At 43.0% G+C, this 288,358-nt stretch overlaps 2 long non-coding RNA genes across 2 annotated transcripts; both read right to left on the bottom strand.

Moving 5' to 3' along the window:
- Positions 1-32,668: 32,668 nt before the first annotated feature.
- On the bottom strand, positions 32,669-45,121 carry LOC149856731 (uncharacterized). The gene is made up of 3 exons (XR_016444509.1): positions 45,038-45,121; positions 42,521-43,595; positions 32,669-33,387 (listed from the first exon to the last, which is right to left on the bottom strand). It is a non-coding gene; the product is annotated as an uncharacterized LOC149856731 (long non-coding RNA).
- Positions 45,122-45,183: 62 nt separating this feature from the next.
- Positions 45,184-240,122, bottom strand: LOC149856732 (uncharacterized). Its single transcript, XR_016444511.1, has 5 exons — positions 240,001-240,122; positions 203,130-203,367; positions 201,417-201,494; positions 147,006-147,093; positions 45,184-45,220 (listed from the first exon to the last, which is right to left on the bottom strand). It is a non-coding gene; the product is annotated as an uncharacterized LOC149856732 (long non-coding RNA).
- Between the last annotated feature and the right edge of the window lie 48,236 nt (positions 240,123-288,358).

Consider the following 288,358-nt stretch of genomic DNA (forward strand, 5'->3'; position numbering starts at 1 on the left):
GCAAAATAAATCCAAGCCTGGCTTGAGCGAACTATTAATATCTCCCAAAGAGGGCCTTGGAAACAGGGAAGAGTCAGTGATTAACATAAACACTGGGAGTTTTGTTGTGGACAGACGGCAAGATTAACAGCAGAATGCCTTGACCTCTCCGCATTAGAAATGCTGACATTTGTTCTCCCCAAATGGCTGAACTAATATTCTTGATAGCAGTGATGGCATCTTTCCAGTGGATGGTACTGATATGTTTTGTACACAGATCTGATTATTTTGGACAGCCACTTGTACAGCAGCAGCAGGGTCAGTATCCGAAAGACCGGCCAATGAGTTCCCTTTTACAGGTCAAACCTTTCTATTTCTCCGCTGCAGAAACCCGAGTGAAACAGGGGAACCCTGTGGTATTGAGGGCATGCAAGCAATGAAATCTGCTTGATATGGGCTTCAGATTTTTAGCAGGCATTTTAAGAGTGGATACAAGGATGTGTTTTAAAATGCTTCGGTCCATAGTACATAAGTAATGTTCATCTTGGGACTGTGGGGGTGGCAGGCTATAGGAGAGGATTTTGTTTGTGAGTCTGAAAAGAAAAGGCTTAATTCATCTCATATTTTGTTACCAAAAAAAAAAAACGGTCTGACAAACAAAATCTCCCCCCCTCCCAGTGGCATCAAACTGGGTGGAATAGACTATCTGGAGACTGGAACAGTCCTACTTTCATCAGAACGTCTCTTAGCCGCCCCAGTCACATTGGCTTGTAGCACGTTGTTAGAAATAATCAGGAGATTTGAAAAATAATACTTCCGACTTGATTAACATGATGTTGCACTTAACCACTCTGTGGCTGTTGTTTCCCCCCCGCAATATAGCTGACAATCAGTGGGGAGAGACTGATATTAAATGTGTAATCGCTAACCACCAGATTGTACTTCAGCCTCAGTTGTCCAGAAAGGGGGAGGGGGGGATAAAGGAGAGATCCAAAATGAGGGATACAGGAAAAAGAATGGGCCTGAAAGCGTTACGTGGCACAGCAGTACTTTCCTGCCTATACATAATGTTTCCTATACCTTGCTCAGTGGCAGGGGGCAGCTACTCACCCAGTCAGTCCTGCCAGGGGTGCTTTGGCTGTCGTCTGGGCCATCTGGAGAACTGGGGTCCTTCGGAGCTAAAAGTAGGGGTTTACAGCATGGGGTAATGGATGGGGTTTTCGAGCTGGAGGCAGTAACTCTTGCATGGATTGTGCATGGAGGAGGACACGAAACACTGACTGAGCAAGGAGCCAGGATGAGGGGAGCTGAGCAGGAGGAGTAAGTGCCACAAAAAGACATCTGGAGAAAGAAGTAGAAGAGGCAGGGCTGGGACCTTGTTCCCAGTTATGTCCGTGGGACAGCAACATGCCGTCTCGAGTCAGGTAATGGTTCTAAAGTTGTAGGACCTAGATCTTATTCTGCACCCCCCCCAACCCAAGCCTGTATTGATGCTGAGCAGATGTTCCTCCTGAAGCAGCGAGTGGGGCATGGTTGGGAAACACAGGCAGAGTCTGTGCCTGAGGTGCACATTTTGGTTTCTGGATGCCAAGACACAGGAAACTCCTGTCTATGAACTTCCTCTTTGCCGAGTCCATGATAATCATGTGGTTGTGCTCAGGGGTGTGCAAAGTATTTAGACCTATCCTATATGCCACTCAGGCAGCACACCCCCAAAGCTGGTACAGCTGGTTCCTGCGCCTCCCTTTCCCTAGGCCTTGGTGAAGAAGGCACATCAGAAGCAGGGAAAGGCAAGGAGATTTATATAGACAGCGGCTGGGAGGAATGGCCTTTTGCTGCTGGCTCTGCTCCTCCAGACCAGCCATTTCCACCTGATGCAATTTAGAGCAGCCCTCAGGCTGTTCTTGCCCACTCGGAGAGCCATGCAGAGAAGGAAACGGCAGAAAAATGACTGCTCCTGTGAACCCTGGAGTTTTCAGGGGAACATCGTCCCCTCTGTGTCCGTCAGACCTTTGGGATCTCGGGTCCCAGGAAGAAGAGAAGTCACAGTATCATGGAGAAATAAGGCTGGAAGGGACTTTCATAGGTCATCTAGTCCAACGCCTGCCTGAGGCAGGATCATCACTATCCAAACCAAAAGTCAAAGCACTCATTGTTACTTTACTGTATTCCAAAGACCACAATATTCACATACTGATGCTAGCAGAATGGAGAAATGTCTTTGTAAAATGGCTCTCACATAGCTTTAGCTTTCTTGTTCATTGGCAGAGCCGCCCACTGCCTGCTTCCCACTCTCCTTGCAGCCCAAAGGGGCATAAAACCATCCATACTATTTTTGTCTTCCAGTGCTTGCACCTATACATTCACGTGCTATTTTTACAAGCCATTTCTAAAGGACAGTAGGCCAAACGGGACAATGACCACCCTTGGACATAACAACACGCTTCAAACAGAGAAATATTTCTGGGTCCTCTTTCATCTCTCTGTCTGTCTCTCTCCCAGCTATTGGAAAGCTGAAATTCTCAAGAAGCATTAAACTCACCTGGTGCTTCCAGGTTCCTCCACAAAGTTTTATTACATTAATGTTGTCAAATTGTGACATTTTTGAGTGCAAGTCATAGGGTTGTTGTTAATGCCAATTTAATGGTGCTAAAATGATTAAATATGGCAGGCTTTTAAATAATGAGGTACATAAAAGGTGTTAATAACCTCTTAAGTGCTTTAATAATATTCTGTGCTATCATAAAATGTTAGTAATTGGACCTCTTAACTTTCATCTGCCATAAAGAAAGAAAAATCTCAGCGAGGAGCTGAATGGTTGAAAAATTTGCTTAAAATAAAAGAAAAATTGAACAATGGTAAAACTAAGCTCTGTTTGTTTAAAAAAAAAAATTAAATGGAAAGCCCAATGGAACCTGCATTTTAATATCATGCAAATTTTTAGCATTTCCAAAAAAAAAGAAAAAAGGGCTCTCATACAAAGTACTGCAGGAATAAAGAATAGAGACTAAGGCATGCTGGTTCCTTCAGAAACTGTGAAACCTGGTTTGGATGGGATGCTTAGGTCTGTCATAAACAAAAGCCTGAGAACTGGTAACACATCAGTTGTTTCACTTATCTGGTTTGCCCTTTGTTTCTGTGGAAGCCGAACTGGGGTTATTTCTATACACCAGACAAACAAAGCTTCTTATATAGAAGTTTTAATAGCCATTAGGATCAACCCTGCCTACAGAGTTTGCTCTGGGAACAGACCAAAGGCATCAATGGTAACTGCAACATTTTTCCATTTTCATAGCACTGTTCATTACAAATGGACAAAAGTGGTTGCTTAAATACACCAGCACACTGCAGCCATCTCTGTTGCAATAAATTGTGGCTGCTGAACAGCGCACAGCTGCAATGCACAACAGCGTGGGATGGGAATGAAGCATGCTAAACACAATTAAACACAAGGAAAGAGGAAAGGCGGGGAGGCAGAACATAGGAATCTACACGGGTCAAACCTGGCACCCAACGCTTCAGACCACAGCCACAGATCATTCAGTCGGGTGCCCCAGACATGGGGACCCTCCGCCTCTCCTGGCAGAGCAGCCCCACTCTGTAGGTCAGGCATTAACCTGTCAGGTGAGAGATAAAACTTCAGGTCTTCTCAGGCAGAGGAGTGATTTAAAACCAGGTCACTGCTCCTATCTAACACTCTTCGTTAAAAGGGACATTTACCCTGCTCAGTTCCTAAATTCATGTGTAGACAAAACAGGGGCACAAAATTGAAGCGGTGGGTTTTTAAAAGCACCGCTTTAATTTAGGGCCAAGTAAACTCCCATGTCATGCACACACCCGACTTGCCTTTCCGGCAGCGGGGAGGGGAGAGCGAGCTGCTGGCAGGCGGAGCGGTCCCTGGGCTGTTGGGGGGCTGGTGCTTCCTTCCATGGCAGTGGCAGCCCACCCCCCCCAGGCAGCATCCACCAGCAGGCACCCAGCTCAGGTGGTCCCGGGGGGCTCTGCAGCTGCAGGGGGAAGCACCAGGCCCCCACATAGCTCAGGCAAGCAGGCAAGCTCGGGGGGTGGAAATCAAGCTTACTACTTTTTTTTTTCCTCTCTTGGGCAGAGCCTGCCTTTCCAGGCTGCTGCCCGCGCACGGGTCCCGGTGCTTCGCTCCATGGCTGGTAGGGCAGCAAACTAAAGCTGCTTGGAGGAGATATAGTTTGCTGTACCCCAAGTCATTTAAGGCGCGCTATGCTGCTGAATTTGCTACAGCAGCTGGAATTAATGCATAATACGCCACCGACGCATGCAACCACCAAGACCATTAAAGCGATGCAAAAACATTTAGCCCGCTTGAAAGTATCATGCACACATGCCCATCGTTCCATCTACACGTGGCCTAAGTCTGAAAGGTGGGACTTATGCTTCATCTCTGTCTGCAGAATTGGTAACAAGCCTAAACTCAACATACTGTAAATCTCATTCCTCCCTAGCATTGTACTGGGAAGCCTGTATCTTAGCGTTATGAACTGCTTTAGGTGTCAGGGTGGCTAGTAGGTGTTTCAACAACTCATCTTCCACAGGACTTTCACTCCTTGGTCCGGGACAGACATTGTATAAACCGGTTTGACCCAAATCAGTTAAGTCTGAGACTACAGTCACCCAGGTTTATCTCAAACCAGTTTGGGGCATTTTGAAACTGGTTTATGTGCACTGAACTTCTGATCTGTTACAGGTTTAAACCAGTTTCTGATCACTTAAACTAGTTTATGTGTAATGTCTGTCCCTAGGGGTCCCAGCCTCTAGAGTTTTAAACAAGCTATTTTTACAATGCTTTGTATAACTTAAGGAAGCCTTTTTGTTGATTGCCTGCACAAACATTTGAGGAAACTCTTTTCCCTTGGGTAAGTACCTATTTTGGCACTCAAACATAGATGGAAATACAGTTATTTGCTATTTGTACTGAACATATTTGCTCTCAGCTTATAAATTCAGGCAGGGAGCAGGAAGAAATCCAGGTGACTGGGACAGGCAATCATACACCCAGAATAATGAAGAGCAAATGACTAGTTGAAGATTCGCCAACCTGCTGATTTGCTCACAGAAAATTACTAAATAACAAAGAGCCAGTCAGGTCCTCATATTCTATGGCTGTATGTAGATGGGTTTAGCACTTGGACAGAACAAGTGCTGAACCCATTACAGATGAATGACTCACTACAAAGTTTGCTCACACCTGTCCAGAAGCTCCTCGCCACCAAATGCCAATTCCTTTCTTCTCACTGAAGACAAGCTCATAGTAATTTGCTCGTTGTGGGTTAAATACTGATCTCAAGCTGATCATAAGATCAAATGAGGATCTCACTGAAGTAATGGCCAAACTTCCAGTATCTTTAATAGGGGAGTTAGACTTATCCATAGACAAATGCTTCATTTATCCATAAGTGCATCTAAAAGTGCTTTTAGGCACTTGCGTTTGACAGAGGCCGCTCTCCACTCATTGGCATCCCTCTCCATCATAGCTGAAGTTTGCCAGACTCTCCTGTGCTCAAATCCAAGGCCCTGATTAAGAACACATTTCCTCTCACTTAGATGCACTCCCACCTAGTTCATTTGACTCATCCACTGTTTTGAGAAATGTCTTTTCTTTTTCCCATTAGGTAAATTCTGGATGAAATTAATACACAGGCCTGGGTTGTACTAAGCCTTCTGGAGCCATTAGTATGTGTATCAGGACCTTGGAAACCTAATTTGTTTTGTGTTAAAGTATACAGGTTCATGTCCCATATGGTCTCTGCTATTCATCCTGACATCACCTCAGTCTGTGACTCAACTCCAAGGTCTGCACACTGGTGGGAACAGGAGCAGGGCACAGTTCAAGTTGAATAGCCTCCTGAGACACGCATACAATTTGGGTCTATGCTCATGCGACCAATTAGCCTGCTAAGTGGCTAGATAGCTAGTTGATTTTGCTGTTTCTTCAATTCTCCATTGAAAACTCATGTATTGATCAATAACTGCCCACTCCTGCCTTTGCTATTAGTTCAATATATGTTTTACAACAAGCCCCTGGACTATCAAGAGATGGGCCAAGCCAAAGAGCTAACATTCACAAACCTTTTCCAGATCTTTTGTCTGTCTGCTATCTTATTCTGTAAATGCTTTGGGATGCAGCCTTTGTCTTCTTGTACTTGCCTGCAAAACTCCAGATATATCCTTGATCACATGGAAACAACCAATAGCAATGATTTCTTTCCACTGTTTCTCAAGAAAAATGAGCAGGTTACGACCAGCCTTGCAAAGACACAAAACTTGATTAGAGAGGATAGCTTCAAAAAAAAAATCCCATAGAAAGTGATTGTAATGAAACCCTCTGGTTCCTGGTTCTCCTACAGGGTGACAGTCAGGCTCAACTGCAGCTCACCACAAGTTCTGTGCAAGGGACACCACGTAGTTGGTGGACCTCGAGCAACAGAGGTGGTCACATTCTTACTTTCTGGGCACCACTTACTTTCTTCTCTGAGCAACAGTTTATGGGGTAGCCTCAGCACCCCAGACCATGGGACAGAGCATATGTCACTGGGGAAGTCTCCCTCCGAAGTGCAGCTCCAAGCACAGGGCTAGCTTCCTCTCCTTCACTGCATGGGGCAGCTCACAGTTTAACAACAGGCTGTGGCTTAATGTTACTGCTCACATTGGAAGCTGAATGGAGCAGTTGTATCATGCAGGAGGGATCAGGACACTCTCCTATCCCAGAGATCTTGAGGGCTTTTCTTTTTCAGTCTGTCTTCTAGACCTCCCCATGGCAAGGTACAGATAGTCAAAAAGCCTGAGGCTGAATTGATTCAGTCTTTGCAAGTTAATCTAAACTGCACATGTTAAATTGAAACGGAAGCAAACAGACATTTACCTTTGATTCAGGAAATGCAGCCAGATGTCTGCAGTGGCCCAGGCCAAAAGCCAGGGGGTGCTAGAGCACAGCTCTCTGGCTGTGTGTTCACTTCCTCTTCCTGCTGCCCGCCAGGTCACTAGAATTTGCAGCCCAGAATTACAGCAGCAGGACTCTGCAGGGTTGCTCATCACTTCCTCTTCCTGCTTCAGGTGCCTCTGGGATTTGTAGTCCACAGTTGCAGCCAGCAGGCCTGTGCAAAGTGGCTAGTATTCACTTTGGATTTGGATTTGGTCAATTCGGGGAACAGTGATTCGACTTGGTGATTCAAATCACTGTCCTGAATCTATTTGGGCAAATCTGATTCGGAGATTCGGGTGCTGCCTGCTGGAAGGGGGAGGAGGGGGCTGAGGGAGGAGGCAAGGGATGCAGCCTGGCAGAGGTCCCCTCATGGTCCTCTCCCCACTCCTCCAGCCCCTCCTTGGCCCACCCCCTACTTACCGGCATGGAGTCTGGCTCCAGCTCCCTGCTGCAGCAGGCAGAGACTGCCTGAATCATCGAAGCTGTCTGAATCTGAATTGATTTGGACCTTTTTATTGGTCCCCTGATTCGATTTGGATTTGGAAATTCAGCCACTGAATCAGGCCGAATTTCCTCTGAATCAAATCAGCACCCGGAGTTTTGCACAGCCCTAGCAGCCAGCAGTAAGTTCAAACAAGCAAAGGAAAATTTAGCTCCCCTCCCTGGCCCCAGCTGGGGTTAGCCTGGTGGGGGGTAGCTTCCTCCATAGACTGGGATGCATCCCCAGTTGGGCTACCCCTTCTCCTGCCCCGCTTTCAGCCAGCCATCATTGCTCCAGCCAGGAACGAGAAGGCTGGAGCCAGAGCCAGTCCTGCTTTCTGGAGCAGACAGCACAGCCTGGTCCAGGGCTGGAAAGCATGCTGGGATGCTGGTGGACTGTGATTAAACTTGAACCAGAAAGGGGTCCGGGACAGAAGTTTCATAAACCAGTTTGACTCATATCAGTTAAGTCTGATACTACTTTCAACTAGGTTTATCTTAAACCAGTTTCAGCCATTTTGAAACTGATTTATGTGCACTGAGCTTCTGTTCTGTTACAGGTTTAAACCAGCTTCTGATCATCACTTAAACCGGTTTATGTGTAACTTCTGTCCCTAGCCCTTGTCTAAGTACCAGTTTGCATCAATGGGAGTTCCATGTACAGAAAACTCCCAGAACAATTCCTTGGAGCTGAATCCTTGGCATCCTGCTTTTGCAACTGCCACAGTAAGCAGCAGATGTCACATGCAGAAGAGGTGCATTATGGACCTTTGAGAACTCCTCCTACACCACCCTAGGTCAGGAGAAAAGCCAAGGGCTCTGCCATGCCTCGTGTGCACACACACGTTGCCAGCTGTCTTGAGGCACAAGTGCCAAATATTTGGTGTCTCCAGACCCAGTCCACACTTTAAACATCAAAAGATACTGAAAATTCACATGAAGGGATATTTAATGTGCAGCATTGCATTGCTTTGCAGGAGACCAAAATGAACTCACTACAGTGTTTGCAAAGTTGTTCTACACTTAGTTTTCCATGCTTCTTTAGAAACCCTCCCTTCCTTGCCATTCAGCTCCTGGATCTATTCTTGGAGAGTAAGAATTGGGATGTACTTTGCAGCCAAAAGTAAAGTTATAAAGAAGTTTGCTCACGTTCCTCAACACATGAGATATAGAGTTAATTAAAAATTGTTCTCTGTACAACAGGTTTGTTTCACTGGAAAATGTCACTGACGTAAGGCTGTTCTACTCCTGTTGCCAACTGCATTGAATTGACTCCATTATAAGCGCCCCCCCCCCCCGCCCCAGTTTTCTTCCCATAATAAAACAGGCAGATCCTAGATCCTGCTGTGGATTATTTAGGGGGCAAGGGCATTTGGGAGAAGGTGCTGCAGGATAGCTGGGTTAGGGCCACCAGTCTTCACTCCTTTATTTACTGTTTATCTGAGGGTCTACAGAAGAAGACACTTAACCTAGCACTGTGCTGTATTAATTCGATCCTACATGTCTGGTGCTGTTAAAAGATTTTTAATTAGATAAATACATTTTAAAAAAGATTTTGCAGAATAGTTGCCTCTAGCAACCGTAACAATCTTGAATAAGCTTCATCTTTGCAAGGAAAGACAACTCTCACAGAGGGCTAATGTATTATATCAGAAAAGAAAGATGCTATTATGGAATTTATGGAGAAGGGCCCGTGTTCCAATGGAAATGCAATCCCACTGCTGGAAAAGGGAATTCATTTCAATATTTCCTTCAAACAGCACACAGATTTTGCTTTAATTTTTCCAGTCAGGTTGCCAAGTTTCAGCCACAGGCTGGAGGGAGATTTCTGCAAGTGCTTTCTTTCCGTAGTCAACATCCTTGCAAAGGCATCATGAAAACATTAGCCTCAAGGAGAGCGTGTTGAATCCCTTTATGCGACAAGGAGAGCCAGACTTTGGAACCAGACCCTGACACACTCATCTGACCCAGTTACAACAAACGTGGGTGAATTGTGTTCACACTACAGTGTCCTTCACAAGTTAGGAGAGTCGGTGTGTCTGGAAATACCAGCTCGCTAACCCTAAATGATACAGAGCTTCCTGGGGGAGCACCTGAACAAGGACCAGTACTAGGGAACAAAGAGCTTCATTGGCGTCATGGATGGCAATGAATTCAAGGGTGACGCACCACACTAGGAGCTGAAGGATGAAGGAGGCTTTGTCCACCCAGCTCCCCCGTCACAGTCAGGGATGTCATGTGTTAACTGTGCTGTATATAGTTGTATGTATGTGTTTATGCGATGCTGTTCACAGATGATAATGGGAGTGCCAGAGCACTCGAGAACAACTAAGGAAATGAAGCTGCCACCGTTACATGTCCTCCTTCAAATACCATAGCTGGCCAACGGCTACTTTGGCCCCAGCTAAATGTAGAGCAGCTTCTGGTCTTCTCCAGAGTCTGGTACACTGCTCCCCCAAGAGCTACTCCGCTGCTCATGAGACAGTCAAGTGTGAACATAGCACTACTTTGATTCTTCCATCAGAGGATCTCAACGCTCTCAGTGAATTAATCCTCCCAACATTCCTCTGATGTTAGGCATTTTTATCCCCAGGGTCCCTGCACAGGCTAGGCACACAGTAGGCAGCTTCAATGGGAAATTTTCCATCCTCACCCCCATGCTTGGTATATTTAGCCCTGACCTAGAAAGACCATCCTTTCTAGGGCTGAGTTGTGATTCAGACAGTCTGCTTACTAGCTTAAATGTGAGCCTCAGCTGAGCAGAGGCTGCCAACTGTGCCGAATCATATCTGATTAGAGGTGGGAGAAAGCTTGAAAAACAACATAGCCAAGCAAATGGAGTGGGCTGAGCATATCACGAAAATTATATTTAACACCATTTTGATGATATAAAACAAAACAACCTTCACATCCTCCAAAATAACCCCTACCTGTCTGCAGGGGGAGAGTAGAGACAGGCAGAGGGCTGCTATTTAGAATTACAAGAAAGTAGGGTAAAAGAGAGCATATTTATGCAGCAAGGGGTAGTCAAGAAGGTGGATGTCCCCTTTCCCCCTCACATCCCAATGGAGAAGGCAGGCAGGTTTTTCTTGCCATTTATAGTAATTTTGGGGAGAATCCATCTTTGCAGCATGGAAACAAAACCTCCTAGTTTTACAAACCAGAACAAAACAAAAAGCAGGGGGGTGTCGAGAAATTGCACTGAGAAATCAGAAAAAATGAAAAAAAAGAAACACAGCTCCATTTGAATTTGGATTTCAGCACACGCTGTCCCACCAGCCCCATGGGGCTGATGCACCATGAGTATGGAGCCCCAACTACCAACACATCCGGACTGCCAATTGGACTCCAATCAGACATCCAAAGGTGAAATCTTATCTCCAAGCCTGTGAGAAAATCGGAGGAGATGCAGATGGTCCCTATAAACTATCCTGGTAACACAGTCCAGGAGGTTTACAGGAAAATGCAGCCTAACCCAGTCTGGAGAGAAGAGAACATGAGACTAAACACAACAGTTTAACAAATAATTACAGGTTCTTTGTATGGCCTCGGAGTTGTAATCCACCTTCATCCACTTTTCTTTGCACAGTTTAGAATTACAATGCCAAAGGGATCACAGGGAATCATGAAATAATGTCCTGCATTTGAGTGCAGTGCAGACAGTCTCTGAAGGTTTTAGACAGTCCATTTGATACTCTTTTCATGAAACATTTACCATGTTGTACCAAAGCGTTCACTCCATTGTACCTTAGCAAACAGCACACAGGCTGTTACAGTCACTCACACGTACAGGATTCCTGCAGCCATCAAATGCTATAAGTAAAACTGACCTGAATAGGTCTTCCTGGTTTTAAATTCAGGCCAGTGTGTTCCTTGAATATTAAAGCCATGGTAGATTTACCACACCATAAAGCAGTGCAGGGAATTGCCAAGTAATATTCTGCATTTCAACCAACTCAGCGGGGTCTCGGAGGACAGCGCACTATCCATTTGCTTCACTTTGTAGCTAAAAGTGCATTTTTGTTTTCTTGTTATCTGTATGTCTTCCTTCACCACATGGGGAATGCACAGACCTGTGGTGAAGGCACTGGCCTGAAGGTTGGGGGAAGTGGATGAATTGCTTAATCTCTCAGTTTGCTGTCTCTGAAATGGACAGGACTAATATTTCCATCCTCCCACCCCAGGCCTGTAACCTGCCAGGGCAGGCAGTATTCTCTGGTCATGTGCTTGCCCAGTGATTATCACTGTTCAACATCTTCATCAGTGACTTGGACGAGGGGGTAAAAAGCACCTGTTCAAATTTGCTGATGACACTAAGATGTGGGGGGATGCGGGCACTCTAGAAGGGAGCAATAGGCTACAATCAGACCTAGACAGGTTACAGGGGTGGGCAGATGAGAACAGGATGGGATTCAAAACTGACTAGTGCAAGGTGCTGCACCTCGGGAGGAACAACTGGCTCCATACCTACAGGCTGGGGAACTCCCTTCTTGTGAGTACAGAGGCAGAAAAGGATCCTGGAGTCATCACTGATGCCAAGATGACCATGGGCCGGCAGTGTGGGGAGGCAGTCAGGAAGGCCAGCCGCACCTTATCATGCATCCACAGATGCATCTCGAGCAGGTCCGAGGAGGTGATCCTCCCCCTCTATGTGACACTGGTCAGGCCGCAGCTGGAGTACTGCATCCAGTTCTGGGCGCCGCACTTCAAGAGGGACGTGGACAGCATGGAGAGGGTCCAGAGGAGGCCACTCGCATGATCAGGGGACAGCAGGGCAGGCCCTACGAGGAGAGGCGACGGGACCTGAACCTGTTCAGCCTCCACAAGAGAAGGCTGAGGGAGGATCTAGTGGCCTGTTACAAACTAGTCAGGGGGGACCAGGAGGCATTGGAGGAGTGCCTGTTCCTCCGAGCACCGCCAGGAGTGACCAGGAATAACGGTCACAAGCTGGCAGAGGGGAGATTTAGGCTAGATATCAGGAGGTGTGACTTCACGGTCAGGGCGGCTAGGATCTGGAACCAGCTTCCAAGAGAAGTGGTGCTGGCTCCTACCCTGGGGGTGTTTAAGAGGAGGTTGGATGAACATCTTGCTGGGGTCATTTGACCCCAGTACTCTTTCCTGCCATGGCAGAGGGTCGAACTAGATGATCTACTCAGGTCCCTTCTGACCCTAGAAACTATGAAACTTAGCTCAGTGTTTTCCAACCTTTTTTCACTTGCAGGCCCCTAAAACATTTTGACCAGAAGTACGGACCCTTTGTATTGCAAGTGTGGGTATTCACACACTTTTGATTGATCATAGTCAGGGTCTGCAGACCACAGGTTGAAAACCACTGCTCTAGGTGCTTCCATAATTCATATAACTAGTGATACTAAGATGATGCTGCGGCTTTAGTAGAATTGCAATACAAAAATAATTTCTGGCCTTTGTTCCTTCCTACTTTTGTAACCAACCGCATTTGCATGACCTGTGTTTTTTTGCTTGCCAGTATCATATACCAGCTTCCCCCTTTTCTTTGCAGACCTTGGCTGGATGATCTTCGGAGAGTGTAACAGATGGACCCGAGAACTTTAACTGCAGGTCTCCCAGCCAGAGACTAAGGACTAAACATCTCCTCTTTCCTTTTGGGACAGCTGCAGCTCAAGTTCAAACCACTATGTGTGAGGTCATATCCCAGGCCTGACAAAGTTTGCCAAAGACCACTACAACACAGAGGTAAGATAGAGCCTAGCATTGTAATGGAAAATAAATACATGGAAGTGAGGGATCACCGAGCAGCAGAGCCACCGGAAAAAGCAGGGATATGCACAAGCACAATTTCTTTTTTATTTGTTCGGTTTCCTTCGATCTGGGATAGGAGGCAGTGTGATTTGGAGGAACAAATTGTAGGCTTGAAAATCAGGAATGGGTCTGGGCTAATAGTCACATTTTTACTTTGCTTGTAGTTCCACGTCTTTCTTTCTTTATTTAAAAACAAACTATTTCAGGGCAACCTGAAAGGAATATCTAGCAAGATTTTTGATTAAAAAAAAAGTCGGGAAAATATAACTGGGGCAAAAAAAAATTAGTTTGATCAAAAATGGACTGCTTTGTTTTCACCGTGTGGTTTTTTTTTTTTTTTTTTAATGCTTTCAATAAAACAGAAGGAAATTTCAAAAAAACAAGTTATTTCAAAAAACATCAAAACAAAACAGTCCAACTCTTCAGGTACCATTTGCTTTTTCCTGTACAAGCAGTTTGGTAGAACACAGACCGAGGTTGTGAAGTGTTTCACTAACCACCAACTCTGTTTTTTGCCCAATAATTTCATTTACCTCTCATCAATGCTTAGTCTGGCATTGAGATGGCAAGTGAATTTTCCTGCAGGTAAATCCATGCTCACAACATGCTCTTAACCTACCTCGTAGGGAAGTAGTATGGATAATGGATTAGGTAGCATTTGTACAGGGGGGAAGTCCTGAATCTTGTGCTATACAGGGCACAATTCTGCTCTTTCAGGACTTCTTCAGCCCTGTAATTCAATTGGGGTTATTCCTGATTTAGCTGTAAATCAGGAGAGAAACAAGCCCATAAAGTGATGCATAAGTTCATTTTTCATCTCCCAGACTATACACTGATCTTTAAACAATGTAAGTCAACTCTAATCTAGTCAAATACTCACTATCCAAACTACCCTTTCTAATGAGCTACCAGTACCTATTCCTGTTTGACTCGCCTACTCACTCCCCTACTACCCAGCGTCCTGCTACTGTGAACGTCAGTGCAGTCCTAGAAGTGGTTGTAGCGTCAGGCCTTGTGTATTCTTTGCACCCAAATGTACTGGGACTCAGCATTTCTATGTACTGGTCAATAATTTCCAAGTGAACAAGTTCAGGAGACTCAGAAGCTGACCCAAAGCCCACTTAAGTCGCCCTTTCCTGCCCAGAGCAGGGGTCGGACTCAATGATCTAATCTACCCTAGCAGTCAATGAAGTCAATGGGGGTCTTTCCATTGAGTTGATTAGGGCAAGTCTTCAGCCCTAATTCTGCCACCCATCCCCACTTTACTAATTTAATGCTTAACATCAGGCATGTGCTTAAATCCCTTTGGCTTCAGTGGAACTTAAGCATATGCTTACAATTAAGCAAATGCTCAACTGGTTTACCAAATCGGGCTGCTTTTAGGCATTCCCTCGGATGCTCCGTAGAACTGGGCCCCAGAGCACATAGTGAAGAGTAAAAATAAAGCATGGTCATGCAGAAATAAACAGCCAATAGGCCTGGGCTCTTCAAGGCCTTTGAGCTTCATTTGGTGCAGTATTTCCAAGGTATGTTTTGTATGTCTGCAAAATCATGTTATTCAGCAGCCCAGAATCACTCTTCCATCTTCAGCATTGATGAATAGAAAAAACACAGCATGCAGTCCATTATTCTGAAGGAGGCTTAATCATGAAACTGCTGCTCCATTTGACTGACAGAATTAGAAGCAATCCACACAGTGGAAGAAGGGGAAAAAAAAAGCAGCCCCATTTGGTTGTCAGACTGTGGGTACATACACAAAGCTTTTAGCAAAAAAAAGAAGAAAAAGAAGAAGAAAAAGTTGTTGCCTTCTTAAATCACATCTATATTCATGACATGAATGACAGGCTTAAGGGGAAAATTATAAATCTTTCCTTCCAGCTTTTCTTTTATTGCCTAACCATAGATTTCATCTTTCCACAGAGCAGTGCCACTAAACACGCAGCAGAGAGAAGCAAGCACTGTAGTTAAGCTGTGCTTATTGCTAGGTTAGTCTGCGGCAATGGTAAGCAAATTGTTAGCGCTTGCCCAGTGGGGGCTATTGTGATGCTTTGCCATCTCCAACAACACCATACAATGCGGACAGTAATTGATATGGGGTTTTGCATCTGCTTTTCCCCCAGGCAAAGCGCAGGGGAGGGGCGAGTGCCCTTACTCCCATTCGTCAGATGAGAGCACCGAGGCCCGGACTGGGTGAACCAAAGCCAAGAACGTAACGCAGGTGCTCCAAATCCCTTGCTTCCCAGGTCATGTTGCCTTTCTTGAAATGAAGGGTTGGGCACTAAGCTAATTTAGCAATAAAGAAGCTTTACATAGAAACCTGAGACTTGTTTCTTTGTCGTTTCTATATTTTGGCTCATTCCCTTGGCGGAGAATATTGGGTTTTGTCCCACTGGACAGAACAATTCTCTAAGATTTGCAGCCTCCTCATGACAGCTCTGGGAGTCCACCCACCCACCCGAACAGGACAGAAGGACGCCAGGACCTGCAAATCCACCACAATAACCACAGCAGACCGCCCGCCCCCCTGACAGAGCACTAGGGCACCAATACCCAAGGGTACCCATCTGCCCAGCTCAGAGGAGCTCTAGGGCATCTCACGACAGCTCTTCCCCCTGAGACTCCTGGCCTAAGGGAGAACAGTGCCGACAAGAGAAGAAACCAGTCCTTCCCCCGTCCCTGGGATGAACTCATCTATGCCTGCAGGGAAGCCAGCACATCTTCTCAGCAGATCGAATCCATGCCCATCTTTCCAGCTGGCCCCAAGGGAAAAGAGGAAGGAAAACAGTGGAACCAAGAGTCTTATGGAACGACAGAAGTAAAACACAAACTCTTATTGCCTTCCATTAGAAACAATTCCTTTAAAATCCCTCAGTCTCGAGCGCTATTCCCCCGAGAGAAAATGTTACTGATACTGCTCTTAGAACCAATCTATATTTGCAATGTATGTATTTACACATTACTCATTTCCATTGTGGGCCTCCTGTGGAAACCTGTTTTCGGCTGGTGTGCAGCTGCCTGCATGCAGACGCACTGTAAAGACACTAGCTCAGTTTGTGCTGTCTGTGGCCGCTGCTTTTATGTTATATCATAGCCTAATTGCAGACAATCCTCTTTAACTGCTGACACACAGTTAAGTTGTTCTGCAGGTGAATGAGTGCCTGTAATGTTCCTCCAAGTTTTTTAAAGTCCTGCAATATTATTAGGTGGATTTATCAATGGCAAGACACCAGCTAGAGACATAAATCTATTTAAACACTGCCTCTGATTTCCCATTGTCCGTGGCATTAACTACCCAGTGGGGTTTTTGGTTTGGTCTTTTTGAGGGGGTAAAGTATGTTTAAAAATTAAAGGAATCCATTTTAACGCTCCTGTACAGACTGCTTCCTCTAGTTTATCAAGGGAAACCATGTTTTGTTACCAATAAATAGTGAAAAATAAACTTAATGAAACAAAGACAAAGAAACCAGCATTGCTGTACTATTTTGCCATCATATAGATTGGAGCATAGTGCTGAGATCCTTTATAACATCAGTGCCCTAAGAAATAATAATACTAATGTATGTTGCTGTTGCTGCTTTTGTTGTTAAGGCTCCCACCGTACTTTATAACCACAGAAAGGCAGCAGTACAGAAACACAGCTTCTTTCAGGCAGAGAGATGTGGAGGAAGAGCAATTCAGGGGCTAGGGTGCCAGAAGAAAAACCTCTCTGTAGAAATAATATCTGTCAGGTAGAAAATACTCAGACTTGGAGTCTTTGGCACCCAGTTTCACCCATGGCAGCAAGGGGCTGAGCTGCACCTTCCAAGATCTGAACCCAAGAATTCAGCTCTGAAGGATTTCACTTTTCAGAGGTGGGACCTATCCTTTTCCAGAGACTCTGAACCTCAGTGGAAACCAGCAGGATCTGGGGGTGTGCACCACCTCCCCCAAAATCGAGTTCCTAATATCTTGACACCCTCTTAGAGAGAGCTTTCAGACGAGTCTACAGCAGAAACGTGCCAGGATTCAGACTCCCCTGCAAAGAAGGCAGGATCTCCACTGTGTCACCCTTCCCTGGGACTCGGGTGCATTGCAGTGATAAGCACAAGCAGAAATAGTGGCTGGTAGGTGACAGAGCAGGATGCGACAAGGGTGTCCTTCCTCTGTTCCCGCAGTGGTGATCCACTAAACGTGACTATTAGAAATCCTTTCTAATGAACAGGGTGTGAAGTCCTGGAACAGGCGACCTAGGGACAAATGTCCCTGGAAGTTTTGAAGAGTAGATTAGACAAACATCTAACCTGGGGGGTGGTTGCTTGAGTGGTTCAGGTTTAGATAATTCAGCCTCGGCAAAGGGGATGGACTAGATGACCACACGAGGTTCCTTCCAGTTCTCCGGTTCGAGGACTTTGTGCCACGCGTGCGCAGGTGTTGCAAGACGTGTTGAGTCTGCCTTCCTCTTTGGAGAGAGGCTTCGAAAAGGAGAGTGGAGATGTAGGGAACAGGATAAAGTAAGCATCTTATGTGCTAGCCTGTAACAGAGCAAACAGAGTGGAAACCAAGCATAGAAAAGCTGAGGAAAAGAGCTGAGAAGGGCAGAGACAGTTCTAATGGATAAAAAATATACTGTGCCCCAGCCTCTGACTCAAGCAGGGGGACAGGAGACACAGAGACTGCAGCCCTAATTTGTGCTTCTAGGATTTCTGCAGTGACGTGGTTCCCCCTTACTTCTCCCTGCCCGGTTTTTGCAGGCAGGCACTGAGAGCCACGTCCAGCCCAAGCTGCAGTTCTTTCCCTGTTAGGGACAGATTACATCACGCTGTGTGCCTGCAGCAAAGAGATGGTGCAGAGCTGCAGTGACCCAAGGTGCGCTCCAAGTAAGACTGTGCCCCAGAGGACTGTGCTGCAGAGTGATACTCCATTAGGATTGGGAGAAATGCATGCTCTTGCTTTCTGCCCAGCCATTCAGTGGGTAATTTACTTTGCCCCAGGGAATGCATTGAGGGGGCAGCCCATGGACTCACCCTTGAGCAGGGGCTGTAATTGCAGCTGGCTTGTCTGGAGTACGCTGGGGCAAAGGAAGGCTCCTTGAACCTGGGTGCCCTGCATAATAGCTAGTCACGACTTGGCCATTCATACGTAGCAGAGGCTTTGCCTTTATTAATATTATCCTCAGGAACTATTTCACTGGATTCTCCAAATCTCTAAAAACTCAGTAACAATAGCATTCCTGGATCAGCACCTAGGTGGCCATTTGCTGAAGACCTTCAGGGCAGAAAACCTGATTTTCTGGTGACAAGGGCTCTGCACTGCCGACAGCTGGACAAATGTAGGGTCTGGCCCTTCCCCCTCCCCTGAAGGGAATTTTGCCATTGGCTCAATGGGAGCAGCAATAAGCCATTGTATTTGCCAGCAGAGTTTGCCAATATGTCTTGGAAGACAAAACCGGAGTGGTTAAGTGCTGGGCTCTAATGAGAGGTCACTTCCCCCCCTAGTCCATTTCCAGACCATAACCGCATTTTAATGAATAAAAAGTCATTGCTTTAAATCCATGCAGATCTGTGGTCCCTGCCAAGCCTGTTTTTCTTCTGGAAAGACAGATGGACGTGCTCACATTATGGTAGTTGTTTTTTGCGTGCCATATATTTTCAGTGATGTTCATGAAACTAGAATTAGTGACACTAATAATGACAAATCAGAGGGCTAATGTTGTTTAACCCTGTTAAAGTGTGTTATTACATTTACATGTTCCCACAGAGTAAATGCTGTTTGGCTCAGACATATGTCTTGCTATCTGTTTATTTTTATGAATCAGAAATGAATCAGCACTCAGCCTAAGAGTGTCCTGCAGATTTACTTGTCTCGTATACCATTTCAGAAAATGGGGGGAAGAGGAGGGGTTTGGATCATCTTGTACCCACTACAGACATAAAACCACTCTTAAATTTAATACAAAAAAGGCTGTCCTAGCATTGTCAAGGATTGATCTGAAGATGCGGAGCAGTACGTAAGCCCAGCTATTCCACAGGGCCCAGAGCTGGGTAGAGACTCTTGGTTGCATTAGCAGCTATGAAACAGATTTGCAGCCATATATTTCATGGCGTTGATAGTATGGTAATGAGTAGGGACCTGATATTGTACCTTTGCATGGGAGGCCCAGAATGTAAGCCCAACCCCTGGCTGGACAGTGGGGTAAGTCCAAATCCCTGCTCATACAGGGGTGATATTCATTCCTGTTCAAGTGTACCAGTGAAGACCCCAAAATAGGATGTACATGTAGATAGCTAGGCCCCATGCTAGCTGACAGAACAACTCCTCTTTGTTATCAGCTACTGAGACAAGCATTCCCATGCCATTTGATGGGATTTCTCTTGTGAGTACTTGCCAATGCCAAGTGGCTGCACAGTCAAGTCAGCAATTTGCAAGTCCTGCTTAGAGAAGAGTCCTACAGTAGTGGAGAACTGGGCAAAGAAACCCCCTGAAGCAGAAAATGTTGATGAAAACCAAATAGATTTTTTTTGCATCAACATTGTTCTTTGAATGTCTCTGGATACTCAAAGAAAAGAGGACTCCTTGACATTGGCTCCTTCATTGTTTGGGTTTCGTTCCCATTCTTGAATCTAGGGGCCTTTATCTGAAAAATAAAATAAAATAAAACCATTCCAAATAGGCTTGATCATCTTGGTGCTTTTGTAATTCAATATGCTGCTTCAGAGATTTGAAAAGGTTATGTAAGCAATAGGAACAACATCCTGCTTTCTTATAGCACTAAACATTCCAGCAGTTGCAGGAGGTAATTTAAATTCAATTACCATCACAAATCCTGAGGTTTGAAATTTAGTTCTTTATTTTTTAACTTTGCTGTCTCCAGTAAGCTATGGTCAAAGTCTTTAGCCAAATCACTGACATTAGACATTCTCACCATCTTCTTTCCTTTTTCCTGTACTAACTGTACTTTGTTTCCTGCAATGGTTTACAGAAACCATCTGCATCTCCTCCTGTTTTCTCTCAGGCATGGAGATAAAATTTCACCTTTGGATGTCTGGTTGCAGTCCAACTGGCAGCCTGGATGCATTTGGTAGCTGTGGCGCAGTGCCTGTTATGTACAAGTGTTAAGCACACAGGGTGGCGATGGGAGAACCTGTGTGAGATCAACCCTTCACAGGTCAGCTTCAGCTCCACCTTTATGCTCAAGGGCCAGCGCCCTTAGAAGTGGTTGCCTGAAATTAAGCAACTAGATCATAGTTAAACGACTGAAGAATAATCTGATTTTTCAAAGGTGCAATGACATTGTGGCCCTCACTGATGTAGAAATCTATGGCTGGAATTACCTCCTAGTCAGGGAAGCTGGAACACTCTGTCTCTGATGCACCTGAAAAAATTTAATGTAACCCAGGTACACCCAAGGGTGTGCCCTATTCTCAGTTGGATGGGATGGGTAGGCAGGAGGGGGTGCTGTGAGAGGGATGCCAGAATTTGCCAAAGCCCAAAGTTCTCAACTATATACAATTTATTGAGTTACCAACATCCCCCACCTCCGAGCAGGGGTGGGGCAAGCCCCTCCCAGCTGTTACCTGATTGATGGAAATGTTCCACCAATCTGAAGTGTTCTTCTCCAAGCCGGGCTTGCCAGGCAAAAGTAGCAAGCCCACCACACTCAGCTCAAGAGGGTAAATAAAGCACAGCTGTTTTATTAACACAGAACAGCACAGTTGTTTTCCTTGCTCCATTTCTGAAAAATAATCATAGGACTCACAGCTTTATCAACTCCAAAAGTAGAAGGGACTCTCTGTTCCCTGTTCCTATGCAACTTGATGCTGTTGCTGTACCATCAGACCATCTAGCTGAGTATCCTCTCTGGGGCAGTGGAGAATATTCTGATGCTTTGGAGGATACCAAAACTAAAGCAATAAACTATAATGATCTTTACAGGTTGTACATGAAGGGCTTCTTCATGACCTCAACAGTTAGTAGTTCAGGCCCTAAAGCACAAAATTTGTTTAGGGTCACTGCCATCTTCCCTTTGTGAAAGGTTCCATGTATAAAGTTTGCAGGAAAAATCAGGACTACCTCCATACTGGAGTGGCATCCAGATCCCAAACTAACATTCCTGCCCTGTGGGTATTACTTAGATCCAGATGTTATACTCCCATCACACTGACCTAAGCCAGTAGTGCTCAACCTTTTGGCCCTGTGGGCTGGACGAGTGGTACAGGGCCAGTCCACAGGCCAGATCTAGTGCTGCAGGTCCATCTATGGGTGCCACACATGACAAGCCAATACCACATGTATATAAGAAGACCTAATACTGACCGATATTGGGTCAGGAGGGGTGATCCAACTAGCAGAGGATCCCTTGTTCATTAGCAGAGGATTAGTTCCTTGTTCATTAATTTGAATGGTGACTGTGATTTAATTGACCCAGACCTGACCAGAAATAGTCCCTGTGAAAGACCTAGGGATTGGAGTGAAGAGCAAATCACGTAGGTAATTCTGAGTGAATGACAGACCAGGGTGTAGGGGAGGAGAAGCCCTGGAAAGGACTCACACCAGGAGACATCACTGACAGGGCAGACATTCTTCTGTCCACAATAGTAACAACAAAGCATGGCGGGTGACACATTAATGGATGATGGAGTGTAAACGCTAGGAAGAAAAATCAAGTTAGTAACTAGCCAGCCTCCACTGTCATGGTGATCCTTGCCACATTCATCTGCACATCAGCAGTACTCCTTTTGTTGGCTTTCTTAAAACATCAGATAGGCAAAGCAATGATTAGTGGTTTCTTCTGTTTTGTGGGACAACAAAAAATTCCTCAAAAAACCAGCAACAGCAACATACGGACAAAAATGCTCTCAGAAGTACCCAAAAAAGATGTAAAAAAATGCAAAATGCTTTTCTTTGGCCTCTCAGCAAGAATCAGAGGTCAGAAATGGATTTTTAAAATCTCTTATATTGGATACTCCATATGCAGTGGGGTTGAAAAGTATTTTGTTTAAGCAGCTAGTGCACCTATTTTGCAAGCAATGTCTCCAAAAGTGGAAGAAAGAAGGAATTCAGCCTTCCAAATGCTCTAGGCATCTCCAAAGCCTACTGTATTTTTGCAGGACTTCCAAATAACTTGAGAAATCAACAAAGTCCCACCTCCCTCCTTGGGTTTTCTGAGACTGATCGTTTCCCTACTCTGGTATAAAGTTGAGTTTACTTTCTAGCCATTAGCTGCAGTGATTCTTACAGAGCCTCCATTGCCAACACATCAGATTATCCCACTGGGGTTGACCCCTCCTAGGAGCAGCATCATTCCCATAGACTGAGACCAAGCTTTTTATTTCATGTTAATGTATTTAATAAGTCAAGAGACAGCAACTTGGCAGAGAAGTACAAGTTATTTACAATGGCCAGATACTCAGTCCTGGTATCACTCAGCAAATTCAGTGGTACTGAGAATGCTCAGCACTTATTGTTATCAGGTAGCTACTATTCACCCAAGCCCAGAGGGTCTCTGTCCCCTGAAAACTGTCCTCTATGCTTTCCCCCTTATTCAGTAACCAGATGCCCTTGCAGTCTGTTCACTTCTAATTCTTTTCATTCTTCCTTATTCAGATCTCAACACAGGCAGCCCTTTCCCATGGTTCTCTTGAACTATTGTGGACTGGTTTGCCACATGCCATGTGTGGGTTTAGGAGAGGGCAATAACACAGATGCACTCCTGGCCTTTTCAGTTAACCAGGTCACGGGACTTTTTATTTAAATCCTCAAAGCAAGCAATAATCCCCTCCTCCCTTCTCCTCTGTGCTCAGTGGCATGTCCCATCCCCTCCTCTTTCCTGCCCCCTTCCTTTGCCCTTCCTGTCTCTGGCTGTGCCAGGGGCAGGGGGATCTCCAGAGCTGCTCCTGGCCACTCTAGCTGGGGTCAGATTGGGAAAGCAGCAGCAGCGGGTAGGTTCCTCTGTTCTGCCTGGCCCATGCCAGCCTGGGAGCAGGTACACGGGAAGTGAACCTACCCACTGCTGCCGCTGTCTGTAGCCGAGCCCAGTTTCAGACACAGCCTGGCTGCAGCAGGTTAGGAGTAGCTCTGGAGCTGCCCCACCACCCCTGGTTCAGCTGGGGACAGGAGCAGCAGTGGTCAGGAAGCAGAGGAGAGAAGAGGAGGGGAGGTGTCTGTAGGAATGTTTCAGCTCCTGGATTCATGCGATTACCAGGGAATCTCAGCTTTCGTTCAAGAAAGGGCAGGTATCTAGTCAGCATTGCTGTAAAGAAAAGCTAGCAAAATGTGAAAGTCTTTACCAGTTTTTCCACAAAGAAAATTCAATCCTATTATTTCTGCTTTAACCAGCTTTATAGCTAAATCAAATATTGTAAGCCAGATCTGTCCTCCACATGGAGGGAAAAGATCTTAGCGATTCAATGCTGGTTACATGGCCTAAGGGAAGTTTGGATTCTTTAAAAACCAGTATTTGTGATTGCACTATATGTGGAATAAAGCCTGAGATGCAAGAGTTACCATAACAACAACACCTCAACATGGTGCATCCACAAATATCTAACACATCCTAGGGAAAAGTATTCGGTATCCCACTTAGGTGAAAACGATTTCTCCCCGAAAGGCTGTTCCATGTAAAGAAGTGATGGGCAAATGATAACACTGTAGCAAGAAATCATTGTGTGTATGAAGGCTTTGATATGTTATTTATTGGAATCACATTAAATTTTAACCTAATCCTAGTACGCCAGTGCAGACTAGTTTGGCCTCTCCTGAAACTTTTACCCAGCTCCTGGGGCTAATGGTGTTGGTAAGTCACAGACTAAGGAAGAATGCAATGTTATCCTTATATAATAATAATCATGTTCATTAAGATACTGCCTAAAGTAAACCAAGAATAGGACCACATTGTGCTAGGCGCTGTACCAACAGCATAGCAGACAATCCCTTTTCCAAAGAGCTTACAATAGACAAGACATAAGGGGTAGGGGAAAGGGGTGGACGCCACAAGCAGAGTGAACAATGGGATGACAAAATAGCATGTTAGTTCCCTGATTTTTTGCAGCATGGGGCTTTGTCTAGTTAGGAGGGGATCAGCTACATGAAGCAAAATAAAAAAGATGAGGGAAACCAGGTCAAAGAGAAGGGGAGGCTAGGTGTGAATGAAGCTAAGGGAAAGGGACTGTGAAGGAGGGGAACGAGGTAAGTTGGAGCAAACAGCCAGGATAGCGAGTGCCCAGCGAGAACCGCACAGAGGGCTCTGAAGGGTCCTGGCTTTGACAGCTGCTTGTACTGATAGATTCTGGCTGGTTCCTCCCTTCAGTCTTTTTTCCCTTTCAGACCATGTGAGTGAAAGGGGAAGCAAGACCACAGTTCTCGCACCCCCAGAGAGTTGGGGTCTGACACAGAAATCCAAGCCAACCAACCAACCAGATGCAATAAGGTGTAAGGTAATGTTTAATTTCATTTTGTGGCTAGGTAAATTTAGTACCAAACCATCTTTTCAAAATGTAAAATCAAAAAGTATTTCAGTTTGCAAAAGCTGGGGGAATGCTTTGACTACAAAGAGGGGAGGGAGGGGGTTAAGCCACTTTTCAGCCAACGCATGATTCACTGAATTCAGTACAAATTTGCAAAGTTTCAGCTGACCTAAATCTGTTTGAATAAGCTACTGGACTGAACACACTTCACCTTGTTCTAATTAAAAGAAAGGGCTTAATTCCTTTTCCTATTTCATAGCTTTGTCAGCTACCCCTTTTTGTTATTTTTCTTACTGAGACAGCATGTCCAATATGCATCCCAACTCATGCATAAAATACTTCACTACTATCTGACCTGCCTACAGGTTTTATTTTGTTGGCGGGGGGCGGGTCTTTTGAGACCCATTTTTGCTATCTTAATCCCACAAAATATTCTGTTTAGAAGTCAGGTATCTAGACATAAAGCAGTTTCTTTTCCCTTCAAAGTAGTTCTTCCATATCCACTTGTATAATGAGATAATCTGCTCATTATACAGAGGAGTGCAGAATAGACAGACTGGATGTGGAAACGCTGCCTGCCTCTAATCACCACGTCTTCATTACTTTTGTTCCCCCTGTAGTCACAATATCGGGCCTCGCGTTTCCTGGGTTTGTACTTATACGGTTCTCTGCTCTTTTGTTTATTCCCAGCACAACTGGGACATTGGACCTGATTTTACTCAAGGCATTTTGCTGCTATTACCCAAAAAAACTAGACTTGTTTCCCTTCTGTTTGCTTTGATAGATGGACACAGCAGCAAGTGTTTTTCTGTGCTAGAAACAGGAAAACTAGCTATGAAAATGTTATTGCTGCTATTTGGGACAAAGAAACTTCTAAAGGCCCCATCAAGATGCAGACCCTACGGTGCTAGGTGCTGTTCATGCACACGTTAATAGACAGTGCTGGCCCCAAACTATTCATAGTCTAACTAGACCAAGCATAAAGGGATAAAACATAGAGGATGGCAGGGGACTGAGGCACAGAGAGGGAAAATGAAGGACTGAAGGCCACGCAGGAAGTGTGGGGCCAAGCTAAGAAGTGAACCCAGGGGTCCTTGGTCCCAGTTTAGTGCTTTAGCCAGAAGAATCTCCTGTCTTACAAGCAAAATGTCACTGAAAGTGGGATTATATTTCCCTTTTCTTTTCCTTTCTAGTAGCATCATGTTTATTCATTGCTTAAAATTTTCCAGTGCGATTGTGAGAATAGAAACCTGCAAGTCAGATGGAAAGAACTCTACGTTTGAGCCTGCGTAAAGCATCCAGCAAAAACAAGTATGTGGGCAAAAAAAAAAATATTGTGCAATAAGGGCATTTCTCAAAGGAAATACTAAAACGGCACGAGAACGGCCGATAGGTATGCTGTGCTGAGAGTAAGTTAGGAGAGCTGGGGACAGCAGGGGTTGTTGGGAGTCAAGGCCAAGTGCAAGGTAGCAGGCAGGGGGCAGTCCTGAGGAGGGATCATCATCCTTCACAGGCAGTGGGACGGAGGCTCCACAAACATCCCTGCAGCTACAGCTTGGCCTATGCTGCGTAGGGCTGGCTGAAAAGCAAGAATTCTGTTTTTGCAGGGGAGAAAAAATGTGGTTTCACCGTTCACGTCCCTTCATCATCAGAAGGAACTTTAAACCTTTCAAAGCTCATCACGGAGAAGACAAGAGAGGGCTCCCACCCAGACGAATGGACAGGCTGGTGGTTTCAGGCACTCACCTGGCATGTGGCAGACACTGGAGTGGGGACTGATCTCCCTCTCTCTCTCTCAGTGACCAGAAAAAGCATCATGACAAAATATTCACTGAAACCATCTCTGCCAAAAGGTTTGGTTTGGATGAATCCCCATTTTCTGACAAAAAAAGAGAGAGAGAGAGAAACATTATGTCAAAAATGTTCCCAGGGTGGGAAGGCTCGGATGGAGAAGCTGAGCGGTTGTGTAGAATGGCAAACACCCCTTTCCTGGCCACCCCGCAAATCCTGGAGGCCTGGTGTAGACGGGCTCCATACACAGAAGCTGCAAACCCCTGGAGTAATATCCAGCGTCTAGCTCCCGACCTTGGCAGTGAACCGCACTGACCGTTCCTCCTTCCCTTCTCATGCACAGCTGCAGAGGATTTGCCTCTTAGGAAAGGAGCCAGAGGAACAGCCAAATGAAGGGTTGTCTGCAGGCGCTGCAGTGAAATGAAGCTTGATTCTACAGACCTTACTCATGCTAAACCGTCTGTTCATGAGCACTGCCTGTTCACAGTCCTGCACTTGCGCAGAAGCCACCCTAGCTGGGACACAAACCGCACACTTGTGTCAAGTTCATTAGTTCTGGTGTGGATGCAGACGGGACAGCTTACAGTGAGAGGTGCAGCTTTCAGCACCTCCAAAACTAGGGCCAGCTTGATGTCCGTACCTACAGGTTTGGGCACTTAAGAGCAAAAAAATGTGGTCGAACTCATTGTATCCAGTGTCACACAAGGGGTTAGAGCCCAAGTAATGGGCTAGGATGGATGCTCACCTGCCAGCTGGGATTTAAAGGGTGAGAGGCAGAAGTCAAGCGACCTGACTTCTACACCTGTATGCAGTTCATAAGGACAGCATATTGTAGGCATTAAGACTCACTGTTTCCCATCTAAAGCTCCGAAGAGCTTGGCACACTGCCTAGGCACTGATTTTAATTGGTGTGGTTAGGGTGGATGCACATACTACACTTGAAACCACCCCGGGACTTTAGCCCACACACTCCTACTTGAGAGGGACTAGACCACAGGTAGCCCCTATAGCTCTGCCTATTGAGCCAGTGCAGTAATAACACTTGGAAGAGGATCCCCATGTCACAGCAGAGCAAACCTTGTTGAAAACAAGTTATCAATGGAGCCCCCAGAGACCAACCACCACAAACCTTTACTTCGTTCCAGAAATGTTTTGGAAGCAATTACTTCATCTTGCTCTTTATTCATGGGATTCACTTAAGTGATGACATTACAGCTCAGTCCATTAACTAAATGGGTTATATATTTTCTCAAAGTTTCAGTGAAGTAATGTTGCATCCTACATTGATATCATTGTCAGCAGTAAAAGTCAGGGGCAAGTCCTCGTTTGTTTAGCCAGGGTTGCCTCGGCTGAGACCATAATATGACATATCTGGCTCCAGCTCTTTGTAATCCTGGAGCAGGAGTTTCAAAAAACCAAGTGTTATTTTCACAAAAATTCCTGGCAGTGGCACAGTTTATTATGAGAGAGAAAGCGAGCAAGAAAAATTGGCATGTCATTTCTTAAATGAATTTATATCCTCATTTCCTTTAGAAAATGAATCCATGCTCCATCTAGCCTTTTTCCATCAATCTGCAGGGGCAAAGTTTGCAGAGCACAATCGAAATGCACAGTTATAGCCCAGGCCAGTGTGCCATATATGGCCTTAATAATAAGATCCTCCCCTACCCTTACTGCCAGTAGTGCCTATAAAGGTTTTATTTTCCATCAGTTAGCCATGCAGTAGGTCTTAAAAGTCAGCAGCAGCTCAGAAAATAATCAGGGACACATGATCAAAATTCTGGTCACTGGGGCCAAACTGATTGTGAAGCCTGCAGACGCCTTCATGGCTTTACAAGCTGATTTGCTGGGGACTTGCCGTTCAGCTCTATTCCACTTTGCTGTTTTTGTGTGGTTTTTTTTTTCTAATGTCTCAGTATCCCAGGCAGGGTCAGCCACAGCAGCAGGCTGTGTGGAGGCCAGTTGAAAGAAGATATGAGAATCTGGGAGCCAGTAAAAGGCACTGATTTTGGTAACTACCACAGAACGCCGTCAATCAAAATAAGTTTCTTGCAAAAATCCCCCAAACAGCCGCCCCTCTGCCACCTCCATCCGCCTTGTCTGATGGGTGGTTGTTGATCTATTAAATACAGCCGAACCACTTGGAAATAGCTTCTTGTTATGAGTCACCGCCTTCCTATTTTTTGCACCCTCAAATACACCCAGGTGAAATGGATGTCATTTATCTGTTATGTGCAAGGGCTGGAACAAAATGGGGAGCTGAGGAACAGCTGGATTGAAAAAGACAGCTCTAGGGCTCAAACAGGCACCGCTGCCTAAAGGGGAAGTCAGGCCTGCCCCCATAAACAGCACTGACTTGCTGGCAAATTCAAAATGGGGGCAGAGGGAGAAATGTTCATTGGGGGTCTGCTTGAGAGGATTTTTTTAAACCGTTGGCAAATGGAAGAGTAAAAGAATAAAATGAGATTTTTGTTTTGCACTCAATCTTTTTTTAAAGGGTTTACACTGCTGGAAGGGAATATCAAGCTGATAATTCATTTGAAAAGAAAACTGAAAATATATATATTAATGGTTTGACCTTTTAAACATGTTTCCCTTGCATGGGAAATTTGATCAAAACTCAGGATTGCCAGATCTGCATTTTTTTGCACAGAATCCCCAGTCTGCCCTCATATACATTGAAGGGGGCATTGGGCTGCAGGTGTGGCTCAGATATTGTGTGTGTGCATCATAAGAGAGTGGAAGTGGGGTTAAATGCTGGTCTTTAACTCAGCATTTATTTCTATTTTAGACTGGGGGGGAAGCTAAAATTATTCCTAAAACATTTTTCAATTCCCACCCCCCCCATTTTTCACACAGTCATCATCACCATCAGCATCATATTGTGACTTTACTCCCCTCATCCTGGGACTTTTAGTGAACTGTAATATTATCACTGAAAATGCATTTGTGAATCCCACAGATTGTGCCATTTGTTTCTCAGAAAACAAAGCAGTATCTTAATTCCCTTGCTCTTCGAAGCCTGCATTGTCTTTGTACTTTGATTCATCACAATAGCAATGGAGCCACATGGGACATCTGCATTGACAAAGAGGTTTGAAGGGCTGGGGGCAAACTGCATTGGAAAGCTGGCCTGTCATCTCCGGAAACAGAGCTTATGTCCTGAGCAACTATGGTTCTGTACGTGAAACCCAGAAAATCCCACAACTTGGTTCAAACTTGGGAACAATACAGCCTCTAGCCAAGTCTCGCAGTAATTTCAGCTTCCACTGTATTCATAATTTAGGTTAATGTTTAGGTTACACTGCACCTCGTTTTCGATCTGTGTTCATTTGTTCTTGCAAGTCAATAAAGTGCCATTTCCTTCTATTACATTGATCTGTGTCTCTTCTGGGTCTAGTGAAGCCTGGGTGGAGGTGTCCTGATTGATGCTTTAGCTGTTGCACGAGAAGGCAGCGCAACTGGCATCGCCGTGGGGTCCTTCGCTCACAACAGCGTGTCAGTGCAAGCGAGAGCCGTGGCTGCTGACGGGGTGCTGGGCCTGCGAGCCCTTCAGACACAGTATGGCGTCAATGGAGCTATTATGATTTCACCCAGGCCGGCTCCTCTGGTGGCAGATTCTCTCATTCCCTGAGCAGCAGGGGAGGTCTAGACTGAAACTACACACAGGGATTTTTTTCTATCCCTTTTTTCCTTTTTTTTCCCCTAGCCTGCCAGTTCACCAACCATGAAAGTAATCCACAAAGTCTGAAAGGGCTTTCTCTGCTCTTACCTGCTCGGCTGGCTTGGTGTGCCTGAACGGCCATGAAGACTAGGCATAAAGACCTGGCATGCAAGGTTGAACTTCTAATGTAGAGTTGTAAAGGTCTGGGGCGCTGCAGGGGCAAGGAAGCAGTGGACTCTAAACAGCTCGATGCATCTTGATCTCATTCCAGGGGAAGGAGGGAAGTAACCGAGGTGAGCCTGGATACAGAAAAAGAGAGCTCCCCAAAAAGGCACTTTTGGGAATCATTTACATCAGGAGTGACATGGACTGTAATGACAGCTGGCCTATTTGCCTCAAATGGCCTCAGCCACAATTCTACAGCAAAACACCTCAAACTCTGTACTTGGGCCAGTTCCAGTTATAAGTATAGGCTACACCCAAGTTGTGCCGTTCCTCTTCTCATGTCTCTACGCCACATTTCACCATTCTGTTATACGTGCTTGCGCTCATGTGTTGTACTGTGCAAGATCTTTCATTGCACATGTGCCTGCAGGCAGTGGGCACTGCAGCAGGTGTTGCACAGTCCGAGGCTCTGTGTTGTAGCCACAGGTGGTTTAACATAGCTCCACTTCTTCATTAGTTCCTTGGACCATCTGACTCCACTATGCAGGCAGTTGAGACTGTGCCACCTTTGCCATGCACCGTTCAGCTTGGCTCTTCTCCAAGTTTCAGTCCAAATCCCCCCTTACCATTTGCACAGAAGACCCTCTGACTGGGGTCTGGAGGAACTTTAGTTTTACCCAACTGGTGACACAGGTTAGAGCCCTAGCTCTGCTGTAATCAAGTCCATGCCTGACTCACCTTGCAATGAGAATGAAAAGAAACATCATTTACATGCTAATAATCCTCAACTGCCCTTCCTTGCTTATCCTTTTGCATAACTGACTGGATTTTGTCTTACCCTGCCCTGAAACAAAGGGTTGTAGGATACGTTCCTGGATGGACACAGTGCAGAAACAGTGAGATTATCAGTAATGCACACAGGGTTTTTCTCTGGAGATGCTCACATGGGAGCTTGGATGGCCTGGGTGCTAACTACACAAAGTGTGCATAAAAAGGCAAACTGCTGGAGGAATGGTGCCCAGACAACAGCACCCTAGTTCATGATTAGGACATCTAGGTATAACTCCAATCACCATTATAATACTCTTTCCTCACTGAGATGAGGGCCAATGTGGACACCGGGTTATTGCTGGAGCCCAGAAACCTCTGCTATTGCTCTCTACTTCTGAATCTACCCCAAAAAGGAGGAAAGATCAGAGAGTCCAAAGAAGACCAGTGCAGTGATTCATGCCTCCTTCACCAGCCTGAAGAAAGCTGCCATAACCAGAGACATTTTTATCAGCAGCCCCGACTTCTGTAAGTGAATTTCCCCTGAAATGGGCTGATTTTAGCGTAAACACCAATGCAACCCATCGGGCAATATCCTGCGGTCAATCAGCCTTGAGGTAAAGGGTGGGGGGTGGGAAAGGAAATAAAACAACCCCATATCCAAGGAAGGTAAAACCCTGGTGGTGGGAGGGAGAGCACAACACAGAGACAGGTTTGCCTTGTTCATGTTTTATTTTGATTTTCAACTTTTGCATAAGAGCAAAAGTATGGAGCAGAACCTCGACGCCGAATCCTTGGGAGTAGGGAAGAAAACAAAACTACTCTGTTACCTGCTGCCCCTGTTTAAAAAGTAGTGTTTTTCTCAAGACATAGTGATAAAAAGGAAGAGATCAAAGATCTTTTTCCTTCCAGCCTTACTCTGTGTGTTCAAGCAGTCCAACACAGCTCCTTCTGTTATTCAAAAAAAAGGAAAAAAGAAAGAAAGGGGGGGAAAACCCCTTCAGCCAGGGAAAGACTACAAAGAGTACCTGCTTCTTTTAATTATCCCTCCTGCCCCGATATGTTTAACATATTTGCATCAGGTATTACTATTAGAAGTGGCTGCTATTGTATCAGTGAATATTTGCTTTTTTATCTGAAGGGAGCACAATCCGTGGTTTCATTAGGGTGCATGGCAACAATTGCAGTGCTGGAAAACACAGAAATAAACATAGTAACTAGTGTTCTACATTACTGCATAGCGACTGCATTTTCTTCTCTCTCCTAATGACTCACACCTTCCAAAAGCACAGAATCGAAAGTCCAGGAGACATGTCTTTCTCTTGAAAACTACTCCATTTTTTTTCTGTTTCGTTCTTCAACCAACTGACTTAGCAAAAGGAACCTGTAGTCCCGTTTCTTTCATTCTCCGGCTCTTCCTTGAATAAAAGGGACTTGATGGCTTTGACAAATAATAGGAAAACCACCACAGGCTTGGACTGATTTATTTGAAGTTTATTTGAACTTTTAAAAGGTTCCTCCCTTCTTCCTAAGCCTTCAGCAAGCCCAAATTCATCCTTTTCCCCTTTCCCCTCTCTTGCCTTGCCTACACGAGAAGCTTCCCAAGTGCAGCTCTACTAGATAACTTACTCTATTATCCTTATACCAGTATAAATGTCTGTATGGACAGTAGTCTGGACTAAAAGTAATTCTATTCTAAAATAATGACTCTGTGGGGTAATCACTTCTATTGCAGGGTCACTGAAGGGGAACTGACTGGTAAAAAGACAGTATAATAATTTTTTCTGGCTTAGCTCTGCCAGGAATCTTCCATAGGGAAACAAGCCCATACCCACCCAGTGAGTACTGGGGAGAAGCAACTGGACTCCATATGCAACCTGCAGAGACAAAATGCATAGTGGCTGTGTATATAAGTACAAGGGAACATGTACAAAGAAGAATGCTGTCTGTGTCCTCTACTTGGAAAAAAACTTGTGAGAAGATACCTGGTCTCCTGTGATGTTTCTGTGTTGCATCTGGACATTATAGAGTAGCTTCTACCACACATACATTTCTTTTACAACATCAACATTATTGGCAGTCATGGGAGTCTATAGTGATATTTAAACCTTCTCACTCAGGTCCCCAAATCCACCCGTGGTATCTTGCCAGGACAATCCATACCTGATTTTGGGTGATGGTGGCAGCTACTGGTAAGAGATGGAGGCAGCAAGGATGTGGCTGGTGCTATTTAGTATTAGGAAGGCCCCAGAGCTCAGAGCACACATGCTGGAACCAGAAACTCTTTCCTTCTGCTACCGGAGCTGGTATCATCTATGATTTTCAGCAAGTCATACATCTTCCATGCCTCAAATTCTCCACTTCTAAAAGGGAAACAGAGGGCTGTTTTGAAGATTAATTAGTTAATGAATTTAAAGTGCTTTGAAGGTGAAAAGCACTGCGTTGGAGCTAAGTACTGTAATTAGGAACAAATTCTACTCTTGAGTACAGGGGGGCAGATCTGAAACAACTTTGCTGCTGTCAGTGGATTTAAATAGATGCCAAGGAGGTAAAAACCAGGCTTATATGGCTTCAAAACATAAATGCAGGTAGACTCCCTGCTGAGTTAGATCTGCCACCATAATTAAATCAGGAAACATGACAACTTTTCATTTCAGTCAGAGATACAGGGAAAATGTCCTTTAAAAAAAATAAAACAGGAAAGAAACATTTTAAGAAAGTGTTTTCTTTGGCTTTGAGACACAGGCCCGAGGAGAAACTGTTCTCAGCGATGCAGTGGCTCTTGAAATATTTACTGGGTCTGGCACTTAGCATAATCTTTCTTGTATAAACCTTATAAAAGGAGCACACATATTATCTTAAACTGCAATCTACTGTGAGGATGAGATGATATTTTAATAGGGTTGCATTCATCACACTGTAACAAGGAAGGGATACTCCACTACAGCACCCCCCCTAGGGTAATGTACAGAAGAAGGAATGACTCTGACCATCAGATAAGGAGCGTTATGGTAGATAGACAGACAGGAAGACTGCTGATGGAGAGAGACGGATCCAGCAGTGACAGGTGTGGCACTTAGCCACAGTTACTGGGAACCTGTCCTCCTCCCGTGACTCCTTCTTTAATGTATTCCACAATGGTCTGGCTTGGAAGTCATCTTCTGCTTGCTTTTACAAGCCTGGAGAGATGAGAAGCTGGGTACATTTCAGAGGTAACAAAATGACCTCTTTTTATGGAAGGCCATCATGCCAGTAAGCACTGTCTTACTAATTCATTTCCATCCCCTGCTGAACGAACCACAGACCAGTGCCCTGAACTGCCACCTTGTCTTCTAGAAGATGTTCTGTCTTCAGATGTTGAGCTCCTGTCTGAAAATGGAAAACCTTACAAGAGTGCTTTCCATTTGCCCCAGTGGTATCATCTACAGGAAGGGACACTATATGGAAGAATGACCAGGTTTTCATTTTTATAAAACAGATTTCCAAGCAGAGCTTAAGAAGATTCAAAGCCTCTTTAATCCAGCTACATTCAGACCAAGACACAGGACTGAGTCAAAAAGTCAACTGCAACAATGGACCATAGTCCTTCTTGCCCCAGATCGTTTTGGCTAATTGCAGACACAGCAGACACCTGCTTCTTATTAACCATCAGGCAACAAATTATGAGACAATTAACTCTTTAACTACTGGGTCAATATTATAGCGAAACAAAACAATCCACTTAAGCTTAGTGTTTAGCGAGCATTATTTCTTGGAACAAATCTCATTCCACATTCACTAAAAAATCTCTTCATAACAACAGATACAACCACCATGAGTCTAACTGTAGTGAGGACAGAATCAAAGTGAAAATCCTTCAAGGAGGATTAAATATAAGATACATTTTTCCAGCAGACAATAAAGCTCACTCACAGGAACTGGATTCACTACTTTGCTTTGCTCACACCAGCCCCGAGTTCAAAAAGGGTGGTGTGTTTAATGGGCTGAGGATTTGCACGCAAGCGACCTTGGCTCCATGAGCAAAGGCAGGGTGGGAAGACAGCTCTAAACCAGCTTTCCCCAGCCCCCATCTTGGAGAAGCTGGGCACTCAGCGGAGTGCAGAGCATAGCTCAGGGCAGTGAAACAGCAATAAATTAAGGTACACCCAGAAATATCCTCTTGGAGCCGTTCCTCCAGCCCCGGTTCAGCAGAGGACAAGAGCTCTTGCCTCATCCCCTTCCATTCTCACCAGAGACACTACTCCTCGCCGAGGACTTCCATAGCGAGCAACGAAGAGCCAGCTACGCTGCAGTCACACCCCACAAAATACGCCCTGTGTGAGGAGCGTTCCCAGATCCTCAGCTAAAGCTGCTTCCTGCTGATTTGCTCTGCCCGGGAGGCACAAAACAGCTGAGAAGAGTGGCAGGAGTGGGCCTTAAGTAAATCCTGTAAGTATTGCCACACAGATAGATTTGCAGGCCAGCGCTCCATGCGTGGCCAGATACACTGGGTGCACAACTTAATCACACAGGTTTCACACCCCAGGATTTTTGGGACGTTATGAGAGGACATTCATTGCTGGATTATTTTCTGTTGCTCTCAGCTATAGATGGCCATCAATAGCTGCAGGATGGCTCAGGGCAAAATCTGGTGTGTGTGCGCATGGGTGTGTAAGTGGGGCTGAAAGTCAGTAAGTCAAAGCAATGGATTAATGTATTTCTTCCTCAGAGTCTTTAAACACTTTTGCAGATCTTTATGATTTGCTTAGTTTTTTATATGCATTTTAGGCATCCTTTGCATGCAATTGAGCCTTCTCTATAAATTGCAAAGGCCGAGAAACTTGCTAAACACTTTGCTCTGATTAATTACTCCCAAACTTCAGCAATATAAGTCAAAGCTGGGTTCTCAAGTCAAAAATACTAGCCCTCGATCATGTTACAGCATTGCAATGGTTATTGTTACAGAGCATTACTCTGCAGCAGCCTTCTGGAGGGACGTTGGTTATTTTAATGCACTGAGCAGATGATCACCAAATCACATATTAGAGCCTGGGAGGGCAGCTAGTCCATCAAATCCTCAGGGTAGATATGAAAAATGTAACTGGATATTTAAACATCAAATAGGAAATAGCCACTATTCAGAGTGGTGGGTTATATAAAAATTTCGTTATGCCCCTGCCCCAGCTCTTATTGCAGGATTTCATCACAGTTTTGGTTGCTATTGATTTATTAGGGCTGGAAGAAAACATTTCATCTGAATTATTTGGGGGGCTCAACTGGACTCATCCCCAAAAAGATTTGCGGACCTTCATTTTTTTTTAATTTTATGCTCGAAAACCAACCGCCTTCCAAAAAGCCCCTTCAGTTTTCATTTGCTACTTCCTGCAAATTTTATCAGAAATTTTTCCAATCTGTGGTTACCCCAAACTGGAAATTTGTCAGTTCTTTTTTGTGACAAATTGTTGTTTTTCATTTAAATACTCTGCACAGATGTCTGCCCCATTTCCTTCCCAGTAGTTGTATCCTAATAGGTTCAGCTGTGTGCTGGGTACTGCCATAGAAGCACCAACCTGAACGACGTACTATAGCCCCAGTCGCACAATGAGGTCCTTATTAGTTGACATGTACCATTTGCTCAGAGCTGCATTGTTTCAATGGGGCTCTGTGCTGATGAGGAGGCTACAAACCCAGAAGAAAACACTTTCTCAGACAGAATCTAACCAGGACACAGGAAGGCTTCCAGCCTCTGGCCTCGGCACTGCAATTTGCATCTCTTGCCTGCCATATCTTTCTTATATAATAAGTTTGTGCACCTGCTACAGCACGTTTGCATTTTGTTAAGCAAACATTTGCAGCACAAATATAATTACCTTTATCTCTGGCAGCCCTTGTACTGTGAAGAGTTTCACTGAAGAGTACGTCTGAATTCAATTAAAACATTTTCTAAGACTTCTATTAATTTTTATGAAGCCCCTTAAAGAAGAAGAAGGGAAAAAAAATCGGCCGTTGTGTCTTTGCCTGTTCTATTAAATGACTTTGCTTAAACATCTCTCTTTTTTGCAGGTCTCATTCTGTGCCTCAGATGAGACTGCCTCAGCATCCAGACCGTCTGTTCATCAGGTAACATTTTATACAAAGGCTGGATCTTTATTTAATAGTCTCCTATTGATTCATACAGCTAGTCACAGTGACTAACAGGACTCTGATTCACTGATACCTATTGATATCCATCTCCCCTCCCTCCCCCCTTAGGACAAAAATGCAATGGTTGTTTTAGAAAGTGGAATAAGCAACGCACCCCATCTTTGGAGGAAACAGTGCCATTGGAAAACGGGAAACCTGCAACGTTCATATATTATTGGGAACGCAGACTGGTAGCCATTTCAGAGCAGTCTGCAAGCTTTCCTCCCCATTTAAATCCATCCGCTCTGCTACTTATCTTTTGTTTTACAGTAGAGGAGGAAACACAAGGTAAAGTCAAGTGCACAGGTTATGAAAAAACAACAAATGCTTCCTGAGGGGTGCAATGTTCCAAAAATCATCTCCTGCCTGTCAGTTTTATGCTCTGGAGCAGAAAATACTCCTACCCAGATCAGCTCAAGTATATATATTTTTAATATTGCACTCATAACACTAGGTATCCTGGTGATAGTAACTTTGAATAACCACCCAGCAGAGAAAATTATCCAGGCAAGAGTCCTGGAAATTAAGATATTTTCTCAAAAGTATGGAAGCCAAAATATTTGGTTTTTAAAATGAGTGGAGGTCGTCGCTCAGTCAGTGATCATAACACGGGGATGTATTTCCCTCTTTCAAACGTCCCTCCGAGTTGATGCACAACAAACAAAATCCCGTGTCAATAATGCCACCGTAAATGAAGGGCCCACCAAAAAATGTGCCAGTCTTCAGTTGCTGTTCTTGCAAAAAATGGACCCGTAAATCTTTGCAGCTTCAAGAATGCATGCCCACAGCTTTTTGCAAGTGAATTGAGGGCTGAACAGCCCGTGCATTTGGGGGGAGACAGGAATTCATGGCTTCAAGCCTGGCTCTTAGTGGTTTGGGATCCTTACTCTAAATAGTGGTTCTCCCACTGGTGACTGTATGTTGCCGGAAAGGCAATACAACCCACATTTTTTCTGTGGGAGACATTTGTCTCCTTGTTACAGCACTGATTCATAGATTCATAGATTCATAGATACTAGGGTCGGAAGGGACCTCAATAGATCATCGAGTCCAACCCACTGCATAAGCAGGAAAGAGTGCTGGGCCTACATTACCCCAGCTAGATACACATCTAGCCTTCGCTTGAAGACCCCCAGGGTAGGGGAGACACCTCCCTTGGGAGCCCGTTCCAGACCTTGGCCACTTGAACTGTGAAGAAGTTCCTCCTAATATCCAATCTAAATCTGCTCTCTTCTAGCTTGTGGCCATTATTTCTTGTAACCCCCGGGGGGGCCTTGGTGAATAAATACTCACCAATTCCCTTCTGTGCCCCCCTGATGAACTTATAGGCAGCCACCAGGTCGCCTCTCAACCTTCTCTTGCGGATGTTCCTTCCATTCCCCCTGCTTTGCATCCCTGTATCTAGACCAGTGGTTCTCAAACTTTTTTGTACCAGGACCAATTTGGAAACATTGATGACCAGTCCTGACTCAGTGCCCCTCACTCCTGACCCACTGCCCCCTGTCCTTAGGCCCCAGCACCCTGCCCCACCTCATGAGTGGGGGAGTGGGGGCTGCCGAAGCAGCCCCTTGCAGGCTGGAAGTCTGCCATGCCTCAAGGGAAAAGCCACTATTTCCCATGTTTTTCTCCTTTAAAGGAGAATCTATTTTTAAAGTTTGTTCACAGCTCTTTCATATATTCTTGTGACCCACTTTTAGGTGGTGGCCCACGGGTCGAGAAACACTGATCTAGGGGCCAAGAAAAGTATGAAATATTTGGGATGAAATCGTGGCCTCATCCAAGTCAAACAGGAGTTCTGCCATTGACTTCACTGGGGCCAGGATTTCACCCCAGCTCTTTTCAAGGTTAACAACTGGGTGGGGGAGAAGGACGAAGGAAGCAATATTTCAGGATCAGACGTGGTACCATGGACGGCAGGAACTGGGGTCGGGCAGAGCTGCGTGATTGGAGCCCCAGAGACAGGGTCTGTTTTACCATCAGAGGCTCTAGCTCAACAACCTCCACATGGTTGACTCTCAACCTCTAGATCCACAGCAGCCAAAAACTGGCTTTTCCTTTTTTCTTTTTCTTTACAATTCATCTTTCAAATCCTTTCCTGGGAGCCTGCCACTGCTGCTTCCCCAGGGCTCTCCTCCCTCACGCGCGTCCTTCCTCAGTCCCGCTGTATTACTTCATAATACCCAAGTTGCACATTTGATGCACAGATTGAATTAGAAATCAGGCCTGTGTCTGATCTGCAAACATACCTCCAGCCTTATTTTTCTCCCCTTAATGTATTCCAGTCTATGCCTGGGTAGTTAAAATCTTCAATTCCTACCACTCTCTCCTTTTTACATGCCTGTTTTATTTGCACAGTCATTTCACAGTCCAGTTGTTCTTTCTGATCAGGTGGCCTATAAAATATTTCTATTACTAGTTTACTCTCTGAAACATCTCCAACTGCAGCCCATAATGACACAGCAGCTCCATTCCAACCTCCCTCAGATCCTCACTTTCAAAGACTAATAAATCCTCTTCCTTCTCAAATAACTCTCTCCCCTCTCATTCTCTTCTCCTTCCCCTCTCACAGGCTAAGCTACTTCTGTTCTTTAATGATAATCCCTGTTTTCTTCCAAGGAAACTTCAGTTGTATCCAGAGCTAGTCCCCAACATGCTTGATGTCTCCTTCAGACAAATGTCTTATCCTGGGACACAAAGGAATCAACCATTTCCCGTAATATGAATCTGAATCTATATGTAAAACCTCTTGCTGACCAAGTCTTGAAGAAAAGCTTTGGTCCTGGACTTGTTCTTACTGAGGTCCATCCTTCTGTGGTTTCCCCTACCCACAGCGTCTAGCCACCCAAACAGCCTCCAGCTTGTCTGAAAAGCAAACTCTGATTTCTGCCCTCTGCTTGGCCCCTTGTACTGAACCCCAGAAGTAGGTCTGACTAGCATTTCCACTCCCCTTTTCCTGGCCTCTTCCTTTCATCTGCCTTTTGGAGTGACCACTGGCCTATCAAAGGATTTTTGCCTTCTGACATCTCATTGTTCTTCCTGTATGTCCTGAAAATATGAGGCTTTTGTTCTCCTGCACGCTGTAGCTTCTGAGGATATGGTGCACACAGTAGTCAAAGGGCACCTGCAGATGTACAAGCTATATGTAAAGGAGCTAGCATGGATAATGCTAAGGGTGCAAACATGGCAGCACCTCTGAGCACTTTACCCACCCTCTTGGGCAGGTTTTACAGCCCTCTCTGAGCTCCACTTTGCAGTCACCCCTTTCTGCAGTGTAGACATAACTTTATCTTGCTACAGGACTCTGTCTGCAGCACTGAGTTCTCAAAATGGCTGCATTCAGCAGATGAATATTAACACTCATTTATACTGCTCTTCCCCAGAACCTTTACTTGTTCTTCCTTTGTGACCTTTTCCTTAATCAGCACTAAAGGCAAGTTTGAAAGGGTTGTTTTGCCACTTGTGTGAGGGAATGAACAATTTCCAGCTGAAGAACCACCAGCGTTTTAGATCCGAGATGTTTCTCTGCTTGCATTTTGTCCAGATGAGCTTCTTGTATGTGGAGATGTATAAATCTCCAGGACTAGGGACAGACATTACACATAAACTGGTCTAAATGATCAGAAACTGGTTTAAACCAGTAACAGAACAGATGTTCAATACACATAAACCAGTCTGAAAATGGCTGAAAGTGGTTTAAGATAAACTTGATTGAATCAGACTTAACTGATTTGGGTCAAACTGGCTTATGCAATGTCTGTCCTATACCCCTTGCTTGTTTAAGTTAAATCAGACTCCCCCAGCATCCCAGCATGCTCTCTGGGCTGGGCTGGGCTGATTGGGGCTGTCTGCTCCACAGTAGGGCTGGCACTTCTCCTCTGCTCCCTGGCTGGTGCTCGGCAGAGACTGCAGGCAGCTGCCTGGCCTCCTCCTCCACCCCCTTCCCCTCCACATCTCCTCTACCTGGCACAGACAGCTCTCGGGATTAGCTAGCAGACCACATGCTGGCTACAGCCTGTGCTGTGGGGGACAAGACAAAGGCAGAATCAACAGGTAGCTGGTAATGTCCCTCTGTTGTTTTCTTAATGGGGCGATAAACACAGTATAACCAATTTTCTGCTGGGCTGGTCAGGAGGAGGGGAACCCCTCCCTAATCATAGCATCCTGCTGGCGCCTAGCTATACCCCCCTCAGCTCAGGTCTGTGCAAGGGAAGGGAGGGCTGCTCTAGCACCCTCTGGCTTCTAGTCTGAGCCACTGCAGGCATGTGCCTGCACATCTGGGATGTCTGTGCAGTTACAAACTGATTCAGCGGAGCCAGGTTAGATTAATCTGCAAAGATTGAATCAATTCAGGCTCAGGCTTTTTAAATGTCTGTCCCTAACCCAGGAAGCCTCAGTTGGTTTGAGGCTGTGTCTTTTCAGTTACAAACAAAAATTTCATCCTCAGTCAAACTCCACTTGTCTAAACCCACTCAGCCAGCCTGACTTATCCTGTGCAAAATGCCCTCTTGTTTTCTAACCCATCCTTTGTATCTCTTCCTTCCTCTGCAGGGGACATAGGCAGTAAATGGAAGGAAATGTTTGTTTTCCCTCAGGATGCATATGGGGGGGGGGGGTTTATTGAACACCTTAAAAGTTCAGACTTCACCTTTAAGACTTAATCCACCCAAAAAATGTAAATTCATCCAAATACTTTTATGAAACTGGAAATCTTCAGCTAGGAAATGCACCTGCACTGAGCAAACAGCACATAAACTCACACTGAGTGATTGGAGAGCAGACAGGATAGACTACAAATTGAGCTTGTTTCACTCATATGCCAGGGGATGACTAGTGTGTCTTTAAGCACCAAGAAACCTCTACCTTAGAAGACCATTACCAAATGAAATCTTCTGCTCTAGAGTGTCCTACTGTGATTATTAAATGTTATTTAAAAAAATATTTATATTGCTAATTAGGAGAGAAGGTTGCTAAGAACCTGGAGCCATAACGACAATCAGTCCAATTCACAGTTCTCAGTAAACCACACTGATTAGGGTTCACTGCTCTGAATTCTTATTAGTCAGGGGGGAAAAAATCTCTCATTTTTCCCTTTTGAAAAGTATGGCCTCAGTTCTGTAACCAGATGCAGTGTGCAGACCCATACACCTGTCCGTTGTCTCACTGAAGGTAGCTGGTTCTACATGTGCAGGACTGGGGGAGATCTTATTGTTGCTACTTCCTACCAAATATACATCCATAGGCTTGTCTTACACAGACATGGTCACCACAGTCCTTTAATCTATCTATCTACCAAAAGCATTTGTGGGTAAACAAGCAAGGCAAACTTTAAATCACCTGACAAAGCAGCGAGACCATTGAAGTCTTGAGTCAATTAACAGCTGCTAACAGCAGCGTTTGTCTTGAGAAATTCAGCAGAAATTCCAACGTGTAAAGAACAATCATCTAGCAGATGTGCAATATATTTTGCACCACCACCAGTGCACAGTGTGTTGTCTCAAATATCTCAGACCTGGTCATTTGTGGCACAGGTCCTGGTGCTGGTCCTGAACTTCTCAGGTTGGCTACCAAGACAGCGTGGAAGAACAAAGTCAGATGGAAACTGGTGATGGTATAGGAAGTCCTGATCATGGCAGAGGCTCTTTCCCATTCTCTCTGCCAAAACAAGCTGGTTCTCAGTTGGCTGAAAAGTAGACCACGCTGCCCAGATGGAACTTCAACTATATATTTGGTCATGAGGAAGATCCACATATCCTTGAAAAGTGGCAAGTGTGGCATTTGTTGCACTGTGGCAATCCATGTGTTAGCTGTGATCTGATGCCAGGTGTGAAGTGGAGGAATGCGGATTGCAGAGGGGTGTTTCATTCTTTACAGTGTCAAAATAAACAGCAGTAACAGCTGCTGGACTCGCACCCTGTTCAGAGAACAGGATGGAGGATGACAAGGGGCCCATATTTATATTTATTCAGGTTTCTGGATATGCTGTTGATGATGGTGAGGAACAGAGGGGCTGAGCCTTCCTACTTGAAAGTAATGAGAGCTTATATGTGGGAGAAAGTGGGACAAGTTGCTCATATTCATGGAAGAGCCTTGCTCCCCATCACAATATTAGATATGGAGGATATAGCTGAACATGTTCACTCATCCTTACTTTGGAGAAGCTGGGAACAAGATCCAGACTTGATCTTTGCAGCACAAACCCAACTCTTCCTACTAAAACTTCACTCCTGCTATGCTTATCACCACACTGATGGGGTTGACACATTTGGGACGAGGGCAGATCCAACACCTGGTGGAATCAGTGGGAGTCTTTCCCCTGACTTCATGGGAGCAGGATCCAACCTTTAGCCAGTGCTCTTTAGGGCCCCATTTCATTCCTTGCACTTCTCTTTCCAGCCAGCATCCAGCAGATCTAAGGTACAGAGAGCAATAAGTTACAGAGAGCAATAAGTTAATCACCGTTTTTCACAATTCCCAAGAAAAGATTCAGGTTTCAGTGGAAGATGTATGAAGCTTCCTCTTGCTCTAACATTGGTGCATCTATCCTGTGAGAGGATGTGTGGCCTTAAGGTTAAACTAAGAGTTAGAAACTACAGTAGTCTTGCCCCCCGACACTAATTTCCAAGTCATCAAGTCATTTAACCTCTATGCCCATCAGTCTTCTCATCTGTAAAAAAAATGTACCTACAGACACATGCCCAAATTCAGAGGTTTTGTGACAGTACAGTCACTGATGCCTGCAAAGTGCACATGGAAGTGGAAAGGACTAGTATTATTAGTTTGTTACCACTTTGGTCTGAGCTTGACCTTCTTCCGAGTGGAAAGAAGGGTCTAACGTAGTTTGGTAGCCAGTCGTAGTCATGTTGGTCTAGAGGCTAAAGGAATCAGAACTCATGGTAGAGGTGATAGCTTTTACTAGTTGATCTAATAAAAGACATCACCTCTTCCATGAGTTCTGAGTCTTAGCACTGTTTGCACCTAAGTGCATAGAGAAAGCAAGTCAACGTGGGACAGGACACCCACGACAGTAGCTTTCTAGCTCTCTACACTGAGGCCACATGAGAAATGAGTGTAAATGAGTCCTGATGCATGTGTGGCACAAGCCCAGCCCAGCCGGCAGCGTCGGATGTACCCCTGCGCAGCACTGACTGTAGCGGGTACTGTGATTCTGGATGAGGGTGCTTTGGGGAGAGCCATCTGGTGGACAGCACCGGCCATTCTGCGTTTGTGGTATTTGTCCTTAGCTTCTGCAAGCAACACAATTTCCCCAAAAAAACCTTGTTAACTAAATAAATGGGACCAGATTCAAAACGGGTATAAGCAGATATAAGTGTATGGATTTACCTTAAATGTGCAGCTGGCACCTCTAGTATAAAGTGCACAGACATGAATACACCGGGTCAATCAATAATAAGGGGAGAAGACAAGAAAATGATATTGGCTGTAATGTTTGCAAACACTCTTCACCTCCCAACACACTGATGAATAGATGGCTTTCGCTGAAAGAAAAGATCCCTCTGGCGTTAAAGAAAGCGGCTTGATGAGGCACCGGGGAAAACGATTCAACATGAAATTCAGTTTGACCTGATCTGTCCTTACAGCTCTTTGTTTTCCCATCTCTTCCTCTCTCTCTGACCTTTAGGGTACGGGGCTGGGTGGGTTGGTTTTTCTTCCGAACAGGTCAGCTCAAATGGATCCGCTTCCCCATGATAACATGACTGCAGAATATGAATGCAGGCTCCTTCTATTGTGTCCCGTTCCACCCCCACGGCATCCCCCCCGCGCCCCGCGTGCCTCCCCCTGCCTGCGGGCTCGTCGCACAAAGGAACACGGAGTACCCACTCCGCAGCCCACCTTGAACAAAACACTCCAGGACTCTCGAAGCAGCAGAAGTGCTAATCAAGCAGGGCCCTGTGCTGTGTGCTTCTGCAGTGGTTGCTTGGCATAGAAATGGGCTGTCTGGCCGCAGCTATGAGGTAACGTCTGGCTTTTTTGCCAAGCTGCAGAACTAGTCAGACACTCCCTGGAACAACATTTCTTCAGGAAAAAAAAAAAAAAAAAAGAAAGAAAAGTTAGGCAAGAAATGATCTTCCAGAAGCTTCTTTGCATCTTTCTTTCTATGGTGTTTTTTTTTTTTTTTTTTGGGGGGGGGGAAGTTATATAACCAAATTACTTAGAATGCAGTGGGTTTCATCAGCTGCTTCCGATTTTTGGCAGTGATCTTATGAAACTGATTTTTCACACTTACCAGACAAACTGGAAATTCTGAAAACAAGGAGAGCACACAACACACCCTTTTCTTTTCCCCTCAATACACTTTAATCCATCAGCTATTTCTGGATGCAAACTGAATAGAGCAATACAAATACAAGCAAGGCAGAACTAACCGGTGTCTGCAGCATCTCTTTTCAGAGCCCCCCCCCCCCCCCCCCCCAGCCTAATTAACCAGCTACAATACTGCAAAAGCCTTTCCCCCTTCCTTCAAAAATTCATTTAGGATCCACAGTGCTTCTCATTTCATCTTTTCTGCTCTTTATATCATTGACAGGTTGTTGTTGTTTTTTCCAAGCAAGGCAAAATATAGAGTTCATTTTTCTCCAGCGAAGGTTAGGAAATAATCTGAGCTGAAGAGGACAAGCTGTTCATTTAGAGTTTCAAGCTGTGGAAAACAAAACCTCTGTGTCTTGGATCAAAAAACAGTGCAATAAAGAATTTGGGCTGGGTTCTCCATGACACCTATCAAGGGGTTAATTTCCAAGAGACAGCAGCTTTGAAAAGCTGCAAGAAATTGTCCTAGCCTTAGGATAGGATCAGCCAATGAAATTTGGTTCTGATGAGGTAATGCTTGAAGCTTGATGCATCATTGGTTGAGGAGCTATTCACTTGATACTAGTCTGGAGAGTTTGGCAAGTCGAGTCTTCATGGGCCGGTTGGTAAATCTCTCTTCCAAGAGCATTTCAGTTCAGTTCGCCAGGGCCCCGCGCTCTGGGTATGTGTAGCCCGTGGAAGCTTGTTCTGATGACAGTGCTTCAGTCCCGGGTCTTATGGGGAATGCATCCCGATGCCTGGCTATCAGCCTCGACTAGACTTACTTCTTCAACCTACATGTGCAGCTTACACACGAACCTCTTAATAGAAAGCAGTTGTTTCTCTGACTCACCTCTGGACTCCGAATTGTTGCTTCAGGAACCAAATCTCCTCCACTCCCCCAGTTTCTATTACTTTTCTAGGTTTTCATCTGTCTGGTATAGCAACAGCTGATTTCTTTACTAGGAGCTGACTGGTGGTATCTTACTGGTGGTACCTCTAGTCTGGACTTCCATCTTACTAAAACCATTGCAATATCAGTCATTCCCCAAAGATGTCAATGGAGAGATGGGCTGTTTTTCTATAGCTTTTGTCTACACTGAGCTATTTTGTCCTGAAATAATTGCAGAAACATAGCTGCATCAATGCAATCCGCTACTGTGGTTGAGCTGCATTGGTGCAATAAGTACCTGGCATTGGAGCAGTTTACCTTGATTCCAAGATGCTTTCACAACATCCTAAATGCAAGCCAGATTACATATTGTGGCTCCTCTGGCTGAGATCATCACCCCCTATATTTCCAGTAAACAGGCCTGGGCTCAGTTAAGTGGCACCATAACATTTAGTCCAACCAGGGGGCATGTCCCCTGAGGCAGGAACTGAGCAAGATAGCTGTATAGTCTTCTACACGTCTTCTGAAGACCTGCACACGAACTGTAGCATGGCATGCATGGGGCTAGAGATGGGAGGTCACTGCCATCCCGGGATGGAGCCAACCTGTGCAGCTGGACTGGTCACAATTTCCACGGCTTCCTACATCTTCCCAGGACTGTCAAAGTTACTTTGGGAGCTGCTGCAGGATTCTTTCTGAGTGAGACTTTTTCAACTTTTGTGTAAAAATCTGCACTCTAATACAACATCTGCAAAATTCAAACTGAAAAGTTATTTCAAGGAAGAAAAAAAAATCAACAGTTTTTGCTGCAAGAACATGGTGTTTTTTTCCTCGCCACCTCCTGTTTAGTTAAGTAATGCATTAATCAACAACGTGGGGGAAAAGCAATCCTCTGTGATGCCAGTGGCAATAATGTGCCATGACAATGAGAAGAGTGGGGAACACACAATAGTAGAAATGCAGGGAAGGAACATCAGGAGGTCACTTAGCATATCCATCCACACTGAGACATGACCAAGTAAACCTAGATATCTGTCTACAACATTTTCAAAACCTCCAGGGAGATTCCACAACCGCTCTTGATAGCCTGTTCCGAAGTTTAACTATCCTTATGGTTAGAGAGTGTGTCCTAATATCTAATTTAAGTCACCTTTGCTTCAAAGCAAGCTGATTTCTTCATCTCCTGTCCCCAGCGGACAAGCAGAACAATAAACACTTCCCTTTTTATGGCAACTTTTTACGTAGTGGAAGAGTGCTATCATGCTCACCTCCAGTCTTCTCATTTGTAGACTAAACAAGCCCAGTTCCTTCAATCTCTCCTCGTATGTCATGTGTATTAGAGCTTTTATCATTCTGCTGCCTCCCTCCGGACTTTTTTTTTACTTTAACTACATCCTCCTAAAACTGTGGTTCTCCCAACTGGACACTGCACAGTTCATGCATGAGCAATAAGATGGCGCTGACATTGTTTAGCATCCCGGTTCTTTGATCAACAACACTGGAAAGGAAGGGGCTTTCAGATTTTTTTATATGGGATTTTTTTCCCATTTGAATAGATGGGAAATTGAGGCATGGAGAAATATAGATCCAGTTCATTGCTCTGCCTGACCTGATAGCCTATCCAAAGGTGGGTTGTCCATGGTGAGTCAAACCCTGGGTTTCTTCTCGGTTGCATTGGTGCCTATCAAATTATAACATCGCCTTCTGATAACCAAAGAGGCATGAAATATGATTGCTTCCTTTTCTCCAGCTAGAACTAGGATTTCTTCCCCCCCCCAACATCTTGATGAAATAATATATTATATCACTCCTACTTGTGCGGAGGTTTTGAAATGAAGCTATTGTACAATCAGACTGCAGCTAAAAAAATTCCTGGGCAATTTACTTTAACATTATATTTATGGGCTTTGGCAATTTGTCTTGTGATGGTAAAAGGCAATGACAACGAAAGTCACGCTTACAGAGCCGACTGTTATCTTTCCAAACAACCACAAAAGCCTGTCTCTTTTTCACACTTCTCTTTTTGTTAGGAACCCTGTCTGTGTTGGCTTTGTAAAAGTACTGCAGCTACAAATAATAAACCACCATAGCACCTTCTCCCACCCCCTCCTTTACCCTACATATAAAGAATTCAGACACTGCTGTGCAGGCTATTTGTTGTCTGGTCTATTGAATGACCCATCACTGGTGGCTTGAACCATTTTAAAATATGTAAAGTGAGCCCATATACCATGCTGCCTGGCATCTTACAAAAGTATTAATGATTAATAATGAAGTTGAGCCATCACACTTAGAAATTCTGGACTGAACCCATTTTATTAAAAGGTAGGGTAAGTTTATCCCCACCCTTTAAAACTAAGAGGCTGAAAAGAATTACCTTAATGGCCAATCTTTCGCCCACTGGAGCACATGGGGAGCCTTGCTCATCTGTACATTTGAGGTACCTACCTACACAGGTCAGTACAGTGAGGCCATTTGTGGCAAAATGCCTGTCACAGGTTGGCGCCCTGATTTAAATGGTATGGATTTTCCCATTCTGGCATTTTTTTAAAATGAGGTTGAAACTGCTCAGCATTTCAGAGCAGAAAAATTCCACTCCACAGGATGTAAAGTGTCAATTTATGTGTTAATTATATTTTCATATCAGAATATCAACTTCAGTTTGTGAGAACATGGGTGTCCTTAAAATAAGTGGTAATAAAAAAATTGAAAACAGCCAGTGTTCTTGAATCAATTTTCACATTTATAACTTTAAAGCATAATTCCTTCTTTTCTATCTCATTTTGTCAGCTCAGTATAGCTTTCCGCTTGCCTTGTCATTTAATCAAAAATGTGTCAGTCCATAATTTGCAGTGTTTCTTTCAATTTTTTAAAAAGAAAGAAAAGCTAAACAAACAAACAAAACGCAGAAGCGAAGTCTCAGCAGTACATAAACTATGGGGGCATGGGAATCTCAAAAAATATGTATAATTTATTTCATGAACCACAGCGACAACTGGAAAGATTCAACCTATAATTGTGTGGATAATATCCTTCCAATGCTGTTAAGGGCTGTTGTCTGCAGTGTGTACAGTACTTATAATTTTCACAGCTACTCATGTTATAAATGAGATACAAATGAATCCCATGGCAGATGAACACCCCGAAGGTATTGCGTTTATCACAGTATCTGAGGCTTTTCTTCCGAATTGCTAAAAATGGGCTTTTGTTGATTTGATTGATTGATTGATTGATTGACTGACTGACTGGGTTTCAATTTTTGAATTCCAAATTGGGGCCAACCCACTCCATTAAAACTAACATGCGCCACAAAGTTAAAAGGTGCTGAGCACAGAGCTGGAGGTCCTTTCTAAGGCACTCATTTCTAATTCTTCAAACTACCAACTACTTATTTTTAAGCTTCTCCAAACTCATGCAAATCCCAGGAGGCTGTAGCAGTCTTCCAAACCTCTGGCAGTACATTTACTTTCTTCTAAGTTAACTACTATACCTAATTAAACAACACTGTCTCATCTGAGTGGATGATATTCTTACAGTCTGAATACAAATTAAAATTCCAGTTCTGTTAACATTCAGGTCAGTTAATCAGAATAAACCTCTTTAAAAACTAGAAGACTAAAGTGATTTCAAAGTCAATCATACTTGTAACTCATTTTTAAGGATGTCATTTATAATATTCTCTATTGGCTCGATTATTTAAAAAAGCCAAAAGCTAGATCAGCTTAATTCAATGGAAGAAAAATAAGGAATCTCGCATAAAGGGAGATAAAGAGGCTTGGTTTCAAAAGGTCAGGCATGCAGTTGTGTGTGGTGAAAAATGCATGTGCAATTAGGAAAACTTGCCTGTGTAAATCAAACGCTGCTCACATAATAAACCTGGCAGAATTTGTGATTTGCATGGGGAAATGACAATTTTGTATGCCCTGTATTGTTCTTCCTACCCAGAGGCACAGTGGCCCCGCATACAGGGGTAGTGGCAACTACTGATTGTCACCGTCACTGCGACTCTAGTTGCAGAGTTGCGGCAAAAGCCTGGTTTTTTGCCCCCTGCCCCCATCAGCACCTAGGGCTGCCCCTGCTTTCTGCAAGCACAGCTCTGTATATATTAGTACATGTATTCATGCAAATGATATTTTGAAAACCAAGCCCAAATATTCAAGAAATTCTTATCAAATTATTGCAAGCATGTCTTTTTTCTTGGCCAGAAACCATGCTATCAGAAAACCTGTGTCCTCAGCCCAGTCCTGCAGGAGACTTGCTATGTCAGCTCAGGCAAATCACATTGCTTTTACCCTCTCTTTGCCCATCAGTAAATGGCTTTCATATCCCCTGCCTATGATCACAGAGGCATTGTGTAGTTCAGCTGGGGTTTGTAATTCTCTTTAAATTCCTGAGCAATGTACATTTTGGAATGAAATGATCAGCTAAGGATGTTCAACACTATCATTTACTTGCAGCAAATGCTAACCATTAGGAAATGGTTTTCTTGTGTCAAAAAGAAAAACAAGGAGAAAGCAACACAGTGAAAATTCAGAAAGTCTTCTACCTTTTTTTTTTGTTGCATATTTTTGTGATTTAAGAAAATATAATTGATGGATCTGGTTCATTCCTGAGTACAATTTAAGTACAGAATCTTAGATCTGATGATTGGTAGTTAGGCATAGTTCTCTTCTCCCATGTGATAATTTTCAAAGATGTGCTCCATAAAAGAGAGACAACTATATAGATGTATGCATTTAAAAGTATTTTCTAAATAGCTAATAATCCAAACGTAAAAAGACCAAGTCTTTTTGTCTAGGTGTTCTATGACCAATAAGACTTCAACGGGTTGCAGACTGGAAAGAGCCTCTTGTATCTTGTATCCACTTCTTCCCAATGTCATGACAGCTGAGACGGAGCTCACAACCTCCTGGCCTACTTATCAGGAAGCAGCATGAAGGGGAGCACTCATTCCGTTCTCACTCGTACTCCCAGAAAGTGGGAGTAATTCCACTGAAGTCGGTGGGGTCACGCTGGTGTTAGCAAGTGGGGAATGGAATTTGGGACATTTCCACTGGAGGGTTTCAGCCAGGGAAGGGGCTTCCACTATCATTTTTTTAAATCCTAAAATGTGGCATTCGGGTAACCCTTCAAGACTTCACTAATTCTCCAACTCATTTTCCGGGGGAGGACAGGACTGGCAAAAGGTGGTGAGAGACTTATGGTTTTGCATGGATGTGATGCAATCTCCTTTCTTCGGAAGACTGAAGGGTACCTCCATGCCTGGGTGGTACCTCGTTATGCATGGCTACAAACAAACTAGTCACAACCGTTCAGGAAGAAGAGTCAGATCCTGCCAACATCATGAGATGGCATCAGGATCATGAGATGTCTTGTCCTGCTGTTCTCCCCTCTCCTGGCAAGCAGCAGGGTCTCCCTTCCCTCACCAGAGTTGTGGGCTGAGTAGAGAAGTGAGGGGAGACAAGCAAAGAGCAGACTGATCCATACTTCACAGGGGGATGAAGGACTGTTGTTGTCCTGGTCTGCTCAGTTTGTTCTGTTCCCTCATCTCTACTTTCAAAGTCATATCAGCTCATGAGAGACTAGAGGAGAGAGTTGCCCACCTACAGCTGATCGGCTGCTCTTCATGAGGCAGCAGGTAGTGGGAAGGCAGGGAATCGGTAGGATCTTTCCCATATGCATGGACATAGTTCAGGAGGAACTTGAACCTGCCCGGCTCAGGCTTCCACCGTATTTGTTGGGTTGACCTAGCAATGTTGGCCAGGGATGCACATAAATCTGACCTTAACTGGCGTGGCTGGGCCAACAAAAGCCCTAGAGCAAAGTCATAGCAGCAGTGTGCTTTCCCCATCTTGGTGACTGCGTCCAAGGACCTGGTTTAAGCAAAAGCTTCCAACTGGTGTGAATCGCATCTCCATTAGGAGGATTCTGCACTATCGCAGTACCTCTCTAGCCATACTGACAAACCCTTCTGTTAGTACAGACAAAGTCTCCATCAGTGGAGTTGGCAACACTGGTAAATAGGGAGGCAGGGATGGTTTGAATTGATGTATACAGGGAGAAGAGGCTGTGCTTTCACTCTAGGGCAAGACTAGCTTTGGGTCTGGGAATGCACCTTGCCCATCAATCCCCTAATAGAATTAGTCTCAAAACCACTGCAGGTAGCCCAGGACACACATCTGGTACTAGCAAGCAGCACAACAAAGGAAAATCCTTTGTCCAATCATCAGCGGGCATATTGCTAAAATATTTGCCTTCCTGCCTGGTATTTTTTTAGGCATCTTCTTTAAAAGCTACTTCTTCAGGGTTTTCTTCATGCTGTTCTCACCAAAGATTATCTCTGTGGTTCAGGCATTTGCTGAACCCCCATCTTTCCTTCAACATTTTCTGCAATGCAAACAGCTAAAATACCAGCAGCCAGCCATGAGCCTACAACTGCCTAGATGGGAAGATTGTGGTGTGGGAATCTATTCCAGTCCATAGAATGAGATGTCTAACTGAAAAGCTGAATGCAGCTGGGTTTCCATACACTCTTCTACGTGTGCGTTTAATAGAGCCGAATGCATATCGAGGGAAGAAAATGGCTGCAAATATTTGCTTGTATTTGAAAACTAATTTGATTTAACCCTGACCTTTTATGTTCACTTTCCATGATCATTCAAGCTCCACGTTACTCAGCTCTCAGTGACAGAAATTCCCATTCAGAAAAGGTGAAGTACTAAGAAATGCTGGCTCCATTGAGGACGTTAGCAAAGCTCCCATTGACAATGGATTGTATCTCCATAGTAAATGTTGGCCATGAGTCTCATTTTAGCTCAGCTTGAAAAGGGACAAAAGATCTTTCATTTCCAACCAGGCAATCAGCAAAGACAGGCAAGAAAAAAGCTAGGTGAAATCTGTAGGCAAGGCAAGGTGAAATTTGTTGCATAATTATCTGTAGTCTTTGTCACCCTCGTTGTTTTATGCAACTCCTTTTCGTATGTAGCATGCACTCAGTAAAAGGTATTAGAGTGCAAGGCAGGAGCGGTCCCAGACAGCGTCCTTGGCAATAGTCATATTCTAGCATTTTGGAGTTAGTACGTTAGAATACCCTAATCTTTTCGTGTGTTGAAAGTGGTACCCATTCCTCAACTAGTTAGGCCATGGCAAGAGAGGAAGCTTAGTGTGCCTGATAGCTGCGCCCTCAAACAAGCTGCCTGGATCCCCCCATTCTCCTGGGCAGGTCAATCTGCTTATCCGGAGCGTGAGCTACTTAGCACTGCTCAGAATTAGTCCCAAATAACTTGCTTTCAGTGCCACACAGTTTCCCCTGCACTGCTTTCAGGCTGGGTGGTAGCCTGCGCAGATCCAGGAGCCATGTTTGAAGGTCTGAACGTCTGAAATTTAGACGTGGCTTTAGTGTGGGAAGAGACCTGCAAAATCAAGTGTGAACAGTGGAAAAAACAAACACCTTACGATTTGTGTATTATAGATTCGGAACGGTCAGCACACATCATATATTCATGTGGTTTCACTTACTCCACTCCTCCTCTATTTTCAGCTTGTTGGCAAAACCCAAGGGTGTAGTTTGTGTGAGAGACTAGACAGATTCATAGCTGGGCTTTTATCATTGTTTCCACAGTGCATGCGATTTTTTCTTTATTTGTTCCTACTTGTAATTTTATCACTTTGTTATTATTTCACAGTGGTTTTTATTGTGCTTTTTACTGCAGGCATGTTGTGGGTATAAGAGCTAGCTGCTGGAAAGCGAGCCTCCTATGCAGAGGGCTACCCCTGAAATGCAGATGGAGAGGTGGCCACAGGTAGTGGGTATTTTTTATCAGCACCTAATTTCTAGTGCTGGAACCTGGCAAAGTGCAGATCTTAGACCAAGAGTTTCAGATCTGACAGGTGATCTTGGCCGCCTACATTTTTGTACTGCCCAGTGTGGGCCACGTTGAATGGTCCACATGCAGCCACCACAACACGATTTGCTCCAGATTTTTCTCAAGCTTACCCAGCCACACAGCCATTGCCTTAGGGTTGTTGTTTTATCTACTGGGGAATCTTTCATGGCTAATCATTTACAACGTATAGGAGCAGCTCCCTTCCCATCATAAAAGTACATTCACACAGAAATCCTCTGCACTTTAAAACCTTCTGGAGTCATCGTCCTTTAAATTATGAAGAATCCCTGAACCAAATTGCTTTGATCCAGAAAAAAAAACAAACCCCAACAACAACAAAAAAACACCCCAGCCAGTCATATACCATTTAATCTCAGGGATAGTCTCCATTTTCTGTCCCTGCTGGCAATGTTGATAAGCTCCTTTCAGACCTCCAGCCATTAGCAAGGATAATATTTGTAGAAGACTTGAAGAGCCCATGGTGATTAGTGCTATTTAGAAGCACAATCTAAATCTCAAAGTATTATTGTGAGTGACACAATCCTTACATATCGGATCCCATCAAGTTTGTCATGTCCCTTCCCTTTAACGGGTTTAACGGGATGCTTCACCCAGCTGGAACAGGCAGCAGGCAGCCAAGCTCCTCCGAGAGCATTTTCTTCCAGTCCCACTCCAGCAGTCAGTTGAAATCAGCTTGATGGAGCAGTGGGTCAGCAGGAAAGAAACATGGCATATTAGTGTTTAAGCTTCTTAAATAAAACGTTCTGGTGAACCCTGGCAAAAAAGAGGATTCAGAGTGGGACCCTGCAGCTAGAAGAAGGGAAGTAATGGACGTTAGTTGTTTGTATTTTAAAGAAATCAATGGAGATGCTGGAGACGGTGTGACAAGCACGCAGCTGGTAGAATGGGCAGCCAGAGATCACTATTTCCCTTTTAAATAAATCAATGTGTTAATTGGGATTCTGGTGGGGTTCAGCAGCTGCTAATGGAGTCAGGGGCCAATAGAGGATCATTAGTTTTCATGCTAAGCATTGCTGCCTACTAATTGGGGTGCGATTGTGCTGCTGGAAGGGAGCGAAGCCAAAGAATGAAAAGTATTTTTTTTTTTAAGATCTGTCACTTTAAACTATCCCCACTGGACTGAGCATATTTAAAAAGTAAAAGCAAGTTAACAGTCGTTGTTCCCTTAGGCCTTTGAACTTGGGAGACTCCTCGCTTGCTGAGGATGGCTCTTTGCTTATCAGGCAGTCTTTCCTGGCTTTCAAACCAGGTCACACAGAAGTGAAGTACAACATGGGAGAAAGGTGTTATTTATTGGACCTGTCCTTGCTCTTACTGAAGTTGGAGGCAAAGCTGCCTTGACTCAGCCAGGCATGTTTTCAGGATTAACCCATGTGTCCTTGATACATCTGGGCACACTTCCATGCTTTACTTAATTTTCCTTGTTTAATGTGGTCCTGGTTAATCTACATGCCTTCATCCTGATGCTTGGCCTTCCCCTTGGGCTGATTCAGTCAGTCCTGACTCTTTCGCCCATCTCAACAAACCTTGTTCATCTGCAATCTTAAACCTGTAAATGATGTGAAATCCAGATTTCAAAGAAACGAAGGGCAGAGACGTAGATCTTTACTCCGGCAAGATTGTTGGGGAGCGCATTTGAAAGGCTAATGTTTGCATGAACATATGTATATAGCATTTGATGTCAATTATAATCACATGCTAATTTGCCTGGGATTTCATGTGTGATGCAAAAAGCCAATTATGTTTACCTTTGTTTGCCAAATTTCTTTGGATTATAAACATAGCCCTAAAGTTTGGCTTCAGAAGTGGCAGCCCCATGTCCGTGCATAGTTTTATCACCACAGTAGCAATGCCTACAATGGGTTCTGAAAAACTAAGAACTCTTGCCCTGTCTCGTGGACCCAGATACATTTCTAATACTACTAAACTCAGAACAGATGCAGAGATCAGATTCCCCTCATTTTCAAGTTCCCAGGTGGGCAGGAAGAAGAAATCCTGAAATCCCATCATAAGGGCCACTCCTGTGATCCTTCCAGAAAGGAACAGGAACAGAGTGCTGGAAAATTCATGAGAAAACTTATTCCCACATTAATTTGAAAGAGTCAGGGAATACAGATAAATGGTGGAAAAGAACTGAAGCTTCCCTAATCTAACATCTAAATAAATGCTTCAACCTATTCAGGTGTTTCTTCTGCTAATTTCACCAGTAGCTTAACTCCCAGTAGATAACTTATTTGAATCCAAGTATGGACATGATTGTACTCCATGAAGGTGCAGCATTTCACAGCAGTTCCAGCACTAGTACAGCTCATAGAAGAAATGATTTTGGAACCATCTGCCATATGGAAAATACTCTTGTGGGTAGACCCAAAATGCTACATCCAAAAACATTCGCACCACCTGACAAGCAAACCACAGAAAGTGCTTCTCCCACCTTGCAGAATTGGGCTCTCTGGGTGTTTATACGCATGCCCCAGGGGGGCCAAGAACTGCTGTAATTAAAGTACCCAGAACATCATGTGTATCAGTGTTCCTGCACTGAAAAATGGCAGTGGGAGGTGCTTTAACTAAAGCTCATTCAATGAGCTTTAGTTAAAGCACGCCTGCCACCATTTTTCAGATGCTGATACATGTGACGCTGGAGTCTGCTGGAGCGCTGTGATTACCACCCTCCACCAGACTCAATTAATCGAGTCTGCTCCGACGTGCTGTAGATACAGCACATCGGAGCAGCCTCTCTGCGTGTGTATAGGCAATCTCGAAGTCTTTGATTGTTTGTTTACACGGGCCCTTCTCAGTGAGACTTTACTCTGTCGCAAAGGTCTATTCAGCCTGCAAAATCAGGATTGTGCTTCTCATGTTCACAGACTTTGACCTACCCTTTTCCTTCACCATTAATAAGCTGAAAATACCTGCCTTTGCTGTACCATTATTTTCTAGCAGTCTTTTCTAATGCTGAAAGAAAAACCAACAGACTTTGTGAACATTGCTAAAATTTAATTACAGAGTCCTCAGGGCAGGCTGGGAGGTAGCAGCTTTCTTATTTATTTTTCTAAATAAGCATATAACATGATGGATAAGCTGTCAAGGAAAAATCAAATCTCAGGGGACACAACTTCAAGGAAATGACTGAATGTCTCTCCACTGGCTCTCCTGAAATGCCTTTTACAAAATTTAAAAAATTAACATGGTTGCTGACTATTGCCAGAAATGACATTGTAATAATGATGCTAATTTCCATAGTATGTTACATCCCAAAGGACCGTGACCTGTAGAAAAGGCTCAGGGCAGACCTTCAGCTGATTTAAATAAATGAAACTACAATGGATTACGTTTCATAGTTTTTTTACACAAGCTACGGACCTGAAAACAAATGAATTGTTCCAATTTTTAACCCTTTCTGTTTTATTGGTGGAGAATTTCTAGGAGTCCCTGAAAGCTTTTTAGCAACCTCATGAAACCAGGCACTATAGGAAATGAACATGGTTCCAAAAGAAAAGTTACTTTTAGAAATATAGCCTGATGTCTAGCCGCAAAGTAATTAAGGTTCTGAAAGCTTTCCTGACCAGATGAGTTGCATTTACTCTAAAATAACCCTAACTATGTAATAATAACAATGACCCATCACTGATGTGAAGTAATAACAGTAAACAACTTCCTGGAGGGGGAAGGGAAGGGGTGGAAGAAAGCAAGCTCTCCTAGCCAGAATTCTGCAAAACATCTTGTCTTAAGGCTCAATTCATAAAAAGAAAGAATACAACTGAGTCATGTTCTTTCCACCAGTTTGTGAGTGTGACATAGGATGCAAATTCCAAGCATGATTCATAGAGAAAAATGTTGGTTTAACAAAATCATCTACGAGCATAAGAGTTTGAGATAGGCAAGACATCAGCTCTTGCTAGGGAGCATTTCTTTCCTCTTCAAGTCAACTCTTCCAACCTGCCAAGTTCCAAAATCAGGCTATATAAGTTCTGGCACTAAGCAAAGATGCTGATCACCTCCTAAGGTGTGCTTACCCTTTCAGTTATTTTGGACCTGAATGTATTTCAATGGCTGTTATCATTCCCTTGCGAGGCAATGATAATGAGCTTTGGATCAAGCCACAGCAAATATTCAAAGACAAGGAAAGCTCAACAGAATGCAGGACTTCACTTCTTCACAAATCACAGCTGCTAATGCCTCAGCTGAAGGACTCTACGGAGGAAACATGGCCAATTTATAAGAGAAAACTTGAGGAAATAGCAAGTGGAGTGTGGCTTTCAGCTTAGGTATGAACTGGGGGGCTCTATCTTTCCAAATCCACCTCATAAAATGAGATGCAATGCTGATTTGAAGCATCTTGAGTTCACAGAGATTCTTACTCAGTGCAATAATATTGTTTGCTGCTCACCTGCAGATGTATTTGTGACTGATGCAAATTCATTAAGAATTTTTAGAAATGAACCCAGTGGTATAACTTTCCTTAGTGGAAATGTCTCGGCTTCATGGTTGTCAACAGCATCCTTATACTGTACAATCTCCAGTTTTGAGAAACAGGTTTAGAATTGTTGGGGTCCACATGAAACCCATTTTCATTAAAAGGCAAGAATGCAAAAGCTGCATGTTTTTCATTGAAAATTGGGCTTTTGGAGGAAGTAATTGTCCATGTTGTCAAATGGCCATCCAATATCTTGACAGACAAAAGGAAACATGACAAAGTCAGTCAGTCAGTGGTGCTTGGAAGTGGTGTGGGAGAAAAGCCCAATGCACAAGCAGGAAGCCTTCCCAGTGGCTGCAGGTCCACTCACCAGATGGAGGTGGAAGCGCACTCTGCTTTCTGGGTCACCTGCAGACCTCAGCCTAGGCTCCCTTACCTTCTCCAGCAGCAGGGAGGGGGAAGGGGAAGCCATGGCTACTATGGTAGAAAACTAAGACACCTAGGACCTGTTTTATTTTGGTACATCCCAAAAAGTCATTTAACATGCAATACACCACTGACAGTGTAAACAGCAGCACCATTAACGCACAATACGCTGCTGACAGTGTAAACTGCAACGCCATTAAAGCGGTGCAAAAGGACATTTAAGCCACTTTAATGGCCAATTTTGTGGCGTGTACAAAGGCCTTTTGTGTTCAGAGTTAACAGCTTTTTGTTTCAGACATATGAGGTAAGTTTGCCAAAGGTCGATTCTTGCAGCAAGTTCTTTATCAAGGATAAGTGAAATGGTAAGATTTGAGCCAAGATAGCAGGTTGTCACATAGTGCTAATTATACAGTGGTCACAAACTGATGGTTTCCTACCAAAAGAGTTCAACTAAAAGGAAAATTTTGCTTTCACAAACATTTGAAGTGGAAATCTTTGACTTACTGATTTAAAAAAAAATCAGAATATTTTGATCTGGAAATACCTCATGCTCCACAGGTTGGGCTCCTTAGACTAACTGTATTTCCTACGAGATGTGATGATGTGATGCCCCTCTTTAGGGAGTGGGAAGTGGTGAATCAATATAAATAGTAGATAAGTACAAACTGTTTATACCAAGAAAATAGTAAAGTCATGTAGACCATATTTGCTTTTCCCTGCTTTGCTTTCCAGATGCTTGTTTTGTGAACATTTCCAAGGCCCTGCCAGAACCTAATTCAGAGTAGAAATCAATTCAGACTAGAGATCATATCAAAGATCAGACAGCCACAAACTAGCTCTTTGATTCTTGCTCATATGCTGAGGTACATGAGAACTTCAGGCACTGGTCATGCAAGTTCAGAGGTGATGGATCATAGGAAACAAGGATGTAAGGCTTCCTGGGTCAGAGTCCATCCCCAGCTACTACAGACAACCACATCCTGAGGCTGAATGCCCAACAGGAAACTCTGAAGAACTCAGTCTCTGCAGATGGCTGCTTTGGCCCTTTTCTTTTCCTACAGGACCTGGGTTTTCCTCAACAGAAACGTATGAGACTTAAGAAAGAGAGGGACCTGAAAGGCTTGTTTTAGACACGAGGGCATTAAAGGAGCAGGGAGGATGCAGCTGTGAAGATGTTCTCTTTGGGAGTTTGATTCACCAGACTGGAGTGACCAAGCAGATCTTCAAGGGTCAATTTACTGCAAAAGAAACTATTTAGGGATCAGTTCATGTAATAGAACCCTGCGGGACTGATGTAGCCTGGACCAGTCCATCCACAGCCTTAGCTTGGTGATGATTCACCCTCACAGGAGGAAATGAAGGAGCTGACTCTGTTGACTTTTCAAGCAGGGAGACATATAGTTTATGGAGCAAAAATGCTAATGGAACAAGAAGTACAGACCAGGCACCTGAGCTCAGTTGTAAATAGATTACAGATGAAATAAACACATGCACAAATAGGCCCAAGGCCTAGCGCCAATGACTTGCAGCTGCAGGTCCTGTTCATTGCTGGCGGGGGTTGAGCAACATCCCAAAAGGAATGTTTGTCTCATGCTGAAGATTGAAATCATGGCATAGCTAGGAAAACAACCCTGTTGGCAAGGGTCTGCTTCTAGCTTTCATTCATTTTCATTGTGGTGTGAATCACATCAAAGGGCCGGATAACCTGAGAACACAACTCTCCCCCTTCTTACACCCCTTTCCTCTGCCTCTGCAGCTCTCACCGATGTTTTATTTTCTATGTGAGACAAGTATTACACAGAAAACATCATGCAGCGAGAACTGCTTCATAGAAATACCATGAAAAGACGCCTGTCATTCACACAAGTATATACCCAGTGACTACCGAGCTGTCCACATCTCAGCTACCCTATGTTCTCCCCAACTGAATGGTTTTGATGAACAATGACCAAGTGAATTACAGATTAGAACCTGTCCACACCGATCCAGCGTCATTAGGAGATGTCAGTGTGGAGCAATGAAGAGACTTCCTATCTTTCCCCATCACACTGTAGGCTTTGTTGTTATTTGTGTCTTGGTAAGGGCAAGAAACACAGAAGAGATTAAGGCCTGGTGCTAAGTGCTGCAGAGACATTGCCTACCCTGAAATCTGACAGCCCAGATATGCACAATGTGAGGTGGAAAGGGAAACACATTTGCTTAAGTTATTTATTACACACATGAATACTATCACTCATCACTCTTAACATAGTCCATCACTCCTGAACACATCTCACAGCACTCTGGTGAGACAGACCAAAGTTATTCCCACTTTACAGTAGGGGATGTCAGTACAGAGAGGCTATATGACTCAAGGTGACATAAGAGATATATGACAAAAGAAACAGCATGATCCTTAATCTTCCCAATCTTGGAATGGTGCCTTGACCATGGAGCCTCCTTCCTCAGATTTAGGGAGGAGAAACGGCACGGTCAAGATCACACAAGTCAGTGGCACAGCTGGGAACAGAACTCAGAATCCCTGGCACCCAGCTCAGTGCCCTGTCCACTCTCTAACCATTACTATTGCAATATTGTTCCCATCCCAGCTGATCCAAGAGCAAATCATCAGGACTGAAAGTCCAACTTGGAGGCACAGTGGCAATAGTAAGCCAGTGGTTGACTTGAGACTGCTGCTTACTCATTAGAAATTGAAGAGTGAAATCTGCAGTTCTGCCCTTAACATCTTACTTAGCCAGAAGTCAGGGCCACCCTAGAATGAGGCACGGGTAGATAAAGTGACATGTACAGAAGCAATAGCATTGAGCGAATGGAGGCAGCCACATTGAAGATATGGTTCCACCAAGATGGCCCAGAGAGGTGATCCTCCCCCTCTATGCAACTTTGGTCAAGCCACAGTTGGAATACTGCATCCAGTACTGGGTGCCACACTTCAAAAGGGATGTGGCCAGCCTGGAGAGGGTTCAGAGGAGGGCCACCCACTTGGTGAGAGGGCAGCAGGACAGGCCCTATGAGGAGAGACTGAGGGACCTGAACCTGTGCAGCGTCAGCAAGAGGAGGCTGAGGGGGGACCTGGTGGCTGCCTACAAACTCATCAGGGGAGATCAACAGCAAATAGGTAGAGCCCTTTTCTCCCCAGCACCACCTGGGGTGACAAGGAACAATGGTAATAAGCTGATGAAGAATAGGTTTAGGTTAGAGATTAGGAGGCAATATTTTACAGTTAGGGTGGCCAAAATCTGGAACCAACTTCCCAGGGAAGTGGTCCTCGCCCCTACCTTGGGCAAATTCAAGAGGAGGTTGGATGATCACCTGTCTGGGGTCTTATGAACCCAACATTCATTCCTGCCTGTGGCAGGGGGTCAGGCTAGATGATCTGTTTAGGCCCCTCCTGACCCTACCTACTATGAAATGATGAAACTATGAAGACAAAATACCTATTTGGAGGGGAAGAATGGCTGGAAAACAGGGAACACTGTTTTTGAGAGAGGCTTTGGGAGGCAGGTCAAGGCCAAAAAAATATATATTAGTGGTGCCCAAGCTAAATTTAGAAGGTGCTGTGATATGGTAAGATTTTACTTGTCTCAGCATTTTCCAGACCCCTTAGAAAAATTCTCAGCTCCCTCATGATCTGGCATCAATGAGAAATACCACATGGGGTGTTGCCCAAAAGTTGTCAGTTGCACCAGAGGTGGTGGAATCCTGCCCATTAATGCCACACTACAAGCTTTCAAGAAAGCCTGGTATTTTATTCTGGTTTGCACTTTTATATTAAAAGAAGGATGAGTGTGGAAAAACCTGCATTTGTGGATCCATAAGCAGTCAGACAAATTACTTTCCAGTTCCACTTGTCCTCTGGAAAGTATTACTAATAGAGCTATTAGTATTATGATTGTAAATATTTAAGAAGAAATACCTATAGAAATACCATGATAAAAAAATCATGGACTTAGTCATGGAAACAGCCTTATAAAGGGTCTCTTTCAGGTCTAACTTGCCCTAAAAAAATTGGGCTTTGTAATAATAAGCCTTTACAAATCTTATGTTTCCATGCCTTTTTTGTTTTAAATTCCAATGGAAAAAAAAATTAAACAAAGATTCTCTGTAGTGCTGGCTCTGTGAGAGATGGCATGAAGCCTGAGATTCTCACAATGTGAGTGGCTAAAAACAACTGGATGAATATTGTAAGGAATTTTCTGCTAACCTTTCTCTGAATATATACGTCCAGCCAATCCTTTCTTTTGCAAACTTGCTAACAAAGGCGTTTATTGGTAATAATGTGTGTTGATCCAGCACGATGCAAGTGCATGTTGAAGAATACGTGTAAAGCAAGGTTCTAAGAGTTACTGTCTTCCAGTTAATAGAGATGTACTCTATTTCCAATCAAACCGACTTGCAATTAGATCACTGAAGGACTGGATGTGATCTAGGTGGCCAAGATACATCTATAGAAGCAGAACCATAATGAAGTCTATGCAGTCTCAGAGATACAGATTTTGGGACTGGAATCTTTTTTTCTTTTTTTTTTTTTGAGGGCATGAGAGAGGTGAAGAATAGGAATTGTTCATAGAAATGATTCAACAAGTCACTTTTAGAGCTAATATATGTGAGGAAATGGCTGCATGCCTGGAATGTATGCAAGCCTTGTGAGAGCTTCATAGTGGTCAAGATTTGCATTTACATGGCTGTAACATAGAAAAAAGAAAGAGAACGTAAGTGCCCACTCTTCTCCTCAGCTTGCTCAGAGGAATACTCCAAGCACTAAGGGAAAGCAGGCTCTGCCCATCTGGCATCCCACCATAGTTGTCCCAAAGATGAGACTAGAGTGGGATAGGATGAGCTCCCCCCCAGAAAGTAATTAGAATATTAACATTTTTCATGGAAAATGTTGTGGTTTTGGCAAAACAATGAAGGCCAAACTATTTTGGCAGAAAACCAAAATCCGCCTGTCTGTAAAAACTCTCCATGGTGCCTCCTAAGTGTTATAGCGTGTGAGAGTCATGCCCCTATTTTCCACAGTAGTGGTTCCCAAACCAGGGACAACAGACCGACCACTGGTGGTTTGTGTGGCTTTGGCAACTAGTTCTGCTCCACAGATTACATTGTCTCCCCACAACCTCTCTTCCCCCAACACGCACACATTTTTTCAATTAGAACACCAACTGGCAACAATTCATAAGAAATTTTGCGGGTTAGACATTGGTCCAAACAGTTTGGGAGGGAGCTCAGGCAAGCTTCTTGGCAAGACCAAACCTCCCATGGTGCACCACTGTCTCCATTCGTGGTCAGAGAAAGTGGTGCCTCACAGCAGTAACAGGGTGGCAGTAAATCATGGCAGATAAAGGCCAACTGGAGATCTCAAATGGGAGAGAAGAGTGGGAACCTGAAGTGCCCAAACTGTGGACTCCTAAGATGCACTGGAATGGCATTCTGAAATTAAAACATTTCAGTTTGGGGTAGGGTATTCAGTTTTTCAACAAAAAATAAAGAAAAGTTCATTGACATCACTTCTTGCAAAATATTCCATTTCATCCAAACCCCAGTTTTCTGTCACAACAAAACCTTTGATGGAAACATGTCAACTGGGGCTAGATAGGACAAACTTCTCTGTTCCATTATTGGGAAACAAGTAGCAAAATATAAGGAATAAAGTAGCGCACATTCATTTTAGAGGAGAAAGGGCGAGCTTCTTTCCGAGAACTTCTGAGTATTTCCTTATAAGACCTCCCTGAAAACCTGATGGCAACCATTTGGGCAAGGCAGCTGGGAAAATCCCCCAAGATTAGAAATTTTGCTGTCACTGACTCTCTGCAAAAGGTGACATTTTCCTGGTTAGTTCTGGGAAATGTATACGTGAGTCACCGGGTAGCAATTTTTCTTGTCTTGAAGCACCGTTTACAAAGGAAGGGAAAGGCAGACGCTCAATTAGCATTCCTTAATATTTATCTTACAGTAGCCCCCAGAGGCTCTGCTGAGCATCAGGGTCCCTGTTTGTGTACAAACGCAGGGAGTTCACAGTTGAGACTGTGCTAGAGTTGAGATGTCCATAATTTACAAGAGTGGAGGCAGCAGACAACCAAACATTTCAAGGAGACTTTGAGGCACTGAGGGTTTTAAACCAAACCCAAAAAACCCCGCACTTGAATTATTTTGCACAGCTAGCCTGCATCTTTGGGGGCAAGCAGGGGCTTAAAATAAACCTTATCTGTAGGAAGCCTTAGACTGATAGAAAAATAAGCATATTCCAAGTCCTGTTTAATAAGCCATCCAGACAGAGAGAGCATTCTTCTGCAAGCCCTGTTTGGCACAGTAGGTCTCTGCAGTAAGAGCTACGCAGGCAAATCCCCCGGCAGGGGAGAGACAGCACTTTTTGACCCAAACAATGTCTAGACAGCCTGAAAACAGATAAATTAACAGGCAAGCAGCAGCAGCATCACTCAGCAGCGAAGCGCTGGATATTTGTCACCTCAATGATGGGTTAAATGAAGATTCAAGGCCTCGGTATATTCTTTATGAAACACAATGTACTCCAGCTGTCTCCCTCCCTCCTCCTGAGCCATTTACTGTGTTAACAGCTCCATGCAGAAAGTTCACATTCACTGACATGGTAAACATTTCCCATCTTTTACAGGCTGCCCTAATGAGGCACCCAAATCGGAACAAATTAGGGGCAGGAGCTCATCCCCACCCCTTCTCAAAATATATAAACAAACATCTGCTCAGAAAATGAACATCAAACCAACTGCGTAAGTAATAAACAGGATTCAAATAATTTCTGGCAAATAAGCGGTGATCTATTCAGAAGAATGACACAACAGTATTTTTTTTATGTGATGCCCTGCTTGCATTTATCCTGATCCTTGGCTTCTCTCATCAAGAGAACACATGGTTTGGCTACATATAGGAGGACTTAAAACACAGGCTGCTCTTCTGAAAGAGTCGCGTAAATGGTTTCAAATGACACCGTAGGACGAGAAAGTGCGTGAGTTCATTCACTGGTGTTTACCGAAAAATACAGATACACAAATTACCTTAATGAGGTGCAAACCTTGTCGTTTGCATTTAGTGTTCCCATAACAAAGTTCTTGGAGCCGCAATGACAGCATATTTAACTTATAGAAAATAAATAATTTGTTCCATCAATGCTGTCAAATTGAAACAAGCCAGACTGTGATCAAAAGCAGTTATCATTAAACCAGAGGCTGACTTACAAAGCTGTTGTGAAAACAGCAAAAGAAGCAATTTTCTTAAGTGCATTTCAAGTGACTGAGTAAAAATTGAACTTATGGTAGACTGTGCTACAGAAATGCTATTTAAAGTGTTTGGATGATGATACTTCATAACACAGGAGCCTTGATTCAGCACAATTTTAATCAGTTTTTTGTTGCTGAGCTTGAAAGGATATTGAAGGCTGGGAGACATTATGTTTATATGTTTTAGTAGTACAGGACTCGCATGTGAAGGCAAGGAAGTTTGAACCACATGAGGCTTTTTATGTACCTAGAATGAGGGAAGGAAGGACTTTGTTCATCCTCTGAAATATGTCTTGGCCTATGCCTAAAGTAAGAAACATCCTGTGCATCTTCACTGCAGGAGAAGCTGTAAACATGTTGTATAATCACAGAATTGGGCCACGACCCATTTGTTAGCAGCATAGGAAAAATCCGTCAGTCAGAGATGGTCTCTTCAGACATGTCTCTAGTGATACTCATCTGCTATAAACTTTCACTGTGAAGTATTGATGTTTTAAAGGGCTAAGGAGCTTTTTTAAATTATTAATTTCTATTTAAACTCCGTAATGATCAGTCATGCCATCCTGACAAAAGTAAAGGAGAAAGCAACTGATTACCTTGTGTGATCTCAGAAAGGATTGAAAGAAGGGTAAGTAAGGACTATGGCTCTAGGACTGTCAATAGATGGGCAAAGACTGTACAGGGACAGGAGGCAGCCCAGCTGGGTTGCCTTACCATCATGCTGGGGATTTGGAAGCAGCCCAGCTGGGTTGCCTCACCATTGCGCTGGGGATGTGGAAGCAGCCCAGCTGGGCTTCCGCCTTTCCTTCCCCCCCGGCATGATCTAGCGCCAGGGATGGGAAATCAGCCCAGCTGGGCTGACTTCCTGTTCCCTGCTGGATCTTGCACTAGGGATGGCAATTTAGCCCAGCTGGGCTGATTTCCCATCCCCAGCCTATGGTCAAAATGTTTAGACTTTTGAAACATTTTGACTAGCCTCATTTTGTTTCGAGGCTATTTCGAAGGCCTTTGTTTCATTCCAATTTTGCTGTTTTGACCCCCAAATCAGTTGAAACAGTGTCAAAATGAAATGAATGGTGTGGTGACATTTCGCACAGCTCTAATATATGGCACCTCATCTAATCCAAGGGTTTAAAATGGATGGAGGGGTATTCTCAGGGAGAAAAGCTGACTTGTCTCCATATCAAATGAGGATTTTGCTTACCTCATACACATATGCCTCAGTGCTAAACATAGGCAGGCAAGGTTCTTTCGGTAAATGTGATATCTTTTATTAGACCAACTGAGTAGTTTTAAAAAATCTTTTTGGAAGCTTTCTGGAGCAGTCACCCTTCTTCAGGCATAGGAGCAAAGACTTCCTATGCCTGAAAAAGAGTGATTGTGCCCAAAAACTTGCAAAAACTTTTTTCCAATTACTCAGCTGGTCTAATAAAAGATATCATATCCACCCAAAGAACCTTGCCTGTCTATGTCCTTAGACCAACATGGCTACAACCAAAAACCTAGTGCTAAACATGTTATTTGTTATTGTAATATCTCTAGGAAAAGATCATAGAGCAGGATGCTATACAACTACATGAAAGAGGGCCCCTGCCTGAAACAGTTTCCAGTCAAAATACCTTACCATAAACTACAATAGGGCTAGCCACCAGCTTAAAGATAAACATGTGCTTAAATCCTCTGGTGGCCCAAATGCAAAGCTGTCACTATATCTTGAAGTAATTTTGACTTTTGCTTTTTATTTGTCAGCTTATTTTTGGCTCCTTTCATTTTTCCATGTTTTTTCCTGGCCTCTTTGTTTCGGGGGGAGATACACTAATATTGCTATATATCTTCTTGGCCATATACTGTTAAGTCCCCACTCAATTATTATATTGCTCCACTGAAAGAAGTCACACCGCCTATCAAAAGTTACATGGCTGCTGAATCATTTTTATTAGGCCTCAATGGGCACATTTAAATGAGATGCATAACTGTGAAGTTGCCGAATTTACTGCACAGTAAGCATGTACATCTACATTTGCACGTGCTTTCTGAACAGAAAAAACCCTTAATCAGACTACATTTGCTACAAATGCAGGTAGCAAATTTAGTCGCGATTAGTAACTGCACAGTAATTCACGTGTAGACATGACCTGGAAGTAAATTTGCTGCTGAGTCTTCCCAGCCACTAGCAAGCCTGCCTGAGGCCAGCCCCAGGGAGGCTATCCTGCTCCAAAGCTGGGATGTCTCCATGGCAGCCCCTGCCTGCAGGCTATAAAAGCCTGCAGACATTTTGTGCCCTGGGGCACACACACCAGGGAGCCTGAGGGCACTGCAGGCCCTGTGTGTCTTCCTGGGCAGGCTGCAGGCTACCTGGCCTGCGTGGCTGTGCTGCTTAGCCACTGCTGTGCTGCACGGCAGCCAGGGCAGTGCCATGGGGGCCAACAGCCTTCTGCAACCTGCTGCAGCCTCTGTCCAGGCCTGCCAGCCCCCAGGGTCACCTGCAGCCAGGTCTGTTCAGTAGGACCAGCACTACCTGCCTGCTGCACACCCCGGCAGCCTACCCTGCACCTGCAGGTGCTGCAGGGCATAGTCTCTGCCACGTGGCTGTAAATCCCTTGCATCCCCCTTCTGGCAGATGCCCAGGTCTGGCAACAGAGGGACAGCTATACAGGGGCCCTGAGAGCTGTCACAGGATCCAACATAGCATCCCCCTCCCCATCTAGGCCCAGCACCACCCACATGTGCACACCCATGCCCACCACCTGGGGCCCCAACTGGAGCCAGGAGGAGGTTGTCAACCTTGTGGCACTCTGGGGTGATGCAGAAGTGCTGCACCAGTTTGAGCGGGGCGGGCACGCAAACACCCACATTGATGACAAGGCTCCATTAGGTGGGATGCAGGACAGAGGCAGAACTGGTCAGCATAGCAGTGCCACATAAAGGTTAAGGCCTTGCGGGCACAGTAGGTGGCTGTGACCGACCACAACCATGGGTCCAGCCATGCCCGTAAGACCATGCCCTTTATGCAGCAATTCACTAACATTCTCATGCCCCGGGGCCCAGACCACAACTATGCAATGTATACCAGCATGGGTGGCCTGTCCAAGCCCCTGCCCTACCTCAGCACCATTGACAATGTGTCACTGGAGAAGGGACCCTTGGGTATTTAATATACCACCCTGCCCAGCTCCCCAGCTGCTCACTCCACCAGCAGCTTAGGGAGCTTTCACCAACGCCTATCTCAGCAGCTGCACAGCCCCAGGACCAGCCACAAGGAATCGCTGACCATGTAACCACCAGCCATCAGCAGTACCAGCTCCTCCCTGGGGCTGGGCCCAGCCAGGCACCTGCAAGCCATGGGCCATGGACACCAGGCACAGCCAGATGCCATCACCTGCTGGGAGGACCATGCTGAGCTGCCAGCCATGCCAGCCCCGGACACATGGTAAGCCCTATACTTTATGCTCAGACACAGTTGTGGGCAAATCATCTTCTTTTCTTTGTTAAATTGGATTAATTTATTTCATGTATAGAATGAACAGTAAGTGTTGTAGTTGTAATAAAGTTATTTAACAAGTATCAAGTAGAATGAAAATGGGTTTCTAAAAGACTGCAAATACTCATCACAAGCATATGGTAGAGAAGCTTTTCCTTTTCAGACTGAACAGAAAGTGCAAAACCCTCAGATGTTCAAGAAGACAGGCACCTATGGAGGACTGAAATAATAATTAATTATAATGTCTGAGGCTTGGAATAGTGCTTTTCAGCTGTGGGGTTCATAGCATTTTACAAAGTGCCAATCCTTCGACCACCCTACCGTTTTACTCCTAGAGAACTTGGAATAGAAAAGGTGGATTGATGTGTCTAAAAGTCACAAGGAAGGTCAGAGACAGAGCTGGGACTAAAACATAAGTCTCCTAATTCCCAGCCCTGTACCCTAATGCATTGGCTTGTGTTCCATCTCTGAACAACTCAGAATCTGCCTACTACTAGGCTCTGTCATGCAACTCTTATCCAAACCAGTAGTTAGTGAGATTACTCACATAAAAGAACAGTCTTAGAAGGAACCATCTTAAGTATAAGCTCTCATTATTTATTATAACCTTTTTCAAACTCCACATAATCTGGATGGGTTTATAAAATCCCAGTGCAACCCTTAAGAAGAGTAATTCTGTTTGTGTCATCTTACATGCTTCTCTATAAAAAACACACCAAAATTGTGACATTTGAGGAGTGATAAAGGAACTGGAAAAGGTTTGAAGGTTTAGCTTGGGGCAAGCTTCAAGAGCTCAGAGAAGCGTCTCCACCTAAACCTGGGCAAAGACAGGGGAAATAAAACCCTGCCTTTGAATGTTCAATTTTACTTTCAAGTGAATTACTTTTGCTCCTCATTCTCCTGTGTTTTCATTCTGGGAATACACTAGATACTAAGACATATTAATATGAACCTTGGTACAACACACATTTAAACACAAATACTGCTATTTGAATTTTACACCTAAATTTGTAAATTCACAGGTTTTGGCTCATTTTATAAATCCACCAAAGAAGGAACAGAAAGAGCAAAGTCTAATTTATGCAGCTAAGAACATGTACCTGCATTGGGCTACATCTATGACCAAAGTGAGTAGTTCACAACAGGCATGTCTACATGTGCCACTATGGAACCGTTGTTACCGCACTGTCATTTAATACTTCCTTTTGGAAATACTAAATGACAGCGCAGTAACAGCCAGTGCGTGCACGACTATTTTGGGGCACTATGTTGCCGTAGCGATGCGCTATAATGGGGGAGCATGTTGCTATGAAAATTTAGCTGCGTTTTGCCCATGGATGCTACGTCAACATAGCATGTTGCTACAACGACATAGCGTCATTGTAGATGTGCCCACCATAATCTACAATTAATGGGCAGCTAGAGGCAAGGGATCTGGTTTAACCCTGTGCCAGTGCACAGCGAGATAAAGAGAAGTAGGGCATTTTGTTGAGGCAGCTGAGACCCGTTTCAATACCCAGCCCTTGTTAATATTTCCCCAAGCTCTGTCCCATATGTGTTTGGCCTAAGACCCCAGTGGAACTTGTGGCAGTCAGGGAACAGCCAGAGTAGGACTTCCTTGCCACAGGCCCTCCCAACTTGGGAAGCCACCTTTCTTTATTTAATCATCTTTCACTATGAGGGCTCTTTTAGAGGGCTGTGGGGAAGAGATAAAATTGTGTCAGAGCCAGACCTCACCAGAGTGGAGAGGGTTAATTATCTCTGCTGGAGATAATATATAGAGAATAGCTGGGGGGTGGGGGGGAATGGAGGAAATTGGACATCAAGGCCTGCTTTTGTAGGTGTAGGGAAACCATGGACCTTCAGGGCCCAAAACATATTACACAATAACAGTAGGGGCCTGAATGCCTCCAAAGCACTTTCTGAGTCCATGGCTAAGTACAGACAGTCAAAAAGCTTGAGGCTGAATTGATTCAATCTTTGCAGGTTAGTCTAAGTTGTGTAGATTGAACTGATAAGCAAGTGAACAGACATTTACTTTTGATTCGGAAAGGCAGCCATATACAGTCTGCCATCTTCCAGTGCTCAGCTTCATGGCTACTATTTTCAGAAGCCAGTAAGCTTCTCTGTCCTGCACAAAGTGTATAATAGAAGATATTGGGAATAGAAAGGTTTTTAAGAGAAAAAAGATGGAAGGAAAGAGTGAGAGAGAGAGAGAAATGAAGAGTGGAGAAAAGGAGCCAGAGGAGATCTTGGATTATGCTATGTAAAATAAAAGCAGAGAACAGAACCTTTCATAGTAACTGAAGGAAGAAAAAGTCTCCTGTGGCTAAACTTCAGTGAAACACTATTCAGGATAAATCTTTTATTGTATTGTCCTGCAGGCAGCCTGGTAAAAACGGTGCTCTCAGCACAAATGACTTCTCCTATTAAAAAAGAAAAAACTCTGTTTTCAGTACCACTACATGTAATGGCTGCTGAGGAGCCCAGGAGGGGATACTCAGCAGCAGTAGCAAGGAAAAGTGGGTCCACATAGTTCAGCCAGGAGTAGGAAGGTCCTTTGATAGAGCAGACACATCAGACCTATTTGCCACCAACTTCCCACTGGCTGATGAAAGACTGCAGTGCACATAAAAGACTTAGCCCAGGGAGAGCATTTAGTAAGGAAATGGCGCCTTTTGCAGCATGATTTGTCAGTATCCCTTTTAATTTGTTCTCTGACTGTGAGATGAGGAAACTCACGGGCCAAATTAGCCCCAGTGGAGTTACAGCAGGATGAATTTGACCCTAAGTCTGCAGCAAAGTGAGATAAGGTTTAAAGAAAAAAAAAGAATAAAGGCTTTAAAAACTGTGAGAGGAGCTCTTAGCTTCCATTTCAGAGGTTTGGTTCCAACTATGTTTCAATAAACTTCCCCACGGACAGCAGCCTAGAGAACACTGTACCCAGGACTCATGGGAGCTCCAGGTAGGTATAGGAGTAGGATAGGAAAGAAGAACGGCTCACCCTAAGTAATTGGTGCATTTAGGAGTGCAACTCAGTTCTTGGCTTTAACCACAAGGCCATGCTTATTTCCATGCTTATTTAGTCTTTGCCAGTAGATTAAACTACTAGCATAAATTCCATATCAAACCTCGTGTCCATGTTTTCATCTCACAGAAGTCTCATTTTCCCCAGCCCACTACCATCCTCAGAAAGCCAATTTTCAAGAGAGTTTGGAGACATCACCATGTGTCTAACAGTCCACGTGCAGTTGACCAGAGCTGCCCAGCAAATCAGCAATTATGTAGCTTGCAAGCAAAATGAAAGCGATATCAGTTGTGTCATTGTAAACCCATTTTGCATGTAAAATTTGATGCCCACTCTTTCTGAAAATCTGACTTATCTTCAAACAGTGAAAGCACAAACAGAAACACTAGCTGCTACTATCCTACCATGACAGTTTGAGAAACAGCAAACTCAGGGGTTGACTTGAGCAAAAGGGCCATGATGCTATTGAACATGCATGATCCATTTTCAGATTTCCCAAAGAGCTACTTAGCTAAACATTCCCCCATCATCTTCACTGCTTCTGCTTTTAACTTACACCTCATCTGCTGAGTTTTGTTGCAACAGTGGAAGTCTAACAATGGCTACTAGTGTTAGTCTGGTACCTGTTGGCTTAGGTAATGGTATTTAAAGGTTTGTTTTTTGGGAATTGACTTATAGGTAAAGATATATGAATTAGAAAGGTTCAGGATGGACAGCAGGAATTAACTGATTTCTAAAAAGCTTAGGTCTCAGTCACATGAGATCACAGCCTTCAAGGCAGACAGGCTAACACAACAAGTAAAAACGGATGGGCACATAGCCCGAGAATTGAGGGGGCATGTACCATACTGTTAACACAGCAAGGACACATAGTCTGGAAAATAGTCTGGGAACAGGGGGAGTATATACTATACTGCCCATAACATGCGATAAAAGTGGCACCAGTTAGCAAGTCCCCAGAGCAGGGTGGGGCCTGAGTCCCAGTTTTGGGGGAAGAGACCAAATTAGGAGAAGGCATAGAAGACCAAATTAGCATGTGTGCATGGAATAAGCTACATGGACCGTGACAACAACACAGAGAGACCAACCAGCAATAGCTATGGATCAGGAGTCATCAGGAGGGAAGTAGAATACAAAAGCAGAGACTTGAGAGTAACAAAGGTTCCTCCCCATCCTCCTCCCTGAGAGGGTCCCCATCACCCTCCCCCGGGAAGGGTCCCCAAGGCCACCATGGATAGAGGACATACTACCAGACCATCTCATCCACCCCACTGGAGGGGGGTGCGGGCCTCGGCATCCCACCTCCAGATTGTTGACGTCTGATGCCTAAAAGACAGCCTCAGAGTGAAGGCTGCGTCCTGGCCACATGTACTTTGACTCTGATGACAGTCCTAGGATTTGGTCGATATCTAGGATTGCTTGATTGTTTGTACTGCTTCTTTTCTGTTATTACTGTGTATCAATACATTTGCCTATTGTCAAATGGAGAGGTCATGGTCAGTGTGAGGATGGGAGTCCCCCTCCTCCCAAGGCCTCTGAGTCCTAAATCCAGAGCCAACAGTAGCCAAGCATTCCTCCCAGACCTCTTTCATTTAATGATTTATCCATTAACCCCTTCAAAATTGCCATCTTTTAAAGCAGTTTCTTTGGAGGATGCCATAGAAAAATAACTAGACAACCAATCCATGCAGATACTCCCCTCCTTAAGCTTCAATAAATATAACCCATCTAGGGAAAATAGTGTTTTTCCTAATGGTGATCCCTCCTCGGGAGTAATTCCTCATGCTCTTAGCACTCAGAATTAGCATAAATTCACAGAAAAGGGAAAGAATATCAAGATCTATCATCAAAACACAGGGCTAGATGGGACCCCTTGAACTGTCATCAAGTGCAGTCCCTTTGTGTCACAACACGTGGTCCTTTTGCTAAACCAAGTAAGTTCCATCTTAAAAGCAGCAACATTTTCCCCTTCACAATTCCTAATTATTGCTCTGATACCATCTTCCAATTTCCAGTCGCAGCATACTCATGTTCAAGCAAATGCCCATTCATCCCAGTTCATGATGGCTGCTTCTTTAATTCTCTTTTTCCTTTAGGAATATGAATGAGACATCTCTTGCTGTAAGGCAGTGGCACTTCTAGACTTCAAATAGCCCTTCTTAGTCATTCGTTCCATATGTTTTAAATAAAGTCTTCTAATTATAGGTTCTTCACTCTTATTCTTTGAGTGTGTGAGGAGTTTATCTGGATCAATTTTTATCCATTCCCTCATGATTCCAAAACCTTCAATTATTTAGGTCAGCATGCTTGCTCTTGGATTCCCTTTCAATTAAAATAAGGCCAATTTGCCTGGTATTTCTTTTTCTTAAAAATTTAACCTTCTATACCTGAGATAATATTGGTTTTACTGCACTGAATCCCTTAAAGAACAGACTTACATTTTCTAAGAAACAAGGACCACCATCTTTAGCTGATGTCTCATTAGTGTCTTGTACAACAAAAATGCCTTCTCTTAGGGTATGCTATTATAGCATTAACCATGTGTGCTAACATCTCATTTGTGCTCTCTCTGCAGTTGGAAGCATCCACTTCCAAAGTTGCAGATAGTACTCTAAACAACTACATTTCTTTACCCATGATACCGTACAAAAACCTGCTCTTATTAAAACAGACCACCCCATTTGTTGATTACTGAGTTATGTTCCCTGTTTGCTTTTTTGTATTCCTCTCACTTTGGACAATGAAAATCAGGGGTGCTAGTTTCACTTGTATTTATAGACCAGTTCACCATCCTGACACTGGGGAGCTCTGTGGGCACACTTTGGCTCCTAATAAGTCCATAATTGGGACTGAAATAAATATTTTTTATTTAGTGTTCCCAAATTCTGCTGAAAAAATCTCTTGTGAAAGATGGACTGGGATTCCTGCAAATCTTTCCTCACAGAAATCCATGGAAATGTGTACGTTCTTCATTTAAACGACAGCTTGAGGTGCAACACATTGGGCAAACAAGCCCAAAGAGTAGATGAGCATAACTCCGTGGTCTCTAACCTGTAGGGATTCAAAGACAGCATCTGGTCCTGGGTATCTGGGCTGGAAGAAACAAAGAAAACTTGAGTAAAAAAAGCAGTTTTCAAGCTCAGTTATAAATGGGAACTGAGTAACACACAGTGGCAGGCACGCACAGGCAATAATATGCTCTAATTATATATGGTTTCCTGCTCAAAGAGGAATATTTCCGGGTAATTTCTGAGTGGCCTTTAAAATCTGTGTTTTTGGTAGAAAAACAAATCCCATATTTGCTTTTAATGAACTTTAAAACTATGTGACAGAGAAAACACGAAGTGAATTACATTTAGAACAGGTTGTCAGGTAAGGTAAATGGAGAAAAAGACATAGGAGATGCAATATTACTACTGAACTTCTGTTAGGACACATGATGCTGTTGAAATTGAAGCTACCCTAAGAAAAATGTTGTACAGATCCTGCTCGCTTGGCTCAATGGGGAGGTCCCCTCAGGTTACTTTGCAAAGTTGCTGCGTACACAGTAATAGTCGCACAAGTCTTATTGTCAGCCTGTATCCCTATCCACCTCTCTTTCACCTTGCAGAGTGTTCCCTTGGTGGCCCAGCATGACCCAAACTAATCCATATTTTCTTGCAAGGTGAAGTGTCCACATTCAAGTGAGATGTGAACTTAGACCAAGAAACAGAAGAACTGGAGGGCATCATTGGACCCAGCCCTTGCAAGCCAGTTTCTGTGCATTTTCAGGGTCACCATCTTGGCTTGACCAACAGGAAAATGTCCAGGCAGATCATGCTCCCCTCACTTGCTTAGTATGGGATAGAAAAAATGGATCATCGGCTATCCCTCGATATGAGGATGTCTGCTGGTGGGGAGGGGGTATGGGGTAGGGATTATTGTGAGTTTTAAGGTGACTGAGGAGTCCAATTCATGCTCTGCAAGTTTTTCCACAGACATGACATGTGGGGCCTTGCGGGGGGGGCGGGGGAGGGGGAGGGTACTTCAGCTGGCTTTCATCTGCCCAGTGGATCCTGCGTAGGGCAGCAATATTGATGTTATATCTTGCACGTTCTCTAGCTATTTCAGCGGTTCTTTTTTCAGGACACTCACTGTTTGGGGAGTCCATGAGAGTGTAGACATCCCATGTGCTGAACTTTAGTACTTTATTTTGTTGGTTTTGGTCACAAGTAATGTGATCCCACTGGATGTGGCAATCCAGCCTGGGAGGGGTTGAAACAACCTATGTTTAGCACACCTTTTCTAGTCCCTTCCCTAATCAGGGTTAGTAGAGGGGATCTTAAAGAGCCCTGCTCAGTCATGGCCTCAGGTGCCAAATTGTACTTCTGTCTCAGTAAGTGCAAAACAACCATCACACAACTGCCACCTACATGCAGATTTGTGATTCGGGACTCCCAGAAATCACTGTTCCTGTCCCAACCACCACTCAACATCTTCCACAAACCAGGTCCGGTGGCAACAGATAACATCCCTGGCACTTGACATCTTTTAACATAGGGAAGATGGAGTGCAAGCAACAACCACACAAGCTTAACAGGAGGGAACTCTGAACCCAATGGCAAAGATGTCCAAGACAACCATCAACCTCCATCCCACTGCAGTCCTCATGTGCCGTCAAAGATGCAGAGAACCAGTAGGTCCTTAAGTATGCCTGACCTGCTGTTGGGGTCAAGAAAATGGATATAGTCTTGGAGAAGTCCAAGTCCAACATGCCAAAGAAGGTGCTGAAGGGAGTGAAGAGTAGCTGCAGCCAAAGGGCAATTTGTTGTCATCCAAAGCATGAGTCTCCATGCCAACAGTGATAAATGTTGCTTTTACTTTGATTCTGAAATTCCATTCCCATAAGTACTTCCTCGTTTTGGATGAGAGTGGAGATAGTAAGATATTTTTATGGTCTTTCTTATTAGTGTGTGATCCATGGCCTATGGAAGAATAGGGTGACTGTAGGGGAGGGTGGGAAGAAAGAGTGCTGTGGCAACTAGAGAGTGGGGTTCATAAATGCCAAACAGGCTGTGGGTGATGAGAAGTGGGGTGGCCACCTGAAGCAGGTCGCAAACGTTGCATGTGCACTGCTGCAGGTTCAAAGCAAGATGGTTGGTGGTGCTGGGAGCAGCAAAGGCAAGGTAATAATCACATGCACTCCCATGAAGGCTGCTCTTAGGTTGGTGAACATTACCCCAAGGTGGGTTTCCAGAAGGCAGAGAAGGATTCTGGTAAAAAAAAAAAATGCAATGGGCAATGTAGGACAACATGCTATGGGGCTAGCTTTTGGGAGGTTCCTCCCAGACTGATACAGGAGAAGAAGGGAGTAAGCTGTATGGGCACTTCAGATAAAGCTGTTCTGCTGGGCAGTCTCTGTGCTAAATAGCAGCACTCTCTTTGCCTTAAATTCTCTTTAAAAAAAATTAAAAATTAAAAAACCCCAACCAGCCACGGATCAGTATAAACTGCACTGAAAAATAAATGGAATGAAGGCAACCACATACCTCAAGTTACCTTAAAACCATTGCCTTTTTAAAATGCCCGAGTAATGTGACTTGGGTTATTGACCTCATCATACCTTGCATTGGCTGCAAGATGAGGGTATTAAAAGCAACTGAGCTAGTGCTTTTTCTTCCTTCCCTCTATCAACCACTATAAGAGAAGTGTCTTTGCTTCCTTGGAGGGGGACTGGCAGGAGATGGGCTTGAGAGATGGAGAGAAAAAGAAGGAGAAAGAGAGAGAGAGAGCAGGAGAAAGAATGAGAGCGTGAGTGAGCACAATATGTGCCGCAGTAGAAAGTCTAGGGCAGAATCAAGCAAGCTCAAGCAACTAGTGCATGTTTGTGTACTATGGGAAATAAAGCACGGGAGAATGTGTATGTTGTCCGCAACGAGCAGTGATCCTAATGTAGACACAGTCATACAAACAAAATTGCCCTTTCCATGGTACAGCTTAACTTCCTTGCACAGGAACATTTACTGGTTTGGCAGAAACTGAAGGAAGCTGTGTTCAGATCAACCTGGATGACCAACAGGTGTTGCCTCCAACACCACCTCCAAGAGCTCTTCCAGGCATCGACCAGCACGGCTGTACCTCCAGCAACAAAACAGATGAAGGCAAGAGGAGAAAATAAGAAGTAAGTCGGCAAAGTGCCTTTCTTACAAACAGATCCTCTTAGGATAGAAGTGACCGAAGCAAGTAAAGCGTGGGAGCATGGGCTTCTCTCTGGGGATGAGTTGTAGCCTTTTAACTCTTCTTCGCATGGCAGATATTTTTTCTTCTTCTTTGGACCAGTCACCTCAGAAGCCAAGCTGGCTGCATCATTCAATATGTTTGTATTTTCCACAAGCAGCCGTGGTGACAGGCGCACCCAGGGGCCACTTGGTGCCCTCATTAAAGACCACTGGTTACCACAATTACATTATTCAATTCCATGAAAGCCGTAAAACCTGACTTTAGTAACAGCAGGGGCTGTGATCACACTCTCAAAGGAAAGTTTTTTGCAGGGTGACCAGAGCATTTCCTAACAAGCAGCAGACTCAATACGATGCAGCTGGAGAAGCTTCTGGCTTGTGCCCAGCTGTCCATTCACCAAGTCATCTGCTTCTCTTCCCTCTGGCCAATGTTTGTAGAAGACCTCTTTCCGAATGAAGTAATGGGGATGCAACAGGTTTCAGCATGACTGAAGCACATCTGGAGGAAGCACATCTACCTTTTAACTCATGCCATCCTCATGTACTTTTCTTCAGATGTGCTCCCATCTTTTACCGCTGCACAGTAAAACCAGCTGGGAAACTAAAACAAAGAGGCTGCCCCTTGTATGCAGAGAGATACATGGGATCTAGCCCTGCAAGCACTGCTCAAGGGACTCCTGCTTACGTGAGTGATTACAGGATCCGGCTTCTCTCCTCTTTGGACCATATTTTCAGTTATCATGTAGCTGCATGTGCAGAATGTGCACACTGTCACTGCTTCAGTTGCAGGTGGAATCAATTGTAAGTTGCCCGAATAAGCCATGCACTCATGGCTTTTGTAGAGGCGTTTAATTGTCCTTCAAACTCTTTTGAACTCTGCCCCTTCATGCCTTCTTGGTATATTAGAAGATGATCAGTTTCTCTTAATTGGCTGGAGCATGCATAATACCTGGAGTTTCAATATAACATGAAGAAATTGCAAATCATTAAGCTGCATTGAAGTATGATTTCCAGGTTGCATATACAGCACCTAATACAAATGGGCTATTTATTCCCAAACAGGGAAATGATCCAGCTTCCGCTGAAGTCATCAAGAGCTGTTGCTGTTAGTGAAGTCAGAGCCTCAGAGGCTGTTGGTACACCCCTCATAAAAAATAATAAATAAGGGGAATGAAAGTTTGCATCTGCAAGAACTGTAGGCTCATGCAGCAGGTTGGCTGGTTTCCTTATACTAGTCTGTTCTTAGAGAACTTTAATGTGTTTTCAATGCATTTGGTTTATTCACTGCCCAAATCAATTTAAAATATGGTAACAGTGACAAAGCATGTATTTCACTCTTGGATTTACCCACAGCTTTCACAAATTTATCATCTAGTGGAGTCTCTATTAGTAGACAAATATTTTCTGTTTCCTCAAAATTAATTCATTGACAACCTTCAGTTTAAAATGAAACCACTGCCTCACCTAGAGTGGAATATCCTCTATAAGTTAAAGGAAGGGTATTTTTTTTTCCTCACTTAAAACTATTGTAGATTAACAAAAAATATGGAGAAAATCAAATAACCTTAGAAATTGCAGGGCGCATCTACACATGAATATTAATACCACACACTGTTCATGCTGAAGTTTATTGCTCCTGGGCACAACATTTACATGCACACCTGGAACTGCAGCACATTGAACCAGGTCACAGTAGCCCCAACTCGCAGGGGTCCCAGGGGTGCTACATTGTGGGGCTAGCTGGCAGAGAGCCTCACACTGTACCACCCTCATGCATTAGCCAGCCCTGGTCACTGTCTACACATGTGTTGCAGTAGAGTAAATAACTCCACCATAGAATAGTACTTGTGTTAGGTAGTAATATCCTATGGCAGAGTTAATTAGTTTAGTCTGGCCTAATACCACCTCTCATGTAGACAGTGACACTTTACTGCAGAGCTAATTAGGCAACGCTCCAGTAGGAGTCTCATGTAGATGCACCCACAATTATATAAATCTGAAAACTAAACTTTCTTGAATACTAGAGAGAAGGAACATAAAAATATGGAGATGATTTATAAGCACTTGGAGGAGAAGAAGGTGATTAGGAACAGTCAGCATGGATTCACCAAAGGCAAGTCATGCCTGACCAATGTGACCGCTTTTTATGATGAGGTTACCGTCTATGGATAAGGGTAGACCAGTGGATGTGGTGTACCTTGACTTTAGCAAGGCTTTCAAAATGGTTTCCCACAACATTCTCACAGGCAAGTTAAGGAAATATGAGTATGGACTGTAAGGTGGATAGAAAAGTGGTGAATCATTGGATTCAGAGGTTAGTAGTCAATGGCTCAATGTCTAGTTGGAAGGTGATATCAAATGGAGTGCCCCAGGGGTTGGTCATAGGGCTGGTTTTGTTCAATATCGTCATCAATGACCTTGAAGATGGCATAAAGTAGACCCTCAGCAAGTTTGCAGATGACACCATGCTAGTGGGTAGGGTTAGGATTCAGAGAAACCTTGACAAATTGGAGGATTGGACCAAAAGAAATCTCATGATGTTTAATGAGGGAAAGTGCAAAGTTAGGGCTGAAGAATCCCATGCCCCAGTACAGGCTGAAAACTGACTGGCAGGGCAGCAGCCCTGCAGAAACAGACCTGGGAGTTACAGTGGACAGTAAGCTGGATATGAGCCAGCAGTGTGCCAAAAAAGCTAGTGGAAGTGTGCCAAGAAGGCTAGTGGCATACTGGGCTGCCTTGGTAGGAGTGCTATCAGCACTCCTACCAATGATCAAGGGAAGTGATTCTTCCCCTCTGTTCAGCACTGGTGGGGCCACATCTGGAGTCCAGTGTTCAGTTTTGGGCCAGCCACTACAGAAAGGATGTCGACAAATCGGAGAGTCCAGCAGAGGGTGTTGACACTGGATTCTAGGAACCCAGCCCTTATAACTTTGTTCCAGGCAAGCACAACCCACAGACCTACCACAACACCTGCCAGTTGATAATAGGCAAATTTACTGATACAGAGTAATAACAGAAAAGCAACAATGCAAACAATCAAACAATTCTATATCTACCAATCCTACGGCTGTCATCAGAGTCAAACTACATCTGGGCAGGATGCAAGCTCCACTCTGAGGCTCTCTCTTAGGTGTCAGCAGTCTGGAGGTGGGAAGCCAAGGCCCACAGCCCCCCTCCAGTGGGGTGCATGAGACGGGATGCTGGTGTGTGCCCTCTGTCCATGGTGGCCTTGGGAACCCTTCCTGGAGAATGGGTTCATGGATGGGAACCCCTCTCAAGGAAGAGAAGGAGGAGGATGACGAGGGATGGGATGGGAGGGATGGGACAAAGGGAGGGACAGCAAGGAGGGACAGGGATGGACCCTTTGTTAATCTCAAGTCTCAGCTTTTGTCTTCTCCTTCCCCGTTGTTGACTCCTTATGACTGTCTCTCTGTAGTGACACATCCATGTAGCCTTCTGGGCCTTCTAATTTGGTCTGTTCCCCCAAAACTGGGACTTAGGCCCCCCCCCGCTCTCTGAGGCCTTGTTGCTGGTGTCACTTGTGTTATGGGAAAATGTGGTACATACTTCTTTGGTTCCCAGGCTGTGTGTCCTTGTTGTATTAGACAACCTGTCTGCCTTGAAGGCTGTGATCTCGTGTTATGGCATACCACCTTCAATCCTCAGACTGTGTCCATCCATTGGCATGGTTGTGCTAGACAGCCTGTCTGCTTTCAGGGCCATGACAAGCTGTGTGTGTGTCTCCTAAGCTCTTTAGAAATCCATTTAACCCCTGGTGCCCATCTTGACCCCTTATAATGCATACATTTATACCTGTAAGCCAATTTTCCAAAAACAGGCCTTTAAATGCCATTTTTAAGACAACAGAGGGCAATGAAAATGGTTAGGAGGCTGGGTCACGTGATTTATGAGGACAAGCTAAGAGTATTGGGCTTATTTAGTCTGGAGAAGAGAAGACTGAGAGGGGATTTAATAGCAGCCTTCAGCTACCTGAAGGTGGGTACAAAGAGGATGGAGCTGGACTGTTCTCAGTGGTGGCAGATGACAGAACAAGGAGCAATAGGCTCAAGTTGCAGCGGTGGAAATTTAGATTGCGTATTAGGAAAAAAATTATCACTAGGAGGATAGTAAAACACTGTAAGGGGTTACCCAGATTGGTTCTGAAATCTCCATCCTTGGAGGTTTTTGAGACCTGGCTGAACAAAGCTTTGGCTGGGATGATCTAGTTGGTGAGGGTTCCTACTTTGAGCGGGGAGGTGGATTAGGTGTGACCTCCTGAGGTCCCTTCCAGCCCTAATGCTTCTATTATCTACTGAGCAGGAATAACACCAAAAAGCCAGAGGGTTTTTTGAATCTTCAATGAGATCAATAGAAAGAAACTTGAAACTACTTTAATAAGAGGAGTGAGACCAGTTTTCCAAAAACTGACATTCACAAGAATGTGCATTATCTGCAAATGCAAATTGGCACAACCAAGCAAGCAAATCAGACAACTGCATGCCAATGTGCCTACTTAACTATTTGCGTATACCAGCCAATTTGTGTCTGCAATAGCAGTAACTGTGCCTGCAAATTAGGTACACATTTTATACACACAAAGATTTACCCTAAAGCATAATAAAATATGCCATTTAAAATGAAAGATAGAAAAAAATAGCGAAGATGAAGCCTTAATGAGAAATATGTAGCACACAAAAGCAAACACATATACACACCCACAATGTGAAGGAAAAAAACAATACATATAGATATTTTCAGAACTTAAGTGGGACTTACATGGTACTTAACCAGTGAAATAGTACTCTACCTATAGCTGGATTGAGAGCATAGGCACTCATAGTCTCTGTTCATTCACAGCGCAGGTACAATACAGGCAGCTAAGAAATGGCAGGGCCATCTTTCCCACCTTCTAAACCACTTGACTACGTGGCATCACCCACAGGAAGAAAAGGAGAATTTAGCCTCCTATTCTGTTCCAGGACCCTTGCACTTACCAATAAAGGCGTCATCTGATGTCAAAAGCGGGCAGATGCCTACAAGGAAAGAGACTTGTTCACCCTCTTTTCTTTTCTTACAGTAGTGTTGATCTAAGTGGCTGAAGCAGAACAAGATTCCTATTTCACTTCCAGTCCTATAACTTCTGTTTTGGAGTTAACCAGAATAACCTCATTTTTGCCTCTGTGGTGTTTATTTGCCCTCAGGTAGCAGCAGAGCAAACTGGTAGGTAGGTAGATTAACAGGTAGGTAGGAAGGCAGACTGATTTCTGGTCTGAATTATATCCTGGAACCTCAAATCAGTGTTATATTTTTAAAGTGCTTAGACCTTTAACTCAGTTGTTAGCAGATTAATGAGATGCACAGACTGACATTTTATTTGAAATTTTCCAGGCAGAGAAACATAAAGTGCTCAGTGTGAAGAGCAGACTGAGGAGTGATGACAGCAAGCCCCCTCAATCACTCCAGGCTTCGCAATGCTCAGAGATACGAAACAATGAGCACAAGTTGAAGAACAGAATAAAAATGTTGATTAAATTTTGATTCAGTCCCCTTTGTGTGAGTGCCTGCATCAAAGGGCTCCGCACTTGTTCTGCACTCAGACAGCGGTGATACAACAAAGATCATTGACCGCTCAGTGCCATCGATATCAGGCTCACAACACTCATCACTTAGAGCAGCTGTTCAGAGGCATACAATCCATACGGTTCTTAATGATCCAAAGACAAGCCGGAATCAAAGCACCCAGACTGGCCTTCGGGCCACGTGAAATATATAGCTTCATGGAGCACCCTCGTGAATGTGTGTAGGTCACATGCGAGATCTCCCATCTCCAGCCTGACACAGGGCTCTTAATAAACAGCTTCACTTGGAACACTGGAAACTTTCCTAAAGGTCCCAGCACATATATTGGCCAGCCTCCCCTTCTGCCCATTTCCGGTAGGTCACTGTCATGATCGCAGCCACAACCAGTAGCCCTGGTGCTGACATGCATCGGCTTTGGAAAGTGCCGTTCCTGAGGATGCCACTGCAACTCCCAAGGACAGTGGCAGAGTTGGCAGCAAGGGGATAACTTGTGGACATCTTAGCCTGTAGGTTTCCACTCACCCTCTATTCAGGAAAGCAGCTTTCCCAACTCCACCAACCACTTCTCTTCCTGTTTTGTTTAAACCCCAAAGTACTATTTTTTACCCAAAAAAAGGAAACAAGGTGTTTGAGTGTAGAAAGTTTATTTCCTTTGCTCAGTTTTAGTGGCCATTCTGCAGTCCTGATGCACTGATTTCTGGTCCACTGTCATAAAGCTAAAGCAAACACTCTGTCCAACTTTAGTTTCAAAGCACGTGCAAATTCATTTAGTTATACATCTGACTGGACATGCAGATCAGACAAGCAAGCAAAAAATGTAAAAGCCTTCTACCTGCAAAGTATGGCTGCCCATCTACAAAACTGAATTGCCTGGACATATCTTTACTTGTAGCTTGACCACATTCCCAGGTTAAATTAAGATCTTTTAAATAAAGAACAAACCTGTCTTGGTTCTTAGGTGCTGTTTTATATAAAGCTATTGGGGTGGGGTTTTTGGTGAGGAATGATATACAGAAACATTAAATGCGTTGTGTGGCATCTACATTTAAAGTAGGGGGGCGTTGCTCAGGCATTCCCTAATACACACAAGAGTTCTTGTCTAATTGTGGTCCAACTAATACTTTGCTTTCACAGGGTCTGATCTAAAACTCTGGAGGTAATGGAAAGGCTCCCAGACGTTAATGAGTTTTGGACTGGGCCCGTAGATTTTGCTCTATGAGCACAATTACTAGTACAGGAAGTGCTGTTAAGTCCTTAAAAACAGAACATTCCCCATAGTCAAGAGGAGAAAGATTTACTGGAACTAAGAGAGGTCTAAAGACAATCTAGCTCAGCTGTCATTTTTTTGAAAGGTTGACAGGGGATAGAGAAATGCAACAGGATCATGAGCCGGCTAGTGAAGGAAAGAAGAAATAAGAACTGGTTAAAGAATACCATGGAGTATGAAGACAGATTGATTAAGAAACCTGGACAAAGACATTTTTGCGCATACATTGGGAAATCACTGTTAAAATCACTTCCACCAAGTACATGTGCTCTTCCAAGAAACCCATAAAAATACATTGTACATAAACCAGGACACACTGGGTTGAATCAGCCCATCAACCCACACTGGGTTGAATCAGCTGCAAGAAGCAAAGGGTGGCATTCTGCCCTAGGTCAGATTTATGAACATTATTGAAATGATCAGCCAGACACATGCAAGGTGCAGTTAGGTGATTTCCTGGCTGGGGCTCTCTGTGCTTGAATTTGAAGCACATCCTCAAGAGCATCCTGGCTGCCTTGTCAGGAAGGGTTCAGAGACTTAGCTCATGGAGAAACCCTTTCCCACAAAACAAGCACAAGGATTCCTTCTTCCAAAATAATGTTTAGAAATTGAGTTGCTTTGAGCAATTGTAGGTGACAGAGATGGAAAGAGCTATTTCTCCCCCTTGAAGATATTTCTTAGGAAATCCTTGTCTTTTATCTATATTTTAGTTTTTAAAAACGAACTCTCCACAGCACCTCTGAAGCAAAGCCTCCTGATTTTCTGCCTCACCAAACTGTGCAACGCACATCTTGCTCATTTGGCTTGCCTGCCCTGAGCCTCGTCCTTTCTCTGTGCAGATGGCATGTCCCTCCGGGGCAGAAACTGGTCTCTTTTTGTTTTTACAGTTCATACACGGTGAAGTCCTCACCTCATTTGGCACCTCTTGGCATCACCCTAGCACAAATAAAATCTTGTGCATGCATCTCATAAAAAGCATAGGAAGCACAGAGAAGAAGGGCTGGAAGGGGCCTCCAAAGGTCATCTGGCTCTACCCCCTGCCTGAGGCAGGATCATTTTTATCCAAACCATCCTATACAATCCATCATCTAAACTCTTCGTAAAACCGCCATCAACCCTGACAACATGAGACATAACACCAGAACTGCCGCAGGTAAAGCAGGGGAACCATAGCAGCCAATGTCCTGCTTCTATGAAATGTTGTCAGTAGGATCCCAGGGATCCAGGAAGAGGGCCATGCCCCTTGCTACAGAGGAAGGCAAACATATCAGTCTGACCCAAACATGGTGATCGGTCTGAGTTGAGGGGCAGGAGCCTCTAGGCAGGAGCCTCTAAGCTTTGGTACCAGCATGAGCACTGGCACAGCCCAGTTCAATCGTCAGTCTGGGCTTCAGTCGAAGGCCAATGATTCTGAGGAAGAGTTAGAAACACCCTGACACACAGCAGAAAGTAGGTGGGGAAAGGCAACCAGCAAAGGAGGCAACCAACTTTCATTTAAGCCAATTAAATTATTTCATTTAAGGAAACACAGCAAGTAAGTAAAAAAAAACCCAGCAGAAATGGGTAAAAATCAAAGCATGGGTTTGGTCCCGGTAGTACAAGAAGGGGGGCTGGGAAGTGAACAGGTGTGCACCTGGAATGAAGCGATCGAAGAACTCCTTGGTCTCTTTTGAACCATCAAAACCAGCTTTATACTTGTGAAGAGAGAAGCTGTCTGTCCAAATGCCTACGGCTTCCCGCATTCAACATTTTCAGCAGCAATGCACAGACGAATAATTCGTCTTTAACACACTTCAGTCCGACCAGGATTCTTGTAAATGAGTTCTCCCATCTCCCCTTTTCCTTTTAGTAGTGATTCAGGAAGAGTGTTGTCCAGACTTTCTCAGCCTTCCAGATGGATTTTGGTGGCTGATGTAGAAACTAAGGGCTTTGGTAGCCCTCAGAGGCATAACAACGCGGCCAGGCACCCAGGGAAACTTCCACATGCCGGGGCAGTGGCACCTTCCAGCTGCCACTGCTTGTGTAGCTGTGCAGCTCAAGCTGTTTTTTCTGCCCCCTCCCACCCTCCTCCCTGAAAGCAGCCTTAGGAGTGGGTGACTGCCCAAGGTGCTGTGGTCAGAGGAGCACCGGGTGCACGTGTGCGCGCACACACACATAAGTGTGAGCAGCCTGCTCTCACAGCAGTGCTCTCCTCCCACCCCAGCCAGTCTCCACCCCAGGCAGAAGGAGCAGTGCCCAGCCCAGCATGGCCCCTGCCACCAGCCACTGCTCAGGAGGAGCTGGGGTGGCACCTGCCTGCCTGGCACACCATGCCACTCCACCTCCCCACCAGACTGCATCCCTGCCTGTCTGCCTCTGCCGTGACTTGGGGGGTGGGTGCCAAAATACAAGTTCCTCCAGGGTACCATTTTCCTTAAGACCAACTCTGCCTGCCCCCCTCCGCAGGTCATCACTCAGGGCAGCTGTCCCAGTCACCCTACCCCAGTTATACCAACGGTAGTTCTTTTCCTTTGAGTGAGAAACTTGGTTTGCTTCCCTTAGCTGCAGAATATGTGCTCACATGTGGACTCAGCATTGTCTGGTAGGAATGGAGGCAGCACAATTCCCAGAGAAAATAAAAAGCAAACAATCAGTGGAAAGATGAGTGAACCGTAAAGGAGTACAAAAAATATACTGGTTTGTTTTGATTCGTCTTTTGCTTGGATTGTCACGAGGATTGCACACAGGTTGCTCTTTGCAGCCAGTGAATATTTATAGGTTGCAAAAAACTCTGAAACTATATATTCCTGCTCTATAGAATAGAAAGCAGGTATTGTGTCAGACTACATGAAATTAGGGGCAATAGATGCACTAATATACCCAGCTGGATGCCCAGAATCTAAATGGAAGGCAGTCAAGTCATCCACACTGAAATAGATACACGCAGACCTAGCCTATTGTCGATATGCTCAGTCTCACCCAGTTATCATTCATTTAATGAAATCTAGATTTAAACCCCTTAAAGGGCCAGAGAACAATGCCTTTACTCTATGACAAGCCTTGAGCTTGCTAGCACAGACTGAAAGCTGAGAGCTTACATGCTTTACAACTTAGTGCAAGTCCTTGTGGGAATTAATTACTTATTCTTTGTCATAATTAAGGCACAAACAATCGCTATAAGAACCTCTATTTGTTTACAAGTGGGTGGATTTTCCCTCGCCTTGGAAAGTTTACAGCCACATTTGTACTCCAAGGCTTGCTATATTCCAAAGGGAGATTATTCTGCTTGACTGCGAGTGAAAGCCATCTCTTTGCTGTAGCAGGTATGGCTATATTAGGCAGCAGTTGGGGGCCCTCAGGAGTTACTTGATTACATGTTAAAACAGCTTCATTCCTCTGGCACCAGGCCAATTAGTCCTATAGGAAGACTGATGGCTTAACTAGCTACATCCATCTAAGTTGCTGGTTTCAAAATATACTGTTTACTAGGTACAGATTGAAGCTCCATTGCTATTTCTTATTTTCTACAAAGTTCAAGAGACATCTGTGATTTGTGTTCCAGGCAGATGTTCCAGGAACCTGAAAAGCATGCCACTAGAATTTGCACTGTCTCTCTCATGAACTAATTGCCTACAGTAGCCATCAAGGGACTATGAATAAGATCTTGAATCATTTGATTTCACTTTTGTCTATTAATCTGCCATGGACAAAGTGGGCCAAAAGCAGCCCCTAGGCACAGGGCTGGAAAATCCAGCCAAACTGCAGTACCTTCGTGGGACTACATAGGACAAGAAAAATGTATGGCAGCAAATGCAGCAATGTAGCCACTCCACCAATTGATTACAGGACGCATCTGTATACTTGAGCTTGATTGAGAGGATGCATTCCTGAGGCCAGGATCTAAGAGGTCCTGGGCATGGGATGCTCCAAGTGAAATCACCAGGGGCTGCACCTCAATTTGGCCTGTAATGACATCGGCAGGTGTTATGATCTCCCTTGCAGAACTTGTGTCCAGCCACAATGCAGCTTTCAAAGCTCATTCCACGGGACCCTGGAAACCCTCCTTTCTTTTTACAAGGCCCATTGTGACATCCAGTGCTCTTTCTTGCCTAGGCAGGGGGTCGGACTCAACGACCTGTTGAGGTCCCTTCTGACCCTAGCACCTATGAGTCTATGAATGCCAGGAATAACTTAGCATTTCTCAGATATTCCTCCACCCCTTTCAGAGATAGTATCTGGTGCATTCAAAGGCTTCACACCCTAAGTGAAAACTTTAGAAAAGAAAAATCAAAGGCCACAGCAATGTACCTCCCATTTTCACAGGGACAATAAGCATTGGGAAAAGTACACAAGAAACATTTTTTTATTATGCTAGGAAAATGCAGCTATTCACTCAAAGCAGAAAGTAGAGAAACCAGCACAGATCCTCTTTAGGGGTCAATCTAGTGAATAGTATCCAGCATCAGGACCAGATCCTTCCCACTGCTAAAGTGCACACAGAAAAGAGTTCAGGAGGGTTGTGGAGTAATTTATCCCTGGTGTTGGATCACACCACTGCCTCAGGATAACATGTCATCTAATGGCTACTGCGAGTTACAAAGGCTGCTAGTACCAAGGCAGCAACCCAGGATCATCCCCTCCTGGCCATGAAGTTCCCTCTTCCAGATGTGCGACGGGTAGAAAGGCTCCTCTGCTGCAGAAGCTCACAATATAGGGCTGGTATTTCTACAGCTGGTAATGCTGACATCAGCTGCTTGGAGTTGTCAATATGTCTACAGCACAGGCCAGCATCTGGGCCACCGTAATTACCTCCATGAGCACTCCCACTGAAGTCAAGAAAAGGCTTGTGGGTGTATATGTGTATAAGATCTTGACAGCCAAGGAAGCCTCGCTTTCAAGAATCTGATGCTGATCTGTGAATTTATTTGTGCCACATGCCCATTTACTTTAGGATCAAACTAGAATTCTCAGGCACTTCAAAAATGGATCAAGCCCGTGTATAAAACGTACTGTTTTATTTTTTCACGCAGCTCATTCCTTACATGCTTACTCCTTATTTTTGATAAAAAGTAAGGATAAAAAAGAGGAAAGGAGGTATTATCAAATAAATTCTCTTACTAGAGTATGCCCATAGATACAACTGCTAATTTGTATCACAAAAGCATGTCTTGGAACAAGAGAAGAGAATAATTTATTCTAGTTTCGCCCAAATGCAAAGTCCTCAATCACCCTGTAGCAATGTCTGATTTTTAAATTATTCAAATTTCCTCCTCATCTTCGTGGCACTCTGAGAGGAATTGAAGAACCTCTGCACTTATTTCTGTATGTGACATATATGAGGCTGCTGTAGAGGAGGTTTTGGGGAAGGTTCCTCCAGGAGCTACCCAGGGCAGGTCATTACACTTTTGCATCAAGCCTCATAGGGAAGAATACTCCTGGTATACGAATCCCTACATGGGCTCAGGTTGAGGTCCATTACTCACTTGTTTCTGAAACATCTGAAATGCCTGCAGCAGCAGCAGAGGTGCAGCACCTCCAAGTGGCAGTAAGGAGTAGCAGAGCAGCACCTTCACCAGTGGGGAGGCAACGGGAAGTTCGGGGTATGCAGCTACACGGGACCCACCAGCTACCGATGCTGCTTGCATGGAAGCAGGAAGGAGTTTTGACCAGATGGACTGTGACAAATCATTCACAGTAGGCCTGAGTTGGCTATTAACTGTACAGGCGTTCACTGAGGATTGCCCATTTTCTCCCTTTTAACAAACCCTGTTTTGATATAATATTGCTTGAGAGAAGTACAAGCCCAGGAAGGTTCCCCTAAACAAGCCCCCAAAACATGACCCCTCTGCCAGGCACTAGACAACAGTAACATGGGTTGAGATCAATTTAGGGGTTTTACACAACTTCCCAGTGCTGTCTGGGCTGGGGCAGCTGGTGCTGGAGCCGCTGGGAGTGTTGTCCGTGTCCATGTCCCTGTTCCTGCCCACTCTGCCGCGCACAGTAGTGGAGCCCAGACCACACAGGACTGGGGAAGGACTCATGAAGGTCACCAGTGCCTGGCTGGGCTCCATCACAACATGGTTTTAAAGGGCTGTGCCGTTGTCTCTGCTGGTGCAGCCTGTAGCACCCGCCCCAGTGCCAGACCATGGTAATGGGGGGGGCATTGCTGTATGGCCTGATTCTGTACTCTGTCCAATTGCCTGAGATGGCCGACAGCAACAGCACCGAACACATCCCGGACAAGCCCCCAAAACATACCCTTCCCAGGCAATTGTATGATAGTTCAGTAAAGCATTTTACTGAGCTCCTTCGGGAATATCTGCAATGAGTGTGGCAGTACCTTTCCTGAAAGATGGGATGTGGACCCTCACTACTTCCAAGAGGAGATCACTCCCACCCACCCCTGTTTCTAATATAATCCTCTTAAAGAGAACATCTGTGTTTCTGTAAACAGAAGGAAAGACCATGGCAGATATACCGGGGTTGTTGGGCTTTCAACCACTGGCTCCAATCATGGGTACCAGTGCGGTATGGGCAAAGAGAGATTTTACAACCTCATTTTGAGTTAGACCCAGAGAGAGCTGCAGGTTTTCTCTGGAGGCTCACCACCCAGAGCTGGGGAAGTGGGTTTTGAGCCCTCTGAAATGCTGGACCAGTGGCAAGGATCAGAGAAAGAGAAAAAACACCTTCTGATGGAGAGCGCCAGAGGCCCAGCATTCAGTGTGGTCCCAGCTTTAAAAAAGCAATGACCCCAAGGACAGTGCTAAGGACTGCCTAGATTGCCAAGCACAAAGGTCTAGGGTGTGTTGAGGATTCAGGGGATTTATTGCCGTAACACCAGGCAGGACAAATATGAGACGATTATGGCTTGCTTACTGAGACTGGAAAAACTGTGATAGAAAGTGGTATCTAAAAAGGAGACATCAGCCAGGAATATGTAAACCATGCCTGGTTCAGTCAGATATTGAGAGGGGTGGTCTATAATAAGATGATGAGAGTTAAACAGAGGCTTAACCGAACAACAGAAGAATCCCCTCAGTTTTTGCTAGCTGATTAAAGATGTCTGGGATGAAGAGGAGAGACCATTATGGAGGGTTTTCAAACCCATATGGGTAAAACGGCCCTTTCAAAACTGTCTTAGGCTCTTGTAGTGAGCACTCAAGACCTCTCGGAGCAGGTTAGGACCCTAGTAGCTGCATTACACACAAACTGTCACGAATTCTACAGGTCCCGAAGTCACAGACACCACACAATTGCAGAGGTCTCCCAGAAGATTTTTGTTCCGTGACCACAGTGCAGGGACAGGCAACCCATGTTCCACGGTGGGTGCAGAGATGATGGGCACGTGGCCGCAACGTGCCAGAAAGCGGAAAACCCCACCTTAGTGTCTCCTCCTGCTGGGAGGGCGTTAAGAAACTGGGCAGGGGGCCTGGAATTCCAGCATCCCAGGACAGAAGGCAGCTCAAATCCCCCCAGGATGTGTAAGGACCTGAGCTGAAGTTCCAGTGAAGTTTGAAAGGATGGACAGTGCTGGACAGCAGGTCTCAGGAGACCATTATTATTCAGTCATTTTATAATAAGAACTTGAGACACTTACCTATACAACCATTAACTGGACTGGGTTTGCTTAAACTGGTGCAGTGTAAGTAAAGAGGGGGACCCGTATAGTGGAGATGTCAGGGTTCAATTTGCATTTCCAAGGGGGTTGATGGGGTTATGGAAAAAGTGACCGTGGCTGCATTGATATGCCCTGACCTCACAGGAATTTGAGATGTGTCTGAGGTAGTGGGATTAACTCCAGTCTCTTCAAAGTCCTTGTCCTACACTAAACCTCTAAATGAAAGAGTCCTATGGAGACAAAAACAATTTCCTCACCTCCTCCTAATGCACGCACCTGTGGCTTGTTTACTAGGTGCTGTACTGCAGCGTGGGAAAGGCTGAGGTTCAAAGCTTGCCTTGTATTATGTATTTGCTGATGTGTGTGCTTCTCCCACTGTTTACAAGGGTTATGTGAGCCCTTATAATTATATCTTAAAATATATTCTGCCTCTATTCAAATATGCTAAATGTAAGTGAAGAACAAAGTAATGCACCATGCAAGAGCAATGAGCCACTAGCAGCACTGCCAGAAACTCCACTGCCAGAAATAGGGGCGTGGGAAATCTAATTTACCCGGAGCCTCCCATCACAAGAGCTTTCCACGAGCCTTGGCAAAACTATCGCTACTATACCTTCTAGGCCTCACAAAATACGATGTCTCTAAAACCTTAGGCTTGCCTGTGCTCTGGCTTCACACTGCTGCACGGGTGACTTTTGAAGCAACTTAGCCACTGAGGAAACTGGAAACATTTGAAAACTGTGGAAGGGATTTTCACACCAGAAGGCTATAAATATGAATGACCTAACCTTCAAATGGGGACGCGATGCAGGCCATCAGTACAAATGGACGCAGTCCCCAGTGACATGCTAAAGTCTAGTGACACCTCCATGAACATCTTGCCTGACATTTCACAGGCCACAGAATTTCACCCAGGGATGCAGGAGTTACCTTTGTAGGACAGGACAGCTGAGACCCATAACTTGCAACTGAATTGTGTGTATAAATTAATCAGATCTTTTATTGTTTTGTAAATGTAGCACAGAAAAGCACAGACAAGACATGTTTCCAGCCTCTCGTTACTTCTTAGATCACATATTTTTGGATTCGAGTTCATTTACTCATGGGCTACCAGATACTTTAACACCTGAGTGTCTTCATCCTTTAAAACATCTCTGCAAATTGCCAACTATCTTGATGATTTTTATTGCAGGTCTCACAATATTTTATGTAGTTTGAAAGACTTCACTGCTTCCATTTTTCAAAAAACTGTACATTTCTAGTTCTCATGATTATGGAAAAACGCTTGGCGTGTCTGGTACCCCAAAGGGGCCAAAGACAGAAGGCAAATAAAAAGAATCCAAAATCTATTGTTTTGAAAGTCACCACAGGAAGGGATTCATTTCTGAATACCTGGGGCTGAGAATGGTGGAAGCAAAAAAAGAAAAAAGCTAATAAGGAACAGGGGGAATTACTGAGGAGCAGGAAGACTGCTAAGGCTTCTTTTCCACGAGTGGATGTATGAGCACCATAAAGTGACAGAAACAAAACTGGGATCTTCTAGGAGGCTAGAAAGTCTATGCTAATTTCTCTTTCAATGAATGACCTGTATGCTCCCTGAGAAGCTCTCCAGGATATTTCTTTTGGAGTATGAACTACTTAATTGATCTCTCAGCTTAGTGGCTTGAATATCAATATCAAACCAGTGCTGTTTGTTGAAGAAAAAGACCCTTTAGTAGCTACAGAAAGTTTGACATGTTTCACTGAGAAACAAATCTAAGAAACAGCCAGAAAGAGATACAGATTTTACATTCAATATTCATGGTCTGGTATAATTGTTCTGCTCTGATTCAGTTCACAGGGTACTCTGCAGTCAAAAAGCATTTCTTCCTTGACTTCAGTGAAAGCATAGTTTTATATGGCAAAGACATAATCATGGGATTGCTAAAAAAAATAATCTCACCAAGACACGCTTCTTGTATGACGCTGTCATTTTTATGACCTGTAATAGACTCTTTCAAAGACATGAGAAATCATATTACAAGACTATTGCTAAAAAACAAGAGTCGATCACTTTAAAAAAATCTCCAACAATTAAGCAACAGATTTTCAAAGGCAGAAATATTTATGCACTCAGTTTTCCCAAGCTCGGTTCCTAACGGTCTCAAGGAACACTCTTTCCGTCAGGGCTCTCACTGGGAAAATGCTATCATTGGCTTTCATGACATCACCAGTAACAAAGGAAATGATATTATCTTCCTTCCTTGGGCAAGCTAAGGCTGAGGAACGGATGCCATGGATGGTGGGGGACAGACACCCACTCACAACAGAAATGCTAGGTATTATTGAGGAACTTTCCTGTGACTGTCCAGCAAAACCGTGGAAGACACAGGCATTTAATCAAATACTGCCTGCTACTAACTCAGACTTCTTTTTACAAGACACTTCCTGCCTAATAAAACAATAAATCCTGGTAATGCTAATTAAGAAGTGAGAAGCAGGCAGAATGAAGCTGTAGCAAGAAAGTCAAGAGAATGGCTTTGCCGCTATTATTGTTCTGGTGTGTTCAGCGTGCATGGCGTCCTCTGCAATTCTCCCAGCATGTCTAGCACTGCATCAGTGCTGTCATCTAGCCCTAATGTGGAGCAAAAATGCAAAAGCTTCAAATTAACAAGGCATCTAAGAAAAAAAGCAACAACCGACAACTTGCCCTGCACAGAATAGCGCTGCGTCTATAAGTACCCGAGTTAGATGCAATCTGGCTTCCCCCAGCTGTAATAATAATACAATACGCTGTAAAAGGGAATCTGAAAAAAAATCTCAAATTGAATCTCTGTTTACTACCAAAGTAACTGTGGAGAATGTACAGTATAACATTTTAATATTTTCAGCAGGCAAGCAATACATCTTGTCTAGATGCTAGAGAAATTTTCAGACACAAAATTATTTTAAATGCTAAAGCAAATAATGCAGACTTTACCTCACATCCCTACCAGATTGTAGAATGTCATTTACTTTAAATTTGCAGCCAGACATCACATAGGCAGAGAAATTGCCTATAAGAAAAATAGGCTGACACTTATCACTGCATTCCAGTGGGACCATGGAGTGATGTCAGCTATCTTGCTGTTTCTCCCAGACAATTGAGCTTCCTACAAATCAATAAAAACAAGGTTTATTGGTACGTTTGCTTTATCATACTTGAGCCACTTTCATTGTCCTAGTGACAAAGTCTTCACAAATTGAATCATTAAACACAGTAATTGTGTTTCAAATACATCGGAGAGAGGAGCAAGAAAAGAGAGAGTGTAAAAGATGATGTGCTATAGTATTTATGGCTGCAGAATTTAGATTTGTAACATTTTGCCATATCTATATTTCATTTTCAATATGGGCCGGGGGGAGGGGGGGAGTCTAGCAAGTAAAACAAGCAGTTTCACTCAAATTCAGACCAGCTAAGCTTTTAATATTTCACTGAGGCAATGTTACATAAGGAGTTCTCTCAACAGCTTTGCACACAGAATGTCAAGCTTGTTTTAAAATTATATTTTAAAAAAATTATTCAGAAAATCTCACATAGAGTCCAGATTTAAAGGATCGCTATCAGCCTCGTGGTTAAAATAATTCCTTTCTGGGGGGCGGGTCTCAGTCCCTCAAGCTGATGCATTTCAAAATGTAGACTCACTGGGCTCAGCACGCTTAAGTTCTTTGTACCTCTTCTCACATGTCGTTTGCAACGTACATACCCCCCACACGTAAAGAGGTATTAACATTTTCCACTCAGCTATTTGGGATTTAAAACTGTATCATTCACATTATTTTGTCACTTAAGAGCTCAGACCTGCATGCCTCACACACCGCCCACCTCTCCCACTGAAGTGCAAGAGGGTCGAACCTTTAAAAACCATCCTTTTGCATACTTATCAAGCCTCTTAATGCTCTTTGTGCGTTGGCTTATTTAACCCTCTTAGGGATGGAGCCGAGTGACCTAATGACTAAGATCCTGGCCTCGCATAGCAACTCTGGGTTCAGTTGCTATGTGAACCCAGTTTGCTGCTTTTCAGTGGAGGGCCTAGCAAACACAAGTGCATTTCACAAAACTATCTCACATTATTCAGCAAAATACGGTGTGACTAGAGTCCTCTGTACTGGAGAGGCCCTTGACTAAGCTAGCATGTAAATTATATTGTTTTGTTCTGAATGGGGCTGACCTCCATTGAGCAAGGTTCAGGTCATTGGCAGGCCAGCACGGGAAAGCTCATAAAAGTTCCACATGCTCGGAGTCTGACTTGGAAATAAGCAGGGGAGCCCATTTGACAATAGCATTACTTCTTTTGTCTTAACAAGCAACATTTGAGAGAAGTCATGGCAGAGAGAAGGGGAGACTTGGGCTGTATCGTTCGAAAAGCCACTCTTATTGCATCAACACAAACATGGGGTTGTCAAAAGCAGCCAGATGGTTTTGCACAGTAAAAACTGCCCTTTCCCTTGTATTAGGTTTTCTGTGTATATCAGAGATATCCTTTTTTTTTTTTTAATTTTGTTGAATTTTTCTTACTCCATTAGCTTGAAATGGAACAGGATCATGCTTCCAGCTGCAGTCGGCTTCCAGCACAGCAGCATCAGACCTTTCCACATGTTACACAAATTGTATTTTATCATAGAAAATTAAATCTAGAAGGCAACAAGGTCTATGTGCCGAATGCTATAAGAGGATGTACAAGTCCTTCTACCACAGCCCACGCAGCATTGGTTCTTAACATGAATGGCAGGCTGTCAATCTAAGATCTTCCAGCAGCACTGAATCAGTGCAATGCCCTTCACATTTACATCACAATATAGTTACCAGTAAGTAGATGCAGTAGAAAAAAAAAATAGCAACCAATCTTTAGCTCATGTTAACGTATCATGTGCATGAGCATGGGATTCCCATGCGTTACAGGCAGAGTTCAGTGGATATAGTGCTTGCAGTCTCAGCCCATCACTGTCTGTGAGCTGATGTACAAATACAGCCACTTTTCTGATGTGATGCTCCTTTTTTTTTTGGTGCTACCCCTCATAACATAGAAAAGTGCTTCAGAGGCCACTGTTGTCTATGTCCTTTACACAAGCAAAATCATACAGAAAATCCCTGCAGAGCTAAGTCCCAAATAACTATGTTTGCTAAATATGCTTAAACAGGAAATTCAGGGCTACATATATTGCTGCTCTAACTAACTCCTGGCACCTTTTCAATGCAGAACATGGTGAGCACTGGCTAGACAGCTCACAACCTATTTTACACAATGCACTAGAACTCCTAGTTTCAGTTTTCAGAGTTGCTCACATATTGCAAGAATTGCTGTACTCCTCTGGATGCACAGGGTACGGGCACAAGGAACACATGCTTTAATGCGTATTCCTACTGTTCATTAAAATGTAATACCTCCAGTGTGAGGCTCTAAATTAATGCGCATTAGGCTGCCCTAATGCACAGTAGCACAAGTACATGCTTTTTAGACGATACTTAATGCACAGTAGCCTATTTTACTGTGCATTAGTGTAATAGTGTGGTTTTTTACACATCACTTTAATGTACAGTAAATAGGCCACTGTGCAGTAAAGTGCACATGTAGACACGCCTGGTGAGGCTTACTTGGAGATGTGAAGTCATTCACAGCAGCTCACTGCGAGCTTATTTCCATCAACATCCTCTGGCTGGATTCATGACAGCAAGCAGGAACAACTGCATTTTTCCAGCCATGTAAATTTGACTTTCTGTGTATTAAAGTCACATGAACCAAACTTTATGAAGACAAGTGGGGCAAGGGCGAGGTGGTGATGACTAAAATCCACCTCTCCACACTGGCTATGCTGTATGCTTTTCAAGCAGTTTCCCAGAATAGTCAGAGCTATTCTGCACCCTTTGTGTAGGGCCACTGGGTCTGCATAGTTTCAGACAGGTTGATTTTGCTCAGTGTTGTCTGGCAATTACCTGCCTAAAATGTATCCTAACCATTTTCGATGCAGAGACAGAGTCTGTGGATTAGACGAACAGTAATGTGAAATAGGTCTCTCTTTAAAGCAAATTACATAGAGGAGCAGTTTTGCTTTGATATGCTTTCACCTAGCTAAAGCTCAGGGTAAAAGTTTAGAGACATAAACACAATATTTATGGCTGGAAGAAAATAGATGGGCTTCATTCTGCTTTCTCACTGGTGTAAATCAGAAGTAAATTCCCCAGAGACAGCAGAGTTACAGTGGTGTGAAGCTGATTTATGGGAAAGGAGAGAGTCCGAGTGAGTCCATCAGCTTTTCTCCTTTGTCTTGGCAGGGTAGCCTACAATGCAGGAAACCATTATACCTCTACAAACAGATCAAAGCCATACATCTTCATCGAAGCAATACTTGTGCAATCACAGAGTTGCTCTTTCAGTTGAACATCTTTTCAAACAGACAAAAATGACATCTCTGGAAAAACTGAACGTCTTTATTGATGATTTTCAGCAATGGTGACCAATTCAGCTGCACTTGCTTGTTCTAATCCCTCGGGATTAGATTAATCTAATCATTCTTTACTAAGAACTAATTCATGGAATAATGTAAAATGGCTCCCCAAATTGGCATGTTACTTTTTTCTTGAAATTTCATTGGCAACTGAAATCAAGGACCTATTGTAAGGGCATTGCACAGCCACATAGGAAGAGTCAGTTCCTAAGCCAGGGAGCTTGCAATCTATACAGAGAAAGCAAAGGAAGACGGGGAGGGGGAAATCAGAAACACAGAGCTCTGAAGCTGCTAATTTGATGTTACCTGGCAGGTCAGTGGTTGAGAACCAAGGAGTCTTGGCCCAGTGTCATATTCAAACCCCAGTGACTATTACCACCAAGAAAATGGACCGAAGAGGTTGTGAATAAAGGCCAAAAGAGTGTGTTTATACTCATACAACTCATATCCCACAACTCATGCTCCCCTCCCCTAAAGGCCTGTTTGTGACTCTTGGGAATATGACCCTTCCCTGGGACCCAATGTGGTAGCTTATCTGAGCCCTGAATTCCTCCGGGAAATGTAAGTCCCCTGGGCAGCACACCAGGGAACCGGATATTTTTGTTTTTTGTTCTGTTTAAATTCTACCTTTGCTTTTATTTCAGAAATCTAAATAAAATATGGGCATTTCTCTTAAGGAACAGGCAACCAGGCTTCAGCTTAAACAGAATGAATCCAATACTATCCTTGAAAAAAAAAATCAAGGAATGGCAGGTTAGGCAGAGACTGTAGGTGACAGCTCAGAACAACCTGGACCTTGTCACCAGATTCAAACAATTTTTTTTTTTTTTGGTGAAACATAGTACATTTTTCATAAACTGAGTTTTAGAGGGACTGTCATCATTTGAAAATTTGGGTCAAATTCAGTGCTTGCCAAAAAAGGCTGAAGCCAGGGTGAAGATATTTTTTAAACAAATTGTTTTTTTGCTTGTTTCAAAATTCCACATTTCATTTCAAGATTGACTTGAAAGTGAAAGAGTTAAAAGAAAACAGGGAAGTAACTCCTCTCCACAGAAACCTGACATGCCGTACAGGTGATACAGACCATTTCCCTTCCTTGACCTGCATCCTCGCTCCACATCTACACGTCCTTGTTCAATGGGAGCTATGGCCTGCGGATATTGTTATATTTGTGAAGCTCCAGTAGTAGCTACAGTGTAGTTCCACTGTCTCTCCACAGCCTGGAGAGAAAAGAAAAGGTCATCCCTGGAAATCACCTTGACATCAATCACCTTGATGGGGAAAGGGGTTTGCTCCTTTAGGTGTAAAGATTGTGTGTTCCTGAAATACAATCACCTCTATCAAAGACAGAATTTGTCATTTCTCCCTCATCCTGCTAAGTGAATTCAATGAGGCAATCAAGCTTGAAACAAAGGCCTGTGTATATGGACAGCTAAACCCTGAAATTTAAATGATCACTATGCAACTTCATTATTTTGTAGAATATCAGTGCAAGGGATGGGATCCAGTATAATCTGCTGGATCATGGACTGGGTCTGTCTTAAGAAAGGTTCACTCCAAAATGAGAAAGCCTCAGGTTCTGTAGGTCGGCAAATGACATCTCTGTTTCTGGATATATTTATACTCATGTAGAACTTGGTGAGGAGGATTCTTGCTTACTCCATACTGGTTTAAAACCATGATGTAATTAAGTGTTTCCTCTGGTTTGAAAGCATGTAGCAGTCTCATGGATTTCAATGAAACTATAGATTTACACCAGCGGGAGATGGCGAATGCTTGCAGAACTGGCAAAAATTTTCAAATTGTCAAAAGCATCATGTAAAGGCTTTTGACATTTTGCTATGGAAGTGCTTATACTCCTGAGAAAGTATTTCTGATCTTCTGATGTATTCACCAATTAATATTCCTCCTGCACTCAAGAAAACACCTCAACACAATTTGCTCTTCTAAGATCACTTCTTTTTTGTGCTAGAACCAATGGGACCTTGCATTTAAACTTCAGTAAGGGCTAAATTCTGCAAACCTTACCCATACCTACCACAATGAGAACACCAGTTGAAGAATTCAGCCTGGGCTCTGCACCAGCGGTAGTAGTACTAAAACATAATTATTATAAAATATAGATATAAGCAATGATAGGTCCATTTAATAAGACTGCTAGTGTTTAACATTAGGCATATGCGTAAAAATCTGACTAAATTACTGATATTCATGCAGCTAGTACCTAAGCAGTTGGTATTATGTTTGAGAGCTTTTATCCTATCTGATTTCTGAAGACATTAAAAATAAGTATCAAGCACATATAAAAATAAGTAATTACATTGTTCTTTTAAACAATGCAGAACAAATATCTGCCTTAGGTTTTGTGAATGATTAGCAAATCAAAAGCACAAACTCAGATGACCTTTTATTTAAGAAAGCACTTTGACCACACAGCAGAGAAGAAAAGAGTATTTTGGGAAAGAAAAAGAAAAAGAAAAAAACCCCTGATGTGAGCCAGAAACTCATTCGATTAGGTGACCCTAAAGATTAGAAACTAATTAAAACTAAAGAAGATGTACGAGGGGGTTGCTAGGTGCCTTTAACAATAGCAAACATTCGCTCACGTCTCAAGTTTGTGTGGAAGTCAAGAACATAGACTTAGTTGTGATGAAGTATTTGATTTGTGTTTGCTCAAGAAAGTGCTTTGATAGTTTAGCTAAGAGGAGTTTGTATTTAATCTGAGTAGAGCTTGGAGTAGATAAGAGCCAAGACAATCTACGCATTCTGGAACCAAACCAGAATCGGAGACAGAGGATGCAGATTGGTGAACACGTTACTTAACAATATTTGCAGAGGCATGTTCTTGCTAGCACCCCAACTTGCAGACAGTGAAATGTGAAGTGCCAGACCTGGTTGTTCTGAACAGCGTGCTCCAACTCGCTGGGAGAATGGAAGTTAACACGCTCCAGGAGACTCTAGCATCACATGTATCAGCATCCTGGCACTGAAAAATGGCAGCAGGGCACTTTGAACTAAAGCATTCAATGAGCTTTAGCTCAAAGCGCCCTGCTGCCATTTTTTTAGCGAAAGGATGCTGATACATGTGATGCTTGGGTGCTTTTAAATAGCACAGCATGCTAATTAAAGTGCCATCCCTCCCACCCCATACACACACAGCTCCCACAGCTTGTGTACAAATGTCCTGGAACTTCATCCCAAAGAGTTAAGTTTGTCCTGCTGCAATATCCTTCATTCATTTTTTCCTATTAATCTTTGCCACATTCCCCCTCACATTGTAGTTTGCTTCTCTTCACCTGCGACAAACATTTTGGATTAGAGGTGGTCAGAAACTATGGTTCTGTTCTACCAAAAACTTCAATGGGAACAATTTGTTTCCAGAAAACTTTCCGCTGCAATATTGCTCTTTGTGAAAAACACAAAGCTGCCACAGTGATTGTGAGACTTGGCATTTGGGTACTTCATGCTCACATTATTTTTTATAGACCCAGCTCCCTGGTTGGACAATGGGCTTCTGTATGATAGCTCATGGCCTATCTTCTTGGTAAAGGGAATGGTAGTTGCGTAGCTCCTGTGCATCACTGGAGATAAAGTCCTGCTGGGGAGTGGAGCCTGTATGGGGGTGTGAGGCACCTGAATTACAATTCCATATGAGGCTTCACAGCCATATTTCAGAATATAATTTTTTATTTTTAGGTTTTCACTTTTTGAAGGATTTCCTTTTTTTTAATTCTATAGAAAGTAGACTCTACTGAAAAAAGTTAAAAACTCAACTTTTCACTGAAAAATACTTTTGATGGAAAATTTATGACCAACCCTACCTTCAGACTGAAAGTTGTGTTACCTATATCTTTCTCAGCTGGAAGTCCAGGAAAAGACACTTCAGCTAACCTAACAGGTTAATGTGTGCACATCTACATGTGCTCAATGCACAGTAGCCTATTTTAGTGTGCATTAAAGTGGCACATAAAAAACTGTGCTAATATGCTAATGCAGAGCAAAATAGGCTACTGTGCATTAAGTGTCACCTAAAAAGTGTGCCTTTGAGCATAATGCATATTTATTTAGTACCTCATATTGGAGGCAGTAAATTTAATCAGCATTAGTAAAAGCACATTAATGCATGTGTAGATAAGCCCTGTACATACCTAACTGTCAGGGAGTGGCAAGACATAGAATCATAGAAAATTAGGTTTGGAAGGGACCACAGGAGGTCACATCTAGTCCAACCCCCTGCTCAAAGCAGGAGCCTTCCCCAACTAGATCATCCCAGTCAAGGCTTTGTTTAGCTGGCTCTTAAAAACCTCCAAGGATGGAGATTCTGCACCTCTCTGGATAAGCTGTTCCAGTGTTTTAGTGATAAAGCACTCGGAGTGCTAAAGTTTTCCCTAATATCCAACCTAAACATACCTCACTGCAGCTTGAGCCCATTGCTCCTTGTTCTGTCATCTGCCACCATTGAGAGCAGCCCAGCTCCATCCTCGTTGGAAGCCCCCTTCAAGGAATTGAAGGTGGCTATTAAATCCCCTCTCCATCTCCTCTTCTCCAGACTAAATAAGCCACTTTCCCTCTTGACTTTTCCAGCAACTGAGGTGAGGCTGACCGGTTTTTAGTTCTCTGGATCCGTCTTTTTCCCTTTCTTAAATATGAGCACTATATTTGCCCTTTTCTAATTGACCTCACCTGATCACCATGAGTTTTCAAAGATGATGGCCAATGGCTCTGCAATTACATCAGCCAACTCCCTCAGCACCCTCAAGTGCATCCCATCCAGCCCCATGGACCTCTGTATGTCCAGCTTTTCTAAATAGTCCCTTGTCTGTCCTTTCACCACTGTTGGCTGCTCACCTCCTCCCCAAACTGGGCTGTCAGGTACAGTAGTCTGACAGCTGACCTTGCCTGTGAAGACAGAGGTGAAAAAGGCACTGAGCACTTCTGCCTTTTCTTCATCCTCTGTCACTAGGTTGCCTCCCCATTGAGTCAGGGACCCACACTTTCCCTGATCCTCCTTGTTACAGACTTAGTTGTAGAAACCCTTCTTGTTACCCTTCACATCCTTTGCTAGCTGCACCTCCAATTGCACTTTGGCCTTCCTGACTTCATCCCTGCATGCCCAAGCAGTGCTCTTATACTTCTCCCTAGTTGTTTGTCTAATTGCCAGTGAAAGTCTCATAGCTAAAAAGGAAGGTAGCACAATAGGCACTTTTTTTAGCAGAGGCATTTGATACTCAGAGAAATTAACTTCTCCGAAGACTAAGATTGGGAGCAGTCTGTTTTGTTACTGCTTCTGAATTCAGGACCACAGACACAAGAAGGGAAAGAAAGAGCAGAGATTTGAGACAGAGATGAAGCTAAGGCAGCAAGAACCCCATGTTATTTGACTAAATTAAGGGACAGAAGAGGAAGACGGGTGCTGATGCATCTCCTGCTCTTTGCTGACAGGAAGTGTCTTCCAGGCTTACCCTTGTTTTCATTGGGTAAGAGCAATGGTACTAATATATTTTCAGCTGCTTCATTATTAGACAAGGTCTAAATGATGAACTAGCTTAAGTACTGTGCAGAGCATGGTATATATTTATAGCTTAGCCACCATCCATTACAGTACTGCATGAACTGCATTGACACAATTTTCTTATAGACTTACTTAGGCTGCAGATTTCCCCTAATAATTCTTGCCACTATCAAATAACCAACCTGGCCTGTAAAGCATGCTCCTGCTGGTATGTAAAATGCCTTCTTTCCCCACATAGTGTGCAGATATAAATAACCACCATAGCATTCTTTCAGCATTTGCCCACCGAGCAGGATTTGGGGGGTTCTGAAAGACATTTAAGCATACATGTTTTTTGTTTCATTTTTTTTTTTTTAATTTGTAGCTACCACAGTATATCCATATGGAGGTAAATAAATATCCCTATTCACCCGAGTAGGAAACCTACCCATAGTTACACAGTAAGTCAGAGATAGTTCAGCAAATAAACTCCAGATTCCTATCCACTAAGAAGCTTTGTCTGCTATTCCATTCCATGGGATTTTATTGTGTTTCAAAAATTACCTTCCCAATGCACTGTACAAATTGTCATTCAATCATAACTGAGTGGGGAATAAAAAATGAAAGTACAACAAAACAAGTTAAAATAATAAGAAACCAAAATATGCTAGAAATAAGTAGAAGAAATATGGCCAGCAGTAGTAACCTATATGGACTAGAAATAAAGTTTGGGAATTAGTAGCTGAAGAATATATCAGGGGGGATGTATTCATGGTAGAACATTTTTCATCAAAAAACATTGTTGCTGTAGTTGATACTGCTATGAGATCTATCCTGCAAATACATAATGCACATTAGTAATTTTAATTATGTGAGTGGTCCCGTTGAGTTCAAGGAGGCTACTCACTTATGTAAAATTATTCAAGGGAACAAGTGTTTGCAGGCGAGAATCCAAAGTTCATTTCTTTTAAGCCAGTATTTGTTTTAAACCAACTAGAAAATCACACTGATTCTAACTGAAACTTGGCTCGCTGGGTGGGAGGAAAAGGTCGTGAGTTTTATCCCCAGTTGGATTCTGCCTCTTTGCTCACATTTTCCTTAGAAAACTGATCTAATGTGAAATTGTTTTACTTAACTCCGAGGCTTTTGGGTATAATCATTTGTTAAAATCACTTGTTCACTTCTCCACCCCAGTGTGTGCATTCCATACACACAGGCCATGTCTACATGAGACACTTTACTGCACAGTCAACCAATCTACTGTGCAGTAAATCATCACCGTCTACATGTGTGTGGCATTTACTATACAGTAAATTGGTCTACTGTGTGGTTTAGATTAACTGTGCTGTAGCTACTGTGCAGTAGCACACATGTAGACTGTGACTCAGGTGCAAATCTGCACCCAGTCAGCCAGACCAGCAAGAGGCCAGCTTCCTGCCTGAGGCAGAGTCATGTGGCTGGGTGTCTCTCCAGCCACATGGCAGGGACAGCTCTTTGGCTGTCTCAGGCTGGTCTTGAAACCCCTGGCCTGACCCCTGGGGCCTGTACCAGCTGCTGCCTGTCCCTGGGCATTGGGTCCCAGAAGTATGGGCATGTGCTGGCTGCAGCATGCTCGCAGACCACAGCTATGGCCCCCAGGGACTGCCTGCCCCCTGAGTCCTGCAGCCCTCCACTGTGGGCATGTGCCAAGCCCTGCCGCCACCTGGAGTCTCTGCCTGAGTCCCTGAGGACCCTGGAAGCAGCCACGATGGCAGCATCCGTGATGCCTCAGACAACATCCTAGGGCCCAAAGTGGTCAGAGGGAGAGACCACTGGCCTCATCATGGTCTGGGGCAATGCCAAGGTGCTGAGGCAGTTTGCCTGGACTAAGCCTGCCAGTCTAAGCCTGCCTGCCCCTTCCTCCCAGATCCCCCAGGGAGGATCCTCCAGCTCCCCCTGGCTGCCTCAGAGAGACAGAGTAGGGCAGGAGTATGCTTGGATCTGCCTACTCCCACTGGGAGCAAATCTGTGCCTAAGAGGGTGCACAAGTAGATGCATTCCCATGGAAGGCTTACTGTGCCTTATTTTACTGCACAATAAGCGTAAAGCACATTAACAGCACATATAGACATGCCCACAATGCTAAGGTTTTAATTTCAAGTAGCACTTAACAAAATGGAAAACTATCAAAGCCCAAGCGTGACATCTCCAACAGCCAGCCTCTGGATTCATAGCTGCATGAGTAGCTGCATAGGATGCTGAGCAGCAGGCTCACCCCTGCTGAGGTTTTTACCTTCCCACCTGCTACACACCCAAACCCTGTAGGTAGATGAGGCAGAGGAGAAGAATTTCTCACTTGTGAGAAATCTCTTTCATTCTACACTTGTCTCCAAATTGGACTGGATTTGGAAAAAGTTTCTCTAACCCAAGCCTTTCAATTGAAACAGCTCACGCTCAATGACCTGGTATTTTCTGATGAATCTTTGTTTTGTTAAAAATTCCCAAACAGCTCCCCTTCTAAGGCCTGATTCAGACCCCTCTGTATTCAATCTCTACATCCCCACTTCTCACGTGTTATGTGAGTGGAGTTTGTTTCACCTCGGCCTCCGTACTGGTTTAGACCCATGGGATTAATAGGAACAAGCACACCAAATATTTGCTTAGGCATAGGACCATCCCTATATTACATGCAAATTAAATGTTTACTAATGGCTCCCTTCCTTCTGCAGCTGCAATAAATGAGAAATAATGAATAGTCTGGATTCTACTTACGTACATTGCTGAATGCTGTCTCAGCTGTACATGTACAGTTCTCACTGGTTTCAGTGGAAGCCCCCCCACACACATCCTTTTCACACTGTAGCTGTTAACAGCATGAAACCTATAAATGTGAACGGCTCCCCCCCACCCGCCACATTTTCATATTGTATTAAACAGCAAAGGAAATTGAAATTCAAAAACCAGCAGGCATTTGTATTTTAGTGTATGGTGTCCTATTTGCACGTTTCTCAGATGATTGTTATGGCCCCTAATTGGATTCAGTGTTTTCTATACGTAGGGATCAAGTTTAATGCAATCTGAAAACTAATCATGTTTAATTAGGTTGTTCTATTAGAGAACAGCCAAGCAAATTAAAACAATGCAGATCATACTCGAGAAATTTACAAAAGCAATATTCTAAAGTACAAAATTATTACAGTGAAGATGTGAAAAACTCAACTGCTGACCCTTGAGTGATGCAGACAGAGCAACATCGAGTCTCTTGCCAGGCCTCCAGAATCATCCTGCATGGCTCCTCTTCTATGCAACGCTGTTTGTTCCCCCTTGCCCTAACTGTCTCAAAGTAGTTTTTTCTATGAAGTGTCAAGTACTGCAGTTTAGACCAACATTAATATTCAAAGCAGTGTAAACCAATAAGAAACATCCTTCTCAAGCCAGCTTGAGACTTCAGAAGGAGGTAGAACCCGACACCAGAAATGAGACACACAAGAACTGAACCCCCTAGCGTAACAGTCATGGATTTAATAGATGTGTATGCTATATTGCCTAGTTTATTTAATATCCACCCCAACATTTTTCAGTAAATTGCTAAGAGATCATTAATCTAATGCAAATTTAATTCACTTTCTAACACTGCTCAAATGATGATGCAGCCATTTGTACTGAGGGGGAAAAACACAAACTACCCAGCCACCTCATTTTAAGTAAGTTGGATTCACTGATAGTTACACTGACATTTTTCCCAACTTCTGTGAGTGTACTTCAGGATTTATACTACATATTTACACTTAGTCTTGGATATTTTGGCAATAAATACTATGAAAAACAGAACAGGGATACATACCTTCTACAAGGGATAAGCTCCGAACAGAAAAGACAAAACAGGTTGGTGTGATATAAGAATAAATGTAGACAACTTATTGGCCTCCAAATACAATAATGCATGGCTTCCTCACACCCGATGCCTGAAAAATCTTCTCTTTTTTAAATGCCTCTGAACCAGCTTGGTAACAAAGAGATCCAAAATAATTTCAGATATTTAAAGCTGGATCCTGGAAGCTCCTTGTCAATGTCTCTGAACTTGGTTGTGCTTTAGCAGTTTCAAATGCATTTAATTGTTCTCATAGAATCCAGTAATTCAGAATACAGTAATTGTGGTTTAGTAGCTTTTTGTTATAAGTTTGCCTGTGAGTCAAGTCTAGTTTCTGGAGCCACACTAGAGCATCTTATTATGCTACCTAAACAAGGGCTGCCATACATCTGGAGATGTGCCAAAGCAGGAATCATTTAGGGATTGCTCATCTCACATCTGTTTTAGCGCATTGATCATCTGAGCACGAGGTGTTGCTATGTTCAGCTCACCATATTGTACCCAACTCTGTGCTGTCCCTACTCTGAGCCTTCCTGTATTAGGAAGGGAGAAGAATTGATACATTATTTTCTCTTGTCTTCTCTCTTTCCTCTAACCTGTTTCTTTCTCTACCTGGGAAAGGACTGATATATACCTTGCAGACCTGTCTTATACTAGAATAGTTCATTTTTCCCACTTACACCTTACCACGATGCTTATGGTTAGATGGATGTATATACAGCAAACAAAAACAACGTTAAAAATGTCATTCCTTCATTGTGTTACAAGATGCAACATCTAATGACACAATGTGAGAGCTTAAGTTATGTCTCTTCCTCTTATTCTTTTGGAGTCTATAATACTGCACAATGGATGTGTCTACATGTGCACTTTAATGCACAGTAGCCTATTCTACTGTGCAATAAAGCCTCACAGCAAAAACAGGGCCAATATGCTAATGTGCAATTTAATCGGTCTACTGCGCATTAAGCGTCACTAAAAAGGCACTTGCTTTTCTACCGCACATTAGGGCAGCCTAATGTACCGCATATTAGAGGTACTAAACTTAATGTGCAGCAGCAATAGTGCATTAATGAACATCTAGATGCTCCCTGTAAAAGCAATTTGGTATCTGAGCTATCAACTCTGTATTAAAAAAGATGTTTTTTATTGAGCACTGACAGCATGCATTCAGAACTACATTGAACAAAGAGGACACTAAGATCTCTCCCCAGCTGAGCTTGAAATCCAAGGTAGGTAGAGATGGCATAGTTTTAACTTATTCAGTCAATAGTTCAGAAGAAAAAAAACACAATAAACTGCATCAAATTCTTAGTATGTTTGGATATCTAATCTATACATGATCTGATATACAATCTGATATACAACTAGCCATTTGTGCACGCATTCATTCATCATATATCCTAAACAACACCTATTTTGCTAAGGATCTAAGATGGTAAATCTCTATGTCCAAGAGCAATTGAAGGGCAAACCTTCAAATGATCAGCAACCATCCTTCAGGTACATTCCTGTAGTTGGCACTCAGTAGTGGTCAAACTGGGTGTGATAACAGAGCTGTTAAGGCACCTTGCTATGGGGTTGACAATCTTAGCTCATGCCAAAGGATCCCTTAGTTGACAGAGGTACAAATGGGCACCTAGTCATTTGTGCCTGAACGCCTGCCAGATGTGTGCCAGTGACTTGGTGGTTAATCACTGGAAACTGAGAAAGGAAGTGTATATTTAAAGGAGACTTTTGAGTATAGAGATGGAAGTTATTTGTTGAGCAAGAAGAGAGGCAGTGCTGAGAGTGTGGGTGCCATGCACAACAGCATAAAGCTTAGCGGGGAGAAAGGTTTTGGAGGAGCAGGTGGAAATAGCAGCCAAGATTGTCAACCATTCCAGACAAGGTGAGATTGTAGATCAGGGGCTAGACTTGGATGCAGAAAAAAGACCGGGAGGAGTGGGAGAGGGGGGTGGGAGTCGGTGGGATGGAGGAGTGTTAGTCTTAGTAACAGGGGAGGAAGATTTTGTGGCAGCGTTTTGGATGCTGGGATTAATGCTGGGATTATTTCTGTTTCCATTCCCTTTCTGGGGGCTAGGTTTGCTCCCTTGCTTTGCAACACATTACACAAGATGCATGCATTTGATAGAGGCGGGTGGTTCTGTGATTTTCAAAAAAAACACTAAAGCAACTCCTTACAAGTTAAATGACCCACAGACTTGACAAAAACCATGGTTGTCTAGGCAATATGGGAATTAACATTGATTTGAAGTTTGCTTGCCTCTCATCGTGCTAGCAAAATCCTATGCCACCAATATGCTTTTCCACACAGAACACTCTCGTCCATCAGATCTGTCACTACATAAAGATCAGCTACACGCCTTGATACATTTTATCAAGGCTTGTAGGTGATCATTCTGATGAGTTCGATCAGAAGTAATCTGTTACATGGCATCCTCCCTCCCCTTTCCCTCCATTATACAGACCCAATCAATAAAAAACAAGCCACTCCCTTTTCTTTGCAGAGGTTTCTATCTCGGATCTTCTCTTTGCCAAGCTTTTTCACATGGGGGCTTCTTTCTAGAGTTGCTGAAGAAAATTTTTTATATGATGATTTATGCAAAATATTTGTTACTCCTAGTACTCTTTAGAAAAATATAGTACAGTTCAGAGGTAAATTCTGTACAGATATTCAGTTAGGTAGAGTGGTACCCGCAGATGGCCAGAAGGATGGAAAAATCCCAACAGTTAGTATTTAATAGGTATGCAGGCTGGTAGGGTGATAAGAGGTTGTTGGCTGGTAGCGGGAGCCGAATCATAGCATCAACAGTGGGTGAATCTTGCAACAGTTCTTTAATGCTCAGCTGTCTAGAAAGGCAAGTGGACTCCTCATAGGTCCTAATCCAGAAAGAAATTTAAATTTGATGCATTTGATTATATCACAGATTTCAAATGAGATTACTCCTGTTCTTACAGCTGTAAGGAACCAAGGGCCAGATCTAGTCCCAGGCCCCAGTTTTGCTGGTTGGGTCAGGATTATCATAAACTAAAACCATTTATGGGTTTTCTACATACTTCAACAGATTTCTGAGAGGAAAATACTAGATTCTACATGACTTCTCTGAGCACTGAAGCGCTGGGCAAATGGACAAAATGGTAGTAATTTTTTATACCTCCTGGGAGCATCATCTGCATTTCCACCTGAACTCAATCTGTGCAATAGCATGCAGCACCAATCGGCAGATTAGAGCAAAGGAAACAGAAAGTAGCACCAGTCAGGGATTAAAGGCAAATCATATCTTTCAAAGGCAATAGCTCTCTCAATCTACAGGTTCACATTCTTATAATTAGGGACTACCGAATTCACAGCAGAAGTGGGCTGTGTGGCAGCTTCTTGAATCTTGCAGGTTCCACCAATCCCCCGCTGATTGGCGGAGAGCCTCACCGTTCACTCCTGATTGGCAGGGCGGTAAAAATGGTGGCTTTAAATATAGCTGGTTTTGCCTCCTGGCCACTCAGCAACAAAAAGCAGGGCCATTGGGGCCCCTCAATCAATCAGCAATAAGGGGGCAGAAGGGAGGTGCGTGGGGGAGCCTGCAAAATAGGGCAGAACCAAACCAACACCATCTCTCCAGAAAGTCAAAGTCTCTTTGGGCATCATTAACTGGCTTCCCCACTTTGCTGGCTCCTCCTTCAAATCCTTTCTGTTCCCATAGTTGTCTTAGAAGGAGCCGTGCACAACCAGCACTAACCTCTGAGCCTCATGCACGCTCTTCCTTAAAGAAACTGCATTCATTTGGCTTTTGACAGCAATGAACAGCAGGGAAACTGGGAGCACAGTTTCAGCATCGTGCCATTCTTGAAACAACAAGCATGTTCCAGCAGGCTCTTCCATTGTAACATATATCATTCCTGCAGGCAACCTCAAAATGCTACTGCTAGTTTTATTGCCTGTTTTAAGCTTGCCTTTCACAGAACTGTGTCTGTTCAGGTTGTAGCCCACCTGCTGGTATGTTATTGTTCCTCATCATAAGAAGACTGGTTGCACATTAACCTTCCTGAAAGTAAAGGTATTTCATCTTTCAGTACTGCATCAGCAATAAAACGTATTACTTATAAAACATATCCCTCAGAAAGAGCTAACAGCAATAATGTAGATGAAAAGGGTGGGATAATTGAAACACAAGCATTGGTGTTACCGTCACTAGGCACTTAAGCTGATAAAAAAGAAAAAGAAGACTTGGAATGAGATTGGCAGTGGATTAATCATGGTTAAATAAAGTTGTAGCATTGCCTGGAATGTTTAAGTTATTGCACAAATCCTTTTCATCTAACTGCATTAAACGTACAACCTACCCCAAAACCTATTCTCAGTTCACAGTGATTCAGCCACAGAGACACAAGGACAAATTGGCACTAATGTGGTTCTTTAAAACAGCTGGAATCCCTTCCAGCAGAAGCTCCTTCTTCCCACCAGACACATACAAAGATTGACCCCCTTGCAAGTGTGAAATGGGCACAGAATTAGAGCAGCCATCCAGAGCGGCTACTTTATTGGCAGGTCTGTCAGAGCAAGTCAAGGTTACTGCAGCAGCCGGTAACACCGAAGCCTGTTAAGCTGTTAGAGCTGCTCAGCATTTTTATGAAATGCAACATTGAGGTTTCCCAGTGGTTTTAATTGTTTTTTTTAGCTGCAATTGTTACCTTTGCAATTTCTCCCTGTAATTAAAAGCAGTGAGCTAGAAACTGTGGGTTCCATGACCCGGTCTGGAACGATCTTGTCTTGGTTTGTCTCTTTGTCTCTTCCTGAAGTATTATCACCACCAATCACACAAATATATATTTGGTCAAATCTTGAAATGTTTACAATCCAACAAAACCCATTTGCTTTTTTAGCATTTTGGCAAGTTCAGAAAATAAAGATTTCAGGGCTGGACCTACTAAATTCAGTGCAATATTTGATTCATTACAGTTGGAGAATGAATTCCAGATGGAGACACCTCCCTCTTCTTCATGCTCCTCTGCTGCAGACAATGTTGTTTACCTCCTACCTACATTCATACATACAGAAAAAAGCCTAATTTTTTAAGTGGGGTCTTAGTTAGGAAGTCATGATCCTAGGGATTTCCAAGCAGTGTTAGTAGGCTGTATTGCTGAGATGATGGTGGCATCTCAGCGCACCCCCTGAGAGCTGCTATCTTAGCCATTATGCCTGTCTAAAAAAGTCTTTATTTTCTACCCTCTCCCCATTATAATTTTTCCAGGCATAATCATAGAGATGGCTTTTATTAGCTCTACTTCCACATTGTTAACTCAAAAAGATCTTCAGTTTTAAATAACAAGGAGGACAAACTGTGCTTTCTGAGAAATGGAATTGGTGTTCCTGCATGAACAGATGTTAAGAATGTTTCTGAGTGTGCTAGACTCATTTGCGAGTCTTTTTCACACATTTAAGTCTTGGGGACATCAGCAGTTTGTTCAATATTTTCAGCCTCCTTCCTAAATGCTGCTTTGGAAAAAGGTGGAGTAAAGGGAGGTGGGGGAGGGGGAAGGGGGAGAAGCAAAAACCTTCCACTGAAACAGAGAGAAAAAGATGCATTCGCATCAAAATAGCCAAGGAAAGCAAGGGACAGCCAGCCAGTGAGCAAGGGAGGGTCAACAAGCCAACGTAATAACAGATTGCTTTCATGTGCTATTTAACCTGTTGCCTTATGAACTCTGCTAGTGAGATGGGTCCACAAAGCAGATTAAGATTCGCTGTTCTGCTAGAAGCAATTTAATGGACTCCACTCAGTGTGAAGGGGTTCTGTCTGCAATGTTGTATCTGCAAACATTTGTTTAAACAGTGCAACTCTGAGCGCCAGGTGCTGACCATGCCCATGCTGACATAATTCGAAGGTAGCTCCAGTGGTGATACGCTAAGATTTCTTAGACTCTACATTTTGGGGGGGCAGGAGCCATCTTTTTTTTTCTGTGTTTATACATATCCCAAAACAATGGTGGCTTGGCATGTGACTGAAGCAGCTGGGAGCTAGAATAATAATGTATCTTTTTATAGGTTTTCTATATTACATTATAATACACATATTAATACATTAGGTTGAGTAAATTATCGTCATGATGGCAATGAAACACCAGTGTAAAAGCAAAGGAGAATCAAACTAGTTATACATTGTTATTCTAGTTTATAATTTTAATTGGCCGTTATGAGACTGCATCTTGAGCAGAAAGCAATATTGAAGGTATAAGCATCTCTTTATCCTGAGGGGTCCAGTGGTTCTGTGAAAGAACCGTGAACAGACTCGGGAGACCCTGATACAAATTCCTAACTCAACCAGTAACCTGTTGCATGACACTGGTGAAGTCATTCCACTTGTCTGTCCTTCCATCCTTGTCTGTCTTATCTATCTATTGCAGGTGAAATGGAGCAGACATTGTCTCCCTCTTCATGTTTCCAGTGACTATGTGGTCTCAGGTTGGTGCTGCCATAATCCCACCACCACTTTATCTCACTAATTCTGCTAGGGGTAAAAACTGAGATTCTATTACAAATTTTCTGGCTTGTTTTAGTAGGCCACAACTGACACCGGGAAAATGAGGGGCACTGTTTGCTTATTTAGCCTTCACTCCCCCTTGAAAAAAATGGCTGGTTGACTTACTCTTTCCAGGGAATTTTTGGTATTTGCACAGTTATGAAGGTATTTCTTCCAAATATCAGGGAAGGCTGCAGACGCTAAAGCAACCTAATCTATTAATCTAATGTAACACAAAGCCATGTTCAAGAGGGAGACTATGGCATGAACTGTAGGGACTGAAGTTGGGGAGTGTTTGGGGGGCTTGTAAAAACAATCAGTATATTTCATGACAAGCCACGAAAACCCCATTTCATTAGATTTCAAAACTCTTTCCAGTGGAGTTTGAAACATCACCCTAGTACAGGGGTCATGAACCCAAGGGAGAGAAGAACGGGATCAGAAATAAAAGCGAAACTGAAAAAGTCTGGTTTTGCCTTCCAAGCCAAAGCAAGTGCAAATGCAGCCCTCCAAAAAGGAAAAATAATGGAAAGTACAATAGGAAGCTGTGGGGGAGGAGAGGAGCCGGTGTGTTCCAAAGCCCCACGCCCCAGCGCTAACAGACTCATTTTACGCCCCTCGGCACAAAACGCCGGGGCAGGGACACTTACCATTCACAGGTGCGCCCAGGAGGAAAGAGAGGAGGCAGTCCGTTCCAGTATAAAAGAGATGCAGACAGCGGCTCAAAGGGGGGAACCGGAAGCGAGCGGCAGTGGAGGCGGGCCGAAGAGCTTAACAGGAGCTCAGGAGCGGGTGTCAACACCCCAGCAGACAGGGGAAGACCAAGGAGGCATGTGGAAGGTTCCGACTGCCTCCCGGCTTGAAAAGATCCCTGGCTGTTAGCATTGAGTTGTTTCTTATTTCTTTTGTTGTGGATCTCGGATACGGGATTGGACCAGACAGACAGTCCCCCACTGGTGGAACGGGCGAGGGTGTAGGGGCGGGTGGAGCCCTCAGCTACGTGGGACCCGGGAGTCTCATCTTCCAACTGGTATGCACCGGGTTATTAATACTGAACAAGGTTATCATCAAAGTCGTGGCAGGAGAGACCGGACGTGTGCAGCCTACAGGTGAGCAGCTCCCCCAGTAGATCACCGTTAGGACAGCCATAGCATGAAGCGGGGAGGCTACAGCGAGAAGGCATGGCGTGGCCCCCCCCCGACAGAAGCACAAGATAAAAAGGAGAGTCAGACTGTCGAGAGGGCTCAAGTAGCCAACCTTCTCCTATTCTTCCTAACGAGGTGAGTCTGTGCGGGTCCCAATAGAAGCAAAAGATTCAGATGCATATTTAGGTACCACAGGAACTGGTAGAAAATGGGAATCATGCCTGTAAGTAGTTTGTCTACCTGTGGTTGAAAAAAACTGACGTTCTTAGACTCTCTTAACTCATCACACAGCTTCTATTAACCCAGCTCAAAGAGAATGCATTGAGTATGGGTGAAGGAATGGAAAATTACATGGAGAAAAACTGTTTTTAAGTGACAGGAGAACTAACACCACAACAAACAGGAACAGTTGTGGGGGGTAGTACTTTTTATTTTTAGTTTATGAAAATTGTTCCCAAGCTGAGGTTTTATAACACCACATTTCAGCCCATCTTAAAAAGGTTTATAGCACATGCATGTAAATTATTTCAATGGGGCTTGAGCTGTAATGTGGTGCTCACTAGCATAATTTATTGACACAAAAAAGCAAAAACCAGATGAGGAGAAAGGAAACACATTGTTTTCTAACAATGCAACATGGAAAAATAAATTGGACAAAATCTGATCTCAAATAATTTGAGAAGCCATGATCAAATTTACTAGATGCTTGAGAACATATTGCTGGTATACTACATCTATTTAGATAATGTCCTTGTTGTAATTTGAAATCAATAATAATGAGCCATATGCTCACTGTTTTTGCTGAAAAATGATTCCTTATTTATGCTGTGTGAATTACTTTATGAATTTCAAGATGAAAAGCACAGAATCTAGTGGCATTTGAGTAAATGCCATTTTGCTCTTAAGGTCAGATAATGCTTTATGGATCCTAAGGGATATTTTCTATTATGAAGCTCACTGATGGCTCTTTTAACTTTGTATTATAACGATTATTTTATATATGTGTAAAAGATACACAGGGCTATTTAGATGTGGGACTCCACTGGAGTTTGTGTCATGTTCACCAAGAAGACGTGCACTAGGAAACCAAAAATAGAAATGAAAAGCTGCACCATCTGCTGGTGTAAACTGGTCTGGTTCCATTGCCACTAACAAATCTGACTTTTCATCACCATGGCATCTGACTGTAGGAGTTATGGCAGATACTACAGTGATGTCCTACTTCATAAAACCCTAGATCATATTGTGGGCCAAATTCTATTGATGCCCATAAAATGGTGGGCTCAAAGTGTCCTTCTGATAAAAACAAATCAGATTCATTGTAAATAACTGTTATAGCCTGAGCATGAGCCTAGACCTCAAACCAACATTTTGACTCTCAAAAAGGTTTCAGTAATAATTTTCACTCTCTTTGCTCATCTCCTCTCTGAACATGGTAGCCTTCTCATGTTCCCTGAACCTTGCTGACTCCCACTGGGCCTCCATCCAAATGCCAAAATCCTATACATGGTATCTTCTTGGATCATCTTGCCCCTTCCACTGGTTTCTCCTTTCTACACCAGATCTCAAGCATTTTGTCCTGACCTTGAAGACCCTGCACATGGTTTTACCCCTTCATATCTCTTTTTGACCTCTACTTCCTTTGTTTAGTCTCAGTAGTGAGACATTCACACCTTGCTTTCCTCTAATCTCTCATCACATTCTCTCCCATTATGTATTTTCTCCTAACTCATGTGTCTTCTGTCACTTTGCTTTTTAAACATGAACTTCCCTCTGTACATCCAAATCCTTCCTTAAACTATAAAATTGATCATCGTTAATCAGCTTAAATGAGAAGTTCAATACTTTCATTTAGAAAAAATAAGGATACTGCAGCACTTCATGAGAGCTCCTCTCTACTTACCCAGGGCAGCTGGTTTATGTCAAACCCTTATCTATCCAAAAGATTGAACTGTGTAGCACAGAGACTGTGTGAGGTCTTTGAGAGTGTCCTCTGTGCTGTATAAGACAAAGCTTAACAAATAATAATTATTACTCAGTCCTTTGCCCTAGTATTTTCTAATACTGTCTCAAAGTGGAAGTGACCAGATGACATGATGAGAAAAAGCTGTTCTCGGGGTACTGTTATCCCTAACTGAATTCAAAATATCAGAAAAAAGTCTGTTTTGGGGAGACGTCAAATCTGACCCTGATAAATTTAAATTTAAGGCTGGCTTCTATTAAGTTACATGTAAGATAAATTTGACTCAAAGGTTCAGAGCTTTAGGTCACATGAGGATCTGCTTCTCTACTTCGTGGACTTTTATATTTTCTGAAGCTTGAAACAAACATGAGGGTGACACAGGGCAAGGGATCCAGGTCTCATGAATTTACTCTTCCTCATTTGATTATGTTACCCCACAGTATCATGTGAACGTAAGTTGATTTTAGCAAGTTTGCTCCCCGTACGTATTATAGCAAAGGTCATGAGGATCCCGAAGCAATCAAAACACCAGGAGGAAAACAGAAGTCTGGAAATTACTGTTTGGCCTCTACCTCCTATCCTGACTCATGACAATGGGAAGCAGCTGATTCCTTATGGAAAGAGGAATGATTGCCTCACTTGGATGAAGACCTTCTGGTAGACATCCTAAAGAGTCCTGCAGGGAAGTGATGCCTTCTTCCTCTCCAGCTGGAAACAAACTGCTGCAATTAACACAACTAAGTTTCAAAGGAAGGGAAGCAGTAGGAGAATTTTCTTCAAGTGCCACTGTGGAAGGGTAACTGCTGTGCTGAATTAGTTTCTAAAATCTTCACAGTTTGCAAACAAAACACCCAATAATAATATGTGGCTATTGTAAACTTAGTGTAAAAATATGTGTGTTTTCCAATATTTCCAAAGGCACTCTATTAACAGTGGTAGAAGGTGCTGTATGCACGGATAATCTAAGGAAGCCGGTGCTTTAAAAAATTGCATTCTAAATGGACAAGGAGAGAGACAGTAGAAAAGAAATAGGATCATCACCATTTTACAGATGGGAAATAGATCAAGTGCCTGATCCAACGCTGCAAAAGTAAAGTCTGTATCAGAGTTTGAGACTGACCTCAGATCTCCTTGAAATCCAACTCTGAGAAGTGGCTTATTTGACATTTTAGGCCAGTAGCTCTTGGTAAGAAAAATCAGTTTAGATAAAGTTTCATACAATAGTATTGGTAGAAACTGTGTTTTGTGGCAGCAAGATACGGACACAAAACCTCATGATAATATTATTTATGGGCCAGGAAAGGAACGTTATTCTACCTTTTTGGGAAAAATAAAAAATCCCCTCCAACTACTCACGATGCATCAAAATCCAAATGCATTTGTTCTGTCACTACAGATGTTCAGTTATTGAACTATCTGCTACATTTTAGTAGAAACCAGATTGCGAGGCTATCATTGTAAAATCCATATCAACTGCATGTAAAAACCACCAGATACAGCCAGTGATTTATTTTCTAACACTGAATCTTATTTGCCTCCAAGTCCTACACTGTGCTTTTTTTCATCTACCTTCCACATTCAACTATTTAACACTGCTCCTGCACTGAACAGGGACAGATGGGCAGCAGAGGGGCAACAACTGGAAATGTTCTCACAGCAATCATGAAGGATCAGGATGACATGGTGCCAGTCACTGAGATATGTTGTAGGACAAATCAGACAGCAGAATGACAACAATGATAACAAATGGTGAGTGCAATCAGTGGAGATGGAAATCCAAATAGCAATGCATTTGGCAACACCGAGTGGCATGATGCAGGATTAGCATCAAGGTCAAATAAACATCATAAAACATTGCTCAAGCTGTCAATTAAAAAACAAACAAGGCCATCATAATTACACCAGATAATTGTTATCTGCTGGGGTGTTAATTAGATACATTTGATCAGCTCTGTTGTCACTGAACTGAAAAAAGAGCTGGTCAGAAAAAAAATTTAGAAAACGGTACTAAATTTCTAAGTTGGCTTTCTTCATTTTTAACTGGCCTGTTTTTTATTTCCCTATCAGCCATACAATCCCTAGCAATGGTAACAAATTACTGAACTTTTTCATTTTTGAGAAAGATGTGATGGCCAAAAGGGAGAGTTTTCCCATCACGTGACTTGGCCACCCAAACAAAATGGCAGTGGGAAGGGCACAGGAAGCTGAGAGCAAAAACAAAACAACCCCTAAAATAATGCAAAAAAGTCACTGAGAACAGGACCAAGATGAATTTCACTTTTTTTCTCTCTCTCTTTTCCCCAAAGCTGGTATTTTGTTTTAAAAATGGTAAAATTTCACCTTTTTTAATGCATGAATGGAAATGTCCAGTCCATAGGAATAGAATGCTAAAGAGACTAAGCCAAATTGCCTGAAACTGGAACACACAATGGTGAATCAAGCACATTTCCTGAGAAATCCACTTCCTTTAATTCTTGAACCAAAAGTCCAGTGATATAAAGGATGAGGCCCCAAGTGACAGAAGACACAGTATAGTTTTTGACTATCATAGCAAAAGAACATGAGGGTGCAGATGGAAGCTGGGATAGTGAAAAAGCTCTCTGAATATCAGTTTCCAGAGCACACGAGGGAGAAAGGACTGGAAAAAATAATAATTCTGTTTGGAGCTCAGCAAATAAAGACAAATATTCTACAGAAATGAAATAGCTTCAACTCGAGGCAGCAGGGATGTTACCCATTTAGCTGCTTTGGAGCCCTCACATAACTTTACATGAAGCCAATTCCTGCAATGGCATTTACTCTCACCCTTAGTATTCACTGTCCATCTGCTCAGCTAACGGTTGCCTCCATTTATCATGTTATGCAGCTGGCAGAGAGAGACAACTGTCTAATATTTCATCAATAGATATATCTGAACATAAATCTTAAATGGGTACAAACTGGTCATGAACAAATTTAGACTAGGAATTAGAAGCCGGGTTCTCACCATTAGAAGAGTGAAGTTTTGGAAGGTTTTCCACAGGGGCAAAGAATCTGAATCACAAGACGGAGCTCAATCATTTTAAGGAAATAGTGTGTGAGAACAGAGGTGGTGCAATCACCTACCCTGGATAGCCTCAAGAGGAGACTAGACGGTCACCTCGCTGGGGTCACCTGACCCCCAATTGTCTTTCCTGCTTGGTGCAAGGACCTGGACCCGATGCTCTTCCGAGTTCCCAGCCAGTCCCTTACAATCTATGAATGTATGTCTTGGGGTCCAGACAGATTATTTTCCTTCAGTCAGATTACCAGGAATGGCTGTGAGGATTTGTCTCTGTGGTCTGGCCCCATCTGAGGACCTATGACCTTCTAAGCATATTGTAAGCTAACAAATGTCATACCACTGCAGTACGCAAGGCATTAGCAGAGCCTCCACTCCCCTTCTCTTCAGCTGAGGCATGTCCTAGGGTTTGGGTTGGGGTTTTTTTTAAATATCAGGTGCTTTGTGGCTATGGTCTGTAAGAGAAGCCACAAGTGGACATTCCTGTGATCCTTTTGAACAATCAATTCCCCAAAATAGCAGGGGACTGCATTCTTTATCTTTGGAACAGGGATTGTCTTTCTGTTGTACGGTTGTACAGCATCTGGCACAACCAGGTCCTGGTCCAGAAGTAGGCACTAGTCCCATAAATAACAATAATGAAAATGCAGTGGTTCTCTCAATACTAAGTAAAACCTTTAGCTTTTAATCAAATTCAGCATGTACTTATTAAAGCAGATGAGGTTCTTTGGATAAATCTGATATCTTTTATTAGACCAACCAAAGATATCAGATTTACCCAAAGAACCTTGTCTGTCTATGTCCTTAGACCAACACGGCCACAGCCTACACCCTTTATTAAAGAGCACACTAAATTTATGTGCTAAACCAGAACAATTCTTCCTTTTGAGGCATTTTGCATGGAGTTTAGTATGCAACCCACCACCCCAACCAAAAAAACACCAAATCCCACCCCTAAAAAATGCATGACCAAGGAGAACAGTAGCACACAGGCTTACCACACAGGGCCCAAAATAGTGAGAGAAAGGAACTGACTTCAGCTAGGATTATAGTTATTAAATCAAAACACTGGAAAATTCATTCCTCATAATAATGTAGCCTTGTAAGAACCTAGTCCTAAACAAAGAGTAGCAGTTGGCAGCCAAAGGGATATAGTACGGGTATACAATAATCTAAATTATAAAAATGTGCTTACAGTTTGCAGCAAATTTGTGGGATTTGTATGGCTGCCACATGGCAATAACTGTGTCAAAAAGTTTCAAGTTCTGCTAATTCACTTTCTGATAAGCAATATTTTTCAGGAGTCTTTTCACTGGATGGCTGGAAAAAGCAAAATGCTCAAATGTTACAAAGACTTTAAGATGATGAATCTACAGAGCACACAAAATCATTAACTTTAACCCCACTACCCTAGTTCCTAGCACAAGGAGACAACAATGTTTTCACAGCAAAAATGTGGACTCCATTAGACGACTCCAGTAGAGCAACGAAGTTCAACGCAACTCGTGCAACAGGTAATTGATATTATGAACACAAACAGAAAATTTGAGGTCACTGCCGGCAAGCTGTATATCAGGTTTGTTTTCTATGAACATTGAAAAGGTATTACAAGAAAGGCACACAAAACAAAGGCTGAGTTTAAATATTTAATATTTACATGTATATTTAATATTCATTTAATCATCACCTCATGCATAGCTTATTCATAATCTAAAGGTATTTCCTCTTGTTTCATAGGTATTGTTAATGTAGTTCCTCCTTTCCTATATTAAAATGTACATGGTGTATTCCACAGCACGGAGGTATAGTCCTTAGGTGAAACTTGGAACACTTCCTAGTGTGTAGCTATCTGTAGAGAAGAGAGGACTCTGAGAGAACTGGGTAAAATGTAAGGACTTCAGCTATTTTAAACACGTGAAGCCTGATCCAAAACTCAGATGAAGGTAGTTGAGTGACTGAACGGTGTTAAAGCCAGTGAGAATCTTCCATTGACCGAGAGCGGGGAGCTAAGACTCAGGCCTATTACAAGAAGTAATTGAAGAAGAAGTAATTCCACTGAGATGCCAAAGCAAAAAAAGTTCTAAGAAGTCAGTGGCAGAGACAGGAATAGAGAGAAAATTGGCAGGCCAAAAATACCTCTTAAAAGAGTTCTGTGACTCTCCAGAGTTTTTGACTAGAAGGCAAAGTTGTTTTTCTGCACTTGGGCTCCTTGCCAAAGGACCTTTTCAGAGTCAGATGAGATAAGAGAAGGCAGACAGGCATCTATCACACATCACCGTTATCAGTTCTAGGATTCCTGATTGCTAACTGTGCTGAGCACATTCATTTTCCCAATGTGTCACAAGGAGGAAGGAAATCAAAGCAGCATTCATTAACATTTCTGCCTTTTCTACTCTGATTGAGGCCATGAATGGTTTCCTTTGGTGAGCTGGGCTCCTAATAAAGATGAGGCGATATTGATAACACAGGAACCACCACACAGACAACTACCTTGAACATCAATGTCCATTACTTAAGATCCTGCAAGGATACATGCAGAAGACTTGAAACATTTGAAAAGAGAAATAAGGTTTTGGTCTGTGGTAGTCAAGAAAAGGGTCACCTGAGATCCTGGAGAACAAATGCACTACCATGTTAACTTGTAGCAAAAAGGGATAATTGGAAGAACACTGTTGTAGGGGAGTAAAGCAACTTTGCTCACACATCCTTTCTTTATGAAAGTCCACAAAGAAAGGAAGGGAGGTTCAGACTTCTGCACCTTCGCCATGTCCTATAACTGTAAGGTGACAGAGACATAAATATTAAATTGGACATGGGAAGAATCCAGAATCCAAAGTGCTGTTTGTTACAATGCACGATAAGATCTCCTTAGTATTATATGCATAAATTGCAGGAATTGAATTCTACATTCATTACTGCAGAAAAACATAGCTCATCCTTTCCCAGATCCCTCATCAGGGCAAGAATCATAGTCCCTGAAACCAACAGGTTGAGACTCTCATGACAGTGTGAGCAAAACACCAGTATCCATGCCCCAACAGACAGGATGGTAAATAGTGATGGACCCCACACTCTCTCACAGTGAACAATTCTGCACATCTCAGAAATCTTGGTTGCCATTAGAAGTTTGTATTTGTATCTGTGCCATCAAAGAGGACAGTCATCCTACTGCAAACTGTGAAGATGGACTGAAGTTCCAGGTTTCCATAGATGAGACAATACTGTGGTATTGAAGAAAGGTCCATGCAGACAAGAACAGCATGAAAACAGAGCATATCACAGACTTAAAAGGTCACCCAGAGACTCTGAAGGTTATAAAAGGATTCAGCTGTAATCACTAGTTTAGCAAAAGGCATTGGAGAAATCAATAGCAGACATGGGATGCCTTCTTAGCAGCGCATACATCATGGCAATGAAAAATCAGCTATTTACTGATCGCCCAAACCTTTGGCTCTGCAACTTTGAAGTAGTATAAATGTTGTCATAGTTCTGCCGTCCAGATCAGTAACTGTGGAGTCGTCAAAAGACACGCAATACAAAACTGACTGACTGCTCTGCCAAGTGCACCCCCTTCCCTTCCCAAGAAAATATTGCCCTGAGTAATAAGAAACAACTTATTGTATGCCTGAGTTGTTCTACTGGGAGTGAAGCACTTGCAAGTTGTTCTCTGATTTGATTTAGTTTGAGTCTTACAATTACCTCGGTATATTGACTTGGTTGCCGAAAAGTGAAATAGGGATATGGGAAGGAAGGGGCACCAGTAACTACTGGGGTAAGTTGAAAAGAGTTACATATAATAGAAGAGGGCAGATCTTGGCCATAGCTGATTCAAGTCTTACTCAGATCAAACTAGGTGATTAAAAATTATTGTAAACTATCTCGTTACTAACTCTGTTTCCCTATCTGAAGTGAGAGTCTTGTTCCTTTCTGTATGTTAAAGTCACTATGTGGGCATCCTCTGAAATGTGAATTGCCAGTGATGAAGTGATACATGCCCCGTTTTAGTCCATCCCCATATAATTGTTAAGCATTCCCTGAACAGAAATATTAACATCCAGGCTACCTCAGGTCACATTGATTATATTTTTACTCACACTATTTCATTTATATTTGATGATCATCAGTGTCTATTAATGTATCCTTTAACGTGCTCATGCCACAATGTAAATCAATAACCAGTGCTATTCTTGAATGACATTGAAATTAGGAGTGAGGCCAAGCCAATTCAAAGAACATTATGTTTCTAGTTTCCTTTATTACAAGGGATTCCCCTACTTCAGAAACAACGTTACTGCTTCCATGCAAGTATGGTATTGTCACCTTCAGTTACTACCCTTAAAAAATGATGGTCCTGTGATCCAATCAAAATTGCACATGTAGCATCTTAGGAGGAATATCATGCCCATTTTATAAAGGCACCTGCTGAATCACTTTTTATATATACATTTTATAACTTCATGTAACTTTGTCAGGTTTCCACACATGGTTGAATAACTTTCAAAAAGAAGGAGGGTCACCGGATCACGCAGCAATTATTTCTTCGGGGGGGTGCGGAGGGGGAAGGGAGAGAAAATCAAGTTTCATTCTTCATTGCAACTCTTCATTCATTTCCAGGACTATTCACTGGACTGTTTTGGGTTTTTTTTTTTAAATACTCAGAGAAAACATGGATCTTGTTAATATTTCTGCAACTCCTTTTTTTCCTCCCCTTCATAAGATTTGCTTCAGAACCATCTTACGTTCTCTAGATCTCCACAGCTCTCCCCTGATTTCTTTGCAGAAGCAAGTCAAGGAATAGAAATAAAAATGCCATGCAACTTAAATACCCAATCATACACCATAACAGGCCAACAAGGACTTGCTCCTGAGAAACCCATTGGCTAAAATGTGAACACATGAAGTTCCCACACAGTGGGTGCATCGGCACATGGTGCTGTTGTTACTGTGCTGTCAATTAGTACTTACTTTTGGAAGTAGTAAAAGATGGTGCAGTAACAGCCGGTACTGCACCATGCACAATGCACGTGGTTATTTTTAGGGACCATGTCACCTCGCAACACGCTATATCGGGGCAGCACATCACTACAGCGATGCAGCTGTGGCGTCACAGGTTTTGCTCACGGGTGCTACGTCTCTGTAACACATTGCTACGGAGACATAGGATCACATGTAGATGCACCCAGTATAACAAAGTCATTTCTTAAAATCCATTCATGCAGAATCAGAAAACAGAAAAAAATGCAGGTGTGTTGAATAAATTATTTCATACCAATCATCCATCCAGCTTTACTCTACAATATGAATCTGAGTTTAATTCAGTCATTTTTAATATTTAATGTTGCTTAGAGCTATTTTGTACTAATTGGTGTAGGGTTTGTATAGCATAAAATGAATTCAATGCACTGTGGGTGTTTTATATTTATTTTTGTAGGGGCAAGATGCAGGACTGTCTTTTTTTAATCAGAAAGGGAACAAAAATTATTTGTGTATCAGCATGTTGATAGTACATAAGTGATGTCCAACAACTGACATACAAAAACCAAGTCCGGTTGGTGGAAAACTCCATGTCTCCATATTAAAAGAGTCACTGATCTTGTCGAAGACAAATGATGAATGTGTGGAAATTACAGAGGGTACTTATTTATTAAATTATAATGGAACAGAATATAGATTTGTTAGTTTCTCCAAACAAAATGACAGCTCCAGAAAAGATTTTCATTTTAAAAAATGAAAAATAAAGAAAAAGGAACAAAAAAAACCCCTCTAAAAGAGCTTGGTAACTGGAAAAAAACAAAACAAAACCAAACCAGAAATTATCACCAAAATCAGCACCAAATGCAAAGAATTGGTCATAGATCTCCTTAGTTTGACACATTTTTTGCATATTTGCATTAACAAAGATGCATTTCCTCTCTCAACACTGGCACATGTGCTGTTGAAGGCATGGGTTACCACTGGAAATGTTCACTTTAATTGGATGAATGTGTAAAGAGGCAGGCGAAGCCTCAGGGTCATTTTCAACCTACACAATAAGCTTCTGACTCATTCTCAAGCTGAAGTAATATATGTGTTCACAGGAAGAAGGCAGGCATTCTGCTGTTCTGTTGTTTCTTAGGAGGATATGGAAAAGGACTTTTCTGTAAACCTAGTACTCAAGACTGGTGCTGATTCTAGAGCCTGCTTTTCTCAATTCAGTCATTACCTAGGTACAAAATGGAAACCAGCTGTGTGAGATTATCCCAAATGTAGAATTTAGTCTCCATCTCCCATTAATCATCCCAAGCTGCTTTGCTGACGATACCTGTTGTGACATACAGCTGTCTACCACCAGAGAAAAACAGCAACGACTTCTGCAGACCAGAACACACGGGCCACATCATCATCTGTTTAGCTCCCTTGGCAGTGCTAAGGTCTGTGTTTGAAAACCTGACATAAAAGATTGTTATCAACCCCAGTTTCATTAGGAGGCAATTTTGGGATGGCTTAAAGGTTCTAAAAGTATTTATCAAAAATTGCATCTAGTTGGTCTGCTTTTAAAATGCACTGTAGTTAGGAATGGGTGAACTAGTTGTCTTTAAAAAAAAAAAAGTAAATGAAATTTGCATCTAGGTTACTGAATGTAGCCAAATGTGAGCACTTTCTGAAGTCTGAACATTTTCATCATTTATTTGTTTTCTCTTTGCTAGTCATTATCAAGATAGGAAGCAGACATAATGCATGGAAGAATATTGCTCAGAAACTAGTAAGTAGCATTAACAGTGCCGCAAGAAAAAATCCCACCATGATATTTCCAAACCCATTTCCAGAGAAACTAGCAGCATGGCCTCTCAAGCATTCAGATGACCCTTTGTACCACAGAGGAAACCAAACTACAAAATTCTGGTCTGAATCTACACTTCCCACAGCCATAAGAGGCACTCAGCTCTGTGGATCTGGTTTCGGCTTATCCCTAACTTGAGCCAACCCAAAACAGTTAAGGGCAAGCACCAGCACACATGGGCAAAACTTAAGTTAAATCACTGGGAAGCTGCCATTCACGTCAGTCAAAAGTGGCTTACTCATCACTACTCACAGCACGATGAGATCAGGCCAGGGTGATCCTGGTACTTTGTGTACCAATCTCATGAGTCAGACTTTGCCCAGAAAGGTAGATGTCCTGTGAATCACAACCAAGCATTATTCCCATGGATTAAAAAAAAAGCCTTTCCCACAAATTGGGAGGCAAATTATGAGAACTATGTGGATGTATGGTTGCATTTTTTTTAAGGAGATCCACTTTCTCCCTGAGGAACTAGACATGCAAAAGCATATTTGTTGTGCTGTTGCCAAATAATGAAGATTTATCTTTGTAATTAAGGAAACAAATTGCTAAAACACATGTATTTTTGCAGATGGATTTCTCCATTTTCTATTAAAAAATTTTGTTTACATTGCAAATGAAGGCAAAAACAAGATTACACACTTTTAAAGGCCCACAGCCAGCGAGTAAGAGCAATAGGAGAGCTCTGAACCATCTCCTGCAGAATGCACCTGAAAGAGACTTTCTTATTTCTCAGTGTTGACATTATTTAAGTTCCTGTCGTCCTGAAATATAGCCAGAGCTGGAACCCTAACCTCCAGAAAATAAGCTCTTGTTTAATAACGTGATGGGGAAATGTATCCAGGAAATGTCACAAAATAAATCTGAGATAAATTAAACAAAACTGACTTCCTGTCTGATGCCGGATCCTTCTAATTCTGGCAGTTTGGGGTAACAGAGGGGAGAAGAAAAATGCTTGGTGTTGAAATGTCTGTTTAGCATCTGAGCTGCAAAGAAGAATAGCAGGTTTCCCAAAGCTGCAACATGAGGCCCAGAACTTGCACCACTCACAAAATTCCCATAACTTCAATCAGAATCAGTCCATTTCTCTTCACTGTTTTTGCAGTGCTTCCTTCCCCTTAGGATGGTCAGCAACGAAATGCTCTGAGGTCCATCCTGAGCATGCTGTACTCCTTGACTGTCACACAACAGATTCCTACAAACACCTCCACAAAGAACAATACAGTGGGACGTAACTCCCATCAACAGTACGTGTGGAGGTGAAAGCAGGGAAGGCTTTAAAGTAGTGGCAGACATGTTTCTTCATTAGACATGGCAGACTGGCCATCAAGGACCATGATGCAGATATACAGCCTTGTCAATTAAAACAGAACAATGTAAAATATAGGAAGACACAATTTTCACATAAGAAGAATGGAGGGTAATTTGGGGTACATTAAAAATATGAGAATCAGGAGAGTTAAGCTCTATACCTGGCTCTTCCATACCTTGCTGTGTCAATTCAGGTTAATCATTTGGGCCAATTTTTTTAAAGCATCCACCAAATGTGGACAACCAGCATGACAGAAAAGACTCTCAGCAGGGGTGGAGTAAGTACCTGCCCTGGAAATCTTCGAAAGGAGATAAGACGCACACCTTGCCAGGGTTATTTGACTTCAGCAGCCTTTGCTGCCCAGAACAAGGGCGGCTGGACCCGAAGATCTCAAGAGGCCTCTTCCAGCCCTGAACTTCTGTGAATCTATGAACCATGACACACCAAGCCTCTGGTTTTAGTAGTGTAGATCCTATTGACTTCAGGTGGCGTGATGGAGGTGTTCACCACAACTCTGAAAATTAGACATAAGCCCTTTTTTTCCTTCTGTTTTCCCATTTGTAAGAAGGAGATCATAATGCTTCTCTCCCCCACAGAGTCATGTGAGGCCTAATGCAGGAGGCACAGCTTTTTCAGCTAACACTATTTAGCCAAACAGGCAAATGGGTGTCCCTCTACAGTGTCTTCTGTCCCTGTATCCTGATGGAGTGGCAGCCTTCTTTCTTTCCCTTCCTGCTCTTTTTCCTTTCATATTTTTCTGTTCTCAGCCTAATATTTGTTCTTTGATGTTGTAGCAGGGTTTCCTGGTCCTGCAAAGAAGAGACACATCCTGCTTGGTGGGGGCGGGGGGGCACAAGCAGCTCAGGAGTGCCAAGTTACATCCCATCTTTTCACCAAGCAAAGTGACATGGGAGCAGGGAAGAGAAGGGTGGGCATTGCTGGCTGCTACCTGTGTCCATAACCCTTGTCGGCCTGAGCAGATGCGGGTACAAGCAGAGAAACAATGATCTTCTCACCTGGCTGAATTCTTTAGCTCTTACCGAGAGATACATGACCAACTACAAAAAATATGCAGAATAGCAGCCAAAAACATTTGAGAGATTAAATGTAAAAAGTTTGCCTCTCTGTAGGGGTACAGCCAATTTCCTGACAGGTTCTCCCTCTGGATATCACAAGGATGCCCATTCATGTGCCACCCTAACCTTACTAACCCTGAATGAGGGTTTCACATCTTTGTAACACCAAGTAATTGTCTTACAGGAAAAGTTGCATGTCCCTATGACTAACCACCCTTAATGATGTTTTTTGGATGGAGGTGGAAAAGCTGCTGCAGGAGTGTGGGTGCTAGCAGAGGAAAGAAGAGTTTCTGAGAACCTGTCTCTTGCCACAGGTCTAAGTGAAGAGAGAAATGTGTCAATTAAGTCTTTACTCCCAGGGATATGCAGGAATATAGCGGGTTGGTTTATTTAGTGATTGCAATTGCCAGTTTTCTAAGGAATAAGGCGATTAACATTTTTAAGCCTTTTCCTTCTCACTCCTCTCTCCTAATCTCTGCTATTCTATATCTATCCCTTCATTCTTCATGCCCCTCTGGGGCTGTTGCTTCAGTGTTGAATACCAATGAGATAATATGTACTGCGACCCCAGGCCACCATTGGGTAATTTCATCAGTTTGAAAGCAGCCAGCCAGCTGGCACTTTTTCAGGCACCAGGTGATTTGAGTCCTCCAACAATCAATGGTTCATTTAATAGGCAGCCCATGTGGAAACGGCATTTCAGCCCCAGCTCTAATTTAAAATGATAGGACTAACTCCAAGCTACCTTGAAAATGCCTAAATATTGGCAGGGCTGTGGAGACGTACAACAGCGATGAATAAGACTTTGCTGTTTGTGGCAGCCCTCTCAGCAAGAGGCAGTACTTCAGGGAGATATCCAAAGCAAGGCCGTTTATCCCCACCAGGTGAGGGAAGAGGCCATCCAGCCATGTATTTTGTCCTCTAGCTGCACTGTCAATGAAAGACTTTCTGGACATTAAAGAACAAAGTCTCATAAGAGCCTTGGAGAAAGGTTATCCCCTCCATTCAGATAGGGAAACCAAAGGGGAAAGAGTGGCTTCCCCCGATGTCACATCAGAGGCATGTGGAAGAGCCGGAGGCCCAGCCTGCCCATGGTCCAGTGCATGCTTTCTTACCAAGCCACAAGCTCACGTTGCAAACAGTCGGTAGTCCCACATATTGTGGTAGGCAAGCACAGCCTACAGATCTTCATTTTGCTGGGTTGAGAAGACAGTAAGGGAATGGCTTGCTGCCTCCTCCAGAGATCCCCAAGGCAGCAGGCCCTCATGAGGGGACATCATGAAGCTGTCCTGGAGAACGGCTTCCCCACCTTTCTGCTGATGGGATGGGACATAAGCAGAGAAACATGCCACTTGACTCAAGATTGTTGGTTTTGCCCTGTTACTCCAGGTGACTGCTTGTTCAAGCTAATGTGCTTAGAGTGTGTGCTTAGCACTGTACCATATGGAGAGTATAAGTGGATTTTCTTATCCAAGTACCTCTATATCTATACAGCCTTTATTTTAGGAAAAGCAGGCAAGGCTAACAGAGCTTAAACTTTTACCTCTGATTTGTGGAAACTAACTGAACCTCAGTTGAGATGTACAATTACCTTGCTTCCTCTGTATGGGGAGCAGAACACAAATTGCCTCCACATTTTTAAAATGAAGCCCAGGGACCAGAGGTTCCTGAACAGTAGCCCCCTGGCTCCATCAGATGTGACAAGCCACTGAACTTGGCTGTCTCAGTTTCCCCACATGAAATACTGCTCCCCAACCCCACAACTTGCAAAGATTGATAAGCAGAGTCATTTCCAGAGGGAAAAAAGTTTTGTGGATTTCTGTGATTTGTGTTAGATTCGGTAGTGGCTCTACGTGCGATGGGAGGTCTGGTTCTGTACACTGAACAGCAATTCGGATAGTATCATTTCTCTCTCATCTGAGTAATGGCACCACCACACTATGCACCTTGTTACCTGAATCCTATTCCTTGAAACTCCTTATTAAAACTTTGTTGGAACTGAGGGGCATTTTAGTCCTTCATCCAGTAATAACGGAGCGGGGAAAGGGTGTGCCGGGGAGGAAGTCCAACCAATCTCCATGACTCTAACAAATAAGTGTGCTACTATAATGGTGAGGGAAATCTCTGTGTACGATCTCCCCCCCCCCATCAAAAACTTTAAGAGAAGGTGGAGGGTACTGTTTAGAGAAATGTATGATTTTTAAAAGCTAGCCAAGTGCAGAAGAGAAATAATGCAACTTTTGCCTCCAGAGAAATAACCTTCAAATCACAATTTGACAAACAATATCAAAAACTATCAGAGAAGCGAGCGATCGCGCTGACTGCGGTGTTTTCATTCCATTCTCAGCAGTGTGACCTCATCCCAGTCGCACTCGCACAGAATCCTATTACTGCTGCCTCAGCTGCAGAGCTTCGAGACAAAGGAAGGTTACAGACACATCACTCCCCTCTGTGCCTTGCTAATCAATAGTTTTTATCTAATTTCTTTGCTTCAAGATACAGGAAAACAAGGTGCTGTGTCTGAAATGGAAGGCTGGGAATAACTGAGCTTTGTGGGAATCGATACAAAATAGAATAGCTGACAATGTCATCCTGCCCAAAACACTGAAGCCAGATTCAAAGTTCCTCTCATTATCTAGATGTTTGTATTTTTAAAGGCTATGACTTAAGTGTCTGCAAAAATATTGGCTTTGCTTAAGAGCCATTGTGGGTTTTGAGCTTCTGGAGATGCTGCGCAGTCTATTTGCTTTCCTTATAGCTTTGGTCCGAGTGCAAGTTCCCCTCTTTTTGTACCGCTCCACGCGGCTTGGATGCTGGCGGCTTAAATGGTTGTCTGGTATTTCACTTGCAGCATCCAGGTAGGTGATTGCTGCCTGACAAAGCACAGTAGGCTGGACCCTCAGCTGGTGGGAACTGGGGCAGCTGTGCCAATTATGCAAGTAAACCACAACACATAAGGTGTTTGGGATGAAACAAACACCCCCCAGCATTTCCAACTCCCAGCACATTACTGACAGTGTTAGATAGGCATGTATATTAGAGACTAATTCTGCCGGAGTGGTGGCAGGCATCTGCTGAGTTAGAGGCTTTTTTTCCCTGAGAGTCAAAAAAAGTACTCTGCAACAAACTGCCAGTCATTTTCGAGAAGGAAAGGATCCTGCGCTATCAGAAGTTAATTCCCCTTTAGGTTGCACTTCCTTGTCAAAGAAATCATGCCATGCTCCTTTAAGGACAAACACACATAGGACAAGGATTCCCTTGAAATGAGCCTGGCTCATTTTTACAGGAAAACTCCTATTCCCATTCTACCCTTCAACCCCACTTCAGCTAGCTCCCACAGGGCTCCTCCTCCTAGCCCACCACCACCAGACTAAGGCCTTTCCGCTCCCCAGCACATCCCTTTTGTAAAGTTCCTGTGGGGAATTAATTAACTCTCCACAGCTGGCACATCTCTGCAGTCAGGGCAGGCAGCTGTGTTCTTGCAGCTAACCCCAGGAAGGGAGAATTAACCCTTTTCCTGACAAACTGTGGACCAGATCAGTGCACTCCATCACATTGCCCAGCACTTTGTTCTAAAATATTAAGGCACCGGTCCAAAAACAAGAGACTGAGATAGCTCCTAAGTTCACAACTACAACCCTCACTTTCCTGCTCAGCTGCTGCCCAACCCTGGAGGTACCTAAGTCTTGGACTACAAAACTCCCCAAATGTCTAAAATATGGCTTCTATGCATGCCCCGAAAAACTTCAGCCTTCCTAGGGCTGGGCAGCCTGGCATCTCCTGCCACAGTTCAAAACCAAGACCTTTCTCTGCCTCTCTCCCCTGAGAGCCAGTGGGCAATTTCCAGAGCACAAGCCCCAGATGGACTCTGCACACCATGCAGTGGTAGTTGCTGCCTTCTTTAAAATGACACAAGAAGGAGGTGATCTTCTTGGACAATAGCTCAATGGTCAGAGCTCTCATCTGGGATGTGAGAAGTTTGGGTCCCAGGTCCTCTGTTGCTTGATGGCATTAAAACCCACTCTAACCACAGGGCTATGGGGTATTCTGGGGTATGGGATAGAGACCCTCACCAGCGATGCAGGTGTTCACCTCTCACAAAAGATTTACAGATGCATGAGTTCAGAGAGAGGAAAGCAAGAGCAAACAGGAATGCTTAGGGCACCTACGTGCAAGCAAGGAGACCTGGGTTCCCGGGCCTGTTTCTGTTACACAGTCACTGATCCTCTTCCTCACTGGCCCAATTTAATTCTGCTATGGAAAGTAACACAGTTTCCACAAGAGGGATTCTTGGTGCCCCATTGGACAGAAGTAGGATTTGAACCTGGGTGTCCCAGATCCAGAAAGTTGCTGGATTAAAGGGGGCACCACCTTTACCTTCCTCTCCTGTGTGTCACCCCTGTGTGTCACCACCATCTTTATAGGTGGAAAAAGACTCATAGGTGCCTGCCTTCAGGAATGGGATCTACGCTGTGAATCCTGCATGGGAAGCAGCACCTACCAGCACTGGTAAGTGCTGAGCTAGTCCTGAAGCTGTAGAGAGCAGCAAATGTTAAGGCGCACCCCTGTCCTCAGTATTGTCTTCCTTAGGCTGCTTTTCAGCAGCCCCTCACTGCACAATATGTTTTGGAAATGCCACTCTGAAGCACCTAATTCAGGGTTGTGGGTTTGCGGACAGGGGTCAGCTACTTAAATGTTAGACATTGCAGTGCTCAGCATTATGCCACCTAAGTCCCTTTCTGTATTTCGGCCTCAGGCACCTCTTTTAAGGTCAGTGGGTGCATCTACATGAGGCACATTAGATTAATCTAATGCACAGTAAGGCATCACCATTTACACATGCACAGCATTTACTGTGCAGTAAATTAGTCTAAGAAGCAGTTTGCTAGTCCCTGTAAGTTCAGGGACTAGATTAACCACACATTAGCCAATGTGCAGTAGTGTACATGTAGATGCTGACTCTGGTGTAAGTCTGCGCCTGGACAGTTGAACCAGCAGGGAACCAGCCTCCTATTTGGGGCAGAGCCATGTGGCTAGGAGTTTCTCCAGCCACGTGGCAAGGACAGCTCCTTGGCTATCCCATGCTGGCCTTCAGACCCCTGGTCTGACCTCTGGGGCCTGTGCTACCTTCTGTCTGCCTCTGGGTGCTGGGTCTCACAAACGTGAACATGTGCCAGCTGTAGCTGTCTCACAGACCCTGGCTCTTGCCCCCGGTGCCTGTGCCACCCAGCTGCCCACCCCCCAGTAACCATGCCCCTTCACTGTGGGCATGTGCTAAGCCCTGCCAGCATCTGAAGTCCCTGCCTGAGTCCTCAAGACCCCTAGCAGCAGCTTAAGTAGCAGCACCCCCAGCACCACAAACAGCTTCCTGGGGCCCCAGTTGGTTGGGGGAAGAGACTGCCAACCTCACTGCGGTGTGGGGCAATGTCAAGGTACTGAGGGAGTTTGCCTGGAGAAGCCAGTCAAATGCTCATATCTATGAAATGATGGTGCTCTGCATGCAGGAATATTGCCATCAGTGGTCTGGGTGCCAGTGCCACATCAAGGTCAAGGTCCTAGGGACCCAGTGGGTCCATGTCACAGACCACAACCAGCAGTGGTCCTGTGGGGCTGACCACGGGACCATGCCCTTCATGTAGCAGGCAGACTGTATCCTGGCCATGGCTTCATGAGACCCTGGCTAGGCCCGCCATGTCCACTCCAGCACGGGCAGGCTGCTGAAGCCTCTGCCATGGCCCACCAGTGACAAGCACTCTCCAGAGGAGGGCCCTCAAGGCACCAGGGAATGACAGGCTGGGGATGGCCCAAGTGGTGAGAAGCTGCCTCTGCACGCTTCCACACAGTGCTTCCACACCCCAGGGCCCTGCAGGCAGCTGCACCACCTCACCACTGGCAGGGACAGAGTCTGACCATTGGGAGTGCCTGTGTGCCCTCCTGGTAAGCCCTGCACAAGGAGGAGGGTCCTCAGGCTGCATGCCTGGAGCCAGGGGGGGTGAGAGCCCCCTCCATTCCTTCCCCTCCCTTCCTCTTTTTTCCCTTCCTGGCCCTGTCTGGGAAAGCTCCCCACAACACACAGGGACGCAAGAGGCAGTGCATCCCCCATGCACCCCTCCCAGCTTGAGAAGCCAGCACTCTCTCAGCTAGGGCCTGTCACACGCACAGAAACTCATTGATGGCAACAGCAATCTCTTCCTTGGCTGTGGAAATCAGGCTCTTGTAGTGTAGGCAGAGATACCCCTCCAGGTGATGGTGCACATTGCAAGGAGGCACGGGCTAGCCTGGGGTGCCATTGAAGCTCAGGGCCCTGCACCACATTCTCAGCTGCACCCAGGGCACCCTGCTGATCAGCACTAGAAGGATGCTGTGGGTCAGGCACCCCACAGTGCAATCGAACAGCTTGTTGCAGTGTGCCTGGAAGACTCTCAGGGCACACTTGGAGTACAGGCCATGCATGGCAGGGGTCATGGCCTAGGCTGCTGGCTCCATGTCTTAGCCTAGTAGTTTCATAGTTTCATAGTTGCTAGGGTCGGAAGGGACCTGAGTAGATCATCTAGTCCGACTCCCCGCCATGGCAGGAAAGTAGAAACCCCTCACCCCCCACCCTGGACAGCAAGTGCCATGCAGGCCACCTGCCCTTGTGGAGGGAGTTGGAATGGAGGACTTGGCTGGTGGCTGCCTGTGGCAAGGTCCATGCAGCCAATTTACCATGACCCCTGGACACCTGTATGCACACAACACCAGATCTGAGACTGGGCAGTGCACAGCCCCTTGATACAGTACACATTATCTCTGAAATGTTGCAAACTCTCACAAAGAGCCTCTCTCTCCTGGCTCTGCAGGTCCAGCAACTGCTTACAGGGGAAAAGCACCAGCTGCCTGTGGGCATGCACCTGCAAGGACACCTCCATCATCAGCCAGTGCTCTCTGCATGCACCGCCTCCACCAGCCCCAGATGAGGAGGGGTGGGACAGTCATATTGCCCAGCTGCAGGTCCAGGACACCTAGTGAAAAAGCACCCATTCTCCACCAGGGCTGACAGGGCAGAATTCCAGAAGATCCAGGCATTGGCACCGATGGTTGTGAAAGTGCCTCGGTGGTCTCCCGCAGCCTAAAGCATAACCGAGTGGAGGCTCTCCCAGCAGTAGTATGGGTGGTCCCCCCAAGGCAGGCAGGTAATGGGGATATGTGTCCTGTCTAGGGCCCCAGTGTACTGTGGAAAACCAAGGGCTCAGAAGCCTACAACCACCTCCAGGGGATCAGTGACCCGGAGCACAGTGTGGTCCAGCAAGTCCTGGAGGGCACCACAGATCTCCAGGATGGCCTCTCCAGCAATCACGTTGTCCATCCCAAACAGGTGGCCAGCCAAAACAAGTGACTGGCAGGCATGGCGAGCTTCAAGAGGGTGATGGCCACTCAGGTCTCTGCAGGGCGAGGTGGTCACATGGTGGTGGGCTGCCACTCCAGGTGCAGGCCAAGCTAGTGGAGTAGTTCCTGGAACATGGCCTGGGTCATTTGGAAGGAGACCAGCCACAGGTTTCAGGAGGTGGCCCAGGAGCTGGTAGCCAATGGCCTGGGGGAAGCAGGCCACAGACTGGGCTTTGCACCTGGCTGTGTGGCAGCGTGGGGCAGACAGGTTGAGGCCCGCATGGGCAGATGGCAGTCACTGTCACTGTGGAGTGCAGCAAGCACAGCAGCAAGCAGATCATTGCTGCCAGGGCCTGGGGCAGAAGCAGCCATAGCGCACTGGGCACAGGCTCTGGGGACAGCATCCTAGGGGGCTGTGCCAGCAGGCTGCAGGCTATGCTGGGCATAGAAGCATGTGGCCAGGGAACAAGGTGAGGGGCAGCCTTTTAAAAAGCACCCTTGGCACCCATGCAACTGGACCCAGCCTGCAGCTCTCCTGGCTGCTGGAGAGCAGATCAGGGCAGGAGCAGGCCTGGACCTGCCTACTTCCACTGGGCACAAATCTGCTCCTGACAGAGTGCACGTGTAGACACATTCCTGGGCAAAGCTTACTGTGCCTTATTTTACTGCGCAGTAAGCTTAAGGTGCATTAATAGCACATGTAGACATGCTGATGTTTCCTTTCATTCCATGTTGACATTATAATGGAATCTCCTTGGGCTTCCCTTGGAAGGACTGTGAAATCACTGACACATTCCCATGAGTGTGGCCTCAGTTCTCTTATAAAAATCATTATGAAAAGCAGTGATTGCACATAAATTGCAGCTGTTTTCCAAGCTGAAATATCTAACCCAGAGTAAAATATTGTTTTTGCTGAACTATAAGATTGAATATATAATTATTTATAATTAATATGGTTAGTCCTTCTATAGCATCTCCAAAATATAGTGCAAACATAAACCAGTATAACATAATTAATCTATTTGAAATTATTCATTGTTGTTGTACTTCGAAGTGCCTTTAAGTAGTTAGCATGTGGGGTCTGGGTTCCAAAAATACCGGCCGTTATTCTCAATTTTTCCACTGACTTTGGACTAGCTAGCATGAACCTACTTATTCCATGTACACATTGGAGAAAACAACACTTACCTAGGACACTATGGGAATAAATCAATATTTTCTACAGTATTTCAAATAATAAGTGCTACAGAAGTCTGTTTTGAGTTGCCTATGGTTGGTTGGTTTGGAGGTTTTCATTTTTAAAAAGTAGGAATATAAATCTCTAAAATATATATGGACTTCTGTGTAGTATAGAGGAATAAACCATTATTATGGAATAAAAAATGTGTAGCTCCATCGCACTGTTGCTCCAGAATAGGTCAAAGGCCAAAATCCAATTATGGATCTCAGTTCTGGCATCCATATGAACAATATTTTATAAAAGGACTGCTTATTCAGGTAAAGACTTATTAATAAAAAATGTAAAATGCCCTGCCCTGCCTTCCCACTCCCATTTCCCATTTCAGATATGCTGAAGCTAGATGCTCTGCTTTAACAAACATACTTATATGGTTGCTTATCTCTGTATGTTTTAAAGTCATTGTGGTAGGAAATACCAGTATTTACCCAAGGGAAAGTACTACCTAGAGGTGGAAGAAATGTTTTCAATAAAAAGGATTACTGAAATGGAGTTTCAGAGGGACTGGAATGATTTCTGAATAAAGGTTGAATTTAGCAAATAGTTTTGGATTAAAAATGTTAAGGTTGGGGGAATCCTAATTTCAATTCATTTCAATTAAACCTTTAAACTTCTAATTCTGAAGCAGAATGGGATGTTTTAAAAATATTGAAATTAATAAAAATACTCACAAATGAAAGTCATGTATAGAGTTAAATAACTTAAAAGCAAAATTGGATGTTTCACTTTTCTCATTCCACTGAAAAATGTAAATAATTTCACCTTTGTTCAGCCTCAGCCATTTTCCCCCATTTCCAGCAAGCCAAAAATTCCACATTTGCCCAGCTCAACTGGCTAATGGCAGACTGACATTTAATAGTATTTCTTCTATCAATTCTCATAAGTCTGACTAAATTTCAATACATTTTATTCACCAGCACAAGGTCCCGTTCATGCGTTCTGTATTTTGCCCTGTGCTGTGATTTTATGATGTTATAGCTGCATTTTAATTTAGGAATGGAGCCAGAATCTTTTTTCTGACTTAATATCAGCAACACAGAACTAGAAGTTAAGCACTGCCTGGCCTGGAGTGCTAGAAGAATGTTTTTCATCCCTAACTTTTAAGACTATAGACGGGAAGTTAGGCAGATAAGAGAGCAGGGAGTCGCACATCAGGAGATCCATTCCTAAGGTTTGGAATAGACATTTTAAGTCACCTTAAGCAGAATGTAAAATCAAGTCATTGTTATATACCTCTGGGAAGTGCGTTGAAACTTGCATTAAAAACATGTCATGTGGGTTCTGTGTTATTAATTTATTCCCATTATCACTAATTTATTAGAATAGTACACTGCGTCTGCCAGCCTTCTGCTAACAGTTGCTGGCAGGCTGTGGGCACTGGTGGTTACTAACTACTAATAAAACTCTCTCTAGGGACTGATTCTGGAGATCAGCCAGCTGGTATAGTTCTTCGGCTCCTTTTACTTTAAACAACGTCCTACATGCATAGGCACATGAAAGACAGCGGTCAGCTATCCATATATTGGACTGGTAGTTGTCACATCTCTCAAGGTCTTTGTTTACCGCATGCAAGTTCTCTGTCTTTCAGCAGTGTAGAAAAATGAAGGTGGAGGAAAAGAGACCTGACACCATTGGAGTTATTCAGTAGTTTAATTGGTTTCTGTAACTTGGCAGACAGCATGGATACCATGCTGCTCAGGAAGTCTCTCTGTGATGAACAGTACCCTGGTGACACTAGGCCCAGCCACAGCAGCAGAGGTGGGGGCAGGCCCTTCTCCCTGCAGTTTGATTGATTATGCCTGGCAGAAATCAGTCGTAACTAATGGGAAATCTCAGTTGGGTTGATTCAATTTCTATTTTTGTATTGGAGGCTAGTAGTTAAATAAAAATTGGTTACAGATAATTGGTTAAATGCCAGCCCTTGGAGATGTTGGGAGGGAGGGGTAAGGAACCAGCAAACTTTGGACCTAATTTTCAGTTCATTGAAAATTTGGAAAATATTCTTTTCTTTTGCAATAAGATTTCTTTTGCATTGTCTATCAACCAAAAGCATTAAAGTTTCACTGGCCTCTGAAAATACTGGACTTAACATATCTTTGTTCTGATGCAGGAAGGCAATGCCCAGGTAACTATGTAAATGAACCAGCTGTCCCATGTGCAGTAAATTCAATATGGAATAAGCCCCCTTAGGCATTTTCAAAGTGGGAAAAATTGGACCTGAAAGGCAATGTCCATAGCTATCCATTTTCTCTTGGAAGAGTTAAGTTATTACATATTTGCCCCACACAAAAGTATTTTTTGCTAGCTTGTTTTGGTTTTGGTTTTTTAATCCCTGGACTGTGCTTCTGAGGAAATAAAATTTCACCAAAGTATCAAGCAAAAAGAAAATGTGCAAAAAATGTAATGACATCCTCAAGGTTTGGAGGGTAACTTCTTGTTGCCATTGTTGACCTAGATTTATCTTGGTTCTTTAAGTACTATAGTTAACTATCAGGTGATGAAGCGAACTGTGTTCCCAATGTGTCTAAACCGACTGTTAAAAAGTCAACAGCATCTCTGTGTCTCAGTGCTCAAGTGATGCTGCTTTGGTATTGAGTGAAAGGGATGTGAAATACATTAAAAAAGTCCCTAGATAATGTATTTGTAGGTAGCCTTTATTGTAGGTAGTCCAGTGATGTGTACAGGCGCCCTATTGCTCCAGCCTTATTGTTGTTAGTGTTGCTTTTCCATTCTTGCTGCTTCAGTTACCTGTGCATTACCATGCATTGAGATCATCTGATACTCTTGAGCTAGCCTCTCACGAAATATCCAATGCTCTTGTTTTATACACACAATAATCCACTGGCAACTACCCTCATAGAATATGAATGTATAGGCGTAGTCTCTCTGCAGACCTATGGCACTGTTTAATCCCATGTTTAAATGTGATTAACTGTTTAAATCACATGTTTAAATGACAATATAGTCATTTAAGCTATGTGTATATATTATCTCAAAGATGTAAGTATAAATTTATGAATGCATGTCTCCAAAGTGCACTGGCTCCAGTTGTCTGTTTTGGCCTGCTACAGAGACAAAAGCCAGAGGTAATGGTCAAAGCTGGGCTCTCCTTCTGAACCACTGCTCCAAGATGCTGAAATATTTGGATTGCAGACTCTGAATCCTATATACGTGATGAAAGAGCATGCATAGAGAAATATTCGGGTAGAGGAATAAGGAAGGGCTAAATTGCAATAATATCAGTTCATGGCGCCATGGAGTATATGAAACTCATGCTCAGGATGCTTGGGCAGAAGACAAAACATTTCAAAAGCAAACAGATGGCGGAAAAAAACCCCAAGTTTTTCTCTTCCTTATCATATTTCTTATTCTGGGCTCATGAAAAATGACTACGCCATCAAATGGCCATCACAACTGACTGTGCCATCACCACATCAAGCATCAACAACAGCTCAAAAAATACAAGTCCAACCCAAAGTAATAATCACAATACAATGTTACATACTCTGTAAAACTGTTTGGCTTCTCTGTCTGCCACATGCTCAAGGAGACCTGACCACTGAGAAATAAGCCACTAATAAAGTAATGATGGAGAGGAGAGGGAAAATAATTAACATTTTCTTTAAAAATCCAGCATAAAAAATTTCCTATTTTTGCTGTGAATTGGCATGGAGCCTGAATCCTAGGTAAGTTCCTGGAGGTCAACAGGATCAGTGGAAAAGAGAGGAGCTTTGTGCACCCAAACAGCCAGAGTCCATGGGCACTGCTTTCTCTCTGCTTGGCAGACCAGAGGGCAGCCGTCTCTATGCTAGTGGCAGCATTAGGAAAAGGATCAAGCCCAGTGTAGACACATCTGGAGCAAAGTTCTGCTAGAACTTGTCCCATGGATTTGCACTGAAGTTAGGAGGGATGTGAGCATGGAAAATGCTTGGTACATTAGATATAGTCCTACTGTGTTAGCCTCTACTACTGTCTAGTTTATGCATGGTTATAAAAGCACAAGGCAGAGAGGCATTGCTATTTTTCTGGAAAACATTCTTTTGTACAAGTGTGCAGCTTTGTCTCCTTCAGTTATGTTGGGTTTTAGTTATTCTAAAATCTGACTTTATAAAAACCCTCTGTAAAAGAATATAAAATGAAGGCGCTTGCAGTGTAGGAGTGATTAGAATTCTGGAGTGTCACAGTACATTCTCTTACTGATTCTTTTTTGTGTTTTTCCCCCCTCAGAATAGTACACTTGTGGGCTTTAGAGATCTTAAAATAGATTTAAGATAATTTTTTTTAAATCAACATTTGGGACTTGAATTATACAACTTTGGTGCAAACTTTCAGCAGAGTTAATTCATGCTGGAAACTAAACTGTGGGTCTGTTACCAGATTGGGGCCAAAATCAAACATACTATGTATGTGAGAAATGCTCCAAATATTTGGCCCATGTAAACTTACCTTTATTACAGGTGCACAACTCCTGAGATACATTAACACTATGTGGTTTACCTGCATATGTAACCCATGGAAAATAGATATATATCTTCATGGTATAAAATTAAATTACCAGGGCACGATCTTGGAGATTGCTGGAAATCTCCTGAGAAAGGCCAAGTGCCTTCGACTCTCGTTGCCATCAGGGAAGCTCCGGACGTCTTGCAGGATAGGGCCTTCATTGTCTTGCAGCTAAGTATGGGTTTCTGCAAAGCTGCTATTCCAATGCTGGGTCTTGAATGCATTTTTTGTAGTGCCAAAGTCAGATAACAAGTCTGGCTCTCCAGATGCATGTAAGACCAATAGCAGGAACTTCAAACTGATTTACAAGGTACAGCTAATCTCCAACATGTTCAACAGGAGCCAGGTTTCTCCTTAAATACTCAAACAGGTGTTCCCTTCTCTTTTTTACAGTTGGGCTACTGCATATTTAGGCCCTTGCTCAGCAAGGTATGTAGGCATATCTCTGTCTTTTACCATGCATACAGTGCCATTGTCTTCATTGGGATTGCTAATGTGCTCAAAGTTAGGCATATGCTTAATTACTCTGTAGAAGAGTGACCTGAAATAGCTCCCTGATATGAAAAGGCTACGTTAGGTTAACTACAAATGTTATTTGCCTTGTGGGAACCTTTGTCTTGGTTCCATGATTGAGGGCAAACCATAATGTAGTAATGGACAGATAATGCACTTAACTCCATTTTTTAAACAATATTTTATTGATTTAACTGAAAATCTCTAATCTGTGGATTTACTCTCTATAATGCCAGCCAATAAGGGTGTTGAAAGAGCAGGGAAAGGAGGGGAAAAAACCAGTAGCAGTCTACATTTTTAACCCTTTCTAGATATATTTTTTTAAATGGTCTTTTGTCTCATATCAATGGCATGAAACAAAGCCAGCAGCATTTCTTTGTCAGACCCATTGGTAACACAGACAGAGAAGAAAGGCAAACAAGGACAGCCCAATTTGTGCTGCAGCTTGCTACATTAGAGCATGTCTGTGCCCTGAATCTTTTCTCTGTTCATGCCAGCACTCCTTTGATGATTACTTTATCTGAAGAAGATAAGACATTATGAATTTGATTATGGCATCACTCCATGTGGTTTGACAGGGCCTCAAGCACATTGGTAAATTGCTGTCTGAGCAGTTCCATTATTATTACATAGCGTGGCTCAGAGTTAAGGGCCAAGCTGGAATAAATATAGAATTAAAAAAAAATGATAACAGTCACTCACAGCCTTTAAAGAAATTACTCTTTTAAAGTTACAGTGTCTTCTCATTATTTGCAATGTCATTCAGTTAAACATTAATAATTGCTGGACTGTGTATTACCTACAAGCTCAAAGCAATCCCAGCTTTTAGCTTCACAAAGCTGAAATGTCATTTTTGACCACCTTTGTAGAATTTAATCAGTACTTAAATTGTACAGAACATAGAAGGAGAAGTGTTGATGGCAGTTGCTTTGAGACCGATCATATAATTTTCAAGCTGAATTTTATGATTATGCAGTATTTTAACTAGGAGGACACTACTCTGACCATAATTTTAACAAGAGGAGCTTTTTACAATGTTTTTTTTTAATATACTCAGGGATTCAGTGCTTTCAGCTTAAGGACCTTTGTCTTGATACTTAGAAAACAACAATACGCTGCTTTGTAAGGGAGGGCATATGAAGAGCAAAAGTTTGCATCCACCCATTATCACTTTAAGTTTAGAAAACTGATTAATTATAATTATGAAAGATTATAAATTTATATGGTGCCTTAAAAATGTAGGGCTACAGGCAGAGGGAAGTATAAGCTGGTGTCATTAACAAATCTTCCTGACTCCTTCCCTTTGTGAGAAGGGAAAGACAGAAAGAAAGTTGAAACGGGGCATCAGAGGGAAAGCCCTTTTTGGACAAGCCAAAGGTCCATATCAGTCAATAAGGCAATAGGGGTGTGCGAAGCAGGCCGTATTCAATTTGGATTCGGCCCAAATCAGGGACAGTGATTCAAGTCATTGATTCGGATCACTGTCCCGATTCAATTCAGTCGAATCCAAATTTGAAGATTCAATGCTGATTCAGAGAATCAGCAGTACAGCCATAGACACAGCTTGAAATGTTTTTTCTACATACCTTGAGGTACCAGGCGGCTCGTGAATGCTGTGATGTTGGGGCAGATGGAGCATCCCACGAGGGGGGGTAGGGGGAGCGCCCTCCACATGCTCAGCAACAAACCCGGAAGTGGACTGGAAGTACTTCCGGTCCACTTCCAGGTCCACGGGCAGCATGTGAGGGCCCCTCCCAAGGAGCATGCTGGGGGATAAGGCCCACCAGGGAGTGTGGGGGGGCATACCCCATGCACCCCACCATCGCAGCATTCATGAGCTGCCTGCTACCTTTAGGTATGTAGAAAAAACATTTAAAGCTGTGTCTATGTCCAAATCTCTGAATCTTTCTGAATCTCTCCAAATCGATTCGGAGAGATTAAAGGGTCCTCTGATTCAATTCGGATTCGGAGACTTGGCCACCGTATCGGGCCAAATCTCCACCAAATCGAATCAGGGACCAAAGCTTCTCACAGCCCTATAAGGCACCTATTTGTTGATAAGCCACATGGGTTTCTACAGTCTAGTCTGATCCGAGAGGAGTGAGAGAGCTGGAAACTTGACCCACACACAAGGAACATCAATTCTCTCACCTTAGGGTGCAACTCACTTTCATCAATGTGGTGGATAGGGTGACCCCTGGATCCAGTCCTGCTCTATACCGAACTTCTTCAGCTTCACCTTTAATTGGAGAGAAAAAGATACAGTGAGTGCCTCCATATACTCTTGAGTTCTGTAAAGCCTTCCTCAACAAACAGCACTTACTCATACCAAAAGCCCTACAGATTTTCTTGGGGCTGTTTTTGTGAGTTAGGGTTGCAGACTGCAGCTCATACTCATACTCTCTGCAGAGCAGTGTCACTCTTGTTTCCTCCTTAGCTGACATGGTGTGCATTAAGCTGAAGCAAAGAGGCCCCCTGCTTTGATGTTCTTTGCTAGAATCCAAGAAAAGCGTATAGAGAGTATTTTAATAATTAAGAATTATGGATTTGAAAGCAAAGCTGTTAACATTGCCAAGCTCAACCAAGGCCTCTGAAAAGTACTCAGTCAAAATGCATTTCTAAGAAGAAATTATGTCGTAAATTATTTTTATGGAATGTTCAAATGTTAAATGAATATTTAGGTTGCAGTTCATGAAAACCTCCCTTCTTTGAAAAAATGTTTTCCTTTTACAGATTTCTCTTTGTCAGCATTTCTAACAGTAAAAATGACAAACTTTTGTGGGTAAATGCCAATGGAGACAGCTGTATTTTATTATTGAATACTTCTGGTGCTTAGTTTGGCACCAGTCCTGTTTATATTGCTAGTAAGATTTCATGCAAGCCTTTGCGAGGTCTTGTGTTTAAACTTAGTTGTCTGATATGGTTTGTAATTGATTCCATCCCCCCTCTTTCTTGGTCCAATTTCCAAAAGAGAATGTATCACTGTGCAAGGAGCAACCCTTCCAATGTTGCAAACTCAAAGACAAAAATTCCCCAGCAAGACGCTAAGAAATCTCTGGTTCTATTATGATTCTTTTTAGCTGCTAAGAGAATATATGAGTTCCTGCTGTTCCTACCATGGGATTCCTATTTTTTCATATGTTTGTATTAATTAACTTTTCTCAGGGTTAACTCAAACCCACCCATGTGTCTCACGTTTTAACACCAAACATCTAGCATTTGGCTGCACTTTCTAGTGCCTTCTTTTTCCATTCCTTTTTTCGAGGTCTGATCTCCCCCATTTGCTGCTATCATTATGTTTGGCAATCTGCTGCATACTTGACCTAGGCAGATGTCTCAAAACATCTTCACAAAAAGGATCCACTTATTATTTCAAAGGAATTTGCTTGGGGACTTTTGCCCACTTTCTGCACAACATATGAACCAGTGAATATTATTTGTGAAAAGGTTCACTGTAAGTGAATATTAATCTTACCCAATTGTGTGTTTTTGTGTTTTAAGGGATAGACCTGTGATTGAGACATTGGGACGAAGAGGAGGGGGAAAGTTCCTAAAACCATGCACCAGTGCCCTGGAACAGAAAGAATTAAAAGATCCCTATAATGATTACACCCCGGGTAAAATACTGCAAGTCACAAGAGTACTGTACTCAGTGGCTAATTCTGTGATGCTCCCATTAGAGCACTCTGTGAACCTTGGCTAGCCTGAGGAATCACCTGCCATTACTGAGACTTCTGTGACTCCCAATTTATGCAGCCGCCCATAGCTCCCCATTATAGTGTCCTGCTTCCTGTCCTTGTTCACATCTTTATTCACCTGCTGTACCTTGTCTAAATCTCTAGATGGTTGAACACACAGTCCTTGTGTTATATGTTTGCACAGGGAATATTACAATGCAGTCCTAAATCCCTGACTGGGATCCCCGGGACTAACACAATAGCAAGAATAATTATGAAGAACATGCCACATCTTTGTAGCACTCTGATCTTCTTAGAAGATCCCCTATTACATTTCACAATATCTAAAATGAGGTCTTGCTATCGTCTTGTTTATTTTTTTTTAATCAAAATCACTTTCACACGTTTCAAAACTCATTTCCCACTGTTAAATGCTGTAAAGGATAAAGCAGGTTATTCAGAATCAATTCAGGTCCCTCTCTTGCTGACTGTGCCCCAGTTTAAACTGTAAGCAACACTCCCTTACCTCATTACTTTACATTTTTCTACAGCAAACTGCATGTGCAGGTTATCTTACCATAACAATTTTTTCCATATCCACAGCTAGAATGAAAGTGCCTTCCTGTAGGAAAAGGTAACACTAGTTAACCTTATAATAGGGGTGTGCAAAATGGGCCATATTTGATTCAGATTTGGATTTGACCTGAATCAGGGATGGTGATTCGATTAGTTGATTTGGATCATTGTCCCAATTCAATTTGGCCAAATCCAAATTTGAAGATTTGGTGCTGATTTGGAGAATCAGCAGTTCAGCCATAGACACAGCTTTGATTGTTTTTGCTACACACTTCGAGGTACCAGACGTGGCTTGTGAGTGCTGAGATGGTGGGGCGGATGGAGAATCCCATGGGAGTGGGGGGGGGCGCCATGCGCTCAATGGTGAACCCGGAAGTGGACCAGAAGTACTTCCGGTCCACTTCTGGGTCTGCCACTGAGCATGTGGGGGGTGGCCCTCAACACCCTCCCAGCCTGGTGATGAACCACTGGGGGACCCCGGGTGTCCCTCCTAGACCCAGGGACACCAGTCCCTGAGCCAGGGGGTGGACCCAGCTTGCTCCCCAGTGGACCCAGAAGTAGACTGGAAGTGGATGGGGATGCTCCATCCACCCCACCATCACAGCATCCATGAGCTGCCTGGTACCTTGAGGTATGTAGAAAAAACATTTAAAGCTGTGTCTATGTCTGAATCATCGAATCTTTCCAAATCTCTCCAAATCAATTTGGAGGGTTCCAATTCAATTCAGAGAGATTAAAGGGCCTCCTGATTCAATTCAGATTCAGAGATTCAGCCACCAAATCAAGCCAAATCTCCTTCAAATCGAATTAGGGACCAAAGCTTCGCACAACCCTACTGTATAAGGACACTAAAAGTTCTAAACCCCAAAGCTTTGCAACTTATTGTAGCAATAAAGTATCACTACACAATTTGATTTTTCTTCCTGAGAAATGAAAAGATACAATATAGATTTTAATATGGAAAAAGCTATAATTGCATGTCATGCAAATATCATTCCAGACAGAATTATAACAGATATAATAGGCCAAGTAACTCAGATGAAGAACTATGGCATTCTGCTAATTCCCTTCTCATGGGGTGAGCAAAAGATGTTGCATCAGTAATTTGGCACCAGAGTGTAATTGGTACTCTCATTCAGTCTCCTTAGTGGAAAGAGAAGGCAGCAGAATAAAATAATATTCAATAAGTTAAGGGACAGGCAAGCAGATCCGGATTCATATAGATGCCAAATCCAAAAACCTCAGGAGAATACAAAACATAAGCTGAAAATTTACCCAATTAACAATCAAAATTGTATGGAAATGGAAGGGTGAAGTCTCACAAACATCACCAGTGTTTCTTTTGTTACTGCTCATGTGTAGCCAAATGAACCTATGTTTCTCAGGAAGCTTATTTCTCCCACCCTCATACAGACAGAGAAGCAGAGCAAGGCAAAATCATTTTGTAACATGTTCTGGGCCTTAAATGTATTTTCTGTAGAAATAAATTCCAGACAGAACCAAGTGTAATGGTTGCTAATATATTTCTGCATCCACTCTCCACAGCCTTGTGTCTGGGGACATTTCCCTGCAGATCCTTTCAAATGGATGTAGTAAGTCAGACCAGAAGAGGTAGTCTACAAGGCATCCTGAGCTAGACTAATGCAGGATTTATAGATAGCTCTTAGATAGACCTACAGATAGAACTCAGATTTCACATAGAAGTGAACTCGATGATGGGTACAGAACATAGATGTGAATACACACTCTTCCATTTGGAAGATGAGCAACTTACTTCTGTTTCTCCATGTTGGAGACTGTAGCAGGAGCTCAGCTGGACCTTGTTCTCACCGGGATGGTGGCTGTCAGCATGCCCTGCAGACAACAGATCCCTGATCAAGCTCACTGGGGAAACAGCGAGCCAACACACCCAGGACGTGCTCCGTTGTGCTGCCAGATAGACAGCTGGCATGCAGCAAGTGTTCCCTGGGCCCCGGGCCCCAGGACCAGAGCAGGGTGGGGGCCAGAACCCCAGCTCCATGTAGGCTCAGACTGCAACCCAGAGAGGGAACAGGCAGCCAGTGCATGGAGTGCTACCTGGGACCTGGAGACAGCTTCTGTAGGGAAGGATGAGCCCCTCAGGGGCTCCTAACACAGGTCAACAGCAATTGGACATGTGGAGGTGAACGAAGGGCCAGATTGGCTCCTGCCAACCCGGAAACCCTACACAATAAGGTTGCGCGAAACAGCACCGTTTGGTTTCGACATCCATTTCAATGTTTCAACAGGACAGTGTTTCATATCAAGTTTCATTTTATTTTGAAATCACTGTTCTGTTTCGTTTTGTCGAAACGGTTTCACTGTTTCAATGCTGTTTCGACGTTTCACCCATAGTTTATAATGGGGAATGAAACTGCCTATAATGTTGTCATTTATTTCCTGGTTCAGATTAAACTTTTAGGGATAGTATCCCTTTCTGAGGCCATTAAGCCTGCCAAGTTACAAGGAGATAGGTGCAAGCATTTTTGGGAAACTGCACCTCCTTGAAAGAAAAACTCATGTCGTGTGTATGTTAAGGCACAGCGGGGTGAGAACTGCAGGCATGCTAGGCCCTGCTGCAGCCATGAAGCCTGACAGCTTTCAAGGAGATAGGTGCATCTGTTTCTGGGAAACTGCACCTCAGGCTGCTGACAAGGATGACACTGTGTGTGTGTTAAGGCGTGGCCTCACTGGCGCTGGGGCCTCTACACGACATGGTAGTGTGCCCGAATGAGGCTTCCTCCTCCCCTACAGCCTCCATCCAGTCCACCACTTTAAATGACAGCAGGTAATAACTTAATAAGCAGCACAGTAGCACCAGCAGCATTTCAGGCAGCCAAACTGTCACAGAGACTTTCTTTCCTGTCCTGCAGGAGCTTCTTTTCCAACAGCTGCCAGAGAACTCACCCTGCCAGCCCAAACTCTGGAGCTTAGATGAGCCCAGGGCCCTGCGTCTTTCTGGTCAGGTGCTTGGGGTGCTGGTCTAAGGACATGGCATTTGCAAACAAGGTCCTTTCCTTTGTGTCAATCTAATCTGGTATCTTTCAGCAGACTAACTGAATAGTTACAGAAATATATCTTAGCAAGCTTTTGGGTTGAAAAACCCTTCATCAGGCTGAGGAAGCACCTGCAGTTGGTGTGTGTGTGTTTGTAAATTCAAACAAGCACTGAACCTCGCAAAACTCATCACTAGAAGCCAACCTCCTACGGCCCAAAGCACACTGAATGGATCCAGGCCATGCCATGACAAGACATGAAAAACTTGCCAACAATATCTTCAGTATGGTGATATCTTCACAATACAGTACGTATGTCCATCAGGGCACATGGAAAATATATGGAAACACCAAGGAACAACTGCACACCAGAATGGGTGCACACCAAAAATCTATCAAACACAACAACAGAACATCACCTGTCTCTCAGGCCTGAGTCTCAAAGGGAATTTACAAACCACTTTTCACAGACGAGCCTATGAACTGCACTTCACCAACCTTGTAGGTAGCAGGTATACACACTCACATTGAGGGTGTAGGGGAGGTGAGCCCCAAGAATACCCGGAATAGGACTAGCACCCAACCCACAAGGAGCCACAGGAGGGAGCCCCACCACTGAAAGGAAAGACCAAGTTGTGGCAGGTGAGTATTGGGGTCTCCCTAGAGATGAACGTGACCCAACATCAAGGCTGCAAAAACAACTACCACAGCCGACCCCAGGTGCATGCTCTAAGGTGGCAAGGGAGTGCCTACACAAGGCCAGGCACGTACATGATGCACCTAAAAAGACTTTGCAATGATGATCATTTGACAGTAGCTTAATAAATGGAGAGGAGGTTAATCAAATATGTCTGCAAACAGAACGTGGATCAGTATCGGGCAGGTACTGAGCTCTCCCTCTAAAACATCATCCATTTGATTTAATGAGAATACTTTTCTGAACTGGATTCCAGAGTCCAATTTAGATACAGTCTCTAGATATGCATCAGTGCCTTCTGGTTAAAGGAATATTTGCCTTGGCATTAATACTCTGGTATTAAAAGAATGTTTTTGTTAAGTGGAGGACTATGAGGGAAACACCAACAGAAGGCACCTTTTCTTCACAGATAAAACCGCAAACTAACTTTTCCCCATCTGTCACTGGGACAATCCTCTGGAAGAAAGAAATGAGGGAGAAACTTTTACTTAGAACAGGGTTCTGCTTTTTAAAAAAAGAAAGCAAAAATAGCATTTGAATGCTCCATGATCCTAGGGCCCATTTGCACAGCTATTTGTAGTATTGCAAAATTAATACAAAATGTTAGAGGAAAAACAAAACCCTACCATGGTCAATGGGAAATTTGTCATCAGCTTCTATGAAGCCAGGGTTTTCAGTCTAAGATTCTGATTTGGTGAAATTTTATAGTCATGCTGCACAGAGGCAAATGACAACACAAGAAGCATGCCAATGGAGAACCATACCCATTGCATCTCACCATGATTGTTCTACTTCCAAGCCCAGCCTCAGCTCTGACAGTCAGGCAGGGTTATTTCTATTTCTCTCACCTGAATGTATAATAAATAGAGTTCTTGTTTTGTTTGGTTTTGTTTTATATTATTTTGAAGTAATAAACCAATTCCAAAAGTGGATACTAACTCAGCAGTTACGCTGTCACTGTTAAAAGAGGGGTAAGACCTTCCTTCAGCCTCCAGAAGTTCAGTCTTCTATGTGGATGGAAGATCTCCAGGACCTGCCATATATCTGAAATTTTAATTTCTCTCCCATTTTGAAAAAGACACTACTATCCTCATACAAGTCAAAAGACAATCCGTACAGAAGTATGAGATGGAAATACAGCCAGATGTTCCAGTAATTCAAATGTCAAGGAAAGGAAGCTATTGATGGACTCACTACAATAGATTTTTTCTACTTTTGCTCAAGGGACATAAAAAAAATCAATTAAAGAAGCCAATGAAAATGAAGTTCCAACCTTCCAGGGCATTCTGGTACATTATATAAAGTCTTACAAAATGTACAGAAAACATCTATTCACCTAATGTCAATGGAGCGATAACAGGGATAAATTTGCCTCAAAAAAGAAAAGAACATGAGCATCCTTATGCTATGGACTGCTCTGAATAAGGCTAAAACCCCTACAAAAGTGAAGACGCTCATAATTAAGGATGAAGTCCTTGCTTATCTATGTACACGGAGGTACTACAGAATTTCCAAAACCCTTTTAGCTTTGTGTGCTCAGTAGGGTATGGAAAAGGCTCTTATGAAATTCTGGGCTTCAAAATCAACAAGAACAGAACAAAGCAGAAGAAGCCAACAGTCTGCTCTTCTGGAGTCAATATTGCAGAATATAGGTAATCAGCTTTATTACTGCCATTCTAAAGGCTGCTGGGCATGTGCTTTATTAAATGTTGCCTGTTCCCATTAAAATCAAAAGTCCTAATGGGAACAAGGTAGGACAAGAAAATAAGAAGCAGAATTAGGGGCCATGTATGAATCCAACTGAAGTCATGGAAAAGACTTGGACTGACTTCACTAGGTTTAGGATGAGACCTAAGCATGGAGAATCAGCTCAAACCTGCTAAAAACTGTACCAATTACTAGGAAAAGTTCTAGATACCTCTCCCAATGTGATTCTTGTAGGTACAACTTAGGACTTCCCAAGGCATTACATCTGTAAAAGCCATTTTTTAATCTGAAAGCAAGCAAACAAGTCACTGCTGAAGTAGGATCATAAGCATCAAATTCCAGCCCGAAATAGTTTTTGGTGAACAAATTATACACTCTGGAAAAAACTGAGTTTTTAAATGAAAATACTGACAGGCCTTTTATAATGATTTCCCCATGAAAAGCATTGTTTGTCTCTAAAATATGCTCGCAAAAGGTATGTATTTCAGCAGGAGTGCATCTAATACAGTCATACCACAAAATACAACGGCTGCTATCCACTAGCTCTGCATTAAAGAAAAGAAAAAAGCAACAACTTTAACACCATCATGCCATGCCCAATTCTCACTTACACCAATGGGAAATTATACCAGGGGTTCCTTCCCTGGTTTTGAGATACGAATATCACTTTGGATGTTCACTCAAATAATCCCAGTTCAGAATCCTGGGGCAGTTTCGTTCTTGATGTGCTTTGGGCATGAGCATTATGATCTATGATTTCAGAAGCTTTCCAGAACTGTTCGTGTTCACGAGAAGTCCATTTATGATAGAAAGATACATATTTCCCAGCCAAAGTGATTTCATATCATTTCCAATGTGAGCAAATGTGACAACGTTCTTCACCTTACATGACAATTTTTTCACTCCCTCCTATTATTTCTAAGTGATTTACAGCACCAGTGATAGAAGTTTTCAAAATCCACCATGTGCAGCACAAAAGTTATCAGGGCTCTTATTTATTCAGTAAAGCCCATTAAGATGTTGTGAGTGTTATAGAAGTGTAATGACCTTCCCTCGAGAGGCATTCAGTAGGACTAGGGAGCAGTAGGACAAGAAATTGCCAATGTACTGTTCTGTTGTAGGTGCACTGCTCTTTGCTGTCACGGCAGACATTGGCTCTGTACTTATGTAGTTAAAAAGCAAACACAAGGGAGTCTGTTTTAGTTTTTGGCAGCCACAGACTTCCTGGGTTACTTTGGACAAGGCTTGTGGTCTGCTTCTGGCATTTTGCAAGAGTAGAGGGCAGTGAGCACCCCACAGGACCAGGACTTTACTGAAAAGAAGGCATTATGCAACTAAATATTCATAGTGCAGCCAGCCCTCTTTCAAGATGAACATCAATACTCCTCAAGGGTCTGTGAATCCACTTTGAAAGTCACTGCAATGAGATAAGATCCTGATAGAGGATTATTTACAGCCAAAATCTTTTAAATGGTGGCTGATATTACAACAGTCGAGACGGCTGATTTCACAGGAGGCAAATTGTGATCCATGGGCCTGGGAAGTGAAAACCAAGCTGCTATTTCTATTCTCAGACCCTCAAAACATACAGCACAACAACTCTGCCAAGCAGATACTGGCAAGGCATATGTATTTACTCAACAGTGCATGATCCACTTACTGTTTATGATGGGTTTAGGCATTTCCTTCAGGGTGATATTCAAAGAGATTAATTTTGGGAACTTGCATAATTCCTACAAAGCAACTCCATGCAACTCTGATTCTTCTGGGTGCAGCAGAACATATTCAGCAGGAATATATGGAGACTCTGAGCCTCAAATTCAAAAAAACCGGATAGCTGCTTGAGAAAAACAGGGTGACCTAGCATGTCCCAGACAGCTGCTTCTGCAGTCTAATCTTCCTGGATATTTTAAACTTTGTGAAGAATGAAAAACAGCTTGAAAAGAAGAGATAATGCCAATGCTCTGTGCAGGATGTAAACAAAGTTTAATTTCCCTAGCATGCCGAAGCAGAGCTCTTCATTTTTACTCTCCTGTTTGATCCCTGAATTTAAGCCCAAAGAAATTTTTCCTGGATGTTAAAGCTGTATTAATTAAGTGCCTGATTTCATGTCTATGAGTAAGCTGAGAATGATTTGAAAGGGAAGTTTCATAAGATTATTGCTTTTACAAGATACCAAATACCAAAGCCTGAAATAATATGCAACTCCCCCATTAGCAACCCTGAACCTAGATGCCCCGAGCACAGGTACTGATGTAGAAAGCACTAGCAGTGTTTTAATTGTGAGCTTGAGGCTTATTTTATGAGCACTTCAGGCACTTGCAACGTCTTCAGGCCCGGATGAGATGCTGGGGAATAATTAAAGGATATGTCAAAATATGACAAAATAGAATTGTTTGTATGAAAAATCTAGGCAAAACAACCACTTTTTTTCAGCCTCGTAAAAAGAAGCATTGCTTTATTTACTTCACCAAACTCCCTTGAGTAGGGATTGTTTGGTTTCAGATCTCAAAAAGAATAGTCTTTCCACACTAGAACTGCAAAGAGTAAATCTGTATAGATGGGCTAATTTTTCCTATTCCAGGTATGACTATATAGGCATTGGAGGAGATCCCTAGATACTAGCTTATAGCACATGCAATGAACCTGCCACAGATACATCCAGTGCAGGGGCAACTCTTGAGCCAGTAAAACAACCTAATCTAAAAGGCACAGAAAGAGCCAGAGACTGAAGTATGCAAAGAAAACCTTTCTGTCCCATAGAGACGGGATGTTTCCACTCTTTCAAAGACCTACAACTTTCGAGAGAGAGAGAAGACGAACAGAAATTGTGAAGCCATGCCATGCTTCAGCAGGAGATGTTCTAGCTCCTATTATTTGGATATTAGCAGTGTGGGTACTGCAGAATACTGTCAAGATAAAGAGAGAATTAAAGTGCTAGAGATGACTTCAGGCACACTTTCCCAGTGTTGAGGGATGCTCAGATCCAGAATTTATGTGGATTTTTTTAAAGAAAGCACTAGTGTATTAAGTATGAACCTCAGTAATCATCTTTTGGAAAGAAGCCCAATCTAGACATAGTCCGTAGTCAGAGATCTTGTGGTCTCTACCTACTGGGCAGAAGACCACATCACACTTCACCTTAAACAGTTCACCAGGAATTGACGATTCATGCTTTTTTTTTTGATGGAAACCGGTCTGCCTCCTGTCTGCAAATAAAACACCCCTCTTCCAGGTGGTCCTTGAAGGTCAGCTATAGGACAGTACAGATGGGCGCACACTGAAGCTATGTACATCAAGAAAGAACTGTCAGCACTGAAAAGTGAAGCCCCTGAGTCAACAGAGAATTGGTTTCTCTACATTGCCACTTCCTTAGCCTTTGCAAATGCAAATATTCAGCACAGCAAAGAAGCTCATGAAAGAAAGAGACTGTAGGCAGCTCAGGGCTGGTGCTTCCACGGCACCTGAATATGCCAACTGTTAAAAATAAGACTGCAATGAAGTCATCACTACGCACTTCCCTTGCGTAACGGTGGTCAGGCACTGGCACCCAAATACCCATCCCTCTTCCATCCTGTTTTAACTGACAGTCACTTAGGGTTAATTTTAAACCCTGGCAATTACAGAGCAATTTACTTGTTTGATAGTAGGTTCAACAGAAATATTCCTCTTGGGGGGAATCAATATTAGAGTATGCCAGCAGAGAGAGAGTATTTTACAGCAGATAGTTCACTCTAATATACTTTTTTTATCTGCTGTCTAATAGGGAGACATTAACTAGCTCTCTGGGAAGTTCTAATATTAAGTGTACATGTTTGTGGTGGGTGGGCAGGAGAAGCAGCTATTGATTATTATATAGACATATCTGTCAAAGCTCATACTAAAGTAATTAAAAATCCATCACCATGAACGCTGAACTATATACATAGCTTAACAGCAGTCTTTGGAATAATTTTTTAAAATCAATATAGAAGTATAGCTAGCCTTGGGGATGAAGCCCTTTGCTTATCTAAGAGAGAGGCATGGCATCGGAAATGGTAGCACAGTCCCTTTTACACTGGTTCAGTATTCATCCTGCCTATTTTTTTCCTATAAAACTTCTGTACCATTTTGCAGAGTACCAAAGCTTCCATGAATAAGGACTGCAGGGTCCAGCCCATCGGACCCACCTCAAACAGGAATTAAATCAGATTCTGTTAGTCTCAGCTTAGCCTGTCTGGTGACAGTGGTGATGATCTTCATGATGGTCCTTTGTACTCTAAAGGCATAGAGATTTATTGAAATCGGTTTTCAATGGCCAACAATGACTTTTCCTTGCAAAAAAATTTCAAGAATTTAGTTTTTCTTTACAATTGTGCAAGGAAAAAACAGTGTTACTGCCCAGCTCAAAGCAGTTTGAGATCCAGGACTGCTAGGTACAATTTACATAGCCAAGTCCTAGTACCTTTCCTCATGTAACACTTCCGCAGAAACCATTTTGCCTGACCAAAACCAGCAGGATTTGAAACTAAATTACAAATGGGCATTTGTGCACGTCTAATTAATTAAGTGATGACCTGACAAAACACTAATCAAGAAGCACTGGCTGGTGAAACTCAATACAATGTTTACACAAAACGAGGACAAGCAACTGAAAATTCATGAACAGTGTAGCTCCTTTATGTGATACACTGTCTAAACCAATGTACTTGGGGAAAAAACTTATAAACAAAGAAAAATTAAGTGCATGTGTAATTTGCATGTCTTAGTTGCCAGTATTTCATTCAGGGGAAGGATTTCTCTTTTAATTCTATACTCAGTTTAACCACATTGCTAATAGAATGCAAAGCCCCATCTTTAAAGCACTTGAAAACAGTAATGTGTTAAGCCTGACGACACCCATTTTACAAATAGGGAAACTGAATTGAGGGTTTAGTTTCTTACACCCTAAAAGTTCTGTATCAAAGCCAATATTAGACGTCAGGAATTCATAATCCTCCTTCTCTATTCTTAGAAAATCCCTTGTCATCAATGTATCAACTCGTAACGTGTGTGAAGCTATTAAATTCAAAAGTTTGGTTCAAATGGTTTGGGCTACATGTTGTTTTAAACATGTGGGCCTCAGTTTAGCAAAAGCATTTAAGGGTATGCTTAATACTTAATAACAACTCTACCTAGTCTGGTATATAAATGTATGCTTTAACTGTATGCACATATTTAAGTCCTACTGAAGGCAATTAAGTCATAAGGGGCGCGTCTACATGTTCATTGATGTGCCATAATTACAGTGCATTAAGTTTAGTAGCTGTAATAACAGGTAATAACTTAATGCACTACAATCAGTAGTGCCAGTGCATGCTTTTTTGTGACACTAATGCGTAGTAGACTAATTCTACTGTGCATTAGTGCATTAGCTCGGTTTTTGCCTGCTGTGTTAATGCACAGTAGAATTAGTCTACTGTACATTTAGTGTCTCGTGTAGACACACCCACTGAAGAAAATAGGATTTAGGCATATGCAAAAAGTTGAGCATCTGCTTAAAGGTTTTGTTTAGCAGAGATGGAAAGCTGAATCAGATGGAGACCTGGGATTTTACTCTTCATTAACAAACGAGCAACTGCACAATGTCCCTTTGGTTTTGTACAAATCACACATTAAACAATAAGTTAAATACAGTCTGAAAAGAAAAAAAATGACTCCATTTGCAACTTTTTCCCAAGTGTTTATGGAAAGGTGAATTCCAGGAATGATTAATGAGGTGGCACAGGAGGGAAACAGACTTCCAAACTAGGGGGGAACCCCAGCCCCTCTCAAGCAGTAGATCAATCCATCCATTGTCAGGGCATAAGAAACATTGTGGTCTTCCAGCTTATAATTCACCAATTCAATATTAGGTCATTTAAGAATCCCTGTGTGACACAAATAGAAAAACAAGTTAGGAGCAGAAATATAATGATTAATTTTATGTGAAGTAAATAGATCTGCATGCCTATTCAATTTCTCGTAAGCCCCTTGACAGCAGAATTTTTTTTCTTTTTTTCTTTTTGGTTTATAATTGACACTGCTCCTGACAACCTGAAATGAGGTTGTCATGAGGGAATGAATATCATTTATAAAGAGGTTTCATTGAAAATGGGCACTATACCATCAGTAGCATTGTCCTGCAAAAATGAATGAAATTAGTAGTCTGCTTTGTGTTAATGGAGTAGTGTATATATAAACACAAGAGCATGTAATTAAACGGCCTTTTTAACAGCACTAAGACAGATTCAGTCCAAGCATCTGCATATTTATTATTTGTCATGATATTGTTGGAACCACTAAAACCCAAATTACAGTGGGATTCAACATACAACTGAAAATAGGTAGATTTAATTAAATAAACACTGAGCTGATTTGTTCGCTTTAAATTTCCAGAATGAAAATACAACCAACATTTTGAAAAATACTCTGTGAAGATAATGTTAGCTATTACTACTAGGTATTAGAGTAACTGTAGACCTTAGGACTAATTACCAATTTTGTGACTGATGAATGGTAAGAAAATCACACAACATTAAATTACAAGATCATCATGAATTCTTGCAGACATAATTCATGAATATCATCAATGGACCCAATCCTGTACACTCTAAATACAATGGCAGCATTCTAATTGATTTCCATGAGAATCAAGTGCATTTATTGGCAGGGAAGAGGCCAATGATTTAACTGTTCTGCCATTTTATTTTCTAAAAAACAAAAACCCGCCTTGTCCCAGTACTTTTCATGAGCTGAAATAACTGTTGGCACCATCAACCAAATTATCTTCTGTACTATTTGGTCAAGTGCTGTATATTTGAGCCTAAAACATACAGAGAACTTCCATTGGAATGGATCAAGATAATAAGGAGTGGAAACATTTGCATAATTATACCTCCTCTACTGTTGATTTATCCAAAGCCCACTGAAGCCCAGTGAAATCTCTCCCATAACTTCAATGGTCTCTACACTGGGACTCCTTGTTATGACCACATTTTGGGGAACGGAGTGATTGCTTGGGTGAGAGATCAGAATTCTACTTGATCAAACTGGTTCCTAATCCTTTAAAAAGTCATAAGAGAGAAAGTTCAAACTTCTCAACCCAGAGTTTTCCACACTGTAGCTACCAAGTAGTTGCTGAACACTATAGGCATAGGCAGACATTTTCTTCTGAGAAGTCAGTAACATCACTTTTGAGAGGTCAACATTTTTCATAAATACAACAAAAAGAAAGGACTTCTGATAAAAGCAAAGCTCTTGCAAAGTAGTAACAGCATGAAAGATGCTGGAGGCACAGAATATGCTGTAAATTCAGGGGACCACGTTAGACTTAATATTAATACAAATACAACACCATGCACACATACACACACAAAATTGTATCTGTAGTACAGCCCTAAGTGTTGGACTAAGGGTGTGAGTGAAATATATCTATGTGTGTATGTATTTACCAATCTACTATTTGGGGTGTCAGACCTGGTCAGGTATAGTGTCATCTAGTGGCTGGATATCAAATGTGGTGAAAACAGAAATAGCAGGAATTTGGATTGCAGCAGTGTCAAACAGGCCAGGATCCCATTAGCTAGCATGTACGTTAGCTCAAGAGGAAGAGATGTTTGGTTTTGTGAGGTGCAGAAGAGATGGAATTTTAAGCCAGGCAGTAACAACTCTGACATCTCTGAGGGCAGAATATATGGAAAAGCAGGTACATGCAAAGGCCTGTGCAGCTACCAAATTGTTACATGATTAAGAATAGTTCTATGACATTTCTGAGCAAGTGCAACTCAAATTAAAAATTGTCCATATTTTCCCATGCTCTTGGTTCAGGTACCAGTCAAGTAGGCTAATATGTGCATCTCTATTCAGCTACATGTGACAGATATCTAGAGCCACATGGTTAAAATGCACCTTTGTTTAAGACTTACAACATCTGCAGGAGTTTAAACAAGACTATTATTTCCAAAATTAACATGTGCCTGACGAAACTGTGGCACTCTCCAGTCTGAAACATAATAGAGGAGTTTGGAAAGAGAAGAAAGATTTGTAAGAGCCACACGGGAGAAAAAAAGAACAGACACATTACAAAAAAGCTGAAGAGCTGCAAGAGTGAAGGTAGCTTTGAGAGAAAAAATAGGGAAGAATTGAAAAGAGCAGGAGATGGTATTGTTCTTCATCATGGACAGGACTGAAATGGGCATTCCAAGCACCTCTGAAAAGAGATGGAGAGAGAGAAAAATAGGAATCAAGAATAAAAAGCAGCTGGCATTGCCAACAGTTCCAGCCTCCAAATCTCTCATGCTGAATTCTCTGTCACTGAGGCTAGGGATAGATATTCAAAAAGCCTGAGCCTGAATTGATTCAGTCTCTGCAGGTTAATCTAACCTGCCTAGGTTGAACCAGTTTGTAACTGCACAAACATTCCCTCTGGACTGAAGAAATGCAGGCACATGCCTGCCATGGCTCAGGCTAGAAGCTGGGGGGGTGCTAGAGCAGTCCTCCCTTCCCTTCCATAGCGCTGAGCTAAGGGGGGCATGGCCAGGCCCTGGCAGGATGCTGTGATTAGGGAGGGGTTTAAATCCCCACCTTTCCTGCACTGTATCAGGCTTTTCCCTGCTCACTGCTCAAAGCTGCTTCATACTGTTTGTAAACCTGACAGGCAAGGGAGCCAGCAGGGAGCTGATAACACGGTATTTATCAGCCCATCAACAAAACAAAAGCCTCTCACATTAGTTTAAGCTCTTCTTAAACAACTTTTTCCAAGGAAAAACAGAAGGACATTACCAGATGACCTGTTGAGTAGTTCCAAAAAGCCCTAAGCAGACACTGCTCTTTCTGCCTGTTCCAGTGAAACTGGAAACACACACACAGACACCTCTCAGCATTAGTTAGCATACCACATTCCTAGGGCCTGTGGGGCTGGGGTCTGTGCTGTGGGAGATGGGAGGGATGAGGAGATCCCTGCTTGAGCAGTGAGTGGGGGGAGAGGGCAGACAGGGGGAAGCCAAGCAGACCCTGCTGTGCCTGCAGTTTCTGCTCGAGCTCTGGCCAGGAAGCACAGGGGCCAGGCCAGCCCTGTTCTCTGGAGCAGACAACCCAGTCCAGCGCTGCAAAGTATCTTGGATGCTGGGGGACTCTGGTTTAACTTAAACCAGCAAGGGGTCTGGGGCAGATATTGCATAAACCAGTTTGACCCAAATCAGTTAAGTCTGATACTACATTCAACCAAATTTATCTTAAACAAGTTTCAGCCATTTTTAAACTGGTTTAAGTGCACTGAACATATATTCTATTACAGGTTTAAACCAGTTTTTGATCACTTAAACCGGTTTATATGTAATATCCGTCCCTAGCCTGAGGGCTTTGCTCTGATGCTGAGAACCTTTTGAGACAGAGCTGAAATTGCACATAGCCCTGCAGGTTCAGGGTTGAAAGAGGAAGAAAGATCTCAGGTTGTAAACACTATTGATACATTCCAGTTCTTTATTTCATCCTATCAGGAAAATAATTAATTATGAAGCAATTACAGTTCAGAGTCTGGACAAAAAAAATCAATGGAAGGCTTATCAGCTACAGAATTTACAACAGTCCATAATTATAAAAATATTTTCTTCAGGACTATATAATATTTACAGAGCTTTAGCCATTTTATAGAGTTCTGTGGAACTCTTCAATGCTTTGTGCAGGTAATGCAGCTTGTAGGAAGGAAATGAAAAATCTCAGTACAGGGAAGATGAATGCTGCTTGTTGTAGACACCCAATATTGCACCAAAAGGAAAAACAGTAGGAAAAGCTCACAACATACAAGGCTCTTTCAAGGGAATAGCAAAAGCAATCCCAACTCAAAATATTGAGCAGATTTTGAAAAACATTTTCTGAAGGTTTTTGATACATTTTCCCTACCCTTTTGTATTCGTTTCCTACCACCCGACTCCAGTTTTTGCCAGCCCCTTCCCCCTCCAGCCATCAGATTATATGATTGCTAGTTCCTCTGAGACTCAGAAAGAAAAGGAACCTACAGAGAAACCATAACTGCACACTGTGGGTTTAGAAACTGTGTCCCAGCACAAAGGGCAAGTTATAGGATCCTCTAAAACCCACTAAATTAATGTGGCCCTTTCCAAGAGCTGTGGTGGGCTTTAGATCAGGATCCAAATCCACCAGAGCGGTGGTGAATCAGTGGTCCAACAAGTTCCAAACCCAGCAATAGCTCCTGCTTACTTTGCTCCTCCTGTGTCACTTTATGCAGACAAGGAACATGTTGGCCTGACAGTGTCAGGGAAGATATTCAATGATTAATATTAAAAAAACCATTGTTATATTTTAAAAATATAATTTCTAATAAAAATGGAAGTGAAACAGAAAAGGCCTGCATTTCCTTTCTCTTTCAGGTTGGAAGCTTTGACCTCCTTACATACGTTCTGAAACCCTTTTTTTTGGTTGAGATCATACCAGACTCTTACCGCTTCTTGCAGTCAATCTTTCTAAAGGTAAAATCATTCTTAGTATCACCCTAACTATGAGTTGGCAGCTTCCAAAGGAGCTCTGCATCCCCTGAAGCAGGCTCACTTTAATTTACAATCTCCACCTTCTGTTATGAAATAAATGTCAGAATGATGGAGAGCTGCCTTTCTAGGTCAAGCATTTGGAGAAAAGTTGGGGAGAGGTTGAAGAAAACAGCCTGTTAAATCAAGAAAGTCTTCTAATGATTTGTAAAATGTCTTAATTGCTTCAGCACAAGCTACAGGCATGCTTTCAGGCCTCAGACAGGACAAATAACTCAGTCTAATATTTCAGAATTAGTAACTTGCTGAAGTAACCAGACTATAATCGTCCTAGTCATGGGTTAGAATTTTTGAGGTCTCATGAGCACACCACAGCTTCTTTCTTTAAGTGTTTTGTGTAACTGCAGGCTTATCTTCAAAGAGCAGATGTATGAACTATCATTTTTGATTAAAGCCATCCAGTCAGAATAAAAAAAAAATCATCTGTTCACTGCAGCTAGAATCATCTATTTTAAATACATTTACATATCCCTTTAGCTATCCAACCATTTTTTTCCCCACTTTCTCTTCTTTCTGCAGCTTGGAATCGTGCCACATTTATATTTTGTGCTAACTACTCAGGGCCCTAATTAGCAGAAATGGGATGTCAGCAGGGTACCAGTCAGCAAGGGATGCTCTTTGCTTCACTGGAATGCTGTGCAGCATGCGGCATGGATCAAAATCTTTGCATCCCATGCGGAGAGCAGCAGGAAATGAATTGTGGAGCAAGTGAAATGGGAGCATCCAGACATCTTGGAAAGTCTGTGAAATGGCAAAAGCTGCTGAATCGCAAGTTTCAGTGACAGCCAAATTGCAAGGGGTTTGGCCAGCATAATTATAAATGAATCCAAAGTTGGGCACATGAGCCTGTGTTTTGGGAGTCTGATACCATGCTCCTCCTGCACAGACTGGTCTCGATGACTTCAACAGCTTGATACTAAAAAGGCCTGAGAGCAGGCAATACTGAAAAGTGCAATGGGAAGTTAATGGCCTTGGTCCTGGACTGCAGGAGCCCCAGCGCACTGTGCAACACCCAGGGAGAGCTGAGCACTTTTGAGTAGGATTCAGAGCAACTGCATGTGGAGTGCCAGAAGCTAGTGAGTGAGGGGGAAGCAGGCTTGAGCCAGCCAAGAGGAAACAATGAGGACAGAGGTGCATTTACATCCTGCCTTTCTCCAGGGCTGAAGTGCCTGACCCAGGGCTGCCAGGAGGCACCTGGGACCCACAATCTGGATCTGTCTCCTGAGAGCAGGTGCTGACAACCTTGCAAAAATAGAGCAGGCACCCCCATCCTTTTTATGGCCTCCCGATCGGTTCTTTGCACAGAATAAGAAAAGGGTCAAGCATTTCATATGCTCAGCCCAGGTTTTATCCAAAATCATTAGAATGAAGGGGCTTCTTTCTGTTGATATCAGTGGCTGTTGGAAAAGACAGGCAGAAGGCACCTTAGATTCGCACCTGATAGACTAACTAAATCAGAGATGTCACCTCTCATAAGTAGCAGCTTGCTTCTTCAGGTGCTTTGAGAAAGAGCCAGTGTAGCCAAATGACAAGGAAATTAAAGCCAACCTGTTTATCTTGTGAAATCTTATTCTTAAGTGACATTGCATGAAAAATTTTGCCTCCTTCCATAGATAATGGGACAGTGAATTTGTGGGGTGAGTTTGCAAACGGTGTGAAATTCCCTGCCCCTGCGAGGCTCAAGGCACTGCTGGCGTCCCGATCCTTTCCTGTGTGTCACCCTATAGAGTCGGTACTAGATATGCTAAGGCTGTCACGGGGGCTGTGTGACTGCCATGTGCAGGAAGTCCCCTTTGGACAAACGTTTATTAGATGGCTGCCTACAATCAAAAGTGACCGGACTCAATGACTCAGGTAAGTCCCTTCCTGTTCTGTATGCCTGTGAACAGATGACAGATGTGAGGGCTAAATCCTGGGAGCAGCTGAGAACCCTCAACTCTCACAGAAACACCTAAAAGGTATTCACTACCACACAGGGCTAGGTTCACTGGGAACTAAAGGCACTTACTTGCACGAGGCCTCAATTATGCTCCCACCATAATCCATGCAGAGTGGGAAGAGCAAAGGCTGGCCCTAGGTGCTCAGCGTACTTAAAAGCTGACCCCCAGAAATTGGTTAGCTAAGATAAAAATAGCCCTGGGGAAAGGAATGAAACTAGTCACTTATTTATAAATTCCCAAACCTACCCAAACTGGCTGGAACAAACTAACAGATGCAAGGGATTCAGAATTAAGGCCACTGTCCATTTTTAACTCATTTCCTTTTATGCAGATAGTCTATTCCATCACATACTCCTCTATGAACGTGAATAAAGGCCTGCTTTTCTCACTGTAATGGGATCAGAACATCAAACAGAGAGCGCTGGGGCCCTACTATGGTGACAGAATACAGTATTTTTATTACACTAAAATCCCATTGAAACAAATAGGTCAGCTACAGCAATGCAGGTTAGTGAAAGAGAGTTCTGTGCAGTAGGAATCCCAGCCGACACGGCTACAAACAAGGTGGATGAGGGAAAGGGGTAAAGAAAGCCAGATCCTGAGGCACTGGGAAAGCATAAAGGGACTGAGGGTTGGAGTATTGAGAACTCCAGCACGGAGAACAGCACTTGGGAGAGAGAGCAGGGAAAGAAGGAAGGAGGAAGAAAAAATGAAGGGAGGCAGAGCAAAAAGAAATATTTCTGACAGCCTTAATTGAGATCTACATACTCCTTTTCAGTCCTTTGACAAGCCCTGATTTTTGACACCTGCCTCCTCCACACACAGCCAAGCAAGTGGTAGTTATCTTTCAATGGAAAACCCAGGCTAGGTCTTAACTAGCATGTGCCTGGGCCTTAACTAGCATGTGCCTTGACATAATTAATTTGTTTAACACTGGTCTATGCAGAAATCTAAAAAGAAAACCAAGGAAAAATATTTAAGCCCCAAGCACAAAACCAGTCTCAGGTGCTGCGTGTGTTTTTGTCTGGTCCTTGTATCACTCAGTAGCAATAATCTGCTTCTAAAGACCCAGCCAAAGATACAGACACTAGAGAAACATGTGAGCTTCAAGGTCAGATTGATCTGAGCACTGATCTATCCTTTCTTCAAAGCTTTGAAACACTCATGTTCTGCATGTCCGATTCTTTTCATATCACCCTAGCCCTTATAAAAAGCTATATGCTGTGTGACCTGGGCAGGAAACTTTCACAGAGAAGAAGGTGCAAAATAAGCTTTTGAGTGGACAAAGCCAAGAGAGTTTTCTTAAATATATATTTTAATCATTACCTTTAAGTCTTGTTTTTAAATTTGCTTGTTCTGATTAGCCCTTCAATCTAGAATCCATTCCCATACTAGAATTTCCTTTTTCTCCCTCTTCTGCCATTTCTTGTTCTTAGGGTCTCATGGGGAGCGTGTATATGATGGCATGGCTTTTATCAGAAAGGAAATGATGGATGTGAATCAACTGTTTGAGCAGGCAAATTAAATACATGGTACGGTTATGCCTGATGGCCTGATACCACCAAGGTTAGTACGTGTTGCTCAGAGTGCTCAGGAACTAGCTAGGTAAAAATATTTTAAAGCCCCTTTCACATACCCCTGTATCCCCTCTTCATCTTTCCCACCTCCCCAGCCAGTTTGGGTCTGGCTGACCACTTACAGGGTCCTAATCAAAGTAGGTCAGCACAAGGCTGCTGTGTCTTTCCCTACACCCTCTGCCATCAATGCCCCAGCCACCTCTGCAGCAAGAGACTCCTGGGGCAAGAAATGTGCTGACCATGCATTCTTCCCTGAGACAAACAGTAGGTATCATAGAAGTCGGGTCGAAGGGACCTTGTAGATCTTCAAGTCCGACCCCCCGCCTGGGTGGGAGAAAAAACTCAAAAACTCAAATGAGTCCAGCCAGGTAGTCATCAAGCCTCTTCTTAAAGACCCCCAGGGCAGGAGCCAGCACCACTTCCCTAGGAAGTTGGTTCCAGCTCCTAGCCGCCTTGACTGTGAAGTAGTTCTTGCAGATGTCTAATCTAAACCTACTCTCTAATAATTTGTGTCCATTGTTCCTTGTCATGCCAGGGGGCGCTAGGGGAAACAGTGTCTCCCCTAAACCCTTCTGGTCCCCCCAGTGAGTTTATAGATGGTCACCAGGTCCCCCCTCAGCCTTCTCTTGTGAAGGCTGAACAGGTTTAGGTCCCGCAGTCTTTCAATGTAGGCTCTGCCCTGTAGTCCCCGGATCATGCGAGTGGCCTCCTCTGGACCCTTTCAATGTTGTCCACATCCCTCCTGAAATGAGGCGCACAGAACTGGATGCAGTACTCCAGCTGTGGCCTGGCCAGCGTCACATAGAGGGGGAGGATCACCTCCTTGGCCCTGCTCAAGATGCACCTGTGGATGCACCACAAGGTGCGGTTAGCCCTGCCAACCGTGACCTCGCATTGTCGGCCCATGTTCATCTTGGAGTCAGGAATGACTCCAAGATCCCTTTCTGCCTCCATGCTCTCAAGAAGGGAGTTTCCCATCTTATAAGTATGCTGCTGGTTTCTACTGCCTAAGTGCAGCACCCTGCACTTGTCAGTATTGAAATGCATCCTGTTTATGTCAGCCCACTCCTGTAACCTATCCAGGTCTTATTGCAGTCTTTCATACTGGGTGTGTGATAGCCTAGGCTACATAATATTATCACTGCTCCCTAATTAAAACTTCCATCAACCGGAAGTGGGTCTAACATTTCCAGTCCAAATACTTGTGCAAATACAGATTAAAAATACACACATAAATGATGCTTCCTCCTTGCACAAGGGCTCTAGTTAATGTGAAATCGTATGAATGGCCCTGGAAAAGAAACTGATATACAGGCAGTTCTTGGATTAAGATGTTTTGAGTTACAATGGACGGCACTTACAATGTTTATAAAATGACATCCTTCTTCAACTTTCTGACGTCAGTTTTGGCTTTACAATGCCATGCCATGCCAGCGATCAAGTTCGCTGTGTCGCCCATCTCCCTGGAGAACATCTGTCCAAACTTCCTTGGACACTTTCTTTAAGAAACCAGACATGACTCCAGAAAAACCTGCAGCTGAGACTCCTGAGAAGACTCCAGCCAAGAGCCCTTCAAAAAGTCCAGCAAAGTCACCTCAAAGAAGTCCTTCCAAATCCACATGATTGCTACTTACAATATAAATACATTAATGTAGCTATATTACTCATCTATAATTGATTGACTACAAAATTCTGGGGTATTTTTGGTGAAAATAGGGTATTGGACCTTTGTTCAGCAACCAATCCCCCATTTATAACATTGTTCCTATGGGAAAATCGGTTCTGAGTTACAAAATCTCAGCCGAAGATGTGGTTTTCAGGAACCAATTGTGTCATATGTCTGAGGACTGCCTGTCTTTTGGAAGAGCCACAGGAAATAAATGGTAGTGTAAAAGTGATATAGCCGTGGTGAGCCAGAAATTATGTGACAGGCAAGGATTTCTTAGGATGATATCTTTTATTGGACCAACTATGAACTTGGGTTAAAGTTAGACAAACTTTCAAGAGTGAGACATTCTTCCCCAGGTCTCTCTCAGGGGAAATAAAAAACAGCTGTGAGCAAAAGCAAATAGGTAGGAGGTGAAGTTAAATGCAAAGTCTCTGCTCTAGTTCTACTTCTGTAAGATATTTATAGATTCATAAATGTAAAAACTAGAGGGAACTGTTATGATCATCTAATCTGATTTCCTAGATCACACAGGCCACAGAATTTCACCCAACTAATTCCTGCATTGAGACAGAGCATCTCTTTCAAAAGACACCTAATCTTGATATAAAGGTACTTCAAGAGGTGGATAACCTACCACATCCCTAGATAGGAGTCAGTGCTTAATTGGTGCTTAATTACCTTCAAGACACTGAGATTTTTTTAAGCATACCAAGAGTGTTAGACAGCTGGGTTTTTATTAGTAAAGAGGAAGATGTGTCTAAATCTCCTGGACTGTTTTGAAAATCTCTGTTAGAAGTGAACCAGTTGCTTCTCCAGAAAGGAAAATCAGACCCTGGGGGTTGGAGGAATGGTCTGCAGAAGTTTCTGGTGGGCCACAGTTTATGGCTTCCAAAAATAATGTTCAGCCAGGATCCCCACATCGCATTGTGTGCTAATAAAACATGAGTTATAAAAATAAGTGTTAATGATAATTATTCATACACTAAGGGCATGGGCTTGTATTAAAATCCTACCTTAGGTGTTGGAAGGCAGCAGAAGGTGCCAGAATGGAGGGAAGTAGTTGTAATATGGGATGACATCCTTTTTATGATGTCAGGCTACAAGGAGAAAGGAGGGACAGGAGATTAGTTGCTAGTCAATAAAGGAAGTAGCTGTGGAAATATTTTATGTTGGCATATCAAGGGGCTAATGACTTGAACCCAGTGGTTCTCAAGAACTGGATTCAACACTAGTCTGTAGAGGCACTTTTGTAGGTAGGGTGGCCATCATAGAGGACACTGCAGTTTTCTGCTACTCTGTCCTCTACTGATATGAAATCGGATGCCTTTATGTCCTCTAGTTTTCTCTTGAAGGCAAAAATAGAGGACATAAAGGCATCCGGTTTCATATCAATAGAGGACAGAGGACAACTGGACTGTCTTCTATGATGGCCACCCTATTTGTAGGAAATGCCAAAGGGTATAGTCTTCTCCCACTCTCTCTCATTTTGTAGTTCTTCAAAATGTCTTTCATTTTGACAAAAAAAGACGGAACAAAATGCAGATATACACGTAAACGTACCTTCAGTATTTAAAAAGAAATTAAGGAAAGAAAGTGGGAAACCAAAAAATGAAAACCAAACATTCAGCATATCAAATCTGATGATTTCTGATTTGGAACGAAACACAGGGAAATTAAAAGAAAAACTGAAATGTTTCCACAGAAGTCTCTTGTGTTGAAAAGATGTCTATGCCTCTCTGAGTCTGGGCTGACAAAGCTGCAAACAGTGCTTGTTACACCTGTGGAAACTCACTGCCACGTCAGTGTAAAATGCGACCAAACCAGAGACCCACTTGCTGCTGACCAAATGGGAGGCAAAAACTGCTGCAGATTTAAAACGGTGGTTTTTGCCTCCTGGCCATCAGGAGCAAGCAGCAAGCGGTAGGGCCGACAAGGCCACTCTGCCAGTCAGCAGGAGGAGATCCAAGATGAAAGGACCCACCATGCCGCGAGCTGGGCTCACAAATTAAATCAGGCCCTACCGATAGGTAATCCTTACACTTTGCACAAAGGTACGTGACTACACAATGTGCAAAGCAGTGGAGAGACTCAGTCATGTCAGCCAGAGTTATGAAAGGAGCAAATTAATGAACCCTCAGAAGCAGCAATGTTTTAATTAAAACTCATGAATAATATTAAAGCCAAGATTTATCTATCTAAAACACATTCATTACTTAGTGGAAAGGATCTATTTGACCCATTTGTATTAACTTTACTTTATTAGCTTTTCCTTGGTGTCATGTAACCAGGTATCATCATAGAGATACATCCATAACACATCGCAACTTAAACTAGTGCATGTTGAAACACTTAGGCTATAAGCCAACTGTACACCCAATGGACATGTTTAACTAGCAAAATAATAATCGGGGTGCATACAAGAGATATTCTGCAATCTCGTTATAACTTTCCTCACAGTAAACGGAGCCCTAAGGCAGGTATTTGTATCTGCATGGTGGAATGCAATGACTCTCTCACAGTAGTGAATAAGCACAGCCAACCGCCCAATTTTCTGAGCACTTTGTACAAGGTACAATTTTATTATGCTGTCATCACTCCATGTTGCAGGAAGGCTGAAGTCTCTCATGATTTCTCCATTGAAAAGTTACTCAGTGGCAGAGGAAGCAGGTTTTTGAATGGGGAGGCTACTCCTATGAAGAAGTAAAGCCTCAGAAAAGGTCAACACAGGCACAGATAGACCAAGAGACACTGCAGCATCACAAGCTCTAGTTCCTTGTTCAGTTAGAGACATGCCTCGAAAAGTTAGCTCCTGCTGCCAGTGATAAAGGTGGCAAAATTCCAATTGGTTTGGAAGGGAATTTAGTATGGACTAAATGCACCAGGATTGCACAGGAGTGACTTGTTGGCCTCGTCTACATGGGTGGAGTTGATCAATACAGTTATCCTTGAACAACTATTCCAGTGTAATTCAGCTATTCTGGAATAACTCTTCTATTTGGACACCATTGCAGAATAGTTTATGCCAGAATAACTACTCTGCTTTTAGAAGGGAGCAATGAATCAACTGCCAATGACACCCGGGGGAATTGGAGCTAATCAGTCCCTCGAATGAAGCACACACCCTCTTAGAGGCTGATCCCCTCCAAGGGCCCCATTTTCCTGCCCTTAGGATATGAATAACTCATTGACATTAATGGGAGTTCCTAACATCCTGTGGCAAAAAGATAAGACCCTGCAGCACCCAAAGCACTATTGTATGGATGATGGAGAGCTTTAGTGGACAAGGAAACCAAAGAAGAATTAAGTCTGGAAGCTGACAATCTTCAGTCCACTTTATCTTCCGTTACATTGAACTACCCCAGGCCTAGGTTATATTCACCATTATCTTATCATATATTATAATGCTGTACATCAGAGACTAGTCTAATTAGTCCAGTGCAACACTGGACCATTAACTACACTTCAACAGACTGAAAGTACATATTACGGAAAGATCTCCTACCAGAAACCTTGGAATTGTTACAACAAATTCTCATCCATACTTTTTGGAGCATAATAATGTAATACCATACTCCCTCTTCAGATAGCTGCAGGGTCTCTTTTAATGAATAGGAACAAACAAACTATCCAGCTAGGCCAAGAAACATAACCCTTATGAAAGGCAAAATCAAACAATACTCCAAAACAATCTACATATACAAAGAACAAACTTTTTGTGTGCTTCCAAAGATCAACTCAGCAGGCATTTGGCATTCAAAAAATGCAACAACAACAACAAAAAATGGTTTCATGTTTGAAGAGGTTTTTCTTTAGCATTCACATTGCCATTCTTTTACAAAAAGCATTGCAGAAAACACTTCAGAAATATTACAGAGTAACATTCAATGCAGTCAGCCCCTCTGTGCTATTGTTCACCCAAACTTTTTAATACGTCTGCCTTGTGCAATTTAATTTTTTTTTAAACCTTTCATCCATCAGTACTAAGTGTTGTTCGGTATTTATTATTCAGCTAATATTAGCTGTCCATATGTTCAAAGATTCTTTATAGGCAAATGAAGGGCTTGTGTTTACGGGACTCAGAGAAATGGGAGTTCTGTTCCATCGCTGCATCAAACACGTGGTGCATCCTTGGGACAATCGTTTCATCTTTTGGGGAACCATGGAGATAACAATGCTCTCCACCCTTTGTTTGTTTTATCTACCTAAACTATCAAATCTTTAGGACAGGGACTTGTAGAGCGCCTTCACTGGCCCTGATCTGGGTTTGGACCTCTAGGCACTAGCGTACGATGAATTTATAATATACGAATAATTAATTCAATGCATCTAGACCACCCTACCAGTAAGCCCTGCATAAACCAAGAGTTATTATAATGAGCTATACATCGATTAATGCATGATTAAAGCACTCCACATCACACAATCATTGAGTGCCATTCAACAGGAAGAACAGATTCTGGCAAAGAATGGAAATAAAAGTGCAGTTAGCTCTTAGAACCTATGCTTCTAACCAGTTTGCTAAGAAAAGTCTTGCTAGAAAAGAGGAACCTAACCCGGCATTCAACAGTAAATGCTACAAGGTTTAGGTGTTAACTCAGAGTGTGATGTTAGTTCCATTAGCACTTTGACAACAATGGAAAGACCATGGAAATATAATACGAAAGCATTTGTACATCTTCTTTGTAGCTGGAGTTTCAAAGAACATTCTCATTAAAAATGGCTTGGAATTTTCCATCAGTTTTTTCTGAGTTTTTTTTTTTATTTTGCTGATTTTTTTTTTTAATTTCATTCGGAAACTTGAAATGAAATTGTTCATTTGGTCTTGGATGAACATGAATGGCGACTGTAAATACTTGATATATAACTGGAATGCTTCATTTAGACTGCAGGCCATCTTCACTCATAATTTTATTCACAGGAGGACTCATTCATACAGGAGAAGTTCCACAATTTAAGAACACCTTTGAACTTCTCCTTCCCCTCTCCTGTGTCCTTGCAAGAATAGAAAATGCATTGTGTTTAAATGTAATGCTCCCACCTAGTGGTAACTTTGGTAATCACAGGAAGAGATCTATGCAAAATCAAATTGTATTAAAAAGGCAATATAATTGTGGGTACCGTGGGATGATGGAGGGAAAGGAATCTTTCTTGACAGGATCTAAGTTGGACTTAATCTGACTACGTAAGTACAAAAGATACTTTGTTTTCTTACCAAAATGAAAAAGGACCACATTTGCATCACACATTTTCTTAGTTATGGGGATGCAATCTAATAACAGCAGAATGTTATAGTCATAAGAAACAATCCTGCATCTCACAAAGAAACGCAAGATAAACTAATAGGATTTTCCCTGTGTCCTTTGATGCTGTGATCCTGCCCAGTTAAATTATTATTGTTTCCACTCAGGTCACTTTATAATTTACCACGTTGTTTCCAAATGATATAATATAATAATCATGCAATTAACTTGCGAGAGGGATGGTGAAAAAGAGGCGCAAGTGACATTCCATATAATCATAAACCAACATTAAATTACCATCCCAATTTAGCACGGCTCCCTATTGGATCTAGTGATACAAACAAACCCTCAGTCTGAACTATGTCTTATTCCCTATAAAAACTAGTTTATAGTTTCATAGTTTGTAGGGTCAGAAGGGACCTGAGCAGATCATTGAGTCCGACCCCCTGCCACGGCAGGAAAGAGTACTGGGGTCAAATGACCCCAGCAAGGTGTTCATTCAGCCTCCTCTTAAAGACCCCCAGGGTAGAAGCCAGCACCACTTCTCTCGGAAGTTGGTACCAGATCCTAGCCGCCCTGACCGTGAAGTAGCGCCTCCTGGTATCTAGCCTAAATCTACCCTCTGCCAGCTTGTGACCGTTATTTCTCGTCACTCAAAGACTGGAAATAACCAAGCGTGTTGTAAAGTGTGGAAATAACCAAGATGGACTGGATCCTCAATGGTAACAGAACTGTTCACTCAGTTCTGTACTCATCCTGATACTTTTACTTTATTTTTCGTGTGCTCTGCTGTATGGACTGTAGTGGAATTACTGTTGCCTGACACTGTGAGTTATAGATGTGACAGAGGTAACTGCAGCATGGCAGATGGACTGCAAACTCTAATTGAAACTTTTCATTTGCAAACAGTTGAGCTGCTGCAGCCATTTAAAAAGTAGCAGAAGAATTCAATGCATCATTAGCGGGTCGGAAAGAAATTTCACATATTATCATAGCAGTAACTGTAATATACGTCTTTTTATGCCCACGATTATATGAGACTTCCAACCAATACAGAGCTTATGGCAAGAGAAGTCATCCTGTTGCTGTACATATCATTTGCATCCAAACCTTAGTTTAGTGTCACATACTGGTTGTTATTCTAATGGCAGTATGTCTGCACATGTACCTCGTATCAAAAGAAGTGAAGCTGGATGAGCCCTGCCCAGCTCCAGTGTAGCTGCCTTGGTGATTATTTCAGGGATAGGGAGAAGAACTATCCATCCTTTTGCACATCTCCGAAGGGCACATGGGAGTAATTTATAAGCACATGAAGAGAAAGAGAGAACTCAAGTACCCCATGGACATGATCTTGTAAGCTGTTTCCAAAGGGATTCTGAGAACACACCAGAGCTAAAGTCACACATGGAAGGGGTTTCTACTGCCAGTGTGTCAGTCACAGTAAAACTCAAGAAGGGGGTAATCGTATGCAACTGATGTTGTCAAGTAACCCTTCACAGTCTGTTGAGAATGCAGCAAAGCCTAGATACTACTAGACACTTTCCCTGCTTTTACCATCAGCCCCATTGGGCTGAAGCTACACACATTTCCCAAAAGAAGCCACAGGCTATGAGTAACTGCACTGTGTCAAACAGGAGATGACAAGTGAAACGAGTCTGGATGTTTCAATACAGATAAAGAAACTGAACTCATTATCAATGCCAGCCCATCCAGGATTAACTGCCATGCTTCAGAACAAGAGCCAAGTCAGAGAGAACCAAGGGACACTTCTTTGCCATGGGGGGTATGGAGCAAGCCAGCAAAGACGGGGGGAACATGCAGCCACAAGCATAGGCATCAACAATAGCATCAGACTGTAAACTATGTACTTGCAGAAAAGCAATCTCTCTACCATGCTTTCCCTGGCATGGAGCAGGCTATTTCAGCAGACCAAAACTCTCAAGACCATCTGAGAGAGAACCACATGTGTTTGTTAAGAAGCATGGGACTCCAGCAGCCATTGCTATCAGCCCTTTAACAGATTACCCACTAGGCACGCAAAGGCAAGACTCTGGCACTACACTGGCAATGGATATTGATAGCCAACATTGTTTTTCATTAGATAGATGAGACTGACTTCCTATTGCTATATGACCCCTTCTCATCACCTGTTCACCACTGCAGGAGTAGAAATGGGGATGTACCTCCTGCCATTGGATTTCTTCAGGACAGGAGCAATGTATATGTGACAGATGTGTCCTCTGCTTGCAACCCCAGCATAAAGACATGCTGACTGCCAAAAGAAGAGTGATAGACAAGGTTCTTTGGGTAAATCTGATATCTTTTACTAAACCAACTTAAAAGATATATTTACCCAAAGAACCTTGTCTGCCAATGTCCTTAGACCAACATGGCTACAACCTGTAGAGGAAGAGTGAGCATTTTGCTCAGCTACTGGGGTAATGAGAGCTGTATAAAAAACTATGTAGAATAGAATAGAATAGAGATGCCGCAAGGTAGCAAAGATGCCTGTGCTGGACCAATTTATGCTTCAGCCAAACCCAGGATCCAGGAGGTGCAAAGACAAAACTAACATGTCCCCATCGCACTCATTCGGGACCACATATGATACTCTGTGATGCCTAAGTCACAGCATATCATTTAACACATGGTGCTCAATGATGCTGTGAGAAAGGGAGTGGAATCAGAGTGTACTGCTTCAGCACAGGTCTGAGTAATGCAGCAGACAGGCCTGCACCTCCTGAGAGAATGGAGCCCAAAGGGAAGGCAGCAGCTGACTTTTCTTTTTTCCCCTTTTCATTCCACTTAACAATACATTTATGAGCCTGAGGTTTGTGCCTGCCTATTCATCTTTGAGTCACAAGCTTGTGGAAAGAGGCACCTCTAGGAGAGACTGGAAAGGTGCAAAGGGTTGACACTTGTGCTGCGAGTACAGCTGATGGCTTTTGTGATCACTGCTTGCAAGTCACACTAAGCTAGGGTCTGATCCTGTGAGAGTTGAAGGTGCTGGGGATACTCAGCACCAAACCCAGATCATCCGGCAAGAGTGGACAATTTATCTGAAGAAGAACTAGACAGGTTAATACAACCTACTCCTTTTCCTAAGTGACTGTAAGATCAATGACTTTCATGTTAGTCCCAGTGCCCAGGTGTCCAACTTACTTAGCTCTGGACACTACAGAACTGCCAGAAATAATAACCCAAAGACATTTCATTTTCCACAACATTTTAAAGCTGCATGACTTGATGGAATCCCAACAGTGAGGTGGAAGCTATGATATATGAAGTGAAAAATGTTCACCTTCCCTCCTGAGCCTCCCAGTGCACTGCAAGCACACCCTGCCAGGATCATGGATTCGCGCTGTTATATTTGCTCAAAAGTAGGTTCTGGCTGGATGCTTGTCAGATGGCCTGGGTAGATATGTTACAAATGACAGATGTGCAGCCCAAGAGCTCGCCAAACCCTGGTTTTACCTCACCTCTGCTGCAAAGAGCACATTGGCTCAGAACTTCCCTAGCACCTGGATTTAAGAGGAGGCAGGGGTTGATTCTGGCTCATGTTTAAGAATGACCTGAGTTAACTTTGTGCTTGTTGTTTGGCTTGTATTATATGGAAATAACCATGTAGCCAGTTACAGTGCATTATGGAACGCATTCTTGAAAGCAGCCTGATACTTGATATTCCTGTGGAAAAAGATGGCCATATCAAAGCTTGCTTGGCAGGCAGAAGGTATTTGGGTAATGTGCATGTGTGCTTAGAACAGGAAATAATAGTTTGCTGCAGTGTGGATACAAGCCGCTCAGTGTAAGTGGTCTTTCTGAAAGCTGCCATGTGGAATGAATAAAATACTACAGCCAGGTAGACAGGTAGAATTCATAATAAGCCACGGCAGGCTTTCAACAATGACTTTCACAGCTTTTCACTACTGAGATGCCATTTCTGCATTCGGAGGTTAAGATATAATGAGAAGTGCAGATGCATAGCTATTTTCTCTTCTTTTTGACTGATTGATTTCAAGAATAAGAACCACAGGCTCAGCGCCATGAATGGGAAATTCAGTTCTTGTCGCTGTCAGGAGAACCTGTTTAAAGTCTTAGTGTTAGCAGTAAAGCTTTGTCGGTATTTATGTTTACAGAAGAAAAAGTTAGACACAAACTTTCCAAGAAAACCACGAACAGTGAAAAGTTTATCTGATATTTTCCCCTTCAGGTATAGCTACAATACTGGACAATTTTGCAGTGGGTTTATTTTTTATTTTTCGAGTCCAATTTAATTACCCTTCTCCATGGAGAGCAAGACAGGGGCATGATAGCAGTTGAAGTGAAGTCCTCGGGGCTTATCTTTCCAAGAGCTTCACATTTTTTCCCTTATATCTGTAGAATCATAGAGGAGCAGGGCTGGAAGGGGCTTCTAGAGGTCATCTAGTCCAACCCCCTGCCTGACACAGGATCATCCCTATCCAAATCATTCTATACAAGCCATAATCTAAACTCTATGTAAGACTACTGTCAACCCTGACAAAACACAGAACCCCCTAATCTGCCACAGGTAAAGCAGGAGAACACGGCAGCCAACATCCTACCCAGGTAAAGGGCCATGCTCCCTGCTACAGAGGAAGGCAAAAAACCCTACAGTCCTAACCAATCTGACCATGGGGTAAAATTCCTTCTTAGCCCCATATATCATGATTGATCAGATCCTGAATGGAGGAGCAGGACCCTCTAGCCAGGACCCTCTGGCTTTGGTCCGAGCAGGAGCATTAGCACACCCCAGTCCAAGTCCTCAGCCTTGGCTGTAGCCAACACCAAATGTCTCTGAGGAAGGCTTAAAAACAGCATCACACATATAGCATGTTTTAAGTATCTACAGTGTAGTTTTTGGGGAAGGGACCGGACATGCCTATCTTTCTAAATAGGAAGCCACAGACAAACCTCACAATGTCTTCACATTTCTCTGTGCTTTTTCTTTCCCGTTTAAGGAAGTGCAGTCCTGCTTCTTCAAATGTCAATGTGCTGCAAGCAGTATCTGCAGATCACAAGGATACTAAGGACGCAGTTACCTGAGGTAGAAAAATATGAGTTCCATAACTATCCACTCCCCTGCCCCTCGTTGCTTTTTTGGTCCACCTATCAAGAAATCCTATTGTCTCAAGTTTGCCTGTGCAACATAAATCTAATTCAATTCTTTATTCTCAGCCACTCTGCAAAACAATAAAACACTTAAATCTACAGCAGAGAGAAAGCCAGCAGTTTTGTTAACTCTCATGCTTCTCATAGGGTTTTCTGATAGCAAACTAAAAAGCGTAATGCTGCTATTCAAAGGGTGGAGTCTAATCAGCAGGCAAGGCAGGAAAAAAATCACCTCTACTGCCATGGTAAAATTAAATTATGAGAGATTTATATCATCTGCTGAAGCTTTGGAGTGAGGCCTACTAGAATTTTAAGCTAGACGAGCCATTGATCTATTGAGTGATGGCAGTCCAATGTTCTTATGTTTCTACTATAGCACAGTTATTTTGATTGTTGTCATTTAGATCTGAAGTAAACAGAAAACCTGATACACCTCAGACACCCATTTGCCTTTCTAGGAAATACCAGCCTGTAGACAGTACAGTTGGGAGTGGTATTACTATAGTAGGTGGCATTAACAGACCAACATTCGGGTGTCACTCCTAGATGTCATTCCATTTCCAGAAGACGTACTACCTTTGTGGATACATCAGCCTGGTCATTTACAGGAGCTAGAAATATTCATTGCTTGTCTTCTGTAGTATCACTGAAATCAGTGTGACTGCTTGAAGAGTAGGATGCTATCAACGGGCATGTTCCGATGAGCACGCATGTGCCTGTTGCAGCATCTCAGAGTAGTTTGAGACACTGCAAGAGGCATGCTGGGAACAAAAAAAAATGTTCCAGTGTGAACTTTAAATTTAATACTGGGAAATCCCACTATCAAAAAAAAAAACCCACTGAAAAAAGCAGTGTAGGGCACGCTCCTGAAGTAACCAGTGGTTTGCATCTCATAGATTCATAGAAATCTATGAATCAGAAGGGACTTCAACAGATCAAGTCCGACCACTAGGCAGGAAAGAGTCCTTTAACGAGATGCTCTGGCACCCAACCCAAGGCTGACTGGTGCCCCTGAGCCTGGGTGGGCACCAGATCACTGACCAGAGGGGTCCCCCATCAGCCGATTACCAACTGGGGGGGGTCTTCCAGGAGCTGATTGCTGATGGGGGTGGGGGGAGGCCCAGCAGCCAATTGCTGACCGGGAGGGGGATCTCCCAGCGACCGACCAGTGGGGAGGGTGGTTCCCCCAGTGACCGATCACCGAGCCAGCAGCAAAACTAGAAGTACCAGCTTCTCCAGGCATCCCCACTTCTGGCAGCCAATCTCAGGGGGTGCACCCCCTATGTGTCGCGAATGCTGTGGCCTGGGCAGAGGTGCAGGGAGCAGAGCAACAAGGGCAGGCACTGCTTAGAGCCACAAAGCAGCGGGTAGAGCAGCTGCAGCTGGACTCATGTCCTGGTACTGGGATGGAGCTGCTGCTGGGAGAGAGCAAGTGGGGGGCAGGCAGGGGCTGCAGGTCAGGAGTGTGGGGCAGTAACAGGGCAATGGCATATCAGTGAGTGAAGGGGGCAGGGTAGCTCTGATTTTTCTAAGATAAAAAACCACAAGCAAACACCAAAGTGTATAGCTTTTAGAATTCATTTATTATGATGATAGAGGTACTGGTAGACTTCCAAGTTGCTTTACAATTATAAATATATCAATAAAACATTGTCAACTGATCTCTCTATGTACAGTCGTGTTTCATTTTAATCACAGAACAACACAGATTTGGGGTATTGTATGAGAGAATGAGAATAATGAGAGAATTTGGGTTTTTTATCATAAAATTTGCAATTTTTAAACAGGGAACAGCAGGATTTCTGCTGGTGAGACAAGTAGCGAGACCTGGACAGAGGAGCCTGCCCAGGACCAGTACTGGGGACCTAGCTGTAGGGCAGACAAGGTGGCTGACCTGGCCATTTGGGGCCAGGAGGACACGCTTTGACAGTTCAAAATGGGCTACCACAAGAAGCACATCTTCCAGGCAAATGCTGCCCAAATGGCAGGGTAGGGGCACCAGAAGACATGACAACAATGCCATACAAAGCTCAAATGTGCAGACACGGCCCACTGGCAGCTGGCCCAGAAGTGCAGGAGGCTCTGCTATAGTGCCCATACCACAGCCCAGGTGGCTGTGCGATCCACATCCAGGTGTGGCAGGTGTACAGCGATGGGGCTGCATGCTGTTGCAGGTTGCAGCAGGTCATAGCCAGGCAGCAGCCCCCACAGCCAGACTGCTGCAGTGGGTAGAGGGTGGAGGGGCCACCCCAGGTTACACCTATTTCAGCAGTCCAGCTGGCACAAGGGACTAGTGTCTCTAGATACCAACTGTTCAGGCCTCAGAAGCTCCTGAGGGCAACTTGCCCTGAGCTTCTCACCAGGGCAGCTTTTATATTGCTGGGGCCAGTCTCTAGCTTCCCCTGGATGAAGATCCAGGAGGAGCTGGGTAGGGTCAGTTTGCCCCAAGTTGGCACAACTTGCGCCACACCAAAGTGCATGGTCACGCACATGTGCTGGAGCACAAATCTCCAACACAAATTTATGCCACTGCTATTTGAGCTGTTGCAAGCACACATGCCTGCATGTGTGGACATGCCCGATATGCTTTGATCTTGGCTGACCTGAGCCACTGGGCAAATACTAGGGCTGTGCAAAATGGCACCATTGTATTTTGACTTGAGTTTTGAGGTTTTGACAGAACAGTGTTTCATTTCGAATTTCATTTCTATTCAAAACAGCTGTTCCGTTTCACTTCATCGAAAAAGTGAGGCTGTTTCGACGTTTTGCCCATTCACTATAATGAGGAAGCTCAAAACAGCCTCTCACATCTGGCAGGCAGATGGGGGCCTGCAACCCCGGGAGGGTTGCAGGGGCTCTGCCAGTCCTCCCAGGGCTACGGGCTCCCAATCTGCCTGCCAGATGAGGGAGGAAAGCCGGGGGCAGCTGCCTGGGAGCAGGCAGCTGGGGAAGAGAACTAAGCCCAATTGCTCAGTTCCCCTCCCCAGCACTAGATCGGGCTGTGGAAAGGAACTCAGCCCAGCTCAGCTGAGTTCCCATCCCCAGCCTGATTGTAGGGTTGTAGAGCCTGATTCAGGCTCAGTTCCCTTCCCTTGTGCTGTAATCAGCTTCCCACAACCCAGCCGCGGGAGGTGGGGAGAGCCAGGGCTGCGCTCCCAGCTGCTGCTGGGAGCGCAGCCCTGGTTCTCCCCTATCTCCTGGCTGCTGGCTGCTTCAAAACTCGAAACATTTCAAAACTTCCAAACATTTTGACTAGCCTCGCTTTGTTTCAAGGCTGTTTCGAAGCCCTTCATTTCGATTTGATTTCACTGTTTCCAGCTTGAAATGAGTCAAAACAGTGTCGAAGTGAAACAGCTAGTGCAATTTTGCACAACCCTAGCAAATACCCTCATTGCCTGTCTATATGTGCCACTACAAAGGTTCCCCAGCAAAGACTATGTGACAGTATTTATAGTGTTTCTACCTTTAATCCAGATGCATCTGGGGTTTGATCCAAAGCCTGTTTAAGTCAGTTATTGACTCTTTCAACTGCTTTCAGGCAAGGTGGACACAGAAAACCAAACAGAAGCTTGCTCTGGACATACCGCAGCCTATGCTGGACATTTACTTCCCACCCACCGATGTCAATGTGTATTTGCAACACCCTCCATGGAACTGTTTTTTGTTTCAGCTTTGTAATCCTGATTACGTAATAGCTCTGGATGGTTCTAGGATTGTGCTACAAGTAAAGACAGTCCATAAACAAATCATTTTATCTTCCCAGAAGGAGTAGCAGAGATGTGTGGATTAAATGTAATTATAATCTCCTTTTTTTTTTTTGTTACCCTAAATAACCAAAATGTTTCAAGATAAGTAAAATTAGCCATTGAACGTGAATGGAAGAGAGCAGGCAGCTCACACCTGCAGCCAATTAACATGCAAAAACTAGACAATAGATATTTTAAAAGCTGAATTTGGGGCACTGAGCTGATAATGAATTCTCAGTAACCTGTGAATTCCCAGTGGAAGCCAAAATCTCATATGTGGAATTTAACTGAAATAAGCCATTTTTACAAACAAGAACATGCAGACATGTATGATAATTGATATAATAACCACTGGGGCAGCTAGCTCTTTGGAGCCATCTCCCCTCCAATCCCCTCCAAGGCCTTTAGACAGATTAGTGCCTTCTTCTGTCCACCAGAAATGAGTGTAGGTCCCTCAAAGCCCCCTAAGTATCACTCATTATGTGGTCATCCAGAAGGAATGGTTCCCTACACAAGGGAGAGACTAAGCTGAAAGTGCCTGTCTCAGGTAGGCCAACAAGCTAAACTGCAGTTCACTAATAATTTTGTTAAAGGAAACTGCCTTTCAAGACAATGATTTTTTTCAGAGAAAGTATCTATTGGCCTCAAATATTTTTATATTTGAGCAAAAAAAATCCAAAACTTGAAATTGGGGGTATTGACAATGGTGAGACAAGAAAATGCTATTTTTTACTGTTTTTGATTTCCCCGGGAAAAGTCTAAATTTTCCATGCAGGAGGAAACTTTTTCTTGATCCTTTTCCACACACACACCCTTTATAAATACATGTGACCGGCTGAATCCTGCTGTTACCATCTCTCCCCTCGCACACCACAGTATGGGTTGGAACAGTTTTGTTCTATCCAAATGCTAAATGTCCTTATTTCCCAACCTCCACTCTCTGAAAATTCACAGGCACCAGCTGAAAATCTTTAAAGTCCCCTAGAGAGACAAAAGCCCATAAAATCCATAACATTTTTGAAGTCAACTCTAGAAAACTGACAGTGGAAACGTTATTGACTGCACTACAGGGTAAGACCTGCAAGTAGGCGAGGCGGTGGAGAATGAATGTGCATTCTGCAAAGCAGTAATGGTGACCCTCCCTCCTTAAGTGGCCAGAAGTGGGGGTGTGGAAACCTCCTAAAATAGTACTCAGAAATAGCTTGGATGGTTGAGCAGGAATGTATTTGTGGATCTTTTATTGTGCATTTGATTTGGTTTTTCTTTCATTTGTGTGCTTTCATTGAGACCCTGGTGAAGGGGAGGATGACTAGATTTTTGTGCATGGGATGAAGCGATGCAATGCTGAAGTATGGGGATGCTGGAGTTCTTGGAGGGCATCACAAATCCCACCAACGCAAAGTGTTGAGGGAAAGAAAGACAGATTAGAAAAATATTATAATGGCTCTCTCATTGTGCATTCCCCACCCAGTCCATATCCAGCAAGAGAATGGTACCATGATTCGTGTAGCACAGGAAACGACAGTGCTACTTGAGCTCAGAGGGGGCCTGGTTCAGGAGGCAACAGCAAGAGGAAGAAGAAGCCCGAGAAATGATTGTTTAAGAGGTGGAACTGGAAAATCTGAAATCTGCTGAAGCAGGTTTGAAAACTGGGGAGCCATACACCTTTATACCGCCAGGAAGTCAGCCATAGCCACTGAGAGATGGCACTTTCGGGGGGGAGGATGGGGAAAAGAATCCAATTGCCTTTCATGACCCTGGATCAGACTGTCACTGGGAGCTGAAACAGGAATTTTTCCCTGTTTGAGGGGACCTATTAAGCTTCTTATTTAATACAACCTCCTGGGTTTTTTACCTGAGAGACTTCCAAGAAGCTTCTTAAAATGCCGCAACCCTCCAGAAGCCCCTTCTTCCTCTCTCTCCTTCTTTCTACCACCCACATAATATTGATTCAAAAGATGACCTAATTACAGTGCGTGCTGCTCAGAAAGACCTGAAGAGCTCCAGTATCTCTGTTATGATGCAGTGTAAATAAAGGAGAGATGAGGGAGTTGGCTAGAGACAGAGAGGGAGATTATTCTTGTTAAAAGAGAAATCAAGTAATGAATGTAATCTGTAGGGGCCTGTAGGAAAGGCAGCATCTCCTTGGGTCCCAAGTCTAAATGGTTGTTATTGAAGCTCTTACTGTTTCATTCAAAGTTAGTTTCTCCTCTGCTACATTTTTCTTTCTTTAGGCCTAATTTTGCTCCTGGAGAAGCAAGTGGGGATTTCACTCAGAGCAATACCAGGTCCTTTGTTGTTAACCTTAGTGACAGTGCTCACAGGATTTCTAGCCAAGGGACTGATATGATTCCAGAGAAATACATATATATCTTTTCTGTAACCTCCTATAAACAGTTTTCTTTTGCAAGACAAAGAGAAAGAAACAAGCAACGCACAACCTCAGAAAATGGAAGCAGCAAAACTCTGCCGTTGAAACTAATATGCTGTTGTGCCTCTGCACCACAAATGAACAAAAGCTAGGAGATGTAAAGTGAAGGAAGGCGCAGCAGCAGCTCTTGCCATGGTGCCACTTTCTCCTTCCAAACAGCAAGCACTAAAGGCCAGTGAATCAGCCCGGACTGAATGTCCTGGCTTTTCTTAGGGTCTGCTCCTGTTCCCATCTGTGTCAATGGGAGTTTTGCTATTGACCTCCTTTGAGCCGGCTAAGACCTTTACTGTGCATTGGACCCTTCAGATTGATTTAATCACAGTGGTTTGGTTTTATTTGTTAAGGAGAAATAAAAAAGGAGCCCTCAGAGATGAGGACACGTTTTCACAGAATGAGCTGAGCAAAATGTGTGTGTAAGTACAAACTATTTATTTATTTGTTTGATTATATATGACCATACTCTTTTATTGCAACCTGACTTGAGGGTCAGAGCCTGCTAACTATTTTCATCTAATGAACTTTTTAGCTAAAGTGCTAGAGGCTGGTGCCTTCACTGATACCATGACAGCATCAGCCCACACAGACTCCTGGAGTATCTCGATATATAGTTTAGTGTTCACCCACCGAGTGGGAGAATCCCACCATTACGTAAAAGGATATCTTTTGGTTGCACGAGCCAGGCAAATACATGAGCAAGTAACCATCCTTATGGGCAACCACCTGAGTCACTCACATTTAGCTAACTGCACTCATCACATAGGCCTCTGTGAATCTAGACGCTCTGTGCTGGTTTTGAAATATTCATCAGTAAAAGTATCCCAAATGCTTTTAGCCTTATGGAAATTTGACTTTGAGAAAATGTGAGCTGCCCAGAGGAATTTTGATTTGGAATCCTACAGTGCACCAGAAAGCTGACTACATGCGCTGGAAAAAGTTAAAAAACAACTGGAGAAGATACAACTGAAATCCATCCCAACAGGAAAACTGCAAGAGAGGCCAATGTGAATACGTGGGGGATGTAAAGATTAGCATCAGCAAAATGCAGAAGGCTTTTAAAATACAAACCATTTCATAGGGAGGAGGACTGGGGAGATCTAGTCTTTTAAAAATAGCTGGAGTCAGTTAAAAGGATCCGGAAGAGCTAATACTTCACTGGGTTTTTCAAAGACACTATTTTCACTGCTAGCAGAAGGTAAAAGAAAACTGTGTCTACAAAAACAAAGAAGGAATTGGCAATAAGGAGGTGGTAGACAGGGCCAAATGTTTCCTTTGGAAATACATGGGCTTCCTGTTGTGCCCACTGGGAGGTTCTTTGCAGTACCTCTAAAGGCAGATATGGCCCTTATTTTGCTCATGTCTTCACACACAAGGATGATTGAAAGGGCTCAATACCTTACCTCAGCAACAGAGCTAGGGCTATGATATACAAAGAGACAGCCATGGTGAGAAAAGGCTGGGTGCTCCATTGACCAAGTCCATTTGGTGCCTCCAGGAGTTCTCAGGGGATGAAAGGACAAAATAAGAGAGGTCTCTGTTGCTGGATAGACTATGGCATCATGCTCTGCCGAACCTGGGCTTACACGATATGTTAGGGGTTTCACAGAGAGAGTGGGTGTAGCGGCAGAGTGGGCCGGGGAGCAGTGCACCACCACTGCCAGCCGGGTCACAGGGCACTGCGTCAGCTCACACGGCCTGCAGAGCCAGGGATAGGGGCTCCATGGTAGAAGAAGTGATATGAAAGGGTTTTGTGACTTTAGGAATTTTGAAACCCACTAGACTGAGATTCCCGAAGACTGGGAAAAGGGCCACAAAGCAGAGACAGCAATTATAGAGAAAGGTGCACAGCAATGACTTGAAAAATATCTACTTCTGTGATGATAGGCTCAGTGTGGGAATACACTAAGAGAGTCAGCATAGATGTGTTAGGGAAGGAGGTCTAACGTACAGGAACCTATGGTCCTGCCATGACAAACAAGAGAAATGCAGCAGAGGTAGAATAGTTAGGGGTAAATTCTATCTTCAGCACTTGCTTTCATCCTGACAAATGGTTTTGTCACTAGACCACCATAGACTTCCAGAACTAAAAGGGCTCAGATCTGTTGGAGAAATATAACTGAGAGAAGAATTAGGCCTGTAGATGTTTTAAAGTATGTAGTGTAAAGTTCTATAGTGAGAAACTATAGGTTGAGGAGAGGAATTATGGTATAGGGACAACATGATTTGGTGTAAAACACAGGAGCTAGCAGAAAAACAAGAAACTGAAATTCACTGTAAGTTGGAGTCTTGCTACTCAGAAAAAGGTTAATTGCAGGGTATCCATACACAAGCAGCCTGATCTAAAGCCCATGAAGTCAGTGGAAGACACTGATTGCTGATAATTGCTATTGTACAGATGACCATAAGAGTGGTTCAGGTTTTACTTTTCCAGCTAAATAAAAATACAACAGTGTTTGCAGCTTTCCATAAACTTCCCTGCACTTGTCGCAGGGCCTACTATAGTAGGCAACTGTTGATCCTCTGGATCATGGTGTACTTGTAAGAGGTCTGGTCAGATGCCTGATGAATCCATTTGTGGCTGACACATTTAGAAACCACTGTCAAGACAAGGACACAACTTGTTACAGGAATGACACAGCTTGTTACAAGATACACAGATCTGTGTGTTGTCTGAGTTGGAGTCCATGTTTACAGCATGCTGCTTTCTTTTTTCTCACTTTGCTTCCTGGATTAAAGCTGCTTCATGTTGAGCTGCACCCAGGGCCAGACGCTCCCTCCAGATCAGATGGGATTCTATGTGCTGCTCCTCCCAGCTTTCTACATTAATATTGAACGACTTCATATCATTTTTGCACACATCTTGACGATACACTCTCCTCCCATTTTCCTGATATGGCCGATCCATCACTAACTCCTTGTCCTGATAGTGGTTTCTAAGTGTGTCAGTCCTGCATGCTCCAGGACCTCTGTGTTTGCTATTCTGTCTTCTCATTTTATTTTCAGGATCTTATGCAGACATCTCATGTGGAAGCTGTTCAGTCTCTTGATGTGTCTAGCATATGTAGTCCGCATTTCTGAACCATAAAGTAGGGGTGACAACACACAAGTCTCATAGATTATTATCTTCACCTTAGCTGATAGATGGTTGTTATTCCATGTATGTTCTGTAATAGCCTGAAGTTCTTTTCCAATTCTGCTAGTCAGTTCAGTCTGTAGGTCAAGATGCCTGCTGATCATACAACCCAAGTAGCAAAAACTGTCAGCAACACCAAGGGATGTATCCTCCAGAAGGATGTCAAGTATTGGTTCTTCTATCCTTTGGTACATGATCACAGTCTTCTTGAGACTAATTGCCTTCCCAAAGCTCTTGCATGACTCAGAAAATCTGCTCAAGAGATTTTGCAGGGAAGATTCACTGTGGGCAACCAAAGCCACATTATCCGCAAACAGGAAACCTCTCAGCTTGCTTTTTGCTCTAGAATCGACATGACTGAAAAACTCATAAGCAGTCCTACACTGTGTGTCCTGAATAAGAATACCGAACATAAGGTATCTGTGTTTACTAACACCACTAAAGGTGCAGTTATAGCAAAAAACAAAGGGAAGAAACTGAGATACACAGCATTAAGGAAAGACTTGAAGCTTTTAAGAGAATGGAATTGAAAATGAAAAGTGCTGTTTACAATAAGTTTTAGGGCAATGAACCAAAACAGAAAGTATGTATAAAATGAGTCAGCCATGCAATAATCTGGCCAGGAAAGGAAGATTTAGAGGGTTATAATAGAAAAAAATCTTTGAACTTTGAAACTGTCAGTCCAGTATATGGCTGCAGTAAAATCAGGAAACATGGTACTGAGAAGCTGTACTAAGTGTGGGACAGGACAGAAATCAAAAGAAGTAATGTTGTTGCCTCAAAAAGGCCCTTGATCACATTGCAGAGGAAACACTGGGCCAAATTGTACTCCTAGTTACACTGGTACCATCCTGGTTTCTTTGACAGGACAGCAACATTGCTAATAGGAGAAGACTTTGGTCTACTGTGTAATTTTGGTGTAGCAGTAGGTGCAGCATGAGATCACTGGGATAAATCCAGGTCTAGCAATATGTCTATAAGGAAAGGCAAGGTCTCATCAATTAGACTTTTGTCAGTAGAATCACGTAAAGAGATTACATTGATTTTAAGTGGAGATAACGAGACTAAAGAAATTCAAACTCCACTTTATGAACAAATGCACAATCCTTTGTTGCATTGGCTTGTCTGACACTGCATCCTGGATGGATCCATGGGAGATCTTTGCAATTAAGTTAAGTTATGAAGCTCCACTTCATTTCAAAGGCTTTTTGAGGGAACTAGGGGCCAATTTTTAGCTTTGTGCCTTACACATCTAATTGTCATGAACCATCACAGGTGCTGAGATGTCCTGGTGATGGGTGCAGTGTTAGAAATTATACAGATAGGTGCATGCAATCAGCCAATATATATGCAATCACATGGGTGGAAACGCAAAAGCTTTTATGCATTCTCCACCTTGGAAAATTGGTCCCTAAAGACTATCATTCAACTATCAGGTTGTGACAGAAATGCTAACCTTAAAATAAATAGTTTTAAATGACAGAGAAGGATATATGTCAGAGCCTAATTGCACGCTAGCCTAACATACCTCTCAGACAACAGCCATTGCTTTAAAGACTCCTGATTTCCCTTCTAAATTGCTTTCCCTTTTTCATCCCTAAATTAGTTTCCTCTAAGTGAATGCTCACACTAGATCAGCATGAATCACTCATAAATCAAAGGCAATGCTTCAGTCCACAACATGTAGGGCCAGGTTCTGCCCCCTCCCTTATGCATCTTAAGTAATACCTACCAATTGGTAGAATTATGTGAAAAAAAAGGTGGTGCTCAAGGTGTGTAGGGCTATAAATAGACATCTCATTTAAAGTAGTTTTGATCGTCCCATGTTTTCACTTGGATCCAGATGGGGTGGCACAGCCCCTTGCACATATAGCCTTTCCAAGCTGCATTGCTCCTCTGCCACTATAGGAGGCCAGGGATAGCACACAGCCTAACAGGCTTGTCCTCAAAATTAGGTTAAATGGTGATGACCTGGGAAAAACTGTTTGGCATATTTTATCTGGCATACTTCACAGATACCTGAAGCAGGACAAGGGGTGTGAACATCTGTGGGATCCCAGCACAAAAGGCTTTGTACTGGGAGATGGGACATCCGGTTATGGCCTAAGTTCTTGCCATATCATCCTGGAGAAAGGACTGTGAGAAATGCTTCAGCTTCTTTAGGTCACAAGAAAATAGCACAGAATTCTGCGTATGGAGAACACTTGTGGACCTGGCCCACAGGCCATGGGTTGCCAACTCCTGCCCTAGAAGATAAAGGGTAGAGACAACGGGTACTTTCTGCTACTTGTGTGCATGTGTGGAAAAAATCTGGAGGCCAGAGGATAGAGCTGCCATTGTTACAACCCATGACAGAGAAGCTGCATGAGTCAGTAGCATCCTTGAAAGCAGCATTCCCTAAGGGCCCGTCTAACTACAGCCGCCAATGATTAAACTGCAATAGTGTCTAGGTCAGAAAACAGAGCTCCACGGTGCCAAGCTGGCACTCTTTGAAAATAATCAAAGGCAGCTCAGTCCCAGCCAGCTTGCTCACTACCACGTCAATTCCATGTTATGAAGTTATAGGCTGTTTTGGGCTAGATTCACCACAGTAATAAATAACAAGCCAAAATTTATAGTTTCTCAATTTCTAATGAATAACCAACATTGCCTAGTCATTATCTATCTGCATTCAGATTGTGACAAATGGTAGGGCTGCGCGAAGCTTTGGTCGCTGATTCGATTTGGAGGAGATTCGGGCTGATTCAGTGGCTGAATCTCTGAATACAAATTGAATCAGGAGATCCTTTAATCTCTCTGAATTGAACCGGAAGCCTCCAGATCAATTCAGAGAGATTCAACAATTCAGCCATAGACAAAGCTTTATATGTTTTTCCTAGGTCCCTCGAGGTACCAGGCCCAGCTCATGAATGCTGAGATGGTGGGGCGGATGAAGCACCCCACGGCAGCACTCTATTAAGTGCAAGTGCCATTGCTGTGATGATGAAAGGTGCAGATGGGCAGTGAGCTCTAGAGAAACTGGAAACATCTACAGAGCATGAATGTAAAGAGCATGCATAAAATGAAGCAAATAGGCAATTATGAGAGAGCTGTATTTATTAGTCATCAAAAAAGGGAAATTTGGGGCCTGATCTAGAACCCCCAGGGGTTCAGGGAACTACTTCTGTAAATATCAAAATCAAACAAGCTTTAAATCAGGTCTTGAACTGACAGGACGTTAAAAGTATCTAGTTAGTTATGCCCTGGTGATCAGGTCACCGGAAGAAAAATGCGTTCCTTTATGGAGAGCCAGCTCATGCCATTAGCATTATTAAGCCCTCCAAACAGCGCTCAGACCTTGTGCTGAATGTTTGTACCAAGGGTACAGAGAGATACAGTCACACCCCTGGGCCCAGGGTTCATGTATCTGCCCTATGCAAGTGCTGGCCTAAGGACCAAACCACCTGCAGCAGGGCTGAGCAGGATGGACCGTGGGCCTGTTCAAGTTGGGAACTTTATGTTCTTTTAAAAGATCTTTATGTCCTTTGCATGTAAATAGTCACTGGTTGAAGGCAGCATGCTTACACAGAGGCACAATTTACCTGCCACTCTTTCTGTTCTGTCATGTGCCATTTATAAAATTCAGGGAACTGTGGTTAAACTCAAGTAAACTCCTGCAAATGGAGCCATTTTCTGTGAGGGTTGAATAAATAAGCATCAAAAGCAACCATTGTCCTTTTTCCCATCCTGTCCCTTGGCTGGTGAAAGGGAGGTGATGTAAACAGAAATGAAAGTACAGTGAACAGTATGACTTTCCTGAGCCCAGGGAAGGAAGCAGAAGGTGATGAATTAAACAAACATCTGCCCTGGCAAATAGCAAACAATGTGTTTGTCTAGTAAACTGAGCAAACAGGACTTGGAAGTCACAGCGAGGGGAGGATAAGACAGAGAACGCCAAAATGGTCATTTTGCCAAATGACTTTTTTTTTCACGCTCCAGCAGTCAGTGCTGTAATTATAAGACTCTCTGGGGAACTGAAGAGTCTGAATCTTCATTGCTTTAGAACACTGCCAAGATGATATAAAAATTGCTAACGCAGTGAAAGCATTCATATGCAATGGAGGTTGGTATTTTTAACCAGCACAATTACTGGTATGCAAAAAAAGGGGTCTATTATAGTATCTTCTATCACACAAATGTACTGCTCACCTAAAGGGCTAGATTAACGGTGCTGGGAACTGATGTCTGGTGTTTACGTATTCAGTAGGCCTGGGAAAGGGTACAGTAAGCTTCCCTGCCATGTGTCTCAACCCTGCCATGGAAGGACAGCTTCTAGGGTCAGATGTTGAAGCTGCTGACCAAGGTGACAATAGTGGTAACTGCAAGTGCAAATTAGACATTCAATGTTGCACCTAATTCTTTGAGAACCTGACCTGGTGTTTGCCCAGTGGTCATAACTGATCCTTATTTTTAAGCTTGCAGCAATAAATCCTGCAAATTGTGAAAGTGAAAATATAAAATAGGCAAGAAAATAAATGAATGGAATGATGCAAAAGTATACACACAAATAAATAGATACATGAAGGGCCAAATTCTACCTGCATTTCCTTTGGCACGGCCGCATCTCCCTGAGCACAGTACTGTGCTAATGGATTGGACAGATTTGCACAAGTGTAACTGAGGGAAAACTAGCTACAGTCTCTTGATACTCCAGGTGGAAAGATGTCTGCATAGTCACAGTTTCTCTTGGCTCCCAGGAAACCCAGTGGATACTAATGCACAGTCCCTTGACTCTATACATCAACATCTATGAACTCTAATCACATTATACTCATTGATTTAGGCAGATGGAAAGAGATCAGACATTCTACATCTGATCATTTTCTTTGATTCTAAAGTATGCAGTCTATATGATACTGAAAAAGCCTTCATAGTGTGTGTGTGTGCACGCATGCATACGCACACACGTATGTATGAAGGTTGTCTGCCTTCAACCTGCATATATATGAATATACAGGCAGTCCTCGACCTACAACATTTCGAATTAAAACGCTTCGCATTTACAACGCTTATAAATTGACAACCTGTTCCAACTTTACAGCGCCAGTTTCAACTTACAACACTTGATCCGATGTGATGCCACGCTAGCGAACAAGTTCACTGCATCGCTCATCTCCCTGCAGAACATCTGTCCAAACTTCCTTGGACACTTTCTTTAAGAAAGCAGACAAGAAAAACCTGCGGCCGAGACTCCTGAGAAGACTCCAGCAAAATCACCTCAAAGAAGTCCTTCCAAATCCATATGATTGCTATTCACAATATAAATACATGAATGTAGCTATATTACCCATCTATAATTGACTGAGTACAAAATTCTGGGGTATTTTTGGTGGAAACTGGTTCCTGAACCAAGTCCCGATACCCTATCCCCCATTTATAACATTGTTTCTTATGAGAAAATTGTTCTGAGTTATGTTTCAACTTAGGACGCAGTTTTCAGGAACCAATTGTGTCATAAATCCAGGAACTGACTGTATATTTGGGGGGTTTTCTCTCTCAGTAGCATTATTACCTTTTCCCTTCCCTTTCCCTTACTTGAGAGCATCAAAGTTGCATATTCTAATCAGTTTTTGGCTTTGACTCTAAACTCTCAGCAAATTGTGACAATAGTTAAATATATGGTAGACATATGCAGTGCATTGTTATCATGAAAAACTCCATGTAAGGTATATTCTGGTATCACAATTTTTTCAGTGAAGGTTGAAGTCTGCCAACTGCCCCATCTAGGAAATATTGTGTTTAGAATGTCCTGACTTTATTTTTTTCTATTTTTGCGTGACAATAATTTTGCCATTTTCTAATATTAGAACATCATTTATCTATGTGCTATAAGAAAGGCAAACTCATCAACCACTGTTCTTGTTCTTGTTCGTGTCCTTCCTCGACAGACAGGAATATGTGTATTTTATTGAGACAATGAAATTAGTTAACTATCAAAATGTGCATAATTCTTTTCCAAATACTGTAAATGCTAATCACTGTTGTAACCTTCAGTGGTAATTGACAGTAATTCAACGAGTACTTCTTTTGACTTTAATAGCTTCTGTAATCATTTTGTTGGTATGCTTGAAGGATTTAAATTGATAGTATGCAGGGGTGTACTTCTCTGTTCCCCTGTTTCAGATGGCCTCTGCACGTAGCAAGTGGGAACATATTTTGCAAAACGGGTGTCAAAACAGTAGAAGCCAGTAGATGTTATTGGAGTCACACAGGCTTTGGTGGAGTATACCCAGTGCATTGTAACAAAGTGAAAACTTCATTTTGTTTTCAAAATGCTGTTATTACATTCAGGAAATCAGCAAAGGCACCTTGACAGAAAATGAGCAAATACGCGAACCTCCACTGCAACAACATTTACTTAGTAAATGACATTTTAATGTAGAAAGTCACATTTGCATACTAATTAAAATTTTCCTTTAAAACATTTAGACTTCTGGCCTTCCCACCTACCCAGAGTGACAGAGATTAAAAGATTTTTTTTATTAAGTCCTGTCAAACAAAACACACTTCTGTAAAGTGCTACAAAGTAGCACTTTAACCTATTTCCTAGTCATCCAGAATCCAGGCAGTTCTCATTACCATATGCTTTCCTGACCTCAGGGTGGCAGCTGATGGCTAAAAGATAGAAAAGATTGGGGCTTCTCCCTTTGTAAAGTTACTGCCTCTGGGAAAATTATTTTATGAGCCATATGCTGGGCAATACCTTTAAAGCATCCCTCCTGGTACATCTAACTTGGTTTTTATCCCGAAAAATGTTATGCGTGTGCTGCAGACAACCTATCACTTTAACCACATGCACTGATATCATGGTGCCTCCTATGAGCTCTTCCCCACTGAACCAGTCTCCTCCAACCAGGTTTCATGTAGGTTGCTACATCTCACCTGTTAGCAATTTTTTAAAATTTGGTTTGTATTGCATGCATTTACTGGGGCTCTTTAGCCTGGAAAAGCGCAGGCTGAGGGGTGATCTGATGGCCACCTACAAGCTTATCAGTATCTGGGGGAGCGTTTGTTCACCAGAGCGCCCCAAGGGATGATGAGGTTGAACAGTTATAAACTCCTCCATGACTGTTTCAGGCTGGACATAAGGAAGAATTTCTTTACTGTCCGAGCCCCCAAGGTCTGGAACAGCCTGACATTGGAGGTTGTTCAAGCACCTACATTGAACACCTTCAAGAGCAAATTGGATACTTATCTTGCCGGGATCCTGTGACTCCAGCTGACTTCCTGCCCTTCGGGCGGGGGGCTGGACTCGATGATCTTCCGAGGTCCCTTCCAGCCCGAATGTCTATGAAATCTATGAAATTTGATGGACTACTAGAGCTAAGTGATAGTCCATCAAGCATGGGGGTCTTTAAACCAGTCTCTTGTTTCTTGTCTGTGTTACCGCTGCTAGTAGGGGATGGATCTCCCCCGTTGCTGCCTTCATTCCATTACATCAGTGCTTGCCAAACTTTCCCCCATGTGACCCCCTTTATGACCTCATTTCCTCAGCATGGCCCCTCATTCCCAACCTGCGGCAACCCCCCTGCCCTCAGTGCCCCTCACTCCCAGCCCACCCCCCTGGCCCTGTTGGTGCCCATCGTTCCCAATCTGCAGCCCTCCACTCTCCCCAGGTGCACCAGGACCAGGGCCTGCAGCCTCCGCCCCATAATGGATATGCTTAACTTTAAGCACCGGCATAGCCTATTGATTTCAGTAGCCATTCATACCCATAAAGTTAGATATAAGCTGAAAACTTTATGGAATCCAAAGTGCTCGTCAGCTTACCAGACTTGGGCCATGGCATGACTGTACCAACACTTTGTCCCTCTACTACCAGTACTTTCAGTCACTAACATAGATTATGATGACTGTTTGCATCCTAAATATGACTGTGCTAAATGTACTTTGTGGCCCTGCAAACATTAACATATAGCAGTAGTCTGGCTCACTTACAGTTGCTGGGTGCGACTCATTTTATAATAGGCAATGTTGTTCATTTCCAGTAAGGACTGCGAAGTACTGACACCTCATCTAAATACAAATAACACAGATCCTCAACACAGCCATAGCTCCACAGGCGAATGCATGACCCAAACCTTCTTTATTTTCTACTTTTGAATCAAAGGAGAAGAAAGTATCTTCCAAATCCAAACCCAAATATCTATTTTGTTTTTATTTCCTTTCCTACAGCTCACAAACCCACAACTGATATTACCTCCCTCTCCTTCCATCTACCTTCAAATGTAAGAAAGCAATATCCTCCTCATATCTTTTGGGCCAGTTTGCTGGCTGCAGGGAAATTTGATGGCTCAGTGTAATTTAACCCTCTGAAAAACAATGGCTTGTACAGGAAGGGCTGATACATCATTGGCTGGAGAATGACCCTAAGGCAACAACAGAATCATACTAATCACAGTAGAAGACTAATGCTTACATATTTAAAAAAGGCCCTCTTTGTGTTTTTTAAAAAGAAAGAGAAACTTTACAAATGCTTTTAACATGTTGGCCTATTATTTCCATGTAGTGTAACGCTGGTAACTTTGCTGTCTCCGGAGGGGACTCAGACATCAAGATTACGGTGTCTGATGATGTCAGCTGCAGCTAGGCATACACAACCCTTGGGCCTCAAATCTTAATTATATCTGCTACTGTTTACAGCTTATAATTATTGATGTTAATTTACTGAGTGATGTTACACTTCTAGCCTCAAGTTATCTTTTTGGCATGTTAATCCATTTGCACACAGACTATTGCATCTGATTTTACAGGCTGAAATTAAAGTGAATTTTTCACTTTAACTTCATTTGGTTTTGTTCTGCTGTACACAATTTTAGAAAAAATGTAATCTGAATATTTCCAGTAATCTAATAAATAGCGTTTGAATTATACATGATGCCTTGACACAACAGCAAGAAACACAGTTGCTCAACTACACAGCATAAAGTTATATTATTACTGAGTATTTTGGGACACTGGTTAAATCAGAGCAGAAGGTTCTTAAAAAAAAAATCAAACATTTGTTTCAACATCAGTGTAAGCAAGCCTTGGGTATGTTGCCACTGGAAGGCATCTCAGAGTAGAAAACCACATGTCCGTAGAATTTGAGAAACTCACAATCAACACCATCACCTTATCCCCCAGAAGAGTGTGTGCTGCATTTATGTTTTATTTCAATCATTTGGGGAAAGGTTTCCAGCCCGTGTGTGTTATGCTTCAACAGGCAATGCCGTACAATCAGATATCTACATTTCGGTCCTAGCTATTTTCATACTAGCTGGATATGGCAGGAGGAAGTTCACATGCATTAGAAAATAGGACAGTCTCAGAGGGCTGGAAAATTGCATTAGGTAGATAAGGATAAAATCAATAGGTAATCATATTGGTATAATAAAGTTATAAAGAAAATGCCCTAATAGAGAACAGCAAAACTTTCATCTAATTTGTCTTTCTGGAGAATGGGATTCCTTTCATGAGAATAAAACCTATCAAAGGGTAAGCATTTTCCATCACGTGTCTACACTGCAGTCACTGCCAAGCTGCAGATTACAGAGTAGACCTATTTAGGCAAATCACTATTGGGAACATCATTGATATCAGCACAGTCCTGATCCTGCAAGGCAGTTATGCACATATCTGACAACAAACATGTGAGTGCTGTGATTGAAATAAAGAATACTATTTGCTAGCTTGACTTTAAAATTGAATATTGATAGCATCAGGGCCAGCACCAGGCTCTTAGCTGTAAAGGAGAGAAACTATGTCTACCTCTGAGTTTGTAAAGTGCCTATCATAAAGGTACCCAATCCTGATGGCCCTTCTGGAGCTATCTTAAAGTAGGCAATAATAATGTGCTACATTATTGTTACATGCAGGCAATGAACAATTCTGTCCCTGGGGCAATTTGACTGAAGTTACAGATACTTTTCAATGGGTATTAGGTGCCTAACTGCCATTTATGCCTTTGAAAATCCCTTCCTATATGTCAAGAGAGAACTGTAAGCATAAAATGATCCCTGTTTTATAAAGATAAACCAGCAGTTACTTTTTTTAAAAAAAAAAGGTGATCCTTAGGGAATAAAGCATTGCTGCCTAGCACGGAGATCTAAAATCTGGATTCCACCATCTCTTTCCCCCTGGGTTTTGAAACCAGGATGAGGTGTTAAGGAGAAGTGGGCACAGTAACGTCAAATGGCCTTTCTGACTGTGCGTGTGTTGCCTATGTCTTAAGTCTTTAAAAAAAAGAGAAGAAAGGTGGAAACCTATGGAAGGGATGGCAGGGAGGCAAGGAAGAATTATAAAATCAATGGCATGCTGATACTGAAATTCTGTGCATTATCAGAAATATTAAAAAACATGGAGCTAGTTATTGTAAACATTAGCATTTCAAACCTGCTCAAGTACCATCTTAGCACAGATAATCCTACAGTATCCCAGATAGGATCGTTTCCAGATCGCTGCAGTTCCAGCACTACAGTCTCACAGGCAATAACTCCTACCTCCTGTCATTGTTATGGAAGCAGCCAAACTGCTGTACTTTCGATACAAAGTGAAATTATTCAAGAAAGACTGTTCTTATTAGAATGTTTCATAAAGAAGTCCACTTACTATTGCTGCATGATCTATAAGCCTTGACAACGTAATTAATGATTGTATATAAAGGTGCTTCTAAAAGAAAGGTTTATTAATAAAGGGAACACAATAGGTTCCAGGTTAAGGGCTTAAGGCTCTACATTAACATCAAATGTGGATACTTTGAGGATAAGGCTCCTTACCTCCCTGAAAAGAATAGGGTTTGCTAAGTATTTGGCAATATACAGAGCCGTAACAAGCAGCCTCAGCTATATTTTTTATTCAAAAATGTTACTTCACCAGTCAGCTGTGTTGGACCACCGGTGAGCTCCAGCTGATGGGAGAAGCAATGCCCTAGGAAGTAAAATCCATGGAAAACAGCTGAGAGGCTCATCCTTATTTCAGCAACCTGATGCAGAAGAAGTGGGGCAGGAACCAGATGGATAAAAATGAACTACACTGCTTGCATGTGTTTGTGGATCTTGATTTTCTTGTGTTCAGACTTGCATCACTGTGCCATCAGAATCCAGTTTAAAAGTATTGTTTGTTCCTGGAGTTTTACTAGAAGGGCCAAGTCATTAATAAGCATGCTGCTATTTACATTTAGTAACCCCATAAATATAACCTGGGCCACTGAAAGTATTAAAGAGTTTGTAGGAGACAGCTTCCCAGTCTTGTGAAAAATACTCCTGACTAGGAGCTCAGATCAAGAATGACTAGAGATCTTCAATCTTCTTTTCTAATTAAATCAGGTTCTTAGATTTAATCTTACCCAGGGCAACAAGCCTTTTTTTTCCACAGGGTCAATAAACCTGGATTAATATCAACTGCTATTATTAATTTTAGAGGTAATGAATTAGAAATTAAGGTTACCTTGCCATCATTCTAACTCCTGTCTTCTTCCTAAATCACATCTCTTGAGGACAAAAAGATGCAGAGCAAGTAGTTCTGCTGTAAAAGAAAGGAAAGAGAGAAAGATGGAAAGACACGTCATACCTTGAAGGAAAATTCTGTTGCCTTTTGTGTCTGATAAGAATGGATGGATTTATACTGAGCAAACACATTATCCAAAATGTTCTTTTCTCAGACAAACATTTAATATGTCTGAGTACTCTGCACAATTAGATACAGTGCAAAGAGTAATCTGCTAATGCAAAATCCAATGCACAGACCTTCAACCAGGTAATCACATGTGACAGGCAACTTCTTACATACACAGCACAAATATGTTCGTTTACAGCATAAAGAAAATATGTATTTACCCTAGAGTGGGTCAAGAAATTATTTTTACCTGCTGAAAATATTGATAATTTTAATATGTTTGTTCTTACATGTTTGCTTGGGATTTGCCCAGAATAACCCAAACCTAGACCAATATGTGGTTTTTAACAAATGAAAATTAAAAAAGAAGATCTAAGTTTACAACAGACAGGGACTCTGGGGAAAATGGTGAGCAGATGAGATGAGGCAGCCTAAGAAAGGAGGTCTGCTGTGCCTAGATGTGGCTAACTGACTAGTGCAAGTTATGAATTCAAGAGCAATTCAAGAACAAATGAAGACTGCATCAGGAAGTCTGCAGCAGCAAAGAAGGGATCATCCTCTTGCAATTCAGGCCATGGAGCAACAGCTCAGTGTCTCTTTACTGCCAGAGGGACCCATCTCACCCCAAACCATTTGAAAAGCTCTAGGAAATATGCATCTTGCAGAAGAAGCAATGCCATGTGGCATGGAGTGTGTTCCTGAGAGCTCTGGGGATGATAATGCCTCAAGGCTCCTACAATTTCAAAATGTCTTACCATTTATTATGGCCCTGGCAGTTTCTCTCACCATTCCTATTCATCTTAACATACGAATGTCTACCCTGTCTGTGAACATACACACCAGTTGTAGATGTACTGGTGAGCCCCTGGCATTGCTGAAGGCAGTAGAAAAACTCCTGCAGGTTTCAAGGGCATGAGAATGTCATCCTTTACCTAGTATCCTCCTCTGCTCTCTCCCCAACAGCTCTGCGCATTGCTCATTTGGTCTCTAGGGGCCCTGCTACATGTTCAAATTACAGCTGGATAGAAACCAGCTGTAAAGTTGTTACACATATATCAAGCATTGACTTTGTAGCTGGTTGGCTCTTGTCTTAGCTCGACAGTCATTTTTATGGTGTGATAATTACTTTGCACGTGTGGCTGGTCTAAGTTTATTGCACAAGGGACCAGTGAATTGTGTGATATATGTAACAAGTAGCAGGGCCCTGCGTAGCACCCTGTATCCAAACTGCCCTATCCCCCCTATCCTCATCCATGACCTCCATATCCAACACCTTATATCCCAGTTGTCTCATGCTACTGAGCCTAACCCACTGCCCTCAAACTACCCCAACACCCCACTTCCCAGCCATCCAATGCCCAGCATCCCATTCCCACATCCTGCACCATAATCCTATGTTACCCCAATCCTAACTGCATCCCTCTCCAGTGTCCTTCACCCTCATTTACAGTCCCACAGCCCACTCCCTCAGTCCCATGCAAAGTCCTATAGCCTACCACAGCACCCAAACCTTCCCCTCCACCTCATGCATGGCCCCACTCCTACCTCTCTTGTGGTCCACAGCCAGGCCTGCTGAATAAATCCAATCAAGCTTGCTCTAGCAGTTCCTGAAGCAGAAGCGGCATAGCTGCTCAAGCACAGTAGAGATGAGCAGTGTTCATGAGTTAGCCCGAGCCCAGAACTGTATGGGTGTGACTCAGTTCCATTCATGGAGCTAAAACTTACAGAGCCTCAACTGCATATCAAATAAAATCTTCCAGACGCAGGTCCACCACCTGGACAGCTGTGGTATAAAAAAAAAAGCACACTGAAGTTTGCTGATAATATTGAACCCAATGGAGATGCTTGGGGATGTGTCACTGTGTTTTGAGAGAGGGGTGGGAAATTGCTCTGCAGGGCAAGGGAGCTTGGATTGGTAGCTGATTTATGCAGGTCTATGGCAAACAGAGACACCAAAGAAGGAAGTGAAAAGTACTCATGCAACTGGTCCAATAAAAGATATCACCCACAAGAATGCTCCTCTTGCATATTTTCTGGACCATGAAAGCAAGAATATCACTTCCATGCTACTGAACGCTCAGCAAAGAGAGATGTAGAGTACGCACCCTTACATTAGAGCAGCTCCTCCCTGTGGTAAAATACACTGCCAGGGAGTATGATAACATGTGTAAAAGGAGGCACTAAATATAAGTCAGAGAAAATATTTTTGCCCTTAGAAGAACTAGTGAGAACACATTTATTGTACTCTGCTTTTATCGGCTTACTCTAAGCTGATAATGTAGAAAGGCAGGGTACAGCAGAAAGCAAACAGTGATATGGGACTGCAGGATTTTATCTTGTCTGGAAGATTAGAGGATCTTAGCAGTAGCATTTTTAAGGAGATATTTACAATTGGAGACCTCGGTGGCTACATCTACACTAGGCTAAAAGCCAGGGAATAAAGGGGGGTTGGTGTTTATGGTAAGCCAGCTAATACATTCTAACTAGTACATTCAAAAATACTATTATAGACAAAATGAGTTGTATTTTAGTCTGCTAAAGCCTGGGAGGACCTACAGTTTTAGAAAACATTAATTAGAACCTCCAAGTATATTCTGAAACTGGATCTTTTACCCCAGGTAAGATAAGCTGAGTAAAACGCGCCCTTTTTGTGATTTAATTGCATCACACTTTACACGTACAGGGTTTTTTGCATTTTAAATGAGTTTGTTGTGATGCAAAATAAACCACATCCTGATGTATTTCAGTTTGCATCAACGCAAGTTGCAACGATGCAGCCTTTGATCTGTCGTGTGTATGTGTGAATTCACGTTAAATGAACCCCTTTGTTCACCAAATGTTGCATCGATTTGAGGTATTTGTGTGTTGTGGCCATTTTCAGACACCAGGTGTAGCAGCCCAGCCTGACATGAATCAATCTTCTGTTCACCTCCGTGGACACCCTTGCCCACCCAGCATGGCCCTGCCCAGGGTGCCCACTTGGCCCATGCTACCCCTGGCTCCCCAAGGGGTGCCTTGATTGCCGGGGGCACCGTTGGCCCATAATCTGCCCCTGCCTCATGCAAGGAACATAAAACTGCCTACCCACTTTACACAAGCAGCCAGGAGCAGTTTTTTTTCCTGCTACAAAGAAAATTGTGGAAGAGAGTTATGTTCTACAAAAAAACTTTCTGCAACTGTTGCATGTTACGCTGCAACCAGTGACTGGCGTGCTCTGAATGGCTTGGCACCACTGGGGGTGAGGAGCGGTTCTGGGCAGTCACGGTGAGGAAAAGAGCCTTTGCCAAACTCAGTGACCCATTGCTCCCATTGTCCCCTACCCAAACAACCAATCCACCAGCCAACCATCCAGATCACTGCCTGCCCCTTCCCTGGTGTTGAGCCAGGCACAAGTCTCAGGTCTGAATTGTACCTGAAGCCTCAGTCATCAGGGCAAACCATGAAAAATGTCTGCCCTGATAAAACTGAAGCTCAGGTCGGGGTGGGAGTCTTGCACAACAGAAAAATGGCTATGATGCCTGCATGCTAGAACCTGCAGTCCATGAATTGGACAACCCCAGACTGCTTTAAATGCGAAATGACACCACGGTTGGCAACCACCCACTTAGAGTGGCAAAGCAGTTATTAATTCCATGTCCCTGTTGGATTAATGCATGAGACCATGAGCATGAACAAATCCACTGACCTATTTAATGGCACTGGGGAGGTGGGGGGGACAACTGAAACTCTGGCACCACCAAGACTTGCTTTGTGATGCTCAAGACTCTGGTCAGGGATGTCTAGGAGATTCTCTTGGTGACACAGAGCCATGGTGTTGTGTGGCCCAAAAACAATTTGCAGCCAGGCCCCAAAAGGGACCATGTGGGCACCCATCATGGGCCTAGACATCAGTACATAGTTCATTGATTAGCTTTGCAGATATTTCTGGCACCAAAACTTGCAAAAAAACCTCCCAGGACAAGTACGGCCATAAGATAGAAAGTTGCCACCAGGGAGCCAGCACGTCTAGTGTCCAAACTTTATGTACCAAAAACAGGGTTGGGAGTTGGGGAACTTGCCTGGAACCATTCACCTCAAGACTTATAAACTGAAGGCACCGTTCCACTGGTACCCCATATTGATCTGAGATGCCCGAGGCTGGGGAGAGAAGAGAGCAGACCACCCACAGCCAGGCAACCCCTTCTCAGTCATTTTTGCCAGAATGCTACTTATCCACTCACAAGATCTGCTGAGTACAGAGGTCTCAGAAATACTCTAATACCAGCATTTCTTCATTTTCAGCTCCACTTGATATGACAACACCGAGCAGATGAAGGCTAGATAGGCATGCTGTCAATGATGCCTGGACAGACAGGATTGTCAGGACCATCAGTACCTGCACTGTGTGGCTCTGCAAGATTGCCAGGCAGGTATGTCACACTTTTCAGACAGGCACTGAGGCAGGAAGCATTCCTGCACAAGTGGGAGAAAATGGCAGTCAAGCTTGGAAACCAGGAGGCATTCCTGCACAAGGGGAAGAGCACGGGAGTTGAGTTCAGAAAGCTAGAATTCTTATTGCTTAACTGTTAAAAAAGTTATTGATTGTTGATTTTTCTTGTCATTAAAAAAGTTGTTGATTATTGCTTATTGCTTGTTGTTACCTTGTAAACGCTGTTTTGGGGTGAATCACTAAATTATGGAAATTATGCTTACTATATCAACTGTGATTAATTGTGTAAATAAAGGTTTCTCTGTGCTTAACTTTATGTTCCATGTGTATCGGGCAAGGGGAGGGACTTGCATAGGCTTGATGGGCATGCCTTTGTTTCAATGCAGGCGATAAGCAAGTCCTCAAGCCAGACTGCATGGCTTTGTTCTCCTCACTGCCAAATCAACAGCAGTTAACACAGGGACCTGTAGAGTGGCTGGTAAGACTGATAAAACAGGAAAAACTGATCATTCCCCACTCCACACCCCCCACCCACACGTTGGCAACTCACCAGTGAGGGGCACTGCAAGGTTGGGGGGAAGGGCTGCAGTCGGGGAGGGATTGGCAGAGAAACCCCCCACCCGCAACAGGTGCCTGACACCAAGTCCTGCCCGACAACCCTAGCCTCCCTGGGGAGGATCTGTGGACCTGGGGACTCCTGGGACTGTGTGGCCACCATTTGCTTTGAACAGCAAATGGAACTGCTTTCGGGTGCCCACGTTCACCAGCCAAGCAATTATCAATTCTTTGCATGAACCAGGTTAAAGCCTGCATTTCTGTGACCAGGCAGCCTCTATTTTCTCGTTAGACGGAAATGAAACTGCTCCCTCCCGCCTGCCTGAGTAAAGCAGGCAAGCAGGTTTTTTTCCTAGCATTAAGCAGGGGCAGATGATGGGCTGACAGTGCACCTGGCAATCAAGGACCCTGCTTGGCAAGCCAAGAGCACCATGGCCCAGGCACGCACCCTGGCCCAAGCAATGATAGGTGGCCGAGGATGTCCACGCAGGTGGCTGCCGCTTCCCAGGGCTGCCCACCGCCTGCAGCCCTGGGAGTGGGCAGCCACAATTTGATTTTTAGTGGACAATGAAACCACTTCTGGCCACCTGCAAAAGGCAGCCAACCAGTTTTATATTCTTTGCATTATGCAGGGGCAGATTATCATGGGAAGATGGGGCCACTGGCAACAAAGGACCCCCCTGGTGAGCAAGGGACAGCATGACCAAGGCAGGTACAATGGCTTAAGGAATAAAGAGCCAATTCTGTCTGCATTCATTTCCTCACCAGCTATGCCAGCGCTAAATGTAGATTGGATTAGGATGGCATTACAGGGCAAGACACTTCTTGAGGTCCCTGCCTGGCCCATCTGTACCACCCTGGCCCCTGGTGGTTTTATGTTCCTTGCATGAAGAAGGGGCAGATCATATGCTGATGGTGCCACAGGCAATCAAGGCACCCCCTGAGGAGCTAGGGGCAGCACAGGCCAGGCAGGCACCCTGAGCCTACAGTGCTGGGACCAGGCAACTGCAATTTGCTTTTTACAGGGGAATGAAACCACTCCCAGCTGCCTGCATAAAGCATCCAGGAGGTTTTATATTCCTTGCATTAAGCAAGACTGCATTAAGGGGCAACAGTGCCCCTGGATATCAAAGTTCCCCCCAGGAAGCCAGGGGCAGCATAGACCAGGTGGGCACCCTGCCCAGGGCAATGTTGGGCATGTGGCAGCTACTTCCTGGGGCTACCTGCTGCTTGCAGTGATGGGACTGGGCAGCCATAATTTGCTTTTAACCAGAGAATGAAAATGGTTCCTGGCCACCTGTGGAAAGCAGCCAAGCACTTTTATATTGCTTGCATTAAGCAGGCGTAGATTATGGGGCGATGGTGCCCCTGGCAATCAAGTCACCCTCTGGGGAGGCAGGGGCAGCACGGCACAAGGGGGGCACCCCAGCCACAGCCATCCAGGGCAGGCAGTGCGTATCTCCTCCTTTCCAGCTGGGTCAGGGCCAAGGGCTAGGGGCAAGCATTGGGCTCCCTGTGGGCAGCTGCAGCTTCAGGGAATGCATTCCAGGAGTTAGGGGATTAGCAGTTTCCCACCCCGCTTTCTCCACCCCCACTGTAACTGAGCACCAAGAGACTGTTATGCAGCACCTCCTGCTGTAATTTACTGTGAATAGGACACTGAGCTTTATTCAGTTTTAAAGCTGTCATTTGTACACAGTGACAGAACAGATTAAAAACACACCATGTTAATTTTAATAAACCTGTTTAGTTTAGTGAGGATTAAACCCCCGTCATGTGTACAAGTGCCCCAGGAGTTCTAACTCCTTTTCGCTTATTCTGTGTAACACTCTATTTAACACATAGAGATAAGGATATATTACACACACACATGCACGTGGATGTGTTGTGCACACATGTGTGTGCATCCATCTTTCCAGAATGAAAAGACAACAAAATTAGGGATCTGATTTTCAAAAGTGTTTGGTATTCGCCTAACTCAGCTACAAAGTCAGTGGGAGTTTTACCACAGACTCCAAGAGTCAGACCAATGCCAAATGTTTTTCAAAATGTTGCCCTGACATTTTAGACCCCAAACCAGACATTTTCCCTGACATCCTCAGACACACAAGGTAATATTAGAAATCAGCGTAAGAAATAAATCCAACTTGGAAAACACAAATGACCTTTCTGAGCCTGAAATAATGTAATAATAGCTGGCCTCACCCACTGCTGAGGCTTTATTGTTTGAGCTTTGCTTTTGTTTTTCTTTATCTCCCCTGGATAAAGCTGATGGGTGGGAGCTCAGAGCCAGGAACAAGTGCAAACTTGTTTACCAACAAAATGAATAATGGCTTTTGAAATAATTGAAAACATCAACTCTGCTGCAAAGAAAAAGAAAAAAAATCACATGAAGAGAGAAAGGCTCTTAGCCCGCTTTCTCCAGAGTTTGACAGCCCATTTCTAATGAATCCAATAATCAGCTGGAACTTGAAACTGCACTGCTATCTTTCACTGTTCCTTCATTTCCAGGAAAATTGCAGCAAATGATATTTTTCTTGCTCGGCATAAAAAAAAAATACTAATGTTTACATCTGGATCCAAACAGTTTTGAGCTCCAGTCAAAACAGAGATGAAATTTAATCAGAATTCTAATGCGCCCTGGAGTTCTGCTTTCTGGGAACCCAAATGTTGGCTTGGTGGTTTTTCAAATCCTTTTCCACTCAGGGCCTGCAGTTGCAGTTGTACTGGTATAAAAGTGCTTTATACAGATGTGGCTTATTCCCATCAAGCATCTTTATATCATCATAACTGTGCCCATGCCAGGGCATGTACTATATCATTTTATGTCCTTCCAACCAAAATAGTCAGAACATTACACAACCTATTTGTAGACAGGGCAAAAGGATGTTGTAGAAACAGCCTCCTGCTTTGCATCAAAAATATTATTTGTTGTTTGAGCTGCTTTATGCTTGGCTATTGAGTCATTGTTCTGACTAGTTACTTCAGTCATGTTAATGGGGGAAACCAGGTGTATAGTGTCTTAAATGCTGAGGATCAACGTCTTCAGCTAGGGTAGATCAGCACTGCTGTCAGTAGAGTTCCATGGATTTTCTGAAGCTAAGGAGTTGTCTCTTATCCTTTATATTTGGGAGGGCTAAACTGAAGTGATGACCCTTCAAAAGGAAGGCCCCACACCTCACATCAGAGGAAACAAGGGGCAAGATTATGCTTCATGGAAACACTATCCTTCTTCAATGTGATGCTGCGGCTAGTAAAGCGACCAAAATGCTGGCTTGCATCCATAGATGCTTCTCAAGCAAATCCTAGAACGTCATTCTCCCCTTTGTACTCAGCCTCGGTGAGGCCGCAGCTGGAGTATTGCATTCAGCTTTGGGTTTCACAATTCAAAAAGGATGTGGAGAAGCTTGAGAGAGTCCAGAGGAGAGCCACGTACATGATCAGAGGTCAGGAAAACAGACCTTACAACAGGCTGAGAGCCATGGGGCTCTTCAGCCTGGGAAAGTATAGGCTCAGGGGTGAGCTGATGGCCACCAGTAACTTTATCAGGGTTGCTCACCAGGATCTGGGGGTATGTCTGTTCACCAGAGCACCGCAAGGGATGACAATATCGAATGGTTATAAACTCCTGCAAGACCATTTCAGGCTGGACATAAGGAACCATTTCTTTACTGTCCAAACCCCCAAGGTCTGGAATAGCCTGCCATTGGAGGTGGTTCAAACACCTACATTGAACACCTTCAAGATAAATTTGCGTGCTTATCTTGCTAGGATCCTATGACCTCAGCTGACTTCCTGCCCTTCGAGCGGGGGTCTGGACTCGATGGTCTTCTGAGGTCCCTTCCAGCCCTAATGTCTATGAAATCTATGAAATATATGAAATCTTGATGTGGCTGCACCATGGTTTCACCTCAAGCTCCCAAGGATTTTTTGGAGTAATATGCACTAGCGTGGTGGGGAGAAGGGATGACACTGTCCACCCAGTCCTCATTGCCCAGTGGTCTTGGCACTATTTGGCCCTCACTGCTTCTGGAAAACAGGGATTTTCACTTTTTAATTAAAACTCATATAAAAATTTGATCCCAGCAAATATATTTATGACTAAATGAGTTTGGAATTGGGAACCACCAAGCTTTTCTATGTTTTGTGAACTTCTCAAATCTGAAAAAGTTGGCTTGAGATCTCAGCTTTATTGTGTGGTTTACATTAGGGCTAAGGTCACAGTTTGGCCAGAAATAGCATGAGAAAGGCTGGATGTTATCTAGTGTTTCTGTTCCAAGTCCCAGACAGAACTCAGAAGGCCTGAGCAGCACAAAGGTGAGCAATAACAGGAAAGAGAGCTCACCAGCCTCTCAGAGTCTCAGAAAGATTGTGTATGAAGATTAAGCAAGAGCTGCACTCATACAAATAGGAAGGGACATTGTCACTTTATATAGGAACTGGGGCTGTGCAAAGCTTCGGGTGCCGATTCGATTTGGATGAGATTTGTCCCAATTCAGCAGCTGAATCTCTGAATCTGAACTGAATTGGGAGACCAATTAAAAGGTCCAAACTGATTTGGGAAAGATTCAGAGATTTGGCGATTCGGGTAGTCCCTGCTCGCTGCCGCAGGGAGCTGGACCTGGGCTCTGTGCCAGTAAGTAGGGAGCGGGGGGGGCCTGGAGGACGGGAGAGGGGACTATGGGGGGACCCCCCACCAGGCTCCATCCCCTGTCTGCTCCCCCAGCCCCTCTGAGTGCCCTTGACCCACACCTGCTCCTCCAGCCCTATCAATGGCTGCCCCACCTGGCCGCAGCTTGCCAGCTCTTTAAAAAAAAAAGCCCCACAGTTATTAGCTGCTGGCAGGTGGGGGGAGTGATTCCCACTGTCCCCCGCTATGTTGAGGGCTCTGCCACAAGCCCCAATCCCCAGCCTGCTCTCCCAGCCCCGTCAATGGCTGCCCCACCTGCACCAGCATCCTGGCTCTTTAAAAAGAAAGCAACAAAAAACCTGCACTCACTGGCTGTTGTGGTGGCTGTTGGGGCCTCTAGGGGCTCATGGTAGAGCCCCCACACAGCACGGGGCAGTGGAGAGCAGTAGGGATTGCCCCCCCCAGCCTGACAGCAGCTTGTGAGTCAAAGCTTTTTTTTAAAAAAAAAAAGAGCCGGGACGCCAGGGCCAGGCGGGGCAGCCATTGACAGGGCTGGGAGAGTGGGTGGGGGATAGGCCTGTTTGATTCAGCCGAATCAATTCAGGACAGTGATTTGAATCACCAAATCAAATCATTGTCCCCCAGATTGACCAAATCCAAATCGAAAGCAAATACTAGCTGCTTCGCACAGGCCTAATAGTAACCAACTTCTGCATCCATAGGGACATGGCAATGAAAGCAGGATTCATTTTTTTACATGATAGATCCAAACCAAAATGTTGCCCTGACATTTTAGACCCCAAACCAAATATTTTCCCTGACATCCTGAGACACGCAAGGTAATATTAGAAATCAGCATAAGAAATAAATTCAACTTGGAAAACAAGTTAGACCAAACCCACCAAATCCAAACCCTTCTCACCCTCACACAACCTAACAGAGTTTGTATTCAGAGAAACCTATTCCATAGCTGAATGTTGTGATCCAGGCCCCTCACTAGGATTAGCTAGAAATAGGCCTGAGGTGCTAAATTCAGATACAGACCTGGCTTCACATTTTCACCCTTATGAAAATGCATAAAACTATATCCCTACCAGGCAGATAACAAGATATCAGTTTGTTTCCTTTAATCAGGGAGGTTTCTGAGTATTTTTGTCATTTACTGGTAATTGGAATCTAACAGATACTGAGTTATTTTAAAGAAATAAGCACACTCCTCGGAGGCTTTGATTGCAATGACTTCTGGTACAATCACACAGAGCTCACACTTAATTGGCTACTGTTAAGTTAGTTTCTGGGGGAGGTTTCTGTCCTGACCTATTCATTGAATAAACGGAACTGTCTGCCAAAGCAATGGCTCCCAGATTAGAGAAATGCACCTTCCCTCTGGGAGTGCAAAGTAGGGCAGTGCTTCACCAGAGTTCTTCGCAGAAGAAATTATTATTCAGATTTCCGCACCACAGAAGCTCAGCATCTGTATCCAGCTAATGCTCTCTGGCAGGAAATTTAGTTAACTCATGGAAGCATATTGGCAGAGACCCATGGGTGCTCTTGTGGAGAGTGAAAAGAGAATGAAGGGTTCCTGATAAAAATGTGTCCTTGTCTTTTCCCAGCATAGCGCTTCTCTTTGTCCATGGGATGTAGAATTATCACCTTAGGTGGCAATAGGAGTTATTTATTTTAGAGCTGCAGAAAGCTCTTGGACATGGCCTGTAAAGTTCTGCATTGATTGTTGTTTTAACGCCAACAGCTCAGGAAATAATTTTCCTTCTAACTTTGTTTATTTTTGGTAAAAATTTTGAAAACCAGAAAACTGAAAAATGTTGCTTTTAGCAATCAACATTCCAAAATAGTAGGATTTTTAGGTTTTTGATTTTAAAAAACATTTTTGACCAAATAAAACTTTCACCTAAAATTTCTCTTTTGCCCAGACTTTTCCATTGAAAAAATGTACACTTACTGTAGTTATAACTTTTGTCTGCACAAGACCTAAGGGAAATAAGGCCCAGTCACCAGTGAAGGTGGTTTCAGTCAAAGTAGGGGGTTGACAGGAGTGTTAACTTTAGTACAGCAGCCAAATTCCAACTCAACTGACTGTAATAGTTTGACTCCGTTTCATCCCTAGCGTTATACCAAGGGTTCATCTGGTCCATTTTGTCTATCAAGCTCTCCCCAGTAGTTCCAGTCTAAAATGATGTTTTTTAGCTTCTGGCATTAAAAAAAAAACATGGGCCAAAGTTTCACAGAAAGATATCCCTCTCTCTGAATGAGCACATTTTTTGCCCAAAATTTGTGTATTACCTTCTGTGAAAGATCTTGAAGGAAGCCTGGCAAAAAAAAAAACACGTTTCATCTTCTAGAAAATAGCCATTTGTAAAATTCAATGGTCAACAGAGCTGCTCATAGACCTGTCCATGTCATGTCTATGTAAACTGTTAAGGATACTGTACCCTCTTGAATTCTTAATGATGTGATACGTAATATTGCTTATGCTACACCAGAGACTCTGAGTGACTTTCCTCTCCAAAATGATTTTTCCAAACCGTTGCAGGATGTTGTAAGAGCAACTGGGAATTTGTCCCGCCTCACTTTTGGATCGAATGTCTGCCCACTTGCTGGGGAGGTTCATGCTCATAACACACATCCAGCCACTTGCACCCTTTATTAGCACCGGCTTTCTCCAAGCCCTGTGAGCAGCTGGGTGAATTCACCTATCATGGAGAGAAACAGGTGGTGCCGCCTTATCAAAGTGCTTGAAAAAGCAAGTACTCATTCTTGGAGCCCCTGACTCAGAAGGGCTTGTTTACATGCCCCAGCTGAACTAATGATGTGATTTAAACCAGTTTAGCTAAACACTGCAAAAACGGCTGCACCAACACTATTTACAACTGGATTGTGTCAACTTAGGTTAAATGTGTAGGAACAGACTTTAATAATAAATTAGCCATCTTTAAACCAAAATAAGGGGGTGGGGATTTGCACTGATTTAATTCAATTAGGATATAACATCATTTAAATCTTAGTGGTGAAACATGTGCACAATCAGTAATAGCTGAAGAAGGGCTCAAATTTGGATTGTGCTTTGGATGATCAGTTCTGTAACAACCCGAATCTAAAACTTTTAAGGGCAACTTCCATGTGCAGGGCTTAGAAGCTCCTTGACTAAAGCCACCTACACCCACCTAGTTTTTCCATGAGATTTCTGCCAATTTTATTCAGCAATTGGATCCAAACTCTGTAAGAGTCCCAATGAAAAATATATATATATATATTTTTTTTTTTAATTAAGTGGTGCCTTTCAGTAAAGAAGCAAAACAAGACAAGTAGGCTGGGGAGAAAAAAATCCTAAACAGAACAAGGTATGAGTCACCAAAAAAATACAATTATGTATTAACACAAAGTCTTTACCAAATCCAGCACTCAGGATGCCCTCTCAGTTGCATAGCTCTGAGTGTTGCTAAGTGAGATACCAAGAGGCAATAAAGCCAATCTTTTAACCAGCAGATTTGAAAGTTTTCACAGACATGAACATTAAAACCATCCTGAACATGAGGAACTTTTGGCACGGTTGTCTGAGTTAGCCAAGTACTTAACAGTGTAGGGCCCAAGCAAAGTTAGATATAAGCAATTACTTTCCTCTCCAATGCTCTGTGTAAAGACATCTAGGAAAATGTCACATCTGGTTGGGAGCATAATAATGAAGTCTGGAAACCCATGTTCTGAGAGTCCAGACAGAAATGAACTGACAAGAATTAGATTATTTTATAAGGGGCTAGTCTGCAATGGAGCAAAAATCAGGTTCAGCAAGCCTTTCTCTTTGGAGGAATATCCCTGGTTTCCTGGTGCGAGTTCACATAAGACTGTATCTTTTCTAAGTCACCCGAACAAGCACCTATGGAATCAAAGGGAAACTGCAAAGTGAACATTTGTATTCAGCCAGAATAGTGGAATTACAGATTCACAGAAGTTTACTCCTTCTAGGAGTTTTAAGACTGTTGCTCCTGGTTTTCCCTTGGGGTGCTTTGGTGAATAGTTGTTTGCCTAGCCCCTCATGCTCTCCCCCAATATATTTGTAAGCTGCCACCAAATCCCCATGAAGTCTTCTCTTTTCTAGGCTGAACAGTCCCATATCTGTCAGCCTTTCCTTGTATGGCTTGCCCTTCAGGCCTCTAATCATACAAGTGGCTCTTCTCTGGACCCTCTCAAGCTTCTCCACATCCTTCTTGAAGTGCGGCGCCCAGAACTGGATGCAGTCTCACCAATGCCACGTACAGCGGGAAAACTACTTCCTTAGTTTTGCTTGAGATGCATCACATGATGCATGCCAACATATTCTTTGCTCTACTAGCTGTAGCACCACATTGGTGGATCATATTCATTTTATGGTCATTTATGACCCCCAGGTCCCTTTCAGATGTGATGCTAGTTAGAGTAGTACCACTGAACCTGTAAGTTTGTTGCGGATTTTTCCTCCCCACGTGGATCACTTTACACTTCTCAGTGCTGAACAGCATCTGGTTCTGGTCTGCCCATTTAACTAATCTGTCTAGGTCTGCCTGGATCTACGTGATGCATGGTTGCACTTCCCCAAAGCTTAGTGTCATCAGCAAACTTTGCCAGTGTTCTTTTCACCCCCACATTCAAATCTTTGATGTAGATGTTGAAAAGCACTGGCCCAAGTGCCAAACCCTGGGGGACCCCACTAGCTACCTTCTGCCAGGTCAACACAGATCCATCTATTAGTATTCTCTGGGTCTGACCCCACAGCCAGTTTCCACCCATCTGACCATTAAATTGTTGAGTCCATAGTCCCCTAGTTTTACCGTGAGAGCCTCATGGAATAACCAAGTCAAAGGGCTTCCTAAAGTCCAAGTAAATGAAGCTAACCTCATCTTCCTTATCCAGGTGGTGAGTAACCCGGTCGTAGAAGGAAATGAGGTTAGTCAGACATGACCTACCCATGACAAAGCCATGCTGGCCGTCGTTCAGAATTTTGCCTTCTACTAGCTTATCGCATATGGACTCCTTGAGAAATTTTTCAAGGATTTTTCCTAGGATTGGGGTCAGGCTGATCTACCTGTAGTTCCCTGGGTCCTCTCTCCTCCCCTTCTTGAAGATGGGTACAACACTGTCCCTCTTCCAGTCTTCTATGACCTCTCCTGAGCACCACAAATTCTCAAAGAGGTTCACCACTGGTCCTGCAATGACTTTGGCTAGTTCACTCAGCACTTGCAGATAGAGTTCATCCAGTCCTGCTGACTTATAGATATCCAGCTGCTTTAGCTGTTCCTTTACCAGCTCTACATTGACTGTTGGTAGGTTTAAGTAGGTGATCATCCCTACTGTGACTATTATGCATCATATTTGCATTCAGCAGGCTGTCACTTTTAGACTGGTGGAATACAAATGCAAAGTACTCGTTCAGGAGTTCAGTCTTCTCTTTGGTCTCGGTGCTCAGATGCCCAGATGCATTGAGCAGTGGTCCCACATTTCTACTGGTTTTCCTCTTGTTACCTACATGCCTATAGAAGGACTTCTTATTGTCCTTGATTTTGGTTGCTAACCTGAATTTGGTTACCGCCTTTGCTTTTTTAAGCTAACCCCTGCAGGTGTGGACCAATCTTATGTAGTTCTCCTTGGGGCCTATTCCTATCTTCTATCATTGGTAAACCTCCCTTTTCTTTTGCAGAAGATCTGTGACTTCCCTGTTGAGCCAAGATGGCCTCTGGCCCTTGTGCCACCTTTTTTGCATACAGGTATGAACAATGTCTGTGCACCAAGGATCATATCGTTCAGGAACGGGCACTCTTCATCCACACTCTTTCCCTGCAGTCCATGATCCCATAGGGCATTACTCGAAGCCCAAGTGAGAAGATATCTAAAGAACACATTGGGATCAAGTTATTTGACTCACGAAGCAAGTTCTTAAGCGCTCACAATTCTCAAGCCAGAAAAGCCTACATTACTGTGACTCGCTAGCTAATATTTCTATGCTGTACAACATGTGCAGGGGTGAGAGTGGCCTGTCTGAGACAGAGGACTGGTCTGGAAATTTATGTGAGTGAATGTGTGGGTATATATATTTGCGTTGCATTAATTTTCAAGCATTTCATTTCTTACCAGCTGCCAGTTTATGGTCCAGACCTTCTCTGTTTATGCACCCCAAAATGCCAAGCATTGATAGTGTTTTCAGAAGCATGAAGAAGGCCCAGACACTGATAGGATTAGCACAGTATGAAAGGAGAGAAAGAGAAACTCTTTGTCAAAAATATAATGCAGTTGTCGTAAAATGCCTCTCTCTCATTAAACCCCATCACTCTGGCAGTTTAACAGGGACTTGAAACAGGTATTAATTACATTTCATTAAAGCAAGAATGAGGCCTCATGTTTTCGATTATTCTTCAAGGTAAATGGAGAATTACCTAATACTCCATTTCTAATGGGAGTAAACTGAAAGGCAAGGGACTGTCAATTTGGTTTATAGTCTCTTGCCAAAATCTGTTTATTCCTCTGCTATACAAGCTTTTCATTCTAACCATCTCCATGACATGGCAGTTTGTACTGTATCTTCTTTTATATTTGCCTATTACTAATAGGATGATTATCTTACACATTCTTGTTTCTGAGAATTAATAAAAGGTTTGCTTCCTACCCTTCCACCTACTCAGAAGCAGTGTCTTCTCATGTTTTGCTTGCTAAAGCACATGTGGTCCTTTCAAACAGTCTTATTTGACATCTAAAATAGATTAGAAGTCACATCAGAGAGCTATCTGTTGAGTGACAACATAAGTACTTATTAGACTGTGTATATTAAATACATATGCATGGCTATACACTGTACACGCAAGGTTTTAAATATATACCCTAGCTAACTGCCATATGGATATGTTGTTGTGGAAAAAAATATTTATAAAATGTTTTTTCCAAATGTTTAATCTACAGCAGATGCGTCTTGCATTCATCTGTTTGGCTTGGCATTCACTACAGGGAGATCTTATTAATCATACAGACCTCCTGTAGTAGAGGAAACAGAGGCTATTATAGGATTCATCTGTTTATGACTAAACAGAAAAAAGGATCTTCATCAAATGAGAGATCCCTCTATGAAAGCTCTGTGAAATGTAGAAGGTTGTGAGTAAGCCACATGTTATTTTTCATCTCACAGCACTGCACACGTTCTCTTCCTTTTTGTATTGCAATATTAAAGCTGGAGGCTGTGTATATCTTCAGGGGAAAATATGTTTAAAAGGTTGTATTGCTGCTTTCCATATTGAGATAGATCTGACTGAAAAAGGTGCATCTGGACTTCATTTACCCCCCTTCCAATCCATCATTTTTGCTTAAAGGCAATCTCTATCACTGAGTAACTTACTCCATTCACCAGAACATGTCCATAGTATTTAGCTAACTACATATAAGGGTTTATGACAAGTATTTTAGAGCACGATATCCACTAAAATCTCCACTCAAGCTTCCCATGTATAATGTTGCTATCAACCTTCTTCATTTCAGAATATAGTGCCAACATGGGAAAATAACAAAATCTTTACTGCAAAACTGAAAAACCCAAGGTAAAAATATCTCTATTGTTTGGCTGATTCTCAGTAGTGGCTGACGGCACAAATGTAGCTGCACCTTTCTACTGCGAACAAAGTTGCAGAGAAATCTAGTAAAAGTCAGACATGGAGTATTGGGTAGATATGGTCAACCTTCCTAAACCATTCAACTGCAAAGAAAGCCAAACAGGAAGGTGATGCACACCTACCTTTGAAGGGTTTTCTTTTAAACAAAGAGGAACTCCATGCCATGTACCCACTTCCTCATATTCATTTTGCATAGGTTGTGGCAGGGCACTATATGTGCCTGCCACTTTAAGGCCCTGGAGCTGGCAGCCTCCAGGTATCTAATGTGGGCAGCCATTTTAGGCTCAGGGCTGCCTATATAAACAAGGCAGTTTGGCTGCTGGAGGGGAGGCAGCAATATTGCCTGGCCTGAGGGCTGCTGAGTTTCATCTGGAGGTAAGGGAGGAGCTGTAGGGGATGGTAGGAGGCTCCTGGTCCTGGCTACAACCAGAAACTACACCCTGCCGGGAGTGGGTGGCCTGGTGGAGCTCCCAGTGGTGCGGGAGCCCCCAGGAAATGCCAGGCCAGTGATCACCCCGGTGAAAGGTGGGTTGGGATGCCTTAACCCCTAGCCCTCACTTTAGGGTGGTTTGTAGTACACTGGAGGTATTTGTGGGGGTTTGAGACCCTGAGGAGGAGAGTTGGGGCCAGGCACAGTTATGGCCAACTGAGCCTGCCTGTGGAGGAAATTCCTGAGACCCTGAATAAAGGGGGTGTTATGAGCAGTGTGGAGCCCCCAGTTGAGAGGGGGGCTCAGCCAGAGGGTGAGAGAGCTGAGTCCTGACCCCAGTAAGTCTTCCAATGCTGGGAGGCAGAGTTTGGGTCAAATACAACATCTGAGCCCCAGTTGAGAGGGGGCCAGTGTTGTGGAACCACAGCAAGAGGGGGCAGTGATCAGATGCCCCAGAGAGAGGGTGATGCCTGTGAAGGGAGATGGGGCTTAGCCAGAGAGAGTGAGAGCTGAGCCCTGACCCCGATAAGTCCTCCACCATTGGGAGGCAGAGTGTGGGTCAAAGATAGCACTGGTCGTAGCACCATGACCTGCTGCCTGGGTGGGGAGGGGAGTGAGAGTCCCCTATGAGACCTTGAGGCACCAGTCATGGTGTGAGGTACCCCAGCTCTCCAAGTCCATGAAGGACGACCCAGAGAGGGGGACCTTGGGATAAGAGTATGGGTCATACATCAGGGTCTACCAGAGCTTCCCCTGACTGGCCCAGGCAGGGGCCAGGACCAGGAGGGTCAGAAGGGCAAGGAGGCCCACCAAGAGGGACGCCCAAGAGCCAGGGGCCTGGGGTCCTGACTGGCCTGGAGGTGGGCCGGGGCTAGTGTGAGCCGAAGATCCCAGTGAGGGGACTGCACCTGAAGGGGAGCCAATGTCAGAGCAATATATGGCCTGGTATGATGGCGACAGAGACCGCCCGAAGGGAGGAACCCAGGTGGGGTCCTACAGTAGGATTCTGGGCCCCATTGTGCGGGACTGGCGCGTATGAGAACATCATGATGTCATCAGTGAGGCTTGGGCTGCAGTGTAGGGGAGGAATGGAGCCACAGATAGCAACCCCTAACAGCAGGGCAGAAAATGGGCAGCCTCCCACCTAATTACATCTCTTAATTAATCAGTTAAGACAAAGGTATGGCAGACAAGAAGGCAGGCAATTAGCCCAAGAACAGGTAGATGGACCTTGTGGAGATCGGCCCCGGTAGCCCCCCTGTTACACAGGTAAATTCCAGCTCCCACCTTTCAAGGACTAATTGTAAAAAAAACCTTTAAAAAAAGTCAAACTAAGTAATTTCGAATTGAATATTAGAGCTGAACAACTAGTTTCTTACAAATCATCTATGGGACAAACATCACTTCCATTCTTATGGACAACATACTCACCAGTAGATCTCCATTTTCCAAAATATAACTGTAACCCCCCTTTACCACGGCCGAGATGCAAGGAAAGCAATTGGGTAGGAAAGGAGATGACTTGGAATAGAGCGAACTCACTCTTGCAGTTCAGCCTCATTCCTGTGGGGTAGGAGCAGATAGATGAACCATTTCCAATGGATTAGTTGATGTGCTCTCACAAGCAGTCAGATTCCCCAGCTCTTATAGGTATCATCTGTCCTCGTCCCTGTTTATGCCCTAACTTCCAATTTAAGGTGTACTGCTCTGTTGCTGTTGTTATGCCATGCGATGTTACCCCTGTTTCCTGACTGGATAAGAGGACTTGTTAAGTCCCAATCCAGCAAAGCATACAGTTAAATCTACTATTATTCAGTGAAGTACTCGGATGTCCTTACAACCCATGGAAGTTAAAAAAGTGAAATGCTTGCTTAGTGCTTTGCTGACTAGGGGTGTACTCAAGTATTTATTAAAAGTTAAGCACGTGCTTAACTGCTTTGCTGAGTGGGGGGCTGAAGAAACCAATTCTGCCAGGTTCAGGGAGGTGCTGAGTACCCTTAACTGCCATTACAGTCAAATTGAGGATGTTCACATTAAGCACTGAGAACTTTACAGGGTTCCAGATCTAATCAGGCTTCTCCTGGAAAAAGAGAGGGTCATGAACATAACTGAACTGATTTAAAAATCTGAATGAGAGTTTCTCAGTAACAATTTCTGCAGTATTTTCTCACTTCTGGATATTACCTGCAAATATATGTGATTAAAGAACTCCCTGACGTAAGCACCTAATGCCACTGCCTGTGCTTCTCCTCATTTAGTACTGACGCGTACAAAGATTTGATCCGGTTTGGCTGCCATCCAGCCCTAAAACTGCATTTCTCATTATTTTAACACGTACAGGCTGGTCAGGTAATGGCCTTATTACTGGTATTTTGCATTATAGAGTCTTGGTCACCTTTATGCTCTTAAATCTTCTGAACCTTTTGATTCCTGCGGCTGCCTTTTCATTATTCACCAGCCCTTTCTTCATCAGGTCCTGACTCATCCTCCTCTGTTTTCTTTTCACCTGTAATTTTCTCAGCCATCTATCAAATATCCATGTTATTTTCAGTCTTCTAAGCTTTCAGAACCAAGAAGCTAGATCCTCAGGGAATGTAAATCAGCATATATCCTAGTTATAAGCAGTTTTCCATTAGTTTTCACCTGCTCAGGATCTGGACCAGACGTTACAAGAGTGATTCTTCATTTCTCTGAGGAAAGATTTTCATTTATATTGATCATCCCTTTCCTAGCTCCTGCTTTGGCCTGTTCAACCAATTCTCTTTTTTTTCTGCAGAGGCAAACGTTGCTGCTGGCATTACTCTCTCATATTTAATAGAACATACAGACTTGTCTTTCATTTATTTTACACTCAGTCATCCATATTTAATGTTACCCACACTTGACTTTTTGACTCCTTTTAATTCTATATATTGAATGGCGCACATCCTTGTCAGATATTATTGTCTCCATTATCTAAAAACTCAGCACTATCTACATCCATTGACTGAACTCTAGCCTTGATGGCCCCTCCCACCCTTGGAGCACCTCAGGGGTGACTTTAAAAAACTATGGCGTTGCTTCCCTTATCCTGGGGAAAGTGGGCAGCCTGGTCTGATCCCTTAGAATCAATTAAAGAGAGCCATACTTCCCCCCCCAAAACAGGGAAGCTCCAACCATGACCTCATTTCTGGGCTGCTCCCCATATACTGGCCGAAGAGAAAGAGCTAAGGCTGGTGTAACTGGATCATGGGACAGTAGGAATGGAAGGGACCTCACAAGGTCATCTAGTCAAGCCCCCTGCTCAAGACAAAATCACCCCTGGCTAAACCAGAGCAGTCAAATGTCTGTTTAACCTGCTCTTGAAAACTTTCCAAGAATGGAGATTCCACCTCTTCTCTGTTCCAGTGCTTGCCTACCTTCATAAGTCAGAAAAGTCTTCCTAACCTCTACCCTAAATTTCCTCTGCTACAGTATGAAGCTGTTGCTTTTAGTCCTGCCTTCTATAGCCACAAAGAAAAGTCTATCTCCATCCTCTTAGTAATCATCCTTCTGGTATTTGAAGACTGTTAGCATGTTACCAAGGCTTTATGCAGCCAACAGAGGTAGTCTGCATCATTCCCCACTCCTGACGCTCTTGGCATCAGCTACAGATAGTTTTGCTGAATAGCAAAACCCAAGGCAACTGCTAGGCAGCAGGTGGGATAACATGCCAAATTCAGGTAATTTGCCGTTATAAGTATATTGACAGGTAGAAGTCAATTGTGTTATTTCAGTATAAACACAGCTTAGATTTATGTCAGAGTGATTCATGGATTTCCCAGGTCTCCCTTGGATATGAGTGAAAACACTAATGAGGCTCTAAGAACAAGGATTCATGGACAGAAACTGTCACGATATGCTAGTTGTCATTCCTGAGAGAATGCACAATCTAGGACAGGAATAGGAACTTTCTGTAGTCCCATTTTGTTTTCCAGATATTCACCTTCACCTTCACCTTGAATTGCAGATAGACTGTGTAGCAGAAAGCCACCTTGGTTTCTCCCCAAAATCTCTGCCCTGTGACAATGTGATTAGATGGGCCAGCACAGAGGATTCACACCTCAGCCTGTCTCTTTAGGTAAGCTGAGCTGGCTGCAGTCCTGAGGGAGGGGGGAAACCTGCTCCCTCTGCCCACGGGACTGGCATCAGTTACCTGGGTGAGGGGCATCTACCTGGTGGGCTGGAGTCTGCCCGGTAACTGGTGATGTATTTCAAATTGGTTGGTGGACAGCCAACCGGAGCTGGCCTCCATTGGACCAGGTGAATGAGGTCACAGGGGCTATATAAGTTAGGACGGACTAGGAGACGGTCACTTCGGCCATGAGGTGAGGCAGCAGCCATGCGGGGGACACAGAGAAGCTTTACCATCTAAAACTGGCTGTCTCTCCCCCAAAACTCATGAGCAAGGAACTGCCTGCCTCCAGAGGGGAAACTTCACCTGCCTCTGGAAGATGCTTGTGAGTAAGCTACTCGAGATCTGATTAGATATCTAGCTGGCAGTAACTCAGATGCGCGATCAAAAGGCTGCCTCAGCCAGACTGTTTGCTCTTTAGGATTTCTAGGATATTGCTCAATCTTGTACCCTATTTTCACCCTACCCCTGTAACCAATAAAGTCTTCCTTTGTGACTGGTGTGGGAGACTTATTGAGGGGTGGGTCTAAATTATGCCTAAGAGACCCTTATGTCTGCGGCTAAGGGAGACTTTACTTTTTGCCCCCTTGACTTGGGGAAGTGCCCCAAGTGCCTGTACTGGGTCGAGTACCCGTAGGACATTAGGCCTGTGTTTCCCCAAGGACACAGGGCTGAGAGTGAGCCCATTCTTGGGGTGGTGGCAGCTATGTTACCCCCAGGCTAGCGAGTGTGCTCCAGGAAGGGGGTCGGCCGGACATAAGGCACCCCTAGGGAGGCATTCGGAGCCTGGAAGGTGGGCGGGTGCAGGAAGGTGGGCGGCTCAATGCAGGAGCGCCCCCTACTGGCCCGCCACAGACTGTTTTGACAGGGAGGGAGACAGCAGATAACAGTGTGCAATCTTCACCTGATGCTCTTTACCCCCGACTCCACACAACCTCACGCTCTCTTGCTCTCTCACTGCTACGCTCTACAATACAGAGGAAAATTCTTATTTCCTTTATATTTATGGGGAACTGCAAGCAGAAAAGTTATTTAAACTGTCCTGGGTTACAGAACCAGGATTAGCACTCTGAACCTAGAAACAGAAGTTGCCAAATGAAGCAGATCAGCTGAGGCAGGATCCACTTCACTGGGCAAAACACATGTTGCTTGTTGTCCCACCTGTTGATCTTGCAGTTCAACAGGTGACATGTTCTCCTGGGGCTTGAGAGACCTGGTTTTGCTTGCCCCCTAAATTTTTGTGCAGGATCAGACCTCTCAAACCCCAGGAGGGCCTGACCTGCTGCTCCCTACTACAGAGAGACACCCAGGGAATCTGGGGAGATAGCTCTGAAAGTGGGGAACCAGGGTTTGCTCCTTGCAGAGACATGCCCTGAGATTCCCTAGGTCGTGTCTCTACAAGCTGGAAAGCCAAGGTCTCCCTGCTTACAGAAATGTGCCCCCAGAGATCCCAGGGGATTTTGGTTCTTCTATCCCCACACTATTCCTCCAGGGCATGTTGGCCTCTCTGCAATTAGAGACCAAATAGAGGCCTTTGTTTTGTGTGGGGAGGACAATGGTTAAGAAGCTGATTTCTGAAGTGACTAGCCCAGCCACATGGCAGATCAGTGGAGAGCTGGGGATGGTAATATCCTGGAGTCAGGATTTTTCTCCACTGTCCTGACCCTAGTCCATGGTCTTATCCAATAGACCCCCTTTATCGCTCCTTGGAGAGGCTGGTAGCAGAGGTTTGGTCAGACTGAATCAAGGTGCACTGGCAAAGCAGGATATGACAACTAACCTAGAAAGCTCATTCAACCCTTGATCACTTTTAAATCCAAGTGCTCCACATAAAGCCCAGCAAAATATTGCCCTGTGCTATAAAATAGGAAGTTCAAGAAAGATTAAAAATGAGGTCCTGGAAAACATTACTTGAAAGACATTTAAAGCCTCTCTCTAATTATTCCTCTTCATCTGCATGTTCTTTGATCCTCACTTTAAAGAGTGATGAGTCTGCTCCGGATTCCGATTGTTATGGGAGAGTTCCAGAAAGTTGTAAGTAATAAAACAGCCCCTCGTGTCACCGTTCAGCAGCACCAGAGGGAAAGTATTGACTTCCTGACTCCAAAATCTTGATTCAGGTTAAAACTTGTATTTCATTATGAGACTAAAATGGGAAGAACTGAGACACAGTCATGTGAGGGCAATGGACATTAGCTCCCCAAAGCCTTCATTCCCTTTGAAATTATTTCTTGCTGATTAATGCAACTTGTGTCTAAATTCTACTTCCAGTCCTCATCTGCATATTTGAATTATTAATAAGGCTTGTTTTCAAACCTAGACTAGGGGCCAGATGCTGCGCTAGTAAGAGTCAATGATGTAAAATAACCTTAATAAAGCTACATAAATTTAAATCATCTGAACATCTGGCTCGGTATGCAGAGATTCCCAGCCTTACATTTATTCTCTCTTTTTCAACCATAACGTGGATTTTTTCCAATACTTATTTTACATAAACTAAGTTATCCAGATCATAGCAGCAGCTTAATTATCAGCTACTCGAAACTCTATTTTACCTAACCCATCTGTTCAAGCAGATACAATATTTCATTACCTGGAAAAAAAGTGGGGAAAAATTCAGCTTCACAATCTCATGGAAGAAAAAGCAAAAAAAAAAAAAAAAAAAAATTCAAGGAAAAATTGTGAATTTGGGTAGAAGCGTTAGTCAAAATATGACCACACTAACCTACCCGTCGTTTCCTACTCTTCCTCAAGACAGCTGCCATAGCGCAAGTTAGTCGGCAACAAATGGAGCTAAACAGCATTTGAAATTCAGTTCAGGCTTTTACCAAGTAACTGTGTTGTCATTTTCAAAGCTCATGAACTATACAGCTGGATTCTGATTTGCAAAATATATGTAGGTACCTTATTTTGTTGATACCCAAATTACGATCCCTCTAATATATCAATATACTGTATCCACCATGGAATTATGTCTCTGCTCAGGTGCTCTTATTCTTGTTGTATGCTACTGAAGAGATACAGGCACAGTCTGTACTTATGTGAAGCCTCTACAAAGTGAGTTCAGGTGTATTTTGAAATGTAGGACCACAGGCTAAGCACTTTTAGGTTCATTTCCTGAAATGCTTTAATGCTTTATACATAATATTTTATAATATTTGAGGCACGTGTTCCAATGAGAGATGCTTATACTACATACTAATTATTAATCCTTGTGTGACCCATAATTCTTTAATAATTCATCCATTTTTCTATGCAGTATCTTTATATTATATACAGTTGCCGAATGCTGCATTTTGAACTGTAGAAAGCAAATCATCACACTTCACCTCTGTTTTTCATGGTTCAGACATGTCTGAAATATAATGAGAGCAGGGATTTGTCTACCCTGATTTAATTACTACAATCCAGATAACTCTGTCAATCAATTTTTCTCCTTGTGACTCCTGGCAGGGTGAAAAATGCCTTCATTATTAGGACTGATTGTTAGTGGATGTGAAGTTGAGAAGATGATGAAGATGAGTTGTTGGCTCTGGCAGAGAATTGACCCATCAGTGTCATTAAGTGAACTCCGGCAAGCCCAGTAACTCCCAGGGGGCAAATCACTGAATTCCTCAGCAGCAAAGGTCTGTGTCTGTCTGCACTAAAGTACTTGAAAATTTACACACATGCAGTCTGCAGTAATTTGATGGATAACTAAACAATTATGCTGGCAGTAACTGATTCATCCTTCCTTTTTTACAAAAGAAACAACTTTTAAGGTACCATATTTTACATTCCTTTTTATGTGACAGTTTAAATAACACTCAGTTGCATCTATTGCCCTTTCAACTCCACATGATAACAGTCGAGCGTAGAGCTACCACAAGCTCCCAAAGCCCAAATAATCTTTATTAACAATGTCAATTGCATATCTAACTCTTTTTTTTTTTTTTTGTCCTAAACACTAAGGGACATGGCAGAGCCATTTTAAGGAGCGTGTTAGCATTTTTAATTTTTATCTGTTTTTCAACCTGCAGTAAAACATACCCGCGTGCATGCACGCACGCCTTGGTTACAAGCAATCTAATGAGATCTCCTTGATCGTTCTTCGTAAATTATGCTTTTAATTGCAAAGTGTAATTTTGGAGCACTAATTAATCTTTTAAAAAAATAATAATAGTGGCAGTGATTACCAAGCTAAAGCAAAGCAAAAAGAGCTATTTGAATGGAGAATTCTCTGCTGAAATTAAAGGGTGACTCAACCTCAGAGAGGTTTTTGTCTGCCTGGGCAGGATTGAATTGGAGCTGAAGGTTGTACTCATTCCACAGGCAGTTCAAATGAAAGACCAGACAAAAACAAGCTGAAAGCTGTATCCTGGTGTAACCCACCATGGGGGTATGTTGCAGGTGTCTCTCTGTACCACATATGCAGAAGGTATGAGTCTGACATGCTCCAGTTTTGACCGAGGAGGTTCTCTGACTATACCCAACATTACAGCCACAATGGCAGCCACCAGATTGGTTCCTCTCATCTTGCAAACTGGCCTCCCACAATATCCCAGGATGACTTTCCCATTAAAGTACTCCAAACCGAAATGGAGAAGGTTGTTTTCCTTAAGGGCTGAGACTTCTAGAGCAGCCCCCACGGCCGTCATGCAGAAGATGACTCAAGTAACTTCACACGCTGGCAGTAGAAAGTCTCATTCTAACTATTTTAGCTACTGCTTTGGCTGCTGAAGACATTTCCTAACTTATCTCTATTAGTACTTTACAGTCAGTTTAGTTTTATTTACAAATGAACAAGATGGGAAGCAGTTACTCAGGCTGGGAGGGTGCTGGGCTTGTGCTAATTGATTCATCTCAGCAGTCGGATTGTTTGGGGTGGCTTATTAATGCTGCGAGTCAGACAAAGCTCCGGATGTGCTAAATAGCTGGAACTTTTCCTGCACCTTACAAACCTCAGAAGTATTTTCTAGCTTGATGCCTCAAGATCCAGTTAACCACAGAGAAAGCCGTCTCAGGTTCTGTCATGACACAGGCATCCTGACGCTCCCCAACTTGCCCATCCTGCAGCCCTTTCAGAGAATAATATTGATGATCGGGGCAGGGTTATGTCCTGGCTGATCAGGGTTTCAAACACTTCTGCTTTGTTCCACCATAGTGATTCATGGCTACAGTGGGGGTTGAGCCCCAGTTATATGCCAAATGGCACCTGTGCTAGTTAACCAAATTATTCAAGCAAATTATTTCAAGCAAATTATTTGCCTCAGATACTGCCAATGGGCTGCAGCCAACAATCAGAGGCTTTGTGTGTGCAAAATAGTCTCTGCCCCCGGAAGTCGTCAGTCTAACCAAACAAGTAGCCAAAGCATAGGAGCAGTGACAGAAGCAGGGACAGGTGATCATTCATCCTTATTTTTTGATTTCCCTTAAACCTTTGGCCTGACTGGAACTAGGCTTCCACCCCAGTGCTGAACAAACACAGTGAGGTCTGCGGGTCTCCTCTGGCAAATACTTTGATTCTGGTTTATTACTGACCTCTCCTCCTACATATTAAGATGGGCTAGAAAAAGACTTTAATACATCAAAATCCTCATTTCCAGCCTCTGTGAGCTCAAGTGAGCTCTGAACCAAAGTTTCTTTAAAAACTTTCCAAACAAAGGACATTTTGGCTGACAATTAGCCTGAGAAGCTTCACCTATAGAAACGTTCTTCTCTGTCTCCCTCCACCTGCCCCCCCCTCCTCTCCCCCCCCCCCCAAGAAAGCTCAATAAAACATGAAAAGGCTCCAGCTGTAACAGATCTCGATCATTTGGCTTCATGGCCTGCGCTGCACCCAGCTTTCTATTCCGCATCATTCCGTAAATGGAGCGAACTCTCAAACTGCAGGGATATAAGACAGGAAACATAAATTTGGAGGGGAGTGAATTACATGGTTTGAGACTGGAACTACTCTTGACAACTTAACCACGGAGTTGTGCTAGCTGCTGCTGGTTGTGATACTAAAGAAAGGCAGGCCCTGGCACCACTGGCTCATGGCAGGCAGTATGTTACTCTAAGAGTAGCTGCAGTAAAATCAGCAGGCTTTCCTGTAGGCTAAGGTGCGTGCTGTGAGCAGGCAATGGCAGTATCTAGAATTAGTCCATACATTCAAGGCCAATGCCAAACTGATCTTGTAAGTAACTAAGGCACAATTTAGATGCCAAAGGCAGAGAGAGCCATCCCATCCAGCTTGAGTGGGTTACTGGACATCAGACTGAAGCTAATCGGGCTGTCATATATCCTAGTTCAAGTCAGTGCCTCCTCTTCACCCTGTCTGGACCCCAAAAGGATGGAAGTATGTTCCTTGCAGACCTGAATCGGACCTGGAGCTCAGACACCCCGTGCTTGGCATTTCCAACTGGCTGACTCTCAGTGCTTCCCTGCAGAAGGACAAACCGCTCTGGTTCACCCTTTGGAGGTATATAGAGCTCCCCATTCACTGTAGAAGGAGACTTGTCCTATGTGGACCACCCCCTGGGGAAAGGACGCCTCCATTTTAAGCACTGCCATGCCTAAGTAGATGTGCCTATGAGGTCAATGGGATCAGGCTGGAGTGACTAAAATTCAGTACAGGCTTGCAATGACTGGAGAGCACTTAGAAAGAGTCAGGACCAGAGGGGCAGCAAGTACTAACATGGTAGAGGTGCCATGTTTTGCAAGACAGCTTAAATAAAACAATTCAGCTGCATCTGGCTGAACTGATGGCTTCCTTGCTTCAGTCAAAAGACACCAGGGGCCTTCCTGAGTCCTGGGTATACTGGAACTTACATTCCCAAATTGGAGTTTCTGTGGCTGTAATCTGAGAAGGCTGGCTTGGAAAGCTGGCTCCAAAATCATCCCTAAACTAGAGGCAGCGCTAAAAGGGCCTTAAAGCAAACCAATAATTTTTAGTAATCATGAAAAGTAAACATAATTCAATATATTTACATTAAAGCAGTCAGTGCAGATACGGCCGCAGTGCCTCATAGAGGAGAGTATTATACTTGTTACTTGCAGGAAGCACTTTACAGGTTTCCTTCAATTGTGCTCGTGGTTCAGATGTATCCCTGACTTCAGTGGAATTACACTGGGGATGAATTTGGCCCATTTCCTGAGGCAGAAAGCCAGGGGTCTGAAGTGGGATTCTGCTAAGTGTTGCCATCTGCAAAATGTTATATCCAATATGGGGCAGAAACAGATGACAAAACCTTTTCCATCTACAGCCCTGATTTAAATAAACAGTTGTAGATGTAGCTGTTACTCAAATGGACATTAAAGAATAGGCAGAATTAAATGTCTGGAATGATCAAGGCTTTGAGAGAAAAAACACATCCTTCACAGTGACCAGAGAAAAGCCCCTCAGGGTCATGTAAATCCTGCTCACTCAGTGACCAAAGAAGTCTCTAGTTATCAGGATTAAACTGGTCCCTCTGTCACAATGGCCACTGAAGATAAAAAATGCAAGTGTGTTCCTTCTAAATTACTTCGTATTATATTGAATTGATCAAAGGTTTTCCCCATTTCCATCCCTTGATTTCTTCAGTCCCATCCTTCCAAAGACTGGAGTTGTTCCAGCCTGCTCTCCAGCAAAGAGCAGCTGAAAATCTTTCCCTTCTGGGCCCATCAATGAACTTGGAGCAGAGGGACAGGTGATGGCTCACAGGGCTGAAGAGCTCCTCCGTCAATCCGTGCATGGACCTGACTATTCTGCCTCTGTAAAAGTTTCAAAAGATGCTTCTTTGCTTTGGCAGTAATGTATCCTTTGGTCATAAGATGCCATGTGAACCATTTTCAAGTGAGTGCAGATGGCATGATTCCTCCCAAGAAAGCAAGGCTCTGCCTTAAGCCATGATTCTTCTATGATTATATGAAACAGTAACTGTGCATGCATATATACAATTGTAATATTGTACATATACATCTATAAATGTGCGTGCATATATACAATTGCATACAGATGTGCATATGTATATATGCAAATGTACATGCAAATCCACACATCTACATGCTTGTTAACTCTGAGCCCATAAAAGCTACAAGCAAAGATACAGCTACCTCATTTTTCCCCAAACAGGCTACAGGCTTGAAGGGCAACCAAGCCTAAATTAAAATGCATTGCTTTGACTATAGACTCAGGATCATTTTGTATGACAGAGCCCGTATGTCTCAGAATGAAAAATAAACTGCTATAGTCAGAATGCTGAAAGGATTGACTTGGAAAACTGCAAATTGAATGAGGAGAATTACTTTGGCTAGACACATACGTCATTAAGAATTACTGGCAAAGGGATTTCAACAGCACTGGATGCCCGAATGAGAGAATTTCAAGCTTAAAAGAGACTGATTTAAAAACCTTTAAAGATAAACTAAATGGGCTGAAGATTGCTTTATTTGGCAACCCTGTGTGCCATGGATACATGTTGTGCACAATGAAACATATGTAATTGAAACCTACTTTTATGGAAGCATTTAGGTAGGTAGCTTGGACATGTTTTCAAAGAAGTCCAAGTGAAGAACAGCAGATGTGGGGTTTTTTTAATAAGCTACCCTATTCCCAAGCATTGAGAAGATAACACAAGCATGTATGGCGTTTCAACCAGAAAGTTTTACAAAATTGGTTAAGGAAAGCAGGAACTCCAGGAGGTTTTTCCTCTGATCTCTCTCCAGAGAGCTGCTCTCATCTGCTTTGCATGAGGAGATCGCAGGATCAAATCCTCAGCCAGCATGAATTGGTCCTTCTCCACTGAAATTAACAGAGCTGTGCTGAGCTGTATCTACCGAGGATCTGGCTCATAGAGTTCAAAATGCATCTTTGTTCTTTTATTGTTACAGCTTTATTTTGTGGGTATGCTGGTGTTGATTTGATATGTTGGCAAGACACACATGCAGCAGAGAAAAACCTGGATGTCATTGTTAGATACATAGACAAGCTGAAAAATACCTTAGAAATGTGACACAGATGGACAGGCAAACCAGACATCTGAGTCCTCTACTCAACTGAGTCACATTTGAAGGAAGCAGCAAAAACCTCTGTGAATATTCCCAGCAGCTTAGGTTTTTGTTGTCTTTCACCATGATCAGTGATTGACCTTTTTCCTTCTTTGGAAATTGTGGGCTCAAGCCTAACACGGCGAAAGTAGAAGCAAATGAATGTCACTGTTTGCAGTTACAGGTTTCCCCCACTTTTCGCAAATTCACTGTTATGTGATGACCCTTTTTATATAAAAAATTCATTATATGCAAGGTAAATTCACTCTACAGTCTTCCACCACACCGATCACGTAAGTCAGCTGCTTTGTGCAGTGCATTGTGGGAGTGACACACCAAAATAGTCTCCTGTGTGGATCTGTGCTCCTCGCTCGTTGTCTGAGACACATGTTTCTGTAGTTGTCATCCCCATTATGACAGTGCCCCATTCTGATGTGCACTGTCTGCTGTGAGTGAGTACCAAACTTGTCATGTAAAAGTGGTAGAAATGTGTCTGGGGGTCACTACAGTCAGGGTCTTGGAACGTATCCCTATTTGTTACATTGTAAAGTGGGTTCCCTTTATGTGAATTTGAGTAATGTGCTGTTTTCCAGGAACGCGTGTACAGCGTAAAGCAAGGGAAACCCATACACAAGGTCTGAACCTTTAAGACCAGTCATGAAAGAAATGAAGGGAAGCACTATGAGAAAAGCATGGGGAAACTCAATAGTCTTGAGTCACTGAGGTTTTTGGAAATTTCCATCTCGGTCTGTAAGAGTTTTGCATTTGAGTGTTACTCTGAATCAAGGGGTCAACCAACCCAATAACTCAACTGAAACTAAGGAAACACCAAGTACAGGGCCAGGAATTCAGTCTTCGCAAGAACACTTCAGCCTTGCCATAAGCTATACTCTGTGATGTGTTCCTCCTCCATCACCTCCCACTTGTTATTCCACATATTGGTCTCCACAGACGCCTTGCCTTTCCACCTCCCGCCAAGGCAATCAAAGCTTATAACCAGTCATCTGAAAAGTATCTCCATACAGCTGCACTTTTGATGTCCCATGGTGCATAAGACAGCCATAATAAAGCTGATAGAAGTGCTGGTAATGCTGACAGCATACATCCTAGTGTTGTAATTAGGCAGATGTGGGCCAAATTTTGCCTTCTGTAACACTAATCATTTTAAACCTCCTCCAGATGAGCCCCTCTCCAACTCATCCCTACAGCGCATCACCCTCTCATCTAGCTGGGATCTAGTGAGTTGTCCTACTTATCAATATAGGAAGGGCAAAATGGTTGGGGCCCCTCTAGCACCTCTCTCATAGTAATAAACCCCAAAATGAAAACAACTGTGTTACACCAATACAAATGCAGAGTAACTTGTTTATACAGATTTAGCTGGGATTAGAAGTTGGCCCTATGGGTTCATCCCACGCCTAGTTGCTTATAATCATTCCATAACATTTTCTCCACTAAACACCTGCCTGACTTGATTTAATACATCCACACCTGCAGTTTCTATAGCTGCCTCCAAGAGTCCAGTCAAAATTAATCACCCTCCACGTGAAGAAATTTCTCCGAAATGCTTTTCCCGCCTGGCCCCTTTCTTAATCATCTTCGGGCTCCCACTATTTCTAGCAGGCAAATTATTAAATTGCTATTAGATGATTTTTTCCCCTCCTGACTCTGAGTCAAACAGACTAGCACACCACTCAATCCTCACATACCTTTTACAGTCGGGCTTTTAGCCTGCTTCATATTGCCATTCGTCAGAAGACGTCACTGACAGTTTCACTAAACTCCTTATGTGGATAAAATATACTCTGCCAAAAAAAGCCCAGGACAAAATGCATTTTGTCAAACCCCTTGATCTAGTCAATATAGAATATTAATCCTGCCAAGTAACTTAAAGCATTTTGCTGACAAACTCCCATTTTCCAGCACTGTAAACCATTACACAGCCGGATTTTTTGTGTTGAAAATAACTCGTTATTAATAATCACTGGGTTGACAACAAAATTGCTTTCCCTTCCCCATGCCTAGATTTCTTAGATGTCCGGCAGTGAACTATTGTCACTGACTGCACATTTAGGCAGAGGAAAGCTTCTTCATCTATTCTGATCTTGCTTTACATTTGCCTTTTTCACTGGGCTTCACTTTGACTGGTTCAAACCCATACCTGCCCGTCAAGCTCCAGTAAACCTCAGAGATTAGACAGGTTAATATAGCTAATCATATGGCCAGAACAACTATTTAGTCTGACCTCCTGCTTAACCATAAGGTTTTTTCAAAATTAATTTCAGCTTTAACTGCAGCATCACTTTTAGCAAAAACAGATCATTTGAGTTCCAAATTTTCCAGTTACAAACAATCCTCCACCACTCTGAGTAAGCAGGTTCCAATGGTTAATGACCCGCCATGTTCAAAAATAGCACCTTTTTTTGAGCCTGAATATGTTAAATATACTTTCAGAGTTTTCCCTTCAACCACCTCCCCAGTAACTACTCCAACCCATAACCTAATTTCTAATTTTGATTACAAGTGACTATATCCAATGCCAAGCATCTGGTTAAAGGAACACAGGGTGTCAAACAGGGCTGGAAAAGCTCAGGGAAAGTGATTTCACTTGGTACTTTCCTCTCTGGACTATTAGAGTCATTACAAGCAATGTTACTTTATATGCAAGGAACTGGGCATGACTTTGAGGAAAAACAGAGAAAAGTGTTTGTTCCCAAAATAAACAAGCAATCAAAAAGTATGCAACTCAGGGCTGCCTCCAAACAGTTGCACCCACTTCTCACATATGTGGCATGTTTTCAATAGCAATGCTCAAATTTCAGTAATGCTGAACAGAAACTGTAGACTTTGTTCCCAAGTGAAACTCAGTGCCATATGCATAGGTAATATGGAACAGTCTTCCCCTATTTATATTTGCTTTCAGTTGTCCCTGTAAGTATCCAGAAAAATTCAAGACTCTTAATTTATTTCAAATGCAACTGAAATAATTATTGATAATATGTCTGGTTGAATGGGGAACTCTTTCAAATGGGGAATAACGTTCCAATCAATATGAAAATACCTTGCAGTTGTGCAAACTTCTACATCTCTTATGGTGCAGACTCTGAGCTGAATGTTAATTTGCAGGTTCATTTTAAAAACTGCAGCATATTTTGATTTATAATTCATAGTAACAATGTTTAGCCCTAACAGAAAATTAATTCTGGAAACACTGTGGGTAATTAAATTAAACTACAAAGACATCCTACCTGCTGGAGGTAGAGAGGATGGATGGTAAACAGATTCATAAAGCAAACTGGAGAAGAAGTGGGTTGTGAAAGCTATCCAAAACATGCATGGAGAAAGAAAGGAACCTAGGCTGGATCCCGTTCTTTTTACTAAGGCAAAGCTCCTAGTAAAAATATGGGAATTTTATTCTGAGTGACAAAGGAAGGATCAGGCCCTAAATATATGAGTTCATCAAGAGCTGTGTAGATCACAACATTTAGGTACAGATTTTGGCTTTTCGCACCACACACTAAAGAATTTCTAAGATTTTGCCATAGAATGTGGACTGCATTTTTTGTCTTCTGAGTGCTGCAGGTCTTGCAAACACAGGTTCATCAAATGGTTTATTGCCCCGTGCCATGCATGCCATTTGGGACATCTCTGAATGTTCACATTAGATGTGGAGTGAACCACAGGACATAGTTACAGTGAGATTTCCAAACTCATCTCCTTCTTGTCCTACCTTAGGAAGCCTGCACCCACAGGCTGTATTGCCAACAAGACTAAACAGCAGAGCTGCCCAAAAAAATCCAGGGAAAGATTTGTTTTCTGACCAAATTAAATTTTTCATAGAAAATGTCTCGATTTCCTCAGAAAGTGTCAAGATTTTATTTAAAAAAATGTCTGAAAAGGAAAGAAAGTTTTTAGCTTGGGGCTGTAGGATTTGGTTTTTGCTGGAAACTCAGTATTGTCTGCCAAGGAAAGCACAGTTTTTCTCAGCCTTTTCTGCAGGAAAACTATTGCATTTATTTTCCAACAAGCTTCAACAGCAGCATAACTAGAGTAGGGCAAGCAGAGCACCAGCTCCAAGTACTGACAAGGAGGGGGTGCCAGATTTTACCCCCAGAAGTCTTTGCCATGTTATGGGCACAGGAGATTCACAGGAGCCAGGCAGACAGCACCACACCAAGTAGGGTATCTGGGGGGTTGAGGCAAGTGCTGCTTCCCTTGATTAAGTACAGACAGTCAAAAAAGCCTGAAGCTGAGCCGATTCAATCTTCACAGGTTAGTCTAAACTGCATAGATTGAACTGACAAGCAAGTGAACAGACATTTATTTTTGATTCCAGAAATGCAGCCACATGCCTGCAGTGATCCGGGCCAGAAGCCAGGGGGCCCTAAAGCATGCCTCCCTGCTTGGTTGAAGAAGACAGGTCTAGCCCACCCACCTTGGGGTAGGGGGGGCAAGAGGCAGGGTTTGCAGGGAGATGCAAAGCATCTTGGGATGCCAGAGGACTGTGAGTTAACTTAAATCTGGAGGGGATCTGGGCCAGAAGTTCAATAAACCAATTAAACCTAAATCAGTTCAGTCTGATACTACATCCACCCAGGTTTATTTTAAACCAGTTTCAGCCATTTTGAAGGTGGTTTATGTGCACTGAACTTCTGTTAGGTTACAGATTTCAACCAGTTTCTGATCACTTATACCTCTTCATGTGCAACTTTTGTCCCTACCACTTGTGTCCCCCAGCAGAGAGCCTTAGCTAGAGCAGGCACAGCTCTACACCCAATATGTATGTATCAGGGGGTAAGGGAGAGAGCAAATGGGGCACCAGGCTCAGCTCCCAGGGAGCCTGACCATAGGGCTGCTTCCACCTGAGTGGAGCTAATGCCATTACAGAAGTAGCAACAGTGGTGGCAGCAGCAGGAGCACCCCCTCCCCCTGCCTTCATGTCTACAATGGTCAATATAACCCTGCATGACCTCTTCCCCCACCCCACCCCAAGCGCTCACTCAGTGAGCTTGCTATGCCTTTGCACTCCAGTGTCCAATAATGGCTAGTGAGCACAAGCAGAGGCCACCAACCAGCCAGCACATCACTATAAACATTTCGGTCAGGATCTGTCTTTTTCTGTAAGTGTGTATGGCACCTAGTTTGGCGGGTGATAAATGCCTGCATACTTGTTCACATACTGCTGTGGGATTTACTTGGGATTTATATGCTGATCTATATTTCATGCAGAACTGGAAGGGACAGATGTGGTGCTATCCTGGGGCAAGAGGCGCAATGATAATGCCTTACCAGTAGTAGTAAAAACTTGTGCATGTAGTAAATCCCTATCCCAGGACAGAAGCAGAGAGATTAAACACAAATCGGTGTAACTTACACCAGTAGCATTTCCCCCATGATTCCCTTCAGGGGTAATTTTCCACCTGACTGTGTAAAGTTACTCTAGTTTAGGCTTTACAAAATCTGCTCACTACTTTTTCACCCTGGTATAACACAGACTACACTGGTATAACCGTATTGTCTGTCCACATCCTGGGTCTCCTACAATAATAGTAATGACAGCATCTAATTACATCAAAATTAGCAGATTCAATTAAGAAACACGAAGGATTAAAACTTCCTAACCCTATCATCAGCCATCCCCACCAAAACTCATAAAAGCAAGGAAAGTGCAAGTAGCCACAATCTGGTAATATTTAAAGTCTCAAAATCTTTGGATTGTACCAGGCTTAACAATTCTCTTTCAGATCTAAACATCTGAAGCAGGAAATACAAACAGAATCATTCTAGTAAAAATATTTCACATACTTAAAATGATTGCCTTGTGAATTCTCAGGGCTTTTCTTTCCAAATAATTTTTATTAAGTATTTTCTCCTTCCAGCTGAAATAACAGTGCTGGGCCATTCTCACTAGTCCTTTCCTGTACTCTTCCCATAACCAAAATAAATCATCAGAAGAAACAATATGAATGAGACATCGCCAGGCATGGAGACGCTTTGTGTGTTCTCCTCGCTGGAGTCAAGTTTTCAACCCACTGTGAAGAAGAGTCATTGTCTGGCTGTGCTTCACAGCTCCGGCTGATGCTATTAGAGGAACAACATGGAGGCCCAGTAGACTTGCAGCATAAGATTCAGAGAGCTGCATGTAGGTTTTTTCCTGCACTCAGCCTAACATTTTCAAGATGTTATTGCTGTCTCCAAAGAAACCTTCATCAGAGTGTAGCCAAGATGGACCATGATATGCCATGTGCTCTACCTTTTACACTGCATCTACCTTTTAAAGGAGCTTAAGAATTCATTTCTCATCATGTGCAGTTCTGAAAGGGAATCTCACTTTACAGAGATGGACCCAAGCCATGACATATGGACCTGGTCTAGACGCTATAGATCTAATCTTCAAAAGTGCCTTGTGCATGGAAAAAAATATAGGGGCACAACCATCAAAAACATTTTTTTGAAGTATTTGGGCTTGAATTCCCCCCAAATGCAAACAAGTCTAGTCTTTTACTTGGGTTTACCTCAGACCCCTTCATAAAGAAGCATATCCAACCACAGATCCAAATTCTCCCAAAGCTCAGTGCTACGAGGAGGAAGTGGCTTTTGCAGACAGCATTCCAGTTCAGATTCATTTCTGCTAGGTCGGTTCCAGCGTGACAGTGAAATAAAAAATACAAAACCAAAATGCTGCAGAAATGCACCACAAGTCAAAGCAGTTGATTCTAAAATACAGTATCTTTTACTTCTGGTTTTCTTGGGTCTTGAATGAAACTAGCACTCCAGGAAATGAGGAATTCCTAATGGTTAAGGAGAAAAGCGTTCTGTCACTCTTGCAAATCTTGCTGAAATGGTAGAAGACCATATCTCTGCTCTTAAGTCATCCCAAGGATCACTTCAGAAAAGCTATCCTGGCCCAACGTGCACGATCACCTGCCAAATGTTAGGCACCATCAGCACTAAATCATTTCTTAGTTAGGCCACGTTAAAGGGAACCTGCTGACTCTTCTGCTATGATTTGTGGTGGGCCTGACTTTCAGAGATGCTTAGCATCCCCTACTCCAACAGATATCAGTGATTGCTGCAATCAGCACCACTGAAAATCAGACCCTGCTGCAATTTCACGGGAAGGGCAGATGCCACAATGCTTAATAACATTAAAGATGAAACTGCTGAGGTTTCTTGATGCCATTGAAAATAATGGGCTGAAAGAAACTGAGCCATTAATTTCTGGGCAAGCTCTGCCATCCTTATTCCCACAATGCATCATGACAAAGCTCTTTCTCTAGCCCTTGCTGCCTTTTCTTCTGCAAAGGGCTATCCCATATGACCACGGACCTGTTAAAACTGCACAGAGTCCCTGAGCACTGTTGTGAGCTCGGTCAGCTGGATGCCCAAAAAGGGAGCAGGAAGAAATCAAACCCTGGCTGAAAATACCACCTTCGTGGCCAGAGAACAAATAGCTCAGAGGAAGAGATTCATTTCCCTGGCTGCTTCTACCAATGAATCACTGAAATCAAGAGAGAAGTACTGGGGCCTGAGTTTCATTTAGGCTGAACTCCCTTCCTTTTACTGTGAAGGAGCCCACACCCACCTTTATGACACTGGGCTCACTTTAAGGCCTGCTCGAAATGTCCAAGCTGTATAATGCAGCCCTTCCTCCAGATGAGATCCTCTCTGCATCTCTTCATACCTCCAGACCGGACTGCACTTTTCGGCACCGGCATAATAAAAACAGCTCTGCTCATTGTCCGCTTTTGTGGGATTCGTTTCCTTTCCTGCTTTGATGTCACAGGAAAACAAGAACATTAGTCACTGGAGAGACGAGGAGGAGGACGAGCAAAATGAAATAAAGGAAGAGCTTTAACAAACCCAAAGGAGAGCAAGAGGATAGGGAGGTCGGAAGATACAGATGAAAAACAAATAGCTGAAAAGTAAACAGGAGGCCTTGAAAAGGAAACAGGCAAGTAAGAATAACAGGAGGAATCTCAAAAATACAGAAACCAAACAAACCAAATGTAAGATCAGTTGAATCAGAACAATAGTCTCTTCCCTACATATCGAAGGCCCATTAGGAGCGAGAAGAGAAACCAGCCTCCGGCATTGTCATCAGAATAGGAGCTGTGGGAACTGGCCCCACATGAAAATGTCAGGTCACGTAGAATGGCTTAGTCCCATTTAAATTAACACAGTAATGGCAGTGGATGCTTGCTGTGACTTTAGCCCAGTATGGTTTTTTTCTTATTAGTATATTTATGCTTTTATGATACCGTCCTACGTTTTCCCAAACACAATTTTCTAACTGCATTATATGTACGTGCCAAATTGCCTGACCACAACCAAGATAAAGATGTTGAAAACTTTTCAGTGCAAGCATAAAACTGAGTTGTTATTAGTTTCTCAGAGCCAAGATACAGAAGAATGGATAGAAAGATCAGCTATTAGTCCAGGGGCTGGCCCCAGAAGAGAAGAGACTCAAACCGAGGCCTCCTACATCCTGGAGAGAGCCCCAACCACCACACTGTCAGCTCTTCTGGGTCTGAAGAGAGGCCCTTTAGTTTATAGGATGGATAATCAGAACAGTATAATGCTACAGGGCACAGTGACCCTTTCACAGAGAAACACTTAAAATTTCCCCGAGCCAGTTCTTGACATGAGCTTGTTAGGCGGTTCTGAAAACAGCTCCTTCATGCTGCGGGATCATTTTACTTGGTGCTGCACAAAGAAGACACTTGCAGAGGAATACGTAAGTACAAGCGACTGAAGAATATAAACAGCTAGAAGAGAGTTGGGAAGAAAGCAGTTAGCTCCTGAAGGCTGACTTTCTTACCTTCCACTCAGTTATACATGCTACTCACTGCTAACAGCGCCCAAGAGAAGGCTTTTCTCCCTCTCTCTTTCCTGCAACATATCCTTTCACTCTTTCTCAGCCTACATTTTAATGAGGCTGGACACCATTTCAGATCCTGATCACTTCCATGCAGTTTCCCATGGTCTTAGATTTTGTCTGTTAGTTTACTGTGGATGAAGAGTGCCAGATGGACAGCCCACAATGCTGCAGTCATCTGCTTATTCAGGGACTAGGTACAGCAGCAGTGCAACCATCCTCCCACACACTGCCCCATCAATGCAGTTCAGCTAAGACCTCGAGTCGCTGAGCCTGATTCCAACCACATCTGCAAATCCAGTGCAACTCCACTGACTGCAGTCCACAGCTCCCAATTCAACTGTGCCTGGTATCAGGTCCCATCTCTCCAGTTCGGCTGGTGCAAGGGTGATTTGGGTTCAGTGGCCATTTAGTCACTTAGCATCTCCTTAATGAATGCTGCCAGAATTCCCAGTTGGAGGCAATGTATTGGATGTTTTCCTTAGGACTCCAGTCCAATGCCAAAAATGATGCCAGTGATGCTCTGGAATGGGTCCTACCAGAAGATGGCCAAGCTCAGAAACTCTTGGCAGGCCACTAAATAATTACAGATGAGTCTGAGCTCTCAGAAACCTAGGGACTCAAATCCAAGATTTGCTGCTGGCCTCCAGCCCTGAAGCATACAGTCCAGTATAAGATCCTGGATGGATAAGCCAAAACCCTTGCCCTGAACATCATTTACTTTCATGGATGATCCAAACTGCATGAAGACCAGGACCTGAACTGTAGAGCTTCAGCTTATCTCTGTAATACAGCATAGGAGCTACTGGAGATATAATATGAATAAGACACAACACACCATGAGATCGATGCTCTGTTCTACTGCACCCCAACACTGGCAGACTGATTCTTTTGCCCTCCGTAAGACCTTACTCCACAAGCACCCCACTGATTTCAGTGAGCCAATTTCCATAGCACTTACCAGGAACAGAACTTTTGGTCAAGAATATTCACGTTGGTTCTTCTCTGATACCTTACTTATTACGGGAGAATTTAGTCAATTGGGGCTACTTATAAAAATGAGTGAATCAGACCCTAACTATCAGATGGCTTCTGCATTATGTTTAATGCCTTTTCCTACTTTTTCCTGGGCATGTTACATTGGCCTACATCTTTAAATCATTTTACTTAAAAGCACAGGCATTCTCTTAATGAAATCCTCATCATTTATTTACCCTATAAATTTTGCTTCCAAGTTTTTTTATTGTGTTGCAGCCTAAGAATAAAGCATGGAGCTAAATAAAACTATCCCCAAGTTACAGTTTTGTAATAAAACTGTAGTTGAATTACAGGGGGGGATTATTATAAAGATATGAAATCTATACAGATGTTAACATAAAACCATACCTCTGCATGATTACAACAATAGTAGTATAACAGCTGTTGTCTGAGAAGTTTAACTTAATAAACTAAAGTTTTATGATGATAGTATAGGATTTGCAAGCTTCTGCTCAGGCTTTACCATTCATTAGTGGTCTTCTATCCACATCTACCTTCATTTGTAGCATACTGCCCCTGCCCCAGCTCCACCCCTGGCAGCTGCTTGTCACAAATCTAACAAAATCTGTAGTGTGGACACCTGCACTTTCAGCCTGATCTAAGAAGGGGTTGTGGTATTTACCAGTTTCTGTTCACATGCAGTTCCTATGGATATCTTGGTCTTCTGGACCAGGGCTGCTGGAGTGATGTGTATACTGGTCTCACCCCTCCCATCCACTTGCCACGGTCACTACCTTTAGAAAGGAGTGGGTGCAAAAACTCTGGGGCACTGCCCATTTAATTTGGTTAAACATCCCTTTGATATGCTTAGGCAATGTCCAAGGACCTTATCATTTTACAGAGAGGAAAATATTACAATTGGCCTAAGCCTGGCTGGAAAAGAGCAGCTGCACTGAGTAAAAGATTTTAAGGTTTTGAAATGTATTTTTCTTCTGGTATGGAATGAAAATAAGACCTTTTAGAATTTTAAAAATGATGTGGGGACTGACCCACATCAATATGAACGTAATTAGACATCTATTAGGAATTGCAAACAGTGGGCATTTGTTAGCAGAAATCTACAAAGAATAGATTTTCCAGTTTAGTTCTGGACTTTAAATTAGATTCTTTATTTATGAAGTCTGTTAGTCATTATTCCCTGGGTACAGTGTTTGAATTGATGTCTGCATGGGTTTGTGTATGCATGTGTGTCTAAGAAAACACTCAGAACAATAAGATTCCCCAAGGAATGCTGACATAAATAACAGACACAACATATTTTAGCTATTAAAAACACTTCAAGCTCTTAAGCAATGGCAAAAAAATACAATTAAATTAATATTAGACACATAAGAAGAAATGATTCAAGAAAAATGGTACTCCAAAGTACTGCAGAGGCGTGTATTTTGCTTCCTGGAAATAGCACAAATTCATACAATTTTAGTTTTCAGCAATCTTGAAATATTTTTGGAACTAAAGAAGAAAGGACATTGACACAAACCACTTGACACAGTTCTACTAGAATTAAGATCCCCAGTTCCAGAAACATTCAGATTTTAAGGGCAGATTTGTAAGAAACTGTTTGCCAAGGCATAGGCTACAATTAAACATGTTGTATTCTCTGTGCCTTCAAAGAAGACAGGAGGAGAGAAGGGCTTGCAATCAATAGTGGATTCCCAGTTCTCATTCTGTAGAGCTCCTTTCCATAAGTGACTTGCTAGAGAGATATGACACTCTATTTCTGCATACTTAGTGTGATGTGCTCCCTGATCTGAAAATGTCACCATGAGTTATTGGTTTGCCCTATCTGCAAATAGAAATTTATGAAAAAGTGTTTAAAAAAAAACATGGGTGCTTTCCCTCTGCTGGAACTGTTGAAAATATTCCCCAGATCATATCAACATTTCTCTCTTCTAAATCTGGATCCGTGTTATATCATCATAAGACTGGGTATTACTTAAAAAGAGACATTGAGCACTCTTTTGTGTCTACATTTACACTTTACATCACCTAATGAAAAATTGTAAGCACTTAGGGCTCAATCCTGTCCTGCAGTTAATGGTCATATAGCCCCACTGCAACCAATGTCATGTAATGACATCAAGGGCTGGCCCTGCTATTTTTAATGCAGTATCTTCTACCAAGATGATTGCTTAACTGCCTTTTCCTTATTCATGGTTTCCATGTGACAAATGTGTCTAAAGCCCTTTTTGCAGCCAGTCTCTCCACTGCTACAATACACCTGCATTCATTCTTTTGCAAGAAGAGTAATTGCCACTGTCTTTTGTACCCATACATAGGAATAATACTATAAGTGGGTTGATATTTCTGCACATACAGTGATACACATACATGACCAAAAATTTGCTGGGAAAGCTATTTTCTAAATGACACTGACCCTTACAAATTCTAATCTTTGCGAAGACAGTGTGTGGAAGATATTGTTGGGCAACTTCTCACCCGCAAGTGCGCTCAGACCAATTTTCACTGGGCTACTGTAACTGTCTATGGCCCCATAGCCACTGTTTCGGTACCTGGATGCTGGTAGTCTCATAGCACCACCCAGATCCCTGTCCAAGTTGTTCCTCTAACTGGCCTGCTATACAGGCCTCCTGTATGCTGTGACCTATAGCTTAGAAGATCTGTGCAAATGAACAGCGTCCTTTTTTCAGCAGCATTGCATTTGTATTTTGGGCTCCTATGAACCTCCTACTGCTGAAAGGATTGGCCTCAAAGGTTGCATACCTGCAAGTTACAAACAGAAAATATCACGTGACATCGTTTACTGCCTCGCTCTCCAGGAGACAACCCCAGGACTGAATCCACGTCTTGTTACGGAGCTTGGTTCCACCACCTACCATGAGAACGCACAAGTTTGACTTGACATTGAACATGGAAATTAAACATGTCATGCTTTGACCTCCACAACTGCATTTAATATGCTTTGTTCATTGAGACTGTTTGTTTCTTAAGCTGGTTTTAATCAATAATTAGTTTGGAAATGTTTCTACAGAGGACATCTGGCAGAAACAAAGGCCAAGTCCAGAATTCTGCAAATGTCATGGTGATTGTCTATATATAATTGAAGCAGGATTGGTCCATCATATGAAGCTGTGAAATGGTAGTTTATGTTTCATTAAGAAGAGGTGGGAGTCATTAAAAGCAAAGTAGTGTAAGAACAAACAGTGGAGGCAGCTGTTTTCCAGATTTCCCTAGGAAATTAGTGAAATATCTAAACCACTATATTCTCCTCTTCTTCCTGTCACAAGATATTTTTATCCACAAGTCATATCACATTCAGACAATGAAAACAGTTCACAAACAGCTTGTTTCCCAAGAGTTTTAGAAAAACTGGGTAGGGCCTACAACATGGGGTGGGGCAGTTATTTGGGCTGGAGGGCCACTTAGAGAGGTTCAACAAGCTGTTGCAGGTTGGGGGGTGGGGGAAGGGTTCTGACATGGGCTGGCATGGCAGAAAGGAGGAAGGAGGGGAAATCGGTCCTTTCTGGCCCCAGGCCATCTGCCACACACCCACCACTGAGGGCACTGGACAGAGTGGGTGGGTGGGCAGGGTCTCTACGGAGACCGGCTGGGGACTCCCACGGGCCGGGCACACTCAGCCAGGCAGATGGGTGGGACTGTCGCCAGGCAGAGAGCAGTATCCAGGAGTGGGATGGGCAGGCAGTGCTGGGGCCAGGATTGCGAGGCAGTGACAGCACAGGGCCTGTGGCAGAGCTGCAAACCAATCTCCACATGTCCCTGCCCATCATAGGGATGGGCAGGGAGCAGATTGCAGCTCCTCCCTGTGCCCCACACTGTCACCACCCCACAATCCTGGCCTCAGTCCTGGCCCCTTCCGACCCATGGTTATATCCTATCCCCCCAGCCACCCACATCCCATACCACACCCACTCCACCATGCATCCAGGTCCAGCTGGGCTGGCCGCATGCACCACAGCCCAGGCTGCCCCTTGTGTGCGAGCCGGGTGGGGCTGAAGGACCTGCCGCAGGCCTGATAAAATACCTTGGCAGGCTGCATCCATCCATCCAAGGGCTGTATTTTTCCCTCACCTAGTCTACAAATTCTACAATATAAAAGTGCTATCAAATAAGATAAAATATTTGGAGCTGATATGCTCAGTCCCAGGAGACAGAAAGAAGTCAAAACATGAATTAGCAACAGAAATTTAAAAGTGCCTGACTATATTTGCTTTTAACTCCTGATCCAACAGTCCTTATGGACACAAACTCCAGACGTTTAAAATAGCCATTAGGGACATACTAGAAATAGTTTATCTATTCTAATTAAAATAAACTAGAAAGCAGTCCCTTAATTTCAAGGACTTTCACATATAAAACAGTCAACTGTCTGTTTCTGCACACATGAATTTTAAAGGGGTTTGACTCCATGGTTTTCATGAATCAAGTTAATCTTACATATTCATATACCAATAATACTATACTTGTAATTAATGTGGCATCCTGAAAGGAGACACAGACTGGATTGTCTCAGAGATCTTAAGTACTCCATTGCTTTAGTTTTTAGGATTAGTTTTACAAAGCAGGAAGAGCTTAAGGTAAAAAAAATGTGCATAGGGATGCAGGTAAAAATCCCACATACCAACTTCAGCAGAACAAAGTGGATATATTGTGAAAAGATTTCTGCTGAGACTCTACTAACATCCTAATTCTTCTTCGATTCAGACACGTTTCTCAACCCTTTCCTCTTTGCTTTTCCATAAAACTTCAAAAGAGGTTTAATTCACTTAAGGAAGAAACTTTCACTTTTGAGCAAACGTGTGCACGAATGTTGCCCTTGCCAGAAATGTTCCCTGCTGCTTATAAATGTAAATTATATATTGTCTGTGTATATTTGGGAATTAGGGTACCAGTGGATTAGGAGAAAATAGAGAGTAACAAGCCAAATGATATACATAAATTATGAACATTAAGCAAAGCTGCCACAGCCATGATTTCAGCCCATGCTTCACACCAGGCTCTATACCCTTGCTCTTACCATCAAATGTAGAGCAATAAAGATTACAGTGGGGGGAATCCCAGCCTCCATCAACTGCTTTCAATTGCCTCTCATCTTCCTCTAGGTCTCATAATTTCAGTGGTATTTAACAATCTATTCCCTCTGCCATGACTGTAATGCATCTGGCTTCCCAAGACAAAAAGTACCTCAAGGTATGTCCAGATGTTAAGATTAAAATATTTCAGATACAAAAAAATTTTCACCTTGCTCTACACCGTTTTTTCCAACAAGACCTTTGGAAAGAGTCATTCTAGTTCAACTACAAAGTTGCTAGCTCAGTGCAGGAGTTCATAACATGGTCTATAAATGAAATAACATAACATTTTTACCTCCTACAAACATAGGATTTTACTTTGGATGTTGTAAGGAGCTTTTCTTAGGCTAGTAAGTACATCAAACTCAACTACATCGTGCAAATTTATTTCTGAAAATCTTTTCACATGGACAATTCAGGTCATTTCTAATAAAAGAAAGTGATAATTAGTAACCCCATTGCCAGCCAGACAGGCAAACAGAAATACAAATTAAAATAGCAATTAGAAACAGCTAAGTATATCTTGGCTTAGTGGAAGGGGAAAATGTAATAGTCAACAAATACTGGATTGGGTGCAAACTGAAGGAGAATTATTTTGTAGGATGCAAAACAGGTTTAAATAGAAGAAATGAGCAAAATTTATAAAGCAGAAAAATTTAGGCTAAATATGGAGAAAGCTGGCAAGGTGCTAAGAAACATGCTATAAGAAACAATCCCTGCAGGGAAGGGTAAAGAACGATGAAGGTGGGGCTTTTTGGTCTCCATTGCTTATCATCCTAAAAGACTTTTCTTCGATATAAGCCTAAGGGGATCATATGTGAAACTAGGGAGCTAGACCTGCCTTTCCACAGCACTCAGGTGTGACTGTATGTAGAGTATGGGGCAATTTTAGCCCCCAGAATTTTGGAAGGACACAGGAGAGCAATGGAAACATTACAAAGCCTGAAGGACAAAGATGCACCAAAAGATGAAAGGAACTAAAATATATAGCCTAGAAAGAGAAGAGGTAGTGTGATCACTTTACCCATTTACTGTCAGCAGAACAATACAAATTAAAGGAAGCAGAGAAAAATCTCCTCTCAGTCTCGCCGGCATGACCTAATTGGCTTTGATACAGCTGCACCGATCTGAGATAAAATGATAATCTTAGGAATCTGTCACAGTTTTGGGATACAAGAGATATTACAAACAGCAACAGGCTGAAATAAGGCAAAAAAATTCAGCCTTCATACAGGGAAAAAATTCTCACCTGAGAAAAAGGTTGTGTAGTAGTCAAGATATCATCACTGCCAAGATTAGAAAAGAGAGAACCAACACATTAAAACAGGGATAATGGCAGTAACCCCAACAACTTCAAGGTTTCCAACCCATTTTTTTCCAGCCTTGCTCTTCTTAAACCTCCAAATTTACCAGATGCAGTTTATTCTTTGATATTAAATTCTAATAAATCTCAATACCACAGTAAAGAAATCTCACAAAACCAAGATGAACCATATGGACATATGAGGCTAAGTAACAAGTGAAGGCAAGCTGTGCGTCCCAGAAGAACCGTAGTTAATCTTGGTCTGTGAAATACGATGAGACGATGAAAGGCAGGATGAACAATTAAGCCTGATACATAACATATGACAACCATAAATTGTTCCGTATTGTGGCTAATCTAATACAGCAATGAAAAGGGATGTCACAAAAGATGGACATAAGAAGTGAGAGACATGAAAACCATTCTTAAGTGGAGAGATTACCATCTTTTTATAGATCTAGTTCTAAAGAGCAGAGGAGGGACAGGATAGGCAGAATTACAGGAATCTAGGGTGTGAGGGTTTTTTGGTGAACAAATTGGGTTGCAAAAAAGATGATTTTATGTGGCTTCTGTTTGGACTGGAATCCAGATACAAATTATATACAGACTAGGGCTTAAAAAATTGCCTTTAAAAGCCAGTTCATTACAAGATTTCTTTGTGAAGGTTGGAAGTGCACTGACTCTTGCTGTTCTCCTCTTGTTCCCTAATACTCAGAGTGCATTTCCTACAGGAGGCCATAAGAAGCACTTTATTAAAAAAAAACAAAACAGTGGATATACTGCCTGGAAGTGAACCTGTGAGTATCACATTTTTTGAAAAGCATAACCTGCCGTGCTTCAGTCCCATATGCTATGCCAAAATCATTCACCATCATCTGAGCAACTAGAGCACATCAGCTGCGTAGCAAAAAATGTATTTCTTTCAGAATGTCCTGCTACAGGCACCAGAAGTATCAAATTATTGCAAGTGTCGTTTTCCAAAATGTTTAAAACCTGAGACATCCTTTGCATGCATCTATCTCTGTGTGCTGTGGCCTGGATCAGGATGCTCACATGGTCACAAAAAAGGAAGGAAACTTTGAACCATAAAACTGCATAGTTCTCTTGCAGGGCCTTCATTCTTGGCACTACCACTGATACCACTGGGAGTTCCAGAGAAGACTCGCAGTCCTTTGGTGGAAACACTTGTACAACCTATGAACATTAACTGGAATGAAGCCTTGGGTTCCCAGTGGGAAGAACTTTAGCAATATTCTGTTGTTATGGACTTTTTCCCCCTTGGATCCAAGTTGGAAAAATTAAATGAAAACAGCCAATTGCATGCACATGTTTTTGTCTGCAGCTATGCAAGCAGGAGTGGATTCCTCCAACAAGAGAATTCTTTCGCCACCTTTAAAGTGTTCACTCGGTTATAGTGACCTTCAATACAATGTTTCCCATATTAAATATTCTTCTTTACAGCCTTTTTAAAAAACAAACAAACAAGATATTGCAGACTCACCCTTATATGAATTATATAGATCCTTATTTTACTTAGAAGGGGCCCAACTGTGGCAAACCAAAATATTGCTATTTCTCCGTGTGTCATGTTTCGAACCTAGTGTTGTTTATTTTTAGTTTGTTGCCTAGTCGTTGTTGCTTTAACGAGCTTAGAAAAGCTCAAGAGATTGCACTTGTCCTTGTTGAACCCCATGGGATTTCTTTTAGTCCAGTCCTCCAATTTGTCTAGGTTTCTCTGAATCCTAACCCTACCCTCCAGGATATCTACCAAGCCCGATGATCCAGCCAGTTTTCTATCCACCTTACAGTCCATTCTCCTAACCCGCACTTCCTTAGCTTGCCTACAAGAATGTTGTGGGAGACTGTATTAAAAGCCTTACTAAAATTCAAGGTACACCACACGCACTTGTTTCCCTGCATCCCAGAGCCAGTCATCTCACCGTAGAAGGCAATCAGGTTGGTCAGGCATGACATGTCCTTGGTGAATCCATGCTGACTACTCCTAATCACCCTCTTCTCTTCCAAGTGCTTAGAAATGGATTCCTTAAGGACCTGCTCCAGGAGGCTGCAACTGCTGATCTCTGAGGTCCCTTCCAGCCCCTAACTTCTATGAATCTATGATTTTTTCAGAGACTGAGGTGAGGCTGAAAGGTCTATAGTTCCCTGGATCCTCCTTTTTCCGTTTCTCAAACATGGGCACTATATTTGCCCTTTTCCAGTCACCCGGGACCTCTCCCAATCACCAAAGGTTTTCATAGAAGATGGCCAGTGGCTCTGCAATCACCTCAGCAAACTCTCTCAGCACCCTCGGGTGCATCCCGTCCAGCCCCATGGATTTACGTATTTCCAGCTTTTCAAAATAGCCCCTAGCCTGTTCTTTCACCACAGTTGGCTGCTTAAACAGATGAGGTCTCTTTAAGAGAAAAGTAAATGCAGGCACAGGGAGTTTAACAGACTAACTCAAGGTCACAATGGTTTTGAGGTTGTGAATAAAATTCAGACATCCCTGGCTTCTGGGCCTCACTTCTTAGTTAAAGCCTCTGGTTCAGTGCTGATTCAAACAGTCAGGGTACTTCTGGTTGACAATTCCCCCTATTGGCCAACGCAGATATTTGTGCAATTTTCTGGTTATGACTCATGTTATTGTATATTCAGGGCCAGTCCCTCAGCTACAGCCAGCGTGCCCAGAGTGTAGGCCAGGAGTGGTGGATGGGGTACAGAGAAAGCTGTTCTGTTTTGCTTTGTTTTATTTTCCCTCCACCTTTTTCATTTGTGGCTTGGCGTAGAATCCCAGACGGGCTTTTCACAATCAGTGTTCATGCTTGATGTGTGCAAAATCCCACGCAGATGCTACCAACTACTGTAAGCAACTGCAATGTCTTGTAAAATTATATCACCTTTAGAAACCAGTCTTGAAAATGCATCCACTGAATAAAATCTACCTTAAAGCAAATTTTGTGTCTTGAGATGGACTCATCATAAAAGAGAAATTCACAGTTAGATATTAAACACAAAAACTGAGACACAATGCAACTCCGTAGGAAATTTTCAAAGAACATCCTATAGTGCCTCAGCTACAAAACATTTCATTCTTACCCAGGGATTGCCTCAGTGTATAGGTTTTTCAGCAGTTTTTTCCTGTTAATGAGCTGCTCATTAATTTATAGGGTGATACCAACGTCTCTATCACTTACTGTTTCTTTAAATTAAATACTTCCAACTACATGTTCGTTATAATAAACATAACATTGTTTAATGAAATAAGTATTATTAACAAAGTAACCACCAAAATGTTGAGAGTAAACCACAGAAACATCGAAGTGCTGAACACAACAAATATGTTTAAAGAGTATACCATAAAAAACTAATTAAATTTGCAAGTGACTAGATTCACTTCGGATGCAAAACTGGAGACACTTGAAAAAATTCTCACATTCATGACGTGCTGCAGCCTTTTTTTGGAAAAGTGAACCTCTAATAGTTTGTTTTCTTTTGGATTAACATTTGGGCCAAGGGTTTCTGGACAGTGCTTATAGGTATATGTAACACATACAGTTACAAATCCTGAGATCACATGTGCTATTCTTACCTCATGAGTTTAGTCATACAAATGCACTAGTAGTTTTGCTCACCTACAGCTCTGGGCCCACACTGATATTCACTACATTACAGCTACGATTCTCACTACCACTAATAGAATTTGTGCATCCTTTGTGCTAAGCATTTTACTAGATAAGTATCCACAAACATCCTTGAAAAATTTGAAGTGGATCAATACGTCTTTGGGGTCCTTGATGTAATGCATTATTGTTTATTTAGCACTGTGGTGCAAAATAATCCACCGCAGAAAAGGCTGCATTTCTTTCTGAGAAGATCTTGTCACTATAGTGCTCAATAAAAGTGCGTATTACAATCTCCACTTTACCCTGTGGGATGCGTGGATTTACTATGCGTGCATAAGTGACATAAGTGAGAACATGCGTGTTTATAACTGGTTCCAGGGAAAGGCATTCATGAAAAGACAAAGCCCCACCTTCAGCATTTCCACTGACAGTAAAAGCAATTGCAGTAGGCTTTTGTTTGTTATAACATAATGTTATGTTCAGTCTAAGCCATATCATAAGACCTAAACATTTATCACATTTCAATTTTGGATAAAGTTTATCCAAATATGCACAAAGAAAAAAAAGAAACAGGTCCACCCACTGCATCACTCTTCTCTATTGCAGCAAATCTTGCCACTTGTTTTCATTTTCAGCCTGTGATGCCAGCTCCTATCACCCACTAATTAAATCTCCAAACAAGTACCTTTGTGCTTGCAGAAACAGCAACAAAATGGAGGAGACAGAGCCCAGGAAGGCAATGCCCAGAGGGATTTGAGAGCTAAGACAAAGAAGAAAAAGAAATAAAAGAAGGGGTGGGGAAAGAAGAAACAAAAATCTGGTGGCAACACATTAATTTCCTCTGAGATTAAACTCCAGTAGCCTGTAAAAAAACACAGTTAAGCCAATGCAGAACCTTCAATATTCAGAGAGCTAAAGAATGGCTTTCTTCACGCCAGGGCCTAGCAAAAAAACTAAACATAATTGCTAGTTTGGAGATACATCACCTGTACCCAAAGTGAACTATGCTTTAACTTCCCCATAGGGGCAGATTAAACAGATAAGGACTACGTCCATCTAGAGGGCCATGCTCTTTGCCATGGAGGCTTGTAATAAGGGTGTCCCCTGGACCAAAGCAAATCTAAAGGAACAGTTCAAATACTTCAAAAGACAATGAGTTTAAGTTAAATACAACTTTTTCATATAGAAAATGCTTGAAGAATGACAGTTCACATACTTGTGTCTTTGATTGCTTAGTTCACGACATGTTCAGGGAAATAGAGAGTATTCATAGGAAATCTCTACCTTCTGCCAACCAATGACAAACAGAAAAAAACCTCAAAGACAGGGCACTTCTTTAGCTATAAAAGCATACCTCCACACATTTACATAGATCCAGGGATGTAGCTTTACAGCTTCAATTTTCCTTTACTAGTTACGAAGATGCAAATATGAGTCGGATATTTGCACTTTTATAAAATTCTGAAGGAGTCTTTTAATAGCAAATTGCAAATGTACAACAAATTATAGGTTATGAATCTAGGAAAATCTAGTCCAAAGCACACAACCAACAAGAGTGTATTCTCCAAGAGCAGGATATTTCTTCCCACCAATACACATGTGATCTGAATATCAAGAAAACAAACTTTTTATGATATTTATGGTCTAGAAAGAGATCTGATGGTCTAAACAAATGTAAAACTATTCTTCTTTCAAAATATTCCAGAGGAGGGATGCTTTGGATATGTTATCAGCTATAAACTAAATCATAAAAATGGATACCCTGACCCCTCCTCTTTGCAAAGAAGTAAAAACCTTTGGTTTTAAACTGGTGGAAAGAATTCTAGAAAGAACCTGGATGATTTCATAAGTAAATCTTCTTTGAAGAAAAACATGTTATGGCCTGGAAATATTTTACAAAATGTAATGGTTAGTTTTAATTCATGTTTCCTCAAAAGGTGAACGCTCTTTTTTTCTCTCTCACGTGATCAAGATAGAATAAGTGTCTTTTGAAATGTTTATTTGTTAACATTTTGTATGTAAAAGCAACTCTCCATATGACTGCTTAATATCATTGTTACATTAATAGCAAGATTTTCTCTGTAAAAACAGATTAAAGTCATTTCATGCTATGATTGATTACCGATATAAAAAGCCATTTAAGTGTAAAATACTCAAATTAATTAGGTAATTAGTTATCTTGCAATGCTCAAATAATTCGTTTCCAAACTCACAATGACAGGAAGGACTTCTCCAAGGATGGGGAAAAGAGAGGGCAATTTTGTTAATATCTATTTCAGTTTAAGAATTTCTTTCAAAATCATATACACTTAAAAAAAATTTTAGGAACTAGTAGATCATATGTAAAGGTAGTGAGCTTTGTATTAGGTGCAGCTCTGAGGAAAAAAAGAGAGGGTGAATTATTAAGCAGGTCACATATAGAGATCAAGAAATACAAAAGCTTAACATTGACCAAAATATAAAGATCATCTGTAGAAAAGGGGGCTGTGTCTGGACTCATCTGAAACAGAATTTCAACTCCTGTTAACTCTTGACTGATCTAAAGCATTAACTCAGAAATGGTGTGAATTTAAAAAGAAAACAGAGTTAAACTGAGTTAAGGTACTCCTTGTTTCCGTGCCACATAATGCAGCTGAAGAAGAATCACATTCCTGTTCATTAGCAGATATTTTTGAGTTGAAGATACTACCAAGACAATCTTTGGAAGATGGGCCATTTCTTTTTTGTATCCTTGTGACAAGGTATTTAGCAGAATTTGCAGATTCGCCGAAATCTGACAGGGCCCCCCCGGGCCATGAGCGCTTCTGCCACAGCCTCAAACTTGTGACCTCTGGGCTGTTACCCGTGCACTTTAGGAAATAAAGTAATATCATTTGAATGCATTAATTTTTATTCATTAATTTCCCTGTCTCAAGCTTCTTCCTTGAATGGCTTTTTTTAAATAACAGAGGTAAAACCATTCTTCAGTTTCCTAGAACCTAGTTATGATCATTTCCCTGCATACATTTATATCTCTCTAGGTTTGCCACGATAAGCAATTCAGGATTCACCCGCATTTCAAAAGGACTTTAGCTATCTATAAAATACTTTAGTTATCGATGGATACACTAAACCAGAACTCATTATTATTTGGGGGAAAATGTACTTTGGGCTGATTTTACTCTAAAAGGAGCATCACCACCAAAAGGCAGCAGGTAATAATAGCAGTGTTAACCAGCACCAGCGACCAGAGTAAAGGTCTAAGTTCCCAGCAGAGTTTGTATTCTGGCTGCTAGTAAAAGCTGATACCAATGTTGTCTTCACTGCTGTTGTTCCTATGCACAAGCACATCCTCATTTTGCAGGATAGAAATACTCTTACTTGGCCTTACATAGTATCCGACAAAGTAAGCTGTTGCTTACAAAAGTTTATGCATCTCTGAATTAGTGTATAAGCTGCAATTCTGCCCTGTCATTTTAAATCCTAAAGTTGGATTCTTGTTCAATATTCTTGAGCTTAGAAAACATCCTTTTCTTTCTTCCTTGCTTATCTGTGCCCAATATTAGAAAATCTTAATAAAAAACTTGTGACTGTAGAAATATAGAGGTCCAGCAGACAGACATGCAGTAGTTTGTTGGTCACAAGACAAATACGTCTCCTGCATTTGGTCACTACATCTCCAGATATGGAATAGGTTCTTTGTGGCCTATTAAAAAACCTTTATGTAATGAAACATTCGATTGATGTTCAACACCCTATTTCGCCTGGGTCTAGCACAGCTTGTTTTTCATAATTTTCCCAGGGAAGGTTAGGATGGTGAAGAATATACACGTCAATCAAATGACCTACATTTGTAGAAAAAGAAACTCCTAGGGGTGAAGTGCAAAAACTCCAGTTTAATTAGCAGACATACAGAATTATCTGATGAGGCTCTGGGGGATAAGAAGGAAGGGGGGGGTGGTCCATGCATCTTGACACTGTCTAGACGCAAACATGGAATGTTTTCCAAATACCTTGTCTATGGCAGTCCCTCCATTGGTATCTAGTTGGATGAGGAATGTGCCATTACCTTGTCAGTATTTCCCTTGAAACACTAAAATTCTTTTTAAAAAAAGCACACAGATGAGGTGTTCTTTGAGCCATAGCAATTAGGAAGTCACTCCACAAATTAGCATTATTCTATTCTATCCAACAGTACCTTTCTTCAGTAGCTTGACAAAAAATAGACCCACAATGAGAATATGAAGCTTAAAATGAAGCATTAATCACCTCAGTGTGCATTTTTCTATTTACATTATAGTCTGCCGCCTTTTAATATTCTTAAGACCATTGGGAAATGTCAAATATTTTCATACGGCTGTCTAAAAGACTCAGGCACTCACCAGTTCTTTTGTCTAAGCAATGTAGACAGCCATATGACACACACGCCCCTAATATAGAGGCTCACCAAGGAACACGATGCTGCTGAATAGTGTCCTAATTATCAGCACTGCAGCTCCTGTCTCCTACGTAGGTGTATTATCACCTAATGTGAAGCTAAATGAACCCTGACTGTTACTAAATGATAAAAAGCAGCCATATTTAACATAATAGAAAGGAACAAAAATTGCACTGATATTTTCAACAATAGTATGCCTAAGCCAAATACTGGTGCCCCTTCTCTTCCCAAACTCCCAGCTTGTCTCTAAACTTAAATTATATAACTTAGACCACTCTGCACTTTGGACTTAGTTTTTCTTTCTAAATCCTGATTCAGAACAGTCAATTAAGCAAGGCTCCCACTGACTCTTAACCAAAGTTTCACCTGCATGCAGGCTACACTCAAAATGTTCGTACCCTGTCCATCAAATGTGCCAACTTCTGGGTTGAATTAGTGGTCAGTATTTATAGCTTGCATGTTCGTGCATTTATTTGTGTTTTAATCAGTGAGTCCCACCTGTCAATTGTGCCTTTTGTAAGAAAGTATAAGCTTCTATATTTTCAGATGGTTGCCGTTCAGTTTCCTTGATTTTCCCCTGGTATGATAAGGAAGTGGAAGCAGGAGCTCTCACTTGATCATCTCTCTACCATCCATAATTTCACACAACCCTGTCATCTCCTCTATAAATAAAACAAACAACCTTTTCAGTCTGTCTTCACATGGAAATCACTAATATTTTTCTTTCCTGTCACCAAACCATACTGTCCACTGCTATTTACTTTCTTGGGTCAGAAATGAAGATTGCACCCAGATGAGAACGGACTCTGCCTAGGAGACAGATTGTTCCACTCTCAGTTCTTCAGTTATACAGTGTTATGCAGAGTGCACAATATTTAGTATTAATTTTTCTTTGTCCTTCCTGTTGCCAATAACTGGGCACATCTACACGTGAATATTAATACGATGCAATAACATCTGGTGCTTATCACACCAGAGTTTATTGCTCCCAGGCACACATTTATTCATGTGCCTGAGATCACAGTACACTGAGCCTGGTCAGAGTAGCCCCAGCTCAGCCTGGCAGCCTGGGGGCTCAGCCTGCCAGCCAGGGTTGCTCTCCACCAGCTCAATACCTTGGGGCATGAGGGAACTGCAACGCAGGGCTAGCCAGGAGGCATCCCCTGCACTGAAGCACCCATATGCCTCAGTCAGCTGGAGCAACTTCTACATGTGCGCTGCTGCAGTTTTTTACTCCTACAGCAAGTACATGTACTATCCTGCTGTCAAGTTAATTAGTTTACTCCAGCGTAGTAGGGGTGCACATGTAGATGTGTGACGTTTACTGTGCAGCTAATTGGTCTACCGTGCAGTAAAGATCTTGTGTAGATACACCCGCTGAGTGCAACAAATTCTCAATCTGTTTTTTGCATGATACAAGCAGCAACATTCTGGATGTTTAATTCAGTGGTTATCTAGTCTCATAGGGCAAGCATTAGGACTGCCATACTAAATCTTTACCAGTGACACAATTATTCTCTGAAAGTCCCTGTAGGCCTGACCTTTGAAGGAAAATGTTTATAAGCCAAATCAGTTATTGCAATGGCTTTAGAAAATAGTTTTCTGTGCTAATAATTACAAAGAATATTGTATCCCTACCAGAGCAAACAAAAAATCATCAGAACGGGTTCAGAATAGTTATATTAATGTCTGTTTAGTTCCAGTGCACTACAGCAGATGTAAAGCAGCTGTGCCTTTTTGCTAGGATGCCAAGAACATGACAAGAATGTTTTAACCCAAAGAAATCCAACTTCCCTTCCCCCATTTTTTCTCTTCCTTTTGGCACCTCCTTTTCATTATTATGCTCAATTGTTCGGTTTCATCCATGAAAGCAGATGAAAAACTGCGTCATGCACATTTAATTCACATACAACAACAAATATTTTAAAAGTCCCCCTCACCGCAAAGAGTTTGGGCTGAAGTGCCCAGAGCACTGGTCAAGGGACACAGTGCTTTCCACTGCATTCAGCAGAACACAATACTGTAGTTTTATCCCGTCTAAAGGCTGCTCTAACTTACATGGGGCTGCAGAGAGCCCCAGGGGCTATACATATATATAGCCAAGGATCAGCGTGATGATTTCAGGGACATTTTGACTCGGCCTACATTTTCTATGACTTCATCCTCTTTTTTGTTGTGTGTGATAGGTATGCTAGGCCAGAAGGAGTTCATCCAACTCCTACCATGTATCAGAGCCATGCGACCAGAGGGAATGCTGGAACGATTGTGCCCACGGCTGGGGAGAGGGACAGCCTACACTAACCGTGCAGTGCAAAAGGGAAGAATGACATTAGATACTCTGGACATTTCAAAATTAAAGCAGATGTGGGAGGAAACAGCCACGTCTATGTTCTTGAGTAGAGAGGAAATAACATCTTTCCCCAAACAGGGGAACCTCACATTTCTATTCCCTGCTTAAAATATTGCAAGCCGGTATTTTAAGGTTTACCATATAAACCCAGATCTAATCTCCTTTCTAAAGAATAAAAAACCACCCTGTTTTGGGGGGGCTAAGTCATAATGTGGCAGTTGTTAAGATGAAAGTATGCTGAAAGTATTCGTGCTTCTTTTGCCAGCTATTTCTTCTCTCTTTTTTAGGCCCTGCCCTGATCTTACAGAGGTTGGTAGCAAAACTCCCTTTGATTTCAGTGGGTACAAGAAAAAAAAAGTATTTGAATCAGCAGAATCTGTCTTCTGGGGAGAAATTTTCTAATTATGACCGTGGATATTGCAAGTCTGCGCCTGCAGTAATGATCACATTTTCATATGCAAATGCTATTTTGGAAGCACAAAACATGCACAATGCTTGCTGAATATGCAAACAGTACTTCTGCATGTACAAAATATAATAAACACAGGACGGTGAGCACAAATGATTGCGCATGTAAAATTACTCCCCCCGAATCAGAAGCCAGGGTTGAGGCTATACTGCAAATGTAGCTCTTTGAAGTCTGCCTAAATGTTGCCACTTCATCTCTAGCACCAGCCATCACAGTGGAGCAACTCTGGCAGTCTAAAGAGGGACATAACTTGAGACTCAGAAGCAAATATAAATATAATTTGCAAAAAATACCCCAGCCACCAAATATAACTGCTTCTCTGTCCTTTGAAGTTCTCCCAGTGTTATGTTATAAACAGTTGTAAAAATCCCACCATTTGCTTTCTTTCTTGGAAGAAATATTGGGTGAGGGAACTCTGCGGCATTTAAGAGTTTGAAACGTGAACAAATACAGGAAAAGCAGGAGTGGAGGATATAAACCCCACCAGATACTTCTGTTAGAGGCAAGGCTAGAGGCAGTCACAGAGGGATTCCTCTTCTCCATTCTCTTTTGCTTTGTTATGAACGTGCTGCATGAATGTGCTGTAGAAGCATAACTGCCTAGTGCCGTACCCAGCAGCAGCACACGGTGCAGGTACAGTGGCCTGAGATTCACTGCTCCTGCACTCTGTGCTCCCCCTGCTTTGCCTTCCCTGCTGCCTGAGCCAAAGCCAGAGCCGCTGCAAGGCAGGCGGACAGGACAGGAGGGCGCTGCACCCCCTTCCCTGCCTCCTTTCTAGTGCCCCTGGCAGGGCCCAGGCCTCATGCCCCACTCGCTCACCCATCATGACATTACTACTTAAGTTTGATCTCCAGGACCACTGAAAATCCCACACCATATCAGGAAATGACTACTGAACATGGCCCGTGTATTCGTAGCCGACCGAGCCAAAATGTCCAGCAACAAATTTGAGGAAGGTTTAAATCTCCAGAAATAATCCTAACTTTGTAGCCTGAGTCAAATTCAATTCTGCAACTGTAACTCCAGAAAAAACATATACCACGAGGCACATTTCAGAATAAAATGGGCCAGCTTCTCAGTGGGTGGAAACTGGCCTCGTTCCACCGTCTTCTGACTGATTTACACCAGCTGCGAATTTTGCCCACTGTGTTTAGACTAACCCTCCCCACAAGGAGACTCCTGAATGTCAGTTTTCCTTCATAGTCAGTCTTTATGTTGCTTCAATGAATACTCGAATGTCTACTTCATTTTTTTTTCCAGCTGTAGGTACTTTTTTACTCGTATCCTTTCAGATGCAGGGGGATTTTTAAAATGAACACAGTTGCCATTTAAGCACACAAATAAAGGCCAGATTTTTTTGCTCCCCACCCATTTGCTGCCATTATGGCACTTACACTTGTTTTGAAACCTAAAATGGAAGCTGACCTCTTTTGAAAAAATCCAGCCGTACCTATTTCTTTTTCTCCAGAGGGGTATGAAAAGGTTTAGGGAGAACCCAGATTGCCAGAAAGCAAATAAGCTGCTAAATAAAGTGTTTTTTGTTTATGGCACACATTCACAAATTGAGAAAATTAACCCACTGCTACCAGTGCTTTCCAGGCTGCCCGAAATATCAGCAGCTGCCTCTGTGCAATGGACTGGCACCGTTGTGCAAAAAGATGATTTGTTATCATCTGCAGGTACCAAAGGGATTTCATTGTCCAACAAATGGAGAAAGAAGGGTGAGTTCTAGACCTTTATCACCAAAACCCTCCCCCTCAGAATAATATGAGCTGCAAAATAATTATAGCAAATTTGGGGGCTCAGTGGGGGAGTGGTTTGTTTTGTACTGTATTGTATTGTTTAAAAACCTCTCTTTCCTAAACCTTAGTCAATTAAGACAAATGTTCTTTGCAGGGCACAAGGAGGTTGTGCTAAACACTCTCAGTGCCAAGAGAGGATCTGCTTAATGCCTTTGCATCTGCAAACTGCGCTGCACATTGTAAACTGTAAGTACAGTGTTGTCAATCATTACGCTAACCCAAAGTCAGCCATTCATGCCCGATGATATAAACAGAATGGGAGAAAGAGATACTTTAGGATTTCCCACTACACATCAGCTTCATCAATGCCCTCTCACTTCCCTAATATGAGAGTAATCAAATCTCTACTTCATGGTGCAACCAGCCGCTTGAAAGTCCATCCCCCCTGCATGACTAGCTAGATGGGTTACGGACTGGTTTTGCCTCTCTCTAAAGCATTGGGTGTCATCCATGCTAAAACCGACCACCAGGCTTGGTAAAAAAGTAGAGGGAAATGAAAAACACCTTTGTAGTAGAATGTAAAATACTTTCCATACAGTATTTTAACCGTACTATTTTGTGGAGCCCTATAACAATGTCTTTTTCAGAGATAAAAAAAAAAAATCCTAAGGACATCTCGATAGCTCATAACATTTTTTTTTACTTATAGCTTTAAAGATTAGGAAAGCATCTCTGTATGCTCAGACACCCATTGTAGCATGCAGCAGCACAAAGATTTTTTTTCTTTCCTAAAGGAAGTTCAGGGCTTGAGTTAGTCTCAAAGTATTTAAAAAAGAGGCTCCATGGAAACACATTAAGCCCTCTAAGTCACTTTTTAAATGAGTGGGGGGGGAAGGGAAGGAATGCTGTTTAAAAGTATTGATTTTACATGTAAGCATTGTAAAAAGGTGGAAAATGTGCTGGGAAAAAAGATGTGGAATATAAATGAATCCTATAAATAACTTCTACAGCACACACATCTGTACCAAGGCAGAAAAGAGAAGAGAGAGAAATACATCTATTTAATTCATTCTGGTTATCGTGTTGTTACTAGATATAGCCATCATTCAGCTGAAACATATAGTCTTGCATTTCAATATCTTTCTTGCCAATAGATCGTATATTTTCCAGATGATTATGAGGACATGGAGGCTCAGCTCAAACAAAACCTCAAAAATATCAGAGAAGCTCAAAACCTAAACCCTCATAAGAGTGCTCTGCTCAGGTATGTATTTTACATGGATCTTTATAACCCTAAAGAAGAAAAGATTAGAGATCCCTAGAGGAAGAGAATATTATTGGTGACGGTGAGGAACTTCTCCATCAGGAGACTTTAAAAAAAAAAAAGGCAAGGGGGAAGCAGACCATTGAACAGATAACATCAACTATGCCAACTGAAAACAACATGAACGGCAAAAGCAATTACAAATAGTGATGCTTGGACCTGTTTAGTTCCTTCAGGAGAACACCCTGAGCCAAGTGGAAACAAAATAGACTCTCTAGCAAGCACTCTTCTAAACCTAATACCCAAATCTCCTACATTTGCTTTCCCTGATGTCTTCTTTTTTATGTGGTTAAGAGCATCAGGTGACCAAGCACCAGCTGAAGATCATCTGCCTTCATTAGTAACCACTTGCTTTCTCAACTGTTCTATTTGTAATGACTTGAAATGTCACCCTGGCCAATTAGTTGGTCTTAACTCATCCCATGCCAGCAGGGAACAAGTGAGAAAACAGCTCAATTCCAGGGAGCTCAACTCTTCACCCACTGAACTTCCAGGCTGCATCTCAGCTAATGAAAGCTACCACTGAGAGAATTGGATTTCTCAAACTCAAATCATACAGACACAAATAAAATAACATATTTTATTGGGGCTGCTGGTCCTTCCTAACAGGTATTTAAAAAAAGCCACATTTTATTTCAGGGTGAATTCCACAATTTTTCTGCTTCTCTTCTATTTAAATGTCTCTCACCTGTCCTGATGTTGCATATACCTATAGGGCCAACCTGTGATTAACCTACACATTCACATAGCCAGAGCGAGGAGAAAATGTGAATAAGGTCCCAGATCTTTAATGGCCACATTAATACAAATCATTTAGCTTAATGGATAGGGGATTTTCCTGGAGCGTGTCAGGTTAGATTGTTGCTTTTTGTGAATGTGCAATTACTTATCAGAATTGAGAATCAGCAGATTTCATCCGAAATACAAGTTAGCTCTTGTAACAGATGTGCCCCCATACCATTTCACAGGCCTCCGTTCAAAATGAAAAGAATAAATTCAACTAAAAAAACATAAAGAAAAATTCTCTCTTATTTTACTGTAGGCCAGGTATGTAAGCACTCAGCACTGCAGGTTTATAAAGGTCTTCCTCAGTGACACATACAAGATGAGCCAAAAGGCAATTGCTTAATTCAGCCCCACATTTGCGTACACAGGTATACATGCAAGCATGAATGCAGGCTTCATGTATCGAAACGCTGCTGGTACAATGTCAGAGGCTGTCTTTGAGACCCCATGAACATTTTGGCTTACAGTAGGACACGAACATTTATTCTAAAGAGGGGGACCGTTGGGGTTACTTATGTATATTAGGAGTTTTTCTGAGTGTTGCCTGTTTTAATCTTACAATAAAGAGAATCTATGAAATACCTAGGCAAATAATCCAGAACAGGAAAGATAGATTTTGGTGCACCAATGTAATGGTGATGGGCAAAACAGAAAAATAGCAGCCAGGAAGAGGGAGAAAAACAGCAAGAGAGAAATGTTTGGAGTTGCTCAGTTTCCACCTGAAAACATTCATTGAGGTTCATGAAACAGGGCCATATCCTAAAATACAGCCTGCCTCTGGTCTATTTTAATCTGCTATTGAGTTTTCATATGGGAAACATGTTCTGTACTTTGCAAAACTTGGGCTTTCAGGGAAGGGAAATTCTGATTCTGCGCTGAAGCATTGTTTTTCCAGTAAGTAGGACATGTCCCTGATGTTCAGAGCCCACTCTGCAAGATGTAGTCTCACCTTGCAGATGAGGGGATTTAGCAGCATAGCTGCCCAAGTACCCCTGAAAATGCAAAAGCACCTCCCCAGAACACATCCTTTTCCTGGAGTTATTGCTCTCCTATGAAATCAGGTGCCTCCTTTCTCATATGTTCATTTGCTCTCTTCATTTTTAATCTTTTTAGAACTTTCATTATGACCCACATGCAGATCCCACAAATATTACACATAAATAACAGCCATTTGATGTGGCCACATGGGCACTGTTGTTTACAAAATGAATTGGCAAATTCCTTACTTCTCAGTACATTTTCATGTCAGCAAATATGCCTCCTGCTTGGAGTTTTTATTCCTCCACACTTATTTGTTGCCATGTTGATGACAACAATTTCAGAAGTGCAGTATGTTTATCAGAAAGAAGATGCATATTAAATTAATATTGCTTTAGGCAACTTTTGCTAAAAATCAAGCCTTACAAATTCTTCAACAATTCACAGAGATAATAAGCCCCTTTGGAAGGATGTATCAGCACTGTTTTTAAACTTGTGCTGACACAGATAACCTCTCCCTGCAAAAGCCTGCAGCACAACTTCACGATGCTTTTATTTGCCATCGGTATATATTATGTACATCAGAAATGGAAATTTAAAATGTGAATAAAACTGGCCTGCTTGACCTTCCATTTTACAGTTTTCTAGACATTCATTATCAAGTAACCTGGTGCCAAAAATTGCTCTTAAGACGCGTGCATGTGCACATACACATGCATGCATGCACACATACCCCTCACCCAAAATTAGAAAGTTCAGTCTCCCCCCCTTATACATTTTCAATTAGACAACTCTTCAATTCCCTGCCTTTTCAACTTGAGCCCTCAATACTGACATGATGGGTCATGCCAAGAGGGCAAACATAAGCAGTTGTGTAGTCATCTCTGCCTAGATCCTCACTAATATCACATTTTTTCCTGTCCTTATGAAGCATGATAGCTATGCTGGAACCAGATGTCACTAGGTTAATTAAGAGAGAACAAAAATGCCTTTTAAGTGGATTCTTATTTTTAAAGCTTCCTGAATCTAGCTGACAAAGTGTCTTCTTCATCCAAACAATTATGCTTTTTGGGTGAATATTGCTGGATATTTGTATTGCAGTACAAAATAGTTTAAGCATGTCAAAACAATTTTCTTTGATATTTTGGATAAGGGTAAGTGCCTGACACTGCCTTAATCAACTGAAGAAGCACAGAAGTCCCACCAGTGACCTACTGGCATTATTTAATAACTTTAGTGGGAAATTAAATTTGCCTGCATGCTTTAGTAGATATTTTGAGCTGTTAAGACTGGAACACTGCCATTGACTGGTTTTGAATTGTTTCATTAAGAATCAGTTAATCTTTTCTATTTGAATCCAATTTTAAGGTTTCCATTCTCCGAGCCCACCTGTTCATAATAACTTAAATATTTTCCCATTTTTTTACAACCCTAGGTGCATTTAAAGGGATAATACAAGGCAAATCAGGTCAAGGCAATATAGCAGGAAGTGTATTTTTACTGCTTCATCACCACAAGTTACGGTTCATAATGGACAACATTTGTAGCATTTACAAACCTTGCGTTAGAATGTATTGATTTACTAAGTGGGTCAGGGTTTAGAGCTTTTTTACAATTAATGGATGTTTTAGCTAATGCTTAACATAAAAAATTAATGAGCAAAATAAATATTTTGTTTAGAAACTAAGCAGAGCCTGGTGGGAGGGAAAGACCTCTTAATATAAATGTTCCACGGTGTATCACAAAGCACTGGACAAATGAGATGTAATTTTATTTTGATATTGATTGCTGAAGACAGATGTCTTTATTATAGGTTAGTATGCTTTGGACCTTGATCACATATATGAAAACTGCACCTGTTAGCCATACTGTAATACTACCATTGCAGACCCAACAATGTAGAATTACATATCACTAGGTTTTGGAGGGGCCCTCTTTCTCTGTGTTTCAATTTTTGTGATGAAACAAGGGGTCAGACTGACAGCAGAGATGCACTGCAAATAGAGCCCTGTAAGCCCTGTATGCAGTGATCTCATCAGAGACGAGAGGCGTCTCAGCTGTGAAAGGTTTAATGCGTCAAGCCTGGATTTAAAAATCTTCTGTTTAGCAGCTAAAGATGATGGGGAACACTAACTTGGTGGCTTATTCTGGAATCCCAAGCCATTTTTTCTTAGGCCTCTCCTTTGGCTAGACTAGACAGAGGGTTGGCAATTAAATACTGCAACATATTTAATAGCCCAGTTATGCCCAATTCATATGACTAGAAACAGAGTTGAGAAACATATAATGGATGTGCCTCTGTCAAACTCTGTTTGGCTTTCATCATCACTTACTCTGGGTCTTCATTCCTTCATCTCTAAAAAGGGCATAATAATACTGAGGCACTCCATTATTGTGACTATAGCCATACAACAGGTAGATTGAGTGTTAGATTGAGACCCCAAAGGCATGATAAAGGCCAAGATCTACTGAGGCACAGGTTATAGCACACTGCTCCTTTTGGCACCAAGCAGTCACAAGAGTTTGACAACTGGAGAGGTATCCAGTTAAGAAATTCTTTATTTAAAGGAGTTACTGCAAATAAATTAGCTTAGCTGAAATAAATTGGTTCCCAGGATCCATTGTGGTGGCCCAGTTAAAGGCTTTCACTTGCACAGGAGACTATAACAAAGTCTCTAGGAAAAAAAAAATGCAAATTCAGACACATCAAAGGCTTTTATTTTAATTGTGTAAAATGCAGAACAGAACAAGAGCAATTCCACTAAAAAGCCTAAGAGAGAACTGATGCATTTGCAGTAGCTCTGTTTTTTCTGTTGCTGCTCTGAAGCCAAACAGTTTTCAGGGCTCAACAATTGCTCAGAACAAGTAGAGCGCTCACAACTGGTTTATAGGACCGTGTGAAATGACCATGGTAAAACCTGAACCTCACAAAATTCTCTTGATTTCAGGCTTTGTTGTAAGTGTGAAGCCTTGTCCAGATTTTATTAAGTTATGACCCCTTTTTGGATCAGGTTCAAATGAATCTGCAACCCGTTCTGAATGAATTTAAGTCCCATTTCAAACAAACCTGGATTGAGTTGTGGCTTGGCACTAAAACCAATCAGACTTAGTGGTTTTGCATTGAGTTTTGGGGTCCGTTTGAATTGCAGATGAACTCAGGACAAAAAAAACCTTAGCTCTGGGCCAGGTCTTGTGGGTGTTTTGGATCCAGCATTGTGGTTCTGGCCCATTTCTACACTAAATCCAAACCACAACTCAAAGCAGAATTGAAGACAATATATGCATAAACCCTGCCAACTAAAAGTACCAAATTTTACGCAGCTCTAGTGGTTTGCTGTTTGACTGACCACGAGGGATATGCCACTGCATGCTGACTGTGCTAATTTAGGTCTTCATCTTTAGCCATGTACAGGCACAATATTGTATGAAGACTACTGCAGTTCACTGAAAAGAAGAGCTTCTTAAATGAAATACGTAATGAAAAAAATCAATATTTTTTCAGGATTCATCTTGTTTGTCTTTCTATTTCTTCACTAGAACTGCGACCTGGTCAGAGATACAACTAGGAGTTGGGGCACCCTAGGAACTGGGGGAGCTAAGGGAAGAAGTTCTGACACCGAAGACCAGGGGGTTGGTGGTATCAAGCAATTGTCTCCTTGCATAGAGGCTGCTGCAATAGTGGCATGAGCTCCCCATGCATGGACCACTTCTGCGACACTGCTGTGGACCCCAGGAGTTGCCTTCTCTCATTGGCACCTCCTCTCAGTTGGCACCCAGGGCTGGTGTCCTGCTTGCCCTGCACCCCTATTCATGCTATTGGACCTGGTCACAATTAGCAATACTTCTGAGCATACACTGTGTGTTGTGAGTAACAAGCTATAGGCCGTTCCACATCTGCAAATAAGCCAAATCCTGATGTACAGCAGTGGAAAATGCAAATAACCCAAAAACGCTGATATAGCTTAGCAAGAGACAGATACCTTTAAAGACATTGATAGGGTTTGATGGGACCAGTTATAATGGGGACAAAGCCCTCAGTTGCATTAATGTCTCATACAGACAAATGTGGTCAAATTGGTCAAAACATGAAAGAGAACAAACCTCATGTGACAGATGTTAGTCATGTTGCTTAATGCACTGCTGGATGGTTCTCATTACTATGCTGAGGAGGAAGGTATAAGAATCTATATAGGAGAGAAAATATGTCGAAAAATGGGTTTCTGTTACTATAAGCCAGGAAATTAGAAATGCTACTCTCCCACTGCCCGCAGCTTCACTGGTAACTGCTAACCTAGTCACTGAAAGCACAGATTTTAAAAATATGATTATGCAGAAAACCAGCAAGCAATCAGTTTGGTACATTCACATCACTGCATACCTCGGCACTTATATTCTGCTTTATCGCTTTTTTCCCCAACTTCCATTAAGCAAACAGTAAGGAGTTTATTGCAATCTGACAAGCCTTCATATTCAGTTATGCTGAACCCTAGAAACATATTTTAATTTAAGGATAATTAATACTTTTGTAAATTTGACAGTGTAATTGCCCAAATGGCAAACAGCTGCAGATACATTTTTACAGATACTAGACTGTACATGGCCATTAACTGGTGCAAAAAATCTCATGTTGACTTCAGTGGGAATTCCACATCCAAATCAAGGCAATGTGGGTATAATGTAGGTTATACGGCTCATAAGCTTTTGCCCTAAAATTCCTCTCTCCCTTGGTGATCATGTTGCCTGAGAGCCAGTGTTACTTATGGTATTCCCTAGCCATTCCAAATATAATAGAATAACACTGGAAAGGACAAACTTTATTGTTCAAGTCTGCAATTCAGGAGATTTTTGCAAAGGTATTTAGGCCCCTAACTCTTATTTAGATACCAAATTCCATGGATTGAAGCTAGACTCCTAATGCTCTTCTGGGTGTGAGCCTTCATTCTTTAGTCTTTGTACCTCAGTTCTCTATCTTTAAGTAACATAGAATAATACTTTTTCCTGCCCTTTGTCTATCCTGATAATTAATTACTGAGTAAGCTCTTCAGGACAGGATCTACACAACACCTAACACAATAGGATCCCAATCTCAACAGAGCTTCTGGACATTATTGTAATAATAGTAGGAATAGTAATGGACTCAGAAGAGTTACCCTGTGAACAAGGTTTTATTTTACTTTTCCTTGCAAAAAAAGCTAAACATGTAGAACAGCTTGACCAAAAAGAAAAACTCAAAAGTCTTATAGGACCCTTTCATTCTTGGTTTGAAAGAAAGCAAGGTTTTCCTTTCCACAAAAGACCAGACCAAGACCTTGCTGTCAGCAAGGTTACTCAGGAATACCGTTGTAGGGTGCTGAAATGATTTGTTCACTGAGCTTGCCCTGTTGCTGTATCGTCTCTGCATGCATCTATGTGTAACTGGTCTACAATCAGCCTGAGAGGGAAGGAAGGATCCCAGGGAGCCAAAGATGCCCTTACCTTACCACAGCCTCTCTCGAAGCTACTTCTATGCTCCAGTTGCCACAGCATAATATGATACCCAAAAGCTGTCTAAATCTATCCCAACCATACAGCTGGTCCAATAAAAAATATCCACAAAAACTCTTGCCTCTTGCATATTTCCTGGACCAACAACATGGCTACGAAATCACTTCAACATTGCCATGTATGAGAAACTCATCTCTTCTGAGTAGTTATCTGTGGGAAGAAAACACTAGCTCACAGACTTTTTAAGTTCCTGCACATGAACTACTTCATTGGTTAACATTTACTGACGAGTTTGGTGAAGAATGCGCCATGGAAACTAGATTTAAATCAATATGAGGGCCACCAAACGAAGTTTCTCCAGAGCTTAGAAGCCCATCAGCCAACTGTGGTCAAGGCACTCCGGTTTCCAACTGCACATGAGGGAGTGATGGGGTCAGATGACTTCCTAGCCCAAACAACTGGGTACCTACGTACAGCTAAGTCAACTGGGAACAGACATTGGCACAGGTCTAGTGTGAGGCTCAAATACACACACGTGGAGTTGTAGCAAAAAGCCTTAGCCCTTCTACAGAACGTATTTATATAACTGCTTATTTCAAAAGATGAAGCGCTAATGGTATTGCCTAAAAAAAGAAAAAACAACAATAAAGGCGTGCTTGCTCCCAAAGCGTTAGCACATGCAAAGGAACATAGGCACATGTGGGCAATATGAAAATTCAGCTACTGCATACAGTTTGCTAAAAGGGTAGAGATACCTTTCCACTGCTAATGTAAATGCTTTCACAAGGAACAGGATCAAGCACCAGAAAACTGAAAAAGGCCACGATCCTAAAACCATTCTGCATAATAATTACTTCCAGTCCACTTCCGGGTCCACCACCAAGCATGTGGAGGGCCCCTCCGCGCCCCTGTGGGATGCTCCATGAGCTCCAGCATCACACCAATCACGAGCCATGCTGGTACCTCGAGGTTTGGAGAAAAAACTTTTAAAGCAGCGTCTTTGTCCGAATCACTGATTCTCTGAATCAGCATCAAATCTTCAGATTCGGATTCAGCCAAATCGCATCAGGGACAGTGATCTGAATCAACAAATCGAATCACTGTCCCTGATTGGGGCCAAAACTGAATCAAATAGGGCTCGCTTCATACACCCTTAATAAAAACCAATATCAGGATCAGTTGATTCTGTGCCATTTGTCCCTACAATGTCTCAGCAATTCAGTGTATCAGTGTTGTTACAGAATGGAAGAGATTTCAGTATATAAAGAGAAGAACAGGTATGAAAAGAAAGATTCATAAGAATCCCTAATTAAAGCCATATGTAGGAGAACTAGAGCATAGTGTTCTTGTGCTTCTTTTCAATACTACGTCATAACTCTAAGGATATTATCTCAGTCAGGGGTCTGTTGAGCAAGACAAAAGAACACCCAGAGCCCAAATCTCTTTAATGTTGATTTTTGCCAGGATAAAACAGTGGTGCTCTTCAACACTATTATGTGCTCTGGGTGTGGGCTTCTGAAGATAAACTTGATTGAACGCCACAACTAGTGTCTTCATGGTGGAAGAATTCAAACCTGTTAAGAAGGATTCTGCAAAGAAATTTTAAAACAACAGACTCCAGCATAATTTAAAGAATTTGGAACTCTTTTCTTAATACCAAGAGACAAAGTCCTGGAATAGTTTACTGTATTTGTAGCTGTTTTAGGGAGTTTGTGGCTTTGGCTGAGTAGTTTAATAGCCATCTGTAAGGCACTTAAATTTCAACTGCACCTGTTCGAATTCCAAGCAGTTACGGTTTTAAGATTTTGGAAAGAAGGTTGACTTCAGCATGGTATTACCTCTTATTCTGCAAAGTGCTGCAATACAGATACCAAAGACAACAGAGAAAACACTCTTAAAACACATTATCAGTGCACAAAGCTTTCTGGGGGGAGAATTTTTTTTTAAGTGTCTATGGGTAAATATTTCAAAATTGCCTAAATCTTACTTTTAAACATGAGTTAAGAACTTAGAAACCTACATCTCTGAAAGTCAAAGGGATTTAGAGACCCAGAGCCTCATTTTTAGGAACTGTTAAACTTGTGCTCTTTGATTACCAGGTTAAGGTTTCTCCAGCTGAGCCTTTCAAAACTGAGGCACTCAAACTCATTCATCACTTTTGAAAATTTTGGCCAACAGGTGTAATATTTTGTGTTTATTTATAGCATTTTTCATTTAAAATATCATAACATTTTACAGGGGGGCAAGAATTATTACCTAATTATGCAGGCAGGAAAATGAGGCAGAAAATGTTAATGGCCTGAGGTTCAGAGGGGCTAAGCATCCACACATGTAGAAAGCAGACTGTACTTTGACTTGCCTGACCGCGTACTGAGAATCAGCAGCACAGATGGGAAGTTGTGACTCTTGACTTCCACTCAGGCTGTATTACTTACAGGCCTTACCACCCCCACTTCCCAAAAATTTCTGGCTCCAAATGGAAACATCTTAACCCTCCATTTTCAAAGATATGCAAATGCCCAGAGGGAGATTTCCAGATCCCAATGAGTTTCAGTAGGACTTGGGTATTTAACTCCAATAGGTTTCCTTGGAAATCCCATCCATAATCTCTCTTCTGCTATTGAGAGAAATGTGTAACAAGAAGGAATAACCTGCACTACAGTTCATCAGAAAAATGCGCAAAGCTATAACTCAGGGTTTTGGGAGAGTTTTTTAAGTGACTGAAATAGCAAGAGTCAGGGAAATAATCCATCTGTGTTCTCATGAGCTCACAAGAACTGGGTTAGGCAGAGGAATAGCACTGCACCAGTTGCAAATGCTTTCTGACATATCATCAGCTCTGAATCTTGAAATGTATTCGCTCTCATAAGAGACTGCACAGGCAGCTGTTTTGTTTCTCTGTTAATACAGTTTTACCAAAGTTAGTGTTTGGCAGAGGTGCCAGATTGACAGCCATAGGCATTGCAGTCCTTTGTTTGTCTTCTAAACAAGCACAGCACTGCAGGCAGGCAGCAGCATCTTTGCAAGCTTCCCCACAGTGCCACATCATTGAGTATGTCTTAATCCAGAGATAAATGAACTACTCCCCAAGGAGAGGAGAGAGCTCACTCTCTTTGTCCCAATCACTCTTCAGCCTCTACTACTGGAACAGACTGAGATGATACCTTATCCAAAATATGCACAAATCTTGAGTTAGCATCTCAATGTGCCCTGTAACACTTGGGGAGAGGGGGTTGAGGGGCCACCGTGAGCCACCAGAGCCCCCTCTGTCTGGTCTGGATCCACTCACACCTCCTCGGAGTTGCAACCTGTTCATTCTCCTGCCACACCTTGGTGGTAAAGAACATAGTGAAGAGAGGCTGCCTAGCTGCAGGAAGGGGAGCAAATCTTTAAGCCTCTCGCTTTCTCACAACTGTTGACATTTATGTTCACAGGCCTCAGGGGTCAGATTCGTGGCCTCCTTCCTTCCCTAGAGCCACACCCATACCTCACGGGTGGTATGAGTTATCGTTCAAGTGGGGCCTTTCACCACTCTGCACTCCTTGGCCCTTCTTGTTCCTTCTGACTAACTTCAGACTAACATGGCTACCACCTCCAAGCAGGGAAAAAATGATCATGTAGGTACAGACAAAAATGAGGGAATTGTACCAGAGAAGCATTTTGAGCTGAAGAAAAGATCATAAAATCATAGAAAGTTAGAGTTGGAGGTCATCTAGTCCGACCCCCTGCTCAAAGCAGGACCTCCCCCAGCTAGATCATCCCAGCAAGGTTTTGTCTAGCCGGGTCTTAAAAACCTCCAAGGATGAAGGTTGCACCACCTCTCTGGGTAACCTGTTCCAGTGCTTCACCACCCTCTTAGTGAGAAAATTCTTCCTAATATCTAACCTAAACTTCCCTTGCTGCAACTTGAGCCCATTGCTCCTTCTTCTGTCATCTGCCACCACTGAGAACAGTTCAGCTCCATCATCTTTCGAATCCTCCTTCAGGTAGTTGAAGGAGGCTATTAAATCACCCCTCGGTCTCCTATAAATTCCCTCAGCCTGCCCTCATAATCATGCCTCCCAGCCCCCTCACCAATTCTGTTTCCTCTGCTGGACTCTTTCCAATTTGTTCACATCCTTTCTGTAGTGGGGAGCCCAAAACTGGACAAAGTACTCCAGATGTGGCCTTCCCAGTGCTGAATAGAAGGGAATAATCACTTCCCTTGATCTGCTGGCACCACTCCCACCAATGTAGCCAAGCTGGTCTTCTGCCATATTTGCTCATCTTCCTGCACACCAGGATGGTTTGTTCCTGCACTGTCAGTAAGGCTTCTTTAAAGTACAGCCAGCTCTCCTGGACTCTTCTCCCCTCAGTCTGGATGAGTTCCCTGAGTGAGCTGAAGTCTGTTTTCTGAAGTCCAGGGTCCGTACTTTGCGGCTCTCCATCCTTCTGTTCCTCAAAATCCTGAACTCAGTCATCTCGTGGCTGCTGCTGCTGCCCAAGTTGCCATCCACTACTACATCCCCCACCAATTCCTCCCTGTCTGTGAGCAGCAAGGGAAGAAGAGCACAGCCCCTAGTTGGCTGCTCCAGCATTTGAACCAGGAAGTTTTCCCTAACACCCTCCAAAAACTTCCTGGATTGCCTGTGCACCACTGTATTGCCCTCCCAGCAGATGTCAGGGCGATCAAAGTCCCCCATGAGAACCAGGGCCTGTGATCAGGAAATTTCTTCTATCTGTCTGAAGAAAGCCTCATCCACCACTTCCTCCTGGTCTGGTGGTCTATAACAAACCTGCACCACAACATCACCCTTGTTGCTTTCCCTTCTAACCTTAACCCATGCAAAAAGGAGGAAAATATCTAATGCTGCAGTCAGTAAATAATAGGGTCCAATAGCGATGCAGTGGAAATACAACTCCCAGAAGCTAATTTAAAAAAAAACCATGTTGCCTGAGTGGAGAACTGGCCTAAGACATGTAAAGCAGTTCATTTCTTCACTGTCCCACAATGGAGACTTCTGACCTGAAGGAGATAGGTAAATCGCTGTGAAATCTGGACAGCTCTAAAAAGCAAACCCAGTCTTTCGGGGGGGGGGGGCTTGTCTTCTTTCCTTTTCTTCTCTTTTGTTAATTATTTTAAGTAACCCCTGCCTTATTATCAGAAATGTTACAACTGAGATCAAGAGCAGCTCCAAAATCAGGGGCAACCGTAGCAATTTGAATACGTTTGGGAAACTCAGGCAAAGAAGCATCCAGATAAGATACCTTTCTCTCAGGTACCCTTGTGCATCTTCCCCTGAAGCATACAACAGAACGCTACCAGCGAAGATTCACAGCCTGCATCAGCTTCCCGGCACAGCCAGGAATGGGCTCACACACCTGTCAAGGGTGCCACCATGTGGACAGTGAAGAATCGCTGCTCTAATTAGCAGAGTAACTTCTCAGCAGGTACTGTGTGCTCAGGTGTGCCAGGCATCCTGCAGAGTGCAGCTTTCTTGTGTTGTGTCACAGCTTCGGGAACTGTACTGTACATTACTCAGGAAGCAAGGTCTTCCTTCTTACTTGGCACTGCAAACCGCAATTTCACAATTGCTTACTGGAGCATTGTGTGCAGATGGCCGTAGGTCCGAGTCTAAAACTTAACAGAAGAGGTGGCTATTTTCAGAGAGGAATGATGGTCCATGGGTTCGTTATAAGATACAACTTGAGAGAAATGGGTACAGTTCTCTGGTCTGCCCAAGGGGTTCTCGATCAAATCATCCTGATTAACTGAACCCTGGGAATATGGGCATCGGAGGACATGCCTAGCTCCTAAATGCAGTGCAAGTATAAATACATTACAGGTTCTGAAGTGCTCAGATACTTTGGTGACAAAGGCTGTAGTAGAGAGAGATAGGAAAAAGGCAAATGCACAAATGGAAGCAAACAGTAGATTGCCTATCCCCTGCTCACCTCTTGCTGCAAAGAAATGATGTCAAGGAGAGGAGATAAACAGAAACAAGGGTGCTGCAAAGAAGGAAGAGCTATTGGAAATGGGACCTTCAAGTTGGACTCCAGAGCTTAATGCCTGAAAGGATTCAGATATTCAGATCCATCTGTTGGGATTTAGATACAAATAAATTCAAGGCACAAAAAATGATGTTTTCATCTGGGATTCAAAGAGAAAACTGGACTTCATTTCTTTGTTATGCCAAGAGCATCCACAAACCACTGCTGCCTTCTGATAACACAAGCCAAATGCATTCATCACTTGCCTATCCGAACAGGGGTTTTCTGGGGAATGATAAACTTGTGTTCACATGCCTTGAGAATCTGGTAACAAAAAAAGAGTGAGGACTCATGAAAGAAAGGATATGAAGGAGCTGGGGAACAAGCAGTTGGTACTCTTGCAGCTGGAAGTGACTGCAAAAAAGTTAGTAGCTGCAAAAAGTCTGTAAGAAAATGAAAGCCAATGATACCCAGAAATGTAATTTGTCCTATTTATGATTTACAATTTAATGGTTCCATGTGCTAGGCATGAGTCAGAATCCAACCCCCAGAACTAACATCCACAAAGTTACCGGTTTCAGAACGTAAGTTGTGACTCTGACCCTTTGTATATTTGTTTGTGGCTACATTTTCGAAAGAGCTCAACGCCCACTCAAAATTCAGTGATTTATTGCAGTACCTAACTGTGATCTGAGCTCTTCTGAGAACCTAGCCACTTACGTACCTCATTTATAGGTATCAAATGAATACAATGGGAATGGCATAGCTATCCCTTACTATTACATTCAAAAAGCACTGCACTTTTTGTTACTTGACACGTTAGATGTGTGTTCAAATGAGCACTCAACACCTTATTTGAACCATGCAATTTCTTTTTCAAAGTGGACCATGTCACCAAAGCTCCTCACATCAAGTCTCTGTGTTATCCCATCTCTTCTTCCATTACCAGGAGAGAGGTGCGGTGAATATTTAACTCCATCAATGAGTTCCACTTCTGCCCTTTTCAGATATTTACTGGATATGGACAAAAGATTCTCATTCAGAAATCTGGCAAGCCTGAGTACTTGAACTGCAAACAAAGAGAAATATATTTCTGTACGTTTAAAAAATCAATTGGAAAAATGCCCTGGTTTTCTATTTCTAAAACCCTCTTTGTTTCATTATCTCTGCTCTTTTGCTGTCGGAAGTTCACGACCTATCAATCAACCAAGTATTAAGAGTAACTATTAAAGACATATTTATGTGAGAACCATGTGTAGTTCTTGGCATAGCAAAGAACTTAGTCTCCCTTTGAACCCACTGATTTTTCTCTGAGTGTTTTATTCTTGAAAGAATAGCCTGCTGTCAAGTAAAGCCATTTAACCACTGACAGACTGCCTGCTTCTCAGATTTTAAATTTGTAATCTGGGTAGAAATAATTGTTTGATTCAGACACTCTACGTGGGCAGCAGGCTTTTGCCCAATGAATCATTAATGGGGAGTCCCTTTTAGGCACAAAAGTCAATACAGACAGGCCAGAGCAGTGATCTGGTTCTTTCTCCTGGACAAGAAAAGTTCCTTTGGCTTTCTAGCAGGACCCTCCATAATGGCAGAATGACCTGTCCCACAGTCCTTCAGCAATGCATCTAATCAAAGGCTGAGATACAACTTCCCATGTCAGAGAGGTAGAGTGAAATCCTGAACTTAGTGATGTTAGTACAGTGTGGCCAGGATTTCCCCTTACATGTTCAGAGCAGAAGATCACTGACAAAGAGCACTCCATGAATGAACCTTGCACCACAAGGAAATCCCCCGTCCTCTGACAGCATGCATAACCATTTGCTATGTAGGAACAGAGTGGACGTGTAAATCTGAACCAACTCCTCGGGTCTAAACAGAGAGGGAAGATTTGGTGAAGTCACTGGACTCAGAATCAAGCATCTTTACATGTGCTCCAGGGAGGGGGGGACAGGACACTTTAATTAGAGCGGCTCTGGAGAGTACACTCCAGCAGACTCAAATAACCGAGTCTGCTCCGATGCGTGCTAGTTAGCATGCAGCGGAGCATGTATTAGGCACGTGTATAGATATCGAGGTTCAGAGTTCCTGTACGACCCAAGCAGTCACTTCATCTCTTTTCCCCTTTAATCCCTCCACTAGCTATTTGTAAAATAGGGATAAAAACACTTCCTCTTATCCCACTCCTAGCTTTTCTGTCTCCTCCAGTCTAATCTGAATACCTCTGGTCGATAGCATCCTCCAAATCTGGATTCCTGCAATTCTGACCTATCTCTATCTGAAACATTGAATGGTTTTGGACACTAGCATGAAAGAGATGGAGTACTGGTATTTCCTCTGGCGATCACTGATCAGGCATGGATGTGAACACAATACCCATCAAGAACCTTATTAAGCATGCTGAGTGCTAGCACATCCATTCTGTGGCTTGAGATTTGCATCAAACTTTCCTGCTTTGAGTCCAAACCTAACCCCTGCTTTCACTTGCATTACAACAAAACAACCTTTCACTCCATGTCTATCTGAGGCTTTTTCTATAGTACCTGTCAGTTTAGCCCCAAAATACACTACCCAGTAACTGTCAGGCTCGAGGTAATATTTACTAAAACTTCCTGGCTAAGGATCACTGAATCCTCCGTTCTATAGATGGTCTGACTATATACATTTGCCAACATTTGCCTTTCCTGTTTGTCTCTCTTCTCGCTTCCCCATTTCACCCTCCTGCATGCTGTCATGTTATAATTCAGTTAACTCAGGTAATGAGCTGGAGAGTAGACATACTCCTGGTCTTGGATGCTTTCACAGGCACCAGCTTTGACATGTCTCTGATTCTGAGGCGCTGAAGATCAAATATTCACAGGTATGGTACAAACTTGGGCTAAAGGGACCGGTCTCGTTAGTCACATATTGTGTTGGGTGCTCAGTGCACTGATTTGCAGCAACGTATAGAAATTAAACTAAGCAAAAGCTGTTCAATACTGATAAAAACCACCAGAATGATAATGCATCATGGAAAGCTGTCACAATAAATGAAAGTACTGGAGCAATTAACAGACACAGTACTGAGCACTGTGTCCCTTCCCCCATCCATTTTTAATTGTACTCTGTCTTAGTCAGAAGCTTAAACTCAAACTGAACTCTGTAGATACAGCAGAATTGACTCATTTAGAAGAACACAATGGTCTAACAGTTAACTTCTACTTTCCTAACAAAATAAGGAGTAGGAGTTTGGGAACAGAAATGTAAGGGGGAAAGCTGGGGGTGGTGTCGGTTCTGAAAAATTTGATCAGAAATGTTTCAGCTTTATGAAAGCAAGCCCCATAAAAACTGCAGTCACTACTTTGCCCTTCCTTAAATCCCTCCATACAGCTCACCTCCATAAAATCTCAGCTGTGGTTAAGCACTTAGTGGGGAGAGACTTTCACTCTGAGCATAATCATTGCCTTGTTACCTGGCGCACCCCTACCTTTACTATAGTCATCTCCTGCCTGACACCTTATACTTTGATCAGAAGCTCTTTAAACCAGGGGCCATCTTTCTGTTAGTGGTTTGTACAGTGCCAAGCACCACGTGGCCAAGACCTCTGCAGCGCAAATCATAAACAGGAGGCTTCCATGTTTCTCAACAAGCATAGCACATCTTGGGTGGCAATATAAAGTATAGAGGCACAGGCAGATGGCCTACAAGAACAACAGCCCCTGTAAAATAGATGGCTCAAGCTCTCCTGTCACTGTTAGAAAATTATATTTGCAAATGAAAATATGGGAGCTAGCCAGACCCTATGCACAGACAGTGCATGGATATGACCTTGCTGGCAGCTGACAATAAATCCCATGGCTCAAAGTTCATTTCATAACACCCACAGGCTGAAATGTTTTGTGACGAGCTGCTAAGTTTTTTCTGAGATTACTGCTGTTATGAGGACTGCATCTATTGTCTTTAACCTATCTGTCTCGTGGTTCACCCAGCTCTCCTTTTAGTTCTGGTTGTGCGCTGCTTTGGAGGAGCTGACATGAAGTCCTCATTACTGAAGGTCTTAGATCAGTATGGGGTTTTTTGTTTTTTAGCAAACTGCTTTTCAGCAAACTGTTCTTCCTTTGGGGAACCATTTTCATGAAGGGAAGGTCTCCATTCAATGCAGTGTAAGAGTCATTGCAGCGTAAGATTCATTGCATTCATGTCGAATTCCATCTCTAAGAAGTTCCTTTTATTATCTCTTTTTCTCTTTTTGCTCAGATAGCACAACTAAGAGGCACTTTGCCTAAGAGACACAAATTATCAATTTGCATGAAGTATAAAAATAATGGGTGAGAACGAGAGAATCTTCCGTGCTGGCTTTCTGCTCTGGATGCTCACACACAGTAATATAAAGGCATTCACATACGTAGCTTTGGGTACAGCTAACATCATCCCATTTGCAGTCATGGTACATGCACACAGTAATGATTAGTTAAAAATGCAAATGCCCTTACCATCAAACATATGAAGACAGCTCTCAAATGGCAAATTCCAAATGGATTTATTCCAGAATCATTTCCATATTTGATTCTTTTAAAGGGATATACTTTGCTCTACATAGCAAAGTCACATGGTATGAATTAAGAATTCTATTAATGATTAAACAGAAAATGGTCTTCATTACTACAGTAAAAAGAGCTGCAATTTTCAAAGGCATCTAAGGAAGTTAAGAGCCAAAATCCCATTACATTTCCATGGGAGTTGGCTGCCTGACTCCCTTATGCTGCTTTGAATATCATACTAGATCAGGCCCAGTTGAAAAATTTCCATTCAAAGTCTTTTGAATCAACAAATTATTTTTTACACAAAACGTCTGCTTCCTCTAAAATGATGTGATCATCAGAAAACAGAAAAAAGTGAGACCAAAATCCCTCAATAGTTTTACCAAAAATGTCCAAATTTCATCTTTTTCCTTAGGTACAAAGAAAACCCTTGGTTTTCTGTTCCCCAGCTAAATGTGAATGTTTTCTATGGTACCTCTTCACTTCCTCTGCTCTCCAATGTCTATCAAAGTCTAATCAACAGTAGATAGATACAGGGCAGAACTCTGGACACATTTCCATGACATTAGCACAAATACAGAGCATCTTTAATTACTGTTATGGGTTTACTCTGCCTTTTACTACAGAAAATAAAAATGTCATCATGCCTATTATTGTTTTGTCTGCAAAACACAGTGAATGCTTATATCGCTATATTCATAACAACAGTCAGAATGCCATATTATGCTGTTTTGTTAATTACTGGGCATGGATTATTCTAAGATTTCACTTATTATTTACATTTTACATAAAGAGAGCCAAATTATTGATATGTGCAGAATCTACCCATTTCATTGCATATCACCAGCTATATGAAGCTGAGATTTTCTCATTTATAACGGGCGGCTACCTCATATATGGTTAAAGATAAACTTTTACTTATAGATTGTAACAACTGCTAAAGAATATCTCAGATGATGTAGTAGTAAAGAATTAAGAGTCAGTTCTTCAGAAGATGCACTGGCTTAGCTGCACTGAAGTCAATGGAGCTACGCTGATTTATTATACCAGCTGAAGTTCTGGCCTTAAGTGTTTAAATCCTTCTGGTTATCTTTCTCCCACCTATTCTTTTGCCTTTGACATGGATCAATGCAGTAGCTAACATTTGGAGAGTATGTGCTGCTTAAAGAAAATAATGCTTTCATCTATGTACATTGTAGCTTTAGAAAAACCATGTCTATGCGCTGTCAAAGAATCCAGAGAGTTGACTAAAGGAAGCTGGTAATACACCTGAAAGGCAAAATGCGAAAGTTGGGAGACCCGGGTTCTAGTCCTGTTCTCTGTTGTGTGATCTTGGACAACTCTCTTCACTTCTCTGTGCTATTTAGACTGTAATCTATCCAGGCTGGGACTGTCACTGCAAATTTGCACAACACCCAGTGTAAAATAACATCATACCAGTTTGGGCTCTAGGTGTTTCCATAATAAAAAACATTAATAATATAGCTCTGACATGGGCCTTTTCACCCACAGATCTCATGACAATTTTCATTAAAGGTGAGTATCACTATTCCTAGTTTATGGATACACATTCTCTGCATTGGTGACTCACTGAACTGCTCATAAAAAGCTGTGCTTCTTGGCTCACTGTTGCTCATGGGAAAATCAATTCATATTCACCCCTCCTATAATGTACTTTACAAATGCAGCAAGTGCCTGAACTCCGGCAGGATATTTAGAATTGAAATGCAATGTCTCAGAAGATCCTTTTTTGCCTTGCTCCCCATGCAGCCTGATGAATACTCCTAATAAGTAAGCTGTGCTCTACACTAAGCTAGACTGGGATGAGTTGCCACATGCTGTCTGCCTTCATTAATCATTATTATCCCACTGCTTCAGTCCCTAGGAGGTCTTGTGCGTTTCATAAATAAATTACTTTATGGAACTTTGTCTCTTTAAAAACAAACTTCAACAAGTACACCGTAGAAATAATTAAAATGTAAAAGCAACTCTCAGATTAGAGGCCAGCTAGACAGAAGTGCTCCAGACTCTTCCCCATTCTGGTCAGCTCTTGCAACCAAAGTGTTGTTCCAAGCTTATAAACTCAAGCTTGCAGGCTTTCTCATTTTCTGCCTACCAAGCCTAGTCATTGCTGCACACCTGGATATACCCATTAGACTGAGTCTAATAGGCTAGGGACAGAAGTTACACATAAACTGGTTTAAGTGAGCAGAAACTGGTTTAAACCTGTAACAGAACAGACATTCATTGCACATAAACCAGTTTCAAAATGGCTGGAACCGGTCTGAGATAAACCTGGTTGAATGTAGTATCAGACTTAACAGATTGAGAACAAACCAGTTTATGGAACTTCTGTCCCAGATTCCTTCCTGGCTGAAGTTAAACCAGAATCCCCCAACATCCCAGCATGCTCTGCAGCCCTGGGTGGGATTTTACTGTCTGCTCCAGTGGGCTAACCTGCAAATATTGAATCAATTCAGGCTCTGGCTTTTTGAATGTCTGCCCCTAGGCATAGAGAGTCTAAAATGTAAAATACCTCTAAACCATGTTTGTTCTAAACATGGTTACGGAGAATATGGCAAAGTGCTGTTTGTTTGGGTTTTTTAAAAATATATATGAATCTTCATATTGTGCACTGTGATTGACTAGAAGTGAAGGGGTTAATGTCTCCTTAGAAATAGAGCATTACAAAATGGGTGTGAGTCATGAAAGTGTGTCTGGTTTGGTAACAATAAACCATCAAGAAATGTCAATATCAAAGGGGAGGTATCCTGGAAATACCATTGAAGACCAATGACCGGATATTAACTTCTGTCAGCCAAGAGAGTCAGAACAATTGAAAACAGCATGACTAGAGTCTGGAACAAAGAAATGAGGTGTTAGAAAATAGTAAAAAGAATTCTGTTGCCCAGGGCTGAGGAAAAGGGCCTTGGAGGCAGAATGAAAGTGCTGCTTTTCCATGTTAAATTAAGAACCCTAAAACACTCAGTTGACTAATAAACACTGTGTGTGTAGACAAAACAGGGGCCCTAAATTGAAGCAGTGGGTTTTAAAAAACACCACTTCAATTTAGGGCTGATTAAACCCCTCGATCATGCACACACCCCACTGACTTACCTGCTTCTCTGACAGGGAGGGAAGGGTGAGTTGCCAGTGGGCAGAGCGGTCCCTGGGCTGCAGGGGGGCTGGTTCGAGCAGTCCCGAGGAGCACCGCAGCCATGGAGGGAAGCGACCAGGCCCCCATGCAGCCGAGGCAGGCAGGCAAGCTCCATGGTGGAGGGGAAAAAAAGGATCAGGCTTGCCACTTTTCTTGGGTGGAGCTGCTTTCCCGGGCTGCTGCCAGGCTGCCTGCAAGGCTTCCTGCAGAGCTGCATGGAGCCTGGTGCTTCGCTCCACAGCTGTAGGGCAGCAAACTAAAACTCCTTGAAAGAGTTTTAGTTTGCTGCGCCCCCAAGTCATTTAAGGTGCATTATGCCATCGTATTTCCTGCAGCAGCTGAAATTAATGCACAATATACTGCCGAGGCATGGAAACACCGACACCATTAAAGTGGTGCAAAAGCATTTAGCCTGCTTTAAAGTGTCGTTTCGTCTACACACAGCCCTAGTTTGTAAAGGCCATCCCGTGTCACTGAAATACTTGCTGATTACACCGCTCCCAAGTCAGGGCATCCCCTGCAAAAAGTGGAAATGGCGCCAAAAAGAACCACTTTCTAGGGTCCACCAGCTGTGTACACTTACTTCCACCAAAAACAATCTCTTCCCTGGAATGTCTAGTTAAAAAGAAATTTAAGAGACATAGAAATGTGTCCTGTATTATGAATTTAAAACATACAGTGCAAAGGAACACATCTCTGCGATTTACACATTTGATGGTCCAGATGCCAGACATGCCACATGACATCAACTTTACTGATGATGGGCCTTAGAAGGGAGCCTTATAGTCAAGAAAGTAATCTACATGGCTTCACAGTTTACGGGCTTCTTAAATCAGTTTCTACCCAGTCTATTCATTGAATACAAGAAGATTTATTTGTGAACAACTATGTAGAGGCTTCAATATCTGCAGTTCTTATCTTTTACCCATGTATTCATAAAATCAATTGTCTTTTGGCTTAAAAAAAACCGTTATAAATTTCTTTGATGAAAGAAACTTTTTAACCAACTCAAATTTTGCATTTTTGTTAAAATTTTGTAGGTTTTCATAAAAAATTAACATTGAACATTTTTCATTTCTAATGATTTTTTGAGCGTTTGAAACTGTTTCAAAACACAGAAAGAAAATAAAAGATAGCAAAATGATTGGGAAAAATCCAAAATTTCCCTAAGAAAGTCAACTGACATTTTTTACCCTAGTAGGATGTGAACCTCTTGGTCTTTGCACACACTACCTATTCTGCATTGCTACACATTGTAGATTTGATCCACTGTATTTTCACCCCTTTTCTCACTCTTTGGTGAACCACTTTAAAGTAATTTTTACTTCTCAGAGACATGGAGCCAAATTTTCCACCAGGCTCCAATATTTTATTCGCACTTCTGCTGGCACTGCTGAATAGCATGCTTAACATTTTATTTGCTTGGAGAAAAATATATGTGTGCATATTTGTGTGCATACAATCTGGTATGTATGTATCAGTTGTGCACACAAACCTGGGTTCACAAAATCAGAAGCCAGAGGCTACCAAAATTGCAAAATGACCTCATGTTGGCTTTGATTTGCTCATGGGCATTAGGTTTGTGGTTATAAATTCTATGACTTGCAAATATATGAGTCACTGTGCATTTAAAGTAGCTGATGCACAAATAGAAACCACATAAAACAATGGCCTTTTATAGCTCTGACTAGTCAGGATGTTAAAATTAAAAGGGACTGTGAGAACCAAACAGTATTCAAACAATACACTCAAGGGAACTTCTGTGGAAAAACTGGAGACAAAGATAATAAGACAGAGACATTTTTATGATCATAGGATAATGTGAAAGTGGGGCTGGTAGGAACCTCATGAGGTCATCTGATCCAGCCACCTGCTCAAATCTAGTCATCAAAACCTGGTCATCTAGTCCAGCCCTCTGAACAAAAATTAAACAGTAGGTAACTCTTTGACTAAGTATTTTTCTTCCTTCTTGCTAGGGGTGCATGAAATGGGCCATATTCGATTAGGATTTGGATTTGGCCCGAATCAGGGACAGTGATTCAATTTGTTGATTCGGATCACTGTCCCGATTCGATTTGGCTGAATCCAAATCTGAAGATTTGATGCTGATTCAGAGAATCAGCAATTCAGCCATAGACACAACTTTAAATGTTTTTTCTACATACCTCGAGGTACCAGCATGGCTCATGAATGCTGTGATGCTGGGGCAGCTGGAGCATCCACAGAAGCATGGGGGGGGCCACCTGTATGCTCAGTGGTGAACCCAGAAGTGGGCTGGAAGTACTTACGATCCACTTCTGGGTCCACCGGGGAGCACACTTGGGGGCCTCCCCCAGCCCTCTCAGCTTGGTGATCAGCCACAGGAGGACCCCAGGTGTCACCCCAACTCAGGAGGCACCAGTCGCCGAGCCAGGGATTGCCGGGGGGGGGAGGGAGGAGCCAGCGCGCTCTCCAGCAGACCCAGAAATGGACTGGAAATGCTTCTGACCCACTTCTGGGTCTGCTGCTGAGTGCACTGGGGAGCCCCCCGCACATCTGTGGGATGCTCCATGCACCCTAGCATCACAGCATTCACGAGCTGCCTGGTACCTCGATCTATATAGAAAAAACTTTTAAAGCTGTGTCTATGTCCAAATCACCTAATCTTTCTGAATCTCTCCAAATCAATTCAGAGAGATTAAAGAGTCTCCCAATTCAATTCGGATTCGGAGATTCAGGCACCAAATCGGGACGAATCTCTGCCGAATTGAATCAGGGACCAAAGCTTCACACAGCCCTACTTCTTGCTTCTTACATCTTTTGTTTCTTTTAAAACATTTTCTCGATGGTCTGACTAGGTTGGGGTGCATTTCAGAAGCAATGAGAGAGAATTTGCTACTCTGGTTTCTTCCCAGCTCTAGTAATTACTGAACGCTTACCAGGATGGCAATCTGAGATGAACCTCAGCCTTAGCTCAGGCCAGCACAGAACTGGAGTGTCCCCAGAATCAAACAACCCTAAAAAGGTAGTATGAAATATGACCCAGAAATAATGGGGGAAGCCAAGGTTGAATGTGAGAAGTACAAACCAGGGCATCCATACAATTTAATGTCTATAAATCATCATTCCTCCCACCAAGTACCACACAACTGTTCATTGGGAGCCCAAGGCAAATAGCTTAAAGTGACATTTGCAGTTAGAAAGTGTTTTCTAAAGAATGGGAAACAAGAAAAAGGCAGAGTTCCACAGAAAAGGGAAAAAACAAGGAACAATCTTTCACCCTCCAACTGTAGATGACAAAGCGAGGAGACCCACAAGTGGTAGAAGAAAATGAGAGAGTAGGACAGGAAAAGGTCAGAGAAGGGAGGCGACAGGGAGGAGAAAGTACTGGATGAGAAGAACACCATAAAAGAACTGCCTAACTACAGTATTTTGAGAGAGATAGTTAGCTATGCTAGTCTGAAGGCAGGCTGATGGCAGGGCCGTGGCTTGAAGTTTCTCAGCTTTCTTTGTCAGATACTCATGCCTCTCTGAATGAGTTTGTCTATAAAATGTCACCCTGCCCTGCCTTCTACCATATTTTGGCCTACCTGAAACTCAGAAACAGAGGATGGAGAAAGAGCATGGGTGACCAAACTGCAGAGGTAAGTTCAAGAATTGCCAAAATCCAAGTAAGGAGACAGCAATGGATGAATTGCAACATAACACAGAGATTGTGCCATGTGCTCAAGGAAGAACTGAGAAAAAACAGAATTCAGGATCTAGGCTGAGATCTGTCTCCCCTAGGGAAAAAATTAAGGTTTAAAAAAAGGAGAATGAAAACCAAGTGCACACAGGACAAAGAGCATGAGTGTGAACAGACAGTACATGAACGTAAAGAAAAGTGGCATACTGAGAGTCAAACCCCTTAAGCTAGGCAACTTCACTCAGTCAAATGGGAAATTGCCCATGAAGAAATCAAGATTAAAACTTTACTGATTTAAACTCTACTGGTTGTCTATTCGTGTCCATTCCAGGCTATCCATTTGCTAGAGCTAAAGAAACTACATCTATGACCCTAGCACCTGTGCATGCAGCTATCCAGAATAGTGCTTTCTGCATTCTTGAGCCTAGTGTAATTTATATTGGTATACAAAACTGATATTCATTACATCAGCATATGAGATCATCTGCCTGCATTTTAGGCATTCCCATTGCTGGATGGGTAAGGGATTGGTAACATTTTTTCTCAGTATCGTTCTGTGCTTTACTCTGACCTCATTTACACTCTGAGAAAGTGGTGAAATCAAACTGAAGCACAAGTACATGTAACTACAATCAGAATCTGGTCCATCCCCTTTATTTCTGAACAAGAAGATTTGGGGTTTTATGACCCTACACAGTGTATCAAAGGCATGTGAAATGACACTAACTAAATGTATGAACCTTTGAACATTCTCCATTAGTCGAGAAACAATTTCTTTTATTTTACAAGGTTAGATCTTGATTTTTCAAACAACTCTGTATGTACTGAACTTCACGTATATGAATAATCCCACTGAATTCAATGCAGCTACTTGTGTGGAAAATTAAGGATGTTGCTAATAGTTTGCAGGATTAAGGTCTAAATTGCAAAGAAAAGTGATTGAAACAATTAAAAGAGCAAGTTTGCAATCATTTCTCTAATGTGGCAGTGTGCTCCCAGGATGCAAAGGCAGGAATTCTTAACAGAGAGCTAGGAATATTAAATATGGTTAAAGTGGGCTTCAGGATAATTAAGAGATTAGGAAGTTAGAGAAAATACTGATCTTTCCTTAAAATCATTTTAATTTAGTCCTTCTCCTTCCCCCCCAATCATACTGCAAGCTAGCTCAGTGTGAAATAAAGCAGAGGGCGCA

This window comes from Crocodylus siamensis, chromosome 10 (assembly GCF_052110815.1).
Source record: "Crocodylus siamensis isolate JL-2025a chromosome 10, ASM5211081v1, whole genome shotgun sequence".
Classification (NCBI taxonomy): Eukaryota; Metazoa; Chordata; order Crocodylia; family Crocodylidae; genus Crocodylus; species Crocodylus siamensis.